Source organism: Dama dama, chromosome 14 (assembly GCF_033118175.1).
Source record: "Dama dama isolate Ldn47 chromosome 14, ASM3311817v1, whole genome shotgun sequence".
NCBI lineage: Eukaryota > Metazoa > Chordata > Mammalia > Artiodactyla > Cervidae > Dama > Dama dama.
In genome coordinates, this window is record NC_083694.1 from 35,610,745 (window position 1) to 35,899,102 (window position 288,358).

Sequence of the window (288,358 nt, forward strand, 5' to 3'; positions counted from 1 at the left end):
TAGAGTCTTCTCTTGTGTTGTTGGAAGAGGAAAAAGATATTAAGAAGAGGTGGCAAGTATACACAGAAGAACTATACGAAAAAGATCTTCATGACCCAGATAGCCACAATGGTGTGATCACCCACCTAGAGCCAGACATCCTAGAATGTGAAGTCAAGTGGGCCTTAGAAAGCATCACTGTGAACAAAGCTAGTGGAGGTGGTGGAATTCCAGCTGAGCTATTTCAGATCCTAAAAGATGATGCTGTGAAAGTGCTGCACTCAATATGCTAGCAAATCTGGAAAACACAGCAATGGCCACAGGACTGGAAAAGGTCAGTTTTCATTCTAATCCCAAAGAAAGGCAATGCCAAAGAATGCTCAAACTACTGTACAATTGCACTCATCTCACACGCTAGCAAAGTAATGCTCAAAATTCTCCAAGCCAGGCTTCAACAGTACGTGAACCATGAAATTCCAGATGTTAAAGCTAGATTTAGAAAAGGCAGAGGAACCAGAAATCCAATTGCCAACATCCACTGGATCATCAAAAAAAACAAGAGAGTTCCAGAAAATCATCTACTTCTGCTTTATTGAATAGGCCAAAGCCTTTGACTGTGTAGATCACGACAGACTGTGGAAAATTCTGAAAGAGATGGGAATACCAGACCACTTGACCTGCCTCCTGAGAAATCTGTATGCAGGTCAAGAAGCAACAGTTAGAACTGGACGTGGAACAACAGACTGGTTCCAAATCGGGAAAAGAGTAGGTCAAGGCTGTATATTGTTACCCTGCTTATTTAACTTCTATGCAGAGTACATCATGCAAAATGCTGGGCTGGATTAAGCACAAGCTGGAATCAAAATTGCCAGGAGAAATATCAATAACCTCAGATACACAGATGACACCAACATTATGGCAGAAAGCGAAGAACTAAACAGCCTCTTGATGAAAATGAAAGAGGAGAGTGAAAAAGTTGGCTTGAACGTCAACATTCAGAAAATGAAGATCATGGCATTCAGTCCCACCACTTCATGGCAAATAGATGGGGATACAATGGAAACAGTGAAAGATTTTATTTTTGGAGGCTCCAGAATCACTGCAGATGATTTTGAAGTGACTGCAGGTGACTGCAACAGGAAATTAAAAGACGCTTGCTCCTTGGAAGAAAAGCTATGACTAACCTGGACAGCATATTAAAAAGCAGAGACATCATTACTTTACCAACAAAGGTCTATCTAGTCAAAGATATGGTTTTTCCAGTAGTCCTGTATGGATGTGAGAGTTGAACCATAAAGAAAGCTGAGCACCTAAGAATTGATGCTTTTGAACTATGGAGCTGGAGAAGACTCTTGAGAGTCCCTTGGACTGCAAGGAGATCCAACCAGTCCATCCTAAAGGAAATCAGTCCTGAACATTCATTGGAAGGACTTATGCTGAAGCTGAAACTCCAATACTTTGGCCACTTGATGCGAATAACTGACTCTTTGGAAAAGACCCTGATGCTGGGAAAGATTGAAGGTGGGAGGAGAAGGGAACGACAAAGGATGAGATGGCTGGGTGGCATCACCAACGCAATGGACATGAGTTTGAGTGAGCTCCGGGAGTTGGAGTTGCTGATGGACAGGGAACCCTGGCATGCTGCAGTCCATGGCATTTGCAAGGTGTCAGACATGACTGAGTGACTGAACTGAACTGAACTTGTGCTTTTAAAAGATACCATTTCATCTTCATTGTTGGATTATTAGCTATAACTCCTTGTTTTCTTATTTTAGGACTTGTTTTAAGGTTTCTAATATACATCTTTAACATCACTGTCAGCCTTCAAATGATATTACTCCATGTATGTTATAACAACTGTACAAAAGTATACTTCTTTTTGTCCTCTACTGATTTTATGCAATTGTTTTAATACATTTTATTTTTTCAGATTTATAAATCTTATAATATATAATTTTTATTTTAATTTTTTTTGTTTAAAACTAAAATCACCTTTAAAAATTTAAATAATAAGAGAAACATTCTTATAGGTTTATACAAGAATAAAGGTGCTTTTCTCTCCTTTGTGTAGATGCATACTTCCATCTGGTGCTATCTTCTTTCTGACTGATGAAATTTCTTTAATATTTCTTGTACTATGAATCTGTCTGGTGCCTTTTCTCAGGTTTTATATGTCTGAGAATATCTTTCTTTTTAAATTTTTTAATTGATGTAAAGTTGATTTATCTTATGTTAATTACTGCTATATAGCAAAGTGATTCAGTCATACATATATGTATTCTGCTTCATATTCTTTTCCAATATGATTTACCACAGGCTATTGAATATAGTTCCCTGTGCTATATAGTAGGACCTTGTTGTTTCTTCATTCTATATATGCCATTTTGCATCTGCTTATCCAAAACTCCAAATCCATCCCTCTCCCACACCCTACCTCTGGGCAACCTCCAGTCTATTCTCCATGCCCCTGATTTTGTTTCTGTTTCATAGGTAGGCTTACTTGTGTCACATTTTAGATTTCACATATAAGTGATATCATATGGTATTTTTTTTCTGACTTAGTTCACTGAGCATGGTAATCTCTAGTTTTACTCAGGCTGCTACAAATGGCATTATTTCATTCTTTTTATGGCTAAGTAGTATTCCATCTCTTTCTAGTTTAAAGAAATGCTCTTTATTTTTGAAAGATGACTTAACTACGTATAGAATTCTATGTTGACATTTTTTTTTCCTCTTAGTACTTTAAAGATGTTGCTCCACAGGCTTCCCACTTGCACTGTTTCTGACAATAAATCTGTAGCCATCCTTACCTTTATTTCTATATTTGTAATGTGTCCTTGTTTTCCAAATGCTTTTTGGTTTTTCTCTTAATCACTGATTATAAGCAACTGGATTATGATATAGATTGGTACAGTTTTAATCAATACTCTTGTGCTAGAGGGCTTCTTTTGAGATTTTAAGGTTTGTGTATTTATAGTATTTCTCAAATTTAGGAACATTTTGGCCATTATATCTTTAAGTACTTCTTCTGTGACCATTTCACCTTTTAGGGCTCCAATTATACATATAAAATACCACTTAAAGTTGTCCCACAGTACACTAATGATCCTTTTCTTTTTAGTTTTTTTTTTCTGTCTGTGTTTTACTTTGGAGAGTTTATATTGTTATGTTCTCAAACTTACTAATGTTTTTTCTGTGATGTCTTGTTGCTGTTGTTTAGTTTCAACCCCATGGACTGGGGTCACAAAGAGTTGGACATGACTGAGCAACTGAACTGAAATGATAGAATAGAGAGAGAGAAAGTAACAGAGAACTTATTTAAAGAAAAACAGCTAAAAACTTTTCTTACCTGGGGAAGGAAACACTCATCTAGGTCCAGGAATCACACAGAGTCCCTTACAAGATCAACAGAAAGAGGACCATACCAAGATACACTATTAAAAGGCAAAATTTCAAGATAAAGAGAAAATCTCAAAAGCAATCAGAGAAAAGCAGCTAGCTACATTCAAGGAACTCCTGTAAGACTATAAGCAACTTTTCAGCAGAAAGTTTTCAGGCAGAACTGAGTGACACAATACATTCAAAATGATAAAAGAGAAAAACCCTAAAATCAAGAATACTCTACCCAGAAATATTACTATTCAGATTAGAAGGTAGACTAACTGCTCCAATAAAAATAATTAGAGTAGGTAAATGGATACACAAAAAAGACCCATATATATTCTGACCTAAAGACACATACCTACTCTGAAAATAAAAGAATGAAAGAAGTATTTTATGTAAATGAAAGTGAAGAGCAAGCTAAGGTAGCAATATTTATATAAGACAAACTAGAATTTAAAACAAAGACTGTAACCAAGGGACAAAGGGGGGCATACATAATGATAAAGAGGTAAACAAGAAGATATAATAATTGCAAATATATATGCACCCACATGGGAGCATATAAATATATAAATCATGTCTTTAAAGAAAAGAAACTGACACAATATTAGGAGACTTTAATGCCTTACTTACATTAATGAGCATATTATCCACACAGAAAATCAATAAGAAACACTGGTCCAAAATGATCTATTAGATCAAGTGAAATTAATATATATATATATATACATACAGAACTTCCCATTCAAAATCAGAAAAACACACATTTTTCTTGAGTGCACATGAAATATTCTCTAGGATAAATCACATGAGAGGGCACAAAACAAGTTTGAATAAATATAAGAAGATTGAAATAATATCAGACATTCTTTCTGACTACAACAGTATGAGACCAGGAATGAACTGCAAGAAATAAATGCAAAAAACCCCACAAACATGTGAAGATAACATCATGCTACTAAATAACTACTGGGTCACTGAAGAAGTCAAAGAGAAAATTTTAAAAATACCTGAAAGTGAAGTGAAAGTGAAAGTCACTCGGTCGTGTCTGACTCTTTGTGACCCCATGGACTGTTCATGGATTTCTCTAGGCCGGAATACTGGAGTGGGTAGCCTATCCCTTCTCCAGTGAATCTTCCTGACCTAGGAACTGAACTATGGTGTCCTGCATTGCAGGCAGATTCTTTACCAACTGAGTTATCAGGAAATACCCAGAGACAAATTCAATAAGAATACAATGATCCAAAGATCTAAAGGCACATCCAAAGCTATAAACTATTCTAAGAGGACAGTTTACAGTCAGGAAACAAGAAAAATCTTAATCTAACCCTGCTCTAAAGGAATTAGAAAAGAAAAACAAACAAAACCCAAGTTAGTAGAAGGAAAGAAATCATAAAGATCAGAGTATAAATAAATGAAATAGAGACTAAGAAAACAATAGAAAAGATCAATGAAATTAAGAGCTGATTCTTTGAAAATATTGAAAAAATTGATAGACATTTAACCAAACTAATAAAAATTTTAAAAAGAAAAGAAAAAGAAAAATAGAAAAAAAAAGAAAAATAGGGAGTCAAAAAATAAGAAATAAAAGAGAAGTTACAACTGACACTAAAGATTTACAAAGAATCATAACAAATTACTATCAAAAATTTCATACTAATAAAATGGACAATTTTAGATATATGTTTAAATTCCTAGACTTATACAATCTCCCAAGACTGAATCAGGAAAAAACATAAAATATAAATAGACCATTTGCCAGTAATAAAATTTAATTGGTAATTTTAAACCTGTCAACAACAAAAATCCAGGACAAGACTGCTTCACAAGTGAATTTACCAAATATTTAAAGAAGGGATAACATCTATTTAACCAACTATTCCAAAAAGAAATCGCAGAGGTGGAATAGACTCTGAACTCATTCTCTAATGTCAGCATCACCCTGATACCAAAATTATACAAAAACATCACAAAAAAACAAAAAGAACTTATAAGCCAATAGCATTAATGACTATAGATGCAAATATCATCAATAGATTATTAGCAAATGAAAGTCTACAAAACATTAAGAGATTCACATACCACCATCAAGTGGACTTTATTCCAAGGATGCAAAGATGATTTGGTATCTTCAAATCAGTCAATGTGATACACCACATTAAAAAATTAAAGAATAAAAATCACATGATTATTTCAGGAGATGCAGAAAAATCTAAAAACAAAATTCAACATTCATTTATGACAAAAAAAACTCTCAACAAAATGATATAAAGAATATATCACAATGTAATACAGACCATATATGACAAGGCTACAGCTAACATCCCACTCAACGGTGAGAGACTGAAAGCATTTCCTCTAAAATCAGGAACAAGACATAGATGCCCATGTATGACACTTTTACTCAACATAGTACTGAAAGTCCTAGCTACAGAAATCAAATAAGAAAGGAAATAAAAGAAATCCAAATTGGAAAGAAAGAAATAAAATTGTCACTGTTTGCAGACAGCAGTGTGGAGTATGATACTTTATATAGACAACCTTAAGACAACACTAAAAAACCAGTAGAGCTAATCATTAAATCCAGCAAATTTTCATGAAACAAAATTAATATCTAGAAATATGCTGGTTTTCCATAAACTAATAACAAACCATCCCAAAGAGAAATTAAGAAAACAATGCAATTTACAATTAGATTAAAAAAAGAAATATCTAAGAATAAATCTAATCAAAGAGGTAAAAGACATGTACTCTGAAAACATAAGAAATTTATCAAAGAAATTGAAAATGACACATATGGAAACATATTCCTGTACACAAATTGGAAGAATTAATATTGTTAAAATAACCATACTACCCAAGGCAATCTACAGATTCAATGCAATCCCTAACAAAATACCAATGGCATTTGTCACAGAATTAGGTTAAATAATTCTAAAATTTTTATGGAAACACAAAAGATCCCCAAATAGCAAAAACAACTGTGAAACAAAAGCAAAGCTGGAAGTATCATACTCCCTGATTTCAAATTGTACTACAAAGTCACAGTAATAAAAAAACAGTGTGGTATTTGCACAAAAGCAGATATGTAGATCAATGGAACAGAATAGAGAACCAAAAAATAAGCTCATACTTGTGGTCAATTAACCTATGATGATAGTGACAAAAATATACAGTAGGGAAAAGACTACCATTCAATAAATGGTGTTGGAAAAGCTGACAGCTACATGCAAAAATCAAACTGAGCTACTTTCTCACACTGTATAAAAAAGAAAGTCAAAATGGATGAAAATCTTAAATGTAAGACCTGAAAGCAAAAAACTGCTAGAAGAAAACATAGGCAATTCAGTGTTGGAAATTCATCTTTGCAATGTATTTTTGTATAAGTCACCACAGACAAGGGAAATAAAACAAAAATAAACAAATGGGACTATATCAAATTAAAATCTTTTACACAGAAAATTATCAAGAAAATGAAAAGGCACCCTACTAAATGAGAGAAGATATTTGCAACTGATATATCCAATAAAAGGTTAAAATCCAAACTATGTAAAGAACTTGTATGACTCATCATCAAAAAGTCAAACAACCCAGTTAAAGAATGGATAGAAGCCCTGAATAGACATTTTCCCAAAGAAGCTGTGGAGATGGCCAACAGACACATGAAATGGTGCTCAAGATTACTAATCATCAGGGAAATGAAAATCACAAAGAGCTATCACCCCACACCTGCTGGAACGGGTACTACCAAAAAAGGCAAAAAATAACAGTATTTATGAGTGTATGGAGGAAAAAGGGATTTTTCTTCACTGTGGAGGGGTCTGTAAAGTGGCGCAGTTGCTATAGAAAATAGTACATAGGTTAACTCAAAAAATTAAAGCTAGAACTGCCATCTGATCTGCAAATTCACTTCTAGGGATTTATCTGAAGTAAACAAAATGTTTATTTGAAAAGATATGTGTACACCAATGTACATTGGTGTTCACTGTAGCATTATTTACAATAGCCAATTTATGGACATAATCTAAGTGTCCATTGATAGATGAATGCGTAAACAACATACGGTGTTTTTATACAATGGAATATTGCTCAGCAACTAAAAAGAACAAATCTTGCCATTTGCAACAACATGGATAGATAGAGAGGTTATTATGCTAAATGGAAGGTCAGGCAGAGAAAGAAAATACTGTATGATATTACTTATACATTGAACCTAAAAAATAAATAAGCAAAACGAAACAAAAGCAGACTCAGATACAGAGACTTAACCAGAGATTGCCTGAGAAGAAAAGTGGGAGTGGTGGCAAAATAGGTAAAGGAGTTAAGAGGTACAAACCTTTAGCTATAAAATAAATAAGCCATGGGGATGTAATATAGAGCATAAAGAATACAGTCAATAATATTTTACTAAATTTATATGGGGACAGATATCTGGTCACTAGTCTTATTGTGATGATTATTTCACAATGTATGTAAATGTTAAATCACTATGTAATACACCTGAAACTAACAAAATACTGTATATCAACTGCTTTTTGATTTTTAAAGACAGGAAAGAAAGACACAGAATGGCTGCATGGATTAAAAAGCTAGACAACTACAAACTGCCTACAACAGAGTCTTTTCAGCTTTAAGAACAATGTAATTTCAAAGCAAAGGGATGAAAAAAGATATTCTGCATAAATGAAAACCAAAAAAAAAAAAAAAAACCATAAATAGTTATACTTATGTCAGACAAAATAGACTTTAAGCCAAATACTGGAATGAAAGACAATGAAAATCAAGTTAGTAGAGTGAAGGAAATGACAAATATCTGAATGAAAATAGATGAAGTGGTGACTAAAAAGATGATAGAAAGATCAATTTTAAAAGAGATGATTTAAAAATTATAAACAGAATTTATCAACTGTTAGCTAGAGTAGGAAAAGAGGGAGGCCACAACAATAAAATTTGAAATGAAATAGGAGAAAAGTGATTCATCAGAACAAGGATCATGAGAGACTGTTAGGAACAATTACACAGCAACAAAGTTATATACCAACAAGTTTGAAAATTTAGAAGAGCTGGATAATTCCTAAAAACATATAGCCTACCAACACTAAACCATGAAGAAATTAAAAATCTGAAGACCAATGACTATTAAGGAGATTAAATCAGCAATCAAAAATCTCCCAGAAAAAATATTCCAGATGGCTTCATTGGTAAATTTTACCAAATATTAAAAAAAAAGTGATACCAATTCTTCTCATCTTCTCAGAAATACAATAGAGGGGTCACTTCCAAACTCATTTTAATAGGTCATCATTAGTCAATACCAAATCAGACATTATGCTATAAGAAATTTATAAGCTAATATTTCTGATGAACATAGCTATAAAGATTTCAACAAAACATTAGGAAAGTGAATTCATAGTACTAAGAGGATCATACACCAAGATGAAGTGGGATTTATTCCAGGAATGCAAGGACAGTTCAAAATCTATAAATCAATAAAGGTAATATATGACATTGATAGAATGAAAGATGAAACAGTATGGTATTTGCATAAAAACAGACATATAGATCAATGGAACAGAAAACCCATGTATGTATGGTAAAGTAATTTTTCACAAAGGAACCAAGAATATACAAGGAAAAGTCTCTTCAATAAATGGTGTTGGGAAAACTGTATAGTTTTCATATGCAAAAAATAAAACTGGACCCCTATCTTACACCATACTCAAAAATCAACTCAAAATGCATTAAAGACTTGAACATTAGACTTAGAACCATAAAACTCCTAAAATAAAACATAGGGAATATTTCCTTTAAAAATCATATTGGCAATATTTTTTTGGATTTGACATTAAAAACAAAGGTGATAAAAGCAAAATCAAAGACATACGAAGATGGTGGAGGAGTAGGTGGATGTGGAGTACATCTCTCTCCATGGATACATCAGTTACACACCTTCAGACACAGAAGTGCATGCAGAACACCAGCTGAGAGTGGACAGGAGTACCTGACCAGAGGAAAAGAATATATTGAACCATGCAAAACTTGGTAGGATGAAGGAACTAGGGGGAAAAACAGGAGTGTTTGTAGGACTGGACCTACTCTCCGCAGGTGGGGGCACTGAAGCAGGGGTCTGATCCCCACAGTGGGGCAATTGTCTGAGTCAGAGGAGAAACATTTAAGGCTGAGAGTGAAACAGCAGATCTGTGGCAGTCTAAATGGAATGAGAATCAGGCAGTCCTTGCCGCAGCCATACATACCCTGGACAGGAATGCTGGTCCCCTGGAAGGTACAGCAACTAGGAGCTGGAGTTTAGGGATTGTGGAGCAACCCCAGGGCGAGGGATGCTGTTGACTGCGGAGAGATGGATTGACAAGATGTGAGGGAGAACATGGTGGGAAATGCTGGTGCAAGAAAGTCAGGCAGACATGGAAGCAAGGCAATACTGCTGAGTCACACGTAGGAGGTGGAGCCATCACCATAGCCTCCCTCTCCCCACACACCAGTACAGCATTGGCAGCTGAACAATTGGACAGGCTGGCCCATCAAACACATGACGCACTGAACTACAGAGTAGGACTGCACCCAGGGTGCCCCTTTAAGTGCCTGATGCACCAAACTACAGAGTAGGACCCCAGGCAAGGGAGCCCTCTAAGTACCTGAATGGACGGAGCTACAGAGAAAGACTGGCCAAAGAGGCCTTCTGATTTCCAGCTACAAGAGCCTCGAGGAAAAAACTCTGGTAAGGCCATAACTCCTGCTGTGGAGGCAGTCCATGTCCCTGCATACTTGGCACCACCAGGGTCCCCACAACCCAAGCAGCTGCACCACCTTCATGCTCAACTCTCACTGGGACAGAGCTTCCCCAGGCAAAAAGAGTCTTGCACCTATGCATGTCGGGTTGCTTCAGTTGTGTCCAACTCTTTGCGACCCTGTAGACTGTGGTAAGACAGACTGTTACTCCCAGCAAGGGAAAGGAATCAGATAGCCCAACATAGAGGTGAGGTTTATAACAACAATAAAAAGTGTGATTGAATATACATGTATACATATACACCCATAAGCAAAATCAAAACAGTCCAACAAAAATAAAGTACAATAGATTGACCCAGCAAACAAAGGAAACCAAAAATTTTATCTACCAGAACAAAACTAACTAAAGCACAAACTGGAAAACAAAACTAAAGCAAGGTGCCAATTGGGGAATAGAGCAATGAAAATGAAACTATTATTTTTAAAAAACTAATATTTTCAAAAAATATTTATTATTCTTAGTTTCTGACTTATTCTGTAGATTCTTTTTTCTTTTCTTTTCTTTTTATTTCCTTTTCACCCCCTCTGTTGTAGTTGTCGATTTTATTGGCACTAAGAAATCCAACTAAGCTTTTGAGCTTTTTTTTTTCCTCAGTCACATTTTTAATTGTTGTTATAAAGCCCTGCTTCTATGTTGGATTTTTGCTGTTCTGTGGAGTTTCCCCCCCTTTTTTTCTTTTCTCTTTTTTTAATTTTAATTTTTAAACCTATTATTACTTTTTATACATTTATTCCTCTCCTTTCTTTTTCTACTGTTCTTTTCCCCTTGCATTTAATCTTTAATGTATATAAATCTTCTTTATCTACCTCTATTTAACTTTTCATATCTATTCTTTCTTTCTTTTCTTTCTGTCCTTTCCTCTCAACATAGTTGTTAGTTTTATTTTCATTGCTTTATTCCCCACTTGGCACCTTGCTTTAGTTTTGTTTTCCAGTTTGTGCTTTAGTTAATTTTGTTCTTAACTGGTAAATATAATTTTTTATAAATCTACTGTACTTTATTTTTGTTGGACTGTTTTGATTTTGCTTATGGGTGTATATGTACATCTGTATATTTCCATTGTTTTAATTATTATTTGCCTGATTTTGTAACTGCCATTTGTGATTCATCTTTGGTTTTTCATTTTTGGATATTTGTTTTAATCTCACTTAATGCCAAAAAATGCCACTTGTGGAATTTTCATTCCTGACCAGAGATCAAGCCCTGAGCCTTTGGAGTGGAAACACTGACTCCAAGACCCTAGAACACCAGAGAACTAACCCCAGGGGTTACCAAATAGTGAGAACTCACACAAAGGAAACCACTTGAATACAAGACCTGGCATCACTCAACCACCAGTAGCATCCTATGCAGAATACCTCATCTAAACAACAAACAAAACAAAACTACAAACTTAATCATCAGCAGAGAAACACCTCACTTAGTCTTGCTTATCAGAGGAAAAACAAACAAACAAAAACTCAGCACAAATACCACCCTATACGAAGCTTACACAAACCACTGGACCAGCTTTAGGAGGGCAGAAACCAAAAGGAAGAAAGAATTCAAGCTTCTTCAAGGAAAGAATTCAACTTTTTTTTTAAGTTTAAAAAAATAATAATGAAAAGGCAGAGAAACACTACACAAATGAAGGAACACACTAGAAACACAGAAGTCCAAATAAATGAAGGGGCAATAGACAAACTACCTGAAAAAGAATTCAGGATAATGATAGTAAAGATGATCAGAAACCTTCAAAACAAAATGGAGAAAATGCAAGAATCAATTAACAAAGACCTAAAAGAATCAAAGAATAAACATACAGAGACAAACAGCACAATTACTGAAATTAAAAATACTCTAGAAGGAATCAGTAGCAGAATTTCTGAAGCAGGAGAACAAATCAGTGAGCTGGAAGATAAAAGGGTGAAAATAACTTCTGAAGAGCAGAATAAAGTAAAAAGAATGAAAAGAACTGAGGACGGTCTCAGAGACCTCTGGGACAATATCAAACACACCAACATTTGAGTTATAGAGGTCCCAGAAGAAGAAGAGAAAAAGAAAAGGTATGAGAAAATTTTTGAAGAGATTATAGTTGAAAATTCCCCCAATATGGAAAAGGAAATAGTCAATCAAGTCCAAGAGGCACAAAAAGTCCCATACAGGATAAACCCAAGGAGAAACACACCAAGACACACACTAATCAAACTAACAAAGACTAAACAGAAAGAAAGAATATTAAAAGCAGCAAGGGAGAAGCAAGAAGTAACATACAAGGGAAACCCCTATGCTTAACAGTTGATCTTTCAGCAGAAACTCTGCAGGCCAAAAGGGAATGGCAGGATATATTTAAAGTACTGAAAGGGTAAAAATCTACAGCTAAGTTTACTATACCCAGCAAGGATCTCATTCAAAATTGATTTGAGAAATCCAAAGCTTTTCAGACAAGCAAAAGTTAAGAGAATTCAGTATCACAAAACCAGCTTTACAACAAATGTTAAAGGGACATATATAGTCAGGAAATACAAGAGAAGAAAAAAGATCTACAAAATCAACTCCAAATAATTAAGAAAATGGCATTAGGAACATATATATATATGTATATATAATTACTTCAAATGTAAATGGATTAAATACTCTAGCCAAAAAACACAGACTGGCTGAATGGGTACAAAAACAAGACCCATATATATGCTGTCTACAAGAAACCCACTTCAGACCTAAAGACACATATAGACTGAAAGTGAGAGGATGGAAAAATATATTCCATGCAAATGGGAAGCAAAAGAAAGCTTGAGTAGCAATCCTCATATCAGACAAAAAAGACCTTAAAATAAAGAAGATTACAGGAGATAAGGAAGGACACTACATAATGATCAAGAGATTGATCCAACAGGAAGACAAAATAATTGTAAATATCTATGCACCCAACATAGGAGCACCTCAATACATAAAACAAACACTAACAGACATAAAAGGAGAAATTAACAGTAACACAATAATAGTAGGAGACTTTAACACCCCACTCACACCAATGGACAGATCATCAAAACAGAAAATTAATAAGGAAACATAAGTCTTAAATGATACATTAGATGAGATGGATCTCATTGATATCTTCTGGACATTTCATCCAAATGCAGAAGAATACACCTTCTTCACAAGTGCACATGGAACATTCTCCAGGATAGACCACATCTTGGGTCACAAATCAAACCTCAGTAAATTTAAGAAAATTAAAATAATATCAAGCATCTTTTTTGACCACAGTGCTGTGAGATTAGATATCAATTACAAGGAAAAAAAAGTAAGAAACACAAACACATGGAGATTAAACAAGATGTTTCTAAATAAACTACTAATTTCTTTAGGTTACTAAAGAAATCAAAAGGGAAATCAAAAAATTTCTAGAAACAAATGACAATGAAAACATGACAACTTAAAACCTGTGGGAGGCAGCAAAAGCAGTTCTAAGAGGGAAGTTTGTAGCAATACAATCCTACCTCAAGAAACAAGAAAAACATTGAAGAGACAATCTAACTCTACACCTAAAACAACTGGAAAAAAGAAGAATAAAAGATCCCCAAAATTAGTAGAAGGAAAGAAATCATAAAGATCCAAGCAGAAATAAATGAAAAAGAAATTAAAGAAACAATAGTAAAGATTAATACAACTAAAAGCTGGTTTTTTGATTAGATAGACAAAATTGACAAACCTTTAGCCAGTCTCATCAAGAAAAAAATGAGAAGACTGAAATCAACCAAATTAGAAATGAAAAAGGGACATTACAACAGACAATGCAGAAATGCAAAGGATTATAAGAGATTATTAGGAACAACTAAGTGGCAATAAAATGGATAACCTGGAAGAAATGGACAGATTCTTAGAAAAGTTCAATCTTCCAAGACTGAACCAGGAAGAAATAGAAATTATGAACAACCCAATTACAAGCACTGAAATTGAAGCTGTGATCAAAAATCTCCAAAAAAAAAAACAAAAGCTCAGCACCAGATGACTTCACAGGAGAATTCTATCAAACATTTAGAGAAGAGTTATTGCCTATCCTTCTAAAACTCTTCCAAAAAATTGCAGAGGAAGGAACACTTCCAAACTCATTCTATGAAGTCACCATCACTCTGATACCAAAACCAGACAATGACAACACAAAAAAAGAAAACTACAGGCCGATATCACTGATGGACACAGACGCAAAAATCCTCAACAAAATTTTAGCAAACAGAATTCAGCAACATATCAAAAAGCTCATATGCCAAGATCAAGTTGGGTTTATTGCAGGGATGCAAGGATTGATCAATATATGGAAATCAATCCATGTGATACAACCATATTAACAAATTGAATGATAAAAACCATATGATCATCTCAATAGATGCAGAAAAAGCCTTTGACAAAATTCAGCACCCATTTATGATTAAAACTCTTCAAAAAATGGGCATAGAAGGAACCTACCTCAACATAGTAAAGGCCATATATGATAAGCCTACAGCAAACATTATTCTCAATGGTGAAAAACTGAAAGCAGTCCCCCTAAGATCAGGAACAAGACAAGGGAGTACACTTTTGTCACTATTATTCAACATAGTTCTGGAAGTCCTAGCTACAGCAATCAGAAAAGAAAAGAAATAAAAGGAATCGAGATCAGAAAAGAAGTAAAGTTCTCACTGTTTGCAGATGACATAATACTGTACATAGAAAACCCTAAAGATAGTATCAGAAAATTACTAAGCTAATCAGTGAATTGAGCAAAGTTGCAGGATACTAAATCAATACACAGAAATCACTTGCATTTCTATATACTAGCAATGAAAAATCAGAAAGTGAAATTAAGGAATCAATCCCATTCACCAATGCAACAAAAGTAATTAAATATCTAGGAATAAGCTTACATAAGAAGACAAAAGAACTGTATACAGAAAATTATAAGACACTAATGAAAGAAATCAAAGATGACATAAACAAATGGAGAGATATTCCATGTTCCTGGGTAGGAAGAATCAATATTCTGAAAATGACTGTACTACCAAATGCAATCTACAGATTCAATGAGATCTCTATCAAATTACCAATGGAATTTTTCCCAGACTTAGAACAAAAAATTTCACAATTCATATGGAAACACAAAAGACCCTGAAGAGCCAAAGCAATCTTGGAAAAGAAGAATGGAGCTGGAGGAATCAACCTTGCTGACTTCGGATTATACTACAAAGCTACAGTCATCAAGACTGGTACTGGCAAAAACACAGAAACATAGACCAATGGAACAAGATAGAAAGCCCAGAAATAAACCCATGCACCTATGGGTACCTTATTTTTGACAAAGGAGGCAAGAATATACAATGGGGCAAAGATAGCCTCTTCAATAAATGGTGCTGGGAAAACCAGACAGGTGCATGTAAAAGAATGAAATTAGAACACTTCCTAACACCATATACAAAGATAAACTCAAAATGGATTAAAGACATAAAATTTAAGACCAGAAACTATAAAACTCTTAGAGGAAAACATAGGCAGAACACTCAATGACATAAATCAAAGCAAGATTCTCTATGACCCACCTCCTAGAATAATGGAAATAAAAAGTAAACAAGTGGGACCCGATTAAACTTAAAAGCTTTTGCACAGCAAAGAAAATTATAAGCAAGGTGAAAAGACAACCCTCAGAAAGGGAGAAAATAATAGCAAATGAAACAACTGACAAAGGATTAATTTCCAAAATATACAAGCAGCTCATACAACTCAATACCAGAAAAACAAACCCAGTCAAAAAGTGGGAAAAAGACCTAAAAAGACATTTCTCCAAAGAAGACATACAGATGGCTCACAAACACATGAAAAGACACTCAACATCACTCATTATTAGAGAAATGCCAATCAAAACTACAATGAGCTATCCCCTCACACCAGTCAGAATGCCATCATCAAAAATTCTACAAACAATAAATGCTGGAGAGGGTGTGGAGAAAAGGGAACACTCCTGCAGTATTGGTGGGAATGTAAATTGATACAGTCACTATGGAAGATGGGATGGAGATTCCCTAAAGAACTAATAATAAAACAACCATATGACCCAGCAATCCCACTCCTAGGCATATACTCTAAGGAAACCAAAATTGAAAGAGACACATGTATCCCATTGTTCACTGGAACACTATTTACAATAGCTAGAACATGGAAGCAATCTAGGTGTCCATCAACAGATGAATGGATAAAGAAGTTGTGGTATATATACACAGTGGAATATCACTCAGCTGTTAAAAGGAACACATTCGAGTCAGTTCTAACAAGGTGGATGAACCTAGAACCTATTATATAGAGTGAAGTGAGTCAGAAAGATAAAGATAAATATTGTCCTCTAATGCATATATACAGAATCTAGAAAATTATTGTTTATTTAAGAATTTATTTACAGGGCATTGGAGAAACAGACATAGAGAATAGACTTACAGACATGGGGAGAGGGGTGGAGAGGGTGAAATGTATGGAAAGAGTAACATGGAAATGTACACTACCATATATAAAATAGACAACTAACAGGAATTTGTTGTATGGCTCAGGAAACTCAAACGGGGGCTCTGTATCAACCTAGAGGGGTGGAATGGGGAGGGAGATGGGAGGGAGGTGCAAAAGGGAGGGGATATATGTATATCTATGGCTGATTCATGTTGAGGTTTGACAGAAAACAGCAAAGTTCTGTAAAGCAATTATCCTTCAATAAAAAAGAAATAAATTTTTTTTAAAAAGGCAAAATCAAAAAGTAGGACTACATAAAACTTAAGAGTTTCTGCACATCAAAAGAAACAATCAGCAAAACAAAAGACAACCTATAGAATGGAAAAAATATTTGCAACATATCCAATATGGAGTTAATATCCAAAAAATACATGATACTCATACAATTTAATAGCAAAAAACCAAATAGCTCAGTTTAAAAATAGATGAAGTACTTGAATAAGTATTTTTTCCGAGGAAGACATTCAAATGGCCAACAAGTACATGACAAGGTGCTCAACCTCACTTAGTCATCAGGGAAACTCAAATGAAAACTACAATGAAATACTGCCTTATACTTGTTAAGATATCTATTATCAAAAAATAAGAGAAAACAAATGCTATAAAAAAGGAACCTTGGTAGACTGTTGGTGGGAATGTAAACTGGTATAGCCACCATGGAAAGCAGTATGGAGATCCCTCATGAAATTAAAAATAGAACTACCATATGAATCAGCAATCTCACTTCAGGTATATATCTAAAGAAAATGAAATCATTATTTGGAAGAGATATCTGTACCCTCATGTCTATTTTAACATGATTCATAATAGCCACAGTATGAAAACAACACAGTGTTCATGGATGAACACATGAATAAAGAAAATGTGATGTTTTGACAATTTGTTGGATAGTATTTGGATGATGAATTAATAAATAAAATGTACTTAAAGAAAATGTAGAATATATGTATACAGTGAAATATCATTCAGCCTTAAAAAAGAAGGAAAATCTGCCATTTATGGCAGCATGGTTGAAACTGAAGAAAATTATGCTAAGTAAAATAAACCAGAAAGATAATGAAAAATACTGCATGGAATCACATATACGGAATCTAAAAAAAAAAAAAAAAGCCAAACACATAGAATAGACAGTAGACTGGTTGTTGCTAATGACTAGGAGGGAGAGAAATAGGGAGAAGCAGGTAAGAGTACAAATTTTCACTTATAAGATAAATAAGGTCTGAGGATCTAAGGTATAAAATGATGATCGTAGTTGATAATACTGTGGATTTAATTCAAATTTGCTGAGAGTAGAACTTGTGTTTTCACTAATAAAAGGAAATGTTAAGTGACTTGATGGTAGGAATCCTTTCACAATGCAAATGTGAATCATGTTGAAAAATCACATCATGTTGAATCGTCATATCAATAAAGCTAAAAAAGGATATAATCACATGGAGACAAAGTATCTCCCTACACTTAACTTTCTATTTGTAAGAATAAAAATATACAACTTTACCATGGAATGATTTGACCCTTACCATCTTAATTAAGTGCTCAAACTTGGCATTGCCAATAGTAAAACAATTTGATTTTATGTGTCACCTGATGTAATATTAGCCTTTGCCCTGCTTCATGCCATACTCCAAGGCCAAATTTGCCTGTTACTCCAGGTGTTTCTTGACTTTCTACTTTTGCATTCCAGTCCCCTATAATTAAAAGGACATCTTTTTTGGGTGTTAGTTCTAACAGGTCTTGTAGGTCTTCATAGAACCGTTCAACTTCAGCTTCTTCAGCGTTACTGGTTGGGGCATAGGCTTGGATTACCGTGATATTCAATGGTTTGCCTTGGAAATGAACAGAGATCATTCTGTCGTTTTTGAGATTGCATCCAAGTACTGCATTTCTGACTCTTCTATTGACCATGATGGCTACTCCATTTCTTCTAAGGGATTCCTGCCCACAGTAGTAAATATAATGGTCATCTGAGTTAAATTCACCCATTCCAGTCCATTTTAGTTTGTTGATTCCTAGAATGTCGACATTCACTCTTGCCATCTCCTATTTGACCATTTCCAATTTGCCTTGACTCATGGACCTAACATTCCAGGTTCCTATGCAATAATGCTCTTTATAGCATTGGACCTTGCTTCTATCACCAGTCACATCCACAGCTAGGTATTGTTTTTGCTTTGGCTCCATCATTTCATTCTTTCTGGAGTTATTTCTCTACTGATCTCCAGTAGCATATTGGGCACCTACTGACCTGGGGAGTTCCTCTTTAGGTATCCTATCATTTTGCCTTTTCATACTGTTCATGGGATTCTCAAGGCAAGAATACTGAAGTGGTTTGCCATTCCTTTCTCCAGTGGACCACATTCTGTCAAACCTCTCCACCATGACCACCTCTTCCAACAACAAAAGAGAAGACTCCACACATGGACATCACCAGATGGTCAACACTGAAATCAGATTGATTATATTCTTTGCAGCCAAAGATGGAGTAGCTCTATACAGTCAGCAAAAACAAGACCAGGAGCTGACAGTGGCTCAGATCATGAACACCTTATTGCCAAATTCAGACTTAAATTGAAGAAAGTAGGGAAAACCACTAGACCATTCAGGTATGACCTAAATCAAATCCCTTATGACTATACAGTGGGAGTGAGAAATAGATTTAAGGGACTAGATCTGATAGACAGAGTGCCTGATGAACTATGGACGGAGGTTTGTGACATTGTACAGGAGACAGGGACCAAGACCATCCCCATGGAAAAGAAATGCAAAAAGACAAAATGGTTGTCTGAGGAGGCCTTACAAATAACTGTGAAAATAAGAGAAGCGAAAAGCAAAGGAGAAAAGGAAAGATATTCTCATTTGAATGCAGAGTTCCAAAGAATAGCCAGGGAGATAAGAAAGCCTTCCTCAGCGAAAATGCAAATAAATAGAGGAAAACAACAGAATGGGAAAGACTAGAGATCTCCTCAAGAAAATTAGAGATACCAAGGGAACATATCATACAAAGATGGACTCGATAAAGGACAGAAGTTGTATGGACCTAACAGAAGCAGAAGATATTAAGAAGAGGTGGCAAAAATACACAGAAGAACTGTACAAAAAAGATCTTCACGACCCAGATAATCACGATGGGGTGATCACCCACCTAGAGCCAGACATCCTAGAATGTGAAGTCAAGTGGGCCTTAGAAAGCATCACTACGAACAAAGCTAGTGGAGGTGATGGAATTCCAGCTGAGCTATTTTGAATCCTGATAGATGATGTTGTGAAAGTGCTACACTCTATATGCCAGCAAATTTGGAAAACTCAGCAGTGGCCACAGGACTGGAAGAGGTCATTTTTCATTCCAATCCCAAAGAAAGGCAATGCCAAAGAATGCTCGAACTACCGCACAATTGCACTCATCTCACACGCCAGCAAAGTAATGCTCAAAATTCTCCAAGCCAGGCTTCAGCAATATGTGAACTGTGAACTTCCAGATGTTCAAGCTGGTTTTAGAAAAGGCAGAGGAACCAGAGATCAAATTGCCAATATCCGCTGGATCATGGAAAAAGCAAGAGAGTTCCAGAAAAACATCTACTTCTGCTTTATTGACTACACCAAAGCCTTTGACTGTGTGGATCACAACAAACTGTGGAAAATTCTGACAGAGATGGGAATACCAGACCACTTGACCTGCCTCTTGAGAAACCTGTATGCAGGTTAGGAAGCAACAGTTAGAACTGGACGTGGAACAACAGTTGGTCCTAAATAGGGAAAGGAGTACGTCAAGGCTGTATATTGTTACCCTGCTTATTTAACTTATATGCAGAGTACATCATGAGAAATGCTGGGCTGGAAGAAGCACAAGCTGGAATCAAGATTGCCAGGAGAAATATCAATAACCTCAGATATGCAGATGACACCACCCTTTTGGCAGAAAGTGAAGAGGAACTAAAGAGCCTCTTGATGAAAGTCAAAGAGGAGAGTGAAAAAGTTAGCTTAAAGCTTAACATTCAGAAAACTAAGATCATAGCATCTGGTCCCATCACTTCATGGGAAATAGATCAGGAAACAGTGGAAACAGTGGCTGACTTTATTTTTCTGGGCTCCAAAATCACTGAAGATGGTGACTGCAGCCATGAAATTAAAAGACGCTTACTCCTTGGAAGGAAAGTTATGACCAACCTAGATAGCATATTAAAAAGCAGAGACATTACTTTGCCAACAAAGACCCATCTAGTCAAGGCTATGGTTTTTCCAGCAGTCATGTATGGATGTGAGAGTTGGACTGTGAAGATAGCTGAGTGCCAAAAAATTGATGCTTTTGAACTGTAGTATTGGAGAAGACTCTTGAGAGTCCCTTGGAATGCAAGGAGATCCAATCAGTCCATCCTGAAGGAGATCAGTCCTGGGTGTTCATTGGAAGGACTGATACTGAAGCTGAAACACCAATACTTTGGCCACCTCATGGGAAGAGTTGACTCATTGGAAAAGACCATGATGTTGGGAGGGATTGGGGGCAGGAGGAGAAGGGGACAACAGAGGATGAGATGGCTGGATGGCATCACCGACTCAATGGACATGAGTTTGGGTAAATTCCAGGAGCTGGTGATGGACAGGGAGGCCTGGCATGCTGCAATTCATGGGGTCGCAAAGAGTTGGACACGACTGAGTGACTGAACTGAACAGACTTGATGTAATATAATATGAAGTAAGCAGCATTCCCTGTAAAGCATTCTTACTGTACTTGTTTAACTTGAAGCTAATTATTCTTTTAAACCAAACTTCCAGTTTATAGAAAAGTAGGAGATAAAAGAAGCAAGATAATTGACACCCAGATGGAAGTAATCAGTCAGGCAAATTCAGATTGTAGAAGTTTTACAAGACAACTGGCCCAGTTTCTGCAAAATTCAATGTTATTAAAAAGAAAAAAAGGTATTGGAACTGTTCTCAATGAAGAGAGACTGAAAAGATATACAACCAAATATGATCAATAGATTTCAATTGAATTTTTGCTCATTAAAAATAAGCTAACTGAATTTTTTTCTGGAGAATTGACAAATATTTAAGCATGGATTGGCTTTATGTTACATTAGGGTTATATCAGTCTTCATGTTACATTATGTTAATTTTATACTGGGCATTAATAGTATTAAAATTATGAAGGAAAATTTCTTTATTTTTAAGAGATATAAAGGATGTCAGTTTTTAAAAGTGTCATGATCTCTGTCTCCCTCTGAAATGACAAAAATTTCACAGTTGCTCCATCTAGATTTTTGATACATGAAATGTGTTTTATCATTCTTTCAATTTTTTCTGTATATTCAAAATTTTTATAACATTAAATTTAGTTGGAGAACATATTATACTGAACAGTTTATTGTCTGGAAAATTGTCCTAATGAATTAGTGATGAATAGTGACAAAAATTTCATCAAACTGTTCTTGATGACATAATGTAAGTGTATAAAAATTATAAATCTAGATAAATAAGCTTTGTATTCTCAAAGAAAAATTATCCTCAATAGAATTCTTTTGGCAGGTTTATTATAAAATTTATGAAGAACAGTAAAAGGCAAAGAATAGTTAATTTGTTTTGAGAAGGGGAGAAAATTCTTGTGTTTCTAAATATAAAGATTTGAAAGCTATTTTTAAGTTAAAAAGACATGGTGCAGTTTTTTTAAGGAAATTCCATAGAAGCTGCTCCAATTTATGTTCCCACCAACAATGTAGGAGGGTTCCTTTTTCTCCACACCCTCTCCAGCATTTATTGTTTGTAGACTTTTTGAAGATGGCCCTTCTGACCAGTATGAGGTGATACCTCACTGTAGTTTTGATTTGCATTTCTTTGATAATTAATGACGTTTAGCATCTTATCGTGTGCCTGTTGGTCATTTGTATGTCCTCTTTGGAGAAATGTCTATTTAGATCTTCTGCCCACTTTTTGACTGGGTTGTTTTCTACATTTAGGGCTTTAATCCATTTTGAGTTTATTTTCTGTATATGGTGTTGGGCTTCCTTTGTGACTCAGCTGGTAAAGAATCCGCCTGCAATGTGGGAGACCTGGGTTGGGAAGATCTCGTGGAGAAGGGAAAAGCTACCCACTCCCGTATTCTGACCTGGAGAATTCCATGGACTATGCAGTCCATGGGGTTGCAAAGAGTCGGACATGACTGAGCGATTTTCACTTCACTTCACTTCTGTATATGGTGTTACAAAATGCTCTAATTTCATTCTTTTACATGTGGCTGTCCAGTTTTTTCAGCATCACTCATTGTAAAGACTGTCTTTTCTCCATTATGTATTCTTGCCTCCTTTGTCATAGAGTAATTGACCACAGTGTATGGGTTTCTTTCTGGGCTATCTGTCCTGTTCCATTGATCCTGCCAGGTTCCTCTGTCCATGGGATTCTCCAGGCAAGAATACTGGAGTGGATTGCCACTTCCTTCTCCAGGGGATCTTCCTGACCCAGGGATCAAACCCGTGTCTCTTATGTCTCCTGCATTGGCAGGTGGGTTCTTTACCACTAGTGCCACCTGGGAAGCCCATATGAAGGAACAGTGGAATATGCTGAGTAATAATCCACTATACATACATATATATATATATATATATATATATATATATATATATATATATGTACATATAGTGGAATATGCTGAGTAATAGTCCACTATATATAGTGGACTATTACTCAGCATGTAATTTATTCAAAGTCACCAATGACCGAGTAATCAAGCCAAGGTCTGAATCCAGGTTTATCCAACTCTAAAGCCATCTCTTTGTGTTAGAACAAAATGAATGTCTTTGGAGAATTTTAACAGGAAAAAAAGCTTTGGGACATAAAAATGGAGATTGGAGGAGAGTTTCAGTCTATGGAAAGCAGAGGGTGGAAGTTTAGGTTTGTAGATAAAAAGGTAGGGGATGAGAAGTATATTTATTTAATGGAGAGGAGAGGAAGAATAGAGTTTTCCTATTTCAGAACTACTTCACAGTAATATAACCCTTTATAAGGGGCTTAAATGACTATTTCTTCAACTATCCTTGTGCCAATCTGTAATTATTTAGATTATTTTATTAATAAAGGCTTTGATGGACTCAAGTAGGTCACTTAGGGACTATAGATTTTTTTAACCTCTGTTTCTGTAAAGTAAAAATACTACTCAATTAGAGATAGAATGGTGTTGAAATTGACTATTTAGAAAAAGAAACAAATCAGATTCTCACCTTACATCCTATATAGCAAAAATAAAAGCCAGATACACTGAAAAGTTATTTTTTAAAAAAAATAAACCAAGAGGAAACAAAACTTAGAAGAAAATACAAAATATCTAGGAATAGAAAAAGGCTTTTAAAGCAGGAAGCCAATGAAATTTCCCTGCTAGCTGGGTTCAGGAATGCTCAGGCATTGCACAAACTTTAGTGATTCTAAGTTGGTGATGGTGGAGGTATTTAGCAGATGGTGGAATAGTCAATGTTCCAAATGTTAAATTCCCTATAAAATCTCCTAAGAGCATATTCTCACCCCTACTTCTTTTTTTTTTAATATAATAATATTTAATTCTTAACCAGAAACTTACATGACATAGTTTAGGCAAAATGCCTTTCTTGTAGGAAATTTTGTTCTATGTCATTTGTAAACGTCATGTATTTATGTCCTCCTGGCCACCTCCCTCCTTTGGATTTACGTTGCCTACTCATTTATATTTCTAATCACATTTTTATAACTATAGCTAGAATAAACCAGAGTGTACATTGTCTCTGTTCAAATTGCATACTATCATTTTATCATTCTTTTTTTTTTATTTTTATTTTTTTTTAAATTTTTTCAGTGGGTTTTGTCATACATTGACATGAATCAGCAATAGATTTACATGTATTCCCCATCCCGATCCCCCCTCCCACCTCCCTCTCCACCCGATTCCTCTGGGTCTTCCCAGTGCACCAGACTCGAGCACTTGTCTCATGCATCCCACCTGGGCTGGTGATCTGTTTCACCATGGATAATATACATGCTGTTCTTTCACAACATCCCACCCTCACCTTCTCCCACAGAGTTCAAAAGCCTGTTCTGCACTTCTGTGTCTCTTTTTCTGTTTTGCATATAGGGTTGTCGTTACCATCTTTCTAAATTCCATATATATGTGTTAGTATGCTGTAATGATCTTTATCTTTCTGGCTTACTTCACTCTGTATAATGGGCTCCAGTTTCATCCATCTCATTAGAACTGGTTCAAATGAATTCTTTTTAATGGCTGAGTAATATTCCATGGTGTATATGTACCACAGCTTCCTTATCCATTCATCTGCTGATGGGCATCTAGGTTGCTTCCATGTCCTGGCTATTATATACAATGCTGCGATGAACATTGGGGTGCACGTGTCTCTTTCAGATCTGGTTTCCTCAGTGTGTATGCCCAGAAGTGGGATTGCTGGGTCATATGGCAGTTCTATTTCCAGTTTTTTAAGAAATCTCCACACTGTTTTCCATAGCGGCTGTACTAGTTTGCATTCCCACCAACAGTGTAAGAGAGTTCCCTTTTCTCCACACCCTCTCCAGCATTTATTGCTTGTAGACTTTTGGATAGCAGCCATCCTGACTGGCGTGTAATGGTACCTCATTGTGGTTTTGATTTGCATTTCTCTGATAATGAGTGATGTTGAGCATCTTTTCATGTGTTTGTTAGCCATCTGTATGTCTTCTTTGGAGAAATGTCTAGTTCTTTGGCCCATTTTTTGATTGGGTCTTTTATTTTTCTGGAATTGAGCTTCAGGATTTGCTTGTATATTTTTGAGATTAATCCTTTGTCTGTTGCTTCATTTGCTATTATTTTCTCCCAATCTGAGGGCTGTCTTTTCACCTTACTTATAGTTTCCTTTGTTGTGCAAAAGCTTTTAAGTTTCATTAGGTCCCATTTGTTTAGTTTTGCTTTTATTTCCAACATTCTGGGAGGTGGGTCATAGAGGATCTTGCTGTGGTTTATGTTGGAGAGTGTTTTGCCTATGTTCTCCTCTAGGAGTTTTATAGTTTCTGTTCTTACATTTAGATCTTTAATCCATTTTGAGTTTATTTTTGTGTATGGTGTTAGAAAGTGTTCTAGTTTCATTCTTTTACAAGTGGTTGACCAACTTTCCCAGCACCACTTGTTAAAGAGGTTGTCTTTTTTCCATTGTATATCCTTGCCTCCTTTGTCAAAGATAAGGTGTCCATAAGTTCATGGATTTATCTCTGGGCTTTCTACTCTGTTCCATTGATCTATATTTCTGTCTTTGTGCCAGTACCATACTGTCTTGATGACTGTGGCTTTGTAGTAGAGTCTGAAGTCAGGCAGGTTGATTCCTCCAGTTCCATTCTTCTTTCTCAAGATTACTTTGGCTATTCGAGGTTTTTTGTATTTCCATACAAATTGTGAAATTATTTGTTCTAGTTCTGTGAAAAATACCGTTGGTAGCTTGATAGGGATTGCATTGAATCTAAAGATTGCTTGGGGTAGAATAGCCATTTTGACAATATTGATTTTTCCAATCCATGAGCATGGTATGTTTCTCCATCTGTTTGTGTCCTCTTTGATTTCTTTCATCAGTGTTTTATAGTTTTCTATGTATAGGTCTTTTGTTTCTTTAGGTAGATATATTCCTAAGTATTTTATTCTTTTTGTTGCAATGGTGAATGGTATTGTTTCCTTAATTTCTCTTTCTGTTTTTTCATTGTTAGTATATAGGAATGCAAGGGATTTTTGTGTGTTAATTTTATATCCTGCAACTTTACTATATTCATTGATTAGCTCTAGTAATTTTCTGGAAGAGTCTTTAGGGTTTTCTATGTAAAGGATCATGTCATCTGCAAACAGCGAGAGTTTCACTTCTTCTTTTCCTATCTGGATTCCTTTTACTTCTTTTTCTGCTCTGATTGCTGTGGCCAAAACTTCCAACACTATGTTGAATAGTAGTGGTGAGAGTGGGCATCCTTGTCTTGTTCCTGATTTCAGGGGAAATGCTTTCAATTTTTCACCATTGAGGGTGATACTTGCTGTGGGTTTGTCATATATAGCTTTATACCCAGCAAAGATCAGTGCCAGATCCTTTATTCTGCCAAGATTTATTCCCAATTTAAATCTTGGAAACTGCACACAGGCATAATTATTTTGGTCAATCAAGAGAGAGCTTATTGTGTTTCAAAACAAGTCATGCAAGGAAAGATTTAAGGAATTTCATTTTAGCCTGAAGATGTGAAATTTAAACTTCCACTAAAGGATGCTTAGAGGAAATGTTTAGAGAAAGTCATGGTATTGGCTAGACTCTTTCTGAGTGACTTAGTCTGATGTCAGGTATGTGGTAAGAGTAACTAAGAATCTTACATTTGGCATAATCTAGGTTCTCACACCCTCAGATAACAAGCTGGTCATACTAGAATTTTATTTTCCTTGGTTGTTTAGATTGCATTCCACTGTTGACTTGGTAGCTATTATTCAACTTACACTTTTTAAATGAACATATATCTGTTGGTATGCAAAGAAGACCACAGAGAATATTTTTTCTTGGCTTTTAAGTCTTTGGTCAGAATATTTAGAACTAGACGAATTCCAAGAGAAACAAAGATCTAAGCTAAAGCTTATAGTTGCTGCTATAGAATTCATATCCTTGTGTGTCATTTCTGACTGTAATTTTTAAATTAGTGTCTACAGTGTCAAATAATGTGAGAGTTTCTGCCAAGCAAAGCAAAACTAAGGGATAATGTCACAGTGGGGAATGTTGTCGATCAATGGAATGAGCTCTGAGCAAAAAGGGATATATATTTTTTCATTTTTAAAAAAATTATTTTTTTCCATTTATTTTTATTAGTTGGAGGCTAATTACAATATTGTAGTGGCTAACAAACACATGAAAAGATGCTCAACATCATTCATTATCAGAAAAAGGGATATATTTTAAGCAGGAAAAGTTACATAAATATTCTCTGGGTAGAATCCAGAGAATATTGGTGAACTGATAATCCATCAAGTGTCTGTCCCAATCAGTGTGACTTAGTCTTGCAGACAATTGACACAGCCTGATGTTGATGAAAGAACTAAACAAAGTACATTAATTGCATTACTCAGGGAAGAGTGTTAGGAATATTTCAAAGCTACAGACACACAAATGGATGTAAGCTCATTGAATAAATGAACAAAGCAGAATTGGAAAAGTATTAAATGAGCATATCAGGCAAAGTTCATTCTTCCAGGCATTACAGTATGGCAGGTTTCTCTTTATCCCGTTAACCAGCCAGAAGTTGGAATTATAGGAACCATACAAGGATTACATTAGACAGAAAATTAAGCCAATGTATGATATATCAATAAGGGCCTTGCTGAGTTTTAGGAAATAAATAAGGACTTTCCCAAAAAGCGCTGCATCGGGAAGATTTAAACACTGGGACCCTCAATGCAACAGAGATGCTGGTGACTGACGGAGGCTATAGAAAAACACTAATGATGTGAAGGATTGGGAGTAAGGAAATAGTGAGAAATAATGAGAAAATAACTGGGAGTAGGAAATAATGAGGAAATAATGAAAGATTTGACTCTGCCTGCTTAAACCATGATTCAGGAGGGATGTGGGTAATGATGCACAAATGTTTTAGAGTTCCCAGTGACTATGAAGGGGAAAGATTTAGTGCTTGTAGAGCAATAAATTCAAGCTAATTATTAGGATAAACTTTCTGACAGTGTTATTTGTTTTATTTGGGAGATAAAGTGTTCCCTGAGTGAGGAAATGGGGGAAGGTTAAGACAAATACCAACCAAGTGAAACACATTTTATAACAGGATAGCAGTGTAGTGTCTAACACATGATCTAACAGCAGGCATGTGACTATGGAGCCCAGACTTACTCTTGGGTGGATATTCACTTGAACTCCTGGGCATTACTGGGTTTAGGAGGAAGTAAGGTGACTGCATAACTTCCTCTCTGATTAAGGTCACATCTGTAAAGAGAAAGAAATGGGTTCGTCTCTGCTTCATCATGGGAAAGTCCCCAAGGGAGGCATAAGCTAGGACTGAATGTGGATGAATGTAGAAGGGATCCATAAGATAAGAACAGTATTTTTTGGAGCCTAAGGCTTTTGGTTGTTTGTGATTTGGGGTGACATTTTGCTGGCCACCTCCATTTGGCCCCTGGATCTCTAAATTTCATGGGAATATTAAATCTCTTGTTAGTGCCTTATTTTTAAATAATGCTTCTCAAGTGACACTCTTAAGCAAGCAGTGGACAGGTATATGAACATTTTTTGGATTTATTTGTCCCTAGTGGTAGTTATAAACCCAAGCCACAAGTTCAAACCCAGGTCTTCACAGTCACTGAGATTTTGCATTCACTGTTAAAATTTGTAGCATCTTTGACTTTTTCTTGATTCCTTGTGTGTAAGAATCTTAGGTTGCCAGTATTGCTTGGTTTAGCATGATATTTTTCTTACATTCTCTTGAGTTCTTCTTTAGAAGGGCAAACCTTTCCTTCTTTTTCTGTATTGCTCAGACAGAACTATTCAAAATCCCCATAACAATCTCGTTTTTCCTCACAAGATTCCCTTTACCCAGCCATGCAAATGTGGTTAAAAATAGTCTCTGTTCAACAATACCCAGAGTGAGAAGTATCCATACAAAGAGTGGCAAGAGCTTTGGGGAGGTAAGGAAATTGGGGAAGTAGGGAAATAGGAGATACGCAGTCTTCTTGTACTGTGATATGGAGAAAGAGATACACTAGTAATATAAAGACAAGTAAACAAGTTTTAAATAGATTGTGTCCATTTAAATCAACAAATGTTTCTTGTTTGCTAATATATGCAAGGATCTGGGAAAGAAAATCCATAGTAGGTAAAGATGAGTGAGATTAGACAGGAAAGAATTAATTGTCTCCTGGAAGGGGATTGGACACATGACATATTTGGTATAAATTGGGGAATGATGTGATTCCATTGCCTCTTTGATAAGGGAGAGGCAAGCCAACAGATGACAGTTTACATCTTCATGATCAGCTTGGCACCCCTGGCTTACACAGTTGCAGCCTTCACCTACTAGAGAAATGAAACTGGAGCTTTATGGGAAAATAACATTCTTTACTGAATGGTTTAAAAGTATCCTTAAGGAGATCTCACTTTTTCCTCTTGCCCCTTTATACTTTATCGCTCTTCTGATCTTATTGTTGTATTTACTACAATGACTTATAAGTAACCATTTCCATTTTATCCTCAGCTTTTAAAAAATTTATACTGGAGTATTGTTGATTACCATTGATTAACATTGTTGATTAACAATGGTGTGTTAGTTTCAGGTGTACCACAAAGTTAATCAGTTATACGTGTATCAATTCTTTTTCCAATTTTTTTCCCATTTAGCTTATGACAGAGTATTAAGCAGAGTTCCCTCTGCTATACAGCAGTTCCTAGTTGGTTAACTATTTTAAATATAGAAGTGAGTACCTGTCAATCTCAACTCTCAATGTATCCCTCGCCACTTCCGTCCCTGCTTGGTAACCATAAGTTCATTCTCTGTGAGTCTGTTTCAGTTTTGTAAATAAGTTCATTGGTACCATTTTTTTTTAAGATTCTTCATATAAATGATATCATATATTTTGTCTTTCTCTGTCTGATTTACTTCACTTAGTATGATAATCTCCAGGTCCATCCATGTTGCTGCAAATGGCATTGTTTCATTCTTTCTAGTCCACTGTACATATACACTACATCTTCTTTATCCATTCACTGTCAATTGGGCATTTAGGTTGCTTCTATATTTTGGCCATTGTAAACAGCACTGCAATGAATATTGGGATTCATGTATTCTTTTGAACCTTTTTTTTCTTTTTTTCTGGTCATGTTTATATGCCCAGGAGTGAGATTGATTGCTTGGTCATATGATAGCTCTAGACTTTCCAGGTGGCACTAGTGGTAAAGAACCTGCCTACCAATGCAGGAGACATAAGAGATGTGGGTTTGATCCCTGGGTTGGGTAGACCCCCTGGAGAAAGACATGGTGATCCACTCTGGTATTCTTGACTGGAGAATCCAATGGACAGAAGAGCCTGATGGGCTACAGTCTGTAGGGTCGCAAAGAGTCAGACATGACTGAAGAGACTTAGCCTGCATGCATCAGTTCAGTTCAGTCGCTCAGTCATGTTCAACTCTTTGCGACCCCATGGACTGCAGCAAGCCAGACTTCCCTGCATCATCCACTCCCGGAGCTTGCTCAAATTCATGTCCATTGAGTCGGTGATGCTATCCAACCATCTCGTCTTCTGAATGTATCAGTTCAGTCCAGTTCAGTTCAGTTGCTCAGTCATGTCCAACTCCTTGCGACCCCATGAACTGCAGCACACCAGGCCTCCCAGTCCATCAGCATGCCAGGCCTCTCTGTCCATCACCAACACCCAGAGTCCACCCAAACGTGTGTCCATTGAGTCAATGGTGCCATCCAACCATTTCATCCTCTGTTGTCCCCTTCTCCTCCTGCCCTCAATCTTTCCCAGCATCAGGGTCTTTTCCAATGAGTCAACTCTTCCCATGAGGTGGCCAAAGTATTAGAGTTTCAGCTTCAGCATCAGTCCTTCCAATGAACACCCAGGACTGATCTCCTTTAGGATGGACTGGTTGGATCACTTTGCAGTCCAAGGGACTCTCAAGAGTCTTCTCCAACACCACAGTTCTGAACGTATAGTAGCTGTATTTTTAGTTTCTTAAGGAACCTTCATACTCTTCTCCATAATGGCTGCACTAATTTACATTTCTACCATCAGTGTAGGAGGGTTCCTTTTCTCTACACCCTCTCCATCATTTACTGTTTATAAGCATTTTGATTATGGCCACTCTGACCAGTGATACCTCATGGTAGTTTTGATTTGCATTTCTCCATTTTATTCTTAGGTTTTATTAGTTTCAATCTCTCCAGATTCCTGGGAATATATATTTCATCACCAGTTTTGTCTTAATATATCCCAAACAGGATTTACCTTCTTCTCTGATGGTACCCACTCTTCCAACTTTCATGAATCTAGCCCTCACAGAATCTTTCAAGAGTCTCTCACCCAGGCTCCACATCCTTTCATTATCTTTGATTCTTTCTCCCATTTATGTATCTGGGTACCAATACATGTTAATTAGTCATTTATCCAACAAACTGTATCCTTGTCCAAGTTACCATCAACTTTCCCTTAACCATTGCAATTACCTTCTCTTTTGCCCATCTATAATTCATTCTCCATACATCAGCCAAAGCAGTTTTTAAAATATTAATATAAGGGAATTGCCCGATGCCTTATCACACTTATAATAATTTACTTCAACTCAAACTCACAAGGGCCTAGATAATATAAATCCTGCTCCATTTCCAACCCCATTTTATATTACTCCTTGCCTCCTACATTAAATCCACACTGTCTTTCTTTCTGTTCCACCACCATACCAAACTCATTCCCTAATAGGGGAATTTTGCATTAGCTGTTCCCTCTGCCTATTGTGCTTGTTCAGATCCTTACTTGGCTAGCTGGCTTCTCCTGTCATTCAATTCTCAGCTGAAATATCTTGTCACTAGCTTGGGAAAGGCAACCTGATCATCCTCCTCTCCTCAGTTTTTCTGTATTACAGGACCCTTCATAGCTTTCATTACTATCTGGTATATTCTTTACACATATGAGCTCCATGAGAGTTTGAGACTAATTTCTCATTTTCAGCCCTATATTCTTAGAGTCTTCTAAAGTATCTGGAAGAAACAGCTCTACAGAGACATTCACAGAACTTTGCACTGGGGGTAAAGAAATGAACATGATAAAATGCCATTGTTGGAAAAGTGAAGGTGAAAGTGTTAGTCACTTAGTCATGTCCAACTCTTTGTGACCCCATGGACTGTAGCCCACCAGGCTCCTCTGTCCGTGGAATTCTTTAGGCAGGCATACTGGAGTGGGTAGCCATTCCTTTCTCCAGGGGATCTTCCCATCCCAGGGATCAAACCCAGGTCATCATTGTATCTGTTATCCATTTGACATTGTTGCCCGATCCATAAGTGATGCAACTAATTGTTCTCTCTTAGACTTCTATGATCCAACAGACTATCCCTTTGGATTTACACCTTCTCCTTTTGGAAACATAACACTGAGTGTGTTTTGTTATACTTGGCCAGGGAATTGTTCTGTCTCTTCAAGTTAGCTTCATGGAGATCAAATGCCATCATTCTGTGCCACTTTGATGTACCACCTTCAGTGCTTAATTATGAAACTGTATTTCTTATTATTGCTTTATGCTTCAGTTCTGTCTTAACTAGACAGTTACTGCTCTGTGCTATATTTGTCTAAATTCATGTTATTGTTCAATCTGTGCACGCATGCTAAGTCACTTCAGTCAGGTCCGACTCTTTGTGACCTTATGGACTGTAGCCTGCCAGACTCCTCTGTACATGGGATTCTCAAGGCAAGAATACTGGAGTGGGTGCCATGCCCTCCTCAGGGGATTTTTCCAACCCAAGGATCAAATCCACCACTCTTACATCTCCTGCACTGGAGGTGGGTTTTTTTTACCACTATTGCCAGCTGGGAAGCCCATCCTTCAATACAAATGCACCTAATAAATTCTTTTCAGGTTGATTTTTCAACATTATTCTCATAATGATGACAATCTCTAAATATGACATTTGGGAATATTTTCTTCCCTGTTGTTTTTGTTCCAAAACACAGATGAGAAAATGTGCCTTGGGGAAAACCTTCACTTACAGCGTTCACCAAAAGAGAATAAGCAACTGATATAAGGGACAAGGCTGATAGTTTTATTTTACTTCCCAGCAACAGAGTGAGATGCTAATAATGAAGTTTTTAAAATAATCTCTTGAAATGAAAATGCAGTTCAATGAACTTTTCCTTTATATATTTCTTTAGAGTAAAGATGGCTGAAATTTAATCCTCTACCATTTTCAATACAGAGTAGCATAAATCCTAACCAGGTTTTAATTCATTTCTTTGAGGAAACTCTTTTCTTTATGTCTCATTTCCTGAACCCTACTCTGCAGTCCAGTTTGCTGCTATCCTGAGCGCTGTTTTCAAAATTGGTCTAATTGCAAATGGATACTGCTTGAATCATGGAAACATTACCCAGGATAATTCGCTACTCATAAAAAAAAAAGATATATTGAATACACTTTATCTAACATGCTCATCTACTTAATATTTTATATAATATATTCAAAATATAATAATAGTTAACTAATTAATCAATAACAATCCTCATATATTGAGGAAGTACTACATTCTAAGGACAGGATTAAAAATTTTACATGCTGACTTTTTACCTAGTCCTAATTCTGTGAGATAATTCATACTATTTTGTACAGAGAAAGAAATGCATCTATTGTAAGAAAGTGAATAAAGTAGAACTCAAATAGGATTCTTTGTGGCTACAATATCTCTGGCCTTCATTTATTTGCTATGTAAAAATTCACTGATACTGTGGTCAATTTGACTTGTATTCAGAACCTGCTCTGCCTTTACTAAATGTCAGCATGCAAGGGAAGCTTGAATGATTGATGGAGTACACTGACATTGGTGAACAGTTTGGCAGCTTATCACTCGGGATGATTGCTAAGACTTTTTTAGATAGAAAGAGTAATAGTATTTGGAGTCACAAGACTTGCGTTTAAATTCTAAATCTAAGAATCCCTTGGACAAGTTACTTAACCTTCTTGTCAGTAGAGTTAACAGTATTAATATTTTCCCCCAGGGGTGCTTCAGGTATTATGTTACATGAAATTATATTGAGGATGGGAAAATCTAGGCTTGAGTTTAAGTAGAAGTTCACAATGATTGTCAAATTGATGGAAGGATTTACCTTCCAGAAACCTATTTTCATGGACACTTAGGAATTTTCTGGCTTGTCTGGGGAAATGGTGGGATAACCTCAATGTAGATTCTTTTGCAGGGTAATGAGGAACCTTCAGGAAGAAAATTCATCCTCAAGGAAGAAGGATCTAATACCCTGTCTCCTACATTGCAGGCAGATTCTTTACCATCTGAGCAACCAGGGAAGCCCGCAATGTATGCAATCAAATAATAAAAACTTAATAATTGTAAGGGTTTCCCAGGTGGTGCTAGTTGGTAAAGAACCTGCCTGCCAATGCTCCACATAAGACACAAGGAATCTGCCTGTAGTGCAGGAGACCTAGTTTCGGTCCCTGGGTCGGGAAGATCCCCTAGAGGAGGGCATGGCAACCCATCAGTCTTCTTGCCTTGAGAATCCCGTGGACAGAGGAGTCTGGCAGGATACAGTCCACAGGGTCACACATATGCATAATTACTGTAAAGAAGGAAAAATTCTAAATAGAGCTTGTGTCCCTCAGTAAAAATTATCTCCCAACCTAGTTGCCACTGAACTTTAGACCAAAAGCTAAGTAGAGCACAAAAATTGAAAGAACTGTTTAATAAATTCCTTATAAATTTTGTAGCACAAGAAAAAGTTGCCTTGGGATCTGTCTGACAGAGGGAAATACAGGAAAAGCTCTCCCTTTGCCACAGACCGTCTCAGAAGTTTGGAAACTTGGAGCTTTTAAAAAATTGTGTCAAAAGCAAAGGAAGCACTAGTGGCACCAGAAGAAAAGACAATTTACATGTCAGCGTGATTGGTCTAAGGGAAGCCAGATTGCGATTCAAAGTATTTCTGGGTGGATCTGGGCCAGTGTTTCCAGAAGAGATTAGCATTTGAATCAGTGAGCAGAGTAGAGCAGGTGTCCACCCCAAAGTAGGTGGGCATCATCCAATCTCTTGAGGACTCAAACAAAACAAAAAATTGCAGGAAGGGTGAATTTGCTCTCTTTCTGCTTGAGTTGAGCGATCCACCTTCGCCTGCCCAGACATTGGCACTCCTGCTTCTTAGGCTTTCAGACTCAAGTGCAATGGCAATTCAATGGAACACAGAACATTTTTTTTTTCAATGAGTGGTACAATTGAACACCATATGCAAAAAGTAATAAACTTCAACCACATACTCAAATTGGTTCATAGATCTAAACGTAAAAGGTAAAGCTTTAAAACTCTCAAAAGAAAATGTAGGAAAAAATCTTCATGACCTGGGATTAGGCAAAGAATTCTTAGATATTACACCAAATGCATGATCCATTTGTAAAATGACAAAAGGACTTCATCAAAATTTAAAACATTTGCACTGCAAAAGAATGTTAAGAGAATGAAAAGACAAACTAAAGCCTGGAAGAAAATATTTGCAAATCATGTATTAGTCAAAGCACTTGTAACCAGAATATACAGAGTCTCAAAACTCAACAGTCAAAACACAAACTACACGGTTAGAAATAGCAAATGATTTAAACAGATACTTCATTGAGGGGACATATGGATATCAAATAAACACATGAAAAAAAGATTCATATCTTTAGCCATTGGGTTAATGCAAATTAAAAGTATGATGAGATAACACTAGACAACTGGCAAAGACACAGAATAACTGAAACTCTCATTCATTGCTGTTGATAATGCAAAATGGTACAGTCACTGTGGAAAACAGTTAAGCAGTTGTCATAAAATTAAAAATACACTTAACATATGACCCAAAAATTCTATGCCTAGGTATTAACTTTAGTGAAATGAAAACATATATTCACACAAAAACCTGAGATGAATGTTTATAGCAGCTCTATTCATAATTGCTCCAAACTAGAAATAGTCCAACTGTCCTTTAACAATTGAATGGATAAACAAACTGAGGTTCATCCCCACAATGGCATACAACTCAGCAATGAAAATGAGCCAACTATTAATAAATTATTTGGATAAGTCTCAAGGATATGCTGACTAAAAGAAGCCAGTCTCAAAATTTTACATACTGTATGCTTCTATGAATATGATGTTCTCGAAAAGACAAACTTATAGTGACAGTGGATGCCCGGGGCTAGGAATGGGGAGTGGGAATAGCTACAGAGGGGCATCATCAGGAATTATTTAGGATGAGGAAACAGATGTGTGTCCTGACTGCGGTGGTGGTTACATGAATCTCTACATGTGTTAAAGTTCATAGACCTGTACACTAAAAATTAATTTTGGTGGTGGTGGCTTAGCCGCTAAGTCACTCAGTCATGTCTGACTCTTGCAAACCCATGGACTGTAGCCCGCCAGGCGCCTCTGTCCATGGGATTTCCTAGGGAGGATTACCAGAGTGGGTTGCCATTTCCTTCTGCAGGAGATCTTCTACACCCAGAGACTGAACCCACATCTCCTGCACTGCAGGCAGATTCTTCACCAACTGAAGCCCCCAAATTAATTTTACTGTATATTAATAATAAAAAAAAAAATCACTAAGGGCAGCACTCTCCCAGACTGTCTGCATCACCAAATGCTGTCCTGCTCTTGCACTCTATTGCCACGTTACCATCTTTTCCAAAAGTGATTCAGATCCACTTCTTTTACCTACTCCATAATATTCAGCACATTATTCTCTGTCTCACCGAAACTGCTCCCTAAAGGCACTCACAATCCCCATTCTTCTGCCCACGAGGACTTTCTTAATAATTCTGCTCACTCTGCCCTTGACTCCTATAACTCTTTCTGTATCCTTCTTCTTGGCACATGTTCTAACACTGATTATTCAAAAAATGTTTTAGGTGCATATATTGATCTGTCATAACCAAAAATCTTTTTCTTCAAAGAGCATGCAGATAGAGGACAAAGCCCAGACTTGCTGGAGCCACAGTAATCAGAACGTTATGTCGAAGAAAGAGCCAATATTATTTCTATGAGTGTGAGACTTTGGGGAGGCTAGCTTAGGACAAAATACCTAACTCTGATTGTCAAATTATTAATTACAAAATTTCACTGAAGAATACACATACACATGACCACATAGGTACATGTGTGCACACACATATAACTCTACTAAGCATACTTAGTTATCACTGGCCATTCAAAATGACTGGTTATGGTTACAGTGAGGTGAGGTGGTAGTTTTTATTTTTATTTTCTAGATTAAACACTTGTAAAATTTCATTTTCATATCTCTTTTATACAATGCCTAATATGTTTGCTTTGGCCTCTCTTCTAATTTAATTATTTTAGTCATTTATATTTTTGCAATCAAGAGCTGGAAGGGTCCAGAATATTTTGACATTGGCGAAGTTGCAAAATATTTTTACTCCAAACATCCTATCTTCAGCCGGACTAGTCTCTGTGTGGTTTTCTCTGCTGGAAATGTTCATTCCACATTCATTCAATACACACTGATTGACAACTTACCACATGCCAGGCACAATGTTAGCTGTTGTGAGTAAAATGATGAATAAAACAGAAATAGCGCCTGCATTCATGGGGTCTACAGTCTAGTGACCATAGACAGACAATGAGCCAGTATTTGCAGGGCCAATGTGTAAGGATATGTAAGTTATGGATGCACACAGCAGAGGTGCCTGACCCAGTCACTGGAAGTCAGAGACGGTTTCCTGGAGGGAAAGATGCTTGGCTGAGTTTTCAGAATAAATAAGACTTCTAGAGACCAAGAATGATGGGGAAGGATTGACAGAAGAAAAATATGTGACAACATTAGGTCCGAGAGTACTGGGATCTGATACCATCTTAACCTGACCTATCAGAAACTTGGCGTCATTCTCCTGCAAAGCCCTCCCTTGCTTCTCTGAAACACAGGCTCTCTGTCCTGTGAACTCAGCAGAATATTTTGCCCGAATCTATCATTTGGCATGTCTGTGCTGCCTGAAAGCCGAATATCTTTTCTTATGGGTGAGCCAGTTAGGATCACAGGCTCTTGGGTAAGAGCCCCTAGGTTTGCTCTGGATTTGAATTTCAACTGTGTGATATTTTACTACGTATTATCCTCTCTAGAGGCTTCAGTTTCATCATCTGTAAAATGTGAGTAATAATACGTACTGTACAGGGCTATAATTACAAAGGTTAAGTGAGGTCACAAATGCAACAGCGCATTTCCTTAACAGTGCATGTGCTATTGTTAAGCATCCAAAATAAATGTTACCTATTACTAATATGTGTGCATGCCATAGTTTCCCAGCTAAATTATAAGTTCCTGGAAGGCAAAACCAAGTTTTAATCAAAAAAGGCTAAGAGTATTCCACACAAAATTGTATTGAATTCCTTCAATAATTCCCTGAGTTTTATATTATTTTTCTGTTGTTTCAGATGTGAAGGCTGAGGCTCAGAGATGTTAACTTAAGGTTGCCAGTGAGTAAATGGGAGAATTAATCCTATGTCCCTCTCACTGTAAAGACCCTGCCATTTCCATGACATAATGAAATAAGAGAAGCAAAATGTGTCACTCTGGGGTTTTGGGTTACAAACAGCAGAAACGGAGATTGACTTATTTAAGCTGAAAGGAAATGATTGGAAGGTTACCCGGTAGCTCTCAGATTAATGGGATGGCTGGAGGGCAAGGTCTGAGAAGAGAAGCTGAGCATCTAGAAACACAACCTGGTTAGTGTGCTTCCATTGTCCCCAGTCTGAGACACCAAAGCAGAGTCTAAACATACCCTACCTTTTCCTGACCATGCTGTAGAATTGCTCACTGGCTCAGTCATGTCCAACTCTTTGTGACCCCCCTGGACTGTAGCCCGCCAGGCTCCTCTGTCCTTGAAATTTTCCAGGCAAAAATCCTGGAGTGGGTTGCATTTCCTTTTTGAGTGGATCCTCCCAGACCAGGGATCAAACCCACATCTCCTGCATTGGCAGGTGGATTCTTTACCACTGAGCCACCTGGGAAGCTGTAGTTTTATCCAAAGCAATAAATATGCTTTAAATCTAGGAAATATCTGTTCTGCTTGGCTGTGCCTGGATTCCAAGTCAATTTGCCAGCCTAGGAGAAAGGAAAGATTTGGGTTTTAACTGTTGGGTGTTTCTGTGTAGATTTCTGGGAACTGAGATGATACAGAATAAGCACAAAGAGGAGAAAGGGGCTGGGATTCTAGCTACTGTTAAAGACTCAAGGAAAAGTTCGAGTATAAGGCAAATGAGAAAGAAAAGGAAACATGAACACAAAGATTAAGTCTAGGAAAAATCCTAAGAGGAATAAGAAAACAAGGCTAGTTTTATATAATGCTTGTGAATAAGAAAAAATAAACAGAGAATCAATACCTAATAATATGGGATATCCTGATTTAGAAATCAAAATAGAAACAATCAGGCTAATTATAGGAAGAGCTTAGAGGGGGCCAAAGAAAAAGACTTTGGGGTACTATGTCAGAAAGAGTTATTAAAAGGAAATTAAGAGTTCCAGTTTCCTTCCCACTCCCCCACAAAACTAAAAGGTTTTTTGGGCCTCACCTTTTCCACTAAGACGATGGATTCCTAACTGAGTTACACAAGCACTAAATCCTTTCATATTTCCTTTGATGTGTGAGTGTGTGAGGTGGGGTGTCCAACCACTCTCTGGGCCCTTAGCTTCAAGGACAGAAACACAGATAATAGAGAGGGAAGAAAATAACCATCTAGCTGCTCAAAGTAGAAAAATTTAATAGTAGAGGTGAGTGTTTTTTTGTGTTTTTCATGAAAATGCATGTTATTTTAAATATAACAGTAAGGACAGAGAGTTGGACCATAAAGAAGGCTGAACATCAAAGAACTGATGCTTTAGAATTGTGATACTGGAGAAAACTCTTCTTTGAACTACAAGGAGCTCAAACCAGTCAATCTTAAGGGAAATCAACCCTGAATATTCGTTGGAAGAACTAATGATAAAGCTGAAGCTACAAGACTTTGGCAACCTGATGCAAAGAGCTGACTCATTGGAAAAGACCCTGATGCTGGGAAAGATTGAGACAAGGAGGAGAAGGCAACATCAGAGGATGAGATGGTTGGATAGCATCACCAACTCAATGGACATGAGTTTGAGCAAACTTTGGGAAATAGTGAAGGACAGGGAAGCCAGGCATGCTGCAGTCCATGGGATCACAAAGAGTCAGACACAACTGAGTGGCAGAACAACAACAGCATGTAAATCCTAGATCAATGTTGTTTTTATCGGGATCCTCCACTGTAAGCTATGTCTGCATCAACATATCTTATCATCAGGACTTTTCTCCATGTGAACGGGGGGAATTGTTAGAATCACTTTTTCATTTACTGAGGACTTCACATCAAGCATTATTCTAGATGTCTTCATTAAATCCTGATGTCAGTCTATGGGGTGACTGTCTCCATTATGCAGAAGAGGACACTGAAGCTTGTGGGTTTAGATAATGTGCACAAGTTCACACATAAAGACATCTGGGATTTTAACTTGTGTCTGGGAACACTTTGGCAGTTTAGCTGACTTCTGCCATAGATAAAAGAATACCAGTCCTTTAAATCCTAAGGCATAAGTTGTTCAGCAAAGATCTGGAGGCAGGCTCTTCAGGAATGCAGTGATGTCATCAAGGGCCGGGGTGTCTATCTTTCTACTTGGCTATATGCGTTGGTGCTATCTCATGTCCAAGAGCATGAACAATATGTTGCAGTTTTAGGCATCCCATGGAGAAATGACCATGTCTGTTTGAAAAGAGGAATGGGCATGTCCTCCATAAATCTCTTTTTTTATTAGTGAGAAAACTCACCCCTCCCCCCGCCAGCATCTCCTGTAAGTTTCTCCACATATACAGTTGACTAGCATTAAGTCACATGTCTATGCCTAAATCCAGTTTCTTTCCATGATCAGGGAATTACTATGATTGGCTTTGATCAATGATGATTCACTGGCTGAGATGGTTATAGGGGTCAGCTTCCCTTGGCAAGAAAAAGAAGGGCATTCATAGGGAAAACGGTGGCGGTGATGGCAGCTGGGAAGGCAAGTGAATTTCTCAGCCACAGATACCACAAAATTCTTGTTCTAGGAACTAATTTAGTTCTAATACAAGTGACAGAAATGAAGGAGAAAAGAGGAAGGAAAAGCAAAGTGGAGAAGGGGGAGGGGAAAGGAGGTAACACTTGTTATTTCATTGCTAAGTTGTATCCAACTTTTTGCAACCCAATGGACAGACCCAGGGACTCAGGTAGCTCACCAGGTGATGGCTCTGTCCATGGGATTTCAGAGGCAAGAATACCTGAGTGGGTTGCCATTTCCTCCTCCAGGGGATCTTCCCAAACCAGGGATCTAACTCAAGTCTCTTGTGTATCCTGCATTGGTAGGCAGATTCTTTACTACTGAATCAGCTGAGAAGCCTGAGGGTAACACTTACAGATCATTTACTGTGTAAATTATTTAAGTCCCTTTCACACACTTCTCCGTATGTTCTTCCTATGGTACTTTTATTGAACCCATTTTCAAGAAGCTCTATAGAGACTTTCAAATCACGTGGCCCCACAATGGAGAAATGATCATTTTAATCCAAAACTGATTGATTAGAAAGTACATGTTCTGTTGCTCTTCAGGAAGATTGATTAGAAGTTATCCACTATTGATTCAAGTATAAAAGAGACATATCAAAGAAAAACCGCCATTTTTTTCTGCAGTCTAACGCAGAACTAGTCTAATGCCTCATGGCACATTCAACTCTCTCTACACACCCAGTTAAGCTAAGTCACTAATCATTTCTTGTATGCATGCACTGTGCACTACTCTATGTTGTATTTCTTGGTATTGGATAATTGAGGAAGAGGAGACTTTTCTGACCCTCCACTAGATCCCTATTTCCATATATCAGAAGCTATGACAACCATAGACAGTACTGGTAGGGAACCAAGAAAAAAAAAAAGAAGAAAATCAGAAAAAAAACACAGGCAGGAATGGTACAAGGAACTCCAAGAGTGGCTTCTAATATTTCATTGTTATTGAAAATTACACTTCATAAAAAGTCTTGTTCATTTAAAGTTTGAAGAGTGACAGAAAAATGGCTTTCAGACTTAGGTCTGCTAAATGTAGGATAAATCAAAAAAGATGGAACAAGGAGAAACTTCAGGAAAAACAAAACAGAAAGTCAGTATGCAGTATAAATAACACTTCATTAGTGCTGTAGTGCCTTACCAAACAGCCTAGAAAATTCCACTGTGTAATCGTAGTATACAGTGCAGGAGAGAATAATTTACTATCATTTGGGGTCTGTAATCCCTACCATGGAAAGGGGAATGTTCACATATAACTCTCTAATGATAGTGGACTTGCAGGCATAAATCTCTAAATGATGAGATGTGAATATATTTTAGAAATTTAAGTTTCTGTTGGGTTAGAAAAAGCTAGGCTCTCTGGTTTGATTGGCTTTCATATAGAAATCTGTTGCTTATCTGGTGAGAACTGCAGTCTTGGGAGTGAGCTACATCCATTCTGCATCTTAAGAGGGGCCACCCTCCAGGGTAGGGCATAGTGGTTTAGTCTCTCTCATCAGGCACACATCAACACTATAAACACACAAGTTTTAGTTAGTCGCAGTTGATGCCAAAGCCATGGCAGCCTGCCACACCATCCAAAAACACTCTCAGCAATAACCCAAGTGTTTTCTGTCAGGAAAGCTTTTTCTGTGCTAAATTTTAGATGTTCAGCTTAAAGTGGGTCCAGAGAAAAAGAAATGAAGAACAGGGAAAATTAATAATTTCACTATTCACCCTTCAAACTCCTTTTTCCTCTCTTAGCAAAGGTTCTTATCTCAATACTGCTTAATTCTCAAACTCTCTTCTATGAAATCATCTCTAAAGCAAAGATCTAAAACTTATTAACATGGGAATGTAAATTAGAGACAGGAGTTTAAGTGTTACTTCTCTCAGAGGCATTTTTTAAAAATTTAAATCTCAATCTAATCCTTAAGCTAAGCAAGATTTAGAAAGTTTTCCAAAGGAATGTTCACCAGACAAAGATGACTAGGTATCGTACAAGAAGTCTAGAGTTCCCAGAGGCTGGATTAGACCATATGATGTCTGTGTAGCAGTGCTTATTTGTGGGGAGAGATCATTAGGGTTTAACCAGGAGAACCATATAATTACAGTAGATCCTTGAACAACACAGGGGCTAGTGGCACTGGCCCCTATGTAGTTGAAAACCCATGACCTTACAACTGGCCCTCCATATCTATGGTTCCACATCCCCAGATTCAACCCACAGTGGATCTTGTAGTACTGTAGTATGTATTTATTGAAAATAAATCCACATATAAGTAGACCCGAGTAGTTCAAACCCATGTTGTTGAAGGATCTCTCATACAATCAAGCAGGAGAAAGATGACAGATGTTTAAAGGAGGGACAACACAAATGTAAAAATCAGATTCAGATGCCAGGCAGGAGGGGTAGAGACTGGGGACGGATAAGACTAGTGTTCCAACATCAGTGATTTAGGGGGAGGCTGTGAATGACACAGAGAATGCCAGAAACCCCCTGTGAAATGACACAGGATACCCAAGATGGGCTGGGTTAAATTGAAGCTTCTTTATCTGGTGGGACGGGGGGCAGAGAAGAGTGAACAGTGGTCCATGGACAGCCTTCACGAGGTCTGTAAACACCTTAAACTCTTACTTATAAGGTTGTGCACAAAGACTTGAAGTTTTAAGTTCTCAGAGCAGTTCTACCCTAAAGTGTCTAAGTCAGTCAGTTCAGTCGCTCAGTCATGTCCGACTCTTTGCGACCCCATGAACCACAGCATGCCAGGCCTCCCTGTCCATCACCAACTCCCAGAGTTCACCCAAACCCACGTCCATCGAGTCGGTGATGCCATCCAACCATCTCATCCTCTGTTGTCCCCTTCTCCTGCCCTCAATCTTTCCCAGCAACAGGGTCTTTTCAAATGAGTCAGCTCTTCACATCAGGTGGCCAAAGTATTGGAGTTTCAGCTTCAACATCAGTCCTTCCAATGAACACCCAGGACTGATCTCCTTCAGGATGGACTGGTTGGATCTCCTTGCAGTCCAAGGGACTCTCAAGAGTCTTCTCCAACACCACAGTTCAAAAGCATCAATTCTTCGGTGCTCAGTCTTCTTTATAGTCCAACTCTCACATCCATACATGACTGCTGGAAAAACCTTGACTAGACGGACCTTTGTTGACAAAGTAATGTCTCTGCTTTTCAATATGCTGTCTAGATTGGTCATAACTTTCCTTCCAAGGAGTAAGCGTCTTTTAATTTCATGGCTGCAATCACCATCTTCAGTGATTTTGGAGCCCAGAAAAATAAAGTCAGCCACTGTTTCCAGTTTCTCCATCTATTTGCCATGAAGTGACAGGACCAGTTGCCATGATCTGTGTCTAAGTACAGCATGCCAATGAAAGAGGTCTTTGTGGGTACCTGCAATCCACTGCAGTGGTAGTAGTCTATTGTCAGTCGTGGGTTCAGTCTGGTTCCCACCTTCTAATTCCATCTTCTTTCAGCACCTGTAGCAGAACTGATAGTCCATGTTCACCTACTCCTTCCTTCTGGTACCATGAAAAGGGGAAATGTTTACTTGACTAGTACTGCTATGCAGTAGCATCTCTCTCTCACTCCCCATGAAAATGAAACGATGTAACCTCTCACTGTTTCACCCTGGAAATGCAGCTTGTCCCCACTGCCTCCACATTACTCTGCTGGCAGACCAACTAGTTAGCTACAGGCTCTTGTCTTTCAGATTTCTCAGGTGTGAGCCCGATGTCACTCTACGTGCTGAATACCAGAGAACACATAAACACTTATCAAGCTCTCCAAAAAATGCCCCTTGCCCTAGAATTACAGTTGGAGACACGGTGAGGATAGAATACACAGTACACTGATAGCACTTTCAAAAATCCTTTTTGATATCACACTTTAATTTTTGCAATCAAAACTCCTTTTTTATTTCCTTGACACTTTAACTTCAAATGTTTTATGCTATCACGTGGGTGCCAGGTGAAGGTGTTGAAGCCTGTAATGAGGTATCTTCTTGCAAACCTTCCTTGGATAATCTTCCAGTGGGATATAGAAGGAGTTGGAGTATTTCCTTGGAGCCATGTGTACAACTAAGACTGAAATTGTTTCATTTTGACCACCTGTGACTTGTGGGTATGTTAGGGGGTGGCATGGGTTCCATGACTAGAAGCAGTATCCACTGGAGACAAGAACCAGCCTCTCAAAGCACAAAGTGCTCTGAAGAAATCAGTCCTGAAAGAACCACGGCTCCCTCTGGCAAAAATGGGCAAACATTTGGTTTATACCTGAAGAGGAGGCTTGTCTGGTCTGCATTTTACTATTTCATGAGGGGTAAACATGTTCTTTCAGGGCACATGCTTCTTCCTGTATTGGATGTTTAGGGTCACATATCCCTGTTGATGGGGTACACGCAGTGGGATGGAGAGGCTGAAGAGCCACAAGAGAAGAGAGGAAGAGGGGCTTCCGGGCAGTTCCTTTAGGGAAACTTTTATGTTTGCCAACAGCAGCAATAATAATGATGAAATATCATGCAGGGGCTGACTTAGATTTCTGTTCTAAAACAGAGTATTTGCTATCCAGTGGGTTTTTAGTATTCCGGTCTGTAGCAGGAGTGGCTTGCGGCCAGTCTCAACATTGCTAGAGAAGCCCAGAGGGCTTTCTTAAAAGTCCCAAATTGTTTGTGTTCTTTTCAAAACAGAATCAAATACAGAGATATCTCACTTATCCAGCCCTACGGGGAATAGACCATTCCACAGAAATGCATTTTTCAGTTTTTGCCATGATTTAATAAAGTTTGCAAAACTGTTTTTGGTTGGCTTTTTTTTTTTGTCCACCCTATTTTATTCCAATCTTTATAACAACCCATACAACAGGATATGAGAGGCTTTCTTATCCCACTTGTAGCCTGCCTTGCCACCATGACACAGGTGGAATAACTCGTGTTTGGCTTCCGTGGCTTTGGGTATTCTGATCCCATGGGTAGTTCAGAAGTCTTTCTAATATATCATATATAGGATACTTTGGGAAAATCCTATTTTTGTTCACTATTAGTGAAGAGAATGGAGCAGGCAATGGCACCCCACTCCAGTACTCTTGCCTGGAAAATCCCATGGACAGAGGAGCCTGGTAGGCTGCAGTCCATGGGGTCGCTAAGAGTTGGACATGACTGAGCGACTAATACTGCCTGCTCCGCTGGACAGGCTACATCCTTGAGCTCCCTTAACTCAGTCACCTCTAGCATTGACTGAAAGAGTTTCTGCATTTGTCCAGAACTCCCAGTTCCTTCCAACAGTGACTTCACACTGATAAGGGAGCTTTGGGAATGTGAGGTCTTTGTTTTTGAGCCTGAGTCAGTATTAGCACGTTAAACACACCCTGCCAGAAACCTACCAGCTGTCCCAGTTCACACTGGAGCTTCTGTTCTGGGCCTCCTGCTGAGGAAGTAGTTTTCCAGGTCCTTTCTTCAATTTCTGCCTTTTCCTTCCCCAGACAAAGCAGTTCCTCTTCTGCAGCCAGGCTGGGGGCTAGTGCCTGGGTACCCAATTACCAAGCGCCTGATAACCATCTGCAAGCTGGTTTATACTATAGGAAATCAATCCTGAATATTCATTGGAAGGACTGATGCTGAAGCTGAAGCCCCAATACCATGGCAACCTAATGAGAAGAGCTGACTCACTGGAAGAGACCTTGATGCTAGGAAAGATTGAGGGCAGGAGGAGAAGGGGGTGACAGAGGATGAGGTGGTTGGATGGCATCATTGAATCAATGGACATGAGTCTGAACAAACTCTGGGAGATGGTGAAGGACAGGGAAGCCTGGCGTGCTACAGTCCATGGGGTCACAAAGAGTCGGACACGACTGAGCATCTGAACAACGGTGACAAATAGGATGTGAGTGTCACTGGTTACCAGGATCCTCAGATGTTGGGTCCTATAGGGTGCTGTAATATCATCCTTAGTGCCAGACATACACCTGAAACTTCACTGAAGACCAAAATAATTGTTACCTCCCCTATTTTAGTCAAGATGAAGCACTCTTTTTAGTCCCTAACAGTAATAGACCATCATCTGTCTGCTGCCAGCACTGGGCACCTCTCCTTATAGCTCCTGTCTTACTTGGTTACTTACAAATCCTAATGGAAAATAGTCACTATGGGGTATTAAAAATTTCTTCCTAAAAAAAAAAATAATAAAAATATCTTCCTGAAAAGTACAAAGACTTTCAGTAAGACATAAAATAGTGTTACTTTAGTGTTAACTGAATATCAGATTATTTTTCAGAGGAGAATTACAGGCAGCATTGAAGTGTGGTAAGAAACTTGGATTTAGGTTTGTGTTGGGAGATGGAAGGATATCTGAGAAGACTATAAATACAAGTATAGAAGATTAGCTTTTCTCAGTTTTGCCAACACTGGCATGAGGGAGTTAAATTTCTGCCTATTAAATGTTTTAAACCATAAAAATATTTTCCTTGTCAGTTAACTTAGTTCTGAAAATTCTAAGGGGAGACTTTCAAATAAGCACAATTAATCATTCAGATTCAGCCATTCTGAAACACTTAAATTATTATCTGAAATAATGGGAAAGTCAGATGATACCTTTTATGTAAGTTGTCTGATATATATTTCTATACTCAAAATTGTGGGCTTTCCTGGTAGCTCAGCTGGTAAAGAAACTGCCTGCCAGTTCAGGAGATACAACAGATGTAGGTTCAGTCCCTGGGTCAGGAAGATCTCCTGGGGAAGGAAATGGTAACCCACTCAGTATTCTTGCCTGGAGAATTCCATGGACAGAGGAGCCTGGCGGGCTACAGTTCATGGGGTCACAAAGAGCTGGGCACAACTGAATGCCCACACAGAGATTCAAAGTTGTCAAGTACAGAGGAGAGATAATTTCATGAAGTTTTGCATCTTGAGAACTCTGGAACTGAATAAAATAAGTTCTGTGTTGGAAAATGGGGGCTGTTTGTTTCTCGGACCTATCTGTATTTTACTTTTCTCTTCTCTTTCTTACATCCACTTCTGAGCTGATTGCTCATTTTGAAATGGCTCTTAGAGCATCTAGTTCTATGATTTAAACTTGGTAGGTGCTGAATAATGTTTGTTAAAATAGATTGAAATCAACATAACAACATATGGGCCCATTTTACCTATAATTCTAGGGCAAGATTGACTTTTTGTTTTTTGTTGTGCGATGAAAGCAAGTTGGCAGAGAGCTAGCAACCTTTCATTCCCTGGAATCACTTTTATTATTTATTTACTATTTGTAGTACAAACATGATTCCAGGAACTTAAGCAACTAAAATGTAGTTTTCTACTTAAATTCAATCCCTCTGTTTAGAAACCTTCTATCTATCAGGGAGAGTTTGGCAAAATTCAGAAACTAGTAAGAAAAAAAAAAATGACTGCAACTGTTCTTAGGATAGAAGAGAAAAGAGAGGAGAAATATTTATTGAATCCCTTCATGCTTAACAGACCCATAACTGTTTCCAGAACCAGTTCAAACTAATTCTGTGTCTTGCACGATTTTATTTTGGGTTTAACAAACTTTAGGACCATGGAAGGGAGAACCAGTTGGCAAAACATTTCAGACTATTCTTTTCTCTCTTCTCTTTCTCTTAAATGGTTTGGGCCTTGGCAAAACCAAAAAGTGCTTTTTTCCTAATGCTTTTTAATTTCTTGTGTGTTTAATTTTTAACTAAATGTGCATTTCAAAGGAAATGTAACCCAGCTGTTTCTTATTCTTTTGCACTCAACAAAATGGTACTTTGTAAAAGCCATTCGATGTCCAAGAAGCCTTGAGCCCCTTTTTTAAAAAAAGTACGGCTTTCTTTTCTTTGAACCAAGAATGCAAGCTTCTCCAAGAGAAGAGCTGGAACCAAGAAAGACTGGGATTTGGTTTAATTTAAACTCAATTTATAAGTGAGAGAATGATTGCAGCCTTGGCAGGATGTAGGTATTTCCAGGTAACTGACATTTAACGCTTTTATTTATGAGCCCTGACCACATCCAATAGTGGCACTTCTATATTCTCTTCCCTGAGGACTTCCCAGAAGGGAAAGTAGTGTCTATGTGTCTATGGATGCTGGGGGCAGAGAGATGTGGGAAGCAGGATGTAACAGAAAGGACAGAAATCCTATGTCTACAGTTACATTAGGAAAAAGAGTAGAATGAACCCTGATTATTTGGGACTTCAGTGTTCAAGAAAATAATCATATTCACAAGAGTAAAGATGAAATTCACCTTTAAAGTGTTTACATGTCGCTTACTAAATGAATATAACTCTCAATAAAAATGCAAAGAGATATGCTTAACTTACTTATGAGAAAGGAAATTTCCAAATTTTGGAAAGACTTATTTTTAATACATACATTTGTATTTTGATTACAAACTTTCATGTACTTACTAAAGTAGACTGCTGAAGTTTCTCCACTTGGAAACATTTTGTTGTTCTAATTACAAGTTACTGAGTAATTGGAAGCAAAAAAAAATATGTATCTCTAAAGTCATTTTATAATTCTAACTTTCACTCACGGAGAATAAATTTTCCTCATTTTCCTATTGCTCTGAATTAAATTTTATTAAGTTAAAGAGAGATGTATAAAATATTCTTACAGACTTTGCTTTGACAAAAAGTTGTTTACATGGTAAGCCTGAATTTGGTAAGAATTCTGTTGATGCTCCAGCAAATTTTGCCCACACACAAAATTTCCTACTGGCAGAATATAGGATCCCTCAAAAATATACCACTCTCTAAGACTACTTTGCATCTCTTGTCTCAAATATTCTTTTCATATTGTATGATGATGCTTCATGCTTGTTTCTTACTTGTAAAACTTACTCTAAGTGAGGTTCAGCACACATGTACTGAGAAGGCAAAGTAAGCACCAGGGGCTCTAACTCATTAGACTTCTGTGGGAAGTAGGAAAAGGTTCCCGTTGAGGGGAGATGTAGCTGCCAGGCATGGTGTGCCAAGTTGACAGTGCCTATGTGCAAACAGAAGGGAGCTCTTTCCTTTCAGTGGCTACAGCCCTCAGCTTGCAGAGGGCAGCCCGGGCTGGATTTCAGGCTCTCTTTAGCCCACTGCTGAACTAGCACAACAGCTCAGACCTCAGAACTGCATTCACTGTCTGGGGAGACGAAAAGAATTTGGAGAAAAACTTACATTTCATGAAGAAGTTTAAGACCTTTATTTGTGGGTTTTAAGATTTAAACCCCCATCTCAATCTCCCCTTGCAAAAACTTCAGGAAAAGTCTCTATTGTTCAATAATACTATTGATGCTGGGGATTCCTTTCCTCTGGAGAATACTAAGTAGTATAGAAATTTGCATCCAAATGAATTTGAAGTTTCGATGAAGACAGGAGACATCTGAATTAGAAAGTTAACTAAGTCATTTCCCTGACTTGGAGTAAACCACTGTCTAATGGTGGGAGATGGACAATCTAAAGAAGCAATTTTTATCAACCTGGTAATATTCATATACTCCATATGCACAGGGTATTCTCAGAGAGCAGAAGCCAGGTCTAAGCTCTGTCCTGGACAACCCCTAGCAATGTTTGAGGTATATGCTGAATAACTATCTACGGAACTGAATGAAAGAAATACTGCAATTCTAGGTCTATGTGCCAATTCATGTCCCTCACCTTCAAAAATTTCACTTGAAGTAAATGAATTATTGTTGTATTTACTTTCCCTCAGATCCAAAGGAAATGAAATATTTTTGGGGAAAAAAAAGTGATTGGGCAACTCTGAGGCATTTTTGAGAACCATGTGTGTATTCACTTCCTCTTTCCTTATTGCTTAGGAAATAAATACCTGAATGAAATTTAAATTTGATAATGTGTGAAGATTTTTCTTATATCAGAAATAGGAAGTACTATGAAAGCTTTGCATTATGAGAAATTTGGGCTACTTTGGGCACTTATTTCATAGTAATGAGTGTATGACAGAAAGAAAAGGATAAAAAAGAGCTATGACAACATGGACTTATCACCCTTCCAGCCTGGTGCACCAGCTCTCAGAACAGTTTAGTGACAAATACAGTGAAGAATGAAACCTGTTAGTAAAGAGACTAGGGCTGGGTGGGGCCATATGAGGATGGAGCAGGTTGGTGACAACTGGCTTGAGCAAGAAACAGAGGATCTGGAATATTTAGAACCCTCAGGCTACCTGGCTACATGGAATTGTGGAAAAGATGGAAAGGCTAACAAGGGCCTGCATCCAAAAAGTCTTTCTAAAATGTTATCATTGTCATTATAGTGCCCACAAGTCTTTAAGACTTTCCTTTCTCCTTGGGGTTTTGAAATCCCAGTACTCATGGTTTTCATAACCTTTCAGCCATTATGAGTTGACAACCAAGTGTTGCTTTTTACCTGTGACAACTCAGAAAGGCCCGTCTATGTGGGGGCTGGAGAAAGGAGGCTAAAAGGCAACGTGGGAGAAAACCAAAGGAAAACTATGCTTGCTTCACAAATTTGTGCAATAGCCTTAACTCCGTAAAACTGACACCATCTTCATGATCACACTTGGATAATCAAGATTTAAACTCATCTAACTTTTTTCCTGCTTGCTTGGAAAGAAGGAAGAAAATGAACATATGTTAAGTATCTATCAAGTACTAAGTGTTTTCATAAATAATCTCTTGTGTATTTCTCATAATAGCCATGTGGCCTGTCTACTATCATTTCCACAGGTAGCAAAGAACTGGAAGTTAAAGAAAGACTTCAAACTATAAGTCCAATTGTCTTTTTGCTCTTTCAAGATGCCTCGAGGCTAAGCAATAAGCCTCAGCTTATTGTTCACCTCAGCTTCTACTTCTTTTTTCCTCATTTTTTATTTTTCTGCCACTGGAATCTTAAATATTCTTAGAGTGTAAGTTTCTTAGAACTATTCCTTGAGTTAGGTATTATTGCCCCAATGTTTTAAAAGTCTATCCATTTTTTAAAACTTTTTATTTTGTGTTGCAGTATGGTCAATGAACAACATTGTGATAGTTTCAGGTGAACCGCAAAGGAACTCAGCCATACAAATACATGTATCTGTTCTCCCCCAAACTCCCCTCCCATCCAGGCTGCCATACAATATTGAGCAGAGTTCCATGTGCTAGGTCCTTGTTGGTTATCCATTTTGAATATAGCAGCATGTACCTATAGAGTCCATCCCAAACTCCTTAACTATCCCTTCCCCCAATTCTTCCCTGCTACTGCAACCATAAGTTCGTTGTCTAAGTCTGTGAGTCTCTTTCTGTTTTGTAAGTAAGTTCATTTGTTTCATTTCTTTTTAGATTCTACATATAAGGGATGCCATACCATATTTCTCCTTCTCTGACTTACCTCACTCAGTATGACAGTCTATAGGTCCATCCATCTTACTCCATTATTTCATTACTTTTAATGTATTGCCCCAATTTTTAAGTGAGACAACTGAGGCACAAAGATTAAAGCCCAAGGTTGCAGAATTGGATAACAGCACAGACAGGATGCAGTTTCAGGCATGCTTACTGCAAAGCCCATGCTCTGAACCACTAGGGACTCCTCTGCCTCACTGTCTCTAGGGAACTCCCACCCAGTGTTGACTGTGACTTTCCTGGCATCCTGGAGGCCCGCTAGCTAATTTGCTGTGGGTATCAGCACAGACTTGAGAAAAGTATCTTTTGACCTTCACACTGAGGCTTTCTGCACCTCGATGCACACAGCACGCCCACTGCACAGTCCCTTCAGCAAGGGAATGCTGAGAGACTCTTGTCCGGCGTAGAGTTCCTATGATGGCTTTCACCCTTTCTTGTCCAAGACTGATCAGAATTTTAATAGGAACCAGAGTGATAGGAAACATTTTGCAGAGAAAAAGGAACGAGTTCAGACTTCTCATTTTATTCTAATGAAAAAACCTATCAAGAAAAAATTTCAGGGGGTGAACATTACTGTCTCCTCTCCACCCTCCATGGAAAGCAATCCAGCAGTAGAAAACAGGGTATCTCTTATAACTCTACCCCTCACTGGGGTGTAAATCATTCTCCAACTGCAGATCAGGCATAAATCGTTCCGAAACCACGGTGCTCACTAAATGTTATTGTGTTATTAAGACATAAATCCTATGTCAGTTCGATGAAATGTCTGAGGCCATCGAGTTAAACAAGTCAAGGCAGCTACTTAATGATTTCCAAACATTCTATTATTATAGTCCAGACAAGAAGTTTCAGAGGAAAGCCATGTTCACATGGACTCTAGCCAGCCGTTTATCACATTTGTTCAGCGACCAATAGCCATAATGACTCCCCCAGCTCTGAACTCCAGTCTCAGGAAAAGGGCCTAGAATGAGTGATCTATGTCACCAAGGAGAAGAAGCCCAGAAATTGGGGAGCCTTCTTTGACCTTTACAACCTTCATCACATGAATTACATGGCTACATGAATCACAGGCTTGCTGCCACTCTCAGATGTCTCTCTTTTTAAAATCTGTATCTAGGGCATCTTCTACAAGGTAGAGAATGAAAAGGACTCATTTTGCCAAAGAGATGTGATCCCAATGAGCTTATTATAGCCCCAATTTATGTAAACACAAAATAGTGACTTATGGCTGGATAGCTCTTAAGAGTTTTATCTGTATCTTCCCTTCTCTTCCTGTTACTTTATAGGAAAATTGGAATGATCAAAATAGAACCTCCCTGATATCTAACCTCCACTTCCAATTTATCTGCATTTCCTTTTCCATCCCCAAGGTCAGGATGGGAAAAGTCCATCTACCCAAGATGCACCACTCTACATATCATGGAAATGTCTTTCATATCACTTTCCCCATTCTCTTTCCTGAGATACTTTGCTCTGTGAAAAAGTCTCTCCCCTGGCTCTACTTGCAGCCTCTTTTTTTTTTTTTAAACTGGCCCCTTCCCATTAGCATTTAAATAAGCTCAAGTCCTCCACATATTTGACTAAACAATTATACTTTTGTCAAACTCCACCCCCTGTCTACTGCCTTATCTATGTCCTTCTCTCACTGCTAAACTTTTTGAAAGAGTCTCTCTCACTCACTGTCTCCTGTACTTCACCTCTCATTCAATCCTGAATGAGAAGATTTTCAAGTCATTCAATCTGACTTCTGCCCCTAAAATCTCCTCTGGAACTAATCTTGCCAAAGTCACTGTGTAGATTAGAAGTCTCTGGCTGCAAGCAACAGAAAATCCAATGCAAACTGGGTTAAATTGCAAGGGAGATTTGAGACTCATGTAATAGGGAAACCAGGAGTAGAACAATGGTCAGTGGCTCCAGGTCTGCACTTCTACCTGAGTCAGCTGGGTGCAGTAGATCTGGGCTTGACATCATATCACACAATGATATTCAGAAGAGGAAAAGTCATCTCTTCTTGTGGTTCTTCTTTGGGAGTATAGAACCATTTCCTAGAAACTCCCAGGAAACTTTTTTCAAATTACTCCTTATGTGAATTGTATGTATTATGCTCACTCCTAAAATAAGGCTTAAGGCCAAGGGAATGCTATGTGATTGCCATACTTATAAGAGTTGAAATTCTACTTAAATCAGTGGTTCTCAGCAATCATTTTGTCCCCAGACGGACAAGTGGCAATATCTGGAGTCAGTTTTGATTGTTATGACTGTGACTGTGGTCCTGATGGTATTCGGTGGGTAGAAGTTAGCGATGCTGTTAAACATCTCATGGTACATAGGACAGCCCCTGACAACAAAGGATGACCTGGCACAAATGTCAGTAGTATCATTACCCTTCTTTATTATCCGCATGTACCATCAATCACAGTCTTGTCAGTGCTAAAATCCACATATCTATAGTTCTGTAGGTTGTCCATCTCTCTGCTTGCTCAGGGCCACTCTCTTCATTCCAGTCACTACACTTTTCATGTGTACACTTTTATATTGTTTTATATATACACTTTTATATTGTTTTACTAGCATCATTTTTCCAACTGGGATGTCAAGTTTTGCTGCCATCCAATCCACTCAACCCTGTGCAGCCTGTATCAGTTAAGGTTTGGCCACATGTGAAAGGGGAAGTCTATTACAGGGCAACTCAGTTTGTTTTGTTTTGTTTAATGGACACAGTGAGCAGTTGGGCCATTTCTGTCTCTACATGCCATCATTAGCATTTCATCCCAGAATATGCTGTAGTTGTCTGAGGTCCACAAGGAGTGCCAAAATGCTGAGGACAGCAAAAGGGAAAAATGGAACGAATATTGATACTTGATGACATCCCTGAGTGCTCAATGAGTCAACTCCAGAATGATCCTACTTCAGGACTTATGTGCAAAACTGAGCGTTACTTAGTACTTAAGCCACTTAAAGTTTCATTTTCTTCTTGCAACCAAAAGCTTTTTAAATGGAACACCAATCCTGAGAGGCATTGCTTTGTTGTTGCAATTGCTGTTGTGTGCTCAACTATGTCTGACCCTTTGTGACCCCACAGACTATAGCCCACTAGGCTCCTCTGTCCATGGAATTTTCCAAGCAAGAATACTGGAGTGGGTTGCCATTTCCTTCTCCAGGGGATCTGCCCAACTCAGGGATAGAACCCGTGTCTCCTGCAATGGTAGGCAGTTTCTTTAGCCCTGCACCACTTGGGGGAACTCATTAAGATGAATTGTACTGACTCATCTGTAATGATAATAACATTGCTAGATGGTTCTTAAATCTCGGTTTAAAAACAATAATGATGCTCTCACATTAAGTGCTGAATACATATTATTGCTGTAGGAATATGTCAGATCATCCCTAAGTTGTACCCATTTCCTAAACCCAGTTCCTGGAAAACCTGTGCCAGGCTGCTGTTACACTGAGTACGACCTTACAGGATACTTCATCCTGAGAGTCTAGTTTTCTGTTCTCCAGTCTTTCATACAAATAACATTTCCCCATATATGCCTTGGCTTTAAAAGTATTTAAAAACTTGGAGGATAACTCTCTGGGTCACTATCTTTCTAAAAAGCATACATTGCTTCAAAATAAAAACCTGCTGTGAAAATGGTCCATTTTCCACACCCCATTTCCCATCAAAACTCTAATTCATGTTTTAGTTTGCTTCACATCTTCCTCTGGAGAATAAGAAACATGCCGCATTTGAAAATAGCATTGGCTTGTGCAAGAGAAATTCATCAGTCATGTTTTCAGGTGTAAATCCTAAATCATATACTTAAAATATGCCCTCTCCTCTTGGGAAGTATGCGTAGCTTGACATGGGAACCTGAAATAGCCGGAAGGTTGTACTTGGCTAAGGAATGATTTGTATGCTTTCTTGTTGTTGTTCATCTCCTATTACAGGAGAAAGAAATTATCTGAGTAGATGAGATTATTGTAGGTCTGGGTTCTAAATATATCCTGAATATCATGCAGTCTAACATCATTTTATAAGAACCTGAGTCCTAAGAGCAGTCAATGCAGGAAGCCCTGAGAATGAAATCTTTATAGTTTCTGGGGTCACTCCGCAGTTCTGGGAGAGGAGGAGAAGAAGGGAGACAGTCAATAAGTTGGACTATCCGATTCAGTATAAACAGGAGCCACCACGGTAGTTATAGGGCAACATTATGAGAAAGAGGAATACAGATCAGGGCAGTGCTTTCTGTGGAGTTTAAGAAGATGAGGGTTCCATGCACAGAAGTGTGTGCTTAGGTTCAAAGCCAAGCTCCTCCATTTGGTAACTGTATTAGTGTCCATGTAAGTCCAGATATAGGCTAGGCTTCTATAACAAAAGAATATTATAAGAAGAGTTCTAAAAAAAAAATCATTTGAAAAAATAAATAAGAGCCAACTTGCAGGAACTCCCAATGCCTAAACTGGGAGAATCTGAACAGAAAGGAGGGAAGGACAAAGGGAGGAAGGGAGAGAAAAAGAGGAAGAAAGAGGGGAAAGGAGAAAAACAGGTAAGGAAGAAGAAAGGAAGGAAAGCAGGAAAGAAGACAGCTATAGAAATTCACCACTTGTCAAGCACCACATTAACAGCTGCTGCAGGCAAGAATCATAATGGATATCAAAATCAGTAAACAAAAGTATTATGAGACACAGGAGATTTGCAGTTTCTCAAAGCATCTTTCCACAAGATGCCTGTTAATTTCAAGGATGAAAAACTTGTATAGAACTTTGGAAGTCACCACCTTAACCGTGGCATCAAGGTAGCATCAGCAGTGATGAGACAGATTAGTAAAAGGTGGCTTCTGATAGGATGCACTGAGAAGGGAGAAAAATCCTTTCAGTGGTATCCTTGCCAAAAATGAGTATACTGAATTAATCATAGGAAAGATTCTGATCAATAAAATTGAGGGACTCATTGAAAGCTTCAAGGTCATAAAATACAAAGAAAGATGGAGGAAGAGTCTTAGGTTGAATAAGTCTGAGGAGACATGACAGCTAAATGGATCCTGGAGGATCCAAACAGAGGACACTGGGGAGACCACTAATAACATTTGGTTGAGGTATGTCTGTAGTTTAGTTAATAGTATTGTATAAGGGTTTTCTGTGTATGTCAGGAGTTGATAATTATACTACAACTACATTAGATGTAATATATGGTAAAATATATGGTAAAGGGTAGATCTTTAAAAATTATAAATCATTATACTGTACACCCATAATTTTATACATTAATAAAATTGGAGATATCAAGGGAACACTTCATGCAAGAATGGGACCAATAAAGGACAGAAACAGTAAGGACCTAACAAAAACAGAATAAGAAGAGATGGCTAGAATATACAGAAGAACTACACAAAAAAAGTCTTGATGACCTGGATAACCATGATAGTATGGTCACTCACCTAGAGCCTGATATCCTAGAGTGTGAAGTCAAGTGGGCCTTAGAAAGTGTCGCTACGAACAAAGCTAGAGGAGGTGATAGAATTCCAGCTAAGCTATTTCAAATCCTAAAAGATGATGCTGTGAAAGTGCACTCAATATGTCAACAAATTTGGAAAACTCAGCAGTGGTCATAGGACTAGAAAAGGTCAGTTTTCATTCCAATCTCAAAAAAGGGCAATGCCAAAGAATGTTTAAAATACCATACAATTGTGCTCATTTCACATGCTAGTGAGATTATGTTCAAAATCTTTCAAGCTAGGCTTCCCATATAGTTCAGTTGGTAAAGAACCTGCCTACGATGCAGGAGACTGTGGTTTGATTCCTGGGTCACAAAGATCTGCTGGAGAAGGGATAGGCTACACTCCAGTATTCTCGGGCTTCCCTTGTGGCTCAGCTGGTAAAGAGTCCGCCTGCAATGTGGGAGACTTGGGTTCAGTCCTTGGGTTGGGAAGATTCCCTGGAGAAGGGAAAGGCTATCCACTCCAGTATTCTGGCCTGGAGAATTCCATGGACTGTATAGTCAGAAAGTCTAACAAGCAGTCAGACAAAGAGTCGGACACAACTGAGCGACTTTCGTTTTCAGCAGTACATGAACCAAAAACTTCCAGATATACAAGCTGGGTTTAGAAAAGGCAGAGGAACCAGAGACCAAATTGCCAACATTTGTTGGATCACAGAGAAAACTAGAGAATTCCAGAAAAACATCTACTTCAGCTTCATTAACTACACTAAAGCCTCTGACTGTGTGGATCACAACAAACCAGAAAATTCTTAAAGAGATGGGAATATCAGACCATCTCTTAAGAAAATGTATGCAGGCCAAGAAGCAACAGTTAGAATCAGGCATGGAACAACTGACTGGTTCAAAATTAGGAAAGGAATATGACAAGACTTATATTTTCCCCTTGCATATTTAAATTCTATGCAGAGTGCATCATGCAAAATGCTGGGCTGGATGAATCAGAAGCTGGAATCAAGATTTCTGGAAGAAATATCAGCAACCTCAGATACGCAGATGATACCACCCTAATGGCAGAAAGTGAATAGGAATTAAAGAGTCTCTTGATGAGTGTAAAAGAGGAGAATGAAAAGTTGGCTTGAAACTCAATATTCAAAAAACTAAGATCATGACATCTGATTCCATCACTTCATGGTAAATAGAAGGGGGAAAAGTGAAAACAATAACAGATTTTATATTCTTGGGCTACAAAATCACTGTGGATGGTGACTGCAGCCATGAAATTAAAAGACACTTGCTCCTTGGAAGAAAAGCTATGACAAACCTAGATAGTATATTAAAACACAGAGACACCACTTTGCCAACAAAGGTCCATCTAGTCAAAGCTATGGTTTTTCCAGTAGTTATGTATGGATGTGAGAATTGGGCCATAAAGAATGCTGAATGCCAAAGAATTGATGCTTTTGAACTGTGGTGTTTGAGAAGACTCTTGAGAGTCTCTTCAACAGCAAAGAGATCAAACCAGTCAATCCTAAAGTAAATCAGTCCTGACTATTCATTGGAAGGACTGAAACTGAAGCTCCAATACTTTGGCCACCTGATGTGAAGAACTGACTCACTGGAAAAGACCCTGATACTGGGAAAGAGTAAAGGCAGGAGAAGAAGGGGATGACAGAGGATGAGATGGTTGGATGGCATTACTGACTTGATGGACATGAGTTTGAACAAGCCCTGGGAACTGGTGATGGACAGGGAAGCCTGATGTGCTGCAGGCCATGGGGTTGCAGAGTCAGACAGAACTGAGTGACTGAACTGACTGACTGACACTTCAATTAAAAAAAAAAAAAAACATAATGTTGGGCAAATTGCAGGAACTTAATAAATATTTGTTAGATTTTACTAAGCTAGTAACACTGGACTATGAATTGCCAAGAAATATGGAGCTCCTTCAGAAAACTGACCAAAGTCCCTCTTTTGGGAAGGCATTGGGACTTCTGGGTAGAAAACAATGGGAATTATTATATGTAGATGGCCATTGTTAAAAGTTTGATCCTACAAGAGCAGCCATCTTGCGTCTGTTGACAGCAGAGCCAGAGCTGCCCTGATGGAAGGTTTTGTTGGCAGAAATTGCCTTAATAAAGGCAAGAACTTTTTGTTTAAAAAAATGACCAAACCACTTCGTACTATTTGGCAAATTTTTAATGAGTCTAAAATTATTTTAAAATTAAAAGTTAAAAAATAATACTGATTAACAAGAAACAAATAAATGCAAGCAGGAATCTCAGATACAGAGAAATGGGCAATAAAAGCCTAGTTTTAGATGTCAAAAAAAAAAAAAACAACTGGAACACCACCAATTGTCTAAACTTCAAACAATACTTCACTAATCAGCAATGCATCTAAATGAAGGAATAGAAACTTTTAGCAAGTCACCCTAAAATGGAATCGCTTTTTCTACAGCTTCTTTTTCTTTATGTAGTTTTCTGTGCTTCAGATCTCAGCCATTTATTTTTGGAATGTGCAATCTTGCCTTTAATTCTTGGATAGTTAGCATTCTTGCCTTTCCCTGTCCTTATTGACTGCTATTTGAGTTCCTTGCCTTGTTATTTGATGCCTACAATTAGAGCTTCATTCCTTTCACTTACAGCAAATTATTCTTGTTAAAAAAAAAAAGAACGTCTCCTTGTATAAATTATTGAACCTTAATTGCAATCACTCTGAAAAGGAATTTTTGAGTAATAATAATCATCATTTTTTACAGAGGGTGATAGAAATGGCATGAGGATATTGTGTCTCTGAAGTGGAAGATAATGCAATAAAGAGGAGGAGAAAGAATTCAGGACTAGGAGACAAGATGATGGAGCAGAAGGACTTGAGCTCATCTGTTCTCAGGAAAACACCAAAATTACCACTAGTGGCTGAATAATCATCAACAAAAAATACTGGAAACTACCAAAAAAGACATTCTACATTAAAAGACAGTGAACAAGCCATGAGACAGTAGGAGGGGCACATGTATGATGCAATCAATCCCACACATACCAGGTGGGCAACCCCCAAACTGGAAAGTAATTATGTTGCAGAGGTTGGCTGCAGAGGTTTCTCATAGGAATGAGAGTTCTGAGCCCCATATCAGGATCGCCAGTCTGGGTGTCTGGCAATAGGAGGAGGAGCTCCCAGAGCATTTGGTTTTGAAGGCCAGTGGGGCTTGGTTGCAGGAACTCCACAAGACTCGGGGAAACAGAAACGTCACTCTTAGAGGGCACACACAAGGTCTCATGTGCACTAGGACCCAGGAAAAAAGAAATGCCTTTGTAATAGCCTGGGCCAGATCTATGTCCTAGTCTCGAAGGATCTCCTGGGAGGGTGGGGGCATCTGTGGCTCACTGTGGGGACAAAGCCACTGGTAGTAGAGGTACCAGCGAGTGTTCATTAATGTGAGTTCTCCTGGAGGCTGCCATTTTGACACCAAGACCTGGCCCCACCCAACTGCCTGCAGGCTCCAGTGCTAGAACACCTCAGGCCAAACAACCAACAAGGCAGGCACACAGCTCCGCTTATCGGGAGACAGGTTGCCTAAAGTCTTCCTGAGGCCACAGCTGCCTCTAAACACACCCTGTGACATATCCCTGAACACAAGACCCAGCTCACCAGCAAGTGCACAGGTACCAGGTTCTCCCACCAGGAATCCTGCAACAAGTCTCTTAGACCAGCCTCATCCACCAGGGGGCAGACATCAGAAGCAAGAGAAGCTACACTCCTGTAGCCTATGGAATGAAGACAGAAACACATAAAGTTAAGCAAAACAAGCTAGCAGAGGAATATGTTTCAGACAAAGGAAAGGGTAAAATCCCAGAAGAACAATTAAGTGAAATGTAGACAAGCAAGCTACTCAAAAACAAAATTCAGAGTAATGATAGAAATATGATTCACGATCTTAGAGAAAAATGGAAGCACAGAACAGAGAAGATACGAGAAAGATATGAAAATATTCTTAGAATTCTTCTTCTAAGATACGAAGAACAAATAGAGTTGAACAATACAACAACCAAAATGAAAAATACACCAGAAGGAGTCAGCAGCAGAATAACTGAGGCAGAAGAATGGATAAGTGAGCTGGAAGACAGGATGGCTGAAATAACTGCAGTGGAACAGAGTAAAGAAAAAAGAATGAAAAGAAATGAGGACAGTCTCAGAGACTTCTGGGACAACATTAAATGAACAAATGTTTGCATTACATGGATCTTAGAAGGAGAAAAAGAAAAGGACCCAAGAAAATATTTGAAAAGATAATAGCTGAAAACTTCCCTAACATCGGAAAGGAAATGGTTATCTAAATCTAGGACGTGCAGAAAGTTCCATACAGGATAAACCCAAGGAGGAACAAGATACATACTAACCAAATGACAAAAATCAAAGACAAAGAGAAAATATTAAAAGCAACAAGAGAAAAGAAACAACATACAAAATAATCCCCATAAGATTATCAGCTGATTTTTCAGCAGTAGTTCTGCAGACCAGAGGGAGTGGCATAATACATTTCAAGTGATGAAAGGGAAAAACCTACAACCAAGAATACTCTACCCAGTAAGGCTCTTATTCAGATTTAATGGACAAGAAAAAGCTAACAGAATTTAGCACCACAAACCAACTTTTCAACAAACGCTAAAGGAAATTCTCTAATGGAAAAGAAAAGGACACAAGTGGAAACAAGAAAATGATGAATGGGAATGCTCACCAGTAAAAGTAAACATAGAGTAAACCCACACACAAGTATGACTTCAAACCCAGCAATCATGAAAGTATACATGCAGGATCTTAGAAATGCATTTGGAATTAAGAGACCAGGAGCTTAAAGCAATCTTGTATACATATAGGCTGCTACATCAAAATCCCATAGTAACCACAAGCCAAAAATCTGCAGTAGATATACACACAAGAAAAGAAAAAGGAATGAATCCAAAACAACATTAAAGATACTTATCAAATCACAAGAGAAAAGAGCAGAAGAGGAGGGGAAGAATAAAGTCTTACCAGAAAAATCCAAAACAATTAACAAAACGGCAATAAGAACACACATGCCAGTAATTACTTTAAATGTAAATAGATTAAATGCTCGAACCAAAGACATAGACCAGCTGAATGGATACAAAAGTAAGATCCATATATATGGTGTCTAAAGGAGACCCACTCAGATCTTGGGACACATACAGATGTAAGTGACAGAATGGAAAAGGTATTTTATGCAAAAGGAAATCAAAAGAAAGCTGGAGTAGCAATACATATATTAAACAAAATAGACATAAAATAAACATTGTTACAAGAGACAAAGAGGGATATTACATAATGACCAAAGGAGCAACCCAAGAAAAAAAATATAACAGTTGTAAATAGATATGCACCCAACATAGAAGCACAGGGATATGTAAGGCAAATATTATTAGACACAAAAAGAGAAATTACTAATAACACAATAATAGTGGGGAACTTTAAATTTCACTTATATTTATGGAAAGACCATTCAGACAGAAAATCAACATGGAAACACAGGCCTTAACTGAAACATTAGATTGTGCATGTGTGCTAAATCGCTTTAGTCATGTCTGACTCTTTGTGACCCTATGGACTGGAGCCCACCAGGCTCCCCTATTCATGGGATTCTCCAGGCAAGAATACTGGAGTTAGTTGCCTTGATCTCCTCCAGGGGATCTTCCTGACCCAGGTATCAAACTCACATCCTTTATGTCTCCTGCATTGGCAGGTGGGTTCTTTACCACTAGAGTCATCTGGGAAGCCCTGAAGCATTAGATCAGATAGACTTAGTTGATATTTATAGAGCACTCCATCTGAAGACAACAGAATACACATTCTTCTCAAGTGCACACAGAACATTCTCTAGGATAGATAGCACACTGGGCCACAAAATGAGCCTTAAGTTGAAGAAAATTGAAGTCATTATCAAGCATCTTTTCTGACACTATTAGATTAGAAATCAGCTACAAGAAAAAACTGTACAAAACACAAACATGTGGAGGCTGAACAATATGCTATTAAACAACCAATGGATCACTGAAGATATCAAAGAGGAAATAAAAAAATACCTAGTGAAAAATGAAAATGAAAACACGGTGATCCAAAACCAATGGGACACAGCAGAACCAATTCTAAGAGATAAATTTCTAAGCAATACAATATTACCTAAGGAAACAAGCAAATTCTCAAACAAACTAACATTATACCTAAAGCAACTAGAGAAAAAATAAACAAAAGCTGAAGTTAATAGAAGGAGAGAAATCATGAAGATAAGAACAGAAATATATGAAATAGAAACAAAGAAAATAACAGAAAAGATCAATGAACCTAAAAGCTGGTTTTTGAAAAGATAAACAAAATTGAAAAACCTTTAGCCAGATTCATCAAGAAAAAAAGGATTTTATCATACATTGACATGAATCAGCCATGGATTTACATGTATATATAAAAAAAAAGAGTCCAAAAGTCTGTTCTGTTCTGTGTCTCTTTTTCTGTTTTGCATATAGGGTTATCATTACCATCTTTCTAAATTCCATATATATGTGTTAGTATGCTGTATAATGTTCTTTATCTTTCTGGCTTACTTCACTCTGTATAATGGGCTCCAGTTTCATCCATCTCATTAGAACTGATTCAAATGAATTCTTTTTAATGACTGAGTAACATTCCATGGTGTATATGTACCACAGCTTCTTTATCCATTCGTCTGCTGATGGGCATCTAGGTTGCTTCCATGTCCTGGCTATTATAAACAGTGCTGCGATGAACATTGGGGTGCACGTGTCTCTTTCAGATCTGGTTTCCTCGGTGTGTATGCCCAGAAGTGGTATTGCTGGGTCATATGGGAGAAGGTGAGGGTGGGATGTTTCGAGAGAACAGCATCGAAACATGTATATTATCTATGGTGAAACAGATCACCAGCCCAGGTTGGATGCATGAGACAAGTGCTTGGGCCTGGTGCACTGGGAAAACCCAGAGGAATCGGGTGGAGAGGAAGGTGGGAGCGGGGATCGGGATGGGGAATACATGTAACTCCATGGCTGATTCATGTCAATGTATGACGAGACCCACTACAATATTGTAAAGTGATTAGCCTCCAACTAATGGAAATAAATGAAAAAAAAAAGAAAAGAAAAAAGGGAGAGGGCTCAAATCAATAAAAGAAGAACTGAATAAGGAGAAGTTACAACTGACATCACAAAAATTCAAAGGATAATAAGAGACTACTACAAGCAACTATACACCAATAAAATGGACACTCTAGAAGAAATGGATCAATTCTTAGAAAGATACAATCTCCTAAGAGTAATCTAGGAAGAAAGAGAAAATATGAAGAGACCAATCACAAGTACTGAAATTGAAACTGTGATTTAAAAACTCCCAACAAACAAAAGTTCAGGACCAGGTGGCTTCACAGGGGAGTTCTATCAAGCATTTAGAGAAGAATTAACACCTATTCTTCTGAAACTATTTCAAAAAACTGCAGAGGATGGAATACTCCCAAATTCATTCAACGAGGCCACAATGACCCTGATACCAAAACCAGACAAAGATACCACAAAAAAAGAGAATTACAGGCCAACGTCACTGACGAACATAAATGCAAAATCATCAACAAAATACTAGCAAACCGAATCCAACAATAGATTAATAGGATCACACACCACGATCAAGTGGAATTTATCCCAGGGATGCAAAGATTTTTCAGTATTTGCATATCAATCAGTGTGATACAGCACATTAATAAACTGAAGAATAAAAACCATATGATTATCTCAGTAGATGCAGAAAAAGCTTTCAACAAAATTCTACCCTCATTTATGATAAAAAAAAAAATTCTTCAGAAAGTGCTCATAGAGGGAAGCTACCTCAACATAGTAAAAGGCCATATATACATACTCAATGGTGAAAAGCTGAAAGAATTTCCTCTGAGATCAGTAACAAGATAAGGATGTCCACTTGGGCCATTTTTATTCAATATAATTTTGGAAGTCCTAGCCATGACAATCAGAAAAGAAAAAGAAATAAAAGAGATTTAAATTGAAAAAATAAAGAAGCAAAAAAAGAAGCAAACTGTCACTGTTTGTAGAAGACATGATATTATGCATAGAAAATTATAAAGATGCTAGTTGTTGTTGTTGCTTAGTCACTAAGTAGTGCCTGACTTTTACAACCCCATGGACTGTAGCCCTCCAGGCTCCTCTGTCCATGGGATTTCTACTAGAAGTTCATCAATGAATTCAGGAAAGTTGCAGGATATAATATTAATACATAGAAATCTGTTGCATTTCTAAACAATAACAATGAAAGATCAGAAAGGGAAATTATGAAAACAATCCCATTTGATCATTGCATTAAAAACAATAAAATACCTGGGAATAAACCTACCTAAGTAGGCAGAAGACCTGTACTACAAAAACTATATAATACTGATGAAATAAATAGAAGACACAAACAGATAAAAAGATATACCATGTTCTAGAACTGAAAGAATCACTATTATTAAAATGACTGTACTACCCAAGGCAATGTTCAGATTCAATGCAATCCCTATCAAATTAACAATAGCATTTTTCACAGAACTAGAGCAATTTTTTTAAATTTGTATGGAAACTCAAAAGACCCTGAATAGCCAAAACAATTTTGAGAAAGAAAAATGGAGGTGAAGGAATCAGTTTTCTGCATCAGACTGTATTATAAAGCTACAGTAATCAAAAAGGTAACGTGGCACAAAGGCAGACTTAAAAATCAACAAAACAGGATAGAAAGCCCAGAAATAAACCTACAACCTATCGTCAATTAATCTATGACAAACAAGGCAAGAATATACAATGGAGAAAAGATGGTCTCTGTAATAAGTGGTTCTGGGAAAACTGGACAGCCACATATAAAAGAATGAAATTAGAACATTCTATATACCATATAGGAGAAGGCACTGGCGACCCACTCCAGCACTCTTGCCTGGAAAATCCCATGGATGGAGGAGCCTGGTAGGCTGCAGTCCATGGGATCACTAAGAGTCGGACACGACTTCTCTTTCACTTTCACTTTTCACTTTCACACACTGGAGAACGAAATGGCAACCCACTCCAGTGTTCTTGCCTGGAGACTCCCAGGGACAGAGGAGCCTAGTGGGCTGCCATCTACGGGGTCGCACAGAGTCGGACACGACTGACGTGACTTAGCAGCAGCATATACCATATACAAAAATAAACTCAGAATGGATTAAAGACCTAAATGTAAGACCAGATACTATAAAACTCCTAGAGGAAAACATGGGCAGAAAACTCTTTGACCTATCACAGCAATATCTCTTTGTATCCATTTCCTAGAGGAATAAAAATAAAAATATACAAATGGGACCTAATTAAACTTAAAAGCTTTTGCACAGCAAAGCAAACCATAAACAGAATTAAGAACAACCTAGAGTACAGGAGAAAATATTTTCAAACAATGCAACCAACAAGGGGTTAATCTCCAAAGTATACAAACTGCTCATAACACCTCAATATTAAAAAACAAACAACCCAATCAAAAAAATGGACAGAACATCTAAATAGACATTTTTCCATGGAAGACATACAGATGGCCAATAGGCATGTGAAAAGAGGCTCAAAGTCACTAGTTATTAGAGAAATGCAAATCAAAACTACAATGATGTAGCACCTCATACCAGTCAGAATGGCTGTCATCAAAATGTCTACAAAAAGTCAATACGGAAAGGGTGTGGAGGAAAAAGAACCCTCCTACACTGTAAATTGGTACCGTCACTATGGAGAACAGGATGGAGGTCCCTAAAAAGCTAAAAATAGAGCTACCATATGATCCATCAAGAGTCCCTTGGACTGCAAGGAGATCAAACCAGTCAATCCTAAATGAAATCAGTCCTGAATATTCACTGGAAGGACTGATACTGAAGCTGAAGCTCCAATACTTTGGTCAACTGATGTGAAGAGTCACTCTCTAGAAAATATCCTGATGCTGGGAAAGATTGAAGGCAAGAGGAGATGGAGTTGACAGAAGACAAGATGGTTGGATGGCATCACCAACTTGATGGACATGAGTTTGAGCAAACTTAGGGAGATAGTGAAGGACAGAGAAGCCTGGCGTGCTGCAGTCCAGGGAATCACAAAGAGTCAGATACAACTGAGCGACTGAACAACAAATGATCCAGCAATCTCACTCCCAGTCATATATCTGGAGAAAGCCATAATTTGAAAAGATATAAGCACCCCAATGTCCACTGTAGTGCTATTTACAATAGCCAAGACATGGAAGCAACCTAAATGCCCATTGACAGATGAATGGATAAACAAAATGTACGTATATACAGTGAAATATTGCTCATCTGTAAAAAAAAAAAAAAAGAAGTGAAATGATGCCGTTTGCAGCAACACAATTATCACACTAAATCAAACAAAGACAAGTATCATATGATATCATTTACATGTGGAATCTAAAAAAATGATACAAATGAACTTACTTACAAAACAAAACAGACTCAGAAAACAAGCCTATGGTTACCAAAGGGGAAAATGGGAAGGAAGGATTAATTAGGAGGTTGGGATTAAGATATTAATACATAACATATTCTCTCTATCTTTAGTCAAGACCAACTCTTGCGATCCCATGGATTCTTACAGCTCCTCTGTCTGCAGGATTCTCCAGGCAAGAACACTGGAGTGGGTTGCCATTTCCTTCTCTAGGGGATCTTCCTGACCCAGGGATTGAACCCAGGTCTCCTGCACTGCAGGCAGATTCTTTACCGACTGAGCTAAGAGGGAAGCTCAATACATACACTACTATATATAAAATAGCTAGTCAGCAAGTACCTACTGTATAGCACAGAGAACTCTACTGAATACTCTGTAATAACCTATGTGGGAAAAGAATCGGAAAAAATATATACATATATGTATACGAATAACTGAGGGATTCCCAGGTGCCTCTATGGTAAAGAATCTGCCTGCCAATGCAGGAGACACAGTAGACAGGGGTTCGATCCCTGGGTTGGGAAGATCCCCTGGAGAAGTAAATGGCAACCCACCCCAGTAATCTTCCCTGGGAAACCCACGGACAGAGGAACCTGGCAGTCTACAGTTTGAGGGGTCACAAAGAGTCGGACACAACTGATTGAGCACACACACGTATAACTGAATCGCTTCACTGTATACATGAAACTCACACAGCATCGTTAATCAACTACACTCCAACATAAAATAAAAAGGTTTTAAAACTACACCTAAAAAGAAGAATTCAAGACCCTTTGGGGAGAATCTTTTCTTTTAAATAGTGGTTCTCAAACTGAATCCCAACAGAGTATTGGGCAGAAATGTTCAGCTCCTGTAATAGTGGCTCTGTTCTCACAGTTCACTGATTAAAAAAAAAAAAACGTGAATAGAATGTCTTCCTTTTTAATTTGCCTTAAGTTTTTGCTTTCTTGGAAAAACAGAAAATACGTGTAAATAACCAAAGGTGCTTAGCATAATACCTTGTTTTCCTCTGGATAGTGTGTTGTGGCTATGTCTTCACATTACTTACATATAAGAGAGTCATATCTTCTGATAGCAAAAATGTTCATATATGTTTGATGAAATGAGATAGATCCTTTGTGTGGAGTATTTCCCTGAACAAATCTGAGGATCACTATGCTATCTAAGAATCAGATAGTGGGCTATGAGTTTGCCTCACACCCACCACTTCCACCATCAAAGAGGTGTTGCTAAGCCCTCAACCAGAGACAGCTCTGTGCCTCATTATGCTAATATGGGCTTGATCCCAGGATTTTTCCATTAGCAGTAAATTTGCTTCTCCTAATAGCCTGAAACTGTTCCAAAGCTTCACGTGAACACTATCATTCACCATCCTGCTTAATGGTTGTCTAATACAAAGACTGGGCTTCCCTGGTGGCTTACTGGTAAAGAATCCGCCTGCCAATGCAGGAAACGTGAGTTCAGTCCTTGGGTTGGGAAGATCTTCTGTAGAAGGAAATGGCAACCCACTCCAGTATTCTTGCTTGGGAAATTCCATGGACAGAGGAGCCTGGCAGGCTACAGTCCATGGGGTCCCAAAGAATCGGTCACAACGTCGCAACTAAACAACAATGTAAAAACCAGAACCTTTCACCAGTTCTATCACTTCTTGTTTCATTTGGAAAATTATTTCTGACAATGTCTATATATTTGAATTTATTACTATGAGCTGAATATTTACTAAAGGCCTCTTTTTTTGTTGCCTTTGCTAAATTAGATACATTGCTGTGTATATACATTCTGAATAACTTCAGCTGATAAAAAAACATGAAATTTTCTAAAATGAAAATTGAAAAAATGAGCTTGACACACTTTTGCTATGCTATTTAAGTTTCAGGTTAGACACTGGAATAACCCAGCTTTGAGACATGAACATAAAATAAGCACAGAAAGACTTGAGCTCCATAGAATAAGGGCTGGAAGGTAAGTAGGTTGATGAGTCTGAGCATCAGGGGACCACATTCCCACTTTGGTCTTGATGAATCCCCTGGACCCTAGAAAAAAGCTCATGGTCCATAGAACCTGAGTTACATGTATACATATATATATATATAGTCACCTGTATATACACACCTTGCCCACAGAAGGACAAAGTGGTGGAGGAATACAATAGAAAATGGAAGGGGCCTCAGGAGGCCAGAGTTCTGGACCCAGGTCTGGTACAACCAGACAACTCATGCAATCTCCGGACCTCACTTTCTTTACACGTACAATAAGAAATTTGAGCTAGATCTCTTCTATGCCTTTCATTTCTTATATAAACCTAATTTCATGAGAATTAATAGTAGACTTCATTGCCAGTTAATTAAATTGTGGTCAACATTTTTTGAGAGAAGACAAAGTGAACTTAATCTCATGAAAAATTCTCATCCACTGTTCAAAAAAGGAAAGTAGAAGTTGGCCACAGAACATTGAGTCTCTTCACAGAGCTCACTTATATCTTTGTAAGAGAAAAAAGTTATGGATAAAGACAATTTTTGATTGCTATTCCCGAGTCCTAAACAAGTCCAGCTACAGTTTTACTTTTTCTGAAAGTATCTTTCCTCTAACTTGGAAAAGATGCCTAAAACTCTCACTACATGTTGTTTTTGTGTGTGTGTGTGTACATAAGCATTAACTTCAAAACATCTGGGTTGAAACTGTACAACTTACCCTCTCATACAAATAATATGAGGATACACTGAATTGTAAATTGTTTTAGTTTAAAATGCCATCTCATGTCCATTAGTGAGAGAATTAATAAACAGATTTGTAGTTTATCTTTACAGTGAAATACTACTCAGCAATAAAAAAGAACAAACGTGAATGAATCTTTAAACCAGGCTGAGCGAAAGGACTCAGAAAAAACTCTAGAAAATACAAATCTAGTCTTTGTAAAAAAAAATTAGTATAGTGGTTGCCTGAGGTGAGGCGGACAGGGAACAGCTGGGAATGAGCATGAGGCAATTCTCTGAGGTGATGAAATGTTCTGCATCTTGTTTGGGGTGTTAGTTCCATGTATACCTATACAGACTCATTGAGATGTGCATTTAAAATCTGTGAATTTCACTATTTATAAATTACAACAACAAAGTTATTCATACTTTAAAAAAAATGCTATCCCAATAGCCTCAGTGGATACATTCATAGCCATCACTTTAATTCTACCAATAAAATTTTCTTTTTTGATTTGTCATGTATCTATCTATCCCACTATCCTCTGAATTCAAAAATCAACACATGTAAACTCATGACTGATTCATGTCAATGTATGGCAAAAACCACTACAATATTGTAAAGTAATTAGCCTCCAATTAAAATAAATAAATTAAAAAAATCAATATGTGGAAATTTTACAGTTTTTACAATATTGAGTCCTACCATTCAGGACTGGAGGAAATACTTTGAAACACTAACAGATTTTTTTTCTTCCTGTATAATAGGATTCTACAAGTTTATGAATTCTATCATGGATAACCAAAATATTTTCTTAAATGTATTTATGGAAGTAGCTTCTTTGGTGGCTCAGTGGTAAAGAATCCACCTGCAAGGCAAGAGACATTGGTTCAATCTCAGAGTCAGGAAGATCCCCTGGAGAAGGAAATGGCAACCCAACTTTAATATTCTTGCCTGGGAGATCCCATGGACAGAGGAGCCTGGAAGTCTATAGTCCATGGGATCTCAAATATCAAACACAACTTATCGACTAAACAACAAAAATAGCAACAACAGCAATGGAACCAGAATTGAATTTATCCAGAAACAGATCAAGTAACTATCTCTGTGTTCTAATATCAGGAAATGAGGAAGATACCTTCTTATACTCAGATACCCTCTCTAATCTTCCCTGTTTCCTCAGAGTTATGCTAATAGGTAGTCATATTTTTGAGATAATGCATTAATTCTAGAGTTTAAATTAGGACTACTTCTAGGAGAAAAAAAAACACATCAAGCCATTCTTGCTACCTATGTTATTTACAAGTTCAAATGAGCAGCTACTAAGCAGGAGGGGTCAAGGGACTCGGTCGCGCAAGCTTTAAACTGGGATTATTCAGAAAAGAAAGTTTAGCCTAGACTGGGGAGTCAGAGTGGGGCCCTGGGCAATAGGGTTAAACCTGACATTTGAGGGTAGGAAACAGGCATGGAAGTTCACGTAGGTGCTGAGGACACTGTAGTGAGGAGGCTCTGTATCCAGGAAGGACCATCTGCAAGGTTGAAAACATGATACCTAAACTTGCAGCAAGAGTGTGTGGATAGTCAAATAAAACTTTCACTTCTTTGGTAAGTATTAAAAAGTCTGGGCTACCTCCAAATGCTAAAGTATGATTTGTGTTAGATGTTGGGGGTGCCTAGAGGTTGCAATCTACTTGGCTGAGTATTTCCCGGTCTGGATGTTATGTCATTTTGATTTTCTGTTGAAGGGCTGTGGGGATTTGGAAAGGGCATACTTAGAGGGTTCAGAGGGACTTTCTGCCAATCTAATCAACACAGGCCCTGGCTTTGTTAGCTTGTTTTCAAAATCATAGGCACTGTTGTTCCAAAATTAATATTTTTGAATATTCAACATATCCCTGGGGGAGAGCAAAGGGCCTCCCCACCTTTATTTCCCCTGCAAAACAAGTCAAGATGAAGTCTTTGCTGATGAAACTCTTGGCTTCCTCTTGTTCAGCTGTACCTCATCCCTACAGATTTCCCTCTTGGAAATCCCAAAATAGTCACGGAGGCTGGTCTCCAAGGCTTGAGTTGATCTGGCCTGTCTGGCTGCCTTCCAAAAAAGATTTTTGTGAAAATATTATCTTGTTTTTTTTTCCTCATCAGAGACTTAAAAAAATTATTACCCATGCAACAATGTGTCCTTCCCCTCTTAATCATTCTTTCACAGTTCTAAAGCCTTTTTACCCCATCAGGGATATATGCTTCCTTCTCTGGGCTTAATAGTTTCTGAGAGAAACTTGTGGAGTAGAGAAGTGTGGAACCTTGATCATAAAAGTGTGAAGATATTTGCAGCAATGATAAGAAGATATTGAAACCCTGAAAAAGAACTGTCCTTCTACCCAAAATTCAATTCCCACTTTGCTTCAGTGGGAACTTGGTTATACTTTACTTTTTGGTTGTCGTGTCTGACTCTTTGTGACTCCAGGGACTGTAGCCCATTAAGTTTCTCTGTCCATGGGATTTCCCAGGCAAGAACACTGGAGTGGGTTGCCTTTTCTTTCTCCAGGGGATCTTCCTAACCCAGGGATCAAACCTGTGTCTCCTGCATTGCAGGCAGATTCTTTTATCACTGAGCCACCAGGGAAACTCACACTTTACACGCATACAAAAAAAAAAAAAAAAAATGCTGTTGACAAAGTGTGGGATATAGTCAAGAGTCCTATGACCTGTACCTTAATCATTCTGTCAAATGAAACTTCACCCCCACATACCCTATCACAATACTGTTGTCATGCTAACTAAGAGTAATAAGGGCTTGGTACCTCCCAGTGTCATTTTCTGATATGTTGGCTGTATCCCTTATTAGGCTGTGAGCTCCTTGAGAGGCAGATCTGGGCCTCACTCATCTCTGCATTCCCAGTCCTTTTCACAATGTTTGCAATGTAGAAAGTGCTCAACAAATGTTGGATTAGATCTACAGTCAAAAGACCAAAGACATGATTCTCCTTCATGGCTTACTAGCTAAGTGTTATACAGAAAGTCGGTTAGCCTTTCTGAACCTCTTTTTCAAGAGAAAAAAAATGGAAATGATATTACTAAATGTATGCATGAGCTGTAAGAGGCTTAAATGAAATAATTCTATGTGGAAATAATATAATAGTAAAGAGCAGTGCAAATGTTGATTGTCATCAGGGGGTTAATTGTTTTCCTTTCCTCCTTCTTGACTATCACCCATGGAAGCTAGGGCTCAAGAAAAACAGGGTGCTCTAGTGCTGACCACAGTACTACTGGTTGTGTGCACTTAGGCATGTCACTTTTTTAAGCCTCTTCCTCCTTTTCAGTGAATTGAGGAAATTATATTAGATAGCCATGGCCTAACACACTGACTCGAAGTAGTGTTGCAAAAGATAACAGATGGGGAAACGATGGTAACTGTGACATTTTATTTTCTTGTGCTCCACTGCAGATGATGACTGCAACCATGAAATTAAAAGATGTTTGCTCCTTGGAAGAACAGATATGACCAACATAGGTAGCATATTAAAAAGCAGAGACATTACTTTGCCAACAAAGGTCTGTCTAGTCAAAGCTATGGTTTTTCCAGTAGTCATGTATGGATGTGAGAGTTGGATCATAAAGAAAGCTGAGAGCTGAAGAATTGATGCTTTTAAACTGTGGTGTTGGAGAAGATTCTTGAGAGTCCCTTGGACTGCAAGGAGAGCAAACCAGTCAATCCTAAAGGAAATCAGTCCTGAATATTCATTGGAAGGACTGATGCTGAAACTGAAACTCCAATACTTTGACCACCTGATGCAAAGAACTGACTCATTGGAAAAGTCCCTGATGCTGGGAAAGATTGAAGGCAGGAGGAGAAGGGGATGACAGAGGTTGACATGGTTGGATGGTGGAAAAGACCCTGATTCTGGGAAAGATTGAAGGCAGGAGGAGAAGGGGATGACAGAGGTTGACGTGGTTGGATGGCATCACCGACTCGATGCACATGAGTTTGAGCAAGCTCTGGGAGTTGGTGATGGACAGGGAAGCCTGGCATGCTGCAGTCCATGGGGTTGCAAAGAGTTGGACTGAACAACTTAAATGAACTGATACATGAGTTCAAAGCTCTGTTCTGCCACTGAATTGGCTCAGTAAACTTATGCAAGTTACTTATATTTTTAAACTTCAGTTTCTTCAGCTATAAAATAGAAATAATATTAATATCAACTTCATGGGATAGTTGTGATGACTGCATTAAATGATGGAAAAAGTGCCAAGCACCTGGTGAGTATGTAGTAAGTAAGAGAGTTTCCTGTTTCCCTCTCCTTCCCTCAACAATAAGAGGCTGCAATCTTCCCAGATCTGAGTTTTCTGGGCAGAGTGCTCTAATGTCAAACACACTGGGCAACAGAAAAGAGAGGCTGAGTCCCACCCACCATCCAAGAATGACTCATAGGCTAGCTCAGGTTTCCAGATGTGTATCCTTATTGTTCTCTGGCCCTTATCTATATTTTACCGGGTGCCAACGTCACCGTTTTCCTTTGGAGCAAAACCCAATGACTGGAATTATTAATGACTCTGCCAATTTGACATGCTTTAGTGGTTCAGTTCAGTTCAGTTCAGTTGCTCAGTCGTGTCTGACTCTTTGCAACCCCATGAATCGCTGCACACCAGGCCTCCCTGTTCATCACCAACTCCCGGAGTTTACTCAAACTCATGTCCATCGAGTAGAGCGTGTCAAATTGATAGAGTCCATCCTATTGACAGTCCATCCTCTCTTGCATGGACCATTTTCCTTGCAACTGCAAAAGTCAGTGATCCCATCCTGAGCCTTGTCAGACCTTCTCAAAGCAGTGGCCAAGGTACATAGGCATGTGGAGAGGGAGCAGCACTGGAAAATTCTCTTCTGGGTTTGATTTCTGCAGATGAGTCCTGGAGCTGCCATGGAGGCCAGGCCTACTCTCCCTGCTGCCTAAAAATCTTTGGTTCATTAACTTGTAGTTACCTATTTTCATGGCTCAACTGCAGTTAAAGGCAGAAATTGCCCAAATTGGCTGACTTAGTTTGCTTCTAGGCAATTGACACATGAGCCAATTACTTAAACCGTATTACCTTTTCACTTGCATTCTGATATCTCATACTTTTTAAACCTAAATCAATTCCTTTAGTAAAGGACTATTGGGAATTTTATCTGAATGGTTTCTGGAATGTAAAATTATGAAAAAATCACACAGACAGGAGAAGTGAAATTCTGATTATGATAGTTTTGTGTTAGTCCCGGGAGGGCTGCATATACCAGTGAATAAAAGTAATAAGGAAGAGCAACAATAACGATAACTACTACTCATTAAGTGCATGTTTTGTATACCACAAGGTTGGAATAAACCCATATTAAACTGATTGCCAGGCAAAGTACCGAAAAGCTTTTCCCATGTGCTCTATCAATAGTTTGAAGATGGATTTCAAAAAGGTCTGATAATTGTACTCTTAGGCTAGCCTAGATCGGTCAACAGGAATAGGAACATTAGGAACATATGGGAACAAGGCAATTAAATCTAAGTATTAAGAAGCCCAGTTGTGTCTCACTCTTTGCAACCCCATGGACTATACAGTCCATGGAATTCTCTAGGCCAGAAAACTGGAGTGGGTAGCCTTTTCCTTCTCCAGGGGATCTTCCCAACCCAGGGATCGAATGCAGGTCTCCCACACTGCTGTTGGATTCTTACCAGCTGAGCCACAAGGGAAGCCCACGAATACTGGAATGGGCAGCCTTTCCCTTCTCCAGTGGATCTTCCCAACCCAGGAATCCAACTGAGGTCTCCTGAATTGCAGGTGGATTCTTTACCAACTGAGCTATCAAGGAAGCCCAAATTTCACATTAAGAGGCCTGGGCCTCCCAGGTGGCTCAGTGGTAAAGAATCCTCCTGCCAATGCAGGAGATGTAGGAGATGCAGATTTGAGCCCTGGGTTGGGAAGATTGCCTGGAGTAGGAAATGGCAACCCACTCCAGTATTCTTGTCTGGAAAATTCTACACATAGAGGAGCCTGGTGGGCTACAGTCCATGGGGTCACAAAGAGTTGGACACAACTGAGCAGGCACACATTAAGCAGCCCAATGACAATTTTGTGGGTTAATGAAAGTTTTAATAAAGTTTTGACTTTTAGCACAAATGATGACCTTATATCCATACCAGCTAATCATTCCATACTCCAGAACTCCTTATTATCAACAACTGCAATCCTCTGTAATTTCAACCTCAACCATCTCATGCTTTAACTGAAATTCCCACTCTTTCCTTTTAGTACCCAAGTAAACCACCTTTCAATGTCATTGGTCCTTCAGCTTATTGATCCTATGAAATTTTCGCTATTCTCATTTCTCTCTACCTTCCTTGTATAGCTTAAATTCCATGATCTATCACTATGATGAGTCCTTTTCCACACAGTCTCAGATCCATTATTGCCCTCTTACTTCATCATACTTGCTTGGCAAACCACAATCTTGGTTCTGTCTAACCTTCTGGTCCCTTTTCACCAGCACCCATGCAGCTAAGTGTGGCTGGAAAAAGGCACAAGCCACACTGACTTTCCTTCCTTAAAGTCATTGCCACCAGCTCAAATGGGTCCTTAATGCTTCCCAACAACCATATTTTGTTTCCCTTTTCCATTCCCCTTTCTGGTCTCCCAAACAATGATCTTAATACTCTCCTTTCTCCTCGCACCACTCCACTAAAATTGCTTCATTAAGATGCTATCTCAAAGTCAAAGACTATATCTCAACTCCTCCTTTTTGATTTAGCAAAAATATTTGACATAAGTTCTAAAACTTTGGCTTTTAGAATAGCTTTGACCCTTATAGCTATTCCTTCTCAGTTTCTTTTGCTGTTTCTTCATCTAAATGGAATGTCCTTGTCTTCAGTTGTTGGCTAAAGTCATTCCTTAAGTGATCTAATTATTTCTAAAGGCTTCAAATGCCATTTATATAATGATGACATCCAAATTATAACTCCCTGACTTCCATCTCTGGCACAAACTATCATCACATCCTATGTGGATGACTTCAATAACCTCATAACCCTTCTCCTGTTTCTGCCCTTGTGACACCTTAGGCTATAATTACCATGGTAGCCAGAGTGATCCTATTAAAATATAAGCCAGATGATGTCACTTCTTTGTTTAAAACTTTCCTATGCTTTCCCATACCATTCAAAGTAAGATCCAAAGTCCTTATAATGGCCTATATGTCCAGTCTTCCTGCCTACCCTGTCCTACACCCCATACTCACGTTAAATCTCTGATTCTACTACTTTTCTCAGGCAGAGATTTTGTTTTATTTTGTTATTTGCTATATCCCCAGTGTTTTGCATATAGAACATCATTAGTCAATAGTTGTTGCATATGTTAATCAGTGGGTCAGTGCTCAATCACAGTGGGCTAGGTAAACTTCAGGTTTAAGGCTCTTAAACCAGTGATGAATGGAAGAAACAGTGATGAATGGAAGGATAGGTAGTGAGTTTTCTCCCTCTTCCCATCTTCGTCCTTCTACTTACTTTGAAACACACAGCTAATCAAGCATGAGATTTCTATAAAACCCACTTTAAAGTTCTCTTTCCATTTATTCTGGCTAAGTCTCACTGATGTGCTACAGTGAGTCTGCCTCATATTATCTCTCTTCCTATAAAAGAAGAGAGAGCAGGTCTTTGGAGGGAGAAATACACACACACTGTTTGGCTGCTGTTGTGACACCAGATGCCATTACAGTGATTCTTTATTCTCCTGATATAGATCCAAGGGTTATATAAGCTCATACTTGGTAAGAATACCAAGGAATTTCTTATTCCTTGGTAAGAAATGGAAAGGAATGTGTAGGGACCCAATTGTGTTGTTCCCCTGACAAAAAGCTCACCTATGAAAAACTTACCTTGGAAATCAGGTCCAATAGCTTTAAATTGAGTTTGCCAAATGATACTTGCACCACAAGGCACCTACATTTATTGTCATGAAGTAATGACATATGCTTAGTTGCTCAGTGTTGTCCGACTCTCTGTGACCCCATGGACTGTAGCCCACCAGGCTCCTCTGTCCATGGGGATTCTCCAACCAAGAATACTAGAGTGGGTTACCAATGCCCTCCTCCAGGGGATTGTCCCAACCCAGGGATCGAACCCAGGTCTCCCTCATTGCAGGCGGATTCTTTACCATCTGAGCCACCAGGGAAGCCCAAGAATACTGGAGTGGGTAGCCTATCCCTTCTCCAGTGGATCAACTTGACCCAGTAATCAAATCAGGGTCTCTTGCATTGCAGGCAGATTCTTTACCAGCTGAGCTAAGTTGTACAATTTATCTAATATACTTTCTTCTAACACAACTTGTTATATGAAAACTCTATTTTCCCCTAAGTTTATCCTCCTCCCTTTTGAAAATCAAACTTACTTCCAATCCTGATCACATGATAGGCTGGATCCCAGTTTGGAGGAAAGGAGAGCTGCTAACCCTTTGAATTGTTGGTAGGAATGCTTGTGTATTCTTGGTGCACAAGTGGAGGATCTACTTCAACTCTTCTGTCTGTCTCTTTGAACCCTACTTCTTGTCTGACCATGTGCAGAAAGGCAGGTGAAAAGACTTTCTAGCCTATATTTTTTTCATGCCTTTATCTTGATTGTAAATTATGGATAAGTGAAGTTTTATTCATAAACCAAGGTTTAAAGACATCAGGATTGGCAAGTAATTTGGAGGAACAACGGTCTGTTGTCACCGTGTTGTCCTTGGCCTGCTCTCCTTCAAGTCTACTCCTAGGCCTTTTTTTTTTTTTTTCTTTCAATCTCCTTTTACTTGTTAATTACTTATAAACTTACTTAATTTTAATACTCCTAGGACTTTTTCCTGCTCCACATCCTGCCTTTGGTCTTAGCTGTCTATTGGATGTCTATTGGATGGTGATATCATGATAAAATGATAATAATATTAGCTGATATCTATTCAACACTGACTTTATGGCATATGATGTGCTTAGCACTGTATTTAATCATCACAAAAACCTATAAAGTGGGCATTACTATTATACCTATTTCACCTAAGTGATATGGAGATTTTGCAAAATCAGGCAATGTGTCCAGGTTCAGGCAGCTAGTAAGTGAGTAGATCATCAACACAGTGACCAAAATTGTCACCATTAAGCCTATTTCCCTGACCCTTTCTCTGCTGGCTAACCACAAATAAAGGAGGAGAGATGGGTGCCAGGACAGGAATAGTGGAGCTGGGAAAACAGGCTTGTTTTCAATGGCTAGAAAGTCATGGGATAGATTTTTCAATTCCTTGTACAATAACCTAAATGAAAAATACACTAGAAGGAATCAACAGTTGATTAGATGATACAGAGAAATGGTGAAAAATCACCTAGGCTGAACAGAAAATAGATAAAAGAATAAAAAGAATTGAGGACAGTTTAAGAGACCTCTGAGCCAACATCATGTAAACCAACATTCACGTTATAGGGGTCCCAGAAGGAGAGAGATGGAAGCAGGGGACATATTTGAAGACATAAAAGTTGGAAATGTCTCTACCCTGTGGAAGAAAACAGACATTCAGGAACAGGAAGTACAGAGTCCCAAACAAGGCAAACCCAAAGAGGAACACACCAAGACACATTGTAATTAAGATAGCAAAATTTAAAGATGAACAGAGGATGTTAAAAGCAGCTAGAGAAGAGCAGCAAGTTATATTCAAAGAAACACCCATGAGACTACTAGATGACCTTTCAGCAGAAACTTCTCAGAAGGGAGTGACATGATATATTTAAAATGAAGAAAGAATATTATACGTGACAAGGCTTTCATCCAGATTTGATGGGGAGAGCAAATGTTTTACAGACAAGCAAAAGCCAAGAGGTCAGAATCACCAAACCAGCTTTACAAGAAATGGTAAATAGATTTCTGTAAAGTGGTAAAGAAAAGGAGCATCTAGAAATATTTTTAAAATGAAAGGAAAAAATCTTATCAATAAATGTATGTAGTAAGTCTTATACAGGAAGAGTAGTAAATCAACCATGTATAAAACTAGTAGGAAAGTTGAAAAAAAAAAGTAGTAAACTCATCTATATCCACAATAATTCATCAAGAAATACATACAACAAAAAGATGTGATATATGATGTTAAAAACATTAAATGTGGTGGGGGGAGTAAAGTAAAGAATGCATAATTGTTAAAATACATTCAATGTCAAAAGATCACCAACTTTATTATGCATATATATATACATATATATGCTATACACACACACACACATATATATATACATACCAATCACAACATTATGAAACTAGAAATCAACTATAAGAAAAAAACTTCAAAAATATAAACATGTGAAAGCTAAACAATATGCTACTAAGCAATCATGTCATTGAAATCAAAGAGGAAATTTTAAAATACCTGGAGACAAATAAAAGTGAAGAAACAACGATCCAAAATCTATGAAATGCATCAAAAGCAGTTCTAAGAGGAAAATTTACAGAGAAACATGCCTACCTCAAGAAACAAAAAAAGTTCAAGCAACTCAAGATTACACCTGAAGAAAGAAGAAACAAAACCCAAATTTAATAGAAGGAAAGAAGTCGTAAAGATCAGAACAGAAATAAATGACATACAGATGATAAAACAAAAATGATTTAAAAAAAAAAAAAGATCAATGAAACCAACAGTTGGTTCTTTGAAAAGAGAAACAAAATTGATAAGCCTTTAATCAGACTCAACAAGAAAAATGAGAGAGGATCCAAACACATAAAATCAAAGATTAAAAGGGAAAGTCACAATTAATACCACAGAAATACAAATGATCATAAGCTATTTGTACAAACAACTGTACGCCACTAAAAGGCGTACAAACCAGAGAAATGGAAAAAATTCCTAGAAATGTAAACTCTGCCAAAACTGAACCAAGAAGAAATTGAAAATATAAATAGACTAATTATTAGCAACAAATTTGAATCAGTAATTTAAAAAATTTCCAACAAACTAAAGCTCAGAACCAGATGGCTTCACAAGTAAATTCTACTGAACATTTAGAGAAGAGTTGACATTCATTTTTCTCAAACTATACCAAATTATTGCAAAGGAAGAAATACTTCCAAACTTATTCTATGAGGAAACATCACTTTGATACCAAAACCAAAGACACCTCAAAAAAAGAAAATGAAGGTCAATAACACTGATGAACATAAATGCAAAAATCCTCAACAAAATAAATTCAACAATACATTAAAAAGACAGTAAACCATGATCAAGTGTATCCCAGGGAAACAATGAATGTTCAATATTTGCAAAACAATGCAGCTCACCACATTAACAAATTAAAGAGAAAAGAATCATATAATCATCTCAAAAGATGCAGAAAATTCTCAAAAAAGTGGGTATAGAGAGAGCATATCTCAATCTAATAAAGGCCATATATAACAAGCCCACCATTAACATCATTATCAATGGTAAAAAACTAGAAACATTTCCTTTAAGATAAGGAAAAAAACAGATACCCATTCTCATCACTTTTATTCAGCGATAATATTGAAAGTCTTAGCCACAGCAATTAGAAAGAATCCAAATTGGAAAGGAAGACATAAAACTGCCATTATTTGTAGATGACATAATACTCTACATAGAAAATCTTAAAGATGCCACTCAAAAAACTATTAAAAACAATAAATGAATTCAGTAAATTTTCAGGATACAAAATTGATATACAAAGAAATATATTGTACTTATATACACTAATAACAAGCTTCCAGAAAGAGAACTTATGAAAATAATTTTATTATTGCATCTGAAATAATGAAATACCTAGGAACAAACCTAATCAACACAAAAGACCCTAAATACCCAAAGCAATCTTAAGAAAGAAAAGCAGAGCTGGAGGTATCACATTCCCTGACTTCATGCTATACTACAAAGCTACATTAATCAAAATAGTATGGTTCTGACACAAAAACAGACACATATCAATGGCACCAAACAGAGGGCTCAGAACAAATCTATACACTCGTGACAATCTAAGACAAAAGAGCAAGAATATACAATGGAGAAAAGATAGTTTCTTTGATAAGCGGTGCTGGGAAAACTGGACGCCAACGTATGAAAGAATCAAAACATTTTCTCAAAGCATATATAAAAATAAACTAAAAAATAAACCCTAAAGGTAAGACTGGAAACTATAAAACTCCTAGAAGAAAACATAGGCAGAACACTATTTGACATAAACCATAACAATACTTTTTTTGGGGATCTGTCTCCTAAGGTGAAGGAAACAAAAGCGAAATTAAGGAGAGACCTAACTAAACTCAAAAGCTTTTTCCCAACAAAGGAAATCACTGACAAAATGAAAAGACAACCTATTAAATGAAAGAAAATTTTTGCAAATGATATGACTGATAAAGAGTTAATATCCAAAATATTTAAACATAGAAAACAATATCAGGAAAACAGCAACCTGATTAGAAAATGAGCAGAAGACCTGAATAGATATTTTTCTGAGGAAGACATATATATGGTCAACAAGCACATGAAAATATGTTCAACATCACTAATCATCAGGGAAATGTAAACCAAATCTACAATGAGATATCACTTCATACCTGTCTGATGGCTATTATCAATAAGACAACAAACAAGTGGAGGAAAGGATGTGGAGAAAGAATTTTCAGACAGTGAGAATGTAACTTGGTACAGCCACTATAGACTATAGTATAGAGATTCATCAAAAAAATTAAAAATAGAGCTACCATATGATGCAATAGTTTCACCCCTGGGTGAAAATAAGAATACTAATTAGAAAAATATATATGCACCCCTATATTTCTTGCAGTATTATTCACAAACACCAAGATACGGAAGCAAGATAAGTGTCCATCAATAAATGAATAGGGAAAAAGTGGTATCTACAACAGCACAGCTTACTGTGCCCATGCTCAGTGACTCAGTCGAGTCCGGTGCTTTGGAACCCCGTGGACTGTAGCCTGCCAGGCTCCACTGTCCATGAGATTTCCTAGGCACGAACACTGGAGTGGGTTGCCATTTCTTACTCCAGGGAATGGCATATTACTCAGTCATAAAAATGAATGATATCTATCATTTGTAACAACATAGATGGACCTAGGGAGAAGGCAATGGCACCCCACTCCAGTACTCTTGCCTGGAAAACCCCATGGATGGAGGAGCCTGGGAGGCTGCAGTCCATGGGGTCGCGAAGAGTCGGACACGACTGAGCTACTTCACTTCCACTTTTCACTTTCATGCACTGGAGAAGGAAATGGCAACCCACTCCAGTGTTCTTGCCTGGAGAATCCCAGGGACAGGGGAGCCCGGTGGGCTGCCGTCTATGGGGTCGCACAGAGTCGGACACGACTGAGCGACTCAGCAGCAGCAGCAGCAGTAGTAGATGGACCTAGAGCGTATTATGTGAAATGAAATGTCAGACAGAGAATGACAAATATTATATGATTTTACTTGTATGTGGAATCCAAAAAGTAAAACAATTGAATGAACACAGTAAAACAGACACAGAATCATAGATACACAGAACAAACAGGTAGTTGCCAGAGGAATAGGGTAAGGGACAAGAGAAATAGGTGAGGGAGATTAAGAAGTACTAACTCCTAGTTGTAAAATAAATGAGTCACATATATGAAATGTACAGTGTTGAAAAAAGTCAATAATTACATAATATCATTACATGGTGACATTTCACTAGAATAATAATGATGATCATTTTGAAATGTGTAGAAATATTGAATCACTATGCTGTGAGCAGGAACTAACATAGTGTGATAAGTCAATTATACTTAAAACTACATTTTAAAATTCATAGGAAAAGAGATTTGTGGTTACCAGGGGCAGGGGTTGAGGGGAGAAGGAATTGGATGAAGGCAGTCAAAACATAAAACTTCTAGTTACAAGATAAATAAGTACTAAGGGTAGAATATACAATATGATAAATATAATTAATACTGCTTCATGGATGAAGGTTGTTAAGAAAACCTAAGAATTCTTATCACAAGGAAAATTTTTTCTATTTCTTACATTTTTTTATTTATATGAGATGATGGATGTTCATGGAACTTTCTGTGATAATTTCATGATATATGTAAGTCATGATATATTGAGTTTAAGGTGCACAGTATAACACTTTGCCTTACATGCATCATGAAATTCTTACATGAAGTTCAGTGCTGTATGTCATTATATTTCAATAAAATTGGAAGAAAAAACTGATGAGGGCCATAATTTCAAGCTCTGTAGATGGCCAACTCCACACAGACCTTTGTGGTGCAAACCATGAGGAGGTATCATGTACACTTGCTCAAGGAAGGCACTGGGTGTTGCAAAAACAGATGACACCTGTCCCATTGGGCCCTCTCAGCAGATGGACTAGCTGCCAGATCAATGGATTGTGTGGCTTAAATCTTGGAGAAGCAAATTCTTCAGTTAAGACCAAGCAGGAAGAGCTCTTAAAGAATTTTCAGCTTCTAGAAAAGGTACAACCTAGATCCAAATAGAAAAATCAAGGAAATAACCTAAAATGTACCAGAAACTGGATTCTTTTAAAGAACACTAGGCAAAACAATGTAAACTGAATGCAAAATTTCTTTGCAAGAATAAAATATTAAATCACTTTCGCAGAAGGATAAGCTACATGTAGAAAACTCATCCATTATAAGTGGACAGTTCAATAAGCTTTGACAAATATCTACAGTCAAGTAATCAGAACATAATCAAGATACACAGGAGTTACATAAACCCCCAAATCCACTTGAGACACTTTGTAGTATGGGTTATCTTCGATGAACTCATATTCCAGATTCTATTGAAGAAAAAGGCACAGAGTTGCTGATGGATTGGGTATAAACTATGTGGGGGATGAATCAAGGGTGCCTCCAAGCTTTTGGGCCAAGAAACTAGGTGCACAGAAAGGTCACTTTTTGATGGAGATATTGGAAGGAAGAACAGTTTTGTGGGTAAAATCAATAGTTTAGTTTTGAGCATTAAGGAATAACTGGTTTATGCAAGACAAAATTTAATAAATACGTAAGCATTTGATAGACTGGTCACAATGGGGAAAAAAAAAGATTCTTGTTGAAATAACCATGGGGTACAGTTTCATGTCTATTAAGACAACAGCCATGGAAAGAGATGATGCTGTCCAGCATAGGTTGTGTTGGGAGAACTTGCACATGCACCAACTGCAGGTGGCAATGCAGATAATAATTGTCATTTGAAGAAAAGTGATCCAGAGATATGAAACATCTGTGCCTCTTTAACACTCTCATCCCAGTTCTGAGACTTGATTCATAAGGAATTATATTTTACCATTAAACAAATTAGTTTAAAAAGATAGGAAAATATTATATTTGCACCAAATACTGTAACTTTTTAATAGTAATAAAACATAGTTATGACTTAAATGTCTAGGAAAGAACAGTGTATAAGTAAGGTACACTTAAGTAGAACGCAATAAAAGTAGTTACCATCTACAGATTGTTTACTATGTGCTTGCCACTGTTCAAAGGATTAATTTATATTACTGATTTTATCTTTGTAACAGCCTTATGACATAGATTCTAAATTATCCCCATTTCATCATGCTATGCTTTAAGTAATTTCTATTACAGGCCAATAAGTTACAAAGATAAGACTTTATCACTTTTTATCCACCTGTTTTTTGATTACACCAAAGCCAAGTGCTTAATCATAACTAAAATCATTCAATGCTAGGCAAATGTTGAGGATGAATATAGTGGGTAAGGGAGTAGAAGTATAGAAAGTAATAGTGTTACGTTAAAAGGAAAATAAAATACAAAAAAAAATGTTTCTATACTATAGGTATAACTATGTGAAGCATATGAGAAAAGAATAGAAGAAAATACAAAAATAAGTTTTCATATGAAACCACTGAAGTTTACTACTGGTTTTGCCAGATTAATTTCCTTTGAGAGGTAAAAGCAAAACCCAGGTCGAATAAGGTTGAGGAGGGGTTCAAATTAAAAAGGGCAGGTAGTAGCATTGAAACATATACATTATCATATGTAAAATAGTTAGCTTGGGGGAATTTGTATGACACAGGGAACCCAAAGTCAGGGCTTTGTGACACCTAGAGAGGTGGGTTGGGGAGGCAGTTTCCAGAAGGAGAGGACATATGTATACCTGTTGCTGATTCATGTTGGTGTATGGCAGAAACCATCATGATATTGTAAAATAATTATCCTCTAATTAAAAATAAAAAATTAAAAAATGGAGAGTGAGAGAAAATGAAAACCACGAGGTTAGATTGGTCATTCAGAGGTTGGTGGTGTATGGAAGAAAACTGCCTGTGTTCCTATATGAAAAGAATTAGGATTAAGGAATTTGAAACAAGCCAAGAGGAAGAAATCAGAGAAGAAGAAGGAAGGATAGATAGATACAGAAAGGAAATGAGAGGAAGGGGAAGAGGAAAAGGATGGGAAGGGAGGCAGAATGTTGAAAAGCTAAAGAATCAGGAATATAGTGCCTTGTATGTAACACGTACTCAAAACTGTGTATTAAATTAAGAGTTAAAGCTATTGATTGAAGAGTTAGGTTACCAGGGCTTGCTTATTCTCTCCAGGAACTCAATTTTTTGTGTTATATTTGTTTTGTTTGCTTCTGTTTGTAAAATAGCCTTATTTTTCTGAATATACATATAAACACACACATATACATAATTATACTAATGTTTATTCTGAAGTAAATAATTAAAAAGAAAATAATCTGTGGTGGTGGTTTAGTCGCTACATCGTGTCTGACTCTTGCGACCCCATGGACTGTAGCCTGCCAGACTCCTCTGTCTCCAGGCAAGAATATTGAAGTGGGTTGCCATTTCCCTCTTCAGGAAATAATCTGTAATTCCATCTAATTCTATGGTTAGTACTTTAGTATGTAACCTTCTTGGTTTTTTCTATTCATATATGTACACATATACAAATTCATATGTCTTTCCACAAAGGTATCAACATTTGTAACCTCTTTTTTGTCACTCAAAAACATGCCATGAACATTCTCCATGTTAATAAATCTCTTCCTCTTTGTTTTATAGTATTATGTTGTATGAATGGATATAACATTTAATCAATCCTCTATTGATAGATGCTGGGTTATTTTAAATTTTTAGTTACTATAAACACTGTGTTGAATATTTTTGTACATATGTCCCCATACAAATGTCCACTTGTTTCTTTAAGATAAACTCTCAGGTAGAATTGCAAGGTCAAAGAGTTTGCCTTCGGGTAAAGCTTCTTTTAACACAAAGTACACAGGTGACTTTCAGGAAGTTTGTGAATAATATTTCCTTCCAACCAACATGGGATTTCCTGATGGTTCACCACGGTAAAGAATCTGCCTGGGTTCAATCCCTGGATAGGGAAGATCCCCTGGAGAAAGGAATGGCTCGCCATTCCAGTATGCTCGCCTGGAGAATTCCATGGACAGAGGAGTCTGGGCGGCTACAGTCCATGGGGTCACAAAGAGTCAGACATGACTGAGTGACCAACATTTTCTTTCTTTCCAACCAACCAGTGTAAGAATGCCTATATCCCTGGCAACTTGCCACTTAGGACATAAACTTTCTAACTTTTTAGAAGGACATTGCTAAAATGCAAACTTAAAACTTCTTTCTCATTACATATTATCTCATGAATATACAACATGTCATGGGAATTATATGGAAACTCTTTTGGAGGATATTTCTAGTGGTAGGAAATAAAACTCGATTTGGTCTTAGGGTTCTTCCAGAGAACAGAGAAAGCTGAAAGGAGATGTTTTATATGTTTTATATCCTGATAACTTGTTCCCTCTGATTGGAAAATAGAATAATTAAACTTACAAGATGCTTAACAAACATGAAAAAATCAATCTTAAGCAACCTAAGAAGCCATGAATTTCCCCCCACATGAGTCTAAAATTATATGCAAGTTTTCTCTCCATTTTTTTAAGAATAAGTATAAAAGCACTGTCTCTCAACCCTTTGAAAATAAGCCTGGGAATTACACAAAAAACATTTCATTGTTTGAACTCTGATTTGAGGTTTGGACAAATACTTAGGTATTAATTTAATTTAATTTAATTTAATTTAATTTTGGACAAATGAACTACAGAATTCTGGCAATTCATTATAGGTCTAATTTGAAATAGGGGATATCAGAATAGTCCTCCCAGTATTTTAGTAAAAATTTTAAATGTACACTTGTAACACTTTGGTACTTCCCTCTAAAAATAAAAGATTTTCAGCCTGCGAGTAAAGTGGCCACATGCCTAATTAGGAATCCTGAAATTCAGCTGTATTAAGGTAAAAAGTGTCCATGGCAAATATTAACCAATATATTAGATTAATCAGAATTTCTCATTACTCAACCTTGAGAAAAACCCTTATAAATTTCAAAAAACAAGCTTTGAAAATTATAAAAATTTAAAATGGAGGAGTTAATGATATGTGAATTATATTCCAAGAAGCTGTAATTTTATTTTTATTTTTTAATTTTTCTTTTTTGACCATGCTGCACAGCATGTGGAATTTTAATTCCCTAACAAGGGATTAAACACTTGGGCCCTGCAATGGAAGCAGAGTCTTAACCACTGGACTGCCAGGGCAATCCCAAAACTATTATTTTTAAAAGAAAAAAAAATGATTTGGTAAATTTCTAAATAAGATCATTATCTTTACAGGTTCTTGCTAACCTACACCATGATTAAAAATCAAACCAAACTTATCTTCCAAATTCCATGTCCAGATTTATCTCCCTTTTTTTTTTTAATTGTTTCCCCTCAATTCCCACTTCTCATTTCTTTCTTTTTTTAATTGAAGGAAAGGCTAAAGATTGTTGGAGTTTATGGGATTCTGCTTGTTTCTTGAAGATGGGAAAAGATTAGCGTATGTATATATGTAGCTTCCCTATTTCAAAGGTTTTGTGGTGTATTAGTGAATCAAAATGGATGAAATTTTAGTAATTCTAATCAATCATTTGGCCATTATTTCCACTGCTGAAAGTAGGTTTCCTTAATCTGAAGAGGAGGCAATGAAGATTACAAATATATATTTTTAATTTTTACTAAAAGTTGGATGAAATGGAACTGTTATCGGGAAAAAATGCACACTCTCATGATACTTAGTAAATTACTGGCATTCTGGAGCCCAGTTATATTTGAAGTTAAATTAATAAATCCAGGTTTGTACAAATCTCTGTGCTTATTTTCAAGGAACAGAGAGGTAAGGGCATTTATAAATTGTTAAGAAAGGCTAGTACACTCTTACAGGAAATAAAAGTAACATAAAGATAATTGTTAATACTTAGTTGAAATTGTTAGTATGAAAATTAGCTAACATAATGCATATAAAGGCATAAACACTTACTTGACACATGGTAAGTACTTTGTATAAGCTGCTCTTACAAATGGAGTCACACTACCTGCCATGACCCGGCAACTTAAGTTCCCCAGGTCTCAGTTCCCTCCCTAATAAAATAAGAATAGTAATAGTACCTACTCCAAAAGGTTTCTATGAGGATCAAATAAATGCTTAGAACAGTGTCTGGCACACAGTAATTCCCACCAAATGTTAGTTTTTATTTTTGACTATTAGTACCCAACATAAGAGAATCTTGCCTGAATTATTACTAATTGAATTTATATATATTTTATCTTACTAGATTGCAAGAACCTTGGACACTAAAGATAGGGTCTCATTTTTTGTAGCCCTGTCCTCTTCTAGCTTTGTATAATAAGCACAAAAATCAAAGTGTGTAAATGCCACTGTTTCAATACATAAATGACTTAGTGAATTAATGTGTAAATTCAAGTGATATAAGTCATGGTTAAACTGGCACTAACAGAAATGAAAACAAAGAATTCCCTCTGAGTTCATTCAGAGAAATCAAAGAGGGAAAGTTGGATTTTTTTTATCATTTACTGATACTCCATAATTAAAATGGCTCATTGGCCATTATATGGCTTCTCAAAGACAAAGTGCTTCTGAAAAGAGGAATATTTGTGCTTTTCACATCTGCCCTACTCTATGAACCATAGATGTGATTTAAAACAGTAACAACAAAACTGATGGTGATGGTTGCTTAGCTGCTGCTGTGCTGGTTCTAAAGCCACTTGTATTTATTTTATTGAAGTACAGTTGATTTACAACACTGTGCCAATTTCTGCTGTACAGAAGAATGACTCAGTTATACACATACAGACACTCTTGTTTCATATTCTTTTCCATGATGGCTTATCACAGGGTATTAAATATACTTTCCTGTGCTATAAAAAGCCATTTATAAATCAACAATGCCACCTATTGGATGGAAGAAGCAAGCCTGGTACAATTTTTTGTTGTTCAACAGACAAGTGTTTATTTATGCCACCTCTTGGCAGTGTACACTGTTGGGCTGTAGTATGAGAAAGAAAAATAAAAAACAATCCCAACTTTCAAGAAGCCTCCAGTTTAGTAAAGCAAATGAAATGTTGTTTCCACTTGTAGCTAATGGATGAGTTTCTATTTTAAAACCTGATCTTTTCCTCCACCAAACTCTCCCAAGGATTACTCTCTATCTTGGCATTTGTTCTACTGCTCCTTCATGCCTAGTGTGTTAAATGCCTAGTGTGTTAAATGGGGACTGCTGAAAGAAAAATAGCAATCACTAATATCTGTCACTTAACCAAGAAGGGACATTACTTTTAATAAATCAGATGATTAAAAAGTGACAATATTATAAAGTAATTAGCCTCCAACTAATAAAAATAAATGGAAAAAAAAAGTGGAAAAGAGGGCTCCATCTGTGGGGGTTCAGTACTTCACACTTGCCTGTACTTGTCACTATGTAGTCATAATCTCTGAAATGTCAAGAAAGAAAAATCATAGTTTGATATGCTGATAGTGAGATGGCATGTGGATCTTATTCCCTGACCTGGAAACTCAAAATAATTTCTTTGTTTGAGACAGTTTTAGAATGTTTTCAGAGCTGGAAACCTATCACTATTGCTCAAGATGGCACCTTGTCACTCACTAATGCATTAAAACAGTGAAATACTGACACTGAAATTCTAACAGTGAAATGCTCGATGCTACTGCTTTTCCATGGGATCTTTTTGGATCAATTTCCTGGTTGCAAAGACTAACCTACTGGGCTAAAGGAAAAGATAGATGTGCACTCAGACCAGCACATGCCACTTGTGCCTTGGTACAAAAATAACTCCGATATAAGGCAATGTGCTGTGTCACATGAGTGGCATAAGGGATTTGGGAATTGTTAGGTCATAAATAGTCCAATTAAAATAAACAAGGAAGACCTATGCAAATTGGAACGGTGAAAGCAAGGAAATCTGGAGATCCAATCAGAAAAAGCGAGCCAGACACTGGGAGTCATTAGGACTTTCAATTATTTTTTTCACATTTCTCATTCTTACAGGAACATGGTACAATTGCATTTCCCTGCCTCTGTGAAGTTAGGCATGGCCATGTACTTACACCAGTGAAGTGTGAGGGAAAACAGTAAGTGTTATTCCTGGGCAGAAGTTTTTAAAAATCAGTACCATATTTTTCATGAATCCTTTCCTACCTTGACAATTATAGATCTAAATATTGAAGCTTCTCTCAGTCTGGTCTCTGAATAACCAAGATTATCCACCTGCCTGCTAATCCACATTAGACATATTCTTTCATGATGTCAAATCATCAAGATTTTGAGGTTTCTTTATCACTGCAACATACTCTAGTCCTTCTAGACTAATACATAGGGTTCCCATGGAATATATATAATAATTAGCTAGTAAAAGTAAAAAAAAAGTTTTAAAGAGCCTAAAATTAGAAAGCATTCGTTTGGGAAGAACTAAAGGAGAGAATTTATTTAGTAACCTGTAGAGAGAATTGGGCTTCCCAGGTGGCTCAGTGGTAAAGAATCCACCTGCCAAGGCAGGATGCACGGGTTCAATCCCTGGGTGGGGAAAATCCCCTAGAGGAGGAAACGGCAACCCACTCCAGGGTTCTTGTCTGGGAAACCCATGGACAGAGGAGCCTGGTGGGCTACAGTCTATAGGGTCGCAAAGAGTCAGACACGGCTGAGAGAATGAGCATGCACGCAAGCAGAGAGAAGATAGATGATAGATAGAAAGTATAGATCTATCTACCTACACAACCTTTATATATATATATATCTATACACATCTACGTAGAGATTTATAGATACAGATAGATAATATAAAGACATAGATTGCTTTAGATATATATTTCCAAATCTTAGCCTTCTCCCTGAGTACCATATTGTTTTCCTATTTCTCTCACCACTAAAATAGCAGTAGCAACAACAAAAACACCACCATCATAGAGGGTACTTTTCAGGTATCTCTCTTTTCTGTTATAAAATGCTCTTTCTCATTTATACAGTAGCAGAGTAATTTTATGAAAACATGAATCAACTACATCACTCCTCTGCATAGTGCCCTCTCATATTCACCATGCACTCGGAGAAAAGTCAGTCCTTGCTGGAGCTTGCGAGATCCTGCGCTGGTCCTCAACTACTGATGATTTCCTTTTCCTCCCTCTTCTTACCCCTGTGCATAGCTGTTCCACAACACTATCAAGCACAGTCTTGTCAAGGGCGTCTGTAGTTACTATTCCCTGTACCAAAAGTGTTCTTCCCTCAAACATCTCCAAGTCACCTTCCCTGCCTTTCCTTCTAGTCTCTGCTCAAGGAGATCCTCTCTGACCACTTTTCACATTTGAATGACTACCTACCAGACTTACCAGGCTTATTTTTTTCTATAATATTTAACTAGACGGCACTTTGTCGGCAAAGGTCCATCTAGTCGAGGCTATGGTTTTTCCAGTAGTCATGTATGGATGTGAGAGTTGGACTGTAAAGACAGCTGAGCACCGAAGAACTGATGCTTTTGAACTGTTGCGTTGGAAAAGACTCTTGAGAGTTCCTTGGACTGCAAGGAGATCCAACCAGTTCATCCTAAAGGAAATCAGTCCTGAATATCCTTTGGAAGGACTGATGTTGAAACTGAAACTCCAATACTTTGGCCACCTGATGTGAAGAACTGACTCATTTGAAAAGATCTTGATGCTGGAGAAGATAGAAGGTGGAAGGAGAAGGGGACAGAGGATGAGATGGTTGGATGGCATCACTGACTCAATGGACAAGAGTCTGAGTAAACTCTGGGAGTTGGTGATGGACAGGAAGGCATGATGCTGCAGTCCATGGGGTCACAAAGAGTCGGACACGACGCAGTGACTGAACTGAACTGAACTGATAGTATTCAAGATCATATGATACACTATGTATGTGCTATGTCTTTGTTAATAATCTGGTTCTCTTAATAGAATGTAAGTTCCATGAAGTCTGCTCTTGTGTTTGTTTTGTTCTCCGTGGAATTCCACCACCCATAACAGTACTTGGCATCAGCAGTTGTTCAGTAACAGTTTCCCAGTGCTGAACGTCTCTGCTCTGAAGCATGACTACATAATTTTTATACCAATAAAGATGGTGTTGAAAAGATGACTTCAACAGACAGCAAGCTAAGGTTACGTGGAATATTTAAAGGAATCAAAGGGTTTAAGGAACTCAATTCTAATAGGGTGGAGAGAGTAACAGTGTTGAAGCAAACCAAGAGGTTAGGACAGGTTTGAAGGGTGAGTGGGAGGGTAGACTGTTTGCAGAACATTTCTAGATGTCATATTGTGCAGTCACCCCCCCCCCCCTTTTACTGTCTGGGATGTTGTCTTATGCATTTCTCAAGTACTGTGTGTGTATGCGTGTGTGTACATGTGTGTGTTTATTTCACTCTAAATTCTAAACTTTATTGTATGCCAGAACCTTGTCTCCATTGTATTTATTACTCCCCTAACCAGAGGTCCTACACAGTACTCAGCACAAGATAAACAATGAATGTCTAACATACTGAGTTCTGCTTTTGTTAATTCTCTTTCTTAAAGATTGTTTGAGCTAAAGATTACTCCAGCTGTTAGTAAATTCCTCCCCCACCTCTGGCACTGTATTGGTTCATGAGCTTCCTTCAGTTATCTTTCTTAACTTTTTGGCATCTGACTCATAAACAGGCAGAGAATGCCAAGTCCATAGCAGATGATAATCAGTAAGAACTGGTCACCAGGGCTGGCATGGAGAATAGAATGTGATCCCTTTGTAGAGACCATGGCCCTGGAAGGAGGGTTTGAATTTTCATGAGTCAAACAGTTGACTCTAGCACCTTCCCACCACCCAGAACATGCTGATTTCTATATGGGAGCCATCCGGGCCACCATCATGGAATGAACACTGTGGTCATCACCAGTAACCTCAGAAAATCATCACATTCCAGGACCCAGAGGGACATTAAAGATATTTTAATCCAAAATTAACCTTCTTTATAGTCAAGTTATTGATGACTATTAGTAATTTATGTAACATATTTATTGGAAGGAAATTTTCTTTTAACACATATGAAAATTTGAGATCTCGCTTTCTGAAACTTCTACCCATTGCTTTGCCCATTAACTGGTGTTGGAAAATTGAACTCTTTATTATTTGTCAGGCTCTATGCTATGTCTTAAGGCTACAAATATGGGTAAGGCCCAGCTCCAGCTTTCAAAAGTATCATGGTTGTGTTGGAAAGTAGTTATATAATTAACATGGGGCTTCCCTGATGGCTCAATGGTAAAGAATCCGCCTGCTAAAGCAGGAGAAATAGGTTCTATCCCTGGGTCAGGAAGATCCCCTGGAGAAGGAAATAGCAACCCACTCCAGTATCCTTGCCTGGGAAATCCCATGAACAGAGGAGCCTGATGGGCTATAGTCCGCAGAGTTGCAAAAGAGTCAAACATGACTTAGCAACTAAATAACAAAATAATTAATATATTGTGTATATGTGAAATGATACCTATTTTTGTATAAAAGCAGAGTAGAAAAGTACCGAACTCAATGTGAGTTGGCAGGGTAATGAAAAGGACGATTTCTGGAATATGTGACATGTCATTTCCCATTCTAGTTTGTTAACCACGCAGCTATTTAATCATCTCCTAATCAACCCAGCTATATTAGTCAGATCAAACATTTATGTACTTTCAGTAAATATAATAATGTTTGCTGAGGACATGGTAACTGAACCCCTTTCCTTTTCTCCTTACTCCACTTCTACTCCTTTGTAGAAGAAACAGTGTTTGAAGAAATGACTTTAACCCTAGTCATAATAACGTGGGTTTCTCTAATGGCTCAGCCCATAAAGAATCTGCCTGCAATGCAGGAGACGGAGGAGACGCAGGTTCAATCACTGGTTTGGGAAGATCCACTGGAGGAGGGCATGGTAACCCACTCCAGTATTCTTGCTTGGAGAATCCCATCAGCGGACTATAGTCCAAAGGATCACAAAGAGTCAGACACAAGTGAACAACTACGCATACAAGCTAGACATAATGCCATATCCCTTGTTATGATTCTTAACCGAAGCCTATCAGTGTATAGCGTTTCATTGACAACAATTACTTCTTAAGAAGTGGGAAAATTGCAAAGGAAAAAATTAAGCTCAAAGCTCAGGAGTGGCATGCTCTCTTTCATTTTCTCTTTTCAGAAATGAATAAGGAAACATGTAGCCTATTTTCTACTATTGAACAACTTACATCCATAATAAAGGTGATGGTGTTATCAAAATGGAGAGACAGAAAGAACGTGAATCCTTGATCATGTTGTTGAACTGCTGGGTCAACCAATTCTGACAGGCTCTTTCAAGGATGTAAACCAATAAGTGTGCTTACTTTTGAAGCCAGTTTGATTTGGGTTTTCTCTTACTTGCATGTAAAAACATCTTAAGTTTTTAACTGCCTAAAGACTTATTAAAATGAAAAGATATGCTGTTAATTTTTTTTTTTATTCAACAACCAGTCTAATAATTTTATGAAGGGAAAGAAAGTCTCTTTGGTATTCCTGTTTTAGTGGATCAGTGTTGGTTCCTTTTGTCTGAAGGCACATTTTCCTAAAGAAATGTTCTTGATTCACTTAGAGTATGGTTAACAGTTGGAAACAATTGAGCCCCACAAGTATTGATTACATTCTACTCTTTGCCCTGTATTATGCTAGGCACCAAGGTGTATGCAAAGTAGTTCTGAATAAGATATGGCTTCTTTCTTTTTAGGAGCCTAAAAATCCTTTGGAAATCAAATGTAATATAAGGAGCTTGAGCTTTGGTGTCATATATTCAGTTTCAAATCTTGTGCTGCCTATTATATGTCTGGCATTATACATATGCTGTCTCATTTAATCTTCACATCAACCACTAAGGTCATTATTTATGAACAAGTAAATTAAGTTCAAAGAGGTAACTAACTTTCCCAAAGTGACTTGTCAGACATGATGGCGCTGGGAAATGAATACAGGACTGAGTCCAAAACCAGAGGTATAACCAATGTTTAGGTGGAATTTCAATGTGCTGTTAATAGGCAAGAACCCTAGACAGCCAATTTATGTCTACTGTAGTTCTTCCATCTTAGAGATATGCTCTGAAGTCAGAAGTGGTGCTGTTGGTCTTTTAAGAGAAAAAACAAAAACAAAATGAAACACTCAAACCAGGCAAAAGCGCCATCTGATGGCAATTAGTGCAAAAGGCAAGAGTACTGAATAAACTATTTTGGTTATTCATCCATTCAATGAAGATTTATTTTACCTAATGTAAGACAGGCATTGTGCTAAAAACAATGAAGAATACAAAGTTTCATGAAGTCCAGTTTCTGCTCTGAAAGAGCTATGGCCTTTTAAGTAACAATAGCTGCCCTGTATCATATGTCAATTAACTGCCAAACATTTTTCATAAATCCTCTGTAATCTTTAAATGGTATTGTAAGTATTTTTGTTCACATCCTATGGATGGGGAATCTGAGGCTTGGAAAGATTAGATCCAAGTCACACAAGCAAAGTCAAGATTTGAAAGCAAGTCTGAACTCAAAGCTTATGTTCTCAGCCACACAGATGTGAAATCTAAACTTGATTGAGAGAAGTAGCATCCAATAGGTCTTCTTCCTTTATTTTCCTCTCCTACCACCCAGCCTCATTCCCCTTGGCCCTGAGTGCCTACCAAAATGCTAATTTAACTTAGGCACTCAGTGAATTCATATCATGTGTTTTCAGCTCTGTAATAGAACTCTATAATCTTTTCTGTGATGTTTGTCAAGTAATTGATCTTGAGAAATATGAGGACTGAGCATTATATTTCAAGTTCTGAAGGCCATAACAGGCACCCTTGCCTTTATTGTAGAACCGATTGTATTATTTAGATTCAACAAATATATTTTAAACACTTACTGTATATGCTAGCACTCCCACATATGTTATTTCATGGCTTCCATTTTGCAAATAAATTTGAAGCTATAGAAAAACTGCTGGAAGTCACTCAAATTACAAATGTAGGTCCATGACTCAAATTGTAGTTCTCTCTGTCCACATAGTTTTATGCATATGTCCAAGCTTTCAATGTATTTTCAAGGATATATCTAAGTCAAGTATATTTTCTGCTACACCAGATGTGAATGCAGTTGGGGATTGTATGGTGAGAACTACTTTTATTTAAAGCATTTACTCTATTTCTTCCTTTCATTCCACTTTCATGATTGCTTTTGGAATATTTTTTGTCTATGCAACCTCTGCTTTTTTCCTTGGTGTCTCATAATTGCTGGTCCTGGCTCCAAGCTCTCTCCCATAACTATTCCCAGAGGCCACCCCTCATCATGCTACAGTCTGTCTATCAGTTAAGTTTTCATGAGAAACGTCTCTTTTGTGGCATTTACCAAAGGAAAAAAGTCTCCCAAGATTCTCTAAATAGCACAGAGTAATACTTTTCTCATAGTCTTTTAAAAAGGTTTTTTCTTTTTTTTTTTTTAAAGTTGTATGACTTGTCTCATCAGTGGGACCTAGATAGCTAGGCACACAAAAACTAACTGAGTAAACTTTGTACAAACCTGTGGTATGACTAAGACAGTGACTTACCCTCCTTTGCCCCAGGTGATCACTTGGAAATACTTCATTATTTTTAGAAAGAAGAAAATATCAAAATAACATGTGAGATTTATTTTTAAAAATCAATGTTTATGATAAAACTCAACAGAGACAAGGAGCTTATTTGGGTAAGGCCACAATAGTTCTATGTCTGTTGCCTTATAAAGTTTTTGACAAAAAATTAGATTTTTCTACATTTCTTTCATAAACCCATCCTGCTTGAAGGTTTCAGTGTGGTGGCCCTTGAGTTGAATTGGAAGAGGGAATTTAAGTAGGGAAAAAGCAGGAGTCACCCACTGCTATAGTCAGAAGCTGTCAAGAGTTTGGGGAGTTTTATCAAGAGAAAGTTGGGGCAAAGTAAGGATAAAACTACTCTCTACTTGTAGAAGAGACAAGTGGAAAAAAAACATCCTGTTCTTTTGAGAGAATATCCAAAATCATGCTTTCAACTAATAGCTCTCAGCAAAGTAGTGAGGCTATATGGAGCAGAAATAATAGCCTCCCTTCCCACCCCAAACTGAGTGAACTCGCTCTGAATTGTGAAGAGTAGAATTCTGGTCAAGCAAGCAAGACATGAACTTCATCTAATCAAGCAAGGCTCCCAATCACTGGGCAAACCAGCCATTGCCGGATACCTGCCTCTCCGTAGAACTATGAAGCAACAGGGAAAGATAGTCAGAAAAGGAAGCCTGTCTTCAGATCTATTCTCTTCCTCCCTCTAGACACTACCTTTTTTTTGCAATGTATTAACTAGCTTTTGTACAATATTTCTAAATAAGAAATGACCCCAAGACTCAATGACTTAAAGGAAATATCTTTTTTTTTCCCCCACGGGTCTGTGGGTTGGCTGAGCTGGGACTGAGGCTGGGCTCAGCTGGGTAGATCTGCTTCTTGCTGCAGCTCTGTGGGCAAGTTGGAGTGGCTCTGCTCCACGTGTCTCCATCATCCTGGAGTAGAGAGCTCGCCAGACCATGCTCCTCTCATAGAGGGAGCAGAAGTAAGAGGAAGCATGTGAGACCCCCGAAGACCTAGGTGTGGAACTGGCCCCCAAAACTCTTACCCACATAGTCAAAGCAAGTCACGTGGCCTAGCCCAGAGTCTAAGCAGCAGGGAAACACACTCCACCCACAATTAGTCTGTGGCAAGTGTATTTTATAGATGCTGGGAAAATTGAGAGATTGGGGTTGTCTAGCCTACAAACCTGAATCATCCCCAATCCAAAAAAAATGCTGTTTTACATGAAGATTTTGAAGTTTCTTTGTTAAAATCACTTTTCTTCCTTCACTTTTTACATCATTATTGAAGGTTCTAAAGCCCATCCCTCTCTCCCTTAGCCAGACTCCAGAATTCTCTCCTCTCTTCATTTCCTGCCTCAAATTGGAAACGTTCTCCCATCATTGTTTATCAAAGCATGATCACTTTCTGTGCCATATTTTCTTCACAATTCTTTGGGAACCAACTATATAGTGTTTTATTGAACAAATAGTATTAATATTTGTGGTATTGCCTGTTTACTACCCAAGAATAATAAAGGATATAGGGTGCATGCATGTGTGTACACTTACACACAAAGTACAAACAGTATCCAAAATGAGGGAAAGTTAATTATTGGGTGGGGTTAATCTGAATACTTCATGGAGAATTTGAATACAGAGTATATACTTGAAGGAAATTACCAAGCTTCTTAAGAGCTTAATTACTCAAAAAAAATTTTAATACTCCAAAAATCCAATTGCAAACATTCTACTCATTACCCTTGTGGTGAGGAAATAGATGTGTGGACTGATTAGTATTTTGCTCTTGTCCTGTACTTATTATTCACTACAAGCCTTTGTCTAGCCATCTCAAGACCACAAACCATTGGTGTAAAGGCAAGTGAATGACCGTAGGATCACTCAACCTAACACATTACCACAACAAGACAGAGCTTAGAGCCCATACAACTTTGGTGAGGAGGAGTCAGTAGTATGCCTCATGCAGGTTCTCTGTCTCTTCTAGTGTATGCGTACATGTGTACATATAATCAAAGGTAAATTTATGCTGTGTCTTGATGATCACTTAATGCCTATTGGTGATCAGTAAGTTGTACGCTATCTGCCCAATTGCTGCTTTCATGATTAGGGGATATTAGTACATCCAACAGTATATGTATTTGAGTCATTAAGGTGATGTATTGTACAGTTGCTCTGCTTTTCTGTTTCTAAACCCAAGTTTAGAACAGGGTATAAACCTCTTTTTGGGTAAAGTACTGCTATTCAGTGTTTCTATACCACCCCGACTACCCTTCATCATAGTATTTACCTTTCTATATTGCAATTGTTCCCTTGTCTTTCTACCCACTATTTGATCATAAGCTCTAGGAGGACAAACAAGCAGTTGTCTTTGTTCATTGCTTTATCTCCTGGTGCAGTACCTGTCATATGTTAGATGCTCAATAAATAAGAAAGTATTTATTAAGAAAATAAACATCATTTCAGTATGTTAAAAGAGGACAAGTGAAACATTTTGTAACTTCCCAATGTTACATAATTTCTTATAGTTATTATTATCTCCACTAAAACTAAAATTACCTAGATCATGAATGTACCAGTCCAGGCAATCTGATGAGTTTGTGTATTACCTAATTTGAGGCTTTTACTTGTAGATCTCAGCATGAAAGTGTATAGTGTATACTTAACAACATGGGGTATAGGGCATGTAAACATGCTTCACATTGAGGGAAGACCTGTACCCACTGCCTGCACACACACAGACAACTGCATTAGTGACAGATAACCTTGGAGTTAACACTGAGATGGTTTCACTGTGAAAGCGCCTCAAGGTTGTAATATAGAACTGAGACTCAACAGCAACATAAAATACAAGTCTTACCAGAGGGGGAAAAAACAGTTTTTCTCTGCATTAAAAAAAATGGGAGGTTTTTTTTTAAATTTTTTTCCCCTGAACGATAGGACCATAATGATTCAATTTCTTCTGCACCAATCAGCATCAGCCATGAGATCCAGACCTGGCACATGGAAATTTCAGCCTTAAGTCAAATATTATTTCAAAGTTAATGACAAAATCTATTTTTGCAGTGGTCTTGTTTAAAATATTTCCCCTTAATACTCTTGAAATGCTGTAATTGAAAGCAGTTATTTGAGATGCCAGTGCATACTTCTTTAATTATGTCCTGTACCATCTGTTTCCAATGAAAGGGCAGTATCTGTTTGCAGTTACCAATCTTATGAAAAACAGGCTTGTCCCGAAATAGATTGGAACTAAAACCAGAAAGCATTTCTTTCAGAGGCATCCTTTCAAGCCAATTAACTTTAATCATTATAGAAATGTTTATTTCCCATCTTAGTCTCTCTTCACATGTAAATTCCTTCAGGGGAAAAGATCTCTTTTTGTGACTGTTTGAATAGTTCCAATTTGGATTAATCAGAACCTGCTGGCCTGTTTATGTTCCAATTGTGAATGCTGGCAGATTTCTTGATGAAGGAGGCACACAGTCCCCAAGGAGGGCAGATCTAGAAAAGCAACAGATACACACCTACTAGTCAGAGAAAGTTCCCTAACCACCAGGGTCCCATACTTGCCTCCATATTGCCTTCTAGAGAGGTGACCAATGAAGTGATTTTATGGGTAGAAGACCAGGACTCCTAAGTTGCCTCAGTAAAAAGCCCATCTCTCCAAAGGAGCTAGACATTCTCTTAGACCACACACTCACATATGATTCTCATAAAAGCTCTAAGAAAGCTTGGTGACTTTGCAAATTGTGGTGGTGGCTTATAAGTGGCACCACACTATCCAGGGAAGAGTTATTTTAAAATTGCTTCTATTTCTTCAGGGAATTTCTCAAACCATAGGTTAAAAAAAAATGGTTCTTTTTTTTTTTTTTTTTCTGCTTCTAACACACCAAAGCTCAGGGATTTCATGGTCATGTATTTAAAAATCTGAAACTACATTATCATCATTTTGTAAACAACAATTTCCATTTCCACTTCTCCCTTGAAGCTTCTGGAGTTATACATTAACTGGGCCTCCTAATAACAGTGACATCCTTCAACTTTGGCTTCCTGAGCAACTGTAGCCTTTAGATCTTATGGGCTCCATCCAAGAAGCAGATATTCTCCTTGTTTTCCAAGCGTCATGAGGGTGAGTAATACATTTTTGGATGTTATTATTAAGTAGCTTCATTTGTTCATAATGTAAATTTCTCAAGGGCAAAATCTTTGGCTGATTTATACATTGATATATCCCAAATACCTAGAACAGTACCTGGGACAAATAGACCCTCAGTGAATATTTGTTAAGTTTATTCATGCGTCTAAACCATAACAATACATTAATACAAGACATATACAGTCTCCACTCTAATGATGTTTTAGAGATGAAAACAAAACTATCAAACGACAAGATGTATTTGCCCATGAGCAGATTAAAGATAGGACAACAAGACCATCTCTGTGTCTGGAAGATATCTCTGTTCTCCTTGGGGACTGTTACCTCCTTCATCAAGAAATCTGTGTCTAGAAGATAGAACAAGATCACCTCTGTGTTTACAAAGTGTCTGGGTCAGAGTTGGTGTTTATTAAATATTTGGTTAATTTAGCTCAGCAAGTAAATGTGTCTTGGCCAACATCTAAGAAGGCTACCATTTACTGAATTTTTAATAAGTTCCATTTACTGTGATGAATGTTTTATACACATGAACTCCTACGATCCTCAAAACAAACAAATAAACATCCAGTGAAATAGATATAAACTATTTCCAATGTTTCGATGCAAAGCTGAAGCTTTTGTAAGGACAATAACTTACTGAGGTTGATCAGTTAGTAAATGCCAATCCGAGATTGAGAATTTGGGTCTGTCTTAGTTAAAAGATGATATTCAAATGCACTCACTATTTTCTCACATGTAAAGTTCAAAGTGTCCAGGAAGGCCTGCTTCTAACACACCAAAACTCAGGGATTTCATGGTCATGTATTTAAAAATCTGAAACTACATTATCATCATTTTGTTTTTGTTTTTTTTTCCTTCATTATCATCATTTTGGAAACAACAATTTCCATTTCCACTTCTCCCTTGAAGCTTCTGGAGTTGTACATTAACAGAGCCTCCTAATAACAATGACATCCTTCAACTTTGGCTTCCTGAGCAACTGTAGCCTTTAGATCTTATGGGTTTCATCCAAGAAGCATATATTCTCCTTGTTTCCCAAGCAACATGAGGGTAAGTAATATATTTTTTCTCTTTGGAGTTGAAATGTTATCCTGTCAGGTTGGAGGAACTTGGCAAGCTTGAATTAAAGAAAACTCACCCATCTATCCCACGCTCTCTTCCTCTGATGATTTAAATGGAAGTGTAACAAAATCCCTTAAACCTTCATAATTTAATTCCATCCCCAACTTTCCAGAAAGTCATCAAAACCTTCCTGTAGGAATGCCAAATGAGAGGCAGTACAGGATGATGAAACAATGGGAAATGTGGAGGGAAGTGAGGGAAAGTTGGAAAAGAGAACAGAAGGACCCTAATTATGCAGTGGCTGAGCATCTTCACACACTCACACTAATGAGTGGCCTCTGAAATTATGTGGTCAAGAAGAAAGTTGCCCTCCATGTTCTTAAGCCTGGCATTCAGGCCTATGACTCATATGCTGGGTCTGGAGTAGACTAATGAGTTATGAACAAACTACTAGCACTAATTTTATGTTAGAGAGACTATGATCTATTTGTCAACTGTTCATTTATCACCAAATATTATCAATCACCACTTCTCAATCTTCATGCACAGTGTACTAAATGTTACCCTAGGAGCAAGTGAGATGTATATTTATTCAGAGAATGTCCCATTTAATTTCATTAAGCACACACATAAATAAATATGAGATGAAGATAAGAACTCCCTCTTTCAAAGAAAATAAGAATGTCAGAATACAAGTCTTTTCCATCCTTTGTTAGGTTTATTCTCTAATAAAAGAAACTGAAGATTACACAAACAGATGGAAAGATTTACTGTGTTTTTAGACTGGAACTATTAATACTGTTAAAATGACTATAGTACCCAAGGTAATCCACAGATGCAATTCAATCACTACTAAATTACCAATGGCACTTTTTTTATGGAACTGGAGCAAAAAACTTTTAAATTTGTATGGAAACACAAAAGACCCTGAGTAGTCTAAGCAATCTTGAGAAAGAAAAATGGAGCTGGAGGAATCAGGCTCCCTGACTTCAGACTACAGTAAAAAGCTACAGTAATCAAAACACTATAGTACCAGCACAAAACCAGAAATATAGATCAATGGAATAGGATAAAAAGCCCAGAAATAAACCCATGCACTTACAGATTAAATCTACGATAAAGAGGGAAAGACTATAAAAGGAGAAAAGATAGTCTCTTCAGTAAGTGTTTCTGGGAAACTGGACAGCTACATGTAAAAGAATGAAGTGAGAATATTCTCTAACACCATACACAAACATCAACTCAAAATGGATTAAAGACTTAAATGTAAGATCAGATACTATAAAACTCCTAGAGGAAAACATAGGCACAAGGCATTTTGAGATAAATTGGTGCAATATCTTTTTGGATCCATCTCCTTGAGTAATGGAAATAAAAACAAAAATAAACAAATGGGACCTAACTAAACTTAAAGCTTTTGCACAGCACAGGAAATCATGAACAAAACAAAAGATAACCCACAGAATGGGAGAAAATACTTGCAAATCATGCAACCGACTGGGCTTAATTTCCAAAATGTATAAACAGTTCATACAACTCAATATCAAACAACTCAATCAAAAAATGGTCAGAAGACCTAAATAGACATTTCTCCAAGGATGATATACAGATGGCCAACAGGATCATGAAAGAATGTTCAACATTCCTAATTATTAGAGAAACGTAAATCAAAACTATAATGAGGGATCACCTCACTCCAGTCAGAATAGACACCATCAAAAAGTCTACAAATGATAAATGCTGGAGAGGGTGTGGAGACAAGGGAACTCTCCTACACTGTGGGTGAAAATGTAAATTGGTGCAACCACTATGAAAAATAGTATGGAGGTTCCTTAAAAAACTAAAAACAGTTACCATATGATAGAGTTATCAGAAATCCCACTCCTGGGCATGTATCTGGAGAAAGCATTCATTTAAAAAGATAGATGTAACCCAGTGTTCATTGCAACACTATTTACAATAGCCAAGACATGGAAGAAACCTAATGTCCATCAACAGATGAAAGGATAAAGACAATGTGGTATATATAATGGAATATCACTCAGTCATAAAAAGAATGAAATAATGCCATTTACAGTAACATGGATGGATATAGAGATTATCATATTAAGTGAAGTAAGCTAGACTAAGACAAATATCATATGGTATCACTTATAGTGGAATATGAAAATAAAAGATACAAACGAACTTATTTACACAACAGAATGAGACCCACAGACATACAAAACAAACTTATAGTTACCAAGGGGAAGGTGGGAGGAGGGATAAATTAGGAGGATGGGATCAATAAATACACACTGCTATGTATAAAATAGGTAACCAAAAGGACCTACTGTGTAGAACAAGAATCTATAAACAATATTTTGGAATAGCATATAAGGGAAAAGAATCTGAAAAAGAATATATACATATAAATTGTATCACTGTGCTATAAACCTGAAACTAATATGACACTGTAAATCAATATACTTCAATTAAAAAATTAAATTAAAAAATCAGGAGAGGGTAAAAGTCAGTGTGTTAAAATGAAAAACACTAATAATAACAAAATTAATATCTTTATTTAGCTTCTATTTTGTTTCAGGCATAATGCTAAGCTTCATAATAACCTTGTGAAAGTGAAAGTGAAAGTCACTCAGTTGTGTATGACTCTTTGCGACCCCATGGACTGTATAGTCCTGGATTCTCCAGGCCAGAATACTGGGGTGGGTAACCTTTCCCTTCTTCAAGGGATCTTCCCAACCCAGGACCAAACCCAGGTCTCCCACATTGCAGGTGCATTCTTTACCAGCTGAGCCACAGGGAAGCCCAAGAATACTGGAGTGGGTAGCCTATCCCTTCTCCAGCGGATCTTCCCCACCCAGGAATTGAACCGTGGTCTCCTGCATTGCAGGCAGATTCTTTACCAATTAAGATATCAGGAAGTAAGAACCCTTTTGAGACACATATTCTTACCCCTATTTTACAGATGAGAAATTGAGACTCAAAGAGGTTAACATTAGGTTCCAGAGCTAGTAACTGACAGAAGCAGCTCTTACATCACTAACAAACTTTCTATATATTTTGGATAAAGTCATTTCACCTTCTGGGCTTTAGCTGTACCATTATTCTATAAAATTAAGAAGATGAATTTCATGCTGTTAAGGATTTCAGTTGGAAGTTTTGGTATCCAAATCTTACCCTACTCCTACCTCAAGGTTCTGTGCTGGAGATGTCTCAGCAGGGCTAAATAGCAAAATGGGAAATAATGTACCAGCATTTCAGGTGTAGGGCTCTTTGGCTATGTCATTCTAGAGAATCCTGGTCTTTGAGGCTGTACTGGGCCTTCCTTTCCCTACTCCCATCTAACATGACTGGATCTGGATAGCGTATTCCAAATTTACATAAATAATTAACCAATCAGCTTGTCTCAGCCATCCAAGTGCAAGGAACCTATGTACTCAGTCGCTGAGTCATGCCCGACTCTTTGCGAGCCCATGGACTGACTGTAGCCTGCCAGGATCCTCTATCCATAGAATTTCCCAGACAAGAATACTGGAGAGGGTAGCCATTCCCTTTTCTAGGAGATCTTCCCGACCCAGGGACTGAACCCAAATCTCCTTCATTGAAGGCAGATTCTTTTACCACTGAACTACTTGGAAAGCCCAGCTGTCAGTCAAACTGAGACACGTAATGAAGCTGAGGATTATATGTAAAGAAATGACAATGAAATTAAGAGCAGAATTTTAATCAGAACAATAGATAGCAGAAGACAATGGCATAATATATTTAAAGTGCTAAAGGAAACTCAGTAACCTAGAATTTTTCACTTAGCTTAACTATCATTTAAAAGAAGAGGGCGGAAACACAATTTAATAGTCTTTCACTGAAAAAATTATCAAAGAATGTGCTTCATGACATTATCACCTCTTTCATCCATGAAGCAATATATAGCAGTGGTGAAGAATTTGCTTACAATGCAGTAGATGCCAGAAACGCAGGTTTGATCCCTGGGTTGGGAAGATTCCCCTAGAGGGGGATGGCAATCCACTCCAGTATTCTTGCCTGGAGAATCCCATGGGCAGATGAGCCTGGCCAACCACAGTCCATAGGGTCATAAAAGTCAGAGACGACTGAGCATGCACACAATATAAAGCATTATACCAGGTTAAGATAGAAAGGAGAAACAAGCGTACAGGTTTTCCCTCTCATATCACCTAAAAATAAGACAAAAACATATTTTAAAAGGCCAAAACTGTATATCATACATAGGTTGTATGTATGTGTGTTTACTGAAGATAAATTGTTATATTATTAGTATAGTTCACATGTGGTCCTACTGGTAAAGAGGATAGAGTTTAAATGTTTCATGTCCATTTCAAGGCCTGAGTACTTGAAAACAACTTAAAGTATTGTATTATCTGGATTTTAAAGTTGTATATATGTGTCTATGTATAAAATTATCTGTTTCTAAAGGGCAACTGTATGATCCAATATAATTTATTTTAATCTAGTTCAATTAGTTTATACCAATTCCTTCCAGGTCGGATCAGCACAGTTAAATTTAACTGAGTACAATTGCTTGCTCTAATCTTGGCCAACTTTTATATTAGTTTGAGAATACATTACTCTCCAAATAGTTCAAAAAAATAAAGAAGGCAGACAGGCTCTATATGGCTGGTAAAAATGTGGCATCAAGGGCAGATAATGGATTTGAACTAGAGTTTGGTGTATTTTTATGCTCTGAGTGACAGCATAAGTGTCTTCCTGTTATTTTTGGCAAGGCACAAACTCAAATTTTGCCTTTGGTGCTTTTTTACAATTTTATTTTTTTAACTGTGGTAATGCTGTATTTCCCAAAACTGAGAAAAAACATTAAGTCATCTTCTCAATTGCTCTAGCCAAGAATTATTTCCTATGATGCATTTGAACGTCTATGAACAAATTAACCTTAAATCTTGGTTATGTTGTTACTACTCTCTTTGGGACATGTCTCCCAAATAAAGTGATTTTTATTAAATATGTATTAGATATTTATTTCTGATTCTGGTTTCCAAATTTTCTACTAATATTTCTCTAAACAACATCTGTCTATATTATTCAGTAATCCTAACAGGGGGTTATGACTTTCATATTAAGAAAGGCATTTAAGTTTATGTACTGAGTTATATATTCAGTACTCAGTTAATGTACCCATTACTCAGTTAATGTACTGAGAGCAAGACTAGGTATGTATAAGAGAGTGGGATGTTACGGAATTTCAGTGATGACCTCCTAACCCCCAACATGTGACATCTGTTTAAGGTAAGCATTACATGTTACCTTGAAAGGAAAATAAAGCATCAAAAGATAGCTTGGGGGATGACTGTATTGGAACAGTTCCAACTCTTCCTTATAGTTGAGAGAGCAGATCACCAACTAGTTAGGCTGAATCTTAATCATTCTATACAGTCTTTCTATAAGTTCTTTCTGTTCTTTATGACAAGCTGTGAACATTTTCCACCCCTCTATGAACTCAGATGGTTTTTTTAGCTCACAGCTTCTTGAAAGTTGCTCTTCCCCCAGTAGCTGCACTTTGCCAAGCATTGTAGAATCTTACCCTAAGCATGCACAGCTTATGATTTGGCTAACTAAAATTCCAATAAAGATTTCTGGAGCTGAAAAAGAAAGATACCTATTTTGACACTTACATTTAACATTAAAATGGAGATCCCAGCCAATTAAAGAAGGCAAGACAATAAGTGAAAGATACATATGTTGGAAAGAAAGCTACAAAACAGTCTTTATGCACAGGTAAAATAATCATGTGCATAGAAAAATCTGAAGAACTCCTTGAACCATGTATCATAACTAATACGTAAATTCAGCAAGGTCACAGAACATAAGGCCAATATATACAACTTTAAGTTTGGACACTAACAACAAATTAGTAAGTGAAGAATTGATGCCCAAGTGAAGAATTGATGACTTCTTACTGTGGTGCTGGAGAAGATTCTTGAGAATCCCTTGGACAGCAAGGAGATCAAACCAGTCAATCCTAAAGGAAATCAATTCTGAATATTCATTGGGAGGACTGATGCTGAACCTCCAATACTTTGGCCACCTGATGTGAAGAAGTGACTCACTGGAAAAGACCCTGATGCAGGGAATGATAGAAGGCAGTAGGATAAAGGGACAACAGAGGATGAGATTGTTGGATAGCATCATTAACTCACTGGACATGAGTTTCAGCAAGCTCCAGGAGATGGTGAAAGACAGGGAAGCCAGGTGTGCTGCGGTCCGTGGGGTCGCAAAGAGTCAAACACAACAGAGCAGCTGAACAACAGCTAACAACAAAGTATAGAAAATAAAATTAAGAAAACGATAACATTTAAAAGAGCTTTGAAGACTATAATATGCTTCAAGTCAAATATAGTGATATATATGCAAGACTTATGCATGCAAATCTATAAACACTGCTGAAATTAAAGAGCTAAATAAATGGAAAGATGTGCTATGCTTGAAAAGTGAAAAACTCAGTGCTATGTTCAGTTCAGTTCAGTCTCTCAGTCGTGTCTGACTCTTTGCAACCCCATGAACCGCAGCACGCCAGGCCTCCCTGTCCATCACCAACTCCCGGAGTTTACTCAAACTCATGTCCATCGAGTCGGTGATGCCATCCAGACATCTCATCCTCTGTCGTCCCCTTCTCCTCCTGCCTCCAATCCCTCCCAGCATCAGGGTCTTTTTCAATGAGTCAACTCTTCGCATGAAGTGGCCAAAGTATTGGAGTTTCAGCTTCAACATCAGTCCTTCCAATGAACACCCAGGACTGATCTCCTTTAGGATGGGCTAGTTGGATCTCCTTGCAGTCCAAGGAATCTCAAGAGTCTTCTGCAACACAGCAGTTCAAAAGCATCAATTCTTCAGCATCCAGCTTTCTTTATAGTCCAACTCTCACATCCATACATGACCACTGGAAAAACCATAGCCTTGACTAGATGGATATTTGTTGACAAAGTAAAGTCTCTGCTTTTTAATATGCTGTTTAGGTTGGTCATAACTTTCCTTCCAAGGAGAAAATGTCTTTTAATTTCATGGCTGCAGTCACCTTCTGCAGTGATTTTGGAGCCCAGAAAAATAAAGTCAGCCACTGTTTCCACTGTTTCCCCATCTATTTGCCATGAAGGGATGAGACCGGATGCCATGATCTTAGTTTTCTGAATGTTGAGCTTTAAGCCAACATTTTCACTCTCCTCTTTCACTTTCATCAAGAGGCTCTTTATTTCTTCCTCACTTTCTGCCATAAGAGTGGTGTCATCTGCATACCTGAGGTTATTGATATTTCCCCTGGCAATCTTGATTCCAGTTTGTGTTTCCTCCAGCCCAGTGTTTCTCATGATGCACTCTGCATATAAGTTAAATAAGTAGGGTGACAATATACAGCCTTGACATACTCCTTTTCTTATTTGCAACCAGTCTGTTGTTCCATGTCCAGTTCTAACTGGTGCTTCCTGACATGCATACAGGTTTCTCAAGAGGCAGGTGAGATGGTCTGGTATTCTCATCTCTTTAAGAATTTTCCACAGTTTATTGTGATCCACACAGTCAAAGGCTTTGGCATAGTCAACAAAGCAGAAATAGATGTTTTTCTGGAACTCTCTTGCTTTTTCGATGATCCAGCAGATGTTGGCAATTTGATCTCTGGCTCTTCTGCCTTTTCTGAAACCAGCTTGAACATCTGGAAGTTCACAGTTCATGTATTGCTGAAGCCTGGCTAGAGAATTTAAGCATCACTTTACTAGTGTGTGAGATGAGTGCAATTGTGTGGTAGATTGAGCATTCTTTGGCATTGCCTTTCTTTGGGATTAATGAAAACTGACCTTTTCCAGTCCTGTGGCCACTGCTGAGTTTTCCAAATTTGCTAACATATTGACTGCAGCACTTTGACAGCATCATCTTTCAGGATTTGAAATAGCTCAACTAGAATTTCATCACCTCCACTAGCTTTGTTCGTAGTGATTCTTCCTAAGGCCCACTTGACTTCACGTTCCAGGATGTCTGGCTCACCCATTCCAGATTGGGTGAGTGATCACACCGTCAAGATTATCTGGGTCCTAAAGGTCTTCTGTGTATTTTTGCCCCCTCTTCTTAATATCTTCTGCTTCTATTAGGTCCATACCATTTCTGTCCTTTATTGAGCCCATCTTTGCATGAAATGTTCCCTTGGTATCTCTAATTTTCTTGCAGAGATCTCTAGTCTTTTCCATTCTATTGTTTTCCTCTATTTCTTTGCATTGATCACTGAGGAAGGCTTTCTTATCTCTCCTTGTTATTCTTTGAAACTCTGCATTCAAATGGGAATATCTTTCCTTTTCTCCTTTGCTTTTCACTTCCCTTATTTTCACAGCTATTTGTAAGGCATCCTCAGACAGCCATTTTGCTTTTTTACATTTCTTTTTCTTTGGAATGGTCTTGATTCCTGTCTCCTGTACAATGTCATGAACCTCTGTCCATAGTTCATCAGGCATTCTGTCTATTAGATCTAGTCCCTTAAATCTATTTCTCACTTCCACTGTATAGTCATAAGGGATTTTATTTAGGTCATACCTGTATGGTCTAGTGGTTTCCTTCACTTTCTTCCATTTCGGTCTGAATTTGGTAATAAGGAGTTCCTGATCTGAGCCACAGTCAGCTCCCAGTCTTGTTTCTGCTGACTGTATAGAGCTTCTCCATCTTTGGCTGCAAAGAATATAATCAATCTGACTTCAGTGTCAACCATCTGGTGATGTCCATGTGTAGAGTCTTCTCTTGTGTTGTTGGAAGAAGGTGTTTGCTATGACCAGTGCATTCTCTTGGCACAACTCTATTAGCCTTTGCCCTGCTTCATTCTGTACTCCAAGGCCAAATTTGCCTGTTACTCCAGGTGTTTCTTGACTTCCTACTTTTGCTTTCCAGTCACCTATAATGAAGAGGACATCTTTTTTGGGTGTTAGTTCTAGAAGGTCTTGTAAGTCTTCATAGAATTATTCCACTTCCTCTTCTTCAGCGTTACTGGTTGGGGCATAGACTTAGATTACCGTGATATTGAATGGTTTGCCTTGGAAACGAAGAGAGATCATTCTGTTGTTTTTGAGATTGCATCCAAGTACTGCATTTCAGACTCTTTTGTTGACTATGATGGGTACTCCATTTCTTCTAAGGGATTCATGCTATGTGCTATGTTATCAGTCCCAAAATAAATTGATACTTTTAGAGTCACCTGATTTTTTAACTAAGAATACAAAACACTTCAATGGGAGGAAGAAAGTCTGTTAAACAAATGGTGCTGGTTACCTATGCAAAAATAAGTGAGGTTCACTTAATCTGCACCTCACATAAAACATAAATGACTATTTTGAAATGGACTATAAAACTAAATATAAAAATCAGGTATACATAGTTTCAAAAGAAAAACACCTTCGTGATGTTGTTGTAGGCAATAATTTTCTAACTGTAATCTAGCAAACACTAACCACAAAAGACAAAAAGTCAAATCAAATCAACTTTCTCAAACCTAAAATACTGGAAGATTCTGCTAAGATAATCTAAAGACAAGCCATGGACTGGAAGAAAATACTATATATATCAGGTTTCCCAGGTGGCGCTAATGATAAAGAAACCGCCTGCCAATGCAGGAAACATAAGAGATGTGGGTTTGATCCCAGGCTCAGCAAGATCCCCTGGAGGAGGGCATGGCAACCCACTCCAGTATTCTTGCCTGGAGAATCCCATGGACAGAGGACTTGGTAGGCTATAGTCCACAGGGTTGTAGAGAGCTGGACATGACTAAAGCAACTGAGCACCCTCACCCCCGCCATGTATATCAAACTTTAAAAAATGTACCATTACACGCCAGTCAGGATGGCTGCTATCCAAAAGTCTACAAGCAATAAATGCTGGAGAGGGTGTGGAGAAAAGGGAACCCTCTTACACTGTTGGTGGGAATGCAAACTAGTACAGCCGCTATGGAAAACAGTGTGGAGATTTCTTAAAAAACTGGAAATAGAACTGCCATATGACCCAGCAATCCCACTTCTGGGCATACACACTGAGGAAACCAGATCTGAAAGAGAGACGTGCACCCCAGTGTTCGTCGCAGCACTGTTTATAATAGCCAGGACATGGAAGCAACCTAGATGCCCATCAGCAGATGAATGGATAAGGAAGCTGTGGTACATATACACCATGGAATATTACTCAGCCATTAAAAAGAATTCATTTGAACCAGTCCTAATGAGATGGATGAAGCTGGAGCCCCTTATGCAGAGTGAAGTAAGCCAGAAAGATAAAGAACATTACAGCATACTGACACATGTATATGGAATTTAGAAAGGTGATAATGATAACCCTGTATGCGAGACAGAAAAAGAGACAGAGAAATACAGAACAGACTTTTGAACTTTGTGGGAGAAGGTGAGGGTGGGATGTTTCGAAAGAACAGCATGTATATTATCTATGGTGAAACAGATCACCAGCCCAGGTGGGATGCACGAGACAAGTGCTCGAGCCTGGTGCACTGGGAAGACCCAGAGGGATCGGGTGGAGAGGGAGGTGGGAGGGGGGATCGGGATGGGGAATACATGTAAATCTATTGCTGATTCATGTCAATGTATGACAAAACCCACTGAAAAAATAAATTAATTAATTAATTTAAAAAAATGAACAAAAGACTTGAGCAAGCATTTTATAAGGACAATATGCAAATGCAAATTTGTATATGAAAAAGTACAGAGTACTCTACACCATTAGTTATCGGTGAAAAGCAAACTAAAAATTCAATTAAAGACCAGCTGACACTCACTAGAATGGTTAACATTTAAAGACTGATAACACCAATTGTTGATGAGCACATGAAGTAATCTTTTATATACTGCTAGTGGAAATATTATCATAAAACTCTTTGGAAATATTTTGGTAGTGTTTCACAAAGTTAAACATATACCTATTTATGATCCAACTATGCCATTTTAGCTACTTATCCAATATAAATGAAAGGATATATTTTAAAAAGTGGACGTTCAAAGCAACTTTAATTATAATAATTGAAAAGTTGAAAATAACTCAGATAAACATTAACAGGTAAGTGAAGAAATTGTAGTATATCCATACAATAGAACACTATATGCAATAGGTCTGGACCTCAAAAAAATTATGCTGAGTTAAAGAAGCCAGACACAAAAGACTATATGTTGATTTCATTTAATAGTGTTTGATTTTAATTCAACTGTTCTATAATAGTGAAAACAAATCTATGGTTTCCAGGGGTGATGCAGTGGGTGGTTAGCAGGTTTTGACTGTGAAGTTCGGGCAAAGAAAGGTATCTCTAGCGTGATTAAAATGTTCTGTATCTTGGAAAGAATAAGTGTAACATGGGTGTTACATGGGTGTGGGCAAAATCATCAGTCCTTAAATCTATTTTATTGATATAAATTATACTTGAAGAAAAAGTTTTAATGAAATATGCATACTATAATTTTGCTCTTTGCTCTCATGTCTCCATAAATGAGTACCCCCAAGTTTTACTCCTGATGAGTACTTGAGTATAAAATTAAATTTTATTTACTTAAAAACTTTGTGGCTCAGTTTACTTAACCACAAGTATGCATTTAGTACCCATGCCAGGCATTGTTATATGTCCTGGAAATACAGTGATAAAGTTTTTCCCAGGGATCCGCCTAAAGTCATCTTCAAAGAAGGCAGTCTGACAGGGGCCGAAAACTAGGGGCAGAGGAAAGAGATATATGTGGCCAGCCAGAGTAAATACAGACTACATGAAGGGAACTCTTGATGATAAAAATTGAAGTTTTGATGATTAAATGAAATTAGACAAAAAAATTACTGAAATAAGTTTTGTTAATAAAAATCACATTAGAGAATAATCAGAAACATCACAGGACCTGTTCTTTTCATCAAAAAGGTGCAAACAGAAAGAGGGGAGGAGAAAACCCCCAAAAGACAACTTTACCTAGTAGTATGGGTAAAGGATAAAGACTGTTGTTAATTTTGGTGTTAGTATTGGTGGTGGTAGTTGACTTCTTTACTTATTTTGCACTTTATCAAGATCTGCTCTTTCAACGTAAGTTATTTGTGTTCATTTCTCATAGTGGCATTGTCAAATATTCTAGAGCTGAGCTGTCCAATATGGTAGTCCCTAGCCACCTTAAGCTGAGTACCTGAAATGTGGCTAGAATGACTAAAAAACTGAACTTTAAATTTGATTTAGTTTTATCAGCTTATATTTAAATAGCTACCTGTGGCTAGAGGCTACTATATTAGACAAGTTATTCTAGAAGTTACACATGTACTGACTGATGTAACTACAGCAACAAACAGACCTAAAAAACACCGAAGTTCTCTGTAAAATATCACCTTGGCTCTAGAAGGTGAATTTGTACACTTTTTTCCCCATGAAAATCTATTTGGCTTTATTGGATAGTATACCTTTTTAGCCTGTGTATCTCAGACTCTATAGGGAAGCTCACACTTTTTCTTTCATCATTTCTCATAAGGCCACTGGGTCTCATTGCTGAGGAATCAAACACTTATAATACTCATGGTTCCTTCAGTAATTTTTATTTGTGCCTAAAGTACTGGAACAGGGTTTCCCTAGTAGCTCAGTGGTGAAGAATCTGCCTGCCAATGCTGGAGATGCAGATTCATTCCCTGGATTAGAAAGATTCCCTGGAGAAGGAAATGGTAGCCCACTCCAGTATTCTTGCCTGGAAAATCCCAGGGAGAGAGGACCCTGGTGGGCTACAGTCCATGGGGTTGCAGAGAGTTGGAAATAACTTAGTGACTAAACAACACCAACAATAAAAGCACTAGAAAAGCTACTGGCAATTGTAATTGTGTGGTTCCTACCTGCATGGAATTTACTTCCTGCTTCAGGAGTCTTCTACTCTGAGAGCCTCAAGGAAAACCAGGTTAAGTAGTTCTACTCTAGATGTCTAGGAGAAACTTATATTCTTCCCCTTCTACTCGTTCCGTCCTCTCCCTTTCCTTCACTTAGCATTCTTATCCTTAGGCTAATCTTCATGGATTTTATTTTTCATCACAGTGGTACAATCTAAAGCAACATTTCTACAGGCTTTTTGTTGAACATTCAATTCACATGATCATAAACTTTATGTCAACTTAAAATCCAGTTATCAGAATTTTAAATAAAATTCCTAGTATTAAAAATCATCCATTACAATGAGTATATTATTTCAGTGAAATTATTTACAAATTGTGCCAGCCCATGTGTTTACCTCTTGATCAGTGAAGGCAGCTTGACTCAGAGTTCTGATTCCCTTCTAAATGGAGTAAAATGTAGAGATTAAAAGCAGGGGTTCCCTGGGTTAGCATGAGTGGTTTCAAAACCTGCTTCTGCCTCTTGCTAAATGTGTGACCTTGAGTAAGTTAGTTAGAAATGTGCTTTTTTTGCATCTATAAAATATAGAATCAATTTTATAATATTATTATGAGGATTAAGTGAGGTAATGCACAAAAGTTTTCGAGAAGAGTGTGGGGCCCATAGGACACACTCCATCAGCATGAAGTATCACTTCATCACATACCCTGATTCCTCCTCGCTCAGTGCACTAAATTAAAAAAAAAAAAATCAACTCACAATTACAGATTGTTAAGATTAGAAGCATTTGTTGATTTTGTCAGATTGCTCTTAATATTCATATTCGATTGGACCCAGAAACACTAAGAACATTTTTCAGTGAAGAAATCAGTACTGTGTTAAGTGTTGACAAGGTGGTCAGCTCCACTCACTTGAAGTGTGGGAGAAAAAAAAAATGCTTCAACCCCGGAGAATAAAGCTAGTAGTTTCCTAATACAGTTTTTGTTTTTTTCATTTGGCTGTGGAAAGCATTTCTTAGTTCTCTTTGTATGCGACATTTTGTTTTGCTTTTCTTTGTTTTCCTCAATTCTTAATATATGAATTTCTTTCTCTAATGAAAGAAGGAAATTCCTAAATGTAAGAGAAGAATCAAGGTCTCTGTGATTTACTTTAGTGCCAGCTCAGTCTTTTTTTTTTTTAAATCCAAATATCTTATCCTCAATAATAAAAATGGTGATAATATTGTCCCTAAGCCAGTAAGTTCTGGCTATATAAATGCCAATAATGTTGCTGAAACATATCACCTGAGCAATTAACTGACAATTATAAAATTGGCCTAATGAAATTTCCAGTGTCAATAAGAAAGTCTCTTATTTTGGAACCTAAAATTTGCACCTTTAACTTGGACAGTCAGAGAAATTTTGTAAGACCAGTGTTGTGTAATTGCTTTTCTTTTTGTACAGAATGGCGAAAACACATATTCCCATCATTGAGATTTGCTCATATTTCCTTCAATAATTCCTTCAATTCTTTGATCAAGATCATGTGAAATTTCATTAATCATTAATTTGGGAAATTAATCTGGGAAATATAATAATCATAAAGATAAGCAGAAACAACATTCACTAGCAAGTTTCCATGAATTTACTGTAGTTTAGCTAATTGGTCATTTTGTGATTTTCATGAACAACTAAGGCTTTAGTGCTGGCTGACTAAATGATTCAGGATTTAAAAATGGAGATTCTAAAGGAACAAAGTTCTGATTAGCCACTAACTTCTGAAATTTCTCTGTGTGCTCCCATAACACCATATACTATTCACACATCATCTCACATTTGTGTAACTGTTTAATTTTTCTCTTTCCCACTGAACTTGCAACCCAGAGAAGGCAAAGCCTGTTTTGTTTGGTATTGTGTAGCCAGTGACTAGCAGATTGCCTTGTACCTAGTGAGGTCTCAACACACATTTCTCAACCATATAAATGAATAAGTGAGCAAACCAGTCCAAATTGTAAAGAAAAACTTAAGATCAAAATTTATTATGAAAACTAAGCTGTCTTTCATGTGTCACAATAATGAGTTGTTGAAAGACTATCATGTAAATTATAGTATTTCAACATTCTCTCTATTTTATTGCTTGTCTTTTCCAAAATTAAGCGAATGCCTCTTACTGTAATTAATTTAAGTTGTACACTGTTTCAGAAACCAAAGATGATACACATTTGTCAACCACACAGTTAAAGACAGAAAAATGTGTGAACTCTACCTTAAGCTAAATAGTTTCTAAAGGCAGATTTTTTTTTCTTGCATTATAATTCCAGCTAACAAATGCAGAAGGAATGATAGAATTAGAGAGCATCATTTTCCAAACCCCTGTGAAATAATGACCAATGATCATCAATGGATACTAAACCATTAGACAAAAAATTGAAGGGGAACATTACAATGGGTAGCTCAGACTGACAATACCCAGACTCACTGGTCTTAATATCACAAAAAGAAAAATAACCAGGCATTTTGTGGCTATTAGTGTGATGCATATAACACTCACAACACCATCTGTGAAGTATAAGCATACCCTATTTTATTGCACTTCACAAATATTGAAGGTTTACAAACTGAAGGTTTGTGGCAACCGCTCTTTGAGCAAATCTATTGTCACCATTCTTCCAAGAGTATTTGCTCATGTTGTGCTTCTGTGTCATCTTCTGTAATTCTCATGATATTTCAAACTTTTTCATTATCATTATATTTATTATGGTGACCTGTGATTAGTGATCTTTGATGTTATTACTGCAAAAAGATGACAGCTTGTTGAAGGATTATATTGATGGTTAGCAATTTTTAGCAATAAAGTATTTTTTAATTAAGGTATATATAGTTTTTTAGACATAATGCTATTTATACTTAATAGACTAGAGTGCAGTATTAACATAATTTTTATAAAAATTTATTTTCAGTTGGAGGATAATTGCTTTACAACATTGTGTTGGCTTCTGCCATATAACGTCAATCAGCCATAAGTATACACACGTCTCTTCTCTCCTGAACCTTCTCCCTACCCCCATAGGCTGTCACAGAGCACCATGTTGAGTTCCCTGTTATATAGCAATTTCCCATTAGCTATCTATTTTACACATGGTAATGTATATGTTTCAGTGCTACATGCACTGGGAAATCAAAAATTTTTGGTGACATAGTTTATTGAGATATTCATTTTATTGCAGTGGTTTGGAACTGAACTCACAATATCTCCTAGGTTTGCCTGTTTTCTTGCCCAAAATCAAATCTGCATCTTATCAAGCTTCTAGGTCAAATTTCCAGTTTATCTGATCTACAGGGGTCAGAGGAACGTGCTAGTGACACCACAGAATGTAATAAATCCAGACTATAGGAAATTCTACCAAATAAACAGCTCAGTTCTCTCCACAAATATATGGCAAGGAGGAAAGAAGAAGAAGGAGAAACCTATGGATTGAAAAAGATTTAAAAGACATACCAACCAAATGCAATGTACAAACACTTTGGGCTTTGAAAAAAAATCATATAATAACACATTTTTTAAACTATGAGAGAATAATAAAAGTTTGAATACTGAATAAAGTATTTGGTTTTAATTAAGAATTATTGCTCATTCTTTTAGATATGGCAATAGTATTGGTAAAAAAAATCTTTTAGAGATACATACTGAAGATACATATGGAAGAACTGTAATACAAAAAAAAAAAAATCTTAATGAACCAACCAGATTACTACAATGGTGTGGTCAACCACCCAGAACCAGACATTCTGGAGAGTGAGTCAAGTGGGCCTTAGGAAGCACTGCTGTTAATAAAGTTAGTGGATGCAATGGAATTCCAGTAGAACATTCAAAACCCTAAAGGATGATGCCATCAAGGTGTTACATTCTATATGTCAGCAAATTTGGAAGACCCAGCAGTGGCCACAGGACTGGAAAAGGTCAGTACTCATCTCAATTCCCAAGAAGGGTCATGCTAAAGAATGTGCTAGCCGTCGGACAATTGTACTCATCTCCCATGCTAGTAGGAGAAGGCAATGGCAACCCACTCTAGTACTCTCACCTGGAAAATCCCATGGACGGAGGAGCCTGGTAGGCTTCAGTCCATGAGGTCGCACAGAGTTGGACACGACTGAAGTGACTTAGCAGCAGCAGCAGCCCATGCTAGTACAGTCATGCTTAAAATCTTGCATAATAGGCTAGGCTTCAGCCTTATGTGAACCAAGAACTTCCAGATGTTCAAGCTGGGTTAAGAAAAGGAAGAGAAACCTGAGATCAATTTGCCAACATTTATGGGATTATAGAGCAAGCTAGGGAATTCCAGGAAAACATATACCTCTCTTTCATTGACTACACTAAAGCCTTTGACTGTGTGGATCATAATAAACTGTGGAAAGCTCTTCAAGAGAGGGGAATACCAGACCATCTTACCTGTCTTCTGAGAAACCTGTATGCAGGTCAAAAAGCAACAGTTAGAACCCTGTATGGAACAACTGATTGGTTCAAGATTGAGAAAGGAGCACACCAGGGCTGTCTGCTGTCACCCTGTTTGCTTAATCTATACACCGAGCACATCATGAGAAATGTTGGGCTGGATGAGTTACAAGCTGGAATCAAGATAGGCGGGAGAAACATCAACAACCTCAGATATGCGGATGATACCACCCTGATGGCAGAAAGCAAAGAGTAACTAAAGGGGCTCCTGATGAGGGTGAAGGAGGAGAGAGAAAGAGCTGGCTTAAAACTAAATATTAAAAAAACTAAGATCATGGCATCCAGTCCCATTACTGCACGGCAAATAGAGACGGAAAAGGTGGAAATAGTGACAGAATTCCTCTTCTTGGGCTCTAAAGTCACCACAGACTGTGACTGCAGTCATGAGATCAGAAAACAATTGCTTCTTGACAGGAAACCTATGACAAACTTAGACAGTGTATTGAAAAGCAGAGACATCACTCTGCTGACAAAGGTCTGTATAGTCAAGACTATGGTTTCCCCAGTGGTCTGTACCTGGGAGAGCTAGACTATAAAGAAGGCAGAATGCCAAAGAATTGATGCCTTCAAACTGTGGCACTGGAGAAGACTCCTGAAAGTCCCTTGGACAGCAAACAGATCAAACCAGTCAATCTTAAGGGAAATCAACCCTGAATACCCTAGGAAGGTCTGAGGCTGAAGCTCCAATATTTTGGTCACCTGATGTGAACACCAACTCATTGGAAAAGCTCTGATGCTGGGAAACATTGAAGGCAGGAGAAGAGGGCATCAGAGGATGAGATGGCTGGATGGCATCACCGATGCAATGGACATGAACTTGGGTAAACTTCAGGAAATGGTGAGGGACAGGGAGGCCTGTCGTGCTGCAGTCCATGCAGTAGAAAAGAATCGAACACAACTGGGCAACAGAACAACAACAACACTGAAGTATTTACAAATAAAATCTGTCATCCATGGGATTTGTTTCAAAGTAATCTAGCTGAAGAAGGTAAAGAATATATAGATAAGCCATATTTGGTCATCTTTGATCATTATTGAGGCTGGGTAACAGGCATATGCAGATTTATTATAATGTGTGTTTTAGTATTTCCATAATAAATAAGTTAAAAGAATGATAAAACAAGCAGAAATAAATATTGGAAACAGTCCAGGCTTGTGGTTAAGAATGCACCTCTCTAATCAACTGCCTGAGGTTGAATTCCAGCTCTCCCACTTACCAGCTGAGTGACCATAACAAGTACTAAATGTTCTAGTTCCTCAGTTTCCTCATCTGCTCAATGGGGCTAATAATGGTACTTTTCTAACAAAGTTGCCAAGATTCAGTAAATTAATACCTGTAAAGCACTTAAAACAGTGACAGATACCTAGTATATACAAATACATCTTAACTATTTGAGGGGAAGTCATCCTAATAACCAGGAATAAATTTTGAAACTCAACTGGAAAACATTCCAACTCTAATCATTTGGTAGTATTAGAGGAAAACAACAGAATGGGAAAGACTAGAGATCTCTTCAAGAAAATTAGATATACCAAGGGAACATTTCATGCAAAGATGGGCTCAATAAAGGACAGAAATGGTATGGACCTAATAGAAGCAGAAGACATTAAGAAGAGGTGGCAAGAATACACAGAAGAACTATACAAAAAAGATCTTCAAGACCCAGATAATCTTGATGGTGTGATCACTCACACATCCTTGAATGGGTGAGCCAGACATCCTGGAATGTGAAGTCAAGTGGGCCTTAGGAAACATCACTATGAACAAAGCTAGTGGAGGTGATGGAATTCCAGTTGAGCTATTTCAAATCCTAAAAGATGATGCTGTTAAAGCGCTGCACTCAATATGTCAGCAAATTTGGAAAACTCAGCAGTGGCCACAGGACTGAGTCCCAAAGAAAGGCAATGCCAAAGAATGTTCAAGCTACTGCACAATTACACTCAGCTCACACACTAGTAAATTAATGCTTAAAATTCTCCAAGCCAGGCTTCAGCAATACGTGAACCATGAACTTCCAGATGCTCAAGCTGGTTTCAGAAAAGGCAGAGGAACCAGAGATCAAATTGCCAACATCCACTGGATCATCGAAAAAGCAAGAGAGTTCCAGAAAAACATCTATTTCTGCTTTGTTGACTATGCCAAAGCCTTTGACTGTGTGGATCACAATAAACTGTGGAAAATTCTGAAAGAGATGGGAATACCAGACCACCTGACCTGCCTCTTGAGAAACCTGTATGCAGGTCAGGAAGCACCAGTTAGAACTGGACATGGAACAACAGACTGGTTCCAAGTAGGAGAAGGAGTACATCAAGGCTGTATATTGTCACCCTGCTTATTTAACTTATATGCAGAGTACATCATGAGAAACGCTGGGCTGGAAGAAGCACAAGCTGGAATCAAGATTGCTGGGAGAAATATCAATAACCTCAGATATGCAAATGACACCACCCTCATGGCAGAAAGAACCTCTTGATGAAAGTGAAAGAGGAGAGTGAAAAAGTTGGCTTAAAGCTCAACATTCAGAAAACTAAGATCATGGCATCTGGTCCCATCCCTTCATGGCAAATAGATGGAGAAACAGTGGAAACAGTGGCTGACTTTATTTTTCTGGGCTCCAAAATCACTGCAGATGGTGATTGCAGCCATGAAATTAAAAGACGTTCACTCCTTGGAAGAAAAGTTATGACCAACCTAAACAGCATATTAAAAAGCAGAGACTTTACTTTGTCAACAAATGTCCATCTAGTCAAAGCTGTGTTTTTTCCAGTGGTCATGTATGGATGTGAGAGTTGGACTATAAAGAAAGCTGAGCGCCGAAGAATTGATGCTTTTGAACTGCTGTGTTGCAGAAGACTCTTGAGAGTCCCTTGGACTGCAAGGAGATCCAACTAGCCCATCCTAAAGGAGATCAGTCCTGGGTGTTCATTGGAAGGACTGATGTGGTAGCTGAAACTCCTATACTTTGGCCACCTGAGGCAAAGAGCTGACTCATTTGAAAAGACCCTGATGCTGGGAAAGATTGAGGGCAGGAGGAGAAGGAGATGACAGAGGATGAGATGGTTGGATGACATCACCAACTCAATGGACATGAGTTTGAGTAGACTCTGGGAGTTGGTGATGGACAGGGAGGCCTGGTGTGCTGCAGTTCATGGAGTCGCAAAGAGTCAGACACGATGACTGAACTGAACTGAATAGCTTCCTGAAGTCTTGAAATGAATGTGATTTTTGAGGCCAAATGTGGATACAGTAAGAACGGAGAAACTGGATGAATGTGGTGATATTCATCAACTCTCCTCTGTGAAGCCTAAGAACCAATGGCAGGACAGTGTTCATAAAATTACAGAACTTTGTAACTGGAATCTGTTGTAATCTTTTCTTTTACTGAGAAGATAACCGGGGCCCAGAGAGGTCAAGTAATTTGTTAAAAATTACACAGTTGGCAATTAACTGCTGCTGTTGCTGCTGCTAAATCACATCAGTCGTGTCCGACTCTGTGCGACCCCATAGACGGCAGCCCACCAGGCTCCCCCGTCCCTGGGATTCTCCAGGCAAGAACACTGGAGTGGGTTGCTATTTCCTTCTCCAAAGCATGAAAGTGAAAATTGAAAGTGAAATCGCTCAGTTGTGTCCAACTCCTAGCGACCCCATGGACTGCAGCCTACCAGGCTCCTCCGTCCATGGGATTTTCCAGGCAAGAGTACTGGAATGGGATGCCATTGCCTTCTCTGTTGGCAATTAAACAGTCCCTAGAAGCCAGATTTCAAGATTCCAGTAAGTTACGTGTTTCTTATATTCCAGCACGGCACCAGTGTGGGAAAGACCATTCATCCATGAAATCAATTATGACTCTAGAGCTGTAAAGTATCTTTCTGGGGGATATCCCTAAATATTGGGAAACAGAGAAAGAAATCAGTGTGGTGGGGCTGAATGGGCCTGAAACAGACAACGAGGCCATCATTGCCTGGTTAGTAGGAAATTGAATCATTCCCCAGTTCTTTGTTTTGCACAGTTTTGAGTTTCTCAATGATTTTGTATTTCAAGCCTTAGGCAGTGGTGCCTGAAGGCACTACTTCAGGTCTCTGGTTTCCTTCATGGCTAATGAGATCCCTCCAATAACTCAAAAATGACAGTAGTGTGGATCATTTTTGAGGTCTGTTCGGAGGCATCTGAAAACATCATTTATTTGCCTTGAAATAAAGGAAACATTTGCTTTATTTGAGAGTGTCCTAACTGTTCACAGGGAACATCCAAAATAAGCATATTTTTTCCCTAAAATCAGTTTTCAAGAAGGGTGTATATTTCTTGCACTGCCAAGAACAAAGCTTTCATCTGTGAGAGACTTGAGAGCTAAAGTGTATTTCAAAGACATATTAAACTTATCTCCTAAAGTCAATTATTCTTGAGAAATTTCAGTGGCTAAGTTGAAGAAATGTTCACAAGGAAATTAAAACTGAAATTATTATTCAAAATTTTGCTTTCAAAAAGCATTGGTAATCAAAATGGGCTTTTACAAAGGTCAGTCAATGTTTTTTATGTCCCCTCACCATGTACATGGCTGATGAGAAAGAAAACTATAAAAAAGTCACTACTCTTAGCTACCATTTTTACAGAGAGAAGCATTTTGGAAACAAAGCAGTAATTTCAACAAAGTAGTTTGGTGTCTTAAAAATAAATTTTTTAATCGAAATATGCCTGTAAAAGAACCACTGTACTAGTAATTATTGAACTACTTGTAGTGTCCTTGACATCATGTCTTTCCATATGCTTTTTCACATATTTGTGGTTATTCTTTGCTACTATACCAAAGTTTGATAAGGAGTAGTTTATTAAAGGTTACTTACAATGTGGAATCTGAAATCATATCAAACACTTTTCATACTCTATTACATTAAAAACCCATTGGTTTGTTTTGCACTTTGAGGAAATCTTTCACTTATGCCTAACTTTGTAATATCATACATTGGTAATTTGGAACATTCTGGTTTACTTAGTTATACAGATCTTCCAAACACTGACACGAAGTCACATTTATTAATATCACCACCAACTTCATCAGAAAAGTCTTCAAGTATTTGGAAGCTGTCAAACCCATGGTGGTGGATAAAATTCCCCAAGATTTGAATTTTCTCCTTAAAATTTTAATTGTATCATTGGCATCAGATAGTTGTTTTCCCCAAAGTGACAAACTCACTTCACTTGTTTTTGAGAAAATGTCTGCCAAATACCCAAGTCTGAATAACCACACTGTGTGATTCCTTCTTTCAAATTTAAAAAAAAAATAGTATATTTCATGAATAAAGTGTTGAGTTCAGTTCACAACTCAAATAATCACACAAATGCTCTTCCTCAAAAACAAGAAGTCATTGTATTTCATTCCGTACAGAAGTGTTTTATGTGTCCTTCCCATTTTATTACACTGAGTATTTAAAAGACTTGTATGAGCTTGCCTGTTTCGTTTGTTTTGTTTTGTTTACTATGACTACTAATACACTTTGGTGCCACTGCACTGGTTCACGCAAAAGGCTGGCAGTTTTACCCATCAACGATTTTACACCATTAGCGTATTATTATGAAAATAGTTTTGATCTCATGGATTCCTGATAGGATCTCAGAGGGCCTCCAAGGATCTGCCGATTTCTGGTGGTGCTTCGAAAACTTAATTCTGATAGAATACAATTTGAAATAAAGATTACAGGAGTGTGACAAGGATGAAAAATCTTAGGCTCTGTGAAAGAGAGCTTAATTCTTACTTGGTTTATGTCAAAGGGAATGGAGGAATATTTAATGGAGAATATCTTTGGGTCAGGCTATAAATCGAGGACTACAGGTCAATAATAAAATGAAGGAATTTAATAAATAAAAATCTAATATAAAATAAGAAGCCAAATTAAATATTATAAAAGCATTTTGCATCTGAAATGTAAAAAATACATTTGGATTCTGTTATTATTATTTCCTTTTTAATCTTGATTAGACAATACCTCACTGGCAAATTTAGGAAAGTTCTTGTAGAATATACAAGAATGATAATTTTTTTTCTCTAAAATTGCATTTTTTAATATTTCAAAGAAATGTAAATCTGAGGCTTCAATTTGTCAGTATTAAATACCAACTAACATCAAAATTTGGGGAAATTTTATCCCCAAAGTAATGTACAAGATAAAGCCAGTTTCAGGGCAAATGTAAATAGTTTGATAAAATAAGTTTGATCAACTGGAAAGGACATTTTTGCACATTGGCACATTAAATATTTATCAAGAAAACTTGGTTTTGAAAAGATTTCTCAGATGAACTTTTGTCAGGCAGGTAATCACTTTCTATTAATTTAATGGATTAAAAAAAAAACTTTTACATGTTGTCATTTCTAAGCACAAAAATAAAGCCTTTTCCTAATACGCAGAATGTGTTTTGCATTTTGTTTTTAGCTAAAAAAGAAAGAAAGAAGGAAATAAAAAAGTGAGAAAGACCATAGGAAATTTCTCTTAATGCCATTTCCATTTCGTACCTTTGGGGATTTTTTAGAGAAAAATACACATTCACTGTAAAAAAAAAAAAAAAAAAAGAGAGAGAGAGACAGGAAATACACAAAACAAAATTTGACATAAGAAAATAGGAACAAAAAAGTGGTAAATTAAGTGGTTGATTAAATATTATTAACTCAGTAGGAATGTAAGTGTGAAAGGGTTTTGTGTTTTTTTCCTTATTATTATCTTCAACTAAGCTAGGCAACAGTTTTATTTTCTGTCTCACACTGATACATAGGAGAAGACACAAAGCTTTTCCATATTAACCTCACAGTCAGTGTGGACTTCATAACATCCTGCCCCAGGTCCAGTCATGTGAACAAAACTTTAAGTTCATTGGAGAAGGTATTCTCTACCACTTTACTCCTTCAATATATTCCACTCTTCTCCCACTATGGTCATTGCTAAGGTTCTTCCACTAAGTTTTTGTTCTTCTTGCTTGCTTTTTCTCCGTATAGAAAAGTTCACATTATCTAAGTGGTTTCCTTTTGTCTTTAATTTTTTTTGAGCACAATTTTAATGTCTACATATTACCCTATCTATTGTATGATTATTCCATAACTCTCCATTCTTCTTGTATTTAGTTTTCATAAACCTGACTTTCACATATCAGATTCTTTTTAAGCATGTACATTCAATGTGCATTGAAACCCTAGAGCCCCCTTCTGTGAATTACTCCTCCCCTATAGCGTTTCAAGAATTTTAGCTGTTACCTAAGAAAGAATTTAGTATCAAAGAGGAGAAGTTAGAAAACTCCTTTTAAAATTGCATCAAAAAATAAACAAAGTATTTAGGAATAAACCAGACCAATGAGGTGAAAGACTCATATGCTGAGAACTATAAAATATTGATAAAGGAAACTGAAGCTGTTTCAAAGAAATAGAAAGATACCCCATGCTCTTGGATTGGAAGAATTAATATTGTCAAAATTGAAAAAAAAAAATATTGTCAAAATTGCTGTACTACTCAAAGCACTCTACAGATTTAATGAAATTCCTATCAAACTATCCAGGGCATTTTTCACAGAACTAAAACAAATAATCCTAACAATAATATAGAACCATAAAAGACCCAGAAATGCCAAAGCAATCCTAAGGAAAAAGAACAAAGTTGGAGGCATAACCCTCCCAGAATTCACACAATACTACAAAGCCACAGTGATCAAAGCATGATGGTATTGGCACAAACACAGACATATTGATCAATGGAAAAGAACAAAGAACCCAGAAATAAACTCACACAACTATGGTCAATTTTCAGCAAAGGGGGCAAGAATATACAATATAAACAAGACAGTCTCATCAGCAAATGGTGTTGGGAAAGCTGGACAGCCTCGTGTAAATTAGTGAAATTAGAACACTTCTTCACACCATACACAAAAATAAACCCCAAATGACTGAAGACTTAAATATAAGATATGATACCATAAAACTCCTAGAAGAGAATATATGCAAATATTTCAAATTTAGAAGCTTTTGCATAAAAAGGAAACCATAAACAAAATGAAAAGACAACCTATGGAATGGGAGAAATTTTGCAAATAATGCAACCAACAAGGGCTTAATTTCCAAAATAGACAGCTCACACAACTCAGTATCAAACAAAATAAGACAACTCCCCACAAAAATGAAAGAATATCTAAATAGATATTTCTCTAAAGAAGACATACAGATGACCAATAGGTACATGATAAGATGCTCAGCATTGTTAATTATTAGAAAAATGCAAATCAAAACTACAGTGAGTTTCAAATGGCCATCATTAAAAACTCTACAAATAATAAATTCTGGGGAGGGTACAGAGAAAAGGGAATGCTCCTTCATTATTGCTGGGAATGTAAATTGGTGTAATCATTATTGGAAAAGGTATGGAGATTCCATAAAAAATCTAAAAATAAAGTTATCATATGATCCAGCAATCCCATTGCTGGGCATACATCCAGAGAAAACTCTATCATCATGTATCATTCAAAGAGATACACAAGGGACTTCCCAGGTGATCCAGTGGCTAAGACTCTGCACTCCCAATGCAGGGGGGCCCAGGTTCCATCTCTGGTCAGGGAGTTCATTTCAGTTCAGTTCAGTCACTCTGTTGTGTCCTACTCTTTGTGACCTCATGGACGGCGGTACGCCAGGCTTCCCTATCCATCACCAACTCCTGGAGCTTGCTCAAACTCACGTCCATTGAGTCCAACCATCTCATCCTCTGTCATCCCCTTCTCCTTACACCTTCAAACTTTCCTAGCAACAGGGTCTTTTCAAATGAGTCAGTTCTTCCCATCAGGTGGAAAGTATCAGGGTTTCAGCTTCAACATCATTCCTTCCAATGAGTATTCAGGACTGATTTCCTTTAGGATTCACTGGTTGGATCTCCTTGCAGTCCAAGGGACTCTCAAGAGTCTTCTCCAACACCACAGTTCAAAAGCATCAATTCTTCAGTGCTCGGCTTTCTTTATAGTCCAACTCTCACATCCATACATGACCACTGGAAAAATCATAGCTTTGACTAAAGGGACTGGTCAGGGAATTAGGTCCTAAATGCTGTAACTAAGAGTTTGCATGCTACAACTAAGAGTTCACATGTTGCAGTGAAGATCAAAGATCTTGTGTGCTCCAATTAAGACCCAGCACAGTCAAATAAATTAATAAATATAAATTTTTTAAAAAGATACATGCACCTGTATGTTCACGGCAGCACTATTTACAATAGCCAAGACATGGATGCTACCTAAATGTCTGTGGACAGAAAAATGGATAAAGAAGATGTGGTATATATATTGTTGTTGTTTAGTGGCTAAGTCATGTCCAATTCTTTGTGACCCCGTGGACTGTAGCCCACCAGGCTCCTCTGTCCATGGGATTCTCCAGGCAAAAATACTGGAGTGGGTTGCCATTTCCTCCTCCAAGGGATCTTCCTAACCCACACTTGCATCACACTTGCATCTCCTGCATTGGCAGGCAGATTCTTTACCACTGAGCAACTTGAGAAGCCCCAGAATGGACTACTACTCAGCCATTAAAAAGAATGAAATAATGCCATTTACAGCAACATGAATGGACCTAGAGATTATCATGCTAAGTGAAGTAAGTCAGAGAGCCAAATATCATATAGTATCACATATATGTGGAAGCTAAAAAATGATACAAAAGAACTTATTTACAAAACAGAAACAGACTCACAGAAATAGACTCAATTATAGAAAACAAATGTATAGTTACCAAAGGGGAAAGGTGGAGAGGGATAAATTAGGACTCAGGGATTAGTAAATTCAAACTACCATATACAAAACAGATAAACAGAAAAGACCTATTGTATGGAAGTGAAAGTGTTAGTCCCTCAGTTGTCTGACTCTGTGTGATCCCATGGACGGCACAGCCCGCCAGGCTCCTCTGTCCATGGGGATTCTCCAGGCAAGAATGCTGGAGTGGGTTACCATTCCCATCTCCAAGGATCTTCCCCACCCAGGGGTTGAACCTGGGTCTCCTTGCATTGCAGGCAGATTTTTTACCATGTGAGCTACCAGGGAAGCACACAAGGAATTATATTCATTATCTTGCAATACACTGTAGTGCAAAAAAAAAAAAAATCTGAAAAAATATATAACTGAATCAATTTGCTATACACCAGAAACTAACACAACATTGTAAGTCAACTATATTTCATTTTAAAAAATAAGAAAGAGTTTAGCTAGTCTTTGTCCCTGGTTCCTGGGAGGGAACCTCTAAATCCTTGGAATTTCCTGAGTGGTAGGAGTGTCTTTGTTACTCATGGTAGCCACATGGGACTACACTGAATTTATATTAACAAAGTGACTCATGCTGGCCCCTGGATAGGTTCTGGCCATGAAAGAAAGACCAACTCTATTACCAGAGAGTTGTAAAAAGGGAAGCGGGGCTGGAGATCCAGTTCAATTACATGTCCAATGATTCAATCAGTCATGCCTATGTAACAAAACCCCAATAAAACTCTGAACACAAAAGCTCAGCTGAGTTTGTTCTGATACACATTGATGTAGGGAGATATTTCTATAGTGTTCAAAGCAATAGAGACATCAAGAATGATGCACAGTGCAATGTGGTACTCCATTAAATATATTAATTATGAAGATCTTTACCCAGCCATAGCCAAAAAAAAAAAAAAAGATTAAATGAGTGGTAAAAGTGAAAGATAGTTTTTTATGTGTTGAGCAGTACAGAGGAGGAAAAATTTTCCTCTGCCCATCTAGGGTTTTTTGGCTGGTCTATTAATTAAATTGGCATAAGACAGATTCACAGAAAAACAAATTTAATTATAAATGTATGGGATCCCCATCAGAAGATGAGACGCAAGGGCAAGTCAGGCAGTTGAGGTTTATTGGTCATCCTGAGCCAAGGAATGAGATAAGGGCTTGGGACTTCAAAGGGGAAGAGGATGGGTTACAAGACTGTAAGAAGAGCAGATAGTTGATAATTAGATGTTTGCTCTGCTGTACAGATATGCCATTCAGATAACAGCTATCTCTGGTAATAGCTCTCTCTCTCTCTCTCTCAGTCAGGCTCCCCATCTAAATTCTTTTAGGAAGTTAAGGGAGAGGTAAGAGAGCTGTGTTTTGTTTTGTTTGAGTCTAATGGGGTGATTTACTTCAGCTCGAAATAATCCTTTGTCAAACGTAGCATATTTGTGGCTCACTTATTCTGCTCCCCTTCAACAGACAACTGAGAATCAAAGGATGGATAGTGTGTGAGTTAATTTTCCTAGAATCTCAGCTGAAAGGGACAGGTGAATGGTAGAGTGACATAGGGTTAAAAGGGTGGCTTTATATGGAGAGTTGTACATGCCTATATGCTGATTGGAAGGCAACAGTGGAAAAAGAACATGAAAGCTAAAGAGGGTGTTGGAACATACATATAATAGAGTTAAAAGAAAAAAGAAAAGATAGGACCTCTGAGATGACTGAGCTTTTCTCTAGAAATATTCTTCAGATTGAGTTTCTTCACTGTCATTAAACAGACTACTTCATCCAGACTGAAGCATACATACTTCAGTCCTCTGCTCCAAGGGTTGCTCCCAAGGAGTTATTGTAGCTGTTCCTGACACCCTCGCCTCAGTCAGATGAGCTGATCTATACCTCCTCCTAGGTCTAGAGTCCATCATCACTTCCAGGACGGTTCTTGCCGTTTTCCTTACCAAACTAATTCCTAGTCACTTAGAGCCACCAGGATATTCCAGTTTCCTTTATTTAGTGCATGAAAAGCACTAAAGCCAATTATCCAGTAGAGTCCTGCTTCCCTCATGAAAGTGCATTCCAATGATTTTTCTAGAGAATGTCACTTCCTCCTTGTGCGTGTGCTACCTGGGATAGGCAGCAAGAGGAACTCATTTGTCCAATAAATGGAGTCATGTTTTAAAGGCCCTCTGGAAATAGTTCTTGAAAAACACTGTGATGAGTTAAGTGCAAATGAATCAGAAATATAAGGATTGGATTTCCCTGGAAATACATATGAGCTGAAAAAAATGAAGGGAGGGAAAAATTTCCACCCAACGTCCTTAAGAAAGAACTAGACTGTGCTGCCAAGAAATGACAACCTGTTTTTCCAACACTCAAATGTCATTTGAATTCCCTGCCTTTCCTTCTCAGGAAGTGAGGGAGTGAAAATCACTCAGTCGTGTCAGACTCTGCGATCCCATGGCCTATTGCCCACCAGGCTCCACGCTGTGGAGCTATGGAATTCTCTAGGCAAGAATACTGGAGTTGCCATTTCCTTCTTCAGGGGATCTTCCTGACTCAGGGGTCGAACCTCAGTCTCCTGCATTGCAGGCAGATTCTTTACCATCTGAGCCGCCAGGGAAGCCCAGGCACCTGACGAAAAATGATAGATGCTTTTCTCCACTCTGAAGTATGACTTTATTCAATTAACTATGGTCCACACTTTCTTTCCACTACACAGACTAAAGGGACACCAAGAGTCTTACAAGAATAGCTGATAAAGCAGTGGGAGACAGATAGCTCTAATGAAGTACCGAAGGTCAGATAAGCCTTTGCTCAGGCTTCTCCCATGGCCCTACGCGAGTACAATCCCACTCAAAGTTAATGTGGAGAAGCTTCCACCCATGATAAAGCCTACTTTTCTGGAGGTGAAAGTAAGGACAATGAGGTAAGGGGAGCACAAGATGTGCCCTCTTTGCCTGCTAGTTCACTTGTACTATTGGGCTTCCCAGGTAGCTCAGCTGATAAAGAATCCATCTGCAATCCAGGAGAAGCTGGTTTAATTCCTGAGTCGGGAAGTTCCCCTGGAGAAGGGATAGGCTACCCACTCCAGTATTCTTGGGCTTCCCTGGTGGCTCAGTTGGTAAAGAATCCGCCTGCAATACAGGAGACCTGGCTTGGGAAGATCCCCTGAAGGAGGGTATAGCCACCCACTCCAGTATTCTTGCCTGGAGAATCCCCATGGACAGAGGAGCCTGGAGGGCTACAGTCCATGGGGTTGCAAAGAGTCGGACACGACTGAGCGACTAAGCAGAACATAGCACAGCACATAATGATAGAATAGTTGCTCCCTGGGCTTGAGTGACTAAGCTTTGTGATATATTACACAAAATTTAGTAGCTTAACATTTCTCAAAATCCCATGGTTTGCCCAGGAAGTCCTTCAGGTCTGGGGCAATCATTTTGCTTTTTTAGTAGTTGCATTATTCTTATGTTTCACAGTATAAACCATACCGTGAAGTATATCTTTGTAAACAAACTTTCTATTGAATCTCCTTCCAATCTTTTGAAATGTGACTGTTGTGTCACAGGGCATGAACTATTCCAAGATTTCACATTTCTGAATTATGTGTCAGGAAGATCCAAGTGTGCATTCCCAGAAGAGGACGACAGGGTCTGAGTCTACCCCACACGGAGCTCTCCTGCAGGGCAGCCGGGAATGTTGATCATGCAAAAGATAAAAGAAAAATGAGGGGGGGGGGATGCTTTATTTTAATTTTCATCATTTTGATTATTGGTCAGTTTGAATACTTAAAATTTATTTATTGACCTTTCCTTTTCCCATAAATTGTATCCTCATGACCTTTCACTTTTTTTTGTACTGAATTTTAGTCTTTTTATCACTGTTTTATAAAACCTCTTTGTATAAGACTACTGAGTCACATTTGTCATATCTATGATATTATTGGATCATAAAGAAGACTGAGCGACAAAGAATTAATGCTTTCAAACTGTGGTGCTGAAGAAGACTTTTAAAAGTCCCATGAACAGCAAGGAGATCAAACCAGTCAATTCCAAAGGAATTCAATCCTGAATGTTCATTAGAAGGACTGATGCTAAAGCTGAAACTTCAATACCTTGGCCACCTGATGCGAAGAGCAGACTCACTGGGAAAGACCCTGATGCTGGGAAAGATTGAGGGCATGAGGAGACAGGGGTGACAGAGGATGAGATGGTTGGATAGTGTCACTGACAAAATAGAGTTTGAGTAAACTCCACAAGATGGTGAAGGATGGGGAAGCCTGGCATGCTGCAGTCCAAGGGGTCACAAAGAGTCAGACATGGCTGAGCAACTGAGCAACAACAAATAAATACTGTTATTCACCTTATGTTTTTGATGGTATTTCAAACTTACAGGTCATAAAGCTACTGATATTTTCCCTTTTGATTTTTCCATTATTTTTATACTCAGATCTTTTTTCATTCAGAGGTCAGAAATTTGCTCATTTTTCCTACTATTTTTTTTTAACATTGACTTCTCTAGTCCAACTTGAATTCCTTTTGCTATACAGTATAAATTTAAACCCCAAACTAATTTCCCTTGAATAACTCACTTTCCCTGTACTCTTTGTTTACTAATTCATATGTTCTTCAGGGTCTTATGATGCATCCCATATCACAGACTAAACTCTCATATCCATATGTCTACATCTCTACTAAGACATCTGCATAATTAGTATATAAAAGCTAAACTCCTTATTTTCTCTACCATCCTTGCTCTGCACTCCCTCCCTAGACTTCCTTTCTTACAGAATGGGATGTCCATCCTTCTATTTTCTCATAATTTCTCTTTTTCTCTCATACCTCCATATCCAATCCATCACCTAATACAGACACCCTACTTTGAAAATAAAGTCAGAATCTCACCATTGTTCTTATCTGCACTGCATTAACCCTGGTTCAGAAACATCATCTCTAGCTTGAATTATTACAAACACCTCTTAACTGCTCTATATACTTCTCAAAAGAGATCAGAATGATATGTCAGATTATGTCCTTCTTCTACGTAAAGTTTCTAATAGATTCTTCTCATGCATAATATCTGCGAGATGACTATACTAGTCTATGAGGTTTCCCTCTCACCTTCTGTCCTAATAGTTGACCCCTTTCTCACTTATGCCAACTATACTGGTACCAACTACAAATTGGCACTTGCCATCTACCTCTACAAGGATCAAATTATGAGCTACTATAGCTACTGACCTTCAACACCCCCTGAAAGGAACTCAGGGAGGAGATCAGGAATGAGTTACTCTATGCTCTGGGAAAAAATGGTAGGACAGGCTTTCAGATAATTAGGTATTTTCAGGAGAAGATATTGTGAGCCCAATTCTTGCATCTGCTTATATCTAGAAAAGCATTAAAATCTTTCACAGTGACAGGACTGGCAATAACTTTCACAAGACTAGCAGCAACATTCTGCAAAAATTAGGTGCTTGATTGTACGTACTTCCCTTTCATCAAAATTATACATATACTGACCGCCCCCCTGCCCCCTCTTTGGAGTAGTTTCTTAGAGCTATCTGAAATACTGTCTCTGGGGCAATAGTCCTTATTTTGCCCTGTATAAAACTTAACCCATGACTCACATTTTTTTTCAGTCAACAGTGTTCTCTTTGAGGAGTCCAAGAATGCTCTGGTCCAATAGCCTATACACTTGCTGTTTCCCCTACTGGAATGCCCTCCTTCCAGGTAGACGCATGGTTCTTCCATCACTCCTTTTAGTCTTTGCCTAAATATCACTTTCTCACTGAAGCATTTGCTATCCACACTATTTAAAACTGCAAATTACATCCCCTCCTCTTATGCCCTAAATCAAAATCTCTGCTCCCCCATCTCTACTTTTTACTTTTTTTTTGAAGTATTTATAACCAAATGACACCCTACATTTTGATTTTGTTTATTGTCTTCTTCCCATTCTAGAGGGCAACCTTGAGGGTAGCAATGTTATCATCAGTCTCTAAATTTTTATACTTTTTAACCCCATCAACATATTCTTTAATGTTTTCATCTTAATGCTTTGAAAATAAAATAACCCTGAGTATTTGACTAGATCATACTTTTTGGAGAGTCTCTTTTGTTTATTTGTTCTTGTTGAGTGGAGATGAGTTTCTGTATTTTCTATCTACTTTAGAAATGTGGTGGTATGAAAGGACAGAAAATTAATACATAATGTCCAGTGCCCTACATGTTACATAAGTCTTTTAAATTTAAAAACTTGATGGTGGACTACCAAGAGTACTACAGATTTTTCATATTTAAAAACTTCCATGGGGGAATCTTGAGTCACTTTGTAACATTCTCAAATTTTACCATAAAACAGATTGCATGCTAAAATTGTTTATAGACTTTCCTCCTTTTTTTCCCTTTTCCTCCTTTCCTTCCTTTTTATAAGAATTTCATTCTAAATTCAATGATACATCCTGAAAATTACCATATCTAAATGAAAAGGTGATATATAACTAGGTCCTTCTCTCACCCTCCACTTCATCAAATTGCCAGTTTTCCAGAAATTAAGCTTAAAAAAATTAAGGCCAATTGTTGGAAGAATTTTCTTTAATGTGAACATGGAAAGTTTAAGTTGTTTATTTTACAAAAATGTGGCATAATTATTCAGCTATAGTTTTAAAGAAATGTCCTGATTAATTAAAAGCTTAAAATAACCAAATTAAAAATCAAATACAATGGAACTCTAAACTACAACGTACATGTTAGGGATGGGGCCAGCATCCTGCCTTCCTGTTGATTTTTCCATTAGGGATTGTTTTCCACTAGGCATTATTTTTAGCTTCATATATTTATCATTCCTATAATTAAATGCGAGGTAGTAAAAAAAAATATCAGAATGGCCTTTGCTCATTTTAACCATGTACTTTCCATTTTGAAATACAATGTAAAGAGGAGAAAGAGAGGTACCTGGAAGAAAAAAACAAGGACATTTCTTTGGGTCAGTTTATAAACATGGGAAGGGTGGACTTCGTAGTGCTTTCATTAATAAGAAAGCAGTGTCTCCTCCTCCCTCTTTCCCCTGCTCTCAAGTCTCTCCCCGGATTGCCTTCCTACTCTTTCACGCTTCCATCACTCAATCCAAAGAGTGAAGGTTTTCTAGCTCCTCAGCTGTACCTTTAAGATTCACCACGAAATGGGGTTCCCTGTTGACTCAGCTGGTAAAGAACCCACCTGCCAAAACAGGAGACACAACAGACAAGAGTTCAATTCCTGGGTCAGGAAGATCTCCTGGAGAAGGAAATGGCAACTCACTTCAGTATTCTTGCTTGGAAAATTCTATGGACAGGGGAGCCTGGCTGGCTGTAGTCCATGGGATTGCAAAGAGTTGGACACGACTGAGCAACCATGCATGCACACACAACCAAAGACAGTACCAAAATACATTTCATCATAAGATCCACAAATACTTTTCCAACAAATATGCGATACTATATATGCATAACATAAAATCATAACCATGTAAAGTATTACTCTGGAAAAATAAGCCTAAATCTATCATTGGCTCTTTAAAAATTGTTTCAGTAATAATGCTTGTTACTTGTACATTTATTTTGTCAAACAGAAAATCAGTCATTGATACCAGAGTTTTAAGTAAAATTTATGAGAAAATGATTTCAAACTAAGGAAATGCTCTGCATAAGCCTAACTTTTATCTGAAAATTATGAAAGACTGTTATTATGCAACCAGTGGTTAAACTTGTGGACAACATGAAAGGCTCCCTGTGACACCCCAGGATGTAGAGGGTGCCGTACTAATACATGTTAATAGATGCCATAGGATTAAAGGGTCCCCTAATCAAATGAGATTGGAAAATGCTAAGTTAAAGAAAATTAAATACATTTCTGAGAGCACCTCAGGGGTACTCTGCCATTTAATATGCTAATGTGCAATATGAACGTGCAAAAAGAGGCAGTAACCATAGAATCTTTTGTTCATGGAGTATGTCCTTGAACTGGAAGTCTCTTAGGGAAATAGTCTCAGAATCTGACAGAGAATTGACCATTTTAGGGAAAAAAAAATCCAATGTCCTACTATACATTTTTATAACACATTATAATACATATTTTATCTAAGAGAAATATAATTATAGGAAATTAAGCATGAAAACACCATGGTTTTCTTTACTTTCTTTCTTTACTTATTTCCCCGGAGGTCAGTAGATATTCTTGGAATTTAATAAGGAAAAAACAAAGCGTGCTGCCTCAGAGAACAGAGAAGCAGCAGCTATGAAATGTTGGAGAAGAAATCAGCCTCGGGGTGTTGATCCAGTGTCTGGCATGGGAAGGATGAGAAGAGGCTAAGAGTGACCTCTTGTGGGCAGAACCTCCTTCACTTCACCTTTGTTCACTCTTCTTCCAGAACCTCATATAGTGTCATGAATGTAAAGTGATAAAAATTAGGATGCATGAGTAAAGGCCATTTTCTTAATCTTGATTTTTTTCATTAACAAAGCTCTTCTAAAATTAAGTCTCATTTACTTGTATGTTTCTTTACTTCAGTTCAGCCACTCAGTCATGTCTGACTCTTTGTGACCGCATGGACTGCAGCACTCTAGGCTTCCCTGTCCATCACCAACTCCTGGTCCATGTCCCAGTCAAACTCATGTCCATCAAGCCGGTGATGCCATCCAACCATCTCATCCTCTGTCATCCCCTTCTCCTCCCGCCTTCAATCTTCCCCAGCATCAGGGTCTTTTCCAATTCTATCACTTAGGAGTTTGCTTGTCTGCAAGTGATAAAAACTTAAAGCAGTAGACTAGAAGTTTAACTATCTTCATTAAACGAAGCCTATGTATACAAAGCTGCCAAGTCAGTCCCATGATTTCCCAGGCCCTCACCACAGGACTTCCACCTCACTGTCACAGAGCCTGCAAGACTATGTCCTTGCTCCAGCTGATATGAAAGAGGAAAGGAAAAACAAAGCTAGCCTCTCCATTTAAGGATACTTCAAGAATTTGTACATGGATCATGATATGGGTGCCTGGGAAATGAAGTCCTTATTGCAAGGGGCCATGGGCTCAGCTAAAACTTGGGACTTCTATTATTATAGAAGGAGGGAATGCCATAGTATTTAATAAATAAAGTTATGTTAAAGATAAATTTGACATAAAATAAAGAAATTCAAAATATATGAAAGACTGAGAGAGAGTGGCCAGCTAGAAGAAAATTCTCAGCTTGCACCTTTGAAAGTGCCATCAAATGTTTCTATCTCAAAAGCACCATTCAAAGAAAGACCATTTACTTCCCTTGCCATCTCTTCTTCTTTCCAAAGTATGTTAGGGAGTCAGAAAGGAGTAGAAGTACCACAGGAGTTGAGAAGAGTATGTTAGTCACTTCTGGAAGCTGCCAGACCACTACCAGCCCCAGCTTGGGGAGGGGAAGTTGTGATTTTGACTGAAATAAGTTGTGTTATTACACGAAATTGTACAGTTTTCATTACTAAATTATGACAGTTCTACCACTGAAAGTGATCATAGGATGTTTTAGTATCAACAGGAGATCATATATCCTAGGTGTGCCTGAAGGTTTTATCCAGGAGCAGGGAAAGAATTTTCCTACTGAATAAAGGTTTAAGGAATGATGAGAGATAAAAGTAAAGACCATTTGTCTTTATATGCTGTGAGTATTGCTTGTACTCACCCATGATTACAATAACTACCTCACAGAGTTTTTTGTGAAGATTAGGTAAAAGGGGAATGCAAGAAAGCCAGAAGAGAACAAGGCGTAAAGCAGAACGAAATAAATATTGGTTTCCTTCCCTTGATTCATACTATTCATCCAGAAAATATGTGCTGAATTTGTAATATCTGCCAGTTTTGGTTTTCAGGATAAAGACATAAATGGGGGAAATCATAGAGAAAAGTAGAAAATAATTTGAAAAAAATCATATCTCAATTTCCTTGTCTAAAGAGAATTTAATTTATCTGACTCACTGCCACCTGGAGGCAGCTGTTGAAATTTTAGACACAATTCCCAAGAGGGACTCCAGAACTTGAGGCTTGAAATTTTAACCCCATTTTATTAACAAAGTCATTCTATAACATACTTCTTGAGTTTTTTGTGAGGTCATTTAGTTCTTTTTCTGCTAAATGCTTTTGCCAACCCAAATGGGTCCATGCACAGATATGACAGGGCCTGAAACCATTTCCTGGGGGTATTAAACTAGGTATTAAGCCATTTTCCATTGTGTCAAATGAAGGTGGAAATTTCAATTCTCTCAATTAACATGATGAATTGCGCTCACCTTCTCTGTTTTCCTAGTTATAGTCTCTAATGTATACAAGCTTTATCTTTAGTGACACCTAGTGGTTCCACGTGGTAATGAGAACTCTTTTTGATGCTTTCTCTGGCTGAATAACAGGTCAAGAGAGACTAGGCTTGGGTTTGTTTTTCATTTTACCTTGTCAAATAGTCTGTGAGAAAAATTATGTATCATGGCAATTCAGATTTCCCCACTTACTGCTTGTAAAATAGAACTGATATTTGTGCTCCTATAATGGGATGTCAGGAATCTCTGGAAATGAGGTGGTAATTCTTTCAAGTGGTTATAACTGTAAAGTAACTCATTTTCCCTCCACTGGAAAGCTATGGAGGCATTACAAACCAAGAATTAGGAGAGAAGAGAAACTCTGTCGATTGTTTCATTTCCGTCACTGGAGCAGAGACATACTATGGAGATTTTAGGAAGGCTGAAGGGAATGATTCACGTTTTTTTCTGTATGGTTTGAATTTGTGATTATTTTTTTTTTAAAGAAGAATGAAAACCAGAATTTGACATTCCAGATTTGAAATCCATCTCAAAATCATTTTATAACAGACCCAATTGTGGTGCAGCAGCTACTTATCTTACTCTTTTCTTTTCTGTTCACCCATAGATTATAAAAAATTGAACACAGTCAAGTGAGTTGCCAGAGAACAGAACTCAAACCATTATGACTTTCTTCTTCTTTTTTCCTAAGTTCAAATAGAAAAAAACCACAAAAATAATATAGCAAAATTCATGTGTCCATGTTTTCTTCATAAAAGAATAAATACTATAAATAAACATGGGGAAAGTTGCTCTTATATTTTTATTCCAAATCTCCAGAACTATTGTGCATAAGGTATTTACCCTCCCAGCCTGTTTTGTAAAAATAATTTTCTTTCAATATATGCACATATCAAAAATAGTAGTGTGTTTTATGTGTCTTAATTATATAAATATTTTTTACTGTAGGTATCATTCCACAATTTTGGTTTTTGTAGCTATCCATGTGCAGATTCATACTGTTAGTCCATTATTTTAACTGCTGAGTTCCACAGTACAGAGATCACAATTAACTGTCCATTCTCTTAGTATAACATATTTTTACAATTTTTTTCCTATTAAAAGTAAGGCTGTGTAAGTACTTTCATAATGGTGGAGTCCATGCATGTGTGCTAAGTTGCTTCAGTCATATCCGACTCTTTGTGACCCTATGGACCATAGCTCACCAGGCCCCTCTGTCCAAGGTATTCTCCAGGCAAGAATACTGGAGTGGGTTGCCCTTCCCTCTTCCAGGGGATAGTCCAGACCCAGGGATCCAATCATCGTCTCTTATGTCTCCTGCATTGGCAAGTGGGTTCTTTACCACTCGTGTCACCTGGTAAGCCCAATGATGGAGTAAAAACCTCTAAAAATTTATTCTTCTATAAAAGCAATGAGAACACTAGCAAAATCCAATTTTTTTTATAACTTGGGGGATTAATTAATGCAATCATGTAAGAAATGTTTATTTTAATAAAATAGCTGAAAACCAAGAACCCCAATACCATGGTAGCTGTGAAAATCAGCAGCCTAGCCACTGCTAGAGAGGGCAGAATATGTTTGTAGATTTCCCAAATCCTTCAGGGAACCATTACTATTTGACTTTTTTGTTATCTCCCTGAAAAGTTACCATCCATAGGGCCTGTCACTGTTTTACCTGACTCAGAGATTCTTCAGTGCAAACAGCTTTATTCTCAGAGCAACTGCCAAAACCAATCAGTGGTAACTGTTTAACAATGTATCACTCAGAGGTGGCAATACCAGTTGGAGCAAATAAGAGGTTGACCAAAAAAAGAAAAATTGGAAAACAAGTGCCCATAGGAGGTTTTGAAAGCTCTGACACATTTCTGGGAATCATGTCCAGGGCTCTGCGCATGCCAGGGAAAAACCTGAGAAGGTTCTAATCTCTTATCTCTGGGCAACCTTAAGGCTCTGTAATCAGGGATCAAAGGCTAAGGCAGTGTTGTGAACTGCTGGAAGTGTGGAAGGCATTCAACAACAACAACTCACGCACATAGACAGAGCTCCTTGGCAAAGGAAGGAAGACTTATTGGTTCAAAACCCTTAAGAAGATCTCTGTCTAATCATGAGCTAGTAGCTCAACTGGTAAAGAATCTGCCTGCAATGCAGGAGACCCTGGTTTGATTCTTCGGTCGGGAAGATCTACTGGAGAAGAGATAGGCTACCCACTCCAGTGTTCTTGCCTGGAGAATCACATGGACAGAGGAGCCTGGTGGGCTACAGTCCATGGGGTCACAAAGAGTCGGACACGACTGAGCAACTGACAGAGCACAATCATTAGCTAACTGAACAAAGAAAGTGGCCATATGTGACCAAAAATATGGACTTTACGGAATTAGTTCTGGAAAGTCACTACATTCACAAAACACCACCACCACCACCACCAATAACAATAATGAGCATAACAACAAACTCTGAGAGGGGAGCAATATGATCACTATAGCTGCTATTAAGTTATTTTAAATATCCATATTTTAATCAAAATTATGACATGCAATAAAAAAGGAACTATGGTCCATATGAAGAAAAAAAAAAAAACAATAGAAATGGTTGCTAAGAAAACCAGATGTTGTACCCACTAGACAAAGACTTTTAATAGACTGTAAAAAACATAGTGAAAGAACTAAAGGAAACTGTGTTTTAAAAAATATATAAAAACAATGTCTCTCTTGCCAAATAGGGTATATCAAAAAGGAAATAGAAATTATACAACACTGTCAAATAGAAATTCTGAAGTAAAAAGTATAACTGAAATGAAAATTTTACTTAGAGGGGCTTAATAGCAGATTTGAATAGCAGATGATAAAATCATCAAATTTGCAACTAGGTCAGTTGGGGTTATCCAGTTTTAAAAGCAGAAATTTGAAAGAATGAGGAAAAATAAACAAAGTTTCAGAGACTCATGGTATATCATCAAGTATACTAAAATATGCCTAATATGAGTAACAGAAGGAAAGGAGGGGAGAATATTTGTAGAAATAATAGCCAAAAGCTTCCCACATTTGACCCAAAAAGCCATTAACCTCCACACACGTACGTTCAGAGAATGTGAAACAGCATGTCTAAAGCCAAAACCAAAGAGAAAATTTTAAAAGCAACAAATGAAAAGCAGTTAACTTGTTGTATAAGATATTGTCATAAGATTAACAGCTGGTTTGTCATCAGAAACACAGATGGTAGAATGTAGTAGGGTGATATGTTGAAAGGGCTGGGAGGAAAAAAAATTGTCAACTAAGATTTTTATATCTGGCAAAATTATGCTTTAAAAATGAAGAAAAACCTTTCCAAAATTGAAAAGATCATAAAGGAATGCTCTGAATAATTTCCAGCAAATTACATAACCATATGAAATGGAGAGATTTATAGAGACACACACTATCAAAACTGACTCAAAAAGTAGGAAAAAATTGAACAGAACTATAACAAGAGATTAAATTAATAGTCAAAAACCTTCCCATAAAAGAATGTCAGAACCAAATTACTTTAATGGTAAGTTCTACCAAATGTTTAAAGACAAATTTACACCAATTTTATAAACTCTTCTAAAAAAAGTAGAAGAGGATTGAACATGTCTGACTATTGAAATGAGGCCAGCATTACCCTGATATCAAAACCAGCTGAAGGCATCTAAAGAAAACTTCAGACCATATTTATATCTCTCATAGTTATAGCTGCATAGGTAGTGTTGATGGTTGTACAAATCTGTAATTATAATTAAAACTACTGAGTTGTACACTTTAAAATGGTAAATTTTATGGAATGTAAAATATATCTTAAATTTGTCATAAAAATAATGCTGCAGTTAATATCCTTGCCCATGCCTCCAAGTTTGCAAATTCTACAAATGTTTCTGTCTATGGACCAACAACTGAAAATTCTGGTATGTAGTTTTTCAATTCTTCTAAAATGTGAAAATTGCTCTACAAAGTAGCTATGTCATTCGTACTTCCTCCAGTGGTGTGAGAAAGTTCCAGTTTCTTCGATGTTTGCCAATATTTAAATAATCAGTTTTTAAATTTTACTTGTTTTTAGTTTTTATTTTGACTTATTTGTTGTGAAATGGTACTTTTCTGGTTTGCATTTCTGTGACTTTGAGGAAGATTAAGCATCTTGTAATCTGTACTGACCATTCACTTTTCCTCTTCTGTGAATTTTCTGTTCATATCCTTTGTCCACTGGCTGTCAAGCTGTTGGTTTGCAGAGCTACCTATAAGTGCTGATAACATAGGAAACAGCGGCTTCCCTCCCCAGGAGTGACAGTGAGCATCACCAGCCATTTGGGCATATCAGTACTTTCTAGGCAAGAACCATGTCCATTCCAAAATGGAATCTTTGAAATATATTGTTGTCATGACGAGCAACAACATCTCAAAGGATTCCTTTGTCTAAGAGGTAAAACACTGGCTTTTCTCTTCACTACCTGCCTGCTATCAATTGCAAAGAAGTTACACATAAGTTAAGTGTTTTTTCTTCTATTGATCCTTCAGTCAAAAGCCTGTCTTCTTTCTAACCTTGATTACTTTTCTTAGTTTTTGTTCTCTTGAAAAAATTATGATTATAATTTACCTCACAATGAGCCCTCTTCTAAAGTTCATAACAAATTTGCCATTTGGAAGAGTTCAGTTTTGTTAATCTCCTGACTCCACGTCTATCTTCCTTCCCACCATCTTGACCACATCTCTCTCGCCTCACAGGCATCTCAAGTACTTAATACTAATGTATGGCAGTTTACACCATCAAAATTTAGACTCACCTCAAGCACTCAAGCTCTAAAATTGAGCTCCTTTACATAAAACATTTATTTTTCTCAATGAAGATGGATTTCAAGGAGTCAGGAAACAGAAAAATTCATCAGGTGGTGAAACGCTTAAGATTAAGTAGATTAAAGATCAATTTTTTAAATGTCAGTCACAAATAATTTATTAAAATAAACCTTGCACATGTAAAATCCCTGAATAGCAAAACTTGTATCACAGGAAAAATTCTAGATCTGTTCTAAAATTTCTTCACATTTGTATTCAAACCTGTGAGAATTTTAAAGGGAAAATTTTGCTAAAGCTAAGACTTTGATACAGTAAACTGGTAATACACATTTAGTAAATATGGAATATCTGAAAAAAAACAATGAAAACAGAGTAGCGTGAGAAATGGTTTTTAACAAGAAAGAACTCAAGGAATGTGATTCCCTTCTTCAAGAGACTAATAGAAAATAAACTTCAGCTCAAAGAGATGCTAGAGGACCAGTATGCACTGAATCTATTTAAAAGAAAATGGGGATTGTTTTTATAGAACTGAATGTAAATATTTAAACCATGTAAACATAAAAATTATATAACTAATCACCCATGAAAATTAGGAAATAAGGAGGAGAAAATGTAAGTACCTTGATTTCTTTATTACTTAAATTAGAGGATTAATAGGTCATCAACTAATATAGCAGTTCAGTTCAGTTCAGTCGCTCAGTCGTGTCCGACTCTTTGTGACCCCATGAATCGCAGCACACCAGGCTTCCCTGTCCATCACCAACTCCCAGAGTCCATCCAAACCCATGTCCATTGAGTCAGTGATGCCATCCAACCATCTCATCCATGTCATCCCCTTCTCCTCCCACCCTCAATCTTTCCCAGAAACAGGGTCTTTTCAAATGAGTCAGCTCTTCACATCAGGTGGCCAAAGTATTGGAGTTGCAGCTTCAGCATCAGTGCTTCCAATGAACACCCAGGACTGATCTCCTTTAGGATGGACTGGTTGAATCTCCTTGCAATCCAAGGGACTCTCAAGAGTCTTCTCAAACACCACAGTTCAAAAGCATCAATTCTTCGGTGCTCAGCTTTCTTTATGGTCCAACTCTCACATCCACACATGACTACTGGAAAAAACATAGCCTTGACTAGACAGACCTTTGTTGACAAAGTAATGTCTCTGCTTTTTAATATGCTGTCTAGGTTGGTCATAACTTTCCTTCCAAGGAGTAAGCGTCTTTTAATTTCATGGCTGCACTCACAATCTGCAGTGATTTTGGAGCCCAGAAAAATAAAGTCAGCCACTGTTTCCACTGTTTCTCCATCCATCTGACATAAAGTGATGGGACCAGATGCCATGATCTTAGTTTTCTGAATGTTGAGCTTTAAGCCAACTTTTTCACTCTCCTCTTTCACTTTCATCAAGAGGCTCTTTAGTTCTTCACTTTCTGCCATGAGGGTGGTATCATCTGCATATCTGAGGTTATTGATATTTCCCCTGGCAATCTTGATTCCAGCTTGTGCTTCCTCCAGCCCAGCGTTTCTCATGATGTACTCTGCATATAAGTTAAATTAGCAGGGTAACAATATAGAGCCTTGATATACTCCGTTCCCGATTTGGAACCAGTCTCTTGTTCCATGGCCATTTCTAATTGTTGCTTCCTGACCTGCATACAGGTTTCTCAAGAGGCAGGTCAAGTGGTCTGGTATTACCATCTCTTTCAGAATTTTCCACAGTTTATTGTGATCCACACAGTCAAAGGCTTTGGCATAGTCAACAAAGCAGAAATAGATGTTTTTCTGGAACTCTCTTGCTTTTTCGATGATCCAATGGATGTTGGCAATTTGATCTCGGGTTCCTCTACCTTTTCTAAAACCAGCTTGAACATCTGGAAGTTCACGGTTCACGTATTGCTAAAGCCTGGCTTGGAGAATTTTAACCATTACTTTACTAGCGTGTGAGATGAGTGCAATTGTGCGGTAGTTTGAGCATTCTTTGGCATTGCCTTTCTTTGGGATTGAAATGAAAACCGACCTTTTCCAGTCCTGTGGCCACTGCTGAGTTTTCCAAATTTGCTGACATATTGAGTGCAGCACTTTCACAGCATTATCTTCCAGAATTTGAAATAGCTCAACTGGAATTCCATCACCTCCACTAGCTTTGTTCATAGTGATGCTTCCTAAGGCCCACTTGACTTCACATTTCAGGATGTCTGGGTTTAGGTGACTGATCACACCATCGTGATTATCTGGGTGGTGAAGATCTTTTTTGTATAGTTCTTCTGTGTTTTCTTGCCACCTCTTCTTAATATCTTATGCTTCTGTTAGGTCCATATCATTTCTGTCCTTTATTGAGCCCATCTTTGCATGAAGTCTTCCTTTGGTATCTCTAATTTTCTTGAAGAAATCTCTAGTCTTTCCCATTCTATTGTTTTCCTCTATTTCTTTGCACTGATCACTGAGGAAGGCTTTCTTATCTCTCCTTGCTATTCTTTGGAACTCTGCATTCAAATGGGTATATCTTTCCTTTTCTCCTTTGCCTTTTGCTTCTCTTCTTTTCACAGTTATTTGTAAGGCCTCCTCAGACAACCATTTTGCCTTTTTGCATTTCTTTTTCTTCGGGATAGTCTTGCTCACTGCCTCCTGTACAATGTCATGAACCTCCGCTCATAGTTCTCCAGGTACTCTGTCGATCAGATCTAATATCTTGAATCTATTTGTCGCTTCCACTGTATAGTCGTAAGGGATTTGATTTAGGTCATACCTGAATGAATGATCTAGTTGTTTCCCTACTTTCTTCAATTTAAGTCTGAATTTGGCAATAAGGAATTCATGATCTGAGCCACAGTCAGCTCCCAGTCTTGTTTTTGCTGACTGTATAGGGCTTCTCCATCTTTGGCTGCAAAGAATATAATCAATCTGATTTTGGTATTGACTATCTGGTGATTTCCGTGTGTAGAGTCTTCTCTTGTGTTGTTGGAAGAGGGTGTTTGCTATGACCAGTGCATTCTCTTAGCAAAACTCTATTAGCCTTTGCCCTGCTTCATTCTGTACTCCAAGACCAAATTTGCCTATTATTCCAGGTATCACTTGACTTTCTACTTTTGCATTACAGAGAAAGGAATCTGGTTAAATTACATGAAACCACGCAATATCCTACCTACTAGAAAGATTTAAAAAGCAAAACAACTCAAAGATGGGGTAAAGTACACAAAGAAAATGTAAAAAATAACAACAACAAATTAGGAGTCAGGATCTTAATTCAGACAAGCTGACTTTTAGGCTTGAATCAACTTTAAAGCATTAAAATGTCATTTTTTAAGTGCATCATATAATGAGAAAATCTATAAACCATAATGAAGATAAAAATTATAAAAATGCATGCTGCAAGAAGAATTTTAAGATGTCCTCCAATATTCCTGTCTCTGGGTATCCTTGCCTTGCACAAATCCCACCTCTTGAAGCTGAAAGGTTAAGAAAGGATAAAGTCTGGAGCTCTAAATATAATGGGATATGACTGTTACACAATACTTGGCAAAAGGGATTTCATAGATGTAAGTAGGTTACTAGACAGTTGGCTTTGAGTTAATCGAAGGAGTATTATGAATGGTTTGATGTAATCACATGATCCTTTTAAGTCTAGGTCTTAGATGTTGGAGACAGAAGTTGTATTGGTAGTGTGAAGGGGCCACAGAGAAAGGAACTGCAGACAGTTTCTAGAAGCTGAAAGATGCCCTCAGACACAGCCAGCAAGAGGGCAGGATCTTCAGTCTTTCAGTCTCAAGGAACTGTACTCTGCCAACAATTTAATGACCTTGGAAGAAGATCCTGAATCTCAAGTGAGATGGAAGTTCACACTGACACCTTGATTCTAGCATGTGAGACCCTAAGCACAGCCTGACCTTGACCAGCAGAAAATGTCAAATAATAAATGAGTGTTTTTTTAAATCATTACATTTGTGGTAACTTGTTACACAGCAATTGAAAATTAAAATGATCTAAATTGATGGGAGAAGTATCAATAACCTCAGATATGCAGATGACACCACCCTCATGGCAGAAAGTGAAGAAGAACTAAGAGCGTCTTGATGAAAGTGAAAGAGGAGAGTGAAAAAGTTGGCTTAAAGCTCAACATTCAGGAAACTAAGATCATGGCGTCTGGTCCCATCACTTCATGGCAAATAGATGGGGAAACAGTGGAAACAGTGGCTGACTTTATTTTTCTGGGCTCCAAAATCACTGCAGATGGTGACTGCAGCCATGAAATTAAAACACACTTACTCCTTGGAAGGAAAGTTATGACCAACCTAGACAGCATATTAAAAAGCAGAGACATTACTTTGTCAACAAAAGTACGTCTAGTCAAGGCTATAGTTTTTCCAGTGGTCATGTATGGATGTGAGAGTTGGACCATAAAGAAAGCTGAGCACCGAAGAATTGGTGCTTTTGAACTGTGGTGTTTGAGAAGACTCTTGAGAGTCCCTTGGATTGCAAGGAGATCCAACCAGTCCATCCTAAAGGAGATCAGTCCTGGGTGTTCATTGGGAGCACTGATGCTGAAGCTGCAACTCCAATACTTTGGCCACCTGATGTGAAGAGCTGACTCATTTGAAAAGACCCTGTTTCTGGGAAAGATTGAGGGTGGGAGGAGAAGGGGATGACATGGATGAGATGGTTGGATGGCATCACTGACTCTATGGACATGGGTTTGGGTAAACTCTGGGTGTTTGTGATGGACAGGAAGGCCTGGCATGTTGCAGTTCATGGGTCACAAAGAGTCGGACACAACTGAGCGACTGAACTGAACTGAAATACCATATAACATAATAGTATCAAAATTCATAAAGCAAACAAAGCTCTAGGAACCACATATTGGTTTATGTACTAATACAATATACTCTTTTACAGAGTAGCAGAAGGCTTTAAGTCACTTCTGTCAGCATGTCCTCAAGGATTACTAAAGCAAGTAAGAATTTAGGCTATGTTGAACACAAATGTAAGTGTGTATGTATGTGTGTGGGAAAGAGAGAGAGAAACTCGTATATCAATCTCTAGCCCTGAATGCAAAGAATATATCTTTTTTTCCCTAGTGCCCACAAAAAGGAATACTCACAAAAGATAACCATATGTTAAGCTAGAAATTTCTGTATAAATTCCAAAATGTAGAAACAGCAGAAATATTCTCTGATCACAATGCAAAAAAATTATGTCAGTAATCAATTTAGGAAACAAAAAATTCCTATCATTTGTCATATAAGATACTCTATTTTAAACAACTCTTAGTTTAAAGAGAAAATTAATACAGAATTTACAGAATCTTGCTAGCCCTACCTATTAGAATCTATAACATATGGCTGAAAGAGTATGCAGAGAAAAATCCACAGCTTTACATACTTAGAATTATAAACTAGGAAGGATGGAAATATAATTGAATCAAAAATTCACAAGAAGTTAGAAAAAGGACCTCACAGTAAATCCAAGGAAAATGGAGGAAAGAAGGCATACATAAAGATGAAGCTGCATCCTTGAATTTGATAAGGGAAAAATAGTACAGCTAGTGAATAAACTCAAAATCTGATACTCTGACAAGAAGAAGACTTCACTTTTGTGATATTTTCCCCAAAAAACTATATCTCCTATGAAATGTTGATAAAATATCAGATAAATGCAAACTTGAGGGCCATTCCAAAACATCTGACTAGGTTCCCTCCCAAAATAGTCAAATTCATAAACAAGGAAAGATTACAAAATAATCACAAAATAGAGGAAATGAAGGAGAAATTACTATTAAATGCAATGTGGTATCCTGAATTGAATCCTGGAACAGGAAAAGGACTTTAGTAGACAAATAAAGTCTACAATTTAGTTAATAAAATTGTACTTTTATTAATTTTTCAGTTTTGACAGATGTGCTATGGTTATGTAAGATGATAACACTAGGGGAAATAAGGTGACGGGTACATGAAAACTCTATGCTATCTTCACAACTTTTCTGTAAATCTAAAATTATTCTAAAACAAAGACATTATTTTTTGAAAAACAAGTACAGAAGACCTAGAAAGTTTAAATAGAACAATTAGAAGAAATAAAAGTAATGATCAAAGGGCTACCTCCTTAAAGAAGCAAACAAAACATATCAGGTTCTAAAAGTTTTATTAGAATATTTTGCCAAACATTTCAGTCATCCATAACTTCAGTGCTAGTTAAATCATTCTGATATAGACACATTTAAAAGGCACTCGTATACTTTCCCATGAGATAAAGAATTAAAAGATAATATAGTCTTTTTCTTTCCAATTTTAATATACTGATTTCTTTCTATTTTTCAATAATACTGGATGGAATGTCCAGAAAAGGCAAATGATAGTAGTAGTAATAGTCATCTTTGCCTTGTTCTTTAATTGAGAATGCTTCTAATTATCTCCTTATTACACCTGGCTCTGGCTTTTGTGTTTATGTGTCACATTAAGAGAATGACACATGCCTATTTTATTAAAGAATTGTAATCAAGAATTGATTTAAAGTTTTATCAGAAATTTTGCCTTAATAAAAATTATCATGTAATTTTTTAATAATTAAAGATGAGAATTACATTTTATGTCCTCTTTAATATCACCATTCTTGTATGTTTGAAATAAATATCACTTGATTATGCTTTTAATGTGGCTTTTTGGCTAATCTTTAGTTAAGTGTCCAGGAAAATCTGTGATGAATTTGTCTGAAGTTTTCCTGTGTGTGTGTGTCTTCATGTACTATCTTTATTGAGCTTTGCCATTAAGGTTAAAAAGCTTTAGATTTGGGGATATGATCCAACAGGTGGTAAGAGTTCATTTGCTCTTTTTTTTAATTCATTAATTTATTTTAATTGGAGGCTAATTACAGTATTGTAGTGGTTTTTGCCATACATCGACATCGATCAGCCATGGGTGTACATGTGTGAGTTCATTCTCTTTTAATGAGTCTCTCTCTTCTCTTTGACTAGTAAGTAATCTTCACATTCTACAGTCCAGTGTCAAGTGGCACCACATGGTAAGTGATATTTTATGAGGATATTAATGTAACTGAAATCTCTTGGGGGGAAACAAACAAATTTGTTCATTGTCTCCATTACACACCTGTTATAAATAATGCTTAAAATACAATTGTGTGGGTAGATGGAAGAGAAAAGGGCAGTTTGGTTGAAAACTGTTTTTAGATTTTTCTTGGCAGAGTCCTATTCCTGCTTACCCTTGTGTGCCCCTGAAAATGACCTTCAACACTAATTCCAAAGGATGAAAGTTTTGACTCATCACACTATTTTTCCCATCTACCTTCATCTCCTGACTGGCCTGCTACAATAGCCTATTCTTCATCACTGTGGAAATCCTTCCCACCAAACTAGGTCAGAAGTAATGACCACTAGAAAGAGGACAAGAGGTCATGCTGTGGGCAGACAAAAAAGAAAAATATTTTCCCAGTTCACCACCACAACCTCAGAGAAGCTTCCCTGGTGGCTTAGTGGTAGAGTCCACCTGCCAAAGCAGGAGACATGGGTTCGATCCCTGGTCTGGGAAGATCCTACATGCCGCGGAGAACTAACCCCTGTGCTGTAACTATTGGGCCTGTGCTCTGGATCCCAGGAGCCGCAGCTACCAAGCCCACGTGCCCCAGAGCCTGTGCCCACAACAAAAGAAGCCACTACTGAGAAGCCTGCCCACCACAACTAGAGAGTAGCCTCTACTGCCACAACTAGAGAAAGCTCACACAGCAATGAAGACGCAAGGCAGTCAAAAATAAAATAAACACTATTATAAAAATAAAAATAAAGACAGAGGAGACAAGGGGAGCTGTGAGAGAGAAAAACCCCATTATTCACTCCAATAATAGCAAAAATGGCTAACACTTAAATAGCTTTAATAACATCTTAGTTACGCTCTGAGTGCTTTACATGAAAAGCTCATTTAATCCTCACAGCAGTCCTACACTGTAAGTACTTCTATTATCCCTGCTCGGAAAATGAGGAAACTGAGGCAAGAGGTGTGACCTGCCTGTGGGCCCATAATTTTCAAGTGGCGGAACAGGATACGAATCCACGGAATCTGGTTCCAGAATCTCTGGTATCACCACCAAGTTATAATGTGTTGGCCCTAAAACCAAGAATCTTGCCTGCCCTTGGGATCAAGGAATAAATAATAAGGTTAAAGATTTTAAATAAACAGGATTCAGTATTAAAAATAATGGTGAATTCATTTTAGTAACCAAAAGAGATGGAAAATTCATGAAATCAGACTTAGAAGTCAATAAGGGAGACAACGATCTAGGAGAGGATCGGATCAGGGAGTAGAGAGCGATGCAGTACAGTAGAAGAATTACAGGAAAAAGTAAAACCATTTCCTGGTCTTCTCAACCAAAACAGTGTTGTTAGCACTTCTATATCGGTGTATTCTATCTCTGGATAGATAGAAGAAAGACTTGGAAATTTTGTCGCTATTTACCCGATTGTCCTGTATGTGTGTGCATTACTTTTTTAAATGTTTAAATAAATATAGTGCCTTAATATTTTATTTTAAAAGATGCTTCTATAGATCATTAAGTTTCATCACTGGCTCAACCTACACATTTGTATCTAAATTTGAAATCCATCTCCTGCTCTCGTAAAGGTGCTGTTTCCTATGTATGTCTGTGAATGTCCCTCACAGATCATCAATTTTATCCTAATTTTAATCTTTATTTTACTTTTATGTCATTGGATTTCTTTTCTTTGTCTCTAAGTCACCCCTAGTCCCTTTTATTTCTCTGGTGAAGGGGGATCTTCATAAAATTAATATAGAACAATCTTACTGTGTGAATTTGAAACTGTTTTGTTGTTAGTTGTTGTTGCTCAGTCAACTGTTTTATTGATTCCTGCTATGTCTCCAGAGATAAACTGGTGATCTCGTAAGACAGTTACTAAACTTGTAAAGTAAGAATATGGTCCTATGAAGATTAAAATTGTACTGTAATTTCAGTTTTTAATGTTTTTCAGAAGCATGGTCTATATTTCACTTAAGTCCAAAAATAAGATTATCTTTAAGAGAATGACAAAGACTTATGTTGAAAATAGATGTATATAGACAGGAGATGGTCAAATGATTCACGGGACAAAAATTAAACTTGTTTCATGTAGAGGTCATGGTTTGAGCCTAAACTAAGTTCTTGCTAGAATTCAGGCCCACTCCAGATGGACCACTCCAGATGAGACAGGACTATCAGGATGGAAGAGACTGCAAGAGAAGAACACCTCTTGTGTGAAAGTATTATCAAGGTGCATAAGTGTGATTCAAGGACAATGGGCTGGTGGAAGAGTGGGCAGAGTCTCACTATAGCAGTCCTAGCTGCCAAGTCCTAGAAAAAAGGGGTTGCTGTAAAAGAGAGAGAAACAATGAGTAAATAAAATGGTGAGAGTGAATGTGGTCACCTGTGGCTCTTGCTAGAAAGTGAGAGAATCTTTTGTGCAACCCCAGCTTTCTTTGTCTCTCTTTTTAAATTGAAGTATGGTTGACTTTCAGATTATATTACTGTGAACCAGTAACTCAACTCCTTTGTGTTTATTTGAAGAAAACAAAAGCACTAATTTGAAAATATATATGACCCCCATATTCATTGCAGCATTATTTACAGCAGCCGAGCTATGGAAGCAACATAATTGTCCATCAACAAATAAATGGAGACTATGCGGTACATATATACAATGGAATATTACTCAGTCATAAAAAGAATGAAATCTTGCCATTTTCAGCAACATTAATAGACTTAGAGGGTCTTATGCTAAGTAAAATAAGTTACGAGTTCTCTTGATTGTGGGTATCACCCGTCATGGGACTCTACCAGCAAGCACTAGCAGCAGTATCAAAGCCTTTGACAGATGGCCGCCTCAGCAGCACCATTTGGCTCCAGCAAAACTGCATGCTTGCTCAGTCATGTCCAGTTCTTTGCAATCCCATGGACTGTAGCCTGCCAGGCTTCTCTGTCCATGGAGGCAAAAATACTCAAGTGGGTTGCCATTTCCTACTCCAGGGGATCTTTCCAACCCAGGGATCAAACTCGCATCTCTTGCATTGGCAAGCGGATCCTTCACCATCAGCAAAAAATAGTCAATATTATCTTAGCAAATCACAGCAGTAAAGAAGCTATCATATTTTTAATCTATTATAGATGGCTCAGTTATATATTAATAGCACAAAGTTTTTCTACATCTAATTAAGTGAATCTATCCAGTGATTCCTCTTTTTCAAAAATGTATTGACTAATTTTACTCATTTATGCTTTTCAAAAGAACTTTGGCTTTTATTTTATTGGAGTATAGTTGATTTACAATGCTGCATTAGTTTCAGATGTACAGGAAATAATTATTTATACATATACATTTATCCACTCTTTTTTATATATATTTTTTCTGTATAGGTCATTACAGATCAACTTTTTTGTTTTTGGTCACACTGTGCTGCATGTGAGATCTTAGTTTCCAGACCTAGGATCGTGCCCTCTGTGATGGAAGTGTGGAGTCCTAACCTCTGTACCACCAGGGAAGTCCCCACTTTCAGAAAAATTTTGAACTCTATTTGTGAAATTTCTCCTAGAATTTCTTTTGGCATTTGATTAGAATTATACTAAAGTATATACCACCCTAATGGCAGAAAATGAAGAGGAACTCAAGAGCCTCTTGATGAAAGTGAAAGAGGAGAGTGAAAAAGTTGGCTTAAAACTCAACGTTCAAAAAACTAAGATCATGGCATCCAGTTTCAACACTTCATGGCAAATAGACGGGGAAAAAAATGAAAACAGTGACAGACTTTATTTTCTTGTGCTCCAAAATCACTCAGGAGCAGTGACTGCTGCTATGAAATTCTTTGGAAGAAAAGCTATGACAAACCTAGACAGCATATTAAAAAGCAGAAACATCACTTTGCCAACAAAGGTCCATATAGTCAAAGCTATGGTTTTTCCAGTAGTCATGTACGGATGTGGGAGCTGGACCATAAAGAAGGCTGAGCACTGAAGTATTGATGCTTTCAAACTGCAGTGCTGGAGAAGACTCTTAAGAATTGCTTAGACAGCAAGATCAAAGCAGTTAGTTCTAAAGGAAATCAATATACATTGATTTCCTGAATATAGATTGGAAGGACTGATCCTGAAACTGAAGTTCCAATACTTTGGACACCTGATGCAAAGAAGTGACTCATTGGCAAAGACCCTGATGCTGTGAAAGATTGAGGGCAGGAGAAGAAGGGGATGACAGAGGATGAGATGGTTGAATGGCTTCATCAACTCAATGGACATGAGTTTGAGCAAACTCTGGGAAATAGTGAAGGACAGGGAAGACTGGTATGCTGCAGTCCACGGGGTCACAAAGAGTCACACATGACTTAGCAACTGAACAACAACAACAATAAATACTAAATTTATAGATTAGTTTATGGAGACATCATTTAAATTCTTATCATCAGGAACATGTTTTATTCTCTCATTTACCTGAATCTTCAGTAAAGTTTTTTTCATGTATACCTTAAATATTTCTTAATTATTTATCTAGGGGTATTTTATATATTTATAGTTATTGAGTGTAGAATATACGATTTGTAAATATTTTCTCCCAGCACATTGACTTTTTTTCTTTTCCTTAATTGTGTCTTTATGGAAAGCAAAAATGTTTAGTATTGATCAAATCTAATTTTTCTTTTCTTTTGTTGACTGTACTTTGGAGGCTGTATCTAAGAAAATGCTGCCTAAACCAAAAGTGACAAAGATTTTCTCCTACATTTTCTTCTATAGGTTTTACAGTTGTAGCTGTTACACTTAGATCTATTCTCTATTTTGAGTTATTTTTGTTTAGGTGTGAGATAGGAATATAAATTCATTTTTTTACATACACATATCCATTGTTTCATTCTTTTATTTTTAACATGTAATCTCATAGCACTGTTGCAGCAGAATATGACCTGCACAATTTCTGTTCTGGGAACTTAGAGATTTGTGTGTGTGTGTGAAGTGGATATATGATCAATTTTAAATTGCTTTTTTTAGTTTTGTAAAAGTAGTATGCGTCCATCTTTCAAAATATTGCAATATAGATGACATTTTTTAAATATAATAACAATAATATCATCAATGATGATTCTCGCCATTTCCCTAGGTTGCAAATCATTTTCTTTAAACAATAAAATTGAAGGCATAACTTACATTTTTCTGGTATTACAGTATAATCAGTGAAAAATCTGATCATGATCTGATTCTGTAGTCTTAGTCATCTGTTTTATTTCTCTGGAAGCCTTTAAGATCTTTCTTCATCTTGGCTAAACCGAAATTTCCTAACAATAGTTTTAGGTGTATTTCTTAGTCAAGTATGTTAGGCACTTACTCATATTTCAATCTCAAGATTCCAGCCCATTTATCTTTGAGAAACTATCTTTTATTATTTTTTAAAGACTTTATTTATTTATTTTTTGACTGTGCTGGGTCTTCATTACTGCACATGCTTTTCTCTAGTTGCGGCAAGCAGGGGCTACACTCTAGTTGTTGGTGTGTGGGCTTTTCATTGCGGGCTTCTCTTGTTGCAGAGCACAGAGTGCAGGGCACATGGGCATTAGCAGTTGCAGCTCCTGGGCTCTAAAGTACAAGCTCAGAAGTTGTGGAGCATGTGCTTATTTGCTCTCCAGCATGTAGGATCTTCCCAGAACAGGGATCGAACTCATGTCTCCTACACTGGCAGGCAGATCCTTTATCACTGAGCCATCAGGGAAGCCCCTATCTTGTATTATTGTTTGGACAATTTTCTTCTTTATGTTTTCTTCATTCTTTCCCCTGAGACTCCTATTAGATATTATACTGTAACATTTTAAGAAATCACAAGATCTCCTGGTTTTGATCTGAGATGTGTGAAAACATACTGAAGAATCAACTCAGGACATAACCAAAGAGTTTCTCCTTGTGGAGAGATTGAGGTGTGTGTGTTAGTGACTTGGCACATCAAATGTTCACTGAGAAGATGATTTCAACAATGTTCTAGAAGGACTATGTGAGGAGAGATTAATGCCTTAGGTATTCATATAGTTAGAATGTAGTTTTTCCATTCTAATTGCTATTGCTAAATGTCTGTCCAAGAGTAACAGTAAAAAGAAATATGGAAGTTTTTTTAATTCCATGTATTAACATAATCACTGAGCTAATACCCTCTATTTTGCCTTCAAGAGACATCAGACTACTTGCTGGAATGTTATGGTTCTCCATGGGTTACACTTGCTAAGTCAGTGTTATTGCTTCCAATTATCATATAACATTGAGTGATGAGGATAATAACAAAGGATTTTTCTGCCCATTGAAGATTTATTCATTTAAAGAGGAACTTTTCAACACTAAATAGAGAAGCAGTTTGGTAATATGAGTTACCTAGAATTACTAGTGTTCACAGATAGCATGAATTTTGTCAAAGTGGAAAATAAAAGGCATAACAGATGGCAAATTGAAGTCCTAGATGGACTAGTGAAGATAGTGAAGTCACTCAATCGTGTCCGACTCTTTGCGACACCATGGACTGTAGCCCACCAGGCTCCTCCGTCCATGGGATTCTCCAGGCAAGAAAACTGGGACTGCCAGTTCCTTCTCCAGGGGATCTTCCTGACCCAAAGATCAAACCCAGGTCTCCCACGTTGTGGGCAGACGCTTTAACCTCTGAGCCACCAGGGAAAACCCTTCCAACATAGAGGGGACTTTAAACCTAAATTAACATAGCCTGGTGTTATTTGTATAAATCCGCCCCATAATTGTGGGAGATTTTTCCCTCCTTTGCTGAAACTTTGCTTGTTGCTCTGATTGAGCTTGAATAATAGAAGAAAGCTCAAGTTTATGGCCAGAGTCAGAGCAGGCATTATTAATTGACGTGGTGAGGGGATCACATCTAGTAATATCACAGTGACAAGAATATGACTATAATTTTTTTTAAGTAAATTTTTTCAGGATCAACCAGTTAGAGTCTTGTAGAGAAATTTACCAAGGTAACCCAGAACTAGACACAGGTAATTGGCCACAAACCCAACAATTGGATTGATTTCTAAAACTAGCATAGGATCAGGCCTATGATAGAAAAGCTTTTGATTTATATGCAAAGGTCTAAGAAGTCAAGAAAACATTATAAATGATCATATGAATCAGGTCCAGCATCTTGGGCAAGCTGTCTACCTCTGATGTCATCATCTTCTCATCCTGGTGTAGTGTAGTTTCTCCTGATAAAAAAGTCCTTCCATCCAGGTTGGAGACAGTCCCTTAAATTATGTCTTTTTCCAGTCCTGGTTGCAGGCCATGAGGCATCTGATCTCATTTACATTTTTGTAGAAGTTTCTTCACTCGAGGTAATTTCCTTGTTGACAAACTTGTAACAGATATAATATTTAACTTATATTAAACCAGTTGGGGCACTCTGGCCAGTTGTCCGTGTCAGGAGGAGACCAGGGACAAAAGGGTCCCAGTTGCAGCCGCTGGGTCTGGTCCATTGGCAGACAAGCTGGCCCCTGAGTACCCCGAGTGGTCAGGATATCAGTCTCAGCAAAGAAGAGTCCCCACCAGAGTCACCACTTGTTGCAGGAAAGGGGACCCCTTCCAGGGCCTGAAACTGGGCTCTTGGTTAACACTCGGAAATGAATTATCCAAGGAGACACATGTGCTGACAAAGCAAGAGATTTTATTGGGAAAGCGCACCCGGGTGGAGAGCACTAGGGTAAAGGAACCCAGGAGAACTGCGGCAAAGCTAAATTGAAATTGTTCCAAAATAAGTGCCTGTTCTAGAGGCCTTTCTAAAATGTGGGGATTAGGAAACAATGTCTACATCACCAACTGGCTAAACCTTATTAATCATTTGGAAAAAAACATGTTCTGCTTCCATGGATATCATGGAAGAGATGTGAAGAATGTTTATGTTATTACAATAATCCCTAATGACCTAACTCAGAGGTCTAATCTAGGTCTAAATTGGGGATTTATTAGAGGAAGAGGTTATAAGGAGCCTTGGGAAAATAATAACTAGTAATCCTCATCCTCTTGAACCACTGAAGTTGATGTGAATATGATGGCTTCATCACCTGTTCTGCTCAGGGTTTTTTATATTTATGTACTGGTAATACTATGTATTACTAGTTCTGATGGTTTATACAATTATATTTTTGAAAAATGAGACAGTAAGAAACCGTTAAGTTTTATCAGCAGAATTCTCTCAGATATTGAAGTGGATATATATGAATATAGGGCTCCAAAGTGGACAATCACCAAAAAGGTTTGGAATGAAATCATATTAAGACTTGGACTTAAGTACTGATACTATTGATACTAGGCAGTGATACTGGATGTATTAAGTGGTTATGATGTCCATGTACACTTGAGTTTGAAAAATTTCCTCTTTTTGCTGGCCCCAATCAAACAAAGTGGAAATCTTCCCCTTTGGAAGTGAAGGAAGTGAGGGATATTTGGTTCTCTGAAAAGGTCTACTTTTACAGTCATGCTATAACTTCTGAGATGCCTCAAGAAAGTATACTATAGTGGCCATCAATAATGAACTCAACAGAAATGTTCACTGCTCTGTTTGGAGTAGAGAAATCAAAGAAAGCATAAGGGGCAGAAATCCAGCTGAGAAAAATGAGATAGGAAAAGGTATTATATAAGGTCTCTAGGCATAGAATTGGAGGAGGCAATGGCCCCCCACTCCAGTACTCTTGCCTGGAAAATCCCATGGACAGAAGAGCCTGGTAGGCTGCAGTCCATGGGGTTGCTAAGAGTCGGGCATGACTGAGCGACTTCACTTTCACTTTTCACATTCATGCATTGGAGAAAGAAATGGCAACCCACTTCAGTGTTTTTGCCTGGAGAATCCCAGGGACAGGGGAGCATGGTGAGCTTCCATCTATGGGATCTCACAGAGTCAGACACGACTGAAGCGACTTAGCAGCAGCAGCAACAGCAGGCATAGAATATCAAGTTTCAGTGAGTATTACTATTTCATGCCAGAATCAATAAGTGACAAGTATTGTCCCCAGTATACATGGTTCTGAAATGGGAACAAATGAAGTGATTTTGTCGCAATAACACATCTTGTTGTTTTTGTTTTGTTTTCAGTGTCTCACTTGTTGACTTTGGTCTTTCTTGTAGAAAGGAAAAGCAACCTTTGACTAGTAGAATTTTTTTTCTTTGTCTATTTGTGTATAGCTTCATTTGTGTCTGAAGATAGCTGAGAACCTCAGATCCAAATATAAAACTTGAGCTGAATACTCAGCATGATGACCTGCCAGTCTGGGCATCTACAGAAAACCTCCAGGTCTCCAGTAGTTTTCATGTCTCAAATCCAAAAGATAATTTTTTTGTATGAACTTTAAGCAGCATTTGATATTACTGCCAGTCACTATGCATCTCTCTTTTTCTATTGCCAACATTCTAATCCTAGTCTATTACAATCTCTCTTTGATAACATTCTCTTGCAACAACTTTATCTCATTCAATCAAGTCTCTACAAAGCAGCCCTGTGGTCTTATCGCTCCTTCTATTAAATGGCTCCCGTTGGCCTTGTGGGCTTCCCTTGTGGTTCAGCTGTAAAGAATCCGTCTGCAATGTGGGAGATCTGGGTCCAATCCCTGGGTTGGGAAGATCCCCTGGAGAAGGGAAAGGCTACACACTCCAGTATTCTGACCTGGAGAATTCCATGGACTGAATAGTCCATGGGGTCACAAACAATAGGACACAACTGAGCGACTTTCACTTTTATTGGCCTTAGAGATGAGTACTAAATCCGTTTACTCACAAAAGGACCAGCTGCGATCCACCCTTTCTGGCCCCCTGACTTACCATTCTCCTTACTCTCCTTGCTCCATCCATATGGTTTCATTTTATGACCTCAATAAAATGGTTCTCAATTCCAGCTTCATATTACTGGGTTGGCTGAAAAGTTCATTTGGGTTTTTGTGCCATCTTATGGAAAAACTCAAACGAAATTTTTGGCCAACCCAATAGAATTCTCTGTGGAGCTTTTAAAATACTGTTGCTAGAGCCACACCTTCAGAGATTTTGAATCACTTTTGTGGGGTGAATTCCAGGCATTTGTATTTCTAGAAGGGATCCAAGTGATTTTAAGGTTCAGCCAGGGCTGAGAACCACATCTGTAATGCAGCATATACTTTCTCAAGTCATCTTTAGACCCCAGTGTTTCTCTTTCTGGAGAAAACTTCCTCTGCTCTCCTGACCCCTATAGTCTCTAAGCTTAAGTCTAAAACTTCTTTAGAAAACAAATTTTCCTTTATATCATCTGCTAGATTAGCTTCCCATAGTAATCCCTGTAATTCCTCTTTTGATCATGTACCAATTTCCTTTGTTTCAAGTTTACTTATCCACGAGATTATAGAAATACTATCTGTCTTTCCCCTGCTCTAGTCCCACTGCTTAACACAGTGCCTAGCAAATGGTAGATACTAAAGAACTGTCTGATGGTCAACTGAAAATAACTGCATCCTGGGAATGCAATCTTACAGTAATATTAAAGAACTATTCAGTTCTCTATTTTTCCATAGCAAGATGCTTGGTCAAAAGGGCAGATTTGTAAGCATGGCAAAGGCTTTTTGATGAGGGGAGTGCATAGTTGGGGGTCCTATCACAAGTCAAGCTGTTAATATGTTGACACTAAAACCCTAAAATGTCTGGAGAATCGGTGAAGTATGACTTCTAGTAGGCTGCAGAGATGAGAGTCCCACACCTCTCTGGAAAATAACTTTCTAAGGAAAGACAGTGGTGGCACAAAACTAGTTTAAATAGAATGAGTTTTAAAAAGGAGTTCTATGTAATATATCAGCATCATAAATTTTGTTTTTTAATGTTGATGCCAGGTCTTGAATACAGACTTATTATATCCAAATCTCTGAAGGTGTGGTCCAGTATTCAAATCAGTATTTTTTAACCCCTTAATGTACTGCCAGTGTTGAGAACCAGTGACTGAGATTTAAAGTGTCATATATTAATTTCCAAGGACTCAAGCTTGGTTAGAATGTATTCTATAAGAAAATTTCCAACTGAGACAATACCGCCAGAGGATCATTGTTATATCAGACAAAATGTTCAGTTACTCATTGTCGAGAAATACAACTAGTGGATTTCTGGGCAAATCAAATGAAAGTGGTAACAAGGACAAAAATGTCTTTCCAAAATAAAAGAATTACCATTATACTTCCATGTTACAGTGAGAGTTGTCTGCCATACAGAAGGTTCCATGCTCTCTAAGTGATAATAATGTGCAAAATGTTAATAAGTAGCATAGCAAAGGCTTATTCTCTCAAGGTTAAATAAAATCATATGTGATGTTGTTAGGAATCAATACTAAATATGAATATAAATATTTTAGAGAAAAGAAAATAAGTCCTCTGCACTGCTCGGTCTGAGCACAGCAGAGAAGAGATGTTAGACAACAGTCAATGTGATTCCCAGAGAAGACACGGCAGGATGCTTATCTCTAGTGGGAAGATGCTACTTTCTAATTAAGATCCCCAATCAGGAAGTTTCTATGGCTATTTCAGTTAGTTTGGGCTGGTTTAATATGAGACCAGAAAATAGTTGGGCTTCCCAGGTGACTCAATGGTAAAGAATCTGCCTGCCAAGCAGTAGATGTGGGTTTGATCCCTGGGTCGGGAAGATCCCCTGCAGGAGGAAATGGCAACCCACTCCAGTATTCTATACCCACTCCAGTATTCTAGGAAAATCCCATGGACAGAGGAGCCTGGAGGGCTACAGTCCATGGGATCTCAAAAGAGTTGGACATGACTAAGCACTAAACAGCAACAGGAGAATGAATGGTTTAAACAACAGAAATTTATTTCTCACAATTCTGGATGCTGTGAAGTCCAAGACCAAAAAATGGCAGATTCAGTATCTGGTGGGATTCCTCTTCCTGGTTTTCAGACAGCCCTCCTTTCCTTGTATCCTTACTTGGTAGAGAGATAACTTGAAAGCAAGCCCTCTCTTAGAAAGGCTCTAATTCTTCAAAGGACTTATCCCTCATGACCTCATCCAAACCTAATCACCTCCAAAAGATCGTGCCTCCTAATATCATCACATGGGGGTTAGCATTTCAACATAAATATTTATCAAAATTCAAATATGCACCCCACAACATGGACTTAATAGACAGGAATATAGTTCTATCCTTCAAGATTGCTCTTACACTCCACAGAGGCAGAACATAGATCCCACAGGGCACTCATTGCTGGTATCAGTGGAGCAGCACTGAGCAAATGGAGAAGGGCTCTTTTAGGGTGAGAAGCAATCAGGGGCAGTCATTTGCCTATGCGCTAGAGAGAAAAAAACCCTCTTTGAAAAATCATTATTATAAAGCAGTACCTAAAAGAAAGGGGCTTCCCAGGTGGCTCAGTGGTAAAGACACGTGTGTTTGATACCTGGGTTTGGCAAGATCCCCTGGAGTATGAATTGGCAACCCACTCCAATATTCTTGCCTGGAAAATTCCATGGAGAGAAGAGCCTGGTGGGCTACAGTCCATGGGGTCGCAAAGAGTCAGACATGACTGAGCGACTACACACACACACACATGCACCTAAAAGAGAACTCTGAGTTATTTCAGAAATATTGAAAATTTCTATAAATAGTACTAATGGGCCTGATACAAAAAAGTGACATTGCAACAGAGGCTTACATAAACAAGGGTGACACGCAGAGAAGCAAAGAGATCCTGTTCTACTAGGCCTTCTCTGGTTCTCCAACTCCTTATATAAAAAACTGGAAATTCTTATTGGGATCCCACTGAATGTCATATATAAGTTTCAATAGTTATATTAGAGAGCTATATGTTGACCTGTACCTGGTTCTCATTCTATAGGAGTATGAGTTTGAACATTCTTCAATAAGGCCTAACATAAACCACCTTGCTGGTATCGTCATAGACAGACTCCACAAGCAGTATATTGCACTTAACAGTGGTGTATACAAGAACAGCTGGTAAAGAGTATTCCTAACAAGATTTTATCTGGAAATGCCAATTATATAGACAACTATGGCTGGCTACAGAAGGCCAGCATTTAGTATCATGCATAGGTTTTAAATTACAATTTGTCTGGCCTCAACATTTTTACAAAAGTTTGTACTTATGTTTCAAGTCCAATTTGACCTCTTTGGTCTCTGTAGAAGGCAGAATTACACATGGCGTTATGAGCCTCGCAGATAGATCATCATTGATTCTTTTCTTTTTTCTGGTACTTGCAGGAGCATTTAGCTACCAGCCTATGGGACACATACTCAGGTCTGATAAGTAATCAAGCCATGATCCTGGCCTTGAACTCCAGGTATAATAAGCTTTCATGCTCTCTTATTGGACTGGTTGAATACCTTTAAAATGTAATAGACACATATCAATGTGAAAAGTAAAAAGTTACTCCAGGTTCCTCCACCCTAATTCAGCAGCTATTCTTTCTGATGTTTATAAACCTTTCTGTATTGTATAAATGGGCAGATAAACCACTATACTACTTTTCATTTTTACTTTGTCTTAATTTTAACTTTTCTGTAGATCATATTTTCATTTTAATGGCAACAGAATATTTCCAAATTTTGACATTTTCTAAACTAAATTTTACCAATACTGTGATGATCATCCTTGTATATAAAAGATTGTATCTGTTCTGAAAAACTTCTTTGAAATACCCTTCTGAGAGTGAGATTTCTGGTTTAAGTGATGTGTGTGTATGTGTGTGTGTGTGTGTTAATCGCTAAGTCATGTCTGACTCTCTTACCACCCCATGGACTATAGCCCACCAGGCTCCTCTGTCCATAGTATTTCCCAGGGAAGAATACTGGGATGGGTTACCATTTTGATCTTCCCAACCTAGAGACTGAACCCAAGTCTCATACATTGCAGATGGATTTCTTTACCACAGAGCCACCAGGGAAGTCCTGATTTAAATGATAGGCAACCATAAAAATGCCCTGCTCTGGAGGATCTTCACTGGCCAACAGCTATAGCTGCTGCCTGTGTAGATTTGCCAACATGGTTTATGAGGCCTCACTTCCTGTGGGCTGCTCCCATCAATGACCCAGCATGGCAGGACAAATAACTCTAATGGTACCAGTGGGTGACTTCAGCTTGAGAGAGCCTCATTAGCCAGGTTGAACCCTCCTTGGAACTTGCTGTAATTCAAGACTCTTCCTACCCTAATCCTTCTTCCTTCCTTCTCTGCTTCTCTTGGAAATCTCTTTTACTTCTCTTAGTCTTCTTAAAATCCTCTTTTAGCATCTATTTCCCCTAAACCCAAAGTAATGCAAATGAGATGAACTGTCTTAGAGATTTTGATAGCGTCAATTTGTTCTTCAGAAGAACTGCACCTACAAGTGTTTCGTCAAAGCCTAGTCACCTGGAAGATATGCATGCATACATACAAAGATACATATAGACAAGATTTGGCATATTATATTATTTTACAGGGTTCATGGAAAGGCAGACTGTAGATTAGAATCCCCTTCTTCATATTTTAATTTTTTGGTCTACCAAAATGTTAAAAATCTCCCACATACATAATGGTTTTCCTTTATTTTGAAAAATTTATTATAAATTTTGCTTTTCATATTTTGACCAAGTATTAGTTGGTATATAAAGATTTACACATGTTATGTCTTCATATATACCTGTATAATTTAACAATATAAATGAATTTTGTTACTATTAAACACATGGACTTCCCAGGTTGCTCAGTGGTAAAGAATCTGCCTGCCAAGCAGGAGATGTGGGTTCAATCCCTGGATTGAGAAGATCCCCTAAAGAAGGAAATGGCAACCCACCCCAGTATTCTTGCCTGACAAATTCCATGGACAGAGGAACCTGGTGGGCTATAGTCCACGGGGTCACAAAATAGTCAGACACAACTTAGCAACTAAACAATAACAAAATTAAACCCATATAATATCTTCCTTCTTTTCTTGACTAATTTAGTCTTTCTAATTATTTAGTTTCTACTCCCTTTTTACTTCTCTTTTAAATCTTTAAAATTGCCATTATACTTATTTCCCCTTATAATTTTTTAAAATAATTTTGTTTATGCCCTTCATTTCTTTGGTTGTATGTTTAGCCCTTTCAAAATCTTAAGTTATATGCATAGTTTATTATTTTTGTCTCATTTTAAATAAGGAAAAAATGTTGATAATATTTAAGTACTTCAGATTTTCTAATTTTTAAAATAGATTTCTCATGGTGATTAGAGAATGAAATGTATATGCTTTTATAGTTTGAAACTTTGTATGGCTAACTATATGCAAAATATTTTTCAGCATTCCATGATTATTTAAAAAGATAACCCTTGTTATCTGATTTAGCATAATTTATTTATATCTCCTTATTAATTATATTAAAGATATTATCATTTGTAGATTTTTAATTTTTACCTACCACTTACTAATAACTGAATGCTTAATCTTCTCCTATGTGCTTCTATTTCTCCTTAATTCTTAATAATTTAATAGTTTTTTATAAATTATATTTTAATGAATATTCAACAATTTTCAATTTTATTTCTATGTGCTTGAAATTTTATGTTAATAACTATAACTTTTATCAATTTATATGAATTGTACATATCTCTCTTAACACTTTTTTATTTGAATTAATCATACAGCATATTGATATAGCCCTCCTGATTTATTTCTGATCATGTTTTATATAATTTTCCCATGCTTTTATCAAGAGGCATCCACTTTCCTTTATTCAATTGTGATTCTTGAAATTATACTTGCAAAAATTTCACTTACTAATATTATATGATACCTATTGCTCTATAATGAGAAGAAACAAAACATTTTCAAGAAAAATTTTTAGTATAGTTGGTTTACCACTAATTCTCACTTCACTCCAATGTCAGAAACAAGTATTTAGCTCAAAAATTTTTTTAAAGCATACAGTAATTTGTGAGAGCTACTTATTGTTTCTTCTCATATTTATTTCTATACCATATTGTTATATATCTTAGAATATAAGAAAAGTTTTACATTGCAATTCTCAAGACTAAGATGTCTCTGGCTGTAAAACACACTAGTAATTTAATAACTGCTCTTTTGAAAACAAATTACATATAGGCCAAAAAAGCGTACTTGCTGATAATTGCCTTTGTTGACCCATATATTTTTGTTGGCTTTCTTCTTTTAGTATCACCAGTATCTGACCCTCAACCTTCTTCACATTTGAAATGGGGAGATCCTTAGCCCATCAGCAGTTGTGAATGACGTCAGAGCTTCACGCGTGTGCTGTGTGCTCAGTCACTGAGCTGAGTCTCCCTCTCTGTGACCCCATGCACTGTAGCCCGCCAGGCTCCTCTGTCCATGGGGATTCTCCAGCCAAGAATACTAGAGTGGGTTGCTATGCCCTCCTCCAGGGGATCTTCCCAACCCACGGACTGAACCCTGGTCTCTCACATTACAGGCTGATTCTTTACCATCTGAACCACCAGGGAAGCCCAAGAATACTGGAGTGGGTAGCTTATCCCTTCTCTAGGGAATCTTCCCAACCCAGAAATCAAACTGGAGTCTCCTGCATTGCAGGTGGATTCTTTACCAGCTGGGCTACCAGGGGAGCATCATGCTACTTTCCTAATCCTTGTTCATCATGTGGACCATTTTAGCATTTTTAGAACTGGCAATCTGATTTCAAAGTACATTACAAGACAATTTTCTATTTTATCAAAACATTAATTTTTCATTTTCCAAAACCAAATCATACATCCCTAGAATCCTACCACTGAAAAAAACCACTGGAACTTTTTGATAGGTAACACACTTTTATTTGTTCAGAGTCTGAAAATCCACTGGTGTCCATGAATAAGTCAAATCAATCTTCCTAAGATTTAAAAAATTATCTACTATGTTCCAGGAGATTCCATTTCAAACAATGGATAGCAAATATTTAGATCTTCTTGTCCAGTAGAGGAAAATGATTCTGAGTTCAGCACAAGATTTTCTACCTTTACCAACTATATTACCATCTTGTAAAAAAAAAAATTATTATTTGTACTTTAAAAACTCAGGAGGCACTGTTATCCAGAACACATTTATCAAAGGAAAAATAGCTGTGTCACAACATCTTTTAAACTGTTGATGGGAAGGTTTCTTTTGCCATCTACTGGAAGATGTATCTTAGTATCAGAAGTGTTACATATGAGAAACACAGTATCATTGATTAGCTAAAATGTGGCAGTGATATATTTCAACTACCTAAATTTCAGCATGGCTTGATGAGCTTAGCTGGGAAATAACCACCCTGTAAAGTATTATGTCTATGGAGAAATAAATTCTGAATTCTAAATAACTGATTACAAATTATTTTTTTTTACCAAAAAATGATTCTTTTATATTTAAATCACCATAATAATTTTAGAGTAATATTTAAAATTCACACATTATATAAAGCCAAAAGTTGGGCCTCATGTTCTAGTATACTGTCTCTTAAACTAAGAAAAGGCCACTAAATTTAGCTTACATCTGTTCTTTCCTTAATTTAATAATTATACCTTTTTTTTTGGTCAGCTTCGTGGATCCTGCATTGCAGTTTGAAACTCAACTGAAGATAATAAAGTCATCCTTTAAAATGGCATTTGCTGTCACAAATCTTGATGAAGTGAGGGAAATTAGGATGAATGAAGATGATGAAGACGACCTAGAAGTAAGACTTTGCTTCCTTTAATCGTGATGAGACGTCTTTATGCACAGCAATCCCACAGAATGTCTGCCACAAGTTGTAATCTATGTTTTCTTCTTCACTCTTTTTAGATATAATAGATAAATAGCATATTCCAGCACTAATCTCTTTTCCTGGACTCCCAGTGAACTCTACAATCCCTGGGGTGTAAGGAATTGTATAGAATTTATAGGAACAAATGGGCGAAGAGATTTTGGTTAATTTGTTTAGCAAGTCCAGCAAGTTTACTGGCAAGTGCTTCAAAGAAGTAAACAGGAGCCAAGAAAAGTGCAGGTAGGAAGACTTCTGTAGTAAGATCAGTAACATCCATGGTTTTTTATTTCTCAGTCTTGCTACACAGGGTTCACTTGTCCTACAAGGTATTAAAGCAATTCATGGCATGTTGTATTGAATGAGGTCTCACCTCCATAGCTACATCTCTGCTTTTTTTTTTTTTTTTTTTTACCTTCAATTTATGGGGAAAACTGAGGACCCAGGATTGTATAACTACTGGCTGGGTGGTTGTCTAACTTCCTTGTTTTTCAGAGTTTATATCGAACTATTTTAAACTTATTTGAGGACACTCTTCTGATCTTAGTGTCTAAAGATGTCTACAAACTGCAGATCTTAAAGGTAAAGGGAAAATAGATGGTTTTGTTTTCTTGTCATAGAGCTCAAGAGTATACGATATTGTTATTGTTCTTTAGTCCCTAAGTCATGTCCAATTTTTTTGCAAACCCATGGGCTGTAATCTTCTGGCCTCCTCTGTCCTTGGGATTTTTCCAGGCAAGAATACTGGAGTCAGTTGCCATTTCCTTCTCCAGGGGATCTTCTCAACCTAGGGATTGAACTTGTGTCTCCTGCATTGACAGGCAGGTTATTTACCACTAAGCCACCAGGGAAGGCCATACTATATTTTACTTTTTATCATTTGCCGTACTTACATCTCCTTCAAGTATCTGGTGGCTGAAAGATTTTCCTTACCTTTCAGAATGTGTCATCTCCCAAATGAAATCACTTCCTTTTATTTGAACCACAGAGACAGAATTTTAAGAATTCAATTTTGGAAGTATGGCAACAACAGACACTTAAGAAGCCAAATATTATGTGGCAACATAAGTATGAACACAATATAGGGTAGCAGAACATACAATGATTGGTCTAAACCATCTTCAGGCCCATGTAACAGTTAGCCATATTTTGAAAATGTTTATATGCATATTCTTCCCTCACAACTCTGGGATAGGGAATTCCATGGGCATCCTATCTTCATGGATACCATGGTATCAAGGAAGTTCTAATAAACATTCATAATCCCAATTTTCATATCCAGGGCCTCAGTATATTTTTAATGTGCCAGCTAGAGACAGAGACTTATCTGGACATATTATGATTTTCAATTTTTTATTTTTAACATGATAGCATCCGGAGGCAGCTGTCTGGAAATACTGAGAAACTAGATCGATGGGTTTTGCAAATCATAAAATACATTCAAGGAAAGAAGTAGAATTGATATCTATGAAGATAAGGAGAAATGTGAAAGATAATAAAATATACAGATGTAACTTGTGCCTGATTTTAGCCATATATTTTCCATGCACTTTAAGGTGGTTGTTGAAAGTGAAAGTTAAAGCCAAGGGCTTCCTTGGTGGCTCAGATGCTGAAGAGTCTGCCTGCAATGCAGGAGACGCAGGTTCAATCCCTGGGTCAGGAAGATCCCCTGGAGGAGGGAATGGCTATCCACTCTAGTATTCTTGCCTGGAGAATTCTATTGACAGAGGCGCATAGTGGAATACAGTTCATGGGGTTGCAAAGAGTTGGACACAACAGAGTGACTAACACTTTCACTAACACTCCCATGTATACTCTTTCAACCACCCTATGCTGTTTATTGAGCATTTACTCTATGTCAGGCACTAAGCTGAATACTTAATAAATGGGTTATTTAATTTAATGCTTAAAATAATCCTATGAGAAAGTTAAAATTATTTCTCCCATTTTGCAGATAAGGAAATGGAAGCTGAAAGAGGAGCAATAATATGTGGGCATCTAATTAGTGGAGGCGCTACTATAAGTTGGGAGTCTGTTACTTGACCACCTTATTCTTAAACCTACCACATCTAGAAACTCCCCTCATCCTCAAAAAGAGCTGGACCTCACTCCTGGAGAAGGAAGAGGCTGAGATTTAAAGACTCCTCATTCCTAGGAAATAAACTTCAGAATAGTTTTATACAATGGGAGAAAGTGAAATGGAAGAGATTCAGCCAACCATTGGCATAAATACTAAGGACTCCAACAATCAGTCTTAAGAGGTCTACTAATGGTGGTTAACATGTGAGGCACATGCAGTCTTATTCCTTTCCCAAGGTTATACCTATGTCCTTGTACCTGAGGATTTAGAAAAAGGGGGGCAGAACACAGCAAGACAGACCAAATTTAGCAATGAATCAAAATTAACAAGAACTTTCTCACTGAGCTACCTCCAGGAATATACTCTATACCATAAGACAGAAAATATCTGTGAATTTGCAGAGAGAATTCTAGAATAAGATGACATTTCAGGATCAGATAACATTTTGATTCTTTTCTAAAACTGAAAATCAGATCCTATGATTTAACAGAGAGAATTAACATGCCCTTTAAGAAGAGGAGAAGCATTTGATGATAATCCTGTTGTCCATGATAATTCATGATAATCATGGTAATCCTAATAATCCATGCTGAACTTTTTATGATGTCTGGCAAAGTGATTGTTAATAGTGGGATATTAGTAAATGCATGTTGGATAGGATTAAACAAAACAAAACCCAGGTGTAGCTACTATGGCAGATGAAGTACTATACTTTTATAGACAGTGGTGTACAAGCTCATTGTCATACTTTTTGAATATATATAGAATAGGTGTGAAATCATTGGGAGATCATGGGGAATCTTGACTTGGTAAAGGTGATGATCTGAGCAGAAGAAAGGAACTTGTGGAAATAGAAACACCACGGTTCTAGGATGGTTCTTGTGTTTTCAACAGGAAATGGTTGTATGGATGAATGAAGATAGTTCGTACATGCAGGAGGAAGCCATGGTGGTGATCAGCAGAGTGCTAAGCTTTGCAGCCAGGAAAGTCAAGGGATCTGTAAGTCACAGGGACTGCTCCTTAGCCCCCTGCTCCTAAAGACTGCACTTCTGCAGTATTGCGTTCCTTTTTTCTGCAGTGTTTGCTGAATGCCACCAGGTGGAAGCAAACCAGCATTTTCCAGATGGTGGGAACTAAAGTAGCCTCATCCAGCTTATCTCAGTCTTGCAAACAAACCTTTACTAAGTTAACATTCTCTTTAAGTAATGTTTTCTAAAGATAATCATTATTATTTGATTATTTTAGTCGCTCAGTCATATCCAGCTCTTTGCGACCCCATGGATGATAGCCTCTGTCCACAGAATTCTTCAGGCAAGAATACTGGAGTGGGTTGCCATTCCCTTCTCCAGGGGATCTTCCCCATCTAGGAATTGAACCCAGGTCTCCCACGTTGCAGGCAGATTCTTTACCATCAGAGCCATCTTTGAGGCACAGGAAGATCACAATTTTTAAAGATAATTAAGTCAGTGAAATTAATGGAGGTGAGGAGACAAATACATACAATGGGCAAAAATATTAACAAATTAGAAGCTAAACTTCCCATAGGCAAGGTCTGTGTATATCTATATCTGACACAGTGTAAATAATAAAGGAAGATTTGTTCTGCCATTCTCTAACTAAATATAACTACCCATTCTGTTCTCAGGTTCTGGCCATTCACTGGATAAAAACTATTTTCTTCATAAATTACCATAGCCTGTGTCTTCCAGACTCTCAGAGGCCCTTGTCCTTTTGAACAATTCTTTCATTTGTATTCTATCAGAAATATATTTTTAAGTGGTATTCCTTTTACATGACCTGTGTGCCCATCAGGGTGAAGAAATGGCTCCACTCAAAGAATATTTGTCCTTTCGATTAAACTATTTTCAAACAGGTGAAGACATGTGAGCTAAACATGTCATCTTATCTCATCAACAGAGATTTTTCCTAGATTTGTTCCTTTGGCATATCAGCATTCAAAAGACAGTGAAAGATTTCCAGTCGAAGCTAACAGCTTGTCCACATGTCTATCTCCACTCCCTCCACAAAATGATAGTAATAAAATGCGTTAAATGTATAAAGCTACAGCACCAAAGAGAATTAGTAAAGGGATCTCAATGGGCTAGCGAGGTCAGCAAACTTCTGGATGACAGAATAGATAGAAGATGGTAACTGATAAAGTCTGGCAGGAGAAGCTGAAAGACAAGGGCATGTGAACATCAGGATGGAGGATGGCTGAAAAGGGAGGTAGTTTGCCCTATGGACCCTGGAGAGTCTGAAGCTATAGAAACCCAAGTAACAATTAAGCGTGGGAGGCAGAGGAAACTTGAAGATGTGCTAACTCACTGAAAAGACTCACCTCATACAGAAGGATCTACATTGCACACATACACTATTCCAGGGAAATGAGTCCATCAGTAGACAAAATGTGAGGACTTATTTCTCAAAACAATTGCAAATTCCCTGAGAAAATCATCTTGGTTCTGTTGTTTAGACATACTTCAGCATGACCCCAGTGTCCCCATTCAGCTACTCTAAAGCCAAGTTGACCAGTTGACAAGCCTTGCTCACATACAAAATCCCACCAGTGGTATCACATTCTTAAATATTACTAGACAACTAAGACTTGCCAGGCATTTGAGAAAACCCTCCAAACACAATAGCCCCAGGCAAATAAACAGTACAAAGATGATTATCAAAAATAGATAATTTGGGGTACAGATGAGTATTTAGTCTCAAAAGGGGTAAAGAGGAAATATTTATATGCAAAAAGGAAACAACAAAAAGTGAGTACGGCCTTTGTACTGATTCATCAAAGCAAGAATATATAGGCAATGTCCCAAACTGATGTGGGAACCAAAGTGGAAGTCCATTGTTTAGAGACAGATAAGAAGCAGCTAAATGACCTAGTAAGTATTTGCCTTTGGAAGTTAACACTTAAAATTCTCGTAATTATTATAAGGAATGGAGAGGCCAGAGGTATGCAAAAGAAGGAATCCAGTTAGAAAGGGCCAGAAAACTAAGCAGGAGCACTTAGGGACAGAAACAGAGAAGCTACATTTCTCCAAATCTTCACTCTTTCCTACTTTCAGCACTTTACATAGATTTTCTTTAAAAAAAAACAAAAAAACGGAGTTATACTGTATTAAAAATTCCTGAAGTCCTATGTTTGAGGAGCTGTGACTGAGGTTGGCAGACTTCTGAAGGGACCTGTGCAGGGCATAATTGGTGTGCCCCAAGGTTCAAACAACCTCACTATTCTCTTGGCCCATACTAGGTCATGTCTACCCTCCACCTCAAACATGCTATGCAGTCTAGACACGGCCACACCTACTCTGCTAGAGACACACATCTAGAAAGACCCTATCTGGCATCATTAGCAGCTTTCTTTACAAAGACACCTGCTCAGAGTTACACATACACAAGTTCATGAGAAGGGATAATCAGAGAGAATGCTCAAGGCAAAAAACTATACACAAAAATCTCTAGGGCCAATCCCCTGTAAATGCTCCCCAGCTCCAGTGAGATAAGCTGTAAGACATAGTCCCCTGGTTCTAGGTACTTTTGCTATAAGCATCTTTGCCAAGATATCTTTGTCGTGTAACTAACTGGCCATGAGGCAATTTTTTTTTCATAAAAAATAAGATAATGAAAAATAAAAGGAGGACATTGAAAAGGTCATTATGAAACTTGAAAATTTAATAACAAAATTTAAAAGACTTTCTTCAGAAATGCAATTTAAATACATTTAAAATGTGTGTAAATTCATGTCAATCCTGTCCCCGCCAAGAAAAAAAAATGGATTTTATTTTGTGGGTGGTACTTAAGCACTTGTCTTTGAAGGTTTTCAATCATAGTATAAGTTTTTTGCTTGTTGATTCATCTCCTCATTCAGCACGGAAATTTTTCTCTTTTTTCTTGCCAAAATTTCTTCCTTCATTAAGAGAGGCATTGGTTTCTGAGTATTAGAATGCATATTTGTAACTAAGCTTTATATTGTGTCATAAAAACCTCTTCACTGTTTTTTGTTCTTGGCATCTTACCACATGTCTGTTCATAGACATTCCAACATTCTATGAGAAATGTAGGTTCACCTCTGAGCCTTTGAGACTCAACCTCTTTTTCCTTCAATGTAGCATGTTTCAAAATAAGAAACCAACTCTTGGGGCAAATCATTGTCATCTGTCAGCTCAATAAAGCCATCAATAAATGGGCTAACTGAAAGAAAATCTGGCTCATTTCAACCAATTGAAACCAAAGTGTCAGACCAAACTGTCAACTAATTATTTTATCTTTCACAGCAAAATTACCTTATCACCAATTAGTCATGTGTTAAAATGTTTGCAGTAGAAATGTATGTGGCAAAGATTTTTATGGTAGAGAAGCTTGTGGCAAAAATACTAGACACATACTCCTCCGTTACCCACAATAGAGAAAAAGAGCATCTTGCCCCTTTTTCTTAAACCTATAACACAATTGCAGTTCTGAAAATCTTGCCATTCAATGGAAAAAGAAACTTGGAATGCAAACCAAAAGAGGAGAATCAGTCAGTCAGTTCAGTCTCTCAGTCGTGTCCGACTCTTTGTGACCCCATGAACCGCAGCACGCCAGGTCTCCCTGTCTATCACCAACTCCCAGAAATTACTCAAACTCATGTCCATCGAGTCGGTGATGCCATCCAGTCATCTCATCCTCTGTCGTCCTCTTCTCCTCTTGCTCCCAATCCCTCCCAGCATCAGGGTGTTTTCTAACGAGTCAACTCTTCGCAAGAGGTGGCCAAAGTATTGGAGTTTCAGCTTCAGCATCAGTCCTTCCAATGAACACCCAAGACTGATCTCCTTTAGGATGGACTGGTTAGATCTCCTTGCAGTCCAAGGGACTCTCAAGAGTCTTCTCCAACACCACAGTTCAAGAGCATCAATTTTTCGGCACTCAGCTTTCTTCACAGTCCAACTTTCACATCCATCCATGACCACTGGAAAAACCATAGCCTTGAATAGACGGACCTTTGTTGGCAAAGTAATGTCTCTGCTTCTTAATATGTTATCTAAGTTGGTCATAACTTTCTTGCCAAGGAGTAAGCATCTTAATTTCATGGCTGCAGTCACCATCTGCAGTGATTTTGGAGCCAAAAAAATAAAGTCAGCCACTGTTTCCACTGTTTCCCCATCTATTTGCCATGAAGTAATGGGACCAGATGCCATGATCTTCGTTTTCTGAATGTTGAGCTTTAAGCCAACTTTTTCACTCTCCTCTTTCATTTTCATCAAGAGGAGAATACCTAGTGGAAATAAAAGGTTTCTTCCTAGGCCCTAAACAGCGACCTCTACTGTCTGCTTGTAGTTTCTCCTGAATCGTGCACTGAGGCTTACCCCATGGACTGTAGCCCACCAGGCTCCTCTGTCCATGGAATTTCCCAGGCAAAAATACTGGAGTGGGTTGTCATTTCTTACTGCAGGGGATCTTCCCAACCCAAGTATCAAACCTGCATCTTCTGCATTGATAGATGGATTCTCTACCACTGAGCCACCTAAGGATGGGGGGAGCCCCAGGTAGCCTTACAAAGAAGTATAGGCAGAAAGAATCCAAGGAAGACATCCACAGAAACAAGAGATTATCTTCCCTTCTACTTAGACCATCACTCCCAGCATTCTAATTTGGTCATACCCTTGGCACATGACCTAGGTCACCTCATGTTTTTCAGGAACGACTCCATATAACTGTGTGTGTATGTGTGCTGTGTGTGTGTGTGAATGTGTGTAAGACTGAGATAGATGTGAGTGAGTCAAGCAACAAGAGAAGCAAGAATAAGGGTATATGAGAGTTATACAAAGAAGGAGAAACAGGTCTTGGGATCTCCCTGGAAGGTTGGTTTGACTCTTTTACCACCAACCATTGCTCATTCATCAAAATATCTATCTAGGAAAAGTAATAATTTGTCTTAGAGACAAGAAGATTCTGCAGACCCACTAGTTGAGCAAACCTACATGTGGGCAGAGTCCTAATTGTTTAAAAAAATTGGTAATAATACACCTTCAGAAAAGCAAAATGTCTCTTTCATCTCTTCTTCTATATGTCTGCTTCCCTCTCTATTTACATTTGATCTGACCAAACAAATCAGTCAAGATGAAAATCTAAATATTCGAGAAACCTATTTGAGAAGCCACAAAGAAATTTTGTGTGTATGGGGTGGAGGGAAGGTGGGAGGAGAGATACATAAATGTTCTGATAGTAGCTTTGATACCAGAAGCAAATGTACTGAGTTTTTTTAAAAAATTAATTTCCCTGAAAAGAATTAGAGCAATTATAGGAAGAAAAGTCACACTTCTCCAGTGACTCACAGAGTCATCTGAAGTGTTTCATACATGGAGAAGGAGCATGAAAGGTTTTGGACATTCACTCCCCTACCCAGTATCCTAAGAATTTGCTACCTACAAATAGGTACCTACGTTATGGAATAGAAACTAACATTAGGTGGACTCTCTAGTATTTCCAAGCACTTTGCTAGGAACTTTCCTTTTTGTCATAAATGTTACCCCCTTAATTCCCACAATAATGTTACAAGGTAGCATTTGTTATATGCATTTCATAGATGAGAAAATTGAGACTCAGTAACAGAGCAAGGATTTTAATACATATTTTGTGTACTCTGACACTCAACTATAACCATAGTCAGATATAGTAAGCCCCCTCCATATAAATCTTCAGGTTGTGAACATTCAAAGATGCAAATGCAAATACGCCAGCTGTTTCACTGTACTACTGTACTTTTCAAACTACTGTTCTGTAAGATTTTAAATGTTTTATTTTTTGTGTTTTTTAATGTATTTGTGTGAAAACTATTATAAACCTATTACAGTATAGTATTCTATAGCCAATTGTACCTAAGGTAAATTTTTTGGACTTATGAACATACTCTCAGAACAGAGTATGTTCATATGTAGGGGACTGACTGTGTGTGAGAGTCTGTTTGAGTGTGTGTGTGTGTGTGTGTGTGTGTGTGCAGATCAGACACAAACATTTAACACTGACTATGCTTAGCAAATGCATTTTTCTACTTTGTGTTCTCACTAGGCAAGTGTTAATGCTCCATGTCTGGGTGTCCTGGCAGCAGAGCTTTCTCTTTTGTGTTCTCATTCTGATCCCTCAATCACACAACAGGCATTTGTGGGAATGTATCACCTCCTCTGCATTGCAAAGTGTCAGAGCGGTAAGATTCATCTTTTCTAAGGGTTACGAAGAATCTGTTCCTAATTATTCTACTGTGGGTTCCAAGGAGGTTCTACGTCTGTAGATTTCTAAATCCTGCCCCAAGATCTATAACTCCATTTATCAAAATGTATTTTTTAATCTTTTTTAGAAATATTTTTAAAATGTTATAGTTGCTTCTTCAATATTTATCCCTGGGTCGGGAATATCACCTGGAGAAGGAAACGGCAACCCACTCCAGTATTCTTGCCTGGAAAATTCCATGGACAGAGGAGCCTGGCTGGCTATAATCCATGAGGTCACAAAGAGTTGGACATGACTGAGTGACTTACACTTTCATACTTAGATTAGTGTCAGGGTGTTACTGGCAGGGACAGAAATGCTGGTGGAGGTAGGGAAGAAAGAGAAGAAAAACTACCAATGGGACTCTTAAAAAGAGGCATTATTTTTGTCTCTAATGGAACATCAAATAGAATTCTTGCTTCAGTGATGGGGAAATATTAGCCCAAGATGTAAATAAATGCTGCTCTGGTCTGCCTAAGAAAACATGAGAGCAAAACCTTATGGTATCAAACTATTTCCAAGTACTTAAACAGAGAACAGATTTACCCTCCCATAATAAACTGTTTAAAGACATCAGATGACAACAATGATTCCTGAGAGAAGAGAACAAATGAATAAATAAAGCAGAGTCTACAATTGATTGAGTTTACAGCCTAGAGTAAGTTTCTAGGCTGCAGCCCAGAAATGAGCAACCCAAGGGTCCCAAGTTAAAGAGACAGAATTGGGAATCCAGAAAGATCAAGATATCTAGAGCTCACATGGCAGAGTACCAGAAAGGAGTGAACAAAGGAGAGCTCCAGAGATCTGCAGAGTCCATTTAACTATTTAGCTATGTAAGGAAACTACCTGAGGTTTGTGGGGTGAGGGGGTAATACCCAAAATGGTTAAAGAGGTAAAAGCACTGAATTTCAAAAGACTGGGAATGGTGCCCATGCCTATAAGCTAGAATTTGAAACTTCATAATTCACAAGTAATAAAATAGATTACTCAAACAGATTTTGTCTCATCAGGAGGAAAAAATTATCCCTGAATTACTTTAGTGCCATTCAGTCCATCTGTGTTAGTTGCTCAGTTGTGTCTGACTTTTTGCAATCCCACAGACTGTAAGCCAGGCTCATCTGTCCATGAAATTCTCTAGGCAAGTATACTGGAGTGGGTAGCCATTCCTGTCTCCAGGGGATCTTCCTGACCCAAGATTTGAACCTGGGTCTCCTGCCTTACAGGCCGGAGATTCTTTACCATCTGAGCCACCAGAGGAAATGTGAAATGATACAACTTTGGAAAATAATTTGACAGTATCCTAAAAAGTCAAACACACATCTACCATATGATCCAGTCATTCCTCAGTCATTCCTAAAAGAAATGAAAGCAAATATCTACTCAAAGGCTTGTACATGAATGTTAACAGGATCTTTATTTTTAATAGCCAAAAACTGGAAACAACCAAATGTCCACCAGGAGGCATATGAATACATAGATGATGGTATATATGTACAATGGGGTAGTATTCATCACAGAGAAATCAATCAGGTATTGACAAATACAATAATGTGAATGAATTGCAAATAATTTTGCTGAATGAAAGATGCCAAGCAACAGAAGAGCAGCACATACTAAATCGCTCCACTTACATGAAATTAGAAAATACAAATGAAAGAATGCAGATCTGTGTGTATCTTTGAATCAGGAAGTGCTACAGTGTGTATCCAGTAGCAGGTTTGAGCAATTATGAAAGGACAGGAGGAAACTTCTGGAGGGACTAAATCTTTTTTATTGCAATAATTCTTTTATGGGCATATATATATATATGTATGTGTGTGTGTGTGTGTGTGTGTGTGTGTATAGTCATTTGTGGAAGTCGCTCAGTCATGTCCTTTCTGAAATACACTCAGACTCTTTGCAACCCCGTGAACTATAGTCCATAGAATTCTCTAGGCCAGAATATTGGAGTGGGTAGTCTTTCCCTTCAAGAACTTACCAAATTATACACTTAAATATGTTGCATATTGATTATATCTCTATAAAGCTGTTAGCAAACAAAAATTCAGTTAAAATCTACCTTCTCTAGAACTAAAGACATCTGTACCTGAAGCTTATTTGAGAGCTTTCCTCTTTGTTGCTATACCACTCCCTCAGTTTTTTGCAGAATGACTCCAACTCTGCTATTTTACCAATAGATTTTCCAACTTAGCAGTAGCTCTTCCATTGCACTAAACATTTGATGCATTTGATGGCCGAAATGTACTTGATACTTGGTCGACCTATTAAAATTATATATGTCCTCCATAGAGGTTTCTTTTAACACTTTATAAATTCTGGGCCAATGTAGTCATAATATTAATATATTATGTGACTAAACTTTCAGCAGAGAGCTAAACCTTCACAAAACTTTACATTCCCAGAATTGGGCAGGAAGAGGAAACTAGAAATAGCAATGTTATAGAAGGAACCAGTGATCAAATGAAAATCTTAAACTTTCTTCCTTAAAACAGAGGGTACTGCAAAAAGTAAAAATAAAAAGTATGATAAGCCTGAAAATCATTGTATCCAGCCTTCTTCCTCTGGTACAGAATTTCTACCCAAGAACTTGCAAAAAGACAAAAGTAAAATTGCTCAGGTAACTTAGCCCCCACTTTATCCTACAGCTTTTGTTTCATGTGTAAATTACTTTTAGTGGCAACTTATTTCAACAAAATTTATACTAATAGATTTTTCTCTTTTATTTAAATTAAATTAAGTAAAGCAAAGAGTAAATGATAGAGTATTTGGCTTCTTTATCTTCATCTGTTAATAAAAATTATGCCTATTATTCCAGAACATAGCAATTTACATTATTTACTAGATAATTCTTACAGAAAGCAAAATGAGGTAAGTGTTTCCTAATTGTTATGCTTCTTTTGGTTTGGCTAATAAGTTACTAAAGATGGGAAACTTCCGGTTTTCTAGAAAAATTAGTGAAGTCAGCAATTAAGAGGTTTTTCAATGCTATTATAATTTACTCAGAAAACATTAAAATAATTTGGTATATATTTTAAAAAACCTATTAAATTTTAAAAACTTCTTAACTTTAAGTGATAAACCTTTGCACTAAGTAAGTAATTTCTACATTGACCCAACCTTAGGGAAAATCATGAGACTCTACATCTCGATAGACTCCTTCACCTTCTTCAAACTGATATATGCTTATTCATATGCTTGTGAGGTCATCCAGCACAGGTGCCTGAATCATGCTGTCCAACTGATGCTCTTCTAGCTACACAGGAATCAACAGTTCAGCAAAACCAGCTGGAGAGGCCCTTCAGGCTAGCTTATCTCTTGAATTGAAGGGTCTTAGATTATCTCCTGAAACTACATATATAAAGCAATGCCTTGCCCTCCTACACTGAGGCAGATAGAATTGTAGGAGGGTGTGGAGATATGGAAGCAATACATCTCAAATAATACAATAAAAAAGACCACATAGATATCCTTAAATATGCATCTGCATAATGATGCATCTTTCCAAAATCAATCATTATTCTTAATCCACTTCCTCTCAGAAGTCACAAGCCTGGTTAACTATAAAGTTTTCTATTTACATGAAGAAACCAAGCATCCATCTAGGTTTACTAGAAAGTCCTTCTATATTCTTCCATTCTTAACTCCAGAGCCCTAGAATTGAAATCCTGAGACCCACGATTAGCTAGTGAGCCTAGCACTGGTAGCCTCCTCAGGGTCTGTCTCTTTCAAGTGGCTTATGAAGCTTACTATCTCTACTTCCAGCTTAGTGTCCTCTCATCTGACTTTAATGTCCATAAGACTGAGAAATCCAGGATTTGGGGAGGGTGCCCTGGGTCCTGTGTTCATGACCTCTATTACTCAGTTCCCAACTGTGAGATCAAAACAGGCCTAGGACAGTGCTGTGTGCAAGAGCAGTAGCTAAAAAATCCAGAGGTAGGGACTTTCAGAAGTAGATTGGGACAGGTGCGTAAGGAAATCTAAGGTTGTAGTAAGGAAACCAACAGGACCATTTGCAACAACAAAGTCCAGAGGATGCAAATAGGAGGATATGCATCAAGGTTTTCAGCTAAGAGAGCTAGATCACATTTTATAAGGGAGTCTATCATTTGATGTTCTCTACTGTCATATCTATACCTTTGTTACTGAGTCCAAGTTCATACTACTCACCACACAGTAGGCCAATAAATCAACAGACAAGGCGTTGGGATAAGAAATAGCAACATATTTGGAAAACCAGAAAACCCAAGAAGATGGTGGACTAGTATCCCAAAGAACCATCTTACTGGACTTAGAATTTAAGCTTCTTTTATATTAAAAATGGAGGAGGTGTGGCTGGTTGTTGGAAACTTATTGGTACTGGAATCCTTTGTTCCTTCAGCTATTCAGGTCGGTCTGGTCACAGTGCTCCTATAAACCTTCAGAAAGACAACTGTTATTTTCTTTTCTTCAACATTTAACCTCTATATGAGTGGAAATGTGTTATACTTTAAAGGTCAAGCCTGGGAGGCAGAACATTGAGAAAGGGCTAGTATGTATATCTCAGGCTATAGGCAACACTCTTTTACTATTTGAGACAAAAGTACAAAGCCAGCATTTCTAATCACAGGTTATGGAGCACAAAGGCTAGAGTTAAAGGAATAGATCCAATATGGAGTCAGGTTTGTTTTTCTCCATTCTGCCTTCACATGACAGAAACTTCTAACACTATCTCTAAGTTTCACTAGGAATTGCTCCTTCCACAACTCTTAATAGACACTAAGCTATTTTGTTGGATATCCGAACAAAATATCCTAAAAGAATATCCCCTCTTCAATGATGTTTTTTTAACTCAACATCTTGTATAATCAAATCTGATTTCTCAAAGTATAGCCAACTATGATATTCTGTTCACCTCACTAAGCCTTAGTGACCATCCTTTATCTATCATAGCTTTCCAAAAATACTATACCTCACCTGTCTGCTCAGTAGGAGGGAGCCTGGTGGTCATCAATTTTCAATTAGACCTCAGTCCTTCCCTACTGACCAGAAAGATGTATGCTCCATTCCTTTAATGGGGATGCTGAAAAGCTGGTATTGGCAATATTGAATATTTTTATATTTCAGAGAATTGCATACACACACACACACACACACAAAAGAAGTTTTGTATATATACATATACATTTAGAAAGGGAGAAAATGTGGTTCATTCATCTTTCTTAACTGAGAGATACATAGTACTGTGATTCTGTTCGCATTTTATGGTCCATGGATGTTCCTCCAACTTTAAAAAGAGATTGTTTGAATTGCAGTTGTTTGTCTCAATCATAGACATATGTGCCCTTTTTTCTCTTTCCACTTCTTGATGCTTCTCTGAAAAAGAGAAAAATTCACACCCTTCAATGGACCTTCCTTTCTTATCCTATCCTTTCCTTCGTCTTCTACAAATCATGCTTGTTTTGGATCTGAACAAGTGTATTTCCAAAGCTGAAGAACTTCACAATAGTTTTTAGTATTTGAATAGCTGAAATGGGGTTAAATCAATATTTTATAGTTGCTCTAAATTTTAATGCCATGGTTTTCCACTTCTCCCTGGCTTGCCCCAGAGCTGACTTATTCAGATGAAAATGTTTTAATTGCTTTAAAAATAAGATGAAAAATAAATATGATTAAGTTTGAATGACAGTCATCTTAATACTAACACAATGTAAAGTATAATTTTTAATATGTTTAATGGAGGAAGAGGCTGACAACAGCAAAGTTACCTAAGACCCACAAAAATCATGTAGCTGTCTTTATTTGTTGATACAAGTAAAGTCTGAGATCATGATTCTTCTTTTTGGTTTCAGAGTGTAGGAAAAACCTTATTGCCACCCTTGCTGACTGACTTTGTGTGGAGTCTCCTGATGAAACTCTCTGTACCTGATCAAACAACTGCTTCTGAGGCAGCAACCATACTGAAATTGACTCTGGAATGCAATGCCCATAAGGTCACCATGGTAAGATATTTCACAATGAGTGGAAGAGTGCAGAGTACATTCTCTAATGGGCTTTTTCTGCCTTTGTTATATGTCTACTTCTTTTCATATATATTTCTTACCATTGTTCATTATGTCACTTCAATTGAATGAAGGTTTTTGTGTGAAATAGTTCAAGCATACAGAAAAGTTTCAAAACTAGTGTAATGAACATCCAACCACCAATCATACCAAATTGTAACATTTTGCTATACTTGCTTCGAATTTTAAAGAAATACATTAACAACACTGAAATAGTACAACTATAATTGAAATACTCTGTGTAACCATTAAGGAAAGTTTTAAGAACCTTCAGTTTGCTGTAGGGCTGGCCACATATTTGTGGGTCCCAGTGCAAACTAAAATGTAGGACTTCTTATTCAAAACATAGAAAAAAGTAGTATTAAATGTACAAACATATGAAGCTACCCCTCCTCAATTTATCATGGTGTTATTTTCTAATTTAAAAAAAAAAACAAACTAAAATTTTAAAATTTAGGATGAATTCTGCAGTCCACCTTTATATTGTGCAATGCCAGTTATAGATGCAAATATAAGACCACACAACGTAACAAATACTACAATTCCTATTTCATAGCTTATGCATGCATATGCATTTTATTCTTACCGAAAGAGTTATAAACACTACACAAAACTAACTTAATTGTCTTTATTCAACTTCTTGTCATTCACACATTCTTTAACACTCTATCACCATCTTACTCATAAATAAGGAAAGATTGGAAGGAAAACAATTTATGGATTGCCACGTCTTTCTCTTTCTTCTGTGTTGTCATTTTCAGCCTAATTGATTGAAGCATCAATAAATGCTTATCTTATACCTGTTTTGATTTCCCCCTGAAGCCCTACACATTAATGTAGTCACTGGAATTCTATGGACTCAGGGCATTGTGAATGCTACCTCTGAAAGGGGCTACTGACTCACATTCTCGGGCCCATCTGGTGGCTCAGCTGGTAAAGAATCCACCTGCAATGCGGGAGACCTGGGTTTGATCCCTGGGTTGGGAAGATTCCTGGAGAAGGCAACGGCTACCCACTTCAGTATTCTGGGTTGGAGAATTCCATGAACTGTATAGTCCATGGGGTTGCAGAGTCAGACATGACTGAGCGACTTTCACTGACTCACATAATGTACTTATCTCCTCCATGTACACACAGGCTCCATTGTCCTTTGGGACTTCATTAAAAAACACAAGCTAAAGGAAAAACTTATTAAAAATTCAATATTAGTGACAGCAGAAGTTTAAACAAACTGAAGGACCTTCAGTATGTGGGGCCTTATGCAAATGCATAGGTCATATGCCCATTAAACCAGCTCTGATGGAGACATAAGGGCTGAACTCCCAGTTCCCGCTCTTGACATAGCAGTGTTACGTGATCATAGATAAACTGAGTGCTTGCACACAAATGCAGACAGCAGGAAAAAGGAAGTAATGCTTCTTACAAACTCCCATGCCAATATAGTCAGGAACATTCCAAAAGGCAAGCAGTGCAAAAGGGAAAGCTTGAGGGCAACAGTCATTTCCTTAACAAAATAAAGTTCTCCTCTCATGCAGTGAGGAAAGGAATCTAGGTAAAGCCATATCAGGTTGTAGAGAGGGAGAGAAGCCAAATAGAAAACTAGATGTGTAAAACCAGCCTGTTCTATAAAAACCATTAACTAGGGAGAAAAAATGAACAAACTGGGGTTTAGCAACATATTTCCCCAGCTCCCACAAACAATTGAACTAGTGAATACAGTGGATTCTTGCCTTGAACAGGGCTAGGTTCTAAAGTCAGTTATAAGGGAAAATCACATTAAAAATTTCCTGAAAATCTCCTAAATTTCAAATATAGTTTGTGGGCTTACAATTTCTAAATAAATCTAATCCAACATATCCTTCCTTGAGGATTGAAGAAAATCATCTTTTCTACAATTGAACATACAGTAACACGGCTGCCTTGTTTTAGGGGCATGCTGAATTTATAGTAGTAGGGGGAGGATGAGAAAAAAAAGCTCCAAACCTAATAGTTAAGAAATCTGTGGAGAACAATGGTTTATGTCTTCCATCTCATGTCCACCTTGGTAGGATGAATATTTTACAGTAAACACTTGTTTAGAGTAAAGGGTTGAATGTATGCTAAGTTGCTTCAGTCAATTCCAACCCTGCAATCCTATGGATTGTAGCCTGCTGGGCTCCTCTGTCCATGGGATTCTCCAGGCAATTATACTGGAGTGAGTTGCCATGCCCTCCTCCAGGGGATCTTCCCAACCCCAGGATTGAACCTGTGTCTCCTGAGACTCCTGCATTGCAGGTGGATTCTTCACTGTTGAGCTGCCAGGGAAGCCCCAGAGTAAAGGGTTATACACAGATAATTCAATTGTACACAAGGAAACTTCAATGGAATGTAAATTTATATCAACCAACTTTTCAGCTTATAGCCTCTGAGAAGCATTAGTGAAATCAGAAGCGAGGTGCTCTGGGTAGATTAAGCTTGATGTTGAATATACAACCCTTGGTTTGAGAAGAATTCCAGGTCTAGCTAAAACTCTCATTTAAAAGTGAACAGGGGTTGGAGACAAGATGGTGGAGTAGAGGGACCTGAGTTTGCCTCTTCTCACTAATGCACCAAAATCACAACTAGCTGCTGAACAACCATTGGCAAAAAGGACTGGAACCTACCAAAAAAGATACTCTACATCAAAGACACAAAGAAACCACAATGAAACAGTAGGAGGGGCACAGTACTGATATAATCAAATCCCATACCACTCAGGTGGGTAACCCACAAACCAGAAAATAATAATGTCACAGAAGTTCTCCCAGAAGTGAGAGCTCTGAGTCTCATGCCAGGCTCCCCAGCTTATGGGACCAGCATTAGGGGAAGGAGTCTTCAGAGTAGTTGTCTTTGAAGATCAGTAAGACTTGACTGCAGGAGGTCTGCAAGACTAAGAGAAACAGAGACATCTCTCTTGGAAGGCACACACAACTTTTTGTGTTTAACAGGATCCAGGATAAAAGCAGTTATTTTATAGAAGCCTGGGCTAGAACTACCTGCTGGTCTGGGAGGGTTTCCCAAGGAGGCAAGGAGAAGCTTTGGCTCTCTCTGGGGTCATAAAAGGTGGTGGTGGACATACTGGGGAGTGTTCATCTACATGAGTGAAATATCTTGTTTGGGTCTCTGGCACCAAGACCTGGGCCCAAGCAACAGCCTGTAGGCTTCAGTGCTGGGTTTTTCAGGTCAAACAACAGAGTGGGAACACAGCCACACCCATCAGCAGACAGGCTGCCTAAAGACTTCCTGAGCCCACAGCCACCAACAGATACGTCCCTTGACATGTCCCTGTCCACAAGAGAACCATGACCCATTTCAACCCACCAGAGGGCAGGCACCTACTCCTCCCTCCAGGAAGCCAGCACAAGCCTCTAATCCAGCCTCCCCCACCAGGGGGAAGACACTAGAGTAAGAAAATCATAATTCCACAGCCTGCAGAACTGAATGTGCAAACACAGGTCAGAAACTACCCAGAAACAGTTAGTTCCTGGCCACTGGGTAATAAGAGGGAAATGTACTGCTGTGATACATAGGACATCCCCTACAGAGGGCCACTTCTCCAAGGTTAAGAAACATACATAACTAATCTGCTACATGCATAAAAAGACAAATAGAAATTTAGAAAAAAGACTGAGAAATAGATGGCAAAGAAATGCTCCAGACAAAGGGACAAGATAAAACTTCAGAAGGACAACTAAGTGAAATGAAGTGGAAAAAGGCAATCTATCCAAGAAAGGAGTTCAGAGTAATGAACATAAAGATGATTCAAGAACTTGGGAAAAGAATGGATTCACAGAACAAGAAGTTACAAGAAGTTTTTATCAAGAATACACTCAGTTTAGTTCAGTTCAGTCACTCAGTTGTGTCAGACTCTTTGCCACCCCATGGACTGCAGCACGCCAGGCTTCCCTATCCATGACCAACTCCCGGTGTATGTTCAAACTCAGGTCCATCAAGTCAGTGATGCCATCCAACCATCTCATCCTCTGTCATCCCCTTCTGCTCCTGCCTTCAATCTTGTCCAGCATCAGGATCTTTTTTAATGAGTCAGTTCTTGACATCAGGTGGCCAAACTATTGGAGCTCCAGTTTCAGCATCAGTCTTTCCAATGAATATTCAGGACTGATTTCCTTTAGGATTGACTGGTTTGATCTCCTGGCAGCCCAGGGGACTCTCAATAGTCTTCTCCAACAACACAGTTCAAAAGCATCAGTTCTTCAGTGCTCAGCTTTCTTTGGGCATCCCTGCTGGCTCAAACAGTAAATAATCCACCTGCAATGTGGGAGACCAGAGTTCAATTCCTAGGTTAGGAAGATCCCCTGGAAAAGGAAAGCCTGCCCACTCCAGTATTCTTGCCTGGATAATTTCATGGACAAAGGAGCCTGGTGGGCCACAGTCCATGGGGCTACAAAGAGTCAGACACAACTGAGTGACTTTCACTTCACTTCATGTGCACTTGTGTATGTGTGTGTATGTATACAACTTGGGTTTCAAGAATACAATAACTGAAATGAAAAATACACTCAAAGGAATTAATGGCAAAATATGTGAGACAGAAGAATGAATCAGTGAGTTGGAAGACAGAGTATTGGAAATTACTGCTACAGAGCAGAATAAAGAAAATAGAATGAAAAGGAGTGAGGACAGTTTAAGAGACACCAACATTCACATTATAGATGTCCCAGAAGTAGAACAGGGAGAGAAAGAAGCTGAGAGAATATTTGAAGAGATAACAGCTGAAAATGTCCCTGACACAAGAAAGGAAACAATCACCTAAATTCAAGAAGCACAGAGAATCCCATACGGCACTAACCTAAGCAAGAACACACAGAGACACATTGTAATCAAATTGACAAAAATTAAAAACAGAGTGGAGAGGGAGGTGGGAGGGGGGATCGGGATGGGGAATGCGTGTAAATCTATGGCTGATTCATATCAATGTATGACAAAACCCACTGAAATGTTGTGAAGTAATTAGCCTCCAACTAATAAAAAAAAAATAAGATAATAATTAAAAAAAAAAAAAAGAAGTACAGGGAAAAGGGAAAAAAAAAACAAAAAACAGAGAAAACATTAAAAGCAACACAGAAAAAGCAACAAATAACATAACAAAGAAATCCCAAAGAGTTGATTTGTTAGCAGAAACTGCAGACCAAGAGGGAGTGGCATAATATATTTAAAGTGATAAAAGAGAAATGATCTCATTCAGATTTGATAGATAAATCAAAAGTTTTACATACAATCCATTTTCATTCCAATCCCTAAGAAAGGCAATGCCAAAGAATGATCAAACTACTGCACAATTGCACTCATCTCACACGCTAGTAAAGTAATGCTCAAAATTCTCCAAGCCAGCCTTCAGCATGAACTGAGAACTTCCAGATGTTCAAGCTGGTTTTAGAAAAGGCAGAGGAACCAGAGATCAAATTGCCAACATCCACTGGATCATCGAAAAAGCAAGAGAGTTCCAGAAAAACATCTGTTTCTGCTTTATTGACTACACCAAAGCCTTCGGCTGTGTGGGTCACAATAAACTGTGGAAAATTCTAAAGGAGATGGGCCTACCAGACCACCTGACCTGCCTCTTGAGAAACCTGTATGCAGGTCAGGAAGCAACAACTAGAACTGGACATGGAATAACAGACTGGTTCCAAATAGGAAAAGCAGTATGTCAAGGCTGTATATTGTCACCCTGCTTATTTAACTTATATGCAGAGTATATCATGAGAAACGCTGGGCTGGAAGAAGCACAAGCTGGAATCAAGATTGTGGGAGAAATATCAATAACCTCAGATATTCAGATGACACCACCCTTATGGCAGAAAGTGAAGAGGCACTAAAAAGCCTCTTGATGAAAGTGAAAGAGGAGAGTGAAAAAGTTGGCCTAAAGCTTAACATTCAGAAAACTAAGATCATGGCATCTGGTCCCATCACCTCATGGGAAATAGATGGGGAGACAGTGGAAACAGTGTCAGACTTTATTTTTGGGGGCTCCAAAATCACTGCAGATGGTGGTCGCAGCCATGAAATTAAAAGATACTTACTCCTTGGAAGGAAAGTTATCACCAACCTAGATAGCATATTCAAAAGCAGAGACATTACATTGCCAACAAAGGTCCGTCTAGTCAAGGCTATGGTTTTTCCAGTGGTCATGTATGGATGTGAGAGTTGGACTGTGAAGAAGGCTGAGTGCCGAAAAATTGATGCTTTTGAACTGTGGTGTTGGAGAAGACTCTTGAGAGTCCCTTGGACTGCAAGGAGATCCAACCAGTCCATCCTAAAGGAGATCAGTCCTGGGTGTTCATTGGAAGGACTGATGCTGAAGTTGAAACTCCAATACTTTGGCCACCTTATGCGAAGAGCTGACTCATTGGTAAAGACCCTGATGCTGGGAGGGATTGGGGGCAGGAGGAGAAGGGGACGACAGAGGATGAGATGTCTGGATGGCATCACCGACTCGATGGGCATGAGTTTGAGTAAACTCCGGGAGTTTGTGATGGACAGGGAGGCCTGGCGTGCTGCGATTCATGGGGTCGCGAAGAGTTGGACACACCTGAGCAACTGAACTGAACTGAACTTACGTACAAGCAAAAGCTATGAGAAATCAGCACCACCAAACCAGATTTACAGTAAATGCTAAAGAAGCTTCTCAAAATGGAAAAAAAGAGACTACAAGTAGAAACAAAAAAATTATGAAAGTGGTAGCTCACCAGTAAAGGCAAACAACAGTAAATGTAGGAAATTATCCACATACAAACATGACATCAAAATCAGTAATCATGAGAGAAGAAGAGTACAAATGCAGGATAATAAAAATGCATTTGAAATTAAGAGATCAGGAACTTAAAATAATCATGCACATATATATAGACTACTATTCCAAATAACATGGTAACCGCAAATCAAAAATTTGTAATGGTTATACACACAAAAAAGGTATCCAAACACAACACTAAAGATAGTCATTAAATCACAAAAAAAGAAAGGGAGGAAAATATCTACAAAAACAAATCCAAAACTATTAACAAAATGGCAATAAGAACCCACATATTGATAATTACCTTAAATATAAATGGAATAAATGCTCCAACCAAAAGACATAGATTGGCTGAATGGATACAAAAGTAGGACCCATATATATGCAGCCTACAAAAGACCTACTTAAGATCTAGATACATATACAGACAAAAGTGAGGTGATAGAAAAAGATATTCCATGCAAATAGAAATCAAAAGAGAGCTGAAGTAACAATATTTATCAGACAAAATAGACTTTAATATAAAGCCTGTTATCTGAGACAAAAAAGGACACTACAGAATGATTAAGGGATCAATCCAAGGAATAGAAATAACAGTTGTAAATTTCTATGTCCCCCCATCATAAGAGCACCTCAATATATCAGACAAACATCATCAAACACAAAAGGAGAAAATAACAATAACACAATCATAGTAGGAAAATTTAACATCCCACTTACATCAATGGACAGATCATCCAGACAAAAAAATCAGTAAAGAAATACAGGTGACACATAGACTAGATAGACTGAATTGATATTCAGATGGAACATTCCATCTGAAAGCAGCAGAATACACATTCTTTTCATGAGCACATAGAACAGTCTCCAGGATAGATCTGGGCCACAAAGCAAGCCTCATTAAATTCATAAAATTGAAATCACATCAAACATCTTTTCCAACTACAACACTATGTGATTAGAAATCAACTATAAGGGAAAAACTAAAAAGCACAAACACATGGAAGCTAAACAATATGCTACTAAACAACCAATGGATCACTAAGGAAATCAAAGAGGAAATAAATACCTAGAAACAAATGGAAATTAAAACAATGATCTAAAACCCATAGGATGCAGCAGAAGCAGTTGTAAGACCTAAGTTAAAGTGATACAAGCTTATCAAAAAACAAGAAAAATCCCAGATAAACAGCCTAACTTACACCTAAGCAACTAGAGAAATAACCAAAAATTTCAGAGTTAGTAGGAGAAAAGAACTCATAAAGATCAGAGGAGAAATAAATGAAATAAAGACCAAGGAAAGAAAAGATGAATAAAAATAAAAGATGGTTCTTTGAAAATATTTCAAAAAGTGATAAACCTTTAGCCAGACTCATAAAGAAAAAAAAAAAAAAAAAAAGGAGAGGACCCAAATCAATAAAACTAGAAATGAAAATGGAAAAGTTACAATGGACAAAACAGAATAACAAAGGATCATACTACTTCTAGAAGCAACTATACACCCCAAAAATGGACAATATAGAAGAAATGGACAAACTCTCAGAAAGGTACAATTCCCCAAGACTGAACCAGGAAGAAATAGAAAATATGAACAGACTAATAGCAAGTTCTGAAATTTAAACTGTGATTTTAAAATTCCCAACAAGCAAAAGTTCCAGAATGGGTGGCTTCACAGGCAAATTCTACCAAATATTTAGAGAAAACATCTATACTATACTAAACATCTATGCTGCTAACATCTACACTAAACATCTATACTACTAAAACTGTTCCCAAAAATTGCAGAGGAAGGAATACTTCGGAACTAATTCTATGATGCCATCATCACCCTGATACCAAAACCAGACAAAATTACCACAAAAAAGAAAATTACACACCAATATCACAGATGATCATAGACATAAAGATCCTCAACAAAATGTTAGCAAACCAAATCCAAAAATACACTAAAAGGATCATATACCATGGTCAAGTGGGATTTACCCAACAGATGCAAGGATTTTACAAAATCTGCAAATCAATCATAGTGTGATATAACATATTAAAAATTGAAGAACAAATCCATATGATCATTACAACAGATGCAGAAAAATCTTTTGATAAAATTCAACATCCATTTATGATAAAAACTCTTCAGAGAGTGGGCACAGAGGGAACATACCTCAACATAATAAAGACCATATATGACAAACCCACATCTAACGTAATACTCAATGGTGAAAAGTTGAAGGCATTTCCTCTAAGAGCAGTAACAAGACAGTTAAACACCACTTTCATTAAACATAGTTTCGGAAGTCCTATTCACAGTAATCAGAGAAGAAAAACAAATAAAGGGAATCCAATTGGAAAGGAAGAAGTAAAACTGTTAGTGTTTGCAGATGATGTAATACTATACATTGAAAATCCTTAAGATGCTACCAGAAAACTACTAAAACTCATCAATGAATTCGGTAAAGTTGCAGGATGAAAAATTAATATGGAGAACTATGTTGCATTTCTATAAACTAACCATAAAAGATTAGAAAAAGAAATCAAGGAAACAATCACATTTACCATCACATCAAAAAGAATAAAATAAACCTATGTAACATGGTCCACAGGAGAAAGGAATGGCAAACCACTTCAGCATTCTTGCCTTCGGAACCCCATGAACAGCATTAGAAGGCAAAAGACAGGACGTTGAAAGAAGAGCTCCACAAGTCGGTAGGTGTCCAGTATGCTAGGGGAGATCAGTGGAGAAGTAAATCCAGAAAGAATGAAGAGACGGAGTCAAAGCAAAGACAACACCCAGTTGTGGATGTGACTGGTGTTGGAAGCAAAGCTCGATGCTATAAAGAGCAATCTTGTATAGGAACCTGGAATGTTAGGTCCATGAATCAAGGCAAATTGGAAGTGGTCAAACAGGAGCTGGCAAGAGTGAACATCAACATTTTAGGAATCAGTGAACTAAAATGAACTGGAATGTGTGAATTTAACTCAAATGACCATTAAATCTACTACTGTGGGCAAGACTCCCTTAGAAGAAATGGAGTCACCATGATAGTAAACAAAAGAGTACAAAATGCAGTACTTGGATACAGTCTCAAAAACGACAATGATCTCTTTTTGTTTCCAGGGAAACCATTCAATATCACGGTAATCCAAGTCTATGCCCTGACCAGTAATGCTGAAGAAGCTGAAGACCTACAAGACCTTCTAGGACTAACACCCAAAAAAAGATGTCCTTTACATTGTGGGGGACTGGAATTCAAAAGTAGGAAGTCAAGAGATACCTGGAATAACAGGCAAATTTGGCCTTGGCGTACAAAACAAAGCAGGGCAAAGTCTAATAGCGTTTTGTCAAGAGAATGCACTGGTCATAGCAAACACACTCTTCCAAAAACACAAGAGAAGATTCTACACATGGACATCACCCGATGGTCAACACTGAAATCAGATTGATTATATTCTTTGCAGCCAAAGACGGAGAAGCTCTATACAGTCATCAAAAACAAGACCAAGAGCTGACTGTGGCTCAGATCATGAACTCCTTATTGCCAAACTCAGACTTAAATTGAAGAAAGTAGGGAAAACCACTAGACCATTCAGGTATGATCTAAATGAAATCCCTAATGATTATACAGTGGAAGTGAAAAATAGATTCAAGGAATTCGATCTGATAGAGTGCCTGAAGACCTATGGACAGAGGTTCATGACATTGTACAGGAGACAGTGATCAAGACCATCCCCAAGAAAAAGAAATGTAAAAAGGCAAAATGGTTATCTGAAGAAGTCTTACAAATAGCTGTGAAAAGAAGAGAAGTAAAAGGCAAAGGAGAAAAGGAAAGATATACCCATTTGAATGCAGAGTTCCAAAGAATAGCAAGGAGAGATAAGAAAGCCTTCCTCAGTCATCAGTGCAAAGAAATAGAGAAAAACAACAGAATGGGAAAGACTAGAGATCTCTTCAAGAAAATTAGAGATATCAAGGGAACATTCCATGCAAAGATGGGCTCAATAAAGGACGGAAATGGTATGGACCTAACAGAAGCAGAAGATATTAAGAAGAGGGGGCAAAAATACACAGAAGAACTGTACAAAAAAGATCTTCACGACCCTGATAACCATGAAGATGTGATCACTCACTTACAGCCAGACATCTTGGAATGAGAAGTCAAGCAGGCCTTAGGAAGCATCACTACAAACAAAGCAAGTGGAGGCGACGGAATTCCACTTGAGCTATTTCAAATCCTAAAAGATGATGCCGTGAAAGTGCTGTACTCAATATGCCAGCAAATTTGGAAAACTCAGCAGTGGCCACAGGACTGGAAAAGCTCAGTTTTCCTTCCAATCCCAAAGAAAGACAATTCCAAAGAATGGTCAAACTACCACACAATTGCACTCAACTTACATGCTAACAAAGTAATGCTCAAAATTCTCCAAGCCAGGCTTCAATAATACATGAACAGTGAACTTCCAGATGGATTCAGTGAACTTCAATCTGAATTTAGAAAAGGCAGAGGAACCAGAGATCAAACTGCCAACATCCGTTTGATCATCAAAAAAAAAAACAAGAGAGTTCCAGGAAAACATATACTTCTGTTTTATTGACTACACCAAAGCCTTTGACTGTGTGGATCACAACAAACTGTGGAAAATTCTTCAAGAGATAGGAATACCGAGAGTTGGACTATAAAGAAACCTGAGTGCCGAAGAATTGATGCTTTTGAACTGTGGTGCTGGAGAAGACTCCTGAGAGTCCCTTGGACTGCAAGGAGATCCAACCAGTCCATCCTAAAGCAGATCAGTCCTGGGTGTTCATTGGAAGGACTGATGCTGAAGCTGAAACTCCAATACTTTGGCCACCGGATGCAAAGTATTGACTCATTGGAAAAGACCCTGATGCTGGGCAAGATGAAGGCAGGAGGAGAAGGGGATGACAGGGGATGAGACGGTTTAATGGCATCACTGACTCGATGGACATGAGTTTGAGTAAGCTCCGAGATTGGTGATGGACAGGGAAGACTGGCATGCTGCTATCTATGAGGTCGCAAAGAGTCAGACATGACTGAGCAACTGAACTGAACTGAACTAAATATAGGGAGGCAAAAGACCTATGCAGAAAAGACCTATGTAGAAAGCAACTGAACTGAACTGAACTAAATATAGGGAGGCAAAAGACCTATGTAGAAAAACTTTAAGATGTTGGTGTTAAAACTGAAGATGACACAAAGGGAAGGAAAGCTATACCACATTCTTGTATTGGAGCAGTATTGTTAAAACACTAGGTTGAGACTTCTTTGGTGGTCCAGTGGTTCAAAATATACCTGCCAATGAAGGGGACACGGTTATGATCCCTGGTCCAGAAAGATCCCACATGTGGCACAATTAAGCCCATGCACCACAACTCTCTGAACCTGTACTCTAGAACCCATGCTTTTACAGCCCACCCTCCACACAAGAGAAACCACTACAGTAAGAAGTCCATGCACTGCAATGAAGTGTAGCCCCTGCTCAGCACAATTAGAGCCCCACATGCAGTAACAAAGACATAATATAGCCAAAAATAAATAAATACACTTTTCACAAAAATGAGTAGACTACCCAAAACAGTGTACACATCCAATGGAGTCTCTATCAAATTACCGATGGCATTTTTCTCAGAACTAGAACAAAAAATTTTTAAATTTATATGGAAACACAAAAGACCCCCACATACCCAAAACAATCTGGAGAAAGAAGAATGGACCTAAAGGAATCACACGTCTTTACTTCAAACTATATTACAAAACTACAGTAATCAAAATAGTATGGTACTGGCAACAGAAACAGATACATAGATCAATGGAACAACACAGAAAGCCCAGAAATGATCCCACACACCTACGGTCAATGAATCTACAACAAAGAAAATAATACACAATGGAGAAAAGACAATCTCTTCAAGTTGTGCTCAGAAAATTGAACAGCTACATGTAAAATAATAATATTAGAACATTTCTAACACCATATATTAAAAATAAACTCAAAATGGATTAAAGACTTAAATGTAAGACCAGATACTATAAAAATACTAGAGAAAAACATAGGCAGAACATTCTTTATGTAAATCTCAACAATATCTTTTTGGATCCATCTCCTAGATGGCATAATACTATACACTAAAAATAAAAATGTATATAATGTAAAAACGGAAATAAAAACAAAAATAGACAAATGGGACCTAATTAAACTTAAAAGCTTTTGCACAGCAAAGGAAACCATAAGCAGAACAAAATGCAACCTATATAATGGGAGAAAACATTTGCAGATGATACAACCAACAAGAGATTCATTTCCAAACTATACAAACAGCTCATACAATTCAATACAAGAAAACAAGTAACCCAATCAAAAAAAGTACATGGAATGATGCTTAATATCACTATTAGAGAAATGCAAATGAAAACTATAATAAGATAACACCTCACACCTGTCAGAATGGCCATCATCAAATAGTCTACAAATAATCAATTTGGAGAGGGTGTGGAGAAAGAGGAACCCTTCTCCATTGTTGGGAATGTAAATTGGTACAACCAGCATGGAGAACAGTATAGAGATTCCCTAAAAGGCTAAAAATAGAGCTACCATCAGATTATTCAGCCATTAAAAAAAAAAAAATGAAACAATGCCATTTGCAGTGATATGGATGGACCTAGAGATTATCACACTAAGTGAAGTAAGCCAGATAACAAAGATAAATAACATATAAAGTGAAAGTGAAAGTCGCTCAGTCGTGTCCGACTCTTTGTGACCCCATGGACTATACAGTCCATGGAATTCTCTAGGCCAGAATACTGGAGTGGGTAGACTTTCCCTTCTCCAGGGGATCTTCCCAACCCAGGAATTGAACCAGGGTTTCCTGAATTGCAGATGGATTCTTTACCAGCTGAGCTAACAGGGAAGCCCATGTATATAAACTAACACAACATTGCAAATCAACTATATTTCAATAATGCTTTTAAAAAAGGTAAAGCCATAAAACAAGAGAAAAAGGTGAATGAAAATGGGAAAAATAAAACTAACACAAAGCCTATAAAGAGAACTTGCAAGATTATAACTCATTGTTTACCATTCTAGGCCATTACACTAACACATAGTTCATTTCTTCAAAAAACAGATGCATGTCTTCTTTAACTGTCAAAATGTCTTTGGAAGTGTATTGTTCCATTATTATTCTATTCCATTATCTTGACTTGCTTTTTAAAGGACTCAAGTTATACATATGCTTTCTGAATTGAGCTTATACGCTTTACCTAATAAAGTCTACCCAACCAAAATAAACCTTTCTTTAAAAATGGCTTTTCTCCTATTACCCATAAATGCATAGACTGGGAGGCTGCCAGAATGGTAGAATAGGAGGGCCCTGAGCTCAAAAAGGCACACCAAAATTGCAATTATTTACAGAGCAACTATTGATGAGAAAGACTAGGAAACTAGCAGAAAAACAAATCTACAACTAAAGAACTAAAGAAGGAAGCACAATAAGATGGGCAGGAAGTGCAGAGACACTATACAGTCAATATCTATACCCCCAGGTCGGAGACCCATGAAGCAGAGGAGAATCACAATTTCAGAGGTTCTGCCCAAGAAGTAAGGCATCTAAACTCCACATTGGGCTACCCAGCCTGGGGGTCCTGCACCAGAAAGATGAACCCCCAGAATATCTGATTTTGAAGGCCTCTGAGCCTTGCTTTCAGGAGAGTCAGAGGGCTGTAAGAAAAAAAGACTTCACTTTTAAAGCATACACGGTAAAACTCATATGCTCGAAGACCCAGGGCAGAAGCAGTAATTGAGAAAGACCGTGGATCAAACACACTGATCTTGGAGAGCCTCCTAGAGAGACAGGAGGCAACTTGGACTCACCTGGAGACATAGACTCTAGTAAGTAATGAGGATGAAAGTTACAGTGTGGCAAACATAGCCAAGAATAAGGTAATATCTTCACACAATGACAGACGAGAAATTTATATGGTGAACATTTTATAACATATAGAAATATGGAATCACTATGTTGTATGCCAAGAACTAAGGAAGTGTTGTAGGTCAATTATATTTCAAAACAAATTAAATTCATAGAAAAGGAGATAGGATTTGTGGCTTGCCAGAGGCTGGTGGGAGGGGTAATTTCCAGTTAGAAGATAAATAAGTACTAGGGATATAAGGCACATCATGATAAATGTAATTAACACTGCTGTATATTATATATGGAATTTGTTGAGAGTAAATTCTAAGAGTTCTTCACCAGAAAATATTTTTTCTTTTCCTTACATTTTGCGTGATGGATGTATGCTAAATTTATTGTGGTAATCATTTCATGATGTATGGACATCAAATCATTATGCTATATGCTTTAAACTTATACAATGCTTTATGTCAATTATGATCTCAATAAAACTTGAAGGCAGTGACTCTCATGGAGGCGGCGACTGTCAGGGAGGCAGCAAGCACGAGATGTGTCTGTTGCCCTCATTAGGTTTAATTACCCAGTTGGATCATGGTCATATCTTAGTCTCTCAAAGTGCTCTAGCAATTGTCAGGGGTTTACATGAAGTGACCATGGGTGTATCAAACTACAAAACTGTATGGAAACTGTATCAAAGTTGCACATGTTTCTAAAATGAAAAGGCTCTCATATTCTCCTCACTCTGCACTTTGCTGTTGGTGTGACAAGGCATTTAAAGATGTTCCTGGCATTTTTTTTTTTTTTTTTAATTTGTAAGGTGGTGGGTTAACTTTATGGTCATTGGCTAGAAATCCCAAGTTCTCAACTGTACATATCTATAGCTTGTAAAAAGAACAAAGCAACCGAGATACACTCTTAATGGTCCTTGCTTGGTGTGGAGGCTGTTGGGCAGTGCCGTCCAGAGGGGCCGTTGTTCAGGGCATGCACTGTGGAACCGGACCTGTGGACACTGAAGTGGGCATCCAAGGTTGTCTCGTTTTTGTATATAGTGACATAGCATCCCACTGCCATTATTAGCTGTGGAGAGGAGAGGGTCAGCTGGAATGAGAATTGTTTTGGATCATTTTTCATTGAAGTGCTTCCCTTGTGGCTCAGCTGGTAAAGAATCCGTCTGCAATGCAGGAGACCTGGGTTTGATCCCTGGGTTGGGAAGATCCCTTGGAGAAGGGAAAGGCTACCCACTCCAGTATTCTGGCCTAGAGAATTCTATGGAGTATATAGTCCACAGGTTTTCACAAAGAGTCAGACGCGACTGAGTGACTTTCACTGAAGTATAGTAGTTTTAAACTTTTTTAAACAAACCATAGAACTCTGCATTGTCAACAAAGCCAAGAGCCACTGCACCGATGAAAATTCAAGAACCTTCTGTACCAAACATGATCTGCAATGTCCTATTAATTTTTTTTGTATGTTTGGAGTACTTAAATGTTTTTGAAATCAAATAAACAGTATTACATGTTTTAAAAACTTCAAGGAAAAAAATAAATGCATGTTAATTTCTCATGCAAATAATCATTTCATTGTGTAAAAAAGCACATAAATATGCTTTCCATTGGTGCTTATTTGTGTGTTAGTTGCTGCCTTGGTCATTCTGAGAAGGACTAAATTCTTATGTCTAAGAAATGTTTGGTTTATAAGTGCCTAGGGAACAAAAGACTCTAATTGGCCTGTGAAATTGCTTTTACAGGTGTCTAAAATTGTGGATACTATTTATAAGCAATTGTGTGGAGATGATTCTCCCATTTTGAGGGAAGCTATGTTGCGGGTCATCACTTTGTTGACACGTACTTCACCAAAGAAAGTCATCTTTCAGCTTATGGACTACCCAGTACCAGCAGATGAGTAAGGCCCCTCACGCTCCTTCCTCAGGGTTTGCTCAGTCTTGAGAGTCAGAAAGAGTGGGGCAGGTCAGATCTCCTTTCTTTCTTTCCTGAAAGATAATGTCTAGTTTTACACCACATGGGATGATTGTAAGGCTTAACTAAGATCATATACAGTATGTATAGCTTCATAAAATATGTGACACACAGTAGACAATCAAGAAATGATCATTGTTATTATTTATTCAAGGCTTTAATTGTGTTCTGTTGTGTATCCCACATTGAAAAACCTCTCCTCAAAGTAATAATGGTTTTTTCCCCATATGTGATAGAATTCATAGTGAGATTTTATTTTTTCATTTATGAAGGACAGACCTAAGATATTTCCACCCACCAATAAAATAATAAAACAAAAAAATTCCCAGGTATAGTTGGGAGTCCCCTGTCCCTTAACTGTTTACTTGAAATTCATGATCCAGGATCAGAAGAAATATTTAAGAAGAAAACATGTTAATGTGAGCCTACGTGACTTTATGAATCTGACAGCCAAATTAGAAGAGCTTATTAAATCACATTACTCCATTTCTATAGCTCATACATTGGAAGGGAAGGTATTACTTCTCTATTACAGTGTAAAAGGCAGGAAGTTACATTATGGAAAGAATTCAGGCCTTGGAAACAAATTGACCCTTATATCCTGTGTAACATCATGTAAGTTTCATAAACATCATGATCCTCAATTTCCTAATCTGTGACATGAGAAAACTTTTTATCTGTGAAGCTGTTACATGGATTAAATTAGTTAATGTCTATAAGAGGGCAATTAAATTAACAAAATGCTAAACCAATTTTGTTGATTTTTTTCAACAAGCCAACCAAGTTTATTGGTTTTTTGTTGGTTGTTCTTGTTGTTGTTGACTTTTTTCAACTGAGAGATTGCATTTTTTTAAGGAAGCTTAAATTCACAAAGTATTTTACTACTTAGGAAATTCCTGAAAAGTAAAAATATTCATAAGACTCAGTGTTTTCTTATTTAGGTAGGAACTGAGTACCCACTGTGTGTAAAGTATTCGCAGCCTTCAAGCATTTTGTTGAGGAGATTGAATATACCCACATGAATGTAAGATAAAAGCTGCCAATGAGTCCATCATGAACAGTATGAATTGAGAAGGTACAGAAGGCAAACATAATTAGAATTAGATGAACTTTATTAAATTGGTCACCAGCAGGTCTTGTGCAATAGTAAGTGAGCTACTTAATAAAGTTCATCTAATTCTAATTATGTTTGCTTTCTGTACCTTCTCAATTCATACTGAATCAGATCTAATGAGGTTGATGAAACTGGAGTCCATTATACAGAGTGAAGTAAGCCAGAAAGAAAAACACCAATACAGTATACTAATGTATATATATGGAATTTAGAAAGATGGTAACAATAACCCTATATGCAAGACAGAAGAAGAGACATAGATGTATAGAACAGACTTTTGGACTCTGTGGGAGAAGGCGAGGGTGGGATGATCTGTGAGAATAGCATTGAAACATGTAGATTATCAATTGTGAAACAGATTGCCAGTCCAGGTTGGATGCATGAGACAAGTGCTCAGGGCTGGTGCACTGGGATGACCCAGAGGGATGGGATGGGGAGGGAGGTGGGAGCGGGGTTCAGGATGGGGAACACATGTAGATCCATGGCTGATTCATATCAATGTGTGGTAAAAACCACTACAATATTGTAAAGTAATTAGCCTCCAACTAATATAAATATTAGCCTCTTGAGAAACCCATATTAGCCTTTTGAGAAACCTATATTAGCCTCTTGAGAAACCTATATTAGCCTCTTGAGAAAACTATATGCAGGTCAGGAAGCAACAGTTAGAACTGGACATGGAACAACAGACTGGTTCCAAATAGGAAAAGCAGTATGTCAAGGCTGTATATTGTCACCCTGCTTATTTAACTTATATGCAGAGTACATCATGAGAAACACTGGGCTGGAAGAAGCACAAGCTGGAATCAAGATTGCTGGGAGAAATATCAATAACCTCAGATATTCAGATGACACCACCTTTATGGCAGAAAGTGAAGAGAAACTAAAAAGCCTCTTGAAAGTGAAAGAGGAGAGTGAAAAAGTTGGCTTAAAGCTCAGCATTCAGAAAACTAAGATCATGGCATCTGGTCCCATCACTTCATGGGAAGTAGGTGCAGAAACAGTGGAAACAGTGTCAGACTTTGTTTTTTTGGGCTCCAAAATCACTGCAGATGGTGAATCCAACCATGAAATTAAAAGACGCTTACTCCTTGGAAAGAAAGTTATGACCAACCTAGATAGCACATTAAAAAACAGAGACATTACATTGCCAACAAAGGTCCGTCTAGTCAAGGCTATGGTTTTTCCAGTGGTCATGTATGGATGTGAGAGTTGGACTGTGAAGAAAGCAGATTGCTGAAAAATTGACGCTTTTGAACTGTGGTGTTGGAGAAGACGCTCGAGAGTCCCTTGGACTGCAAGGAGATCCAACCAGTCCATCCTAAAAGAGATCAGTCCCGGGTGTTCATTGGAAGGACTGAGGCTGAAGCTGAAACTCCAGTACTTTGGCCACCTCATGCGAAGAGTTGACTCATTGGTAAAGACCCTGATGCTGGGAGGGATTGGGGGCAAGAGGAGAAGGGGACGACAGACAATGAGATGACTGGATGGCATCACCAACTCGATAGACATGAGTTTGAGTAAACTCCGGGAGTTGGTGATGGACAGGGAGGCCTGGCGTGCTGTGATTCATGGGGTCGCAAAAGGTCGGACATGACTGAGCGACTGAACTGAACTGAATATAAATAAATGGAAAAAAAAGAAAAAGAAAAATTACTATCATAAATTTAAAAAAAAGAAAAAAAGAAAAGATTGGAATTTGTAGGTAAGCTTAAACAGAGAAACAGAAAGAAGATCTGGTCAGCCAGAAGATACGATTAAGAGGCAAAGGAAAAGGCCTTGAAAGATTTAATGTCCATGTGGTTCTAAGCATGGTTCTATGAATAAGCCTTGCAGACAAAAGCATTTGGTACTAGGGTTCTAGAGAGCTGAGTGTGTCCATGTTCTGAGGGGCCAGGGCCCCATATTAAGAACACAAACGCAGAGAGAATGAGCAACAGAGTTCAGAACTCAGCACAGCTTGACAAAGTATCAAGAATATACCAACACAGAGGACTGCTTTTAAAATGAGCAACAGTAAGAATAATCTTGAAGAGTAGCAGGTATGTAGGGACAGGAACTTGGGAATTGGAGGCTGAGAAGCTGGGGTTCTAGTCACATCTGGTGAACTGATTAGACATGTGACATTTGGGGAAATGGCTTAGTTTTTAAATTTAACCTTCTAATTTTTAAGTTATGTAGATTTTTATTTAGTTAGCTTTTTATCTAGCTTTTTAAATTGATTTATTTACATATATGTTAATTTGAATATCGATACCAGTTTTAAAATATTCAATTATTCCTGGGCAAACAAGGTCACAAGGTGGGAAGGAGGAGTATGGGGTATAGAAGCTGATCAGTTCCTGACTTTGAGCTGAACAGATATTTATTTATTTATTTATTTTTTTATACATTTATCATAAATATTTTTTTTAATTTTTTTTAATTTTTATTAGTTGGAGGCTAATTACTTCACAACATTGCAGTGGGTTTTGTCATACATTGACATGAATCAGCCATGAAGTTACATATATTCCCCATCCCGATCCCCCCTCCCACCTCCCTCTCCACCTGATTCCTCTGGGTCAAAAAATCTTAATGGGATCATTTGGGAATGGGAATATCAGCTTGTTTGGGAATTGTCTGCAGTTTCTTTGCTCTATAAAGATGTAAAACCAAGACTGTTTCCCTCATTTGAGTCACACTGTTGAGCAGGAAATGAAAAGTGCATGATTCTCATGTTCAGGGGTGGGGGGTTGTGTTTGCAGCATTTTGATACTGATGTGGTATGCAGCCGGTGCTGAGTCAAGTGTGGTCCCTCATGTACTGAAGACAATCTTGTTGATACTGAAAGGAAAGCCTAGAGAAATGGAGAAAATAACAGAAAGAAAACATTTCTCTCTCAACGCTACGAATATGATGCCTGTGGCGGTAATTAACACAATGAGTAATTTCTGTATGTTGTCATTGTTTTCTTAATCATGAAAATTCCTATCTGCCCACAGACTCAGTCATACTTCCTTGACACAATTTGGCTCTCATTCATTCATTCATACACTCAGTGCACATCCATGGTCACAAAGCTTACCCTCTTGTAAGAGACACAGACAATGAACCAAAAAATATGTGTCATATGTCAGATGATACAAAGCTTAGAAGAGATATAAAGCAGGGTAGGAAAAAGAAGTGGCTGGGAGGGTTCGGTAAATTGCTCAGGGCAGGTCTCTCTACTGTAGTAATCTAATCAAAGACCTGAATTAGGTGAGGGAGTGATCCTTGCAGGTACCTGGGCATGACAGTCCTAGACAGAGAGAAGGGCAAAAGCCATGTAGTGATGGGAGTTTACCTGGTATGTTAGTGAAGCAAGGTCAAAACATCTGGAGAGAATTTTAAGTGAGGGTGAAAGTGTAGGAGATGGTATCGGAGAGGCAGCCACCAGTGAGGTCACATAGACTTGATAGAAACACGAAGGCCTAATCTCATCATGCCATCATTATATATCTCCCAAGCACCCACACTGGCACTCCTGAGAGTAAATTCAAGTCTTATAGAGATATAATAGGAAAAAATGGATAATGTTCCACCAACATGTTGTGGTGAGATGTGTTTCTCTGATATTGTAGGTTATTGCAGTGGTCAGGGCACCAAACAATTTGTTAGTGACCTGGTATGCCCCGCCCCCCTTAAATATTTCACTGTCCTGGATTGTTGAAGCAGTGGGAGGACCTGCGTTATCAACCACAGAGGCATGGAGCCTGGGGAGGTGTGTCCTCCTTGGGGATCAGCTTGCTTCCTGCCGGTTGGGCAGTCAGGCACTGTTGATAGTGCTTTGGGAGCCCATGGCCAGAAAATGCTTGGCACAGTTCCTGCTTCAGAATGGACTTAGTGACCGTTATTGAATGAATGAGTATACATGCTCGCTTCACGTTTCCTTCAAGGAAATTGGGGGAAGGGTTGCAGAGTCTCTCCCTTTCCACGTCCCTCATCACTGCTGACTGGGTTTAAAGGGAGGTGGTTACATTCTTGACACCTTTTCCTTTCCATTACAGGCATCCCAGGCCCTGTGCACATTACTGCCTCTTGGTCCTTACAAGAAAGCGGTGGCCCAGTTTTTCCCCCAGCTTCTGATGGCGCTCATGCTTCAACTCTTCTACAGCAGCAACCTGAGACTGATGACAGAAGACAGGCCTTTGTGAGATACTAGGGGTTGTTTCAGACTGAATAAGAAATGCGCTTCCAGCTGTCAAACATCTCTACTCCCTTGGGTTCCTTTGGAACTACATAATCCCATGTGCAGTATATTCATTTATTATAGTTTTCTCCCCCTTGAAGGGTAGGATGCCTTTGGAAAAGTAATTACCCTAAGTACCTCAAAGTAAGCTAGGACCTTCCCTGAATGTGTATGTAGTATAAAAAAAATAAAATAGAAAAACTCCCACAGAACACAGTTTATTCCTGCCACAAAGGGAGGCCACCACACAGAAAGAGTAGGGAGGAGCAGCAGGTCCAGAGCCTGACATGTACTAGCTCCGCCATTTACTCTGATAGTGATCTCTCAGGGTAAATTAGGTGTGAGGTGAAATAATATGCCCAAATGTGTTTTGTGAAAGGTAAAGTTGCTTTGTGGTAATGGGTGGGCTTATGATAGCATGCTACCATTCTGTCCAGGTATGTATGCATGCTAAGTCACTTCAGTCATGTCTGACTCTTTGCAACCCCATGGACTATATAGCCCACCAGGAAATTCTGTCCATGGGATTCTCCAGGCAAGAATACTGGAGTGGGTTGCCATGCCCTCCTCCAGGGGATCTTCCCAACTCAGGGATTGAACCCGCATCTCTTATGTCTCCTGCACTGGCAGCTGGGTTCTTTACCACTAGTGCCACCTGGGAAGCCTGTCATTCTGTCCACATAAGGTAAATTCAGCTTTTCTCTTTTGTCCAAGAGATTACAGTTAGCTTTGCTACTGTGCAGGGTAATCTGAACCCAACTGTCTGCTATTTGCCCTCGTCTAAGCCAGGCAGGACTCTCAAACACAATCTGTCCCATTAAGATATTAAGTATGCTAATATAATCCACTCTCTTTCAAGCAGACATACACCAAATCATCGCTAGTAGGTAAGAATGTATTCTATTTATTTAAAGCATCCAAAGAAGACAATCAATAGGCACCTTTAGCATGTCTTCACATCATTTAGCATCTTTTGCTAATAAGCTTTTAATAAACTAATATGCTGCTCTACTATTAATCCTAGATTTTACATGCTACAATTTCAGTTTCACCCTACATCCCACAGCCTGTTAATCAGGAGAGATGAAGACCATTTAGTGCTCTTTTCCTTTGAAGCATCCCCGTTCACAAAATCAGCATCCTGTCCATCGTAGAAAAGGCAGGTCACTTGTATTTAGATAGGTAACGGCTACTGGCAGGTGATGACTCTCCTCTTCTTTTGGCCCTTAGCTATGCCCGGGATGCCCTGAGAGTTCTGCTGAATTGTTCTGGACTTCAAGAGGTGGATACTGCTCTAAACAAAAAGAACTGCTGGAACCAGTTTTCGCAAGTACTGTTTCACCATCACGGAGTCTACCTTGTAGCCAAGTAAGAACAGGGGCTTTGAGAAATGTTCTGTCTCTTTCCCACCTGTTTCATCTTTCTTCAACTGAGCCATGTGGGAACACAGTCAGTATCCACTCCAAACTTCCAAATCTCTCTTAATGATCTGAACTGCCATTCAACTTCTACTTTTTCACTTATTTTTGAGGGGGGTTTATTTTTCCTTGCCTTGCTCTCGTACCTAAAGATACAGATACCAAATTATCCTTCCTCCACCCAACAAGTTTCCCTTTCAGATATGGAGAACTAGAGGGGAATCTGCTTCTTCCTTCCTCTGTTGTTAGCTGATTTCTGCTTTATAGACATCAGGTGGTTATAAATGTGCTCCCACTTAGAAGAGGTCTGATATAACCCTGTGCCCAATGAGACAGATAAATTTGGGAAAGTATGATAGAAAAGGGTTTTTCTTGTACCACAGTTCTTTTTCTAGCTAGTCCACCAGTGAATAGCAAGTTTCTGATTACAGGAATCAGATTTTCTGATCAAGAATCACGATACATGGCCTTGACAACTTGGCAGACCATTTGAAGTTGTGACTGACTCAGAAAGTACAGTGTATATGGTTTCTGGACTCTTGGTGCTTTTAAATCAACATTTTATTTACACATAGATTTTAAGAACATATCTTATTTTATATAAAACAAAAGGTGCTAACTTTCCATCCTACAGATAGAGTCATTCATTCGTCAGTACCCTAGTACATTTGTATCTTCTTACTCAAAGCATGGTCCACATACCAATAGCAATAGCATCACCTGGAAGTGAAATATGCAGAACCTCAAGGCCCTCTCCAAACCTACTAATCAGAAGCTGCATTTTAGCAAGATCCCTGATTGATCTGTATGCACATTCAAATTTGAGCATCAGAAAAAGACCCTGATGTTGGGAAAGACTGAGATCAGGAGGAGTAGGGGGCAACAGAGGATGAGATGGTTGGATGGTATCACCCACTCAATGGACATGAGTTTGAGCAAACTCCAGGAGATAGTGGAGGACAAAGGAGACTGTGCGCTATAGTCCATGGGGTTGCAAAAAGTCAGATGCAAAATAACATCTGAACAACAACACTTGTTGAAAAGTGAACACTTTAGTGCTTCTTTACCTGGAATCTTCAAATCGAAGCTCTGTTACATGATCCTTCTCAGTCCTGCCAATCTGATCTAGGCCAGCATGTTGGAATAACTGTGAGCCTGGTCACTGGCCCAAGTGTCTTATAGAGAATGGCTCAGTGAATCAGGGCTCACCACCTCTTCTCCTTAATAACCTAGGATATCTCCCAGGATAGTTTCTTAATTATATCATTCAAAGGAATGATTTGGTCTAAAACCACCAATGCAACCTGTGTGGCCATCTTTGATTGTCAAGATATTTATTTTGCATTATTTATTTTTTCTCCTTTTGATCAGGCATGGATGGGAGCTTACAGTAACATAGGGCAGTCTGTACTGTGACACGGGATAGGAGAAATGGGAAAGAGGAGTGATGTTAAGGACAGAGAGATTTTCAGTGATCCAGGTATATATAGCTCCCCAGAGTCTGCATAGAATTCATAATGGGGCTGCAGTTTACCTTGGATTAAGGGATATTTGAGAATATTCTTTTTATCTGCATGATACAAAATATAAGGCTAATGGTTCTCCCTTTTCTACCATTAGCATTTGCTGATGCAGAAAGTGTTTTTATCTTCTTTGCTAATTCAGTGCCTTATTCTCCTTTACAGAACTCTCAGTGAATATAAATTTCCACAGTTTCCAGAGACCTTGCATTATCTCTACAAACTCGCTGTAGAAGGTCCTAGAAGGTCAGAAGACAGTGTCATCACAATAACATTTCTCACTGAAGTGAGTTTCACTAGGAGACTGTGAATAACTGGGTTCTCATTTCCTTTCCTAATGCAAACTTAAATCAACACTCCAATGTTTTATCTCCCTCTCCAAATACTGATTCTTACCAAAAGTTAAGACAATAACAGATATCTGAAGCTGAGGGGGTAAGGTGAAGATAGATTTGGATTATGAGAAGGTTGTCCCTTTAGACTGTTCCAGAAGTTGGCCTTTGAAGGGGTGTGGATTGTGCAAACTAATTATTTTTGTAGCACTAATTCATATATCTCTGCATGCTTGTTAAAGTATTTGGATAACTGAGTTTACTAAAGGTGCTAGGTGACATCTGGATCTAAATGAGACTTCAGACTGCATGGAGGAAAAAAAAGAATGGACTAAATAACTGGGTAACATGAAGATATAGAATTCTATCACTTTGTACATGAGCATTACATCAAATATTGGAATGCCATAAAGAATTAAGTAAATTGAAGCTTTTTGCTTACAAAAAGCATGTAGAAAATTCTATAAAATGAAATTAACTAAATGAAATCTGCTGCTGCTGCTGCCGCTAAGTCGGTTCAGTCGTGTCCGACTCTGTGTGACCTCATAAACGACAGCCCACCAGGCTCCCCCGTCCCTGGGATCCTCCAGGCAAGAACACTGGAATGGGTTGCCATTTCCTTCTCCAATGCATGAAAGTGAAAAGTGAAAGTGAAGTCGCTGAGTTGTGCTCTTAGCGACCCCATGGACTGCAGGCTACCAGGGTCCTCCATCCATGGGATTTTCCCGGCGAGAGTACTGGAGTGAGGTGCCATTGCCTTCTCCAAATAAAATCTAATCTTCCCTAAAAGTAATATATAATATACAAGTTTCGATCTAAGGTATGATGCTAAATATTTCCCAAAGTTTGACATGATTTCAAACTTCATAGCAAAATAGTTAATAAACTACAAAGGCATACCCCTACACTATAGTATGTACTTCTAAAGCTTTCAGAAGGATACACGAATTAGTTTAACTTAACATTGCAATGGCAAATCACCTATTTTTTCAAACTTGCTTAATGCATTTGAATCTCTCATATTTTATTATGTGACTCATTATTTTTATTGTACTATCCTTTAATTATGTACAAATACCAAATTGGTCTAAACATAACATACAAAATCCCTCCCATACAATAATACAGTTAAAAGAAATTTATACCTACTATTCATTTTTAATTTCTATCTCAAATAAAGCAAATGAGTTCAGGTTTTTAACATAAATAGATGGATGAAGAGAAAGACGGGGGAGGGGTGAAGGATGGAGGGAGGGAGAAAAGAAATTTCTTAGCTCAGAAAGGCCTAGAAGTTGTGAGTACCTCTATTCCTCAGATTTTGGTTTCTAAATACCGTTTCCCACAAAAAGGAACAAGGGTTCCCTGTAGGAATGGTTGATTCCAGGGAATGTACACAATGAATCTGGAACACCCTGTTCTGTCAGACTTACTTAAAAAATGACAGAAAGGGTCAAAAGGACACAGAAGCCAGCTTGAAGGAGCATCCCTGGGAAAACCTATAACAATCTGATCATCAAAAGGATTGACAATAATAGTTTATAATCCTTTGAATAAAATAAGAATCCTTGAGCTTGAAAAAAATAAATAAAAAATAAACTTACAGACTACATAAAATTTATATAAGCATCATTAATATACCTGATAATGTTGAATGAAATCTAGTTGCCTCTCTCATCATGGATGTAATACTTATTTGATGTAATATTACATCATGGATGTGATATAATTGGAGAGTCACATGACTGTCCATCCAGGAAATCAGCAATGACCACACTCTTCCACTGCTTTCTCTGTTTAGAACTTCTGGGCAATTGTCAACTTTCCAGTTCAACTATGCAGCCCCTTGGCCTTTAGTTATTCTGAGCACACAATCTATGTATTTTACCTTATTTTGGTCTTCTCGGCCAGTGACACCTAAGATAGTATTACCAATGCCTATGCCATTTATTTATATTTGTTATTTCTAGTTTTCTACTAATGTAAATCTTTGTGCCTAAATTTTCTTTCTTTTGGTATTTTATTTTCTTATAATAGATTCCAAGAATTTGCAATAATAACTAAAGTGTATAAGTATTCTTGGGCTTCCCTGGTGTCTCAGTAGTAAAAAATCTGCCTGCCAATGCAAGAGACGCAGGTTTGATCTCTGGGTCAGGAAGAGCATCTGGAAAAGGAAATGGCAACTCAGTCCAGTATTCTTGCCTGGGAAATCCCATGAACAGAGGAGCCTGATGGGCTACAGTCCATCAGGTCAGAGAAGAGTCGGACACAACTTAGCGACATAAACGTTCTCAGGCTAGGGACGGTTTTCTGGAAGGCAGTGCATCAGTGCTCCCCACACAGTTCATGGGTGAACTCATTCCATAGCACTTCACCACCATGGACAAGCTCTCCAATGTGAGAGTGGATGTCCTATGGGTGATTTGATTTGTTCTTACCGTTAAAACTTTCAGAGAGGTTGAACATTTTTAAAATATTATTATTTATAAAGTTTCATATTATGAATATTCTGATCTTTATCCATTTAGCTACTATGACCTTAGTTTTTTTCTTAAGGAATTGTATGATTCTCTCTCTCTCTCTCTCTCTCTCACACACACACACCACAGATTTGTGGAGGATATCAAGTAACATATGAACATGGTACTTTAAACATCATTAGTAAGATAAATCACAAAGATTAAAAAAAAAAATCTGTAAAAAAATATTCCCCCCAAGAGGGTTTATTGATGTTATATGTGTTGATACCATAATTTTAAGATTATGCTATGCATTGACAGTGAAAGTGTTAGTCGCTTAGTCATGTCCAACTCTCTGCAACCCCATGGACTTTAGCAGGTCAGGCTCCTCTGTCCATGGGATTCTCCAGGCAAGAATACAGGAGTGGGTTTTTATGCCCTTCTCCAAGGGATATTCTGGACCCAGTGATTGAACCTGGGTCTCCTGGGCTTCCAAGGTGATGCTAGAGGTAAAGAACCTGTCTGTCAACACAGGAGACGTAAGAGACACGGGTTCGATCTTCAATCGGGAAGATCCCCTAGAGTAGGGCACAGCAACCTACTCCAGTATTCTTGCCTGGAGAATCCCACAGACTGAGGAGCCTGGTGGGCTACAGTCCATGGGGCCACAAAGAGTCAGACACAACTGAAGTGACTTATCACACACATGCTCCTGCCCTGCAGGCAGATTCTTTACCATCTGAGCACCAGGGAAGCCCATGGTATGCATTACATGGTAGAAAATGAATGAGTAAACATATAACTGCTATTAGGCACCAAGGTTTTCCAGGTAAGAGAAAGAGGAGGCAGCATAAAAGTATAAAAAGTTAACATAAATGCTATTATCCTATATGTAAAAATTTCTTTCATCATATCTATATGTATGAAATTTTCTTTCATCATATGTATATAACAAAGCATGTATTTCCTATTATATCTGCTACTTCTCCTTCCCTCTATGAGCCCAGAAATACATGTGAAGTAAAAGCATGTGTATGTATTTAGAGTTTTGGTGTGATTTGTATTTGTTTTACTAAAAATGTCTTGATTTTTATTACTGAAGCAAAAAAAAAAATCCATCTATTAACTTAACTGTTTTCTTTTAGCTTCTCAATAATTTCTTCAAGGACCCATTCCCAGAAAAATTTTTGGTTCTCTTCAGAAACTGGGTCAATGACCCCGATCCTGCAGTTTGCAAATTGAGCCTTCAGAAAATTGCCAGTATGGCACCAGTTATCAATGAGGTATGTGTGTATGTGATTTGTGTCTGCCAGCACTCAAAGTTACGATCTGAGATTTGATATAACTCAACCGTTACAGACAAAACACTGATTATTTTTAGTTTATACATCCCTAAAACAATATCAAAGTCAAATATTTTATCAATAAGGAAACCGAGTTGAGTTGAAAGGATGTGTTGTCAATAGGTTTTATCATCTTATTTATATCTTCCCAGAAGATTATTCACTACACTCAGGACTTATCAAAACTGCCCACATAAACACTCTTGTTGCAGTCTAAACCACATGTCCGTAAGTTATTTTTCATTTCAACAAACACACATGAATACACATTAATTCCTACCTCAGAGCATTTGTTCAAGTTTTTTCTTCCTTTATACTACTTTCCTCCTTCACCCATTCACATTTTTCTTATTTTTCAATGATTATCTCAAGTCAAATTTCACTGAATATTCTGCTTTCTAGCAGCCTGATCCCTTTCAGAGCCACACCAACTATAAGCACTTGCTTATATAATATTTATATTTATGGCTCTCTACCTGTGACTCTGAAACTAACAGCATCAGCGTCTCTCAGAAACTTGTTAAAAATGCACATTGTCAGGCCCTATCACAAGCCTACAGAATCAGAAATCCTAGAGGTTGCGTCCACCAACCTATGACTTCAAAATTCCTCCAGGTGATCCTCAGTTCAGTTCAGTTCAGTCACTCAGTCGGGTCTGATTCTCTGCAAACCCATAGACTGCAGCATGCCAGGCTTCTCTGTCCATCACCAACTCCCAGAGTTGCTCAAACTCACATCTATCGAGTTGGTGATGCCATCCAACCAACTCACCCTCTGTCGTCCCCTTCTCCTCCTGCCTTCTATCTTTCCCAGCATCAGGGTCTGTTCCAATAAGTCAGTTCTTCACATCAGGTGGCCAAAGTATTGGAGTTTCAGCTTCAGCATTAGTCCTTCCAGTGAATATTTAGGACTGATTTCCTGTAGGATGGACTAGTTTCATCTCCTTGCAGTCCAAGGGACTCTCAGGAGTCTTTTCCAACATCACAGGTCAAAAGCATCAATTCTTCGGCACTCAGCTTTCTTTATGGTTCAACTCTCACATCCATACATGACTACTGGAAAAACCATAGCTTTGACTAGATGGAACTTTGTTGGCAAAGTAATGTCTCTGCTTTTTAATATGCTGTTTAGGTTGGTCATAGCTTTTCTTCCAAGGAGTAAGCGTCTTTTAATTTCATGACTGCAATAACCATCTGCAGTGATTTTGGAGACCCCCAAAAATAAAGTCTGTCACTGTTTCCATTATTTCCCTGTCTATTTGCCATGAAGTGATGGGACCAGATGCCATGATCTTAGTTTTCTGAATGTTGAGTTTTAATCCAACTTTTTAACTCTCCTCTCTCACTTTCATCAAGAGGCTCTTTAGTTCCTCTTTGCTTTCTGCCATAAGGGTGGTGTCATCTATGTATCTGAGGTTATTGATATTTTTCCCTGCAGTCTTGATTCCAGCTTTTGCTTCATCCAACCCAGCATTTTGCATGATGTACTCTGCATATAAGTTAAATAAGCAGGGTGACAACATACATCCTTGATGTATTCCTTTCCCAATTTTGAACCAGTCCGTTGTTCCATGTCTGGTTCTAACTGTTGCTTCTTGACCTGCATACACATTTCTCAGGAGGCAGGTGAGGTGGTCTGATATTTCCATCTCTTGAAGAATTTTCCACAGTTTGTTATGATCCACACAGTCAAAGGTTTTAGCCAGGTGATTCTAATATAGGCTAAACTGGAGAACTACTGTCCTATATCGTTTCCCAATGAGTCATGTAAATACTACTTGCCTTCCCAGAAGAGTACATCAAAGCAATCCCTAAGAAAGGCAATCCCAAAGAAAGCTCAAACTACCACACAATTGCACTCATCTCACATGCTAGTAAAGTAATGCTCAAAATTCTCCAAGCCTGGCTTCAGCAATATGTGAACTGAGAACTTCCAGATGCTCAAGCTGGTTTTAGAAAAGGCAGAGGAACCAGAGATCAAATTGCCAATATCTGCTGGATCATTGAAAAAGCAAGAGAGTTCCAGAAAAACATCTATTTCTGCTTTATTGACTACACCAAAACTTTCGACTGTGTGGATCACAATAAACTGTGGAAAATTCTGAAGGAGATAGGAATACCAGACCACCTGACCTGCCTCTTGAGAAATCTGTATGCAGGTCAGGAAGCAACAACTAGAACTGGACATGGAAAAACAGACTGGTTCCAAATAGGAAAAGGAGTACGTCAATGCTGTATATTGTCACCCTGCTTATTTAACTTATATGCAGAATACATCATGAGAAACACTGGGCTGGAAGAAGCACAAGCTGGAATCAAGATTGCTGGGAGAAATATCAATAACCTCAGATATGCAGATGACACCACCCTTATGGCAGAAAGTGAAGAGGAGCTAAAAAGCCTCTTGATGAAAGTGAAAGAGGAGAGTGAAAAAGTTGGCTTAAAGCTCAACATTCAGAAAACTAAGATCATGGCATCTGGTCCCATCACCTCATGGGAAATAGATCGGGAGACAGTGGAAACAGTGTCAGACTTTATTTTTTGGGGTTCCAAAATCACTGCAGATGATGACTGCAGCCATGAAATTAAAAGATGCTTACTCCTTGGAAGGAAAGTTATGACCAACCTAGATAGCACATTAAAAAACAGAGACATTACATTGACAACAAAGGTCCGTCTGGTCAAGGCTATGGTTTTTCCAGTAGTCATGTGTGGATGTGAGAGTTGGACTGTGAAGAAAGCTGAGTGCTAAAAAATTGATGCTTTTGAACTGTGGTGTTGGAGAAGACTCTTGAGAGTCCCTTGGACTGCAAGGAGATCCAACCAGTCCATCCTAAAGGAGATCAGTCCTGGGTGTTCATTGGAAGGACTGATGCTGAAGCTGAAACTCCAGTACTTTGGCCATCTCATGCGAAGAGTTGACTCATTGGTAAAGACCCTGATGCTGGGAGGGATTGGGGGCAGGAGGAGAAGGGGACAACAGAGGATGAGATGGCTGTATGGCATCACCGACTCGATGGGCATGAGTTTGAGTAAACTCCGGGAGTTTGTGATGGACAGGGAGGCCTGGCGTGCTGCGATTCATGGGGTCGCAAAGGGTCGGACACAACTGAGCAACTGAACTGAACTCAAGTTTTATAATTCACTTGCAAATTCCAAAGTACCTTGCACAATGCTGAGACTATAGATATTCCATAAATTGTTACTGACTTAATAATAAATTTAATAAATCCTAGTATATCTATTAAGCACAGTCTCTGAAAACTTAAAGACAGTCAGTGGGCACTCATTTTGCATTTAAAATGAAGTGAGTCATAGTTTATTTCCTTTAGATAAATCATAGGAGTCAATAGTATGAACTGTGAATAGAAAGTTATTTATTGCCCTGTCTAGTGCTCTGACCAAGAGAGACACAGTAGAAAGTGATCTGGATTGATGTTTCACCCACCATCTACTAGTAAGGACTCAGTTTTCCTGCATGACACAAGTGTCTTCTGGCTATTACTTTGGCAAATAGTATTTATTTCTTTTACTTCTTTTCTTTCCAGCCTTTCTCTCTCTTTTTTGATGTTTTCTTTTCATGTTTTAATGGCAGGATATTCTGCATGTCTCTGATCTGCAATTGAGGCCCACTACTTAGCTCAGGAGCTCAGTGGCTCTCATGTCCAAACAGGTCATTGTCATCTAGCTTAGATGTTAGTACTGCCAGTGGCATGTTGGTATATATTTATTAAACAATCAACTTTGTGAAAATAAGACCACTTATTCCCTGGTGTAAATACTCCCACCATTGCTGATTTCAATCTATCAAAGGGACATCAGTAAACATGGATCTGGGCAGAGATGCACAGTAGCACATTATTAGTTAATATTTCCACCATACAGATACAATACATGTAAACAACCCGAAAGGCAGAAAAATTTAGCAAATTTAACAAAAGAAATAGGAAGCAATGAGTCTTGAGTATTTACTACCATTGTTTTTATTTATTTCTAAATTTATAAAATTTAAATTTTTAATAGTGACTTTTTTTGACAGTTGATTCCTGTAAGCCAGCCCCAGCACACCACTGCATGCTGCCCAAACTCAGAGGTTGCATATCAAATGCTACCTCAAGTCTCCTTCTAGCTCCTAATTTTCACCATTTTCTTTCTGTTATACATAGATAGAAAATGTCTGCAGCTTATTAACATCCATCTTGGATGCCTTCCTTTCCAAAGACACGACTGTTATAATCCGGGCCTTGATAACCCTTAGGAAACTTTTAGACAGACTGGACAAGGTGACCTACTCCTCCCTGTCTACCAGAATTGCTTCCAGCTACTGTCCTCTGATGGATCATGTGAGTTACGCAGATATGTGAGACCATTAGGTTTCATCATTCAGCTGAAGTGCCAGCTAAGGCAATGATATTACGTTCCAGAATAAGTGAACAGAACGCAGTCATTTTGTGCAGATCTGCCATTTGTTTTCCAGAGATAATAATATTAACCAAGTGAGCTCCAAGTTTGTACTTGTGTTTTTACATATTTTTAAAATTGTATTTATTTATTTTTGGCTGTGCTGGCTCTCCCGTGCTGCTCAGGCTTTTCTCTAGCTGCAGCAAGCAGGGGACTATACTCCATTTGCAGTGCACAGTCTTCTCACTGTGATTTCCTCTCTTGTTTCAGAGTATGGGCTTCAGGGCACGTGGGCTTCAGTCATGGCTGCACAGATGCTGTGGCTCCCGGGCTCTGGAGCACAGGCTAACTGTGACTCACAGGCTTAGTTGCTCCGTGGCATGTGAGATCTTCCCGGATCAGGACTCGAACCCATGTCTCCTGCATTGATAGGCAGATTCTTTACCACAGAGCCACCAGGAAAGCCCTGTATGTTTGTTTTTAAACTACGGAAGCCTGACCATAGGAAATGAGAGTCAAAATGTAGCCTTTATTCTTAGATAAGAGAGGAATTGTAGTTTAGTGGCTATATTTGTTAACCCTGAATCTGGACTTTCTAGGTTCAAATCCCTGTGCTGCCACTGACTAGCTGTGAACTCCTGAGCAAGTGGCTCAGTCTGTTAGTGTATCATCTGTAAAACAGAGTGAGTAGCAGGCATATTATGGGTATTAGAGTTGACATGTGTAATATCCCAAATGAATTTCTTATCATAGAAAACATTAATTAGAAATTCTCTGATCAAAGAGTTGTGTGTTTTGAAAATTCTCGTTTTTATGGTAAATGTATAGTTTATTAAAAATACAGTATTTTAATAAACAAGAACATGTTGGTATACTATGAGAAATCTATTTGTTTTTAAAGACTCCTTTGACGAATTGTTTGTGAACTAGAGAATTGTGTCACAGTAAATTATTTTGCCAAAATTTGTAACTTCTTACTAGTTCTGCAGATTTCATTGAAAAAAAAGGCTCAATATTATTAAATTATAGAAAGAGGAAACTTAGTGGCAGAAAAGATTTTTATAAGGAGATAATGATAATAATAGTAATAATAACACTGGCTAAAATTTATTGAGTATTTACTGTATACCAGGCATTATTCTAAGGCATTTACATGGACAATTTCATATAATTCTCTAGACAACTCTCTTGGGCTTCCCTTGTGGCTCAGCAGGTAAAGAATCCACCTGCAATGCGAGAGACCTGGGTTCAATCGCTGGGTTCGGAAGGTCCCCTGGAGAAGGGAAAGGCTACTCACTACAGTATTCTGGCCTGGAGAATTCCGCAGACTGAATAGTCCACGGGGTCGCAAAGAGTCAGACATGACTGAGTGACTTTCATTTTCACTAGAAGACAACACTATTACTACTATCCAGTTTCCATATAAGCAAACTGAGGCAAACTGAAGTGAATATTAGACCAAGTTCATACAGCTGATAATTAGTATGTTCATGCAAATTATTATTTTCAAAATGGAGTAGTATTTTTGTAAAAACTGGAAGTGATATTATATTTTTAAAAAATTAACCTCTTCCTCTGACTTGTAATTTTTCTCTTCTAGAATCCTTATACTCCAATCACCTTCCTATTTAGACTAAGTAAACCCTTGGAAACCTAGTATTATGCCAGTATGCAAAGAACTCGCATTGGTATTCAGTAGCAATTCTGCAAAGGCCTCCAGCATTTGAATACATCATGGTTACATTACCCTAAGTATTTTGATAGAAATTATCTCCAAGTTATATCTTTCAGTTCAGTTCAGTTGCTCAGTCATGTCTGACTCTGCAACCCCATGGACTGCAGCAAGCCAGGTTTCCCTATTTATCATCAACTCTTGAAGCTTGCTCAAATGCATGTCCATCAAGTCGGTGATACCATCCAACCATCTCATCCTCTGTCGTCCCCTTCCCCTCTGGCCTTCAATCTTTCCCAGAATCAGGGTCTTTTCCAATGAGTCAGTTCTTCACATCAGGTGACCAAAGTATTAGAGTTTCAGCTTAATCATCAGTCCTTCCAATAAATATTCAGGACTGATTTCCTTTAGGGTTGACTGGTTTGATCTCCTTGCAGTCCAAAGGACTCACAAGAGTCTTCTCCAACACCACAGTTCAAAAGCATCAATTCTTCAGCTCTAAGCTTTCTTTATGGTTCAACTCTCTCATCCATACATGGCTACTGGAAAAACTATAGCTTTGACTAGATGGACCTTTATTGGCAAAGTAATGTCTCTGCTTTTTAATACGCTGTTTAGGTTGGTCATAGCTTTTCTTCCAAGGAGCAAGAACTATGGAGGGAGGTTCATGACACTGTACAGGAGACAGTGATCAAGACCATCCCCAGTTATATCTTTAGTATGTTATTAAATACTATCTTCCTAAATTTAAGAAGCTCACTTTTCACAGGGGATTTTCTTTCATGTAATATGAATTTTGGTAAGTAAGCCTTATTTTCAAATCAGAAGAAGAGATGACGTCTTAGACACAAGGTGAATTCACCCAAGGTGAATCTTTTCTAAAAACAAATGATAAATATATACACACACATATATACACATCATATATAGCGTATATACATTATATAAATATATATACTATATAGTGTGTGTATATATATACATACATACTATATGTTAGTATATATATATATATATATATATATAGTGTGTATATGTATATTCTCAAATGAGGTCTTTTCCGTGTGCATGTTTTAGGCTAATGGAGGTATTCGGAGTATGGCCATTCACCACTTTGGTCAGTTACTCATGGACATGAGTCAGTACACATGGATGCTAAATGATGTGGTTTATGCAGGCTTGGTGCCTCTGATCCTGTTTTTGGAAGATACAGAGGAAAGAGTAGTTAAAGTAAGTCCTGAAATTTTGGTTTTCTCAGTTTTGCAGAGAATCACAGTGTTTTATATAACACCAGATGGAATGGATCTTTACTGACCTTATTCTGCTTCACAGGCATGTAAATATACATTAGAAATCTGTGCGTCAGAATTAAAATGGTCAACATTATATTTCCTAAAGGATGAATATTACAATTTTGAGTTGGTGGTGCTCAACATCTGTAACAATCTTGTAAGTGTCCACTCAAGATTTACTACCCTAAGAGTTACAGAGACAATTTTAAAGGATATACAAAGTGATGAAAAGCATAATGGGCACAAGGTGAATCTAGAAGGACTCTGAAGAGAAGATAATAAATGGACAATTACAGCTAGGGCTTGAGACAAGAGAAAAATTAAACTTTCCCACTTTCTTCTCCTTAACATGGATCATCTATTTTTCCTTCCTTCAACCCACCTACTTTGAGCAGTGTAAAGACAGGCACAGCATTTCAGATCACCAAAAGAAAAGCTGGAATTAGTTTTCCATGACTGAATGAGCTGGTTTTCTGAAAACCAGCATAAACTGCAACAATAGACAGGTAGGGATGGAAGGATGTTAACCAAAGGTTGGAAACCCAAAGACTGGATATCATATAAAAGCTGAATAATATCTGCAAGCAAGAGAGTAACATTCCTACATAGAAACCCCCAAGTTTTAACCCGGTCCTAATTTGGTATAAGCAACCAAGTTTGTTTCCCTGGAAGCCTCTCTGAATTTAGCATATAAGTATTTTCAAGAAGTGAGAGAATTTTTTTCCTTTTTATTCTCAGCTTATTTCTCATCAAAAATACATTACAGATTTGATATCTGAGACTTTAGGATTCCTGGAGAGTTCCAGAAGATATCTGAAAAGAGGATCAGTTATTTTACTAGGTAAGTAAAATTCAATTCTCATTTCCTAATTTGTCTTAACAGGTAAAGAACAGATAGCAGCTAGAAGTTTTCCTTGAAAAAATTATAAATTTTCTTTGTTTAGGATGGACTCAAATTTTCATGATGATATCTATAATGAGCAGAAGTTAAAATATATGATGAGAATAGAGTTCTACTTTATAATACACTGCTAAGTATGTAATTAAACTATCATACAAAATATTCAACCAGATGAATTTCAAAATTTAAGAAGGTGGCAAACCACTACAGTTCTCCTTTGCTGCTTAAAAATCACCTCTCCCCATTGAAGAATAATATATTTTTTTTAAATGTCAGTCTTTAACAAAACATGAACATCTCTAACCACAAATTACAACATATGAGCGATAGTCAGTCGCTCAGTCCTGTTTGACTCTTTGCAACCCAATGAAGTATCACCTGCCAGGCACCTTTGTCCATGGGATTCTCCAGGCAAGAATACTAGAGTAGGTTGCCATTCCCTTCTCCAGGGGATCTTCCCAAACCATGGACCGAACCCAGGTCTCCCACACTGCAGATTCTTCACCATCTGAGCCCCCAGGGAAGCCCACAACAGATGAGGAAGAGCTACCAAATCTAATAAAGGTCAAAAAAAGAAAATGTAGAGTTGAGGGAGTACAGTAAGATTCTAAAAGAAGACAACCAAAATTTTTGACCTTGAACAAATCTGACCAACCAGTTCTTTTCCCACTACCTTCTTACCATGAAGATCAAAATCGATAATCCTTTATTTGAAATGAGAGGAAAGAGTTCTCATTTGCCATCAGGAAGTATGTAGGGCACCAAGGAATGAGAAAATATTTAGTTATGTCATACACGTGGGCTTCCCAGGTAGCTCAGTGGTAAAGAATCTGCTTGCAGTGCAGGAGACAAATTTTAAAAAATGTTTCCACAGAGTACTTGAAAATCATAATAATTATATTCATGAATCCAAACCTCTTAAAAATAAAGGTTTATAGATATAAGTGCTCAGGAATATATAATGGTAAAATAGGAGCACATGAAAAATAATCTTTCAAAGTATGGTAGAAACTGTAAGAAAAATATATAACCATTATTTAAAAAAAAAAAAAAAACTACATTGCAGGCAATGGAAGAAAATACATAGTGTTGATAACCCAGTAAGGGACAATGAGTAAAGGGTTGAGAAATGTTAGCAAAATAGATGTAAACCAATAAGAAATAGTTTGAAAAATTGGGGAGTAACAATACAGAAGATAGATTACAGAAAGAAAATATCCCTTAAGAAAAAATGAACAATTAAAACAAAAAAGTATTCAAAGATAAAATTTAAAAACTAAAAAAAATTTTAATTAAATATACTGAAGATGGTAAAAATTTTCAAGACATATTTTATACAGAATAAAACATTCCTAACAAAGTTATGGAACTTTAGAGTTAAAGAATTCTTTGAACATTTCAGTTAAAAAAACTCACCTATACATTACAAAATAAATAAATCTGAAATTAGACTTCTCCACTTCAGTATTCAACTCTAAAATATAGTAGAATAGTACATACAAATCCTTGGTAGAAAAATATGTGATCAAAGAATTTTAGATCATCAAAATTATGCTGTTTTGTGCTTAGTCGCTCAGTCGTGTCTGATTCTTTGCAACCCCATGAACAATAGCCCGCCAGGCTCTCTGCCATGGGGATTCTTCAGACAAGAATACAGGAGTGGGTTGTCATGCCCCCTCCTCCAGGGAATCTTCCCAACCCAGGGATTAAACCCAGGTGTCTCTCATTTCAAGCGGATTCTTCACCATCTGAGCCAACAGAGAAGCCCAAGAATACTGGAGTGAGTAAACTATTCCTTCTCCAGGGGATCTTCCTGATCCAGGAAGCAAACCAGGGTCTCCTACATGGTAGGCAGATTCTTTACCAGTTGAGCTACCAGGGAAGCTTCATCAAAATTATATACAACTACAAAGATAATAAAATATTTCTAAAACACAAAAACTCAGCAAAAGTTCATTACCATGAACCCTTAAAGAAAGCATTGATGGATGGAATTCAGCCAACTAAAGAAGGAAGGGATAAATTATTGCATAAGAATTTCCAGATGTTCAAGCTGGATTTATAAAAGACAAAGGAACCAGAGATCATATTGCCAACATCAGTTGGATCATTGAAAAAGGGAGAGAGTTCTAGAAAAACAGCTTGTGCTTTGTTGACTATGCCAAAGCCTTTGACTGTGTGGATCACAATAAACTGTGGAAAATTCTGAAAGAGATGGGAACACCAGACCACCTGACCTGCCTCTTGAGAAACCTGTATGCAGGTCAGGAAGCACCAGTTAGAACTGGACATGGAAAAACAGACTGGTTCCAAATAGGAAAAGGAGTACGTCAAGGCTTTATATTATCACCCTGCTTATTTAACTTATATGCAGAGTACATCATGGAAAACATTGGGCTGGAGGAAGCACAAGCTGGAATCAAGATTGCAGGGAGAAATATCAATAACCTCAGATATGCAGATAATACCACACTTATGTCAGAAAACAAAGAAGAACTGAAGAGCCTCTTGGTGAAAGTCAAAGAGGAGAGTGAAAAAGTTGGCTTAAAACTCAGCATTCAGAAAACTAAGATCATGGCATCTGGTCCCATCACTTCATGGCAAGTAGATGGGGAAACAATGGAAACAGTGACAGACTTTATTTTTGGGGGCTCCAAAATCAATGCAGATGGTGACTGCAGCCATGAAATTAAAAGACCCTTGCTCCTTGGAAGAAAAGTTATGACCAACCTAGACAGCATATTAAAAAGCAGAGACATTACTTTGCCAATAAAGGTCCATCTAGTCAAAGCTATGGTTTTTCCAGTGGTCATGTATGGATGTGAGAGTTGGACTATAAAGAAAGCTGAACATCGAAGAACTGGTGGTTTTGAACTGTGGTGTTGGAGAAGACTCTTGAGAGCCCCTTGGACTATAAGGAGATCCAACCAGTCCATCCTAAGGGAGTCAGTCCTGAATATTCATTGGAAGGACTAATGCTGAAGCTGAAACTCCAATACTTTGGCCACATGATGTGAAGAGCTGACTCTTTTGAAAAGACCCTGATGCTGGGAAAAATTGAAGGTGGGAGGAGAAGGAGTTGACAGAGGATGAGATGGTTGGATGGCATCACCGACCCAATGGACATGAGGACGTGAGTTTGAGTAAACTTGAGGAGTTGGTGATGGACAGGGAAGCCTGGCATGCTGCAGTCCATGAGGTTGCAAGGAGTTGGACACGACTGAGCAACTGAACTGAACTGAACTGAAGAACATACAGTATCTACTTAACAGTAGGACTTCCAGCTCCCAATAAATTTTTCACTGTTTTTTACATTTCTCCATGCCTCTGAAAACTGACCTCTGTGTTTTATATCCCCTAGGTGCCCTTGTCTGCTTGCTTCAGGTTCATATAGCATTTAATGTTCATTTAATATTACATACAGTACATTAATATTACAGTATGCTTAGTATTCAGTAGTAATTGTAACAGTACTAATCACAATTTATCCCATCTAGAATTCCCTCTGAGCCCCCATTGAGAAATACTAATCAGTAAAGTCAATACAATTATAATTTAAAAAATAGACAATTCCCTAAATCTTGAAAAGTTGATTCTGGATGTATGTGGAAGCTCAAGACCAACATGTGAGATATAACTAACAAATTGTAGACAATCTGTTACTCACTCAAGGAGACGAGACCTGTGAAACAGTATAGAAAGCCTAGAAACAGATCCACACATACAAAAACACCTAATATAAAAATTAGAACTGGAAATGTATATCAGATCAGAAATGATGGACTGTCAAGTAAAAGGTGCTAGGACAATGAAAACGCGCGTGCACACACACACACACACACACACACACACACACACACAGACAAATTCCTACCTTACAACCAAACAAAAATCAGTTCAAGGTGTATCAAATCATGTTAATGGAAGGAAGGAAGATCTAAAAAGAAATCTTAAAATGTATGCAGTATTTCTATGAAGAACTTGCAAGCATTACTGAAATATACAAAGAAAAATTAAATAAATAGAAAGGTATAAACCACAATTGTGGAAAGAATCAAAAATTTTTCAAATGTGTCAGTTCAGTTCAGTCACTCAGTCATGTCCAACTCTTTGCAACCCCATGGACTGAAGCACACCAGGCCTCCCTGTCCATCACGAACCCCTCGAGTTTACTGAAACTCATCTCCATGGGGTCGGTGATGCCATCCAACCATCTCATCCTCTGTCGGCCCCTTCTCCTCCCACCTTCAATCTTTCCCAACATCAGGGTCTTTTCAAATGAGTCAGTTCTTCACATCAGGTGGCCAAAGTATTGGGAGTTTCAGCTTCAACATCAGCCCTTACAATGAATATTCAGGACTGATCTCCGTTAGGATGGACTGGTTGGATCTCCTTGCAGTCCAAGGGATTCTCAAGGGTCTTCTCCAAAACCACAGTTCAAAAGCATTGATTCTTCAGTGTTCAGCTTTCTTTATAGTCCAACTCTCACATCCATACATGAATACTGGAAAAACCATAGCTTTGACTAGATGGACCTTTATTGGCAAAGTAATGTCTCTGCTTTTTAATATGCTGTCTAGATTGGTCATAACTTTTCTTCCAAGGAGCAAGGGTCTTTTAATCATGGCTGCAGTCACCATCTGCATTGATTTTGGAGCCCCCAAAAATAAAGTCTGTCACTGTTTCCATTGTTTCCCCATCTACTTGCCATGAAGTGATGGGACCAGATGCCATGATCTTAGTTTTCTGAATGCTGAGTTTTAAGCCAACTTTTTCACTCTCCTCTTTCACTTTTATCAAGAGGCTCTTTAGTTCTTCTTCACTTTCTGCCATAAGGGTGGTGTCATCTGCATATCTGAGGTTATTGATATTTCTCCCTGCAATCTTGATTCCAGCTTGTGCTTCCTCCAGCCCAATGTTTTCCATGATGTACTCTGCATATAAGTTAAATAACAGGGTGATAATATAAAGCCTTGACGTACTCCTTTTCCTATTTGGAACCAGTCTGTTTTTCCATGTCCAGTTCTAACTGTTGCTTCTTCTGCATACAGACTTCTCAGGAGGCAGGTCATGTGGTCTGGTGTTCCCATCTCTTTCAGAATTTCCACAGTTTGTTTTGATCCACACAGTCAAAGTCTTTGTCATAGTAAATAAAGCATAAATAGATGTTTTTCTCGAACTCTCTTGCTTTTTTGATGATCCACTGGATGTAGGCAATTTGATCTCTGGTTCCTCTGCCTTTTCTAAAACCAGCTTGAACATCTGGAAGTTCATGGTTTAAGTACTGTTGAAGCCTGGCTTGGAGAATTTTGAGCATTACTTTACTAGCCTGAGATGAGTGCAATTGTGTGGTAGTTTGAGCATTCTTTGGCATTGCCTTTCTTTGGGATTGGAATGAAAACTGAATTTTTCCAATCCTATGGCCACTGTTGAGCTTTCCAAATTTGCTGGCATATTGAGTGCAGCACTTTCACAGCAGCATCTTTTAGAATTTGAAATAGCTCAGCTGGAATTCCATCACCTCCACTAGCTTTGTTCGTAGTGATGCTTTCTAAGGCCCACTTGACTTCACATTCCAGGATGTCTGCCTCTAGGTAAGTGATTACACCATCATGATTATCTGGATCGTGAAGATCTTTTTTGTGTATCTTCTGTGTATTCTTGCCACCTCTTCTTACTATCTTTTGCTTCTGTTAGGTCCATACCATTTCTGTCCTTTTAATTGTTTCCTAAATCAGTCTGTACATGGAATGAGATGCCAATTAAAATATCAATGGGACTTTTTTCAAAATTGACATGCTAATTTTAAAATTGATGTAGAAAAGTTACCATGCAGGAATATCCAGGAAGTTCTAACCAAAAAAGATAGCAGACTAGCCTTATCAGATATTACTATAGCTACAGTGGGGCTTCCTGGTGGCTCAGTTAAGAATCCACCTGCAATGCAGGAGACCTGGGTTCAATCCTGGAGTCAGAAGGATCCCCTGGAGGAAGGCATGGCTACCTACTGCAGTATTCTTGACTGGAGAATTCCATGGACAGAGGAGACTGGACGGCTATACAGTCTATGGTGTCACAAAGTGTCAAGCACGACTGAGCAACTAACACAACAACAGTAATTATAATCATGTGAAATAAATAGTCAGAAAAATGGAATAAAATACCATCCAAAAATAACTGCTAAAACATACAATTTTTTAAAGTGAATCATTAGTTTTAAGTAATAGTGATGAAAATATGGAATATTCCTTAAATGGTTTGGGAACATCTGGTGAACCATCTGGAATTTTTTGATTACTTTATCCCTCTTTTAATTTTTACATTAGATAAATTCCAGATGATCAAAGGCTCAGATACTAAAAATGAAACAATAATAAATAAAATTAAACAAAATAGTATAGAAGAATTTGCTTTATAATCACGGGGTAGGTAAGATTATTCTAAGTAAAAGTAAAAATCACAAAGAAAAAATGGACACACTATGCAGAAGTAAATATTTCTGCAAGTAAAAACCACTATAAACAAAATCAAAAGGCAAATTGTAATAAAACATGCTTATAACACATATCATATATAAAGGCTGAATAAGTTCTTACTGGTAGCTCAGCTGGTAAAGAATCTGCCTGCCATGCAGGAGACCCTGGTTTGACCCTGGGTCAGGAAAATCCCCTGGAGAAGGGATAAGCTACCCACTCCAGTATTCTTGGGCTTCCCTGGTGACTCAGATGGTAAAGAATCTGCCTGAATGCGGAAGACCTGGGTTCGATCCCTGGTTTGGGAAGATCCCCTGAAGGAGGGCATAACACCCCACTCCTGTATTCTTACCTGGAGAATGCCCATGGACAGAGGAGCCTGGCAGGCTACTGTCCATGGGGTCGCAAAGAGCTGGACACAGCTGAGCAACTAAACATGGCACAGCAAAGAATCTTTACAAATCCCTAAGAAAAGAAACAAGCCACTAGGAAAATGGACAAAATACCTGAAAAAATTTATTTGGTTTATATACATAAAATTTTCACAGCTTCATTCAAAAAGTGATGCAAATTGAATTGATAAAGTGTTTCCATCCATCAAACTGACAAAGAACAAAAAAGTTTGTACTGTACAGTTCTGTCCAGGTTGCAGGAAGTAGGCAATCACATTACTGGTTAGTGTAAATTGCTACAATCTCTAAGAACAGTTTGGCAATATCCATCCAAATGTGAGATGCATATTCTTTTGACTCAATAATCTCCTCCCAAGAGAATTTATCCTCTGATATATTCACATATGAGAAGTGATATGTGTATGTAGATATTCACTGCATCATTGGATTTATAATGCCATCATTCTTAGCACGTGGTTTTTATCCTTCTTTGTGTTTTCTGATTAACTTCAGCATTTTAGTAGTATTGTATGTGTGTTAGTCACTCAGTCATGTCTGACTCTTTGTGACCCCATGGACTGTAGCCCACCAGGCTCCTCTGTCCGTGGGATTTTCCAGGCAAGGATACTGGAGTGGGTTGCCATTTCCTTCTCCAGAGGATATTCCAAACCCAGGAATCGAATCCGGGTCTCCTGCATTGCAGACAGACAGTATTAGCAGTATTACACCAAGAAATAAGCAAAAACATGAAGGGCAAAAGGTGTCACTGGGTTAACCTAATTATGGCTTAAACAAAATAGTAGGTGATTTCTTTCTCATTTAACAATCCTGGTGTAAGTAGACTAGTGTCAGTTCTTTTGTTGCTCTTATATTCTCATCACACAGTTTCCTACATCAGACCCAAAATGTTTCCTCTAGCTCCTGCTACCACTTCTATGTAACAGTCAACTGGAAAGGGAAATATATCAAGAGGACACAGCTCTGTAAAGACTGAACATAACCTACTAAATGATCATTTGCCAGGAACATAGACATGTTGCCATACCTAGCTGCAGAGAAGTCTTAAAAGTCTAGTCATCTGCTGAACAATCATGTGTCTAGCTAAAACTCACTTCAGTTTCAGTAAGAGAACTAAAGATAAAGAAGTAATTTGACAATAGGGAAAATTAGTATTCTCTAGCATAGGAAATTTTTGTTCATTTATTTGTACCCTCCATCTAATTCTAAAAGGAATTACACTGGATTACAAAATAAAGCAAAACTTTGCCAGTTAAGGATACCACAGGGCTTTGTCTTTAAGCATTAGTCTTAAATTCTTAAGCCCATGTTCCACCTGTCAATGAGAATATCCCAAGTTTTATTATCTGTAAATCATATTATCAAAATAATGTATTGCTGTGATTTTTGTGATCCCTATTTTGACTGAGGTAGGGGCAATGTGAATTATTGGTGAGAATATATAAGGTTCCATTGAAATCTCAAAATGAATACCCACTAGCCATGTGACCTTCACCAAATTTCTTTCTCCCTATGAATTTTTATCAGGCTTCCCTGGTGGCTCAATGGTAAAGAATCTGCCTGCCAATGCAGGAGATGTAGGCTTGATCCCTGGGTTGGGAAGATGCCCTGGAGAAGGAATTGGCAACACACTCCAGTCTTCTTGTCTGGAGAATTTCATGGACAGAGGAGTCCGGTGGGCTACAGTCCATGAAGTCACAAAAGAGTCAGACATGATTTAGTGGCTAAACAACAATAACATGAATTTTTATGATGTGTAAAAGGAAGATAATAAGAATATCAAAAAAATATTTTTTAAGTCTATCTAAAAACATTTAAGAGCTTTTATAAAGGCAGTGAGAGTAGAAAAACTAAAAGAAGTAGGCATGGTATTTGGGGGTTATTTTCCTTTATAGACTTTCCAATTTTATATTCAAAAAGGGTAGTGGAAGGCTGATAAACTGTGAAGAAATTTTAGCTGTTTCACTGAACTGGTGGAACAAAACTTGGAGTGGATTGACAATGAGGAGGGATCCTGGTAAATACACCCAAGTTTTCTGCTTGATCCCTGATGTCTCTACCCTAGGAATAAGAATAAACTAAAAATATACCAGCCCTTATAATTATCAAATCTTTGAATATCTAACTCCATGGTCGAATTAAAGAGATATATTTCTAACCTAACTGCCTACCAAAAAAGCAAAAACAAATCCTCTCTGGGAGAAGATAAAATGCCCAGAGACTAACAGTATTGACTCAAGCCTGTATACACTATAACTGATACTTATTTTTTTAAAAAATCATTTCGATTTTTTTAACTACAAGAAAGAACAGTAGAAACAGAATCTAGTATATGCAGTTATTCAACTTTATCAGATATGAACTTTAAAATAAATATGATTAGTATGTTCAAAAGATTACACAATGAGATAGAATGCAGATCTCAATGAAGTTAGCAGCAGATTAGAAAGAACTGAAATGAGATTAAGAGAATTAGAAATGTCAGAATAAACCAACACAACATTGTCCTTATCCTTCAATTTAAAATAAATAAATTCAGGAAGAGAAAAAAAGAAATTTCAGAATAAAATATTCAGTCTCAAGATCAAAACTTGAAAAGATAAAAATGGAAAATATGAAAAGAGCATAAGAACATGAGATGTGGTTAAAAGGCCTAATATACACTTCCATGAGGATAGTGGGAAAAAAATGAAACTAAATATTTAAAGAGATAATGACCAAGAATTTTCCAAAACTAAAATAAGGTAATAACAAGAAATAAAATGGATAAGTTTGGAAAAAAAGAAACTAAAACTTCCAAAATTTGCAGATAAGTAATTGAGTATTTAGAACACTGGAAAGAATTAAGAAAAACCATAGGAATTAAATTTAGCAAGTTTTCTATATACAATACCAGTATGCAGAAATCAACTGAGTTTCTACACACTTAACAATAAATACTAGAAAATTAATTTTTTAATGCCTAATATATTGCACCAAAATTTATCAAATATCCCAAAATAAAACTAAGGAAAGAGGTACAAGGCTGATACACACACACACACACACACACACACACACACACGAAACAAAACAAAACTAGAAAATTCTGAGAAGTTTTTTAAAAATATTTAAATGGAGTGGTATATCATGTTTACGGATTAAAGGTTTAAGTATTATAACATGGTCAGCTCTCCTCAATTTGATCAGTATATTTGATACAACCACAAACAAAATTTCACCAGGAGTTTTGGGTGTGTATGTATATGAAATATGAGAAGCTGATTCTGATTTTTACATGAATATTTAAGGGTTTGAGAATAGCCAAGAAAATTTGAAAAAGAACCACAAAATTGAAGAATTTATAGCATCAGATATCAAGACCCATCATATATCAAGGTACTATAGAAATGGCACATGATAGAATGGAGTTAAGACACTGACCCTCACACAATTTTTTATATAAATGACCCTACAAAGCAATAAGGAAAGGACTTTTTCCCTCTCTTAATAGTGCTAGATTAATTACATAGGTAATTAATCAACCCCTATTTTATGCCATATAATTTCAGTTGAATTTGCAATCCAAAAATATGAAAGGGTAAAACAATAATGTTTCTAGAAGTAAATATGCGAGAATATCTTTATGACCTTGAGACAGCAAAAATTTCCTATCAGGATCCCAAAATTCACTAACTGTAAATTGGACTGCAATAAAACTAGAGGACTTCCCTGGTGGATCAGCGGTTAAGAATCCCACCTGCCAATGCAAGGGTCACAGGTTTGATCCCTGGTCTGGAAGGACACCACATGCCTCAGGACAACTAAGCCAATGTGCCACAGCTGTGGACGCTGTGCTGTAGAGCTTGTGACCCACAACAAGAGAAGCCACCACGAGTTGCCCCCACTAGCCACAACTAGAGAAAAACCCCCGCACGGCAGCAAAGATCCAGCACAGCCAAAAAATAAATAATTCTGCTCATCAAAAAGAAAAGTATAAATGGAAAAGTTTTGCCATGGGTTAGGAGAAAATATTTGTAATAGGTGTAATATTTTTAAAAGATTAGTAACCAGAATTTAAAATGCCTAAAAATAAATAATTTAAAACCAACTCAATAGAAAAACAGGCAAGAGACATACGGAACAGACATTTTGCAAAAGAAAATAACACCACCAAACCCATGAGATTGACTGAAAGATTGGCTAACAACTATCAAGTGTTAGAGAGGATGGAGAGAGCAGTAGAAATGTTCATACAATGCTGGTAGGAGTGAAAATTGGTACAATCACCTTGGCAACTCTTCTGCAGTAATGATTAAAGGTGACCATAAGCTTATCCATTAGCTAGTAAGTCCACTCCTAGCTATATACCAATGAGTAGTGCATACATATCTACACCAAAGTTCATGTAGAAGAATGCCCACAATAACATCACTATTCATAATAGCCTCAAATTAAAAACAACACATTGTCCATCATAAGCAGAATGGCCCAAAAGTGATGCATTAATAAGATGGCATATCATACAAAAAGCATTCAGGAAACTCTTTCTGTGAAGAACCAGATAGGAAATATTTCAAGCTTTGAATACCAGGCTCTGTGGCAACCACTCAACTCTGCCATTTGTAGGATAAGAAAAGCTGGAGATGATCCATAAGCAAATAAGCCAATAAGCATAGCTTTGTTTCAAGAGAACATTGCTAACCTCTGTCATGTAGCAATGGAAATGAATGAACTATTGGTATGTTTAAAAACAGGATGAATCTCACAATGTAGTGTTGAGCAAAAGAATGTATTCTGAAAGGTGAAGGAGGAAATTGGGAAGGGCATAAAGGAGGCTCCTAGGATAATGGTAATACTCAATTTAAAGGCCTAGGTGGTAGCTAGAAGTATTCACTCTGGTCATTTATTGAGATGTACAAATGTGATTTGTGCACATTTATACACACACATATATCTCAATAAAGATTTATTAATTATTTGAAATCACTAAAAGATTATTCAAGAATAATCTAGAGACATTTTGCTTTGAAGAAAGCACTGAAGGTAGATAATATCAGATAATGTATTTTCATAATGTATTTTGGGGTAACTTTAATTTTAATTTGTGCATAGGGTACTTGGCAAAATTGGGTGGCCATTTACTGCTCAGAGATGAAATTGATGTCATGCTTGAGGGTAAGTGTTGAAATTATAATGAAATCTTTATATATAGGCCTAAATAACTTCCCTGTTTGTGATTCCATTTATATCTGAACTCTATAGTGATGCCAGGGATGGGAGAGTGCTATAGAGGTAGTTAGGTGGTTAAGGGGAAATCAGTAGAAGGACTGGGTTAAGGGGCATCTTTTTTTTACTTTTTATTCTTTCCCTCTATCTTTCTCTCTCTGCCTCAATATCTCCATCTAGCCCTCTCTTTATCTGAGACCTAGCTACCATCCTAGAATCCTTAGGAACTACAGAGAGTTAAGAATTCAATCACTCATTAATTTGTTCAACAAATATTTATCTGGCATCTACTATATGACAGCACTATTCTATGAGCAGGACACACAGCAGCAGACAAAGCAAAGTCCCTTTCCTTAGAGAATTTACATTTTAGGAGATAGCAATATATACTTGCATCAGAAGAGCTTCCCTGATAGCTCAGTTGGTAAAGAATCCACCTGCAATACAGGAGACCTGGGTTTGATCCCTGAGTTGGGAAGATCCCCTGGAAAAGGGAAAGGCTACCCACTCCAGTATTCTGGCCTGGAGAATTCCATGAACTGTATAGTCCATGGGGTCACAAAGAGTCAGACATGACTGAGTCACTTGGGCTTCCCTGATAGCTCATTTGGTAAAGAATCCACCCGCAATGTAGGAGACCCCAGTTCGAGTTGGGAAGATCCACTGGAGAAGGGATAGGCTACCCACTCCAGTATTCTTGGGCTTCCCTGGAAGCTCAGCTGGTAAAGAGTCCACCTGCATTGTGGGAGACCTGGATTCAGTCCTGGGTTTTGAAGATCCCCTGGAGAAGGGAAAGGCTACCCACTCCAGTATTCTGGCCTAGAGAATTCCACGGATTATAGGGTTGCAAAAACTCGGATACGACTGAGTGATTTTCACTTTCACTTTTTAATACTTATTCTATCAAAATGTTTGGATCTCTCTTGGCCTCTGCCTATTTCCCCTTTCGAATCAGAATTCCAAACAGGCTGCGGCAGAAGACAAGGTGGCTGCCTTCCTTCCTTCTTTTGTTAACAGACTTTATATTGTAGAGCCGTTTTAAATTAGTAGAAACACTGAGTGGAAGTTAGAGATTTCCTGTATACCTCCTGCCCCCACACATGCACAGCCTCCTACTGTTACCAACATCTCCCAGCAGAGTGGTATATTTGTTACAATTGATGAACCTACACTGACACATAATTTTCTTCCTTTTTCATTTTTTTCATTCACTTATATTATTGACTGCCTGCTAAATGCTAAGCACTCTCTCCATGTTGCTCAGATATTTTTGTTTGCTCTCTTCCTCCTCCTTCTGCTCCTTTTCCTTTTTCTCTCATTTCTACATCTATCTGTTTTTTCCTTCTCTATTTCTTTTTGTTAGGAAAGAAAATAATAACTTCCCACAAGCTCAGCATCTGAATATAATGATATTTGCATTTTGGTATATATTTAATGGCAGGTATTTTTAAAGAATATAAACTATTACATATTTATTTTTTAAACTGTCATAACTTTTTTATAATTTTTTCACTTACTCATGTCATAAACATCTTTTCATGCTAAGAAACGTGGGTCTACCTCATCATGTTAACATGTATGTCCTATTTGCCTTTATGATATTTCATTACTAACTTTAAGCCCTTTCCGGCTGATGAACATTTAGACTGATTCTACTTTTTTTCATTATTCTGAGCAATATTGAGCCTATTCATGAATATATGTTTATGCTGTCTAGCAGAATACTCAACACATAATATGCCCTCAGCACATAATGAGGTCTAGTGAGGACAGAAGGCAAAAACTTCCTGGATGCTATTAGTCTAGGTAACAAAAATTAGGGCAGCAGGGCTCCTGTGAAAGGTGGTAAGACTGTTTTGAGACTGAGAGCTTCTCAGACTATGAAAGCAATGCTTTGAATTAATGGCCTTTCTACTGTTACAGCTATTGACCGAGTGATTCGGGATGAAGATCCTGTGATCAGGGAGTTGGCAGAAATAACAAACAAAATTCTTCTGGAAATAGCACATAAATTGACCACCTCAACTATTAAACAAAGCTTCCAAAGACTGTTTAACTTCATCTACTTAAAAAAATTGAAGCTTCTTTATAAGTATAACCTGCCCAAGGACCTGACAGGCAGTCCTATGGGGATTAAGGAAATCAGGAATGATAAAGAAGCCATCACAAGTGATCATTATGAAGATGGATTGGTAAAGAATGAAAGTGCATCGGTAAAGAATGCAGGGTTCCCCAGTGCCTTGGAGCACTCCTCAGAAGAGAAATGATTTCCCTTCTCCCTTGGAGTCCTTTTTAGATGCTTTTGTGAAGGATGCAAGAAACTTTTATAGTCTCTTCTTGATCCTCTACTCAAATGTAGAAATGTCCAGCCTCTCTCTGTCTGACAGTGGTTTAAAAGCCTTACTTCAGCAAAACCACTAATAAAACTGAAAAAACATGTAAGCAAAGTGTTTGATGAGACACTCTTGGAGCTTGATGTGGTCAGTACTTACCTACTGAACATCTTCTAAGTACCAGACACTGTGCAGGGATATTTGGATGATGTCAACAAGGTTCCCATCCTCAGGAAGACACACGGTATTGTTATTTCCATCCCGCACTGAATGCTGTCTGTTTTTTTCAGTTCCTAAGTCATGTTCAGCTCTGTGACCCCATGGACTACAGCATGCCAGACTCCTCTGGACCTTACTATTTCCCGGAGTTTGTTCAAATTCATGTCCATTGAGTCAGTGATACTATCTAACCATCTCATCCTCTGCTGTCCCCTTTTCCTTTTGCCTTCAACCTTTCCCAGCATCAGGTCTTTCCCAATGCGTCAGCTCTTTCCATCAGGTGGGCAAAGTATTGGAGCTTAAGCATCAGTCCTTCCAATGAATATTCAATGTTGATTTCCTTCAGAATTGATTGGTTTGATCTCCTTGTGCAGTATTTGCAAAGGAAGAAGGCTGAGAGCAGGCAAACTATTCCAGGTAGAGAGATTGAGGCAAGAAGAGTGTTGGGGGAAGCTGGAGAGTTTGTTGTAGATACAGATGGTTAAGGAGAGAAGAATAAGGAGAGCTGAAACCTGAGGGGAAGAGTGTGCTCTGCTAATGGCTTTAAACTTTTTGAAATGAAAACTGCATAATCAACATAGTTAGTGGTCCCCCTTGCCATCAGGATCCAGTTTAACACTTTATTCTGGTTTATAAGAAAGTTGATATAGAAATGCTGATCTGCAGTGATCTTGCCTGACTTAAGGCTTCAGGTTCATCTTTCACTCATCTCACCTTACCTTCCTCCCACCTGTATCACATCCTAGTATAAAGCATCCTGGCCATAGGAACATCTATTTAGAGTTAGATGAAAGCCCCCTTTCCTCCATCACTTCCAGTGTTGTGGCTTTGGGATGGGTCAACTTGCCATTCACACACATTTTCATCTCTCTGCCAGCTCGCCTCGCTGGTGTGAGGCAGCAACCACTCTACTTTCCCTTGGGTCTTCCTCCAGCTTCTGTCACTTCTGGGCCAAGTGGGTTGAGTAATGTTGACAAAAGACACCAACTTCTCCTGCAGGACACCTACATCATCAACATCCTCAGTGTTGGAGGCAGCAAGAGACTGACACTGTCCCCAGCTTGTGGGTTCTACCTTATCCCTGCTCTCCACTTTATACCCACCTTCCCTTCCCAGTTGCCTGTGCTGCAGACTTCAAGCTCCAACATTAGATGTGAAGACAGCAACCTTGCAGAGATTTCTTCACCTGCTTCTACAGTTGCTTATAGTCAAACCTCTGGTTCTGCCTCTCTGATTGAACCCTGACTGATATATCTGAGATGCATTTCCAATCCTCTTTGATCAGATAATTGGGTGTTGTTCCTATGTTTTGCCTTAATGCTCTGAATACCTGTTATTAAATTCATCACACTGTAGTGAAATTACTAATGTCCTTCTCTCTCTGCCCCACAAAACTGAAATTTCCTGAAAGGAAATGTTACACTTGGTTAAGTACTCTGGAATTCACTGTCTGGCACCTAATATATGCTCAATGAATACTTGCCAAATGATTAAATGCTAAAAAGACATATTGCTCTCATGCTTCAATAAAAATTTTCAGATAATTATGAGTACTACTTCATATTAGAAATGATGACAGAATAGATGATTTTAAGTTAGCTTTTAACCCATATTATTTCATATCATCCAGATGTCCCAGACCTAACTTTTCCAAATCACAGCAAATTTTCTTTCCCACCTTCTAAGCTAACAGGATACCTACTGTGGTAGGCTGAACAATAACCTCTTTAAAGATGACCAATTCCTAATCCCCAGAATCTACAAGTATGATATTTTACATAACAAAAGAAAATTTACAGACATGATTAAATGACATGATCTTGAGATGGAGAAATGATTTCTGGATTATCTGGACTGGCCCCATGTAATTGCAAGGGTCTTTATAAGAGGAAGTTGGAAGTTAGAGAGGAAAGATTTTTGAAGATGCAGTGATGCCAGCTTTGAAGAGGGAGATGGGGGCCATGAGGCAAGGAATTCAAGGAATACAACTCTAGAAGCTGTAAAAGGCAAGGAAATGGATTCTCCCCTAGTGCCTCCAGAGTGAGCACAATACTGCCGCAACTATGTTTCAGCCCATTTAAACCCATTTTGGGCATCTGAGCCCCCTAAAAATAAGAAAATAAATTGGTACTGTTTTAAGGCACTAATTTGTGGTAATTTGCTAAAGCAGCAGTAGGAAGCTAATATACCTACCTAGATTTCTACAAAACAAAGCAAGCCAAACCAATTCATAACCCCTCACCCTTCGCCACCCTCAACTCTCCCCCCAGAAAAATAGACATAACAACAGTGGACCTTATACAAATGTTGAGGGTTTTAAAAGGTCAGATAATCTGTGATATTTACATGTTCTTTAAAGTCCTGTAGATTGGTGACCAGGGATTTCTTTCTCACTTTCAACTACAACAGTAATGTCCTCCATCATCTCCTGGTCCGTTCTGCTGTTTCTCCTTCTCTAATTTTTCTCATTGTAATTACAGTATGTCTTGATGTGTCACTCTTTGGGTTAACCCTATATGGGACTCTCTGCAACCTCCTGGGATTTAGATGTATGTTTCTTTTCCCACAGTGGGGAAGTTTTAGCTATTATGTCTGTGATCATCACAGCATCAGTTATCTTTTCTTTCAAAGAATAGAAAGAAAGTGGAACTTCTGAATATAGAGTTGAGTGGTGGTGGAGTGCACTCCATAACTGATTCAGCTAATTACCCAACATGGGCACATGGCTACTCAAGGACAGATCAGTCCCCTTTGGTCTCTAAGTGGCCAAAGTTCTCACCAATAGAAGGTGAGCAGAAGCAAAGTGTATGACTTTAGCCTAATCACTTCCTTAAGGAGGAAATCTGCTGTATCCCTTCCTAATGGTTGAATGTGGATGTGGATCTCAGCTTCAAACTTGTAGACAATAATAATATGTCCTTTGTTATATGGGTAAGCCCCTACCAGCCTGGATATCTGGATAGCTTCTCAGAGTAAGTTCTACCCAGGATGCATTTTTACACTAAAGAGAAATAAACAACTACCTATTTTAGTCTTTGTATTTACAGATCTCTTTATTACAGTGATTTGCTCTTGAATCTAATTAATACAGCCTCTCTCAAACCCCAGCTCACTAAAGCTTGAAATTACACCTTTAAATCTTTTTCCTTTGCCATAAAAGCAACTCTGTTAAGATACAAACCCTGTATCTCAAAAAAGCATTAGCATAATGAGTAGCATTCACTTGTGTCTACAAATAAATGAGTCTAAAGGATCCTTTCTGGAGGGGAATGAAGAACGTAACACAACTCTTCCATCCCACCAAAACATACCCCTTCCCTGAGGAAGACAATGGTCTTATCCAGTTACTGCTCTCAGCATCAGTTCTGTGATCTGTGAGTCACATGACACCACGACTGCTCCTAAAGTTCTCTTTCAACTAGACTCTGCTGATTTCTCTTCAAGGAAACCTCCCTTCCCTCACCATCTCACTATGGCATAGAGAGAAAATCTAGTGGAACTAAAAATCTATAGTTTGAAAAGAGAATGGTAAGAAATATTCTTTTTGAAGGTCCTTTGTCAGACGCCATGGGAATTGGAATTCTATAATAATACATTGTAACTGAATCACCACTTAGAATTATATTCATAAGGCTGTCCCACAGTGTTAGAGAATTTAATTCCTGAAATTTGGGTGTCCTATTTCTTCACAGCTTGATCTCAGTTAATGCCTTTCTTCCTTTTATTCTCCCTTTTTTACAACCAACATATATGAAATATATAAATATTTCCCAAATAAACTTTATTCCCAAGATAAAATTCCTCTTCACAAACTCTCAGCTGCAGAAGAAAGTATACCATCAGGAAGCAAATTAAGGCCAAAAGTAACCCCCAAAATGACTTTTTAATTGAAGAGAAGTATGAATGGAGGAAAACCTCCAACTAATAGGAATGGTCCAGGCCAACAGTGGCTAAAACAAACATAACATCTATAGCAATAAATGAGTCTGGTAATTCACAGTGTTCTTCAAGAAGATACTGAGGGTATAAATCAATAAGGCCTCATGTGCATGCAATGTTAATTCCATAAATCATTATATAACATCTTGGGATTTGAGAGTATTTTTGGTCATTCCTTGCTCATAAAATGTTCATCACTTTACAGATATGTTAACTTAAAATCAAAAACTAACTCCAACAATTAAATATTCTCTAATGACTTCAGAAAACTTTAAAACAAGCAGAATCTATACAATCAGAGGCTATTACAGGATTTCAAACACTTACGTGTTTACTAAATGAAGAAATATATTTTTAAGACTATTCTCTCAAAGCATTAACATTGATTTCTAAAATTTCTCTACAATTTTTTAAAAATTTGCCACAAGGAAACAGTTACCCATCTGCTTGCCTTTGCATTTCCATAGGTTTCCAACCACTTCCTCAAAGTATATTTTGTGAACTATAAATTGGCACTTACCAAGAGCATTGCCAATGGCTGAACAACAAAGGCATCTGCCATCTGCCTCTATGGAGATTGAACCCCATGCTGCTATAGCTGCTGACCTTCAACAATCCCTGAGGGAGTTCAGGGTGGAATGAGGCACTCTGTGCTCAAGGGAACCTAGGAGGACAGATCTTTAGATCAGTTCAGTTCAGTCACTCAGTCGTATCCGACTCTTTGTAACCCCATGAATCGCAGCACGCCAGGCCTCCCTGTCTATCACCAACTCCTGGAGTTTGCTCAAACTCATGTCCATCGAGTCAGTGATGCCATCCAGCCATCTCATCCTCGGTCATCCCCTTCTCCTCCTGCCCCCAATCCCTCCCAGCATCAGGGTCTTTTCCAATGAGTCAACTCTCCGCATCAGGTAGCCAAAGTACTGTAATTTCAGCTTCAGCATCAGTCCTTCCAATGAACACCCAGGACTGATCTCCTTTAGGATGGACTGGTTAGATCTCCTTGCAGTCCAAGGGACTCTCAAGAGTCTTCTCCAACACCACAGTACAAAAGCATCAATTTTTCGGTGCTCAGCTTTCTTCACAGTCCAACTCTCACATCCATACATGACCACTGGAAAAACCATAGCCTTGACTAGATGGACCTTTGTAGGCAAAGTAATGTCTCTGCTTTTTAATATGCTATCTAGGTTGGTCATAACTTTCCTTCCAAGGAGTAAGTGTCTTTTAATTTCATGGCTGCAATCACCATCTGCAGTGATTCTGGAACCCAAAAAAATAGTCTGACACTGTTTCCACTGTCTCCCCATTTATTTCCCATGAGGTGATGGGACCAGATGCCATGATCTTAGTTTTCTGAATGTTGAGCTTTAAGCCAACTTTTTCACTCTCCTCTTTTACTTTCATCAAGAGGCTTTTTAGTTCCTCTTCACTTTCTGCCATAAGGGTGGCAGAAAGTGTCATCTGCATATCTGAGGTTATTGATATTTCTCCCGGCAATCTTGATTCCAGCTTGTACTTCCAGCCCAGCGTTTCTCATGATGTACTCTGCATATAAGTTAAACAAGCAGGGTGACAAAATACAGCCTTGATGTACTCCTTTTCCTATTTAGAACCAGTCTGTTGCTCCATGTCCAGTTCTAACTGTTGCTTCCTGACCTGCATATAGGTTTCTCAAGAGGTAGGTCAGGTGGTCTGGTATTCCCCTCTCTTTCAGAATTTTCCACAGTTTATTGTGATCCACACAGTCAAAGACTTTGGCATAGTCAATAAAGCAGAAAAGAGCTACCCTATGCCCAAGGTCAGGGGTGGCGGCCAAGAGGAGCAATCCTACATCCAAGGAGCAGCGGCTGCAAGGGCGCAGGAGGGCCGAGAGGAGCTACTCCACGTTCAAGGTCAGGAGGGGCGGCCATGAGGAGATACCCCTCGTCCAAGGTAAGAGAAACCCAAGTAAGACGGTAGGTGTTGTGAGAGGACATCAGAGGGCAGACACACTGAAACCATAATCACAGAAAACTAGCCAATCTGATCGTACGGACCACAGCCTTTTCTAACTCAATGAAACTAAGCCATGCCATGTGGGGCCACCCAAGATGGACGGGTCATGGTGGAGAGGTCTGACATAATGTGATCCACTGGAGAAGTGAATGGCAAACCACTTCAGTATTCTTGCCTTGAGAACCCCATGAACAGTATGAAAAGGCAAAATGATAGAATTCTTGTCAGGAAGCATTTAACAAGAGGCTTCCTGTGTGCTGTTTTGGATCTGTCAGGAACCCTCTGGCCCTTATTAATTCCTGAATATTCAGGAATTAAGAGGAGAGGCACACCTTTCCCAGGGCTGAGGAATCCAGGCATTTCTCATTATGGTGATAAGTACCCTCTTCCTTTTTATGAGCCATATGGTAAAAGGTGATTGTTTGCAACTCTCTCTTTGATAGGGATTGTCTTCTGTTTTATAAGTCTGGAATTTTAATGTTTATCTTTGCTGAGAATAACCACCTTGTAAGACAGTATATACGCACACACCATGTTGATTAAAACACCTTTGCTCCATCAGAGCTTGGGTCCCTGTGTCTCTTTCTTTCTTTCTTTCTTTCTTGTTCTCTCTCTCTCTCTATTTCTGGCTAATTCCTTGGAGCACGGAGGCCCGCTGAGTTCACTTTCCTGCCCAGGCTTCTAAGACCCTCTCGAGAAGGCGCACTGTGCCTTCACCCACTCGAGAGGGCGCCTGGTGCCTACGTGCAGCAGCGCAAGCCCTAAGAACAGGGCTCTATTGGCTTTCCGCGTAAACCAGGGGATATCAGCCTCTTTCTCTCTCTTACTTTCTTATCGTCGACTCCAGACCACCAGGTTCCGGTCCATTAAAGGACCAACAAGTGGTGCCCAGAAACAGGGACTTGGTACACATGGATTCGGACAGAGTGACCCCCAGGGCCTATTGAGGCCAGTAAGTATTAAGACACGGGTCAATCAGCTGGAAAGCCCCCTCACTTTTCAACTTTACTTCAGCTCTTATTTAAAGTTCAGGGATTTTTGGTTTCACGCCAGAGAATAGAGGCTTGCCTTCAGACATTCAGTGGTTGACTGTGACCCTTGGATCCCTAATGAAGGTAGTTCCGATGGATTTCTGGCCCCTATGGGCTGTCACTGAAACTGTGATTCTGCCATTCCAAGGTAATTCTAGCCCTCATGATATTTGGCAACAGGCAGAACACTTATTACATGAATATAAATTAGACAATGATACCTTACAAAAGGCCCAATTAGAACAACAAAAGATATTTCAAGATTTTCCTACCAACCCTGCCCTGGTTGCTCCAAGCGCTCCTCCCCTGCCAGAGGGCATATTATCCCAAAGTCTCTCCCTAGATAAAACCTAATGATTCTGACAACTCCCTTAAGACACCTTTTAACATGAGAACTGACAATACCTTTCTGAATAACAGTAATCTTCCCTGCTGGCTCAGAGGTTAAAACGTCTGCCCAGGAATGCGAGAGACCTGGGTTCGATCCCTGGGTCAGGAAGATCCCCTGGAGGAGGAAATGGCAACCCACTCCAGTATTCTTGCCTGGAGAATCCCATGGATGGAGGAGCCTGGTTGGCTACAGTCCACAGGGTCGCAAAGAGTCGGACACGACTGAGCGACTTCACTTTCTTTCACTTTCACCCGCTTTGCAACAGAGGCTCTCTGAATTGCTGGCTTTGCAATCACAAGTCTCTGAAGCTGATGGTTTTTCTGCCTTTCCAGGTTTAAAAAATGCTGACACTCAAGGGCAGATAATACCTTAATATGAAGGTATTAACCTTTTTCACGTGCAACAAATGAAAAAGGCAGTAACTGTGTATGGCCCACATTCGCCTTTTTCTAGAGAGATTCTAAATGCTATGGCATCTTCTGTTGGAACCTTTATTCCCTATTTGGTGAATTTTAATAAAAGTTCTCCTTAAACCAGGAGAGTATCTTCAATGGACAATGTGGTTTCAAGATATAGCCAGAGATCATGTTAACAAAAACGCTCGAGCTGGCGCTCCCCAAAACCAAATTACTTTTGAAATGTTAACTGGCACCGGACAATTTGACACTGCTGCTGCTGCTGCTGCTAAGTCGCTTCAGTCGTGTCCGACTCTGTCCGACCCCATAGACAGAAGCCCAAAAGGCTCCCCCATCCCTGGGGTTTTCCAGGCAAGAGTACTGGAGTGGGGTGAGATTGCCTTCTCCAAATTTGACACTATAGAAGCTCAAATACGATGTCCTCCTTTGTTGCATGATCAATTAAAAACAGTGGCCCTTGAAGCTTGGGATCGAATTACTCCTCAAGGGGAGCCTAGAGGTAACTACACTAAAATATGGCAGGGACCTAATGAAACGTATGCCAATTTCTTAGCTAGATTAGAAACTGCTATTTCTCCTACAGTAATTAGAGAAGAAGCTAAAAGGCAACTAGAGAAACTACTTGCTTATGAAAATGCAAATCAGGAATGTCAAAGGGTTACAGCCCCAATTTGTGAGAAAGGGACTATTTTTCATTATTTAAAGACTTGTCGAAATATAAGATCAGAAACTCAAAAGATGCAAATGCTAGCTAAAACAAGAAAGGGAAATACCTTAAGAAAGGGAAATGAAGGATGCTTTACATGTAGGGATAAGAACCATTAAAAAAAATAAAAAAAAGACTGCTCTAAGAAAGTAAAAAAAAAAAAAAAAAAAAAAACCCTCCAAAAATCTGCCCTCGCTGCCGTAAAAAAATGCATTGGGCCAAATAGTGTAATTCTAAATTTGATATTAAAAAAACAAAAACAAAAAAACTATTCTGGGAAAGTCCAAGCAGGAGACCCCCCAAGTCCCCTTCAACAAAAACCAGGGGCGAATTCCATCTTTTCCCTCAAACCCTCAACATCCGGCAGTGCTGCCATCGATATACCAGCCCTAAACTCCTTTACCCTCAAGCAGTCCCCTCTAGAGTACCTACTGGACTTTTTGGGCCCCTGCCCCCACAAACCTTCGGTCTTTTACTTGGCCAGTTTAGTCTGACTTAACAGGCAGGAAGGCCAGGGCTCTCCAAATGGAAAAAATAGGCAGACATTTTATCTCTCTTAAGCAGCAGGAAAAAACAAACTAGCAATAGTTTGTCTTCTCTATACAAATTCAAAAGGAGGTTTCTCTTAAAATACTGTGTTGCCATAACGACACCTGGTTCCACCTGAACTTAACTTTCCTCAAACCTTGAGCTAACCAATGCATTTTTCTTATGGAAATGTTTGTCTTAAGCTATGTTAATGAAACTGTATTTGCTTGGAAACTTGCCTTTCTTCAAGATTCATGTCAATCATTTTGTGGCCCGAGACAACTCACCTGGTGCTAAGGTTATCTCAAAATGCATGTTGTGGGTGAGGGGCCTAGTGCTATTCTCCTCAGTTTTGAGACATCTCCTTTCTCTAATTAGCAGACTGCTAGTAGTTATATGACACCTGGCCAAAGACTAGCAGGGGGACACTCTTTCTGCCCCCTTCTGATGCCTATGTCAGAGGCTTTCTCTATCTCCTTTATACTTTAATAAAACTTTATTACATATAAATCTCAATTTGAGAACATATTACAAACTTCTACCGATTTCTAATTAGCTTTTCTAAAATATTTTAGAGAAATTTCATTTCATTATCCTTCTGATAAGCTGTGGAATATCTTCAAAAACACTGAATTTATTATTTCTCACATTTCTTTTATATAGATGGGACTAAAAACGCCAAAGCTTCATTCTGGTCTCTTAAAAAATATAAAGCCTTTTATGCTAAATTTCATTCTGCTCAACAAAATAAATTACGTGCTCTTATTCAAGTTATTTGCCTATATCCTTACCCCATTAATATAGTCTCTGATTCTATATATTCAGTTTTTGTACTTAAACATATGGAAACCTCCATCATAAACTCCTAGTTCTATTAAAACAGACAACGGCCCTGCCTATATTTCTAGACACTTTAAACAATTTTTACAATCTTTTTCTATTAAACATATTACAGATATTCCTTATAAGCCACAGACACAAGACATAGTCAAATGAACACATCACACACTAAAGTTATAAATAAAAAAATTAAAGAAGGGGGAATACACAGGTACACTACTGTCTTCCTTATCTAGAGCAGACTTTACTAGATTCCAACATAAGATATTTTCTAAACTCATAATTATTGTTAATACAGCTCTATTTGTTTTAAATTTTTTAAACCTACCACAGGGAAACATTTTAACAAGAGGAGAAAGACATTTCGAGGAATTGAAGGACACTTCTCTTCCTCTGCCCATTTGGGACCAAGACGGGTTCAATAAACAATAGAAATCTGGGAAATTAATCTTACGAGGAAAGGAATATGCTTGTATTTCCCCAGATGGACCCAGCAAACTTTTTCCTCAGAAAATTCGACCCAAGGAGGCCCCCGACATTCAAAATGGAGATGAAACAGCAAGAACCCTGGGAGGAAGAAATTCCAATACGGGCCATGGCGGCTCTAAAGATCTCCAAAAAGCACTGTCCTCAGCGGCATCAATCCTATGACCTTCCCTCTTGGGGACAGAAAAAAAAACCCTCACTAATAAAGTTAAAAATCTGATTTCTCAACAGGGAATGCCTCAGAGTCCTGAAAACCTTATCGCTATTTTCCGTTGGCCTGCACAACCCCCGCTCAAGCCAGATTAACTAACTTACTTACCCAACCCCCCTTTATTTCAGGTCATAAAATTGACGGAGAAAAGACCCAGTATCAACCAATGACTCCACCCATATGCCCCCTCCCTGGAATCCTCACACCCTGGGGAGGAGGGAAAATGAATTAACATTTCTTTAGGTTATGAAGTCCTTCCTTTGTGTATGGGCCCCAGCAAAGTTATGCATAAACGTCGGCCGACAAACTTGGACATTTGTCCTGCCTCCAAAAGAAGACTTGCAGATATTGCTGCCCTTTTTCTGTCTGTGAACCATGTTTACTACTGAAACTTTAGGGAAAGAGTTAGGGAAAGAACAAAAAAGATTATGTAAAAGGTTACTAACACTATGTTGAAACATTACCATAACAAAGGACTTCTTGGCTGACTTGACAGTGGAATGATACCTTCCTCCTCCTCGAACCATCCTCGATAAATAAACTGGGCCTGAACTATGAGACATATATAAAACATAAAAACTTGCTGCCAACACCAGAGAACTTGAGACTCGGACCAGACATTTCACAGGGACCAGTCGTGGTCATAGTAACAATTTCTTTTGCTATAATCAGTCATATTTTATACAGGCCTGTGTCCCATTTTCTTTTGTTATAGCCATAAGAAATTTACAACTTAATCTGTAACTTGTATTAATTGCCAATTTTGTGTTACTCCTGTTCAGTTCAATTATAGTACCTACAACTGGGAACAAATCAAATTTCATTTATATGATAATGCCTCTCTGAACATACAATTACTGCAAAAAAAAAAAATCTTTAAAATTTTTCTAAACGTTTGCCCTCTTCCACTAATTTGGAAACTTTAGCTAAACAAATTATCTGGGCTAGACCCACAAGGATAGTTTCAAAGTATTACCCTCAGCACTGGGTCTAGAACTGTAACTTTGGTGATTGTCTTGCTAATTGTATTTGTTGTTTATCATCACCTTTCTATAAGGTTGGTTAATACTAACTAAACTCATTTGGTCAGGACCTTTTTTTTTAAAACAAATATAATAAAATAGGGGTAATTGTCAGGAAGCATTTAACAAGAGGCTTCCTGTGTGCTGTTTTGGATCTGTCAGGAACCCTCTGGCCCTTATTAATTCCTGAATATTCAGGAATTAAGAGGAGAGGCACGCCTTTCCCAAGGCTGAGGAATCCTGGCATTTCTCATTACGGTGATAAGTACCCTCTTCCTTTTTATGAGCCATATGGTAAAAGGTGATTGTTTGCAACTCTCTCTTTGATAGGGATTGTCTTATGTTTTGTAAGCCTGGAATTTTAATGTTTATCTTTGCTGAGAATAACCACGTTGTAAGACAGTATATATGCACACACCATGTTGATTAAAACCTTTGCTCCATCAGAGCTTTGGTCCATGTATCTTTCTTTCTTTCTTTTTTTCTTGTTCTCTCTCTCTCTATTTCTGGCTGATTCCCTGGAGCACAGAAGCCGGCTGCATAACCCAGGGAATATTAGCCTCTTTACTTCTTTAACTCTTTCATTGTCGACTCTGGACCACTAGGTTCTGGTCCATTAAAGGATCAACAGATACTGAAAGAGGAACTCCCCAGGTTGGTAGGTGCCCAATATGCTGCTGGAGATCAGTGGAGAAATAACTCCAGAAAGAATGAAGGGATGGAGCCAAAGCAAAAACAATACCCAGTTGTGGATGGGATTGGTGATAGAAAGCAAGGTCTGATGCTGTAAAGAGCAATATTGCATAGGAACCTGGAATGTTCAGTCCATGAATCAAGGCAAATTGGAAGTGGTCAAACAGGAGATGGCAAGAGTGAATGTCAACATTCTAGGAATCAGCAAAGTAAAATGAACTGGAATGGGTGAATTTAACTCAGATCATGATTATATCTACTATGGTGGGCAGGAATCCCTTAGAAGAAATACAGTAGCCATCATGGTCAACAAAAGAGTCTGAAATGCAGTACTTAGATGCAATCTCAAAAACCACAGAATGATCTCTGTTCGTTTCCAAGGCAAACCACTCAATATCACAGTAATCCAAGCCTATGCCCCCAACCAATAATGCTGAAGAAGCTGAAGTTTAACAGTTCTATGAAGACCTATAAGACCTTACAGAACTAACACCCAAAAAAAAAAAAAAAAAAAAGGTCTTTAGATAGTTGGATATTTCTAGGAACAGATTTTATGATCTCAATCCTTGCATCTCCTCATATCCAGAGAAGCCCTAAATCCCTTCATGATGACATCAGACCCTCATGACTAACAAAAAAAACCTTTTGTAAATTGAGTGCTTCATGGTATTGAACTCCCCCTTCACCAAAACCTTATGTACTGACTTTTTGGAGTAACAGACAAATTTGGCCTTGGAATAAAGAATGAAGCAGGGCAAAACCTAATAGAGTTTTGCCAAGAGAACACACTGGTCATAGCAAACACTCTCTTCCAACAACACAAGAGAAGACTCTACAGATGGACATCACCAGATGGTCAACACTGAAATCAGACTGATTATATTCTTTGCAGCCAAAGATGGAGCAGCTCTACACAGTCAGCAAAAACAAGACCAGGAGCTGACCTTGGCTCAGATCATGAACTCCTTATTACCAAATTCAGACTTAAATTGAAGAAAGTAGGGAAAACTACTAGACCAGGTATGACCTAAATCAAACCCCTAACGATTACACAGTGGAAGTGAGAAATAGATTTAAGGAACTAGATCTGATAGACAAAGTGCAGAATACGTGATGAACAATGGATGGAGGTTCGTGACATTGTACAGGAGACAGAGAGCAAGACCATCCCCAAGAAAAAGAAATGCAAAAAAGCAAAATGGCTGTCTGAGGAGGTCTTACAAATAGCTGTGAAAAGAAGTGAGCTGCAAAGGAGAAAACAAAAGATATACCCATTTGAATGCAGAGTTCCAAAGAATAGCAAGGAGAGATAAGAAAGCCTCCTTCAGTGATCAGCGCAAAGAAATAGAGAAAAACAATAAAATGGTAAAGACTAGCGATCTCTTCAAGAAAATTAGAGATACAAAGGGAACATTTCATGCAAGATGGGATCAATAAAGGACAGAAATGGTATGGACCTAAGAGAAGCAGAAGATATTAAGAAGAGGTGGCAGCAGGAGCCAAGATGGCAGAGGAATAGGACAGGGAGACCACTTTCTTCCCTACAAATTCATCGAAAGAACATTTGAACGCTGAGCAAACTTCACAAAACAACTTCTGACTGTTAGCAGAAGAAATGAGGAGCCCAGAAAAGCAGCCCATCATCTTCAAAAGGAGTTAGGACAAAAGATAAAAGATAAAAAGAGAGACAAAAGAGCTAGGGATGGAGACCCGTCCCAGGAAGGGAGTCATAATAGAGGAAGTTTCCAAACACCAGGAAACCCTCTCATGGGCGGGTCTGGGGGAACTTTTTGAATCTCGGAGAGCAACATAACTGGGAGGAAAAATAAATAAAACTCACAGATTACATGCCTAAAAGCAACTCCCAGCAGAAAACTACCCCAGACACCCACATCCATCACCAGCAAGTGGGGGCGGAACGGAGAGGAGAAGGCGGCATTGCTTAGGGTAAGGACCGGGCCCGAATGCCCTGTGGGCAATCGGAGGGAGCTAACGTGAGAGAGCAACTTAAACTGTGGGATAGCAAGAGAGAGAGAGAGAAAATTAACCGGTCCGAACACTGCCGGCCTTTCGCAGAACAAAGGGACTGAGCAATTCCAGAGAAGAGCTCGCCAGCTGCGGACCGGCCCATCCCTGCCAGAGGCAGGAGGCAGTGGGGAGGGGAAAGGGGCAAACTCGGCCCCAGAGATGGCATCCCCTACCAAACTGCAAACAGGTCTCCACTTTCTAACCAAAGACTTGCTGAGATTCTGGATGGTCGACATCCGCCGGGAGGGTCGCAGCTAGAGGCCAGCTCCCAAGAATAGACACAAGGCGCAGGCACCTGACTGGTACGCGCGGAAACTGAGGCTGGGACCACGGAGAGGATAAGGTGCACCGCACCCAGGGAGAGTGTGCCCAGCAAGCTCCTGGCTGCCTGAGCTGCTCGGGCCGGGGAAGGCACAAAACGCAGGCCCAACCGAGTCTGCGCTTTTGTGTAGTACCCGAAAACTGGAACAGCATGCAACGCAGGGCCCGCTCCATATAAAGCAGCCAGGAGCCTGAGCAGTGTAGACGGGGAGAGCACACACCCGTGAGCGAGGGCAAACCCAGTGGCCGGAACACTGTGAGTGCTCCCCACACACAGCGATATCTGTCTGCAGCACCCCTCCCTCCCCGCAGCATGACTGAACCAGAGAATCTAAACAAGAGACCACCTCCGCCCGCCTGTGTCAGGGCGGAAATTAGACACTGAAGAGACCAGCAAACAGAAGCCAAATAAACAAAGGGAACAGCTTCAGAAGGGACCAGTGCAACAGATTAAAATCCCTGTAGATAACACCGACTATAATGGAAGGGGCCTATAGATATTGAGAAGTGTAAGCTGGAATGAGGAGCTATCTGAAACTGAACCAAACCCACACTGACTTCAACAGCTCCAGAGAAATTTGTAGATATATTTTTACTTTTTTTTTAATTAAAAAAATTTTCTTTTCTTTTCCTTTTTTATTTTTTCTCTTTTATTTTCTTTTAAAATTCCTTATTACTCCCCCATTATTCCTTAACTTTCATTTTCATATATTTTTACTATTTTTTTTAATTAGGAAAAAAATTTTTTTTCCTGTTTTTTTTTTTCTTTTAAAGTCCTCTATTACCCCTCTATTACTCCTTAATTTTCATTTTCATTTCACTATAACCTCGCCAAAAAAAAAAAAAAAGTAGAAGCCATATTTTTAAACTGAACTTCATATATATTTCTAAAATTTTTTGTGTTTTTGTTTTTAATATTGCTGGGGAAACTGGCCAACTACTTGTAAAAGAATGAAACTAGAACACTTTCTAACACCATACACAAAAATAAACTCAAAATGGATTAAAGATTTAAATGTAAGACCAGAAATTATAAAACTCCTAGAGGAGAAACACTCTCTGACATAAATCACAGCAGGATCCTCTATGACCCACCTCCCAGAATATTGGAAATAAAAGCAAAACTAAACAAATGGGACCTAATGAAACTTAAAAGCTTTTGCACAACAAATGAAACTATAAGCAAGGTGAAAAGACAGCCTCCGGAATGGGAGAAAATAATAGCAAATGAAGCAACAGACAAAGAATTAATCTCAAAAATATACAAGCAACTCCCGCAGCTCAATTCCAGAAAAATAAATGACCCAATCAAAAAATGGGTCAAAGAACTAAACAGACATTTCTCCAAAGAAGACATACAGATGGCTAACAAACACATGAAAAGATGCTCAACATCACTCATTATCAGAGAAATGCAAATCAAAACCACAATGAGGTACCATTACACGCCAGTCAGGATGGCTGCTATCCAAAAGTCTACAAGCAATAAATGCTGGAGAGGGTGTGGAGAAAAGGGAACCCTCTTACACTGTTGGTGGGAATGCAAACTAGTACAGCCGTTATGGAGAACAGTGTGGAGATTTCTTAAAAAACTGGAAATAGAACTGCCATATGACCCAGCAATCCCACTTCTGGGCATACACACCGAGGAAACCAGATCTGAAAGAGACACGTGAATCCCAATGTTCATCGCAGCACTGTTTATTATAGCCAGGACATGGAAGCAACCTAGATGCCCATCAGCAGACGAATGGATAAAGAAGCTGTGGTACATATACACCATGGAATATTTCTCAGCCATTAAAAAGAATTCATTTGAATCAGTTCTAATGAGGTGGATGAAACTGGAGCCCATTATACAGAGTGAAGTAAGCCAGAAAGATAAACACCAATACAGTATACTAACGCATATATATGGAATTTAGAAAGATGGTAACGATAACCGTATATGTAAAACAGAAAAAGAGACACAGATGTACAGAACAGACTTTTGAACTCTGTGGGAGAAGGCGAGGGTAGGATGTTTCGAGAGAACAGCATCGAAACATATATATTATCTAGGGTGAAACAGATCACCAGCCCAGGCTGGATGCATGAGACAAGTGCTCGGGCCTGGTGCACTGGGAAGACCCAGAGGAATCGGGCAGAGAAGGAGGTGGGAGCGGGGATCGGAATGGGGAAAACATGTAAATCCATGGCTGATTCATGTCAATGTATGACAAAAACCAATACAATATTGTAAAGTAATTAGCTTCCAACTAATAAAAATAAAAGAAAAAAAGAAGAGGTGGCAAAAATACACAGAAGAACTGTACAAAAAAGATCATCACGACCCAGATGATCACGATGGTGTGACCACCCACTTAGAGGCAGACATCCTGGAATGTGAAGTCAAGTGGGCCTTAAAAAGCATCACTACGAACAAAGCTAGAAGAGGTGATGGAATTCCAGCTGAGCTATTTCAAATTCTAAAAGATGCTGCTGTGAAAGTGCTGCACTCAATATGCCAGCAAATTTGGAAAACTCAGCAATGGCCACAGGACTGGAAAAGATCAGTTTTCACTCCAATCGCAAAGAAAGGCAATGCCAAAGAATGCTCAAACTACCGCACAATTGCACCCATCTCACACACTAGTAAAGTAATGCTCAAAATTCTCCAAGCTAGGCTTCAACAATACATGAACTATGTACTTCCAGATGTTCAAGCTGGTTTTAGAAAAGGCAGAGGAACCAGAGATCAAATTGCCAACAACCCCTGGATCATCAAAAAAGCAAGAGAGTTCCAGAAAATCATCTACTTCTGCTTTATTGACTACCCCAAAGCCTTTGCCTATGTGGATCACAACAAACTGTGGAAAATTCTGAAAGAGATGGGAATACCAGACCACCTTACCTGCCTCCTGAGAAATCTGTATGCAGGTCAAGAAGCAATAGTTAGAACAAGGCATAGAACAATGGACTGGGTCCAAATTGGGAAAGGAGTAGGTCCAGACTGCATAGTAGTTGTTACTAATATAGATATCCTAGAAACTGTATGGAGTTCCTAAAATTTTGATGTTTGGGCAAAATGTTATCAGGCATAATTCTAGTTACTATCTCAAAATATTGTCATAGCACTAACCAAGTTTTGCAAAAATGCTTCCTCATCAAGATGTACAAAAAGGACTTTTGGATAAATACCAGTTTCTTAACTGTGTAAAGTTTTTTTTTTTTTTTTTTTAATTGGAGGCTAATAACTTTACAATATTGTGGTGGTTTTTGCCATACATTCACATGAATCAGCCACGGGTGTACATGTGTTCCTCATCCTGACCCTCCCTGCCCATCTCATCCCTCAGAGTCATCCCAGTGCACCAGCCCTGAGCACCCTGTCTCATGCATCTAACCTGGATTGGCGATCTATTTCACGTATGATAATATACATGTTTCAATGCTATTCTCTCAAATCACCCCACCCTCGCCTACTCCCACAGAGTCCAAAAGTCTGTTCTTTGCATCTGTGTCTCTTTTGCTGTCTCGCATATAGGTCATCATTACCATCTTTCGAAATTCCATAAATATGCGTTAATATACTGTATTGGTGTTTTTCTTTCTGACTTACTTTGCCCTGTAAAATAGGCTCCAGTTTCATCCACCTCATTAGAACTGACTCAAATGGATTCTTTTTAATGTGTATATTTCATTGTGTATATGTACCACAGCTTTTTTATCCATTCGTCTGCCATTGGACATCTAGGTTGCTTCCATGTCCTGGCTATTGTAAACAGTGCTGGGGTGAATATTGGGGTACACGTGTCTCTTTCAATTCTGGTTTCCTCGGTGTATATGCCCAGCAGTGGGATTGCTGAGTCGTATAGCAGTTCTATTTCCAGTTTTTTAAGGAATCTCCACACTGTTCTCCATAGTGGCTGTACTAGTTTGCATTCCCACCAACAGTGTAAGGAAGGTTCCTTTTTCTCCACACACTCTTCAACATTTATTGCTTGTAGACTTTTTGATAGCAGCCATTCTGACCGGGATGAGATGGTACCTCATTGTGGTTTTGATTTGCCTTTCTCTGATGAGTGATGTTGAACATCTTTTCATGTGTTTGTTAGCCATCTGTATGTCTTCTTTGGAGAAATGTCTGTTTAGTTCTTTGGGCCGTTTTTTGATTGGGTCACTTATTTTTCTTGAATTGAGCTGCAGGAGTTGTTTGTATATTTTTGAGATTAATTCTTTGTCAGTTGCTTCATTTGTTATTACTTTTTCCCATTCTGAAGGCTGTCTTTTCACCTGGCTTATACTTTCCTTCGTTGTGCAAAAGCTTTTAAGTTTAATTAGATTCCATTTGCTTATTTTTGCTTTTATTTCCATTACTCTGGGAAGTGGGTCATAGAGGATCATGCTATGATTTACATCAGAGAGTGTTTTGCTTCTGTTTTCCTCTAGGAATTTTATAGTTTCTGGTCTTACATTTAGATCTTTGATCCATTTTGAGTTTATTTTTGTGTATGGTGTTAGAAAGTGTTCTAGTTTCATTTCTTCTTTTTCTAGTTGCTTTATGTATAGAGTTAATTTATTTGTTTGATTTCTCTCCTGTTTCTTGAGGTAGGCTTGTATTGCTCTGAACCTTCCCCTTAGCACTGCTTTTACTGAATCCCATAGGTTTTGGGTTGTTGTGTTTTCATTTTCATTCATTTCTATGCTATTTTGATTTCTTTATTTCTTCTGTGATTTGTTGGTTATTCAGAAGTGTGTTGTTTAGCCTCCATATGTTTGTATTTTTAAGTTTTTTTTTCTATAGTTTGTTTATTTTTATTTTATTTAAAAAATAAACAAACTAGTGAGTGAGTAAGTGGTAGAAGAGTAGACTGCAGGAGAGAATGAAATGTAGGAAATAGCTGTGAGGCTTGCCTGGAGCCCCAGGTTCTAGTTGGGGTGGAGGAGCATGCATTTCTAATAGAACATAACTTGTTTATGCACAGGAGCACCATTTGGGCTGTGCTTGTGTGATATTTGTCCAGGAGCAATGTTAATCTAAGGTCAGAGAAGGAATGTATAACAGATAAATTGACCCGCAGTGTGTATTTCTTACATGGATTCAATGGAAGAGGGTTGGTGCAATTGTGGGTTTTGTTAGGAGGGTGGCTGAAGTAAAAGACAATAGTTCATAGGCCATGCAAAGAAGATAATGAAGATGCAAGAGGATGGGCTCAACAGTTCATATGTCCTACTGGAAGACCAGGTGTAGTAGGAATGAAGGTTATGGGCTGAATTGTGTCCCTCCAGATTCCTTTGTTGAAGTCTTAATTGCCATTACTGCAGAATGTGATTTTATCTGGAGACCAGATATTTAAAGAAGTAATTAGAGTTTAATGAGGTCATTAGTCTAGACCCTAGTCCAATATTATTGGTGCCCTTATAAGAAGAGGAGATAGGACACACAAATACAGAGAAGAAAGACTTATGTGAAGACTTAGAGGAAAAGCAGCTGTGATGATTAATTTTAGGTGGCAACTCATCTGGCGTAAGTAATGCCCAGAGAGCTGGTAAAGCATGATTTCTCAGTGTCTGTGAAAGTGTTTGGAGAAGACATTAGTATTTAATCAGTAGAGTGAGTAAAATATATTTGTCTTCACCAATGCCTGTGGGCATCATTCAATCCATTTAGGGCCTGAATAGAACAGAAAGGTGAAGGAAGGGTGAATTCACTCTATTTTTTTGAGCTAGGGTATCCAGGTCCTCCTGCCCTCCAACACTGGATCTCTTGGTTGTCAGGCCTTTGGACTCAAACGGAATTATTCCACTTGTTGTCCTGATTTCCCAGCTTGCAGTAAGCACAGTGGAGCTTTTCAAAGCCCTTATGTTCGTGTGAATCAATTCCTACAGTAAATCTCCTGTTGTACAGATCTACATGCTTCCAGGTGGCGCTAGTGTTAAAGAACTCACCTGCCAATGGAGGAGACATAAGAGACATCTGTTGGATTCCTGGGTCAGGAAGATCCTGTAGAGGAGGGCACGACAACCACTCCAGTATTCTTGCCCAGAGAATCCCATGGACAGAGCAGCCTGATGGGCTACAGGCCATAGGGTCACAAAGAGTCATACATGACTGAAGCAAATTACCACGCACACACAAATATGCATATATCCTATTGGTTCTATTCTGGAGAATAATAGACTAATCCAGTAAACAGACAGATTAATCCAGTAAAGAGACTGACTAATCCAGTAGAGAGAGGTTTTAGAAGAAATCTAACCTACCAATACTTTCATCTGGGACTTGTAGCTTCTAGAAGTGTGACAAAGCCAGTTTCTGTAGCTTACACCACTCATTCTGGGGTACTTTGTTATGGCAGCCCTAACAAGCTAATGCAGAAGGTGTCAGGGTTCTGGAAAGATAAGAATTTGAGATCCCCAAGGAGGATTGCTTGTGTTTACAGGTATGTGTGCTAAGTCTTGTCTGATTCCGTGACCCCATGGACTGTAGCCTGCAAAGCTCCTCTTTCCATGGAATTTTCCAGGCAAGAATACTGGAGTGGGTTGCCATTTCCTACTCTAGGAAGATCATCTTCCCAACCCAGGGATTAAACCCTTGCCTCCTGCATGTCCAGCATTAGCAGGCCAATTCTCAGTGGTAAACCACTGAGCCACCTGGGAAGCCCATGTTTATACTGAATATAATACGTGATATTATACAGTACTCTACAAGTGTTCAGTGTAGGTACTCCCCGAATTACCCTAGGTTTCCTCAGGTAATTCCTGGTGATCGCAAGATCCAGAATGTTGCTATGGGAGTAAGAGCTAAAGTGGTAAGGAGGGGAAGGTCACTGGATTGCAGAGAGAGCAAAGCACAGTGTAAAGGTAAATAATATAAAACCAACGTTTTGATAGAAGAAATAGGTTTAACTGGCAATTGAGGGATCAGTTTACAATATGCTTTATATCTTTTATAACAAAAATGACCATGAGATAGTAAATGTGAAAGAGACTTTTTATTTCAAATCATAAAATAAAATCCCTGGTATGTATGAGTATAAACCTATTAAAGAGTATGCTCTGATTTATCTGCCCTACAATTACTATCTTCCTTTGACTTCCTCCCCTATAAATTCAGTTTGACATAGCAACTGAGTTATATGGGTAGAGGGTTCTCAGGGACAGCACAGAGCCTGGAATAGAGGGTGGTTGTTTGTTGAACTGGCAGGTGACTCTGCAAGGGGAGTGCCCCCCACCCCATAATCCCTCCCAGTGGTATGACTGCCCAGTTGTCTTGCACCTCCTAAGATAAACAACCTGAATAATAAGAGGAAGTTACCAACCCATGTAGGCGACACCTCCATCCCAGAATATCCACAGTCTTTCCCATGTCACTGTTTCTCTCAAGCAGGTAGACTCAAATTATTCATCAGAACAACTCCAAAAAGAGTAGCTCTCTTAGCCATGATCTTCTGTCATTGGGAAAAAGCAAATGAGCCCTGCTGTGGTGCATCAAGTATTGAGATGTCCTTTTCTGGTTTTACATCCTAGGCATGGGCAGAGCAAAAGAAGCCACATAAAACAGTTCACTCTCACTCACATTTCTCCCCCTTCCCTACACAATTTTTTCTTGCAATACTCCCCATCAGCCAACATGGTCTGTATTTGTATTCATTTATTTTGTTTACTGTGTGTTTTCCCATGTTCTACTACAGCATAAGCTTCATCAGTGTGAGGATTCCTCTCGGTTTGTTTTGCTCCTACATCCCCAGCACTTAGCACTGGACACACCGTATACACTCGGTAGTAATGTGACCTGAAAATCCTAAGAAAACAAATCTCTATGCTCCCAACTCTGGGAGTCCATTCTGACCCATTCACCAGGAGGTGGATTTAGAAGCTGGTTTTGGGTTCTCTGTAGGGTCTGAAGAGAGTTAAACCAAGTGAGGCATTTTGAAGTTTTTTTGAAGACTGTGCTTGCATTGGAGCCACAGAACTCTCTAGCCATATAACTCAGTTGCTATATCAAACTGAATTTATAGGGAAGGAAAAGTCAAGGGAAGATAGTATTTGTAGGGCAGATAAATCAGATCATACTTAATAGGTCTATACTCATACATACCAGGTTTCAGAGTTTTTATTTTACAATTTGAGATAAAAACTCACTTTCACATTTACTATCTCATGGTCATTTTTGTTATAAAAGATACAAAGCATATTGTAAACTGATCCCTCAATTGCCAATTAGATCTCAGTTTCTAAAGCATAAGAAAACATATCTCCACTTATACTTGTATGGAGAATTCCATGGACAGAGAAGCCTGGTGAGCTATAGTCCATGGGGTCCCAAAGAGTTGGACACAACAGAATGACTAACATACTGCATTTACTGTGTGCACAGTTCTGACCACTGTACCTTTGTTATCTCATTCAACACATGAAACAGTGCTGTCAGGAAGGTACCACGATCATCTCCATGACACAAATAAGAAAATTGAGGCACTAAAAACACCCAAAGGCATAGTTTACTGAGATTTTGAACCCAAGCCATTTGGCTCTAGAGCCTAAGTTGCTTAGTCACAACTTTACAAGCCCTCCTTAAATCAGTGAATTCATATAAATATGAACAATGATAGTAGCTGTATAATAGGATAATACACATTTTGATATATTAACCACTATTGTTCTCAGTATCTCTTGAACCTTATGACCTTTTCCCTCCTTCAAATAGCACCTATGACTTAGGGCCCTCAGCAAAGGCATGGTGGAATAGAACACAAGAAACAGAAGAATTAAATTGTGGGAGATTTCCCTGGTGGTCCAGTGGTTAAGACTTTGTCTTCCAATGCAGGGAATGAGAGTTTGATGAGGAGTAAGATCCCACATGCCTCAGGGTCAAAAAAAAAAAGAAAAAAATCCTCAAATACAAAACAGAAGCAATATTGTAACAAATTCAATTAAGACTAAAAAAGGATCCACATCAAAAAAAAAAAAAAATGGTCCACATAAAAATATATTTAAAAAGAATTAAATTGTGAGCTCTGAACATAAAATATATGAAAGGACATAATTTTGCCTCATCCCTCAGGCCAGGTGAGCTTGTGTCCTCAGTGGAGGAGAGAGAACTGGGACCCTTGGTTTCAGCCACCCTTCCCTTCAATTCCCTTGAAGGGAGAGAGGGAGACATGCTGTCCAGGGATCTGCAGATCTGTGGCAGAGAACCCAAGCTTTCTGCCTATTCTTATAGACTCAGGAAAGCACATGGAAGCTGGTAAGACCCCAGAGCTTCCCTGTCCCAGCAAGGAGTGGGAACATTAGAGCATAAAAGACAAAGTGCTTTAGGCACCCCCACCTAATTTCCTACAGTTGGTGGTTGGCTGAAGAAATTGATTCTTTATCAAGTGTCAGAGAGTCATGAGTGGCAGAGAGAGCTGAGTGTCAGAAGATCTTGACATGGGAATGGAGAGGGTGCAGTGGTGACCTAATGGGTAGATGGGGTTCAGGGCAGACCACCCCCAAACATTTCACTTTGGCATACTGATGATTTTGAATTAAATCTACTTGAGAAACAGCTGGTGCAGAGGACACTCTGACCCTCCTCTCTGTCCTCCTGTAAGCAAAAAATAAATCTCCCATGTGAAAGTCATCCTCCATGCATTAGGAGGTAAAGAGACATCCTTTTCCCAGAGACAGGAATTCAGGGCTGTGAAGGCTGTGTGTCTCTGCTTAGTTTCTTCAATAACTAGAACCCAAGTCCAAGTTTTTTGTCTTGTCAGTTTTTCACAAATTCATTGTTTCTTTGTGTAAAACTTGTACAGGCTGCCTGCTTTGGTCATTTGAGTTTCACATTTCTGTGAATTTCTGTACTCATGAAATTAAAATGTTAGTTTGTCCTCTGAATCTGTTTCACATCAATTTAATTATTAGAGCAGTCAAATAAAAATAAAAAAACCTAAAGGGCAGAGGAAGCATTTTTTTTTTTTTCCTCGCCAACAGGATGAATGACTGAACACCTAACAGATGTGAGACAGTCTCAGAGAGGTCATTGTAACGATGGTGGCTGAGGGTCAGCTGCATCACCCTTCCACATCCCCTGATGGCTTGGTGAGCCCCTCAGGATCCTACCTGCAGGCAGGAGCTGGGGCAAACTGAATTAACTGAGCATACATTTCTGTTACCAGGCAGAAAAGGAGCTTGTGAAAAAATTAAGTTGTCATAGAAAAAATGCAGGTACTGTATTAAACTAAATGTTTTGCATATTAGAATTTATGCTTGTGAATAATCTTCAGTGTAATAAGTAATGTTTATTTTTGAACATATGCTAAGAATGGTGCCAAGTACTTTATAATAATTTTCTAATTTAATCCTAATAAATTTAGGACAGAGGTTCTATTTGTGTTCACCCATTTTACACATAAAGAAATTGAGGCTTGTACTAGGCAAACAATTTTTGCAAAGTTACAAGTGGGTCACAGAGTAAGGAGTCAATTTCTGTCTCACTAGATCCAGAGTTTCTGCTCTTAAATATTATATTAGTTCCTCAGGATTTATTTATTTCCTTGGTGTTGAAATAGCAGAAACTTGGGACTAATCTTTATTACCTTGCTTCTCTGACCCTTATATTCAGCTTCAAGACCTATGGAGTTTATGTCCACATTGAGTCGATCCACTTCTTTCTATTTTCTCTGGTAGCATTACTGTCAAGGCTGCCATCAACAAAGACCAGAGGGAAGCTACCTGCAGATGGAGTTTCAGAGTCTTAAAATGGGGGTGGGGAAAGGGTATTGGGAAAGGTACTTACACATTTCCAGGACTGGAATTATCAAAGTCAAGTTTTAAGGCAGAATTTAGAAAGCAAGGTGTTGGTCATAATTTGTGAATTTGGCAGGAGATGCTGGTTTGGAGAAAGCTTGAGCCTGTGTAGCTATTGTTAGATCAGTTAACCAGTGGTCTTCTGGAACACGTGTATCTAAATGAACTGGTGAATATTTGACCTTGGCTTGTGTTGTACGTCCTAGTTTGGCATGCATTCTCTGTCTCCTGAGTCACAACAGTTTATTACCTCCACTTCTTTCTTGGCCCTTGTGCTTCCATACTCTCATCTCCAATCCTTTCTTGACGAAGTAACCAAAGCGATCTTTTTTAAAACCTCAAATTGGATGTCCTTCTTCTGACTAAAACTCTTCAATGACTTCTCATTGAATTTTAAATAAAACCCACAATTTTTGACACAGCCTTCACGCCTGTCAATAATTCCAGTATCATCCTGTGTTACTCCCCCTGCACACGCTGTGTACCATCAACCCTGGCTGTATTTTTTAATATAACTTTATTTATTTGTTTTTGGCTATACTGGGTCTTTGTTTGTGCTTGGGTTTTTCTCTAGTTGCGGCGAGTGGGGGCTACTCTTTAGTTGTGGTGTTCAGGCTTCTCATTGTGGCTTCTCTTGTTGTGGAGCTTCAGTAATTATGGCATGTGGGATCAGTATTTTAAATTCATCTTTATTGGAGTATAGTTGACTTATTTTGTTTCTTAAATAGGCCAGCTTATTATGACATCCCTCCCTTCACACATGTTGGTCCATCTGACTCTGTGTTTGTGTGTGTATGCTCAGTAGCTTAGTTGTGTCCAACTCTTTGTAACCCACCAGGCTCCTCTGTCCATGAAATTTTTCAGGTAAGAGTGCTGTAGTGGGTTGCCATTTCCTACTCCAAGGGACCTTCCTGACCCAGAGATGGAACCTGCATCTCTTGTGTCTCCTGCATTGGCAGGCAGATACTTTACCACTGCACCACCTGGGAAGCCCGCTTGACAGATGGCATTTGACAAATATTAACTCAGTGACAAATGAAAGGCTTGCAGGGAGTGTACCTAGGCTTGGTTTTGGCAGAGAAGCTGGGTGTTCTTTTGATGCCCCAGGCTTACTACTTCTCCAAATATCTAAGGCTGGCTCAGTTTGAGGTTAACTATTAATTATGAAAAGTAATAAACCTAAAGTTTAATTTAAAAATGCTTAAATAGGAATATATCCTAGATGTAAAAGGTTTTTGATAATCAGGATCTTTGTATGACAACAAAGTGTGATGAGCTCATGTGATAAGATTAGAAGCATGGAGCTTATTAGTCAAGAGTTGGGTGTGTTAGAGTCAGGAAATCTGGGCTTGAACTTGGACTTCATGTACTAGTTATGTGTCCTTGGGCAACTTACTCTGTCTTTGTGCTTTTGTTTCTTTGTCTATAAAAAGACAATAAAAAATTGCTTATCTTCAGAGGCTGTGGATAAAAATCATATAATTCATATAAAATGTTTGACTCTTGGGAAGAATTTACTCAAAGAGTTCAATAAAAGATCACCATGCTCAACTTTAGTCATAGAAATTGTTGACTAAAAAAAGATGCACAACTTGAGAGTTGTGAGTTAAGTTTTAATTGGGGCAAAATGAGGATTGCAGTCCAGGAGGCAGCATCTCAGATAGCTCTGAGAGACTGCTCCAAAGCGGCAGTGGAGGAAAGTCAATATATAAGGTGAAGGGGGAGTTCAATACCATGAAGCACTCAATTTACAAAAGGTTTCTTTATTAGTCATGAGGATCTGATGTCACCATGAAGGGATTTAGTGCTTCTCTAGATATGAGGAGATGCAAGGATTGAGATAATAAAATCTGTTCCTAAAAACATCCAACTATCTAAAGACCTGTCCCACCAGATTCCTTGGAGCACAGAGTGCCTCGCTCCACCCTGAACTCCCTCAGGGATTGTTGAAGGTCAACAGCTATAGCAGCATGGGGTTCAATCTCCATAGAGGCAGATGGCAGATGACTGTTGTTCAGTCATCGGCAATGCTCTTGGTAAGTGTCAATTTGTAGTTGACATGGCCCCCTTGTGGTCATAAATCCGACCATACTTTGGGGGGCATTTCATGACCATTTTGTCCCTCATTGCTGGAAAGGCTCGTTCCCAGTTCTGAAGAAGGTTTTTGTCGATAAGACACTCAATGTGCTTTTACTGGACTAGGTCTTAATAGTCAAAGATCTTTGGACACCTGTCTTCTAGTTATGGTCCAGGAAAGTATTCCCTCTCATTGCATCTTTTCATACTTTGAGTTATACTATTACAATCATTGATCATATATCCAGCTATACATTTGATCAACTGCTTCAAGTCTAGTCATCATTGCCATTGGAGGCTCAGTCATATACTTGGTAATACAAGAAATAATAATCTTGTGAAACAAGAAAAGTACAAATGGTATAGTTAATAACATTAGTGGAACTAAAAGTAAATATTTAAGCCATGAGCCTCCCACACCAGTTTTTTTTTTTAAAGATCGTCAAGACTAGGGAATGAGTCACTTAAAGCAGAAATCGGATTTTTCATGTGGCTCAAATATGTTACATTAAAGGATTTATCAGATATGAAAATATAGCATTCAGTTTGAATTACAGCACAGATATCTCCCTGAGATGCTGTAAGGTGTCAAGGGCCTTGCAGTTGTGTAGCACTGCTTTTCTCATCATAGAGACAGAATTCAATAGGCTAATAGCCCAGTTACTATCATTTAAAGCTTATGAAAGTTGTTAAGGCTTTGATATGGTCAATTACATCCTCCAACCCCATTGAAGGCACACACACACACACACAAAAGTTGCTAAGTGGTCATACCAGTAGAATACAGATCTTTGACCCACTGGGAGCATATCACTGGTAGACTGGTTAGGGTTACCTCTAATTTGTTAACATGTATGACCTTAAATTCATGGCTACACTTTTGTATCCATCCCTGTAGATGTGAAGGCCATAAATTAGTGCCACAAATCCACTGAGTTCCATATCATTCTCTCTAATCATTCTCTCTAAGGGTAATGATAGGCATAGTTCATAAAGCACACAGCCTTGTCTCACAATTACCAGCTTGATCATAGAGGAGCCTTTAAACTTAAATGACCATAGCCTGGACTTAACCATGATCCTCCCCATAATTGAGGGAGTTTTCCTTTTAATAGATGAGAAGTTAATTTTTTATTGAGTCTTAGCTCATCACTCTGACTGAGTTTAAGTGACCCTAAGAGAAAACTTAAATCTATGACCAGAATCAGAGCAGGTATTATTAATTGGCCAGGTGAGAGGATCCCATCTAGCAATATCATGAATAGATAGAACAGGACTGAACACTCCTCTAAAATAAATTTCCTAGGAAGTATCCAATCAGAGCCCTAGAGAACAGAAATCCACCTAGAGAACAGGTAACCCAGAAGTACTAGGCACAGGTAATTGGCCACCACGCAACAATTGGATTGAGTTTTAAACTAGCATAGAATCATGGCCATGATAGAAAACATGTGACTAATAGGCATAGGTCCAAGGAATCAAGAAAACATTACAAATGATCATAAAAGTCAGATCAGCATCTTGGGCAAACCGTCTACTTCTGATGTTATCTTCTTCTCATCCTAGTGTAGAGTAGTTTCCTCTGTTTGAGCATTGTTTTAAGGTGAGTTTGAGGTCATCAGGCCTCTCTATGGACCAGTGCAGCTTAGAAGCCTTTGGAAGTAGGAATTAACCTAAGAGTCAATTTTCCTTCAATTTCACTGGGCATGAGCTAGTTAAGAGTACCTGATTAAAAAAATAAATAAATAAAATAAAATAAAAAAGAGTACCTGATAGAAAGATCCTTCCACTCAGGTTGGAGATAGTTCCTTAAATTTTGTCTTCTTCCAATCTTGATTTAAGGTCATGTGTGAGGCATTTGATCTTCATCCAAAGGAAGATTACTGAGATAAGCTTCAGAAACAACCCTAGAGTGTCCTTTAATAATTCAATTAAATTTTACATTAATATACCCTAACAGCAAAGAACTATCTGGGAAATGAGTCTTAGTAGACACAGACCTCTCTTAACAAACTGGGATTTAACATTCATTGAAACATCTCTTTCTCCCTAAAATCACTGTCAATTTTACCTAATATAACCAAATTAAGACCTGTTTGCAATATAGGTCTGGTCTCAATAAACTTGACCTGATGACTTATAGAACCATAATTGATCATAGACTTTTTTGCTTTGCTGAGACTTTTATAGAGTCTCAGACTGAAATTTTAAAATAAAACTTTTCAGGGCTAGGAAAGTCATCCCACAGGCTTATCACAGATGTTGCCTAAAAGATCTAAGAAAATTCCTACCTTCTCAAGGTGAGATAACCTTCCTACCTTATCTGATAAAGTTACTGGAAACTAAGAGCTTCCAATCTCTGGAGGGTTCAGATAGAGAGAAAAGATAAATGTTTCAATTTGTTTATAAAATATAATTTTACCAATTTACTGTCATAATTAGTTTGAGGGGAAGGTGTTTTTTTGTTTTTTATTTTTTTTTTCTTACACCTGAAAAACACAGATTCAAATCAGTAATTTTTCAGATAGAAACCATAAAAGTTATAAGCATATTCACCAGTTCATTCAGTCCTTTTGTAAACCTTTGTGAAATCATCAGGTTTTTCATTAGAATCTTTACCCAGAAGATGGTGGAGGAATAGGACAAGGAGACCACTTTCTCCCCCAAAAATTCATTGAAAGATCATTTGAACGCTGAGCAAATACCACAAAACAACTTCTGAATGTGGAGGAAACCAGACACCCAGAAAGTCAGCCCATTGTCTTTGAAAGGAGGTAGGACAAAATATAAAAGATAAAAAGAGAGACAAAAGAGTTACAGATGGAGACCCATCCTGGGGAGGGAGTCGTAAAAGAGGAGATGTTTCTAAACACCAGGAGACCATCTCACCAGCAGGTCTGTTGGGGGTTTTGGAATCTCAGAGGGCAACATAACCGGGAGGAAAGAATAAATAAATAAAACCCACAGACTATGGGCCTAACCGCAACTCCCAGTGGAGAAGTAGCCCAGACACACTTCTGCCACCAGAAAGTGGGGGCTAAACAGGGAGGCATGGGTTGCATTGCTTAGGGTAAGGACTGGGCCTGAATGTCCTGAGGACAATCTGAGGGAGCTAACATGAGCTAGCAACCCAAACTGTGGGATAGCCAGAGAGAGAGAACTTTCCTGCAAAAAGCTCTAACCTAAGGCACTGCTGGGCCCATTCACAGAAAAAGGGACTGAGAAAATACCAGAGGAGGGCTAGCTGGCTGTGGACTGGCCCATCCCCCACCAGAGGCAGAGAGGCAGGCGGGCGACAGCCAGAACCAGAAGGTGAGGGGCGAGCAGGCTCCCAGTTGTTAACCAAGTCTTCCTGGGATCCTGGACGGTTGACATCCGCCAGGAGGCTCGCAGCCAGGAAGCTCCCCAGAGGAGACACAGGGCATGCCTGAGACAGCACTCCTTGTGTACCCAGGAAACCGAGCGGCTGGGACCAGGGAGGTGAAAAGACACACTGCCCCACCTGGGGAGTGTGCACTCGCCAAGCACCTGGTCGCCTCAGCTGCTCAACCTGGGAAGGGCACAAAAAGTAGGCCCAACTGAGTCTGTGCCTTTGTAGAGTACGCGAGAACCTGAACCTGAGTGGCTTAGACCTGGAAAGTGCATGCAACCCAGGGCCGGCTTTAGAGAGTTCCCCTGCAGAGCAACCTGGAGCCTGAGCAGTGTAGACTGGGAAAGCATGCACACCGTGAGCAGGGGCAAACCCAGTGTGGCCCAGACACTGCAAGCACTCCCCACACACACCAGAGATATTTGTTTGCAGTTTTCCTCCCTCCCTGAAGCACAACTGAGCAAGTGAGCCGAAATAAATGACCACCTTCACCCTTTGTGTCAGGGCGGAAGTTAGATACTGAAGAGACTTGCAAACAGAGGAAGCCAAAATAAACAAAGAAGAGGGAACCGCTATGGAAGTGACAGGTGCAACAGATTAAAACCCTGTAGTTAGCATTGGCTACATTGGAAGGGACCTATAGACCTTGAGAAGAAGTATAAGCTGGAACAAGGAACAATCTGAAACTGAACTGACCCCACACTGCCCTCAACAGCTCCAGAGAAATTCCTAGATATATTTTACTGTTATCATTTTTTAATTTGTAAAATTTTTTAGGTTCTTTATTTCTCCTTTAATTTTCATTTTTAAAACCTACTATTACCTTGCAAAAAATAAGACCCTATTTTTGAAGCAAATTTTATATATATATATTCTAATAACTTTAGCAATTTTGTTTTTTTAATATTGTATTTTTGAGAGTCTAACCTCTACCCTAGATTTTTAATCTTTGCTTTTTGGCATTTGTTATCAATTCTGTACCTTTAAGAATCCAATCTTCAGTACCCATTTTTACTTAGGAGTGTGATTACTGGCTTGATTACTCACTCCCCTTTTGACCCTCCTTTTTCTCCCCCAGGTCACCTCTATCTCCTCCCTCCCCATTCTCTTCTCTTCTTAACTCTGTGAATCTCTTTGGGTGTTCTGGACTGTGCAGAACATTTAGGGAACTGATCACAAGCTAGATTGGTCTCTCTCCTTTAGACTCCCCCTCCTCTCCTCCTGGTCACCTCTATCACCTTCCTCTCTCTTCTCATCTCTGTGGAACTCTGTGAACCTCTCTGAGTGTTCCAGCCTATGGAGAGCAAATAGGGACTTGATTACTGGCTAGATTGTTCTCTCCCCTTTAGATTCCCCCTCTTCTCCTCCTGGTCACCTCTATCTCCCTCCTCCCTCTTTCTTCTCCATGTAGCTCTGTGAACCTCTCTGGGTGTCCCCCACTGTGGAGAATCTTTTCACCATTAACCTAGATGTTTTATCATTGGTGCTATATGGAGGGAAAAGTCTGAGGCTACTGTAAGAATAAGACTGAAAGCCAAAGGCAGGAGGCTTAAATCCCAAACTTGAGAACACCAGAAAACTCCTGACTCCAGAGAATACAGAGCTCATCCAAAAGCCTCCATACCTACACTGAAACCAAGCTCCACCCAAGAGCCAACAAGTTTCATAGCAAGACATACCAACCTAACTCTCCAACTACAGAGGAACATAACCCTAAGCACAAAAATACAGGCGGCTAAAAGTCACACCAAACCCACAGACATCTCAAAACTCACTACTGGACACTTCATTGCACTCCAGAGAGAAGAGATCCAGCTCCACCCACCAGAACACTGATGCAAGCTTCCCTAACCAGGAAACCTTGACAAGCTACTCGTCCAACACCACCCACAGGGAAGAACCTCCACAATAAAGAGGAACCACAAACTTCCAGCATTCAGAAAGGCTGCCCCCAAACATAGCAACCTAAACAAGATGAAAAGGCAGAGAATATTCAGCAGGTAAAGGAACATGATAAATGCCCACCAAACCAAACAAAAGAGGAGGAGATAGGGAGTCTACCTAAAAAAGAATTAAGAATAATGATAGTAAAACTGATCCAAAATTTCAAAAACAAAATGGAGTTACAGATAAATAGTCTGGAGACAAGGATTGAGAAGATGCAAGAAAAGTTTAACAAGGACCTAGAAGAAATAAAAAAGAATCAATCAATAATGAATAATGCAATAACTGAGATCAAAAGCACTCTGGAGGGAGCCAACAGTACAATAACTGAGGCAAAAGATAGGATAAGTGAGGTGGAAGATAGAATGGTGGAAATAAATGAAGCAGAGAGGGAAAAAGAAAAAAGAATTAAAAGAAATGAGGACAATCTCAGAGACCTCTGGGACAATGTTAAACGCCCCAACATTTGAATCATAGGAGTCCCAGAAGAAGACAAAAAGAAAGGGCATGAGAAAATACTTGAGATAATAGTTGAAAACTTCCCTAAAATGGGGAAGGAAATAGCCAACCAAGTCCAAGAAACCCAGAGAGTCCCAAACAGGATAAACCCAAGGCAAAACACCCTAAGACACATATTAATCAAATTAACAAAGATTAAACACAAAGAACAAATATTAAAAGCAGCAAGGGAAAAACAACAAATAATACACAAGGGGATTCCTGTAAGGATAACAGCTGATCTTTCAATAGAAACTCTTCAAGCCAGAAGGGAATGGCAGGGCATACTTAAAGTGATGAAAGACAAAAACCTACAACCCAGATTACTGTACCCAGCAAGGATCTCATTCAAATATGAAGGAGAAATCTAAAGCTTTATAGAAAAGCAAAAATTCAGAAAATTCAGCACCACCAAACCAGCTCTTCAACAAATGCTAAAGAATCTTCTCTAGACAGGAAACACAGAAAGGTTTATAAACTCAAACCCAAAACAACAAGGTAAATGGCAATGGGACCGTACTTATCAATAATTACCTTAAATGTAAATGGGTTGAATGCCCAACCAAAAGACAAAGACTGGCTGAATGGATACAAAAACAAGACCCCTATATATGCTGTCTACAAGAGACACACCTCAAACCTAGGGACACATACAGACTGAAAGTGGAGGGCTGGAAAAAGATATTTCATGCAAATGGAGACCAAAAGAAAGCAGGAGTAGCAATACTCATATCAGATAAAATAGATTTTGAAATAAAGGCCATGAAAGAGACAAAGAAGGACACTACATAATGATCAAAGGATCAATCCAAGAAGAAGATATAACAATTATGAATATATATGCACCCAACTTAGGAGAAATATGTAAGGCAAATGCTAACAAGTATGAAACAGTGAATTAACAGTAACACAGTAATAGTGGGAGACTTTAATACCCCATTCACACCTATGGATAGATCAACTAAACAGAATATTAGCAAGGAAATACAAACTTTAAATGATACAATGGACCAGCTAGACCTAACTGATATCTATAGGACATTTCACACTAAAACAATGAATTTCACCTTTTTCTCAAGTGCCCATGGAACATTCTCTAGGATATATCACATCCTGGGCCATAAATCTAGCCTTGGAAGATTTCAAATTCAAAAAAATTGAAATCATCTCAAGCATCTTTTCTGATCACAATGTGCTAAGATTAGATATTAACTACAGCCCATCCTAAAGGAGATCAGTACTGGGTGTTCATTGGAAGGACTGATGTCGTAGCTGAAACTCCAATACTTTGGCCACCTGATGTGAAGAGCTGAGTCATTTGAAAATACCTTGATGCTGGAAAGGTTGAGGGCAGGAGGAGAAGGGGACAACAGAGGATGAGATGGTTGGATGGCATCACCAACTCGATGGACATGGGTTTGGATGAAATTCGGGAGTTGGTGATGGACAGGGAGGCCTGGCGTGGTGCTGTTTATGGGGTCGCAAAGAGTCAGACACAACTGAGCGACTGAACTAAACTGAACTGAACAAGAAAAAAACTATTAAAAATACAAACATATGGAGGCTAAACAACACACTTCTGAATAACCAACAAATCACAGAGGAAATCAAAAAAGAAATCAAAATATGCATAGAAATGAATGAAAATGAAAACACAACAACCCAAAACCTATGGGATTCAGTAAACAGTGCTAAGGGGAAGGTTCATAGCAGTACAAGCCTTCCTCAAGAAACAGGAGAGAAATCAAACAAATAACCTAACTCTACACCTAAAGCAACTAGAAAAGAAGAAATGAAGCACCCCAGGGTTAGTAGAAGGAAAGAAATCATAAAAATTAGGGCATAAATAAATGCAAAAGAAACAAAGGAGACCATAGCCAAAATCAACATAGCTGAAAGCTGGTTCTTTGAGAAGATAAATAAAATAGACAAACCATTAGCCAGACTCACCAAAACAAAACAAAAAAAAAAAAAAAAGGCGGGGGTGGGGGGAAAGAATCAAATCAACAAAATTAGAAATGAAAATGGAGAAATCACAACAGACAACACAGAAACACAAAGGATCATAAGCAAGCATTATCAGCAACTATATGCCAATAAAATGGACAGTTGGAAGAAATGGACAAATTCTTAGAAAAGTATGACTTTCCAAAACTGAACCAGGAAGAAACAGAAAATCTTAACAGACCCATCACAAACACAGAAATCAAAACTGTAATCAGAAATCTTCTAACAAACAAAAGCCCAGGACCAGATGGCTTCACAGCTGAATTCTACCGTAAATTTAGAGAAGAGTTAACACCTATCCTACTCAAACTCTTCCAGAAAATTGCAGAGGAAGGTAAACTTCCAAACCCATTGAATGAGGCCACCATCACCCTAATACCAAAACCAGACAAAGATGCCACACAAAAAGAAAACTACAGGTCAATATCACTGATGAACATAGATGCAAAAATCCTTAACAAAATTCTAGCCAACAGAATCCAACAACATATTAAAAAGATCATACATCTTGAACAACTGGGCTTTATCCCAGGGATGCAGGATTCTTCAATATATGCAAGTCAATCAACGTGATACACCACATCAACAAATTGAAAGATAAAAACCATATGATTATCTCAATAGATGCAGAGAAAGCCTTTGACAAAATTCAGCATCCATTTATGATAAAACCCCTCCAGAAAGCAGGCATGGTAGGAACATACCTCAACATAATAAAAACCATATATGATAAAGCCACAGCAAACATTATCCTCAATGGTGAAAAATTGAAAGCATTTCCCCTAAAGTCAGGAACAAGACAAGGGTGCCCACTCTCACCACTACTATTCAACATAGTTTTGGAAGTTTTAGCCACAGCAATCAGAGAGGAAAAAGAAATAAAAGGAATCCAGACTGGAAAATAAGAAGTAAAACTCTCACTGTTTGCAGATGACATGATCCTCTACATAGAAAAACCTAAAGACTCAACCAGAAAATTACTAGAGCTAGTCAATGAATATAGTAAAGTTGCAGGATATAAAATTAATACACAGAAATCCCTTGCATTCCTATACACTAACAATGAGAAAACAGAAAAATTAAGGAAACAATTCCATTCACCATTGCAACGAAAAGAAAATACTTAGGAATAAATCTACCTAAAGAAACAAAAGACCTATATAAAGAAAACTATAAAACACTGATGAAAGTAATCAAAGAGGACACAAACAGATGGAGAAATATACCATGTTCATGAATCAGAAGAATCAATACAGTGAAAATGAGTATACTACCCAATGCAATCTATAGATTCAATGCAATCCCTATCAAGCTACCAACGGTATTTTTCAGAGAACTAGAACAAATAGTTTCACAATTTGTATGGAGATACGAAAAACCTCGAATAGCCAAAGCAATCTTGAGAAAGAGGAATGGAACTGGAGGAATCAACCTGCCTGACTTCAGGCTATACTACAAAGCAACAATCATCAAGACAGTATGGTACTGACACAAAGACAGAAACATAGATCAATGGAACAAAATAGAAAGCCCAGAGATAAATCCATGCACCTATGGACACCTTATCTTTGAAAAAGGAGGCAAGAATATACAATGGAGAAAAGACAATCTCTTTAACGAGTGGCCTTGGGAAAACTGGTCAACCACTTGTAAAACAACAAAACTAGAACACTTTCTCACACCATACACAAAAATAAACTCAAAATGGATCAAAGATCTAAATGTAAGACCAGAAACTATAAAACTCCTAGAGGAAAACATAGGCAAAACACTCTCTGATGTAAATCATAGCGGGATCCTATATGACCCACTTCCCAGAGTAATGGAAATAAAAGCAAAAATAAACAAACTAGTGAGTAACACAAATAAACTAGTAAAAAAAACAAACAAATTCATGATTCTGCTCCTTGCATTGAAGAAAAGTAGAAGCTACCATCCAAGAAACCACTCAACTGCATGTTCCTGCCCCATGAACATTTGCGTCTATTCCCTTTCTTACCACCAATCTATTTTATTTAGAATAAATTTTACTCAAAACCTCAGGCATTCTATTTCTATTGGAGGGAGTGGGTAGCAGAGGTGGTAGGAGAGAGGGGGGAAAAGGAGTTAGTGAGATTATTTCTAATCTGCAGGCAAACATAGAGATAAAACAAAATATGGTGTTCATGTTTTAAGGCACAGTTTTGTATTTTATTCATTTTGTTTTTAGGAGCTTTAAAATAAAATCATATCCTATCAGGCTCTATTAAAGTATGGAGGTCTGGACTTCCCTAGTGGTCTAGTGGTTAAGAATCTGCCTGCTAATGCAGTGGACATGAGTTCGATACTGGTCCAGAAAGATTCCACATGCTGTGGGGCAAGTAAGCCCATGCACCGGAACTACTGAAGCCTGCAGCCTACAGACCCTGTGCTCCACAACAAGAGAAGATATCACAATGAGAAGCCCATGCACCACAACTAGAGATAGCCGCTGCTTGTTGCAACTAGAGAAAGCCCACATGCAGCAGCTAAGACCTAGTGCAGCCATAAATAAATAAATAAAAATTACTTTAATTATTTAAAATATATATAGGTTTCTGCTTTCTTTTTCGGACGACTGAGTGACTTTACTCACTTCTTTCTTAAGAGGCTATGGGGGAGTTAGTCGCTAACTCGTGTTCGATTCTTGTGATCCCATGGACTATAGCTCCCCTCTCCATGGGGTTCTCCAGGCAAGAATACTGGAGTGGTTTGCCATTTCCTTCTCCAGGGGATCTTCCCGACCCAGGAATCGAACCCAGATCTCCTGCACTGCAGGCAGAGTTTTTACCAATTGAGCTATAAGGGAAGTTCACTATTAGCCTGTTATATGCAGCTGACAAACATTTATTCCACTCCTCAGTTTCCCATTTCTACATCCTCATCCCTCAATCTTTGCTTTGTATTCTCACTAACTGCATTCAAGATGTTCTGCATTTTATCTGTCAGAACACTTCTACAGAGATAGAGGTGCAGCTTCTGCCTTTGAAATCCAGCAAGCCTTGATTCTCCTTGTTCAACCACCCTCTTGTTGATAGTCTTTCACCATATTCTGTATCTATGGGAAGGTTTTGTTGGCACTATCACCATTGCTCCTTTCTATATTTGTGTAGTCCTGGAAACATCTCCTACCATTCTGATTTGCAGTGACACAAAGGCACTTCAATGAAAGATATTTTTTTCTTCAAATAGAAATGAGAATGGTACCCTCAACATAACTGAATAAATGATACTTTTTCTTTCAAAGACTTTTTTTCACTTTCCAGCTTTTGTGTTTTGGTAGTCTGATTAAAAGTGAAAGAATGTTTCAGAAACTAAAATTCTTAGTAGTGAGCCTGTTTTTGTTCAGTTGCCAAGTTATGTCCAAATCTTTGTGACCCCATGGACTGCAGCAGGCCAGGCCTCCCTGCCCCTCACCATCTCCCGAAGTTTGCCCAAGTTCATGTTCATTGCATTGGTGATGCCATCCAGCCATCTCATCCTCTGATGTCCTCTTCTCTTTCTGCCCTTGATCTTTCCCAGCATCTGGAACTTTTCCAATAAGTTGACTGTTCTCATCAGAGGACCAAAATACTGGAGTTTCAGCGTCAGCATCAGTCCTTCCAGTAAATATTTAGGGTTGATCTCCCTTAAGATTGACCGATTTGATCTTGCTGTCCAAGGAACTTTCGGGAGTCTTCTCCAGCACCACAATTCAAAGGTATCAATTCTTTAGTATTCTGCCTTTTTTATGGTCCAGCACTCACAACTGTACATGACCATGGGGAAGATCATAGCCTTGACTGTACAGACCTTTGTCAGCAGAGTAATGTCTCTGCTTTGCAACACACTGTCTAGGTTTGCCATCGCTTTCCTGCCATGGAGCAATCATCTGATTTCATGGCTACAGTCACCATTCACAGTGATTTTGGAGCCCATGAAGAGGAAATCTGTCATTACTTCCACCTTTTCCCCTTCTATTTGCCATGTAGTAATGGAGTCAGTTGCCATGATCTTAGTTTTCTTACTATTTAGTCTTAAGCCGGCTCTTTCCCTCTCCTCTCTCACCCTCATCAAGAGACTCTTCAGTTCCTTTTCACTTTCAGCCATTAGGTAGGTATTATCTGCATATCTGAGGTTGTTGGTGCTTCTCCCACCTGTCTTGATTCCAGCTTGTAGCTCATCCACCCCTGCATTTCTCATGATGTGCTCAGCATATAGATTAAACAAACAGGGTAACAGCAGACAGCCCTGTCATACTCCTTTCTCTAGCTTGAACCAATCAGTTGTTCCATACAGGGTTCTAACTGTTGCTTCTGGACTCGCATACAGGTCTCTCAGGAGACAGGAAAGATGGTCTGGTATTCCCATCTCTCTAGGAGCTTTCCACACTTTGTCATGATACACACCATCAAAGGCTTTAGCATAGTCAATGAAACAGAGAAAAATGTTTTTCTGAAATTCCCTTGCTTTCTCTATAATCCAGAAAATGTTGGCTGTTTGATTTCTAGTTCCTCTTCCTTTTATAAACTCAGCTTGGACATCTGGATGTTCATGGTTTGCATAATACTGAAGCCTAACATGTAAGATTTTAAGCATGACCTTACTAGTATGGGAGATAAGTACAAGTGACTAATGGTTAGCACATTCTTTGGTACTACCCCTCTTGGCAATTGGGATGAGGATTGACCTTTTCCAGTCCTGTGGCCACTGTAAGTAGTGAACCTACCTACTTTTATAATCCAGCTTCATAAACAAATTTTATCTGAGTCATGTTCTTCTCTGAAATAAGACATTTGATTGTATTAAACAACACTTTCACGCCACTCAGTTGCTGGGGATATGTCAAGTATAGGTGTATCCGCCTGGCTACACACCTCAGGTTCAATCTATCATAATTAGCCATATTTAGTAATGTTAGTTATATTTGATTTTAAGTTATCATCATTTTAGCTTCAAACATGTATCTTTTGGAAATATTTGCATTATTTAAATGCTTTTCAAATATGTATTCAAATTTTGTGATTATTATTTTGCCAACAAGGGTCTGTCTAGTCAAGGCTATGGTTTTTCCAGTGGTCATGTATGGATGTGAGAGTTGGACTACACAGAAAGCTGAGCACCGAAAAATTGATACTTTTGAACTGTGGTGTTAGAGAAGACTCTTGAGAGTCCCTTGAACTGCAAGGAGATCCAACCAGTCCATCCTAAAGGAGATCAGTCCTGAGTGTTCATTGGAAGGACTGATGTTGAAGCTGAAACTACAACACTTTGGCCACCTGATGCGAAGAGCTGACTCATTTGAAAATACCCTGATGCTGGGAAGTATTGAGGGCAGGAGGAGAAGGGGATGACAGAGGATGAGATGGCTGGATGGCATCACCGACTCAATGGACATGAGTTTGGGTAAACTCTGGGAGTTGGTGATGGACAGGGAGGTCTGGCATGCAGCGGTCCATGGGGTTGCAAAGAGTTGGACACAACTGAGCAACTGAACTGAAATTTGGATAACTAAGATGGGACTTGCAGAGGCCAAAACTCAACTGCTGGGAGAGATTAAACATCTCTAGTACTAGGCTACTCTGCATCAGACACACTTGGCTCTCCTCACCACAAACTCCTATCTCCCCTTTCTATCATTCTTTCTTTTTTTTTTTTTACTGTTTTTATCCCATCGACTGACACTTTCACTGAGCACTCTCTGTTTCAAGGTCTTGTGCTAGACACTGTGGATATCACCATGAGTTGAGTATATATTCCCTTCCTTCAAATAGTTTAAAGACAAGACAAATAGGGGGTTAAATAATACAAGAGATAATAATAACTCGGTGTAAAATAAGAAGCAAGGCAGAACATAGAATGTTGTCATGAGTCAGGGAAAGGGAATCATAGAGAGAACTGGGACTTCTGAGAACCTGCTTTATGCTGGCCTCTGTACTGGGTGGTTTTATAGTTTAGAGCATGTCTAGTTGGCAACAAGTTTTGTTAATTATCATTATATAACTAATGCTACTTCCTTGAGTTTTTCCTATCTGAGACTTCAAAGTCCTAATTGTAATAGAAAATAGTCATTTTATGTAGGAATTATTATTATGACACAGTCCTATCAAGTTGCTACTATTAATATCCTAATTTTATGAAACTCAGAAATATTAAGTAGTTTGGCCAAGATCAAATATCCAATAAGTGGAAAGAGCCACTTCTAGACTTTATGTAAGTAACACAGGAATTTAAGAGTATCTCACATCCACATTCTGGATTAGGAACCAGATGGTTTTCCCTGTAGCTAAGTTAGCCATAAATATAAGTGAAAAGTGAAACTGTTAGACACTCGCTTGTGTCCAACTCTTTGTGACGCCATGGCCTGTAGCCTACCAGGCTCTTCTGTCCATGGAATTCTCCAGGCAAGAATACCGGAGCAGGTAGCCATTCTCTTCTCCAGGGGATCTTCCTGACCCAGAGATCAAACATGGGTCTCCTGCATTGCAGGCAGATTCCATTATTCTAAAAGACATGAAGCAGAATGATATATGAAAGTGTGCTACTCCATACTAAAGAGCTGGCTGAGGTAGTCATAACCCCTAACCTCTGTGGCCAAGGGTACCAAATCTAGTACAGGCAGGTCAAGTTTATGTATTAGACTTTCTGGATCCTTAAACCCAGCAGTTCTCATATCTGAGGGATGTTTTTGCTTCTTTTCTTTGAGGGTTAGTGGGTGAGGTCAGGTACTACTGAGAAAGTAATAAACTCCTGGGTGTCTCCCTTAGTTTCTAATTCAATGATCAGAAATGAAGCTTAATCATGGTAATCTATTTTTATTTGTAATACATCCAAGTTATCTTAATGTTCACTACTGTTCAAGAACCAGTGCTCTAACGCATGTTTCAGGGCAAAACATTTAGGTGTGGCATTGGCTTAAGTGACTAAATTAAGACAATTTATAGTGATTTATCACTTGATTTCTAGAGCTGTTTGCTTACTTCTACTAAGAGCTATATAGGGTGCAATCCCTTAACCTAAGAAAGTTTCTCTTAAACAGAAGAGTATACTTTTGTTCCTATATCTCTCTCCTCAGATGTGCTTTTTTCCAGAAAGATTGTGATTTGCTGCTAAATGTGTATATGCACAAAAATATTCTCTGACAAGAAGCTTATGCTATGTTCCATATATACCAGCTGATTTGTCCCTGTGGCCACCTTTTGCAGTAGTTACATTCCATATTTGATTAAGAAATCTACAAAAGAAATGAAATCACTTTCTTAAGGTCATGCAGCCAATACATATTGGAGCTCAGTTTCAAACCAAGTCTGTCTAAGTCACTCTCCTTGGATTTTTCCCTCTTTGTCTTCATTTTCTCTACTGCCTCATTCACTATTCAAGTCTTGAACCCAATAACATTAATTACAAGAATAGGACTGAAAAAGTCATCAACTTTGGTGTTAAGTAGATTTCTAACCAGACTTTCTGCTCAGATATGAGAGTTTTGGGTAATTTATTAACTTAATAATGCCTACTAAAAAAACTAACCAGACTTTTTTTTTTTTGGTGACCTCAAGTTTCATTATGGAGATTATGCATAAAAACTATTTAACCCTTATTCATTCATTTCATGCTTATTTAATATTATGCTTCTGAGATAAATTCTGACGTGTAATAATATATCATCTATTTTTAGAAATGTAATATTAATATTATTATGCAATGGTAATGATAACTAAGGCATAGTAGTAAATGACTCTGATAATAATGAGTGAAACTTCAGTCATCTTCCTAAAATAGTATAAGATAATCACATTTAACCAATCCCCTGCCACCTGGAAACCCTTATAGTAATAATTATTATCATCATCATCATCATTTGAAAGGTTAAACACCTTCTTCATTTTCACTTTAGAAGTCATCCTGTAACATCCTTCTGATTTTCATACCACTTTGGGGTTTGAAGTCTCCCTGTTAAGAACAGCTTGTTTCTTGCACAATATAATATTAATATCAAGTAAAGCTCTCTGCGTTTTCTTTCAACAGTAGATAGTACAGTTATAGTTCAGATGTCAAATAAATGTGTGTCTTTGAGACTAATTCTTTGGAAATAAAGAAGAAATAACTTTACTGTAAAACAGAGAACACACAACTTTAACATTTTTAAAATGCAGCATACTTGATTAACTTTAACTTTTGTCACACCAAAAATGCTAAGTTATGTGCTTTGAAAGAGTTCAATTTGTTCTCTGATTAAAGATCAAAGAACATTTGATTCCACTCAGAACTGAAGCTAACAAAACTAGCTAACAAAGTTTCTTATAAATAAAATGATGCTAATCTTCAAACCAACTTAACCAATATATGGATAAAATCTACAGTAATCATAACTATTCCATTTTCTTATTATATGTAACATTTTCATAAACTTATACTTTCAAAAGCAATTTCAAAAATTTTTATTGTAACTTCTAACTGCTTCTATATTACTTAGGGGTCAATAAGTGATGGGCATCCTCCTCTTGATGATATTCTGGGTTTAGAAGGAATAGTGAAATGAAAGGATACTTATTTTTAAACTTACTGATAGGATCCTAAGTTTTAGAGATATTCCACTATTGTCAGTCTTTTAGGAGTAGAACTGAAATAGTCACAACAGAAGAGATCACTCAGATATAAGCTACATGAGGGAATGTATCCCTAATGCTTAGAACATTACTGCACATATAGTAGGCACTCGTTTACTAGATTAATGTATGAAAAATGCATATGAATATAATTTAAGATACAAATAAAAGGTACCATGTGCATTCTCCATGGTTATAAAATCCAGCCAGCTCCACAAACTTTATCTATTTGCTATTTTGCCAAATTTTGCCAATTTAATATGTCATCTGTCTCAGCACACTGGCAATATATGCGTGTGAGTGTGTGTGTGTGTGTGTGTGTGTGTGTGTGTGTGTGTGTGTGTGTGTAATGAAAGTTGTTCAGTCATGTCCAACTCTTTGTGACCCCATGGACTGTAGCCTGCCTGGCTCCTCTGTCCATGGAATTCTCCAGGCAAGAATACTGAAGTGGGTAGCCATTCCCTTCTCCAGGGGATCTACTTGACCCAGGGATCAAACCCAGGTCTCCTGTATTGCAGGCAAATTCTTCATCTGAGCCACCAGGGAAGCCCATATGGATAAGAGTGAAATCAACTCTTTATATGTCTGCCTCCTGTGCTAGACTCTGCAGTCTATGTCTTACAAATCTTTGTATCATCAGCATCTAGCTCAGTGACTGACACATGGTAAGAACTATGAAATATTTGTTGATCTAGCCAGCTATGATTTGAATAAGACAATTAACATCTTTAATCATTTTTTGCCTAAAAATAAAATAAGGGTTCTCAGTGCCATCAGTACTTCCACATAGAAGCATCTGGAAATCTGTGGGGACAGGGTTTTTTGTTATCCTAATGCCAGAGATGTATCACTGACATTATTGACTGGGTACCAGGCAAGCTAAATATACTGCAGTCACTAAGATAATCCCTCACATTGAAGCATCATCCTGCCCAAAATGTCATAGTGAGGCCATTCAGAATTTTAATCCTTAATGTCCTTTCAAGTTTTAAAATTCTAAGTGGAAACTAAATTTTGAAAATTATTGCTTTAAAATGCAGACATGAGTATCAAGTTAACATCAGCTAAGAAGCTTCCTGTTTTGTTTCCTATTGCCTTTTAGGTGTGTTCCTAGGTGGCATATTTCTCTCAAGAATAGTATGTGGACTCTATGAGTGAAATGTCTAAACTTTTCTGGTGTGAACGTCAAACCCATGCCCTTTTCCTCACAGATCCAAAACCATCTTATGAAATCTTTTTGGCTCTTGTACATCAACCCGGTTCCAAGTGAGAGGATCTGGGAGATGGAACAGGGCCAAAAGGCTCTCTTATTCTCTCAGCTGCCCCCCCCCCCCAATTTATCAAAGCCACCAAGACAGTGAATCTCCTTCTAATGAATAATAAAAATGATACTTCTTATTCCTCAGACCTCCCACTCTAGATGGAAGGCTGGTAGTATTTCCTTACCTTGTGGTGACTTGTGGTTATTTGTAACTTGGGCAACTGATGGGAACTCAGGTGCAAGGTATGCTCTTTTTTATTTAGTTCTTTCATCACAACCCTTTGATGTTCCTGCTCCTGGGGTAATATTAACAGTGTGAGTAATAGCAACCTTGCCCTTTTGTAAAAAAATACTAGGTGAAGGAACCATTCAGCTTGTATGGTTACATACAACTTCCAAGTCTATGTTTCTCAACAATGTGCCCAAGGGTCAAAAAACTCCATAAGTCACAGCCAATCTTTGTCACATACTCCTGTTTCAATTTTACCTATTTGTTAGCTCCCAGCTGAAATATAATCTTTTATTACCTAAGTTCTAGAACTTTTTGGTTTTATTATTTTTCTGATTAAAAAATTTTAGCCATTTCATTTTTTAAATTTTGTTTATATATCTAGTCTTAGCTAAATTTAGTCTTGGCTCTTTCATCCATTCATGTATAATTACTCCCCAAGGTAAAGTATATGGGATATATCCACTGACAGTTTTCTTCCTAAATAAATGCTATTATAGATTACATCCATTCTCATCAGCATGTTTCTCATAGCCATTCTCTTTCCTTAATTACCAAGCTCTGGAAAACAAAAGTCACTTGGGTTATGCCCCTCTTCTCTCTCCAGGCCCATATCATGTGATAGTTCTAATAGGAAACTATAGCTTACATCTGGTTCTTACTTCAAGATTATTCCACTTAAAATTGTCCATCTATTCCCTTAACTAAGACATCTTGGGGGACTAATGACTAATTATCCCATGCTCCCACATAATTGTGGTGTCATACATTTGGTATCTTTTTAATTATGGGGGATACTATGACTTAGTAATGGTCATCAAAGGCCTTAACATAGTCAAACAAATTGTTACTGAGCTTATAACCCTAACCAACAACATAACCAAAAGGGGTTAATTAGTCAATATTTGAAGGACATAAAAAATGTAATTATGAACTTGTATACTTATTATTATCAAACAAAATTATTTTAACAAGCTGTCTTAACCATTCATAGACCTTTACCTATACATATTATACAGGTACGCCCCTACCCCACTTTTCAAAATTTTGTTTTATGCCATTTTACCTTTACAAAAGATCTACATTAGTACCTATTTCCACTATCCAAAAGAAATGCAAAGAAGATTTTCACTTTTATGAAAAAAGGTGAAAAGTGAAAATTGCCTTCAATGTTTGTTCTGCAGGAATCCATATAGAGGCAACATGTGCCCCAAGCAGGAGAATGGCCCCACCAAGCTCCTTTCCTGGGTACTACATTCAGCATAGCATTAAGCCACCACAGCTTTCAACTGTGTCTATAAGCATTTGTGCTTCATCTCTATTTATTATATCTGGAGCATCCATTATCAATGTAATTGCTTCTTCCTTTTAAGTCACTGGCTTACAAAAGTTTTCATAAGAATGCTCTGCTTTTGAAAGTGATAGCGGTGGTTTAGCTGCTAAGTCATGTCAGATTCTTGTCAACCCACATCTCCTGTGTCTCCTGCATTGGCAGGTAGATCCTTTACCCATGGAGCCACCTAGGAAGCCTCATAACAACTCATACAAAGCCTACATAATTTTAATTATCTCATAATTTATAGCATATATCTTCCAATTATATATAATCTCACCCAAACATGCTCTAATTTAACTCCCAATTAAATGAAATTTTAAAACACTAAAATGTTTCAAAAAATTAAATTTCATGGACTAAAAATTTTTTAATTCTCTAATAGATTTAAACCTACATCTGAAAGTTCTTGGTTCACATACTGTTGAAGCCTAGCTTGGAGGATTTTGAGCACTACCTTGCTAGCGTGTGAAATGACTGCAATTGTGCAATAGTTTGAACATTCTTTGACATTGCCCTTCTTTGGGGTTGGAATGAAAACGGACCTCTTCCAGTCCTGCAGCGACTGCTGAGTTTTCCAAACTTGCTGGCATATTGACTGCAGCACTTTAGCAGCATCCTCTTTTAGGATTTGAAATAGCTCAGTTGGAATTCCACCACCTCCAGTACTTTCTTTGTTCATAGTGATGTTTCCTAAGGCCTGCTTGACCTCACACTCCAGGATGCCTGGCTCTAAGTGAGTGATCATACCATCATGGTTATCTGGGTCATTAATACCTTCTTTGTACAGTTCTTCTGTGTATTCTTGCCATCTCTTCTTAATCTCTTTTGTTTCTGTTAGGTCCTTGCCATTTCTGTCCTTTATTGTGCCCATCTTTGCATGAAATGTTCCCTTGGTATCTCTAATTTTCTTGAAGAGGCCTCTAGTCTTTCTCATTCTATTGTTTTCTTCTATCTCTTTGCATTGTATATGTGCTAATATACAATATTTTTCTGACTTACTTCACTCTGTATCAGTTCAGTTCATTTCAGTCGCTCAGTCGTGTCTGACTCTTTGCGACCCCATGAATCGCAGCATGCCAGGCCTCCCTGTCCATCACAAACTCCCAGAGTTTACTCAAACTCATGTCTATCAAGTCGGTGATGCCATTCCAGCCATCTCATCCTTGTCGTCCCCTTCTCCTCCTGCTCCCAATCCCTCCCAGCATCAGGGTCTTTTCCAATGAGTCAACTCTTCGCATCAGATAGCCAAAGTACTGGAGTTTCAGCTTCAGCATCAGTCCTTCCAATGAACACCCAGGACTGATCTCCTTTAGGATGGACTGGTTGGATCTCCTTGCAGTCCAAGGGACTCTCAAGAGTCTTCTCCAACACCACAGTACAAAAGCATCAATTCTTCAGCGCTCAACATTCTTCACAGTCCAACTCTCACATCCATACATGACTACTGGAAAAACCATAGCCTTGACTAGACGGACCTTTGTTGGCAAAGTAATGTCTCTGCTTTTTAATATGCTATCTAGATTGGTCATAACTTTCCTTCCAAGGAGTAAGTGTCTTTTTTTTTTTTTTTTCTTTTCATTGAAAGTTTTATTTTTTTTATTTTTTATTTTTTTTTTATTAGTTGGAGGCTAATTACTTAACAACATTTCAGTGGGTTTTGTCATACATTGATATGAATCAGCCATAGAGTTACTTAATTTCATGGCTGCAATCATCTGCAGTGATTTTGGAGCCCAAAAAAATAAAGTCTGACACTGTTTCCCAATCTATTTGTCATGAAGGGATGGGACCAGATGCCATGATCTTAGTTTTCTGAATGTTGAGATTTAAGCCAAATTTTTCTCTCTCCTCTTTCACTTTCATCAAGAGGCTTTTTAGTTCCTCTTCACTTTCTGCCATAAGGGTGGTATGGTGTCATCTGCATATCTGAGGTTATTGATATTTCTCCCGGCAATCTTGAAGAGATGGGAATACCAGACCACCTGACCTGCCTCTTGAGAAACCTATATGCAGGTCAGGAAGCAACAGTTAGAATTGGACACGGAGCAACAGACTGGTTCCTAATAGGAAAAGGAGTACGTCAAGGCTGTATATTGTCACCTTGCTTATTTAACTTATATGCAGAGTGCATCATGAGAAACGCTGGGCTGGAAGAAGCACAAGCTGGAATCACTCTGTATAGCAAACTCTAAATCCATCCACATATCTACAGATGACCCAGTTTTGTTTCTTTTTATGGCTGAGTTTTATTCCATTTTATATATGTACCACACCTTCTTTATCTGTTCATCTGTTGGTGGACATTTAGGTTGCTTCTATGTCCTGGCTATTTACCCAATGCTCATTGCAACACCATTTACAATAGGAGTGGGTAAAATAAAATCTTGCTGTACTTATGTCAAAGAGTGTTTTTCCTATGCTTTCCTCTATGAGTTTTATAGTGTCCTGTCCTACATTTAGGTCTTTAATCCATTTTAAATTTGTTTTTGTGTATGGTGTTTTTTATTCTTCAATTTGCTTACATGGTGTATCACATTGATTGATTTGCATATACTGAAAAACTCTTGCATCCCTAAGATAAATCCCATTTGATCATGGTGTAGGATCCTTTTAAACTATTGTCAGATTTGGTTTGCTGGTGTTAAGTTGAGGAATTTTACGTATATGTTAGTCAGTGACATTAGCCTATAATTGTCTTTTTTAACGAT

The 288,358-nt window shown here is 38.1% G+C and overlaps 1 protein-coding gene across 1 annotated transcript; it reads left to right on the forward strand.

Annotated features, from left to right (window-relative positions):
- Positions 1 to 103,515: 103,515 nt before the first annotated feature.
- MROH9 (maestro heat like repeat family member 9) lies at positions 103,516 to 238,680 on the forward strand. Its single transcript, XM_061159770.1, has 21 exons — positions 103,516 to 103,588; positions 104,525 to 104,665; positions 167,101 to 167,180; positions 171,400 to 171,535; positions 172,097 to 172,183; positions 174,576 to 174,680; positions 180,735 to 180,870; positions 183,425 to 183,549; positions 186,761 to 186,910; positions 203,414 to 203,568; positions 207,504 to 207,666; positions 208,785 to 208,927; positions 210,197 to 210,334; positions 212,070 to 212,190; positions 215,838 to 215,975; positions 220,201 to 220,377; positions 223,185 to 223,337; positions 223,440 to 223,556; positions 224,138 to 224,240; positions 236,278 to 236,340; positions 238,315 to 238,680. Exons 2-21 carry the CDS (start codon positions 104,660 to 104,662, stop codon positions 238,656 to 238,658), a joined length of 2,640 nt encoding a protein of 879 aa, XP_061015753.1. The 5' UTR covers positions 103,516 to 103,588; positions 104,525 to 104,659; the 3' UTR covers positions 238,659 to 238,680.
- Positions 238,681 to 288,358: the final 49,678 nt, after the last annotated feature.

Coding starts and splice junctions, on each gene's coding strand:
- MROH9 (XM_061159770.1), top strand. Junction 210,335..212,069: donor GGAGTCTACCTTGTAGCCAA/GTAAGAACAGGG, acceptor TCTCCTTTACAG/AACTCTCAGTGAATATAAAT. Junction 220,378..223,184: donor ACTGTCCTCTGATGGATCAT/GTGAGTTACGCA, acceptor TGCATGTTTTAG/GCTAATGGAGGTATTCGGAG.